The sequence below is a fragment of the Setaria viridis genome, chromosome 9, assembly GCF_005286985.2.
Source record: "Setaria viridis chromosome 9, Setaria_viridis_v4.0, whole genome shotgun sequence".
In the NCBI taxonomy this organism is placed as follows: Eukaryota; Viridiplantae; Streptophyta; class Magnoliopsida; order Poales; family Poaceae; genus Setaria; species Setaria viridis.
The window spans coordinates 54,085,332-54,324,248 of record NC_048271.2 but is presented as its reverse complement, the minus strand read 5'-3'; the positions used below and the strand labels follow the sequence as shown (position 1 = coordinate 54,324,248).

The following is a 238,917-nucleotide window of genomic DNA, read 5'->3' as shown; positions in this document are numbered from 1 at the left end:
ACATGGAAGGGAAACAATGCGTGATGATGTGAACCAGGAGAAATGAAATGGAAGTTTTTTCAAGCATAAGAAAAGGAAACACAGTGTGATGTGATTTCAAGCAAAATTATGCTGACTAATAAAAAACTGGAGATTGCATGTGATGCGTGTTAGTTCAGGTGCCGCCAGCATTAGGGAGATAATAAGAAAACAAACTGAAACACATTTGGGACAATATGTAAACTAAATCTATACTCACCTGCCTGCTGTGACCGATCCTCCCGGTGATTGATCACCGCTCTACACTTCGGTAATGGTACATACGCACTGCCGATCGTATTGATGATTTCATGCGCAGCCATCGTATCCGGCCTTGGGACGTCAAGTCAGACGTGATTGGAGCCTTGCATAGCAAGATCGGCATGCAAACAAGGAAACAAGCACCTGCGGTGATCCTGTACACACAAGGAAAATGCACCTGCGGTGATTCTGGAAATAAATTTGCTCATGCGCCAGTATGTATAGCAAACAAGGAAACAAATTTGCACTGGGCACCTGATTTGTCGGGTGGGCGATGGAAATTTCAGAGTGGGTACGGCGGGTGGGTAATCTAAAGTTGAGGTGAAAAAAGTGAGAGGGAAACAGTAGAGTTCTTTCCAACACTTTCCAACCCTATCAACCTAACAGGTGGATTCTCTGTGAGAGGTACGGAAAAATTATTTTGGATGAAAAACAAAATCATTTTTAATTGTTTTGGATCTTATAGTATATATAGATATTATAGTATATATATTGATAGATAGATCGATCCATCGATAGACAGATAGGTTATTTGATTACTTTGCTTGTACTGGGCCTCGCGTGAAGCACAAGCTTCTTCTCTCAAGGCACACACCCTCCCCTGAGAGCTTCTCTACGGCCCAGGTACTCGGCCACCCTGCCTGCCCCCACATCATCAAACACTTGCGGCCCATATTATTACAGGCCGGCCCACAAGACATTGTGACGCGGCCTATGTCACGTTTTTCCTTTTTTCCCCCTCTTGTTTTCCCTTCTATTCTCCTATCCCCACCCTTGTTGTTTTTCCTTCTTCTTCTTCTTCTTTTTTTTTCATTCTTCAATTGTTCCTTTTTGGCAATACAAGTCTCCAACGACCCACCAGACACCACTTGCTATACTAGTAGTATATTTTGAATTTTCTACGCCGTTTGCCGTTTCAAACCGCTGCATAAAACAACTCTTGGAAATTCGGAAACAGAAACCATCTCATCTGACGCGGACGTACGACGACGCTGTGCACTGCTGGAGCTACAGGCCATTGACTCCTGAGGTCGTCCTGGCCACAGGCCATTATCAAACCCGTCAGCCCAATCATCACCTGGTGCAGGGGCATGCAGTGAAGTGGTCATGTGGGTGGCGCCATTTAAGATTTTAACTCCCTCTGAACCGAACCCCGATCGACGACGTGAAATTATCAAACTTATCCTGCTCGGTCACGAGGCTGTCGCGCCACAAATCAAATCTCGCCGCTACGTAAACGCGCCGTGCCCTGCCACTGCCATAGTGCCATGCGCCACCAACTTAATTATTATTATCAACGTCATGTGATCGACAGGCCGCGACTCGACTCGACTCGACTCCCCCACGCCGCTCGCTTACAATTCGGCTCGATTTCCTCATGTAGTGACATGGACGGGCAGACAAGACCGGTTGATCAAGTAATCCGTCCGCCGAACCTGCAGCTCACGGGCACGGCCCCTTGTTTAATCCCAGGCTGGCTGCGGCTGGCCTGGCTCCCGACGATTGCCGCCGGAAGGGGATCGAGCCGGTCCTCGGTTCCGGAAACGCGAGCCGCGACTTGTCCCCGACCCTCGACGGCTAAGGGGGTGTCTGGGAGAGCCACTTTAGTCTATTTTAGCCCCCAAGCTTCCCAAACAGGTGGGCTAAATCTTGTGGGCTAAACTTTAACCCCCCACTAATCATTTAGTCACTTGGGGTAGCTAAAATGGACTAAATGGATTAAAAAGTGGTCCTCCGGACCACTTTCCCCCCCTGCCCCCTCCCCTCTCTCTCCTCCCCTGTCTCTCTCTCCCTTCGCCTCCGCCTCCCAGACCTCCGCGCCGGCCCCGCCGCCTCCACCTAGCCCGCCGCCTTCGCCGCGCCGCCGCCGCCGCGACCTCCGGCCGGCCCCACCCGGCCCCGCCACCTCGCCCGCCGCCTTCGCCGCGACCTTCGGCCGGCCCCGCCGCCGCCGCCTTACCCCGCCGCCTCCACCTCGCCCGCCCCCGCCGCCGCGACCTCCGGCTGGCCCCACCCAGCCCCGCGCCGACCCCGCCGCCTCTGCCGGCCCCGCCCGCCCCCGCGGCCTGACGGCGCTCGCGGCGCCCGCGCTGACGGCGCTGCTCGCCGGCACCTCTGGCTCATGCCGCTCCTCGTCGGGCGGCGGCGGCGTCGGGAGGTGGGCAGCGCAGCTACTGCTGTAGTGCGCGCGCGCCGTGGCCGCGCGCGACAGCCAGCGCGTGCAACAGCTCATGTGGATGCTCAACGAGCTGGCCTCGCCGTACGGGGATGTGGACCAGAAGCTGGCGTCCTACTTCCTCCAGGGCCTCTTCGCGCGCGTCACCACCTCCGGCCCGCGCACGCTGCGCACCCTCGCCGCCACGTCCGGCACCTCTGGCTCATGCCGCTCCAGGGGTAAAAGGGTCATTTGGTATAGCAGTTGCTAAACTTTAGGCTCCCTCCCAAACACCCCCAAAGGCTAAAATTTAGCACTCTTTTTGAGAGGACTAAAATTTAGTCCAGGACTAAATTTAGTCCAGGACTAAATTTTAGCACCCTCCTCCCAAACAGGACCTAAACTATTCCGGCACTTGCGCTTAGAAAAAAGCTCGCGGGACGCATGCGTGGCCACTTGTGCGTGGGGGATGATTGGTCGGCAGGCGCGATGGGTGGCCGAGACGGCCGCTTGCGTGGCCGGCCGGCCGGCCAGATTCGGGCGGAGCAGTCAGCAGCGGTGAATAGATTAGTTGGGCAGGGCGGCTCGTCGTCAAGGCCGAAGAAGACCAGCGTGTTGGTCTGGTCCAGGCGACGCTGCACCTGATGATCACTGCCCCTGGGTTAGACGACGAATCTGCGTGTCCTCTGCGTAGCCCTGTTAATTGGGTTGGGTTTATTGGTTTTAATGGTTTGGTTTATATAATAAGTTCATTTGAATTGGTTTATAATGAGTTGGCCTGCTAGATGGTTTGGTTTGGTTTAGGTTTTACAAATAAATAGTTTGGAAGGTGTTTGGGGTGTGTGGTATTATTTTTGGATCTAAAAGACTCTCAACCTGTGGGTTGAGACCCATTAAGAACCCAAAAGCCTGGAGCCTCATCTATCAAGAGTCGGACCCTAAAAATAAAACCTCGCGTTCACACCTTAAAATTTTGGATAAATTGATCGAAACTTGTTACAGATGAATTAGTTTAACAGTCCGCTACTGTATGCAAAGTAGTACGGCTGGACTTACATGTGGGGCCCGCGTCAAGAGTCGGACCCTAAAACTAAAACCTCGTGTTCACACCTTAAAATTTTGGATGAATTGGCCGAAACTTGTTGCAGATGAATTAGCTTGACAGTCCGCTACTTTGTGCAAAGTAGTATGGCTAGACTTACATGTGGGCCCCACGTTGAGAGTCACATACAAACTCAAAAAAAAAGTTAACTAATGGGTTTTTATTGGGTACCTAATGGGTTCTTATTGGGTTGTAACCATATTTGGCAAGTAATTTGTATAACTTATGCAATAGTAAGTTTGGGGTGGTGTGGTGTGTGATAGTGGAGGTTTGGTTTAGGGTGGGTTATATTTATTTTCTTATGAGAATAAATTGGTGTGGTTACAACATGGGTTACAACCCAATTAACAGGGCTACCTCTGCGTATCTAAATTCAAATACGTCGTTCTGCGTGCGTTCATTACCAAACGAAAGGTCAAAGGGGTGTTCGGGTACTTAGTTGCTAAATTTTAGCAGTGTTACATCAAATATTCGGATGCTAATTAGGAGGATTAAACATGAACTAATTATAAAACTAATTGCAGAACCTCTGAGCTAATTCGCGAGACGAATCTATTAAACCTAATTAATCCATCATTAGCAAATGGTTAGTGTAGCACCACAATATCAAATCATGGACTGATTAGGTTTAGCAGATTCGTCTCGCGAATTAGACTCCATTTGTACAATTAATTTTGTAATTAGTCTATATTTAATACTTCTAATTAGTATCAAATATCCGATATGACAAGTGACTTTAGCTGATGGTATACAAACACCCGTTAGTGTAAGGTGACGTGAAACGGAGAACGGCGACTTGCGGATTTGGAAGGCATGCACTGATGCACCTGGGGATGGCTCGTTCGAGGAAGCTGGCAACTGCAAGGATGTGGCGCCTTTTGTTGGTACGGAGTTGGTTATGATCTTGAAATCTACGGCCAGAGCCTTCTTCTCGGTTCATAATCTGTGCCTTTTGGTTTTGGCACGTAGCGGCGGCAGGACAACACATTCCCCTATTTTTATTCTCTTGTAGGCGGATGGAGATATATACGGGCCACTTAGTTTGATTGCTCTCTCTCTAAAATCTACTACTAGACCAAGCCAAGTGCCGACAGGAGTACATCGATTCTACTTCGTGCATTGTACGTGCCGACTAGCAGTATCAGATTATTTTTTAAAAAATGTATTTGCTCGTAAATGACGGCCATGATTCTTGTCGACAGGATTAGATAGCGGGGTACAGTTTTTGTCGCGTGCATCCAGTTTCAGAGTAAGATGCTAAAAATGCATGCAACAAATTGAAAATGGGAGCGTTACTTTCGCTTCAATTGCGATTTGTGGGGGTCACCTGCACCTCGATCGGTCTCCTGAGCTCATCAGAAGAGTAGACCCACTGTCAGCTGCCCCGCTGGCATGCAAACTCGCAAAGCTTTAGGGTTGATCATTCGATCGATCGATTCCCGGCCCTAACAATGTGTAGACAGTAGTAGATCAGATAGCTAGTCGTTGACTTCCGCTATTCATCAACAACACATGCACCGTACGTCTTCCTCGTCCACTTATCCAGTCGTCAGATCGCTAGTGGAGGATCCACGTATATCTGACGTATCAGTAACGTGCAAGTGGGTTCCAGATCGCGCATAAACCAGCGTAAAGTTGACTAGGGAGTAGGGAGGCACACTGACGTACTGGGACGAATTAAACTAATTTCACGTACGTACGCCAGTAAGCTACGGAGTAGAAAACTAGCAGCAGCTTAGCTAGCCGTGTAAGATATACTATGCCAACTTGCTGCTGCAACGGAATACTGAATCGGTGTGGCCTGAGCATATGCCAGTGTTCTTATATACTGTACTCGTATATCCCCACCTACTCCTCGATCCACACCACGTAGGCAGGCTCCTTATCACGGCCAGCGCATGCATGAAACTGAGATAAGAGAGATAAGCATGCTGCTCTCACAGTTCTTGTTTATTCGCTCTGCTGCAACATATAGTAACACCCACTTGCGATAGCTGGTATGTACAGTATACATCGATGTACGCGTGGTGTTCAACGAATCAGGTTGCCTGCCGCTGCCTCAGCTCTAGACAGCTCCGAAACTAGTTACGCGAGAACTAGCTACAGGGCCGGGGAAAAAACGTGTTACCAGCAGGCAGCAGCCGCGGTGCGTGGTGAGGAACAGGGGATGTCGGAAAGGAGAGGAACCCTAAGGTTGTAGCTGGGGCGACATGGTTTGTCACAGCTCGATCGCGCCGTGCGTGCATGCGTGCCCATCCATCCGTACAGGCAACTGGCCTCCGCTTTTTGTTAAATTTTGGTGCGCAGCTAGCTAGAGCTATAGTTGCTAGCGCCTGCATAGCCTTTTTAATATGCGCGATTGATTATTGGGCCCGTGACGAGCCCGAGCGGACGGACGCGACGATTTGCAAGCAATGCAACGACCGACGACGCAGCACGCAGCCGCGTCACCCTCGACCTGTACTGTACCCCTCTGCCCGGCCGCCTGCGGACAACAGAAGAGAGGAGCGAGCGGAGCAATGCGCGCTAGCTGGAGCGGGACCACGGCTGGTCCATCGAGCTCGAGCGAGCACACACCGTCGTCGTCTCGCAGCCTAGGGACGACGACGACGACGTCCCATACGGTTTTTGCTTGGCTGTATCGTATCTGTATACGTGCGTCGTGCCTGCAAAAGGTTTTGGGGGCACCAACCAGCGACGATTCTCTCACCGATTTGGGGGAGAATTCAAAATGGCGCGCAGTGCAACCGATTCATCGGGAACGGCGACGGCAAAGCTGGTTTCGACGAGTTTCCTCGCTTTTAATCCACCTCCATCCCAAATTACTATTTATTTTCTACTACATATATATAGTATCTTCAATAAAAAAGTTAAAATGAATATTAATTTGAAACGAAGGTGGTAGATTCTGACTTAGAACAGTGCTACTACGCTTTATTTTCGTTTTTTTAAAAAAAGAGAAGCTACGCTTTATTCATTGACTCCTCCATGCAGCACACGCGTGCATCGGCCGAGAGCAGTCGATGTTGGCATGGACGACAGGCTTATCGTTGTGTCACTGTCCGATTCCGCCTGCAAGCTGGTGCCTGGCGATAGAGCACAGCACACACACAGACACAGTCGTCGTCACACGTACGAGCGCGCGGCTGCCTTGGTGCCGGGGAGGCAGCCTTTCCCGGCGTCACCTCCAGCCTGCAAGCTGCATGCATCGACCGTGACTACACTCTGCTGGCACGAGCGAAACAACGGAGAAGATTCCCGTGCAGACTCCTGTTTGTATCTTCGTGCGCACAGGCCACAGGCACAGCAGCAGCTACGTTCCGGCCTTGGTTGGTATCTATCACATCGTCGCCCGGCCCTCTACTAGGCTGTACTGTATACTCAAATGCAGTGCTGTGCACGCTCCTGCATGATGTATAGCATAGGGCAAACCCAAGCATCTCGATTCTTGAAGGAAGGAGTCGCTGTGAGAAAAATTGCATCGAGTCGTCGATGCATGCGGCAGTCAGGGCGACAGGTCAGGGAGGCTGGGGATGGATGGATGGGTCTGATCGATTTTGATCAGCATGGGAACAATTGGTACCATCTGGCTGCTGTAGCGACAGGCTGGGCGTGCCTCGCGGTGGGGCAAGAAAATTCAACTTCCGGTCAAGCACTGATCGCCTTCCACATGCCGAGGCGGATCGACGCTAACCGCAGCTCCTGGCAATCAAGGGAGGCACCCGTTCAATAGTTCACCGTCGTCAATGGAGACCGCTACGATAGCTAGTCAACAGTCACCCCCATACTCGTCGAGCCAGTATTACTCCTCTTCTGTCGTCTCCTGCGCAATTTGACCATCATCTCGGACTCGCTAGCTGCTGGTGCTGAACCCATGGAAAACGTGGCGATTCACCAAGATCACGTACGCGCCTTGTCTATTTCGGTAGCTAGCTAGCACTTCGCGCTGGTAGGTCAATGCTGTTATGTAGGGGCAGTGCCTTGTCATCTCGTTCTGGTCATCCTCATCGATTCCACGTACTAAAGTTTAATCACTGTCACATCAAATATTTAGATACTAATTAGAAGTATTAAACATAGACTGGTTACAAAATCAATTGCACAGATGGAGTCTAATTCGTGAGAAGAATCTATTAAGCCTAATTAGTCCATGATTAGCCTATATTTATTGTAGCATCACATTATCAAACCATGGACTAATTAGGCTTAATAGATTCTTCTCGCGAATTAGCCTTCATTTGTGCAATTAGTTTTATAATTAGCTCATATTTAATCTTTCTAATTAGTACTCCCTCCATTCCAAATTGTAAGTCATTCCAAGAATCTTGGAGAGTCAAAGTATCTCAAGTTTGACCAAATTTATATGATAATATAATAACATTTATGATGTCAACTAAGTATCATTAGATTCTTTATCAATTATATTTTCATAGTATATCTATTTGATGTCATAAGTCTTTATATTTTTCTCTATAATTTTGATCAAACTTGAGATGCTTTGACTCTCCAAGATTCTTGGAATGACTTACAATTTGGAACGGAGGGAGTATCTAAATATTGGATATGACAAGTACCGAAATTTATTCCGTGCAACCAAACACCCCCTCTACCCACCGCACAAACACGCGGACACGCCGCCGGCGGGGCAGTGCTGCGGCAGTGACGGCCTCTCACGTCTCACCCCTATTCCAGTGGCTAAACCTAGAGACTGGAGATTTGACGCGATCACGTAGCCCACCGCCCATGCACCATCCCCTCATCCCACGGGTGAATGAGGCAATGGGCACGCAGCTAGCTTCTCCAGGACTTTTTTTTTAAACTAGCTTCTCCAGGACTCAACAAGCACCGCAGCTAGCCAGCTAGCAAAAGCATATGGCCATATGAGGGTAGGCCGTAGGCGAGAGAGGATGGTATGCAACTATGTACAGAGATCCCATCAGTGATGCCGTTTTGGAACGAGCACGTCAACAAAGGGCCTGTTTGGACGCGAGGTCATAAAATTTATGACATGTCACATCAGATGTTTAGATACTGATTAGAAGTATTAAATATAATCTAATTACAAAACTAATTACACAGATGGAGTCTAATTTGCGAGACGAATCTATTAAGCCTAATTAGTCCATGATTTGACAATGTGGTGCTACAGTAACCATTTGCTAATGATGGATTAATTAGGTTTAATAGATTCGTCTCGCGAATTAGTATAGGGGTTCTGCAGTTATTTTTATAATTAGCTCATGTTTAGTCCTCCTAATTAGCGTCCGAACATCCGATATGACCCAGCCTAAAGTTTAGTATCTTGTATCCAAACACCGCGAAAATCGGGATTAGAAAACAGCAGCTTGTAAAAGCCGCCGTGCTAGCGTTACCAGAAATAGGAACGTATCGGACGGCTCAGATGACATGCGGGCCGGACGCGCACAACGAATCGGACGGCCCGGACTGACTGCTCTCCGTAGAGGGACCAGCGGCATGGAGGCGGTTGGGTCTTGGTTCATTCGTTCGTGGAGGGCTAGCTTAGCTTTCTGGGGTCAATTATTGAAGTGCGTGCTCGCTTCCCTGCAATGTCCATCCAGCCTTGCATCCCCGCTTGGACCGATCTATGGCAGGGTAGCACGGCAAGGTGAATGTAGGACACCTGCTGGCAACAAGTAACAGCCAGCCAGCCAAGCGTGGTCGTACCGGTCGCTCGTGGGGATCGCCGCGGGGCCGGCCGGCCGCCCCGGTCGGTCCAGCAATCCGTGAGCAATCGTGTCTGCAGCGCACGCACGTTTTGCATGGACGGGCGGGGCGCTACGTATGTATGCCTGGCGATCGACGAGCGGGCCCGTACGACGCCGCCTCGAGTCTTGCTTGGCCACTCGCGAGTCGCGACGCGCTCCGGCTGGCTGCGGGCAGGCTGGCGGGGTGGCCGGTAGGGCACCCCGCGGCCGTCGACACCGGCCGATGGGGGGGTCTGGTGGTCTCGGTCCCCCCCGGAGCGCGCGCGGCCACGCCATGGGATGCGATGCGATGCGGATGCCAGTTCGTCCCGCGGGCGCACGGGCTAGCGGACATTGGCCGCCGCCCGCCGGGGCCGCGGGGGACGCTGGCGCGGAGCGAAAGGGATTATCGGAAGCCGCCGCCGCCACCACCACCAGCCCCGGCAGGCAGGCACCTCGGCACGGCACGCATCCCCCACCCGGCCGGCCGCCCGACACGCGCATAGTCGCCTAGTTGCGCGATTAGGCCACTCGCCCAACCGTCCGTCTACATTCGACCATCGCCCCCGCGCGGCTAGGACCCCCGCCCGGCCCCCGCCCCGCAGGCACCAGCTCTCGTTCGTCCAAGCCCCCTTCCCCTCCCGTTCCCGTCACCCAGCAGGCCAGCATGCTCTCGAGAGCGCGCACGACGAGAGGAGAGGAGGTGGCCGTGGCCGCCCTGTGCCCGGGGCTTGGCTTGAGCTGATGAGCGAGTGCCGGGCGTTGGGGCTGCCATGCCCATGAGTGGGGTGTGGACCACGCCGCTCTGTCACGACCTAATCTGGTCGCTCTCGCCATCAAATCCTGCGCATTTCCCTTCGCCACCCCATTGACCCCGGCGCCCCCGGTGCGGGGAGTGTGTCAGCGCGGTGGTAACGAACGATCAAGGGCTCTGCTTTTAACTTTACAGGGTACTCTGCTCACCCTCACTCTCAACTCTCTCACCCGCGGGTCAATCTTTAGTCGCCGTCCGAGTGCGTGAAGCCGGATTTGGCCGGGATCTCGGTCCTTGACAGGAAAGGCTTTGCGAGTGATACGTCGTGCTGCTGACCTGATTAGGTAGATAAGCTGGAGGATTGATCCACTCAAACAAGGTGCTGTCAAGGCCTCAAGGGGGGGGGGGGGGGGGGGGGGGGGTACTCTCTATTAGTGAGAGGCTGAACCTTGCAACGCTAGCTCAGCTGCTAAAATTGTGAAGTTGCTTTCCCCCTGACGTCTTCCAGCAATTTCTGGGGGAATAAAAGTTGAAGCCTTCCAGGCACCAAAAAGTCGCACTATGAATCGGTACTTTATACGTTTTTTAAAAAAAATCGGTACTTTACTCACAAGTTGTAACGTTTTGCCTTCCTGAGACTGCGTATCTTTTAATTGCCTATTGATTCGTAGCCCTAGACAGTAGTAGCATGCATATGAAAACGAGTTTTCTACACTGTTTTTTAGAGTAAGTCGCACTGATTTTCATATAGCCAGGCGATCGAGCAGCTTGTTGTGTTCGGAATACAAATGGCGGCCATCTTCAAGACTTTTCTCCGGAGTCCAAGCATCATCATTTCCATCTTTAAAAGCCCTTAGTTGGAGATAACAGGAACATCACATCCCACCCCAGATCTAACCATGGGCGCTCCGAAAACGAAATACCGCCTGCAAGGCTGAAGGCTGCAAAGTCCAAACCTTGTGTTTCGTCATCGTTGTCGCCGTCTACATGACTGCCAGTCACCGCCTTGCCCGTTCCCCGGATTCATCTCCAGAAAATGTATTTGCAGCTACAGATAAGGCATTTGCTTTGGGAATATGCCGTGCACGGCATATCGTAGTAACCGACCAGGCAGGTCACTGCAGATCATGCAGGCCGTGTGAAAAACTGAGAAACGTGGAGTGCTACTGTGCCAGTGCAACTACTCTCCTCAGCTCGCGAATGATTTTCTTTTTGTGCCTTGTTTTTCAGCGAGAAAAGTTTTCAGCAACAACTAAACGGGTCCAGAGGAATGGGATAGGGACCGCAGCGCGCGCACACACCTGTCTGACCCGTCCAAGCTCTCATCCGGCATCGGAACAAAGCCACATCGCGTACACGCTCTTGTCATGTCGTTTGGCCTCTTCCTATTCATTCTCATTCATTCCAGTGTGATGTGCTCGAGTCACCGTAGCTCCATCGGTTACGCTCTCCTTTACAGCAACGAGTTAGCCATTCCAGAGCCGACGCACGCTTCGTTTGATGAAAGATGAAGCCACCCGTTTAATATGGAAAAGGAAGTTTTCAAGTGCACTTCTTTTTCTCTGGTAAAATTCAAGTGTACGATTTTAACCAGAAAATTTTAAGTGCATGCTTGTTATCATCATAAGAGAGAAAGCAACTCTTTGACCTATTGCTCGTGTAGACACTGTTACTCTACCCTATCAAGTCAATTTGTACCTCGGTGGTAGAGTGTAAACAAGAATAGCCTAAGAAATATGACAAGAAACAAAAGTTGACCGAATTGAGGGAGACTAATACCTGACGAAGACCTCCTTTGGAATGCGGATCTTATCTTGAATCATGTGGAAATTCAGCTGATTTCTTCGTGTATTTGTATGAAATCCATATATTACACTCCAAAAAAGCCCTAACTCAAGGAGTATTGTTACGTCTATGCAAAATAATGCCAATACTGTCAAAGTAAGAAGGTCATTAGAAAAGGTGCTTTTCTTGCAGGTTGGGTGAATCGAAATGGGTGGAAACTGATTTAAGGGACCGAACAAAGCCCTACGCCACCACAGGTCGCACACAAATTAGGATTGGCAGAGCCCATCCTGCGCCCTGCCTTGCTGGCTCTGACCTCTCTCTCCCCTCTCTGGTCGCTCCCCTTCTTCTTTTATTGGGTTTTTTGTCTCCTTGGATTTGCGCTTGTGCTCATGTGGGCGCGTACTAGTTCCCAGCATCAGAGAGAGGAGAGAGCTCTGAGCTGATTCATCCAGTCTGCAGGATAGATTAGATTGGGCAGAGCTGCCTGCCAGAGAGAGAAAAAGAGAGCTCAAGGGGGGCATAAGGAGAATTTTTTATCCAGCTTCCTGCTTGATTCTCTTTGATCCCGGAGAGCAGCCGCCAGTCCAACTAATCCTTGCTGTTCGTGTGCCCGGGCTTTGATTGCTCTCCAGATCCGAGCCACCTGCTCGGTGGATTCCAGGAATCGAGCACGAACTCGACAGGGAGTTCTTAGGGAAAAAGGTGAGGCCCTTTTCTTCTCCCTCCTCATCCGTCCACCATTGCCAAACTGTCCGTCGCGTAGTCTTAGCTCCGATTGGTAAGCTTCAATTGTTGCTTCTTGATCTGTTTTTTGTTGCTTACGCTGGACGACGCTTGATGCATACGAGATGATGAGTTCGATGCAGTTTCTTGATCCCTGCATACGATCCACCAGCTCAGGCGCATAGAAATTATTGACTTTTAACTCGCTTTGATTGCGTCTGTTGTTTCGGTTGCACAGGGGAAGAAGAGGCTGAAAGGGCGGTGAAGTTAGGAGCGGGCTGGGTCCCTTGAGCATGCCGTCAAGAAACCGCGTGGAGGGGAGGGCGATGAGATGAGGGATGCTGGCCGCAGTGATGGACTACTTCAGCTCCTGCTGGGGCCCGCGATCTCGGGCCGGGCACCGGGGCAAGGGCTCCGACGCGGCCGGCCGGCAGGAAGGTCTCCTCTGGTACAAGGACGCCGGCCAGCTCGCCACCGGGGAGTTCTCCATGGCCGTGGTGCAGGCCAACCAGCTGCTCGAGGACCAGAGCCAGGTGGAGTCCGGATCGCTCTCCTTGGCTGACCCCGGCCCGCAGGGCACCTTCGTCGGCGTCTATGATGGCCATGGCGGCCCGGAGACGTCCCGATTCATCAATGACCACCTCTTCAACCATCTCATGAGTAAGGGCTCTCTATATGCGAAAGTTGCTGCTGCTGATTTCTTTTCTTTTTTCCCCCCTTACTTAGTTTTAGAGGCACTGATGATGATGCAATGATCTAATCCTAACTTTTGCTGTGTTGATTTGATTATGGGTTGCATTTCTACGACTATTAGCATGATGACGATGTTGACTGTATGTCTCGAAAAGTGCATTGGTACTTATTGCTTTCACCGCAGAAATTATCATTGGTTCGATAGATCTGATTGGTAAACTTGCATATCATGACCAGATATGGGATGGCAGTTGGAATTGTGTCAGGTTTTTGCAAGAAATAAAAAGACATCGACACATCGATTTATTTGCTGATACTGTCTTGAGTGTGTTACCTTACTTATTATCAGTTTTCTTTATTTGTTCGATGTATTAAAATTATTTCTTTTTCCAGAATTTGCAACTGAGCACAAGTGCATCTCAGTGGATGTGATCCGGAAAGCTTTCCAAGCAACTGAGGAGGGCTTTCTTTCTCTAGTCAGCAGGGAATGGGCTTTGAAGCCTCAGATTGCATCAGTAGGCTCCTGTTGCCTAGTGGGTGTAATTTGTTCTGGGACTCTCTATGTCGCGAACCTCGGCGACTCACGTGCAGTTCTTGGAAGGCTTGTTAAGGCAACTGGGGAGGTTCTGGCCATGCAGTTGTCGTCGGAGCACAATGCGTGCTACGAGGAAGTTAGACAAGAGCTGCAGTCAGCACATCCTGATGATCCACAAATTGTGGTTCTAAAACACAATGTTTGGCGTGTGAAGGGTCTCATCCAGGTAAACAAAAATCTGTACTCTAACATCAGGTTGCTAATTTGCCACTTTATTGGGTAGGCTCATCTAGCTAATTAGTTTTTGAAAGCATTCGAACTTTTGACATCATCTGTTGTTCTCATTATAGTCACACTTTCCTCATTGTGGGGTATGGATAATTACTTTTGTATTCGCATTATCTCATAAGTTAGGTATTGGGTATGGTCTCATTCCTAGAGCTAAAGTTATCTGCATTCTTTATAGTTACGTCATCATAAGGTCCATTATCAGCTGTCAATAATCATGCAACATACTTGTCATATATCTCAAAAATAAATGTGGATGGTAAGATGTAACCTTTGGGCCAATATACTATGTTACTGCACTGATAACACTTGTCCTCCTATTTGTGCTTTCACTTTACTGAAAGGTGAGTGCACCATATACAGGAGAAAACGATGTATTTAGTGTTGCTATTGATTAATATTTTATTCGTTTATTCACATAACCATCAAGCTAATTTAACACTTTGAGTGCGTTGGAGCCTTGTCAATATGCTTTATCCATGCTATTGCTTATGTGGTAAGGTCATATCTGCAGATCTCAAGATCTATCGGAGATGTATATCTAAAGAGACCGGAGTTTAACAGAGAACCTCTTCATAGCAAGTTTCGGCTTCGAGAAACCTTCCAGAAGCCAATTCTTAGCTCTGATCCTCAAATTACTGAACACAGAATACAGCCCAACGATCAGTTTGTTATATTTGCTTCTGATGGGCTATGGGAGCATCTCAGCAATCAGGAAGCAGTTGACCTTGTCCAGAATAGTCCCCGTAATGTATGACTTCTTCTCCTCTGCTACAATTGCAATGGGTTGGAATCTATTTGTCAATTTTGTTCCATTTACTGGATAGATAAACAGATGTTGAATTATGTTGTGCTTTCATTGGATTGTGTTTTCTCTCTTAAAATGAACGTGTTAGTTTTTTTGGCGTTAAGTGAAATATATGATATGAGGCTTTTCAAATACTATAATTGTTTGAATCAAGCTGAACTGGTGGTGACTTTTTTGGGTGTTAGAATACAATATACATCTAAAATCTGGATGTAACTCACAACTTAGAATGCAGAGCTTAAGCATTGCACAGCACTTGGTTCTTCACCACTGTTAAATGAATCCTTCATTGATTTGATTAGTTATATCGAACCCACTCATCGTTTTATTGTGATACCTTAAACTTTCTAACTGCCACACATTTCTCCTGGATGCCTATTTGTTCATTTGGAGTATTCTTTTGTTCACTTCCTCCTAAATTCAAATGCATTCCAAACAACATAGCACAAGTCAATTCAAACTATCAAAGCAAAAAAAAACATAGCACAAGTTGCTTTCATTAACCATATCACAGCTCTGGATTGCTACCTCTTTCTTTGTCGAATTCATGTATCCTTTGGCTTGGTATTGTTTGCTTCCTACTTTAAAACATTGTGATTTCCTTCCACCAGGGAATCGCTCGAAAGCTAGTGAAAGTCGCGATGCAAGAAGCAGCCAAGAAGAGGGAGATGAGATATTCAGACCTCAAGAAAATCGACCGCGGGGTGAGGCGGCATTTCCATGACGATATAACCGTCGTTGTGATATTCCTTGACTCAAATGCCATGAGCAAAGCTAGCTGGAGCAAAAGCCCCTCGGTCTCTATCCGAGGGGGCGGTGTCACCCTTCCCGCAAAATCCCTCGCTCCTTTCTCAGCTCCAGCTCAGCTGAACAGCACCTACTGAAGAAGTTATACCGGAAAGAAAAGGCACAATGCAGATCTGCTGGAGATGAGAGCTGCTGCTGCAATCAAGTGTAGTGTAACACCTGTCGTGTTGCCCTTCTCAAAACCTACTGTCTAGACTCCGCCTGGTAATTAGCGTACTGATAGCGAGGTATAAAAATTAGATTATTTCGTAGCGATGCAAATCCTTCCTTTTCTTTTTCTTCCTTTCTTCTCTTTATTCTTATCCCTTTTCTCTTCATTATCCATGAGAGAACAGGTGGTTGTAAATTGTCCAGAACATGTTTTCCGTAATAGTCCATCATATCCCGCTTTTTCGTGTTGATATGAAGGCGGCAGCATCACTGCTCAAGATAATGTTTTAGGACGCATGGTTTGACTAGTTCGGATCCAAAACTTTTGATGATGTGCTGTAGCAGCATGTTGCTCTCAAGAAGGTAGGTACTGAGCTGCAGTGTGTCCTTTTTCTCGACATTTTTTTAATGAAAGATCTGGACGCGTGGCTTGGCCATTCATAGGTTGATCCGGTTCGTGATTTTGCTCAGACAGCTAGCAGCATCAGAGATTTGACATGTAAGGAACATCACACACAGTGACACAGATTTTTGTGACCCTGAAGGTTAGTGGCAGGTCGGCACACGAGTGTAAAGGGATCAGGCATTGCTCACGGGACAGCGATCTACTCCACAACCTGTGGAGTACGAAACTAGGCTTAGGCGTTTTAGCTTACAGGCTGTGGATTGGCCGGGGGATAGGACTTGTTCGTTCCAGCTTGCAGATCATCACAACCTGCAAGCTGCAATCCACAATATGCAAGATAAAACAAACAGGTCCTTAGCTGTTTATATGCATTATGTGCGTTATTAATTGAAACACAAATGAGCCCACATAGTTGATATCCAAGGAACCCATTTATTTGACAACAATCCATGAGACTGGATGGATTCCAAAGTCATCTCAAACAAATACTCCTTTCAACCATGCTAATGTCTCAGATTCACATTTTCACATCTTATCACTATCGCAAAGGATACAAAGAATCTTATAAAGTAATCCAGACATAAGTTGATGCGAGAAACATGATCCGATCTGACTTTTGAGGCAAACCTGGAGCCAGTCTCGGAGGACTGCAACCTGCAACTAATCTTAATTGAAGTGAAAGATAACAGTTTCAAAGATACTGAAAGAATAGCAGCTGTATACAAAGTTCAATGTAAATGGGTTGCTCATATGACCAAAATCTCCAGCCATGAATCCAGCACCTTTGGCTTCACCATTTTCAGCAGTGACATACCAAAGAATTAAATGCTTTGCTTTGATGTCAGAAAAATGCAAATTTACATTGAAACCCGTACAAGCTTCTTTCAGAAACACAGATTGAGCTTGATAGAACTAGATACAGGTGATTTTTATAATGGACAAAGATGTCAATATATTGTTTGCTATACACATCTGCTTCCATCTGTGGAGAATAGCAGTTTCCTGACTCTTCTTCGAACATGATATCCATTTCAGCTAATTACATGCCAGGTTGACAGCTTGATTTCAGATCCTACCTAACAAATAGTGATACCAACAACTGGGAGAAGAGAATAAATTCGCTGACAACGACAGCAGGGGAGTGGATGCCTAGAAAGGGCACGATATCAACCTGCAGGAAATTCTCCACTGCAGATCCAACAGTCGCACCAGCTGCAAGTCCCCCGACGGTGATCAATGCAGCCTTACCTGGATAAAGGACCACAAAAGGCTTTATTATCATGCTAAATCTATACATGAAGGTTGGCAGAAGAGCAGCATTAACCTAAATGTTGAACCAGGTTTCCTCCCATAAGTAAGCAATGTCATAAAATGCACAAAAGCAGATAGGGGTTTTCTGGACTTCTATGCCAGCGAAACCCACATGCTCACTCACTATCAGAATTCTTTTTTTTAAAAAAATAACTCACCATAAGAATTCTACACATGCATTTCAAAATCAAGGTACTCCATAGTATAGTACAGTCACCAGACATCTGATCTACTTTTTACTATTGTACCTGAATATCTGTATTTGTTTCTGATGGGCTAATACTATGTGCCCTCTTGAAGATTAGCTAAACTTTTCTTTTCATCAGGAGCTCATAACTCTTTGAACCAAACCTCACTGTCACCTGAAGCCCATCGAATGGCCCATGAGCAGAATGATTATAGGGACACACTACAGAAGACTAGAAGAATGGCCACACAAAAGGATGATGCAGCATGTTTGACTTGGCTATCCAGGCACCTTATCCAAAAGGCTGATATTGCATGAGACAGACTAGCATTGAATTATGACAGATATAGCTTTTGTCCAGTATAACCTAATGCAAGCAATCTCTGCTTAATCACCCTTATAACCAACAAGGATACATGCACCTTTCTTAGTAGCATATGAGTAGTGCCGTGGTGGGATATCTGGGTTCTGTACTATACTCAAAAATAAAAAATGACACTGATAAATTAAATGATTCATGACCAAGTACTAATTTGCGAGAAAACTACCATGACAACACAGCCTACAAAAGCAAGAAGATGATATAGGTTTCATATATGATGAACAATGCACAACTTTATGCCGCTCAACGATTGCACCAGGGCGAGCGAAACTGGTTTTTGCCAAAAAGGTGAATAATGCGATTAAAATGTCGGTGCTTGTATAAATTATGGAATCATTGCACCTTCAACTTTAGATGAACATTCCTATGCTTCCACAATACAAAATGTGCAGGCTTAAATTTTTTTGCTGTATACGTTCTAAAAACCAATGTCCAAATAAACCAACATAAGGCATTGGATATATAACTATGGAGCAAAAAAATAAACCAACATAAGGCATTGGATATATAACTACGGAGCAAAAGTGGTGGATCAATTTACCTAAGTTCATATTTTTCTTTGCCAGGAAATACAATGACGCACCAAATCCTGTTGCTAGGATAAAACCTGGAACATCAGGGCTAGTGTATGCCGATGGTAAAGATGTAGAGCTTCCACTAGCATATGTGAAAACCATCAGTGCACCATAAACGCATGACTGGATGCCCAAGCTGCTCGAAGATGGAGTCTCAAATGTAATAGGTGCATTCTTCATGGTTGCCTGCATCCACTGCGGGACAGTCCCTGCTCCCGCACTTTTTACAGGTTTAACATCAGCATAGCGGATGCTGTTATCAGCAACCTTTCCAGCCCTCCGCTGCGATAAACTCTGCATAAGCAACATGTCATAGGCAGCTTCCACCTGAAATGAAACAAGGAATAGGAGTCAAATATGGCACCAGGGAAGTGTATGAGATTGGATTTCTGTGTTCATTTGAGGAACAGCCGTAACTACATGTAAAATTGTTTTGAAATAGACAGTTAAGGAATTAGGCAAGGATCTGAGGAACAGCCACAAACAACTGTACATGTCAAGAGGACGGCTTGCAGAAGAAAACAAGAAGGAAATAAAGCTAGTCCATTGGAACAAGAAAGGCTATAAATGTCATAAAATAACAGTAAGCTGCAACAAAAATTGAGCACTAGGAACATGCAAAAAATTAAGTTACTGAAATTTTAAAACCCTTCCATTCCTACGAAGCAGGCTACTACCTCAAAATAAGGCAATACATATATGATCATCTCCACCATGGATATACAAAGACCAATACCTCTTTTAAGTCTCAAACTAACCCACTGCATAGCTTTTTAGAGATCACGCATAATGCATCGCGAATCAAATTGCATGAACCAATGAACAGGCAGTCCATCACCAACTTAATGAGCCAGATAAAGTCATCACCCTTTCCCCCCACTGTATTAAGAGTTGTATTCATAAACAAATTTTGCTTCTTCATTTGAGAAGCGCGCTAGGATATATAACAACAGTCCACATCGCTTCACACATTCCCAATTGATCCAGGCGGCTTCCAGTACTAAATTAGCAACTTCAATCGGAGGTACCAAGGACACAATAAAGAATCGCCTTATTCCCCCTGAGCGGCTGAGCACAACAAAAGGCGGACGCAAATGGAATAATAATAAAGGGGTGGAGGAGAAGTAGTCTCGGGGACCTGGGCGACGGCGTCCTGGTCGTCCTTGCAGGAGGCGAGGACGGCGTTCTTGGCGCGCAGGATTTCTTCGAAGGACGCGCCCTCGGCGACGCCTAGCAGCTTCAGCGCGCCCTCCACCGTCATCTCGAACGGCGCCGGCGAGGAGTCGTCCGCGCGGGAGGCCGCCAGGCGCGGCTGCCTCCACCGCGAGCGGGGGAACGCGCAGCACCGACCCGCCGCCGCGGCCGTGTACCCGCGCAGGAGGGGAGTACCGCCGCCGCAGCCGCCGCGGGCGCCGCCGCCGAGGGAGAGGGCCGTCGCCGTGGCCATTATTTTCTCTTCGGCTGCGCTCGCTTGGAGCCTCAAGTCTCTGGCGTGCGTGCGCTGTTGCTGTGTGCGTCGGCTTCTGCCATCGCGGATGATTTTTTTGTCAAGGGTGGATTCTGCCCTGTGGGTCCGGGGGGTTTCGGACATTTCTTGGGGTTCTTTTCGGAGGAGTTTTTGGATAACCTTCCAAGGCGGGATTTGGTCATTTGGATGCCACATGGAAATATTCTCTTTCGTAAAAAAAGAAAACTTGGAAGAGTTCTTTATTAACGTGGGCCAGTGTACATGATGACTAAATAAAATGATAATAATTGGTCGAGATGTACATAAAAACTGTAAAATAATGTTGATAATCGATATTCTAAAACACAATAAGATATACCTTCAAGGGTATCGGTTATGAGTTTTTATTTTTGCAAACTTTATTAGTTTGTACTATAAGATATTGAAACAAAGCTTCAAGTAGAAAATAGTCTCTAGAGGATTCGGTCTCTTTTGAGTTTTGACAATTTAGCAATTCTACTAAGATTGATGTTGATTATGTGTGGGTCAATCTGTAACAAAATTCACAAGATCAGGAACCAAAAGGAATATGGAGTACACCATGAAGTGGATTATATAATATTGCTGTTGTTCGCCTTCTTTTCGTTTGTTTTTGATTTTAGGTAGCAGAGGAGTAAAGAGATAGAATACTTGCTTTACTTTGCTTACACGCATGAGAGAATTTGTCACCGTCGTATTTATGCAAGATGGAAGCATCCCCACGAGAGCAAAGTGATAAACGAGTAAAAGAACTTGAATACAGTGAACGTCAATCTCCTTCCAAGAATATAAGAAATGCCTTATGTTTACTTAAGCATGCGATAAAGAAGTTTAGCCGATGGCCAACTTTAGATCAATGCATCAAGTTTGATGACCCTAATATACTTCGTCATTACTCACCGTCTTTTGAATTGGTATTCACATTTTCTACAAGAGAATTACAAAACTTAACGGTAGAATAAAACATTTGGATCATATCCGTGACAGGGAAATGCCATAAATAAAACACAGTTGCATCTCTCGAACTTTGACTAACAATATTTATAAAGACTTATTATCTTGATTAAAAAGAGTAAAGAGTTGTATATGAAAAGATTTCGTAGAAGATCTGCGAATTGGTCAACCTATATAATTTTTTAATATGTGTATAAAATTTAAAAATAGTTTATTTATGTCAAATCTAGATAAACTCATATTTCAGATAGGACAGAGTGGTTCATAAGACCGTTGATTTGCAAAATAATGATCTCATCTTCTCACCATTCTTATCTCCATATCATCTAAAATCTTTTGTGGCACGAGTGTCCTACGGGGTAATTGACGTATATCAATATAGATCCTTAATAAAAAGGTTACGAAGCTTACAAATTTACTATGACTCAATCACCCACGAGCAAGTTTTGCAGGTCCCTTAACCACGAGGAATACTATCTTCAAAAAAAACACGAGGCATACTCTACTCCCACGCGACACATGCTAAAAAAATTCTTCGAGAAAATAGATCTCCACCCGACGCGGTGTTCCCACCTTCAGCGTCACGCACCTCGACGGGCAGCGCACGGCGACACGGCTCGTTCACCGCCCCCGTCCCGTCCCGTGATCTAGCCAGCCGGGACCCGATCCGCCACCCGTTCCGCACGCACCCCCCACGACCAGGGCCACGAGCGGCGGCAAGGCATCTCATCGGCGAACGGAATATTTCGCGGTCGGACTCCGTCTCCACCGGAATCTAGGGTTTGCCACCCCGGCGTCGCCCCCGATGGTCCCGGCCGCGGCGCCGCCGGACGCCGGCGGGGGTGGGGACCCGGAGGCGTGGTACGGTAGCATCCAGTACCTCATCAACATCTCCGCCGTGGGGGCCGCCTCCTGCGTGCTCCTGTTCCTCCTCGTCAAGCTCCGCTTCGACCACCGCCGCATCCCGGGGCCATCCGCGCTCGCCGCCAAGCTCCTCGCCGTCTACCACGCCACAGCGCCGCAGATCGCGCTCCACTGCGGCGCCGACGCCGCCCAGTTCCTCCTCTTCGAGCGCGCCTCCTTCCTTATCCTCGCCGCCGTCGCCGGTGCGGCCGTCGTGGCGGCCCTCCCGCTCAACCTCCTTGCGGGGGACGCCGCCATCATCGACCAATTCGCCACCACGACCATCTCGCACATCCCCAAGTCTTCACCGCTCCTCTGGCTCCACCTCCTCCTCACCGCCGCCGTCGTCGCCATCGCCCACCTCGGCATCTCCCGGATGGAGGACGCGCTCCGCATCACACGCTTCCGCGACGGCAACGGCAACCCCAGCGACCCCAATTCCAGCTCCGTGGCCGTCTTCACCATAATGATCCAGGGCATCCCCAAGACGTTGGCTGCAGACAGGACCCCGCTCAAGGACTACTTCGAGCACAAGTACCCTGGCAAAGTTTACCGTGTTATCGTGCCATTTGATCTCTGCACGTTGGAATACCTCGTCCAGGAATTGGGTAAGGTCCGGAACAAAATCTCTTGGCTGGAGGCAAAGTTGGGCGCTCGTGACCTGTTTGATGACTTTGCACACGCCGAAGCAGCTCAATCAGAGGAGCATCGGTTTGTGAGAAGGTGCAAAGAGCTGTGGGTGATGGCATCGGAGAGGCTAGGTTTTACTGATGAGGAAAGGTTGAGGAAATTGCAGACTAAGAAACTTGTGCTTGGAAGCAAGCTATCGGATTATAAGGAAGGGCGTGCCCCTGGCGCTGGCGTAGCTTTTGTGGTGTTTAAGGATGTCTACACCGCAAACAAGGCTGTAAGGGATTTTAAGCTTGAGAGGAAGAAGACCCCGATCGGCAGGTTTTTCCCTGTGATGGAGCTCCAGCTCGAGAGAAGTCGGTGGAAGGTGGAGAGAGCACCGCCGGCTTCAGATATTTACTGGAATCATCTAGGTCTTAGCAAGATGTCTTCGAGATTGAGGAGGATTGCAGTTAACACCTGCCTACTTTTAATGCTATTGTTCTTCAGTTCACCCTTGGCAATCATCAGCGGGATGCAAAGCGCGGCACGGATCATCAATGTGGAGGCTATGGATCATGCCAAATCATGGCTTGCCTGGCTTGAAGGCTCAAGCTGGTTCTGGACCATAATCTTTCAGTTTCTTCCCAATGTTCTCATCTTTGTGAGCATGTATATCATCATCCCATCTGTGTTGTCATACTTTTCCAAGTTTGAGTGCCATCTGACGGTGTCAGGGGAGCAGAGGGCTGCATTGCTCAAGATGGTTTGCTTCTTCCTTGTTAATCTGATCCTGTTGCGTGCCCTGGTGGAATCGTCACTTGAAAGTTGGATCCTTAGCATGGGGCGATGCTACTTGGATGGTCCAGATTGCAAGCAGATCGAACACTACTTAAGCCCGTCATTTTTATCAAGATCATCACTTTCATCCCTGGCATTCTTGATCACGTGTACCTTTCTGGGAATATCTTTTGATCTGTTGGCACCAATCCCTTGGATAAAGCATATAATGAAGAAATTTAGAAAGAATGACATGGTCCAGTTGGTCCCTGAAGAAAATGAGGACTATCTAATGATGCAGAATGGTGAAGAAAGTAATAATTTGACAGCACCTCTGATGCCTGAGCGAGAAGACAGTGGCCTTCTGGATAGTATCGAGGGGCATGATCTTTCTCTATACCCATTAAACAGGAGCTTCCACATGCCAAAGCAGAAATTTGACTTTGCACAGTACTATGCTTTTGACATTACAATATTTGCACTCACAATGATCTACTCCCTGTTTGCTCCGCTCGTGGTTCCTGTGGGTGCAGCATACTTTGGCTACCGATATCTTGTGGACAAGTACAATTTCTTGTTTGTGTACAGAGTTAGAGGATTTCCAGCAGGGAATGATGGGAAGCTGATGGACAGAGTGCTGTGCATCATGCAATTCTGTGTGATCTTCTTCCTTGCTGCAATGCTGCTCTTCTTTGCCGTTCAGGGTGATTCCATGAAGCTACAGGCTATATGTACTCTTGGGATGCTAGTGTTCTATAAGCTGCTGCCTTCTAGAAGTGATAGCTTCCAGCCATCTTTGTTAGAAGGGATGCAGACAGTTAATAGCTTTGTAGATGGTCCCACGGATTATGAAGTTTTTTCACAACCTGACCTGGATTGGAATATGTATCAATCCTGAAGAAAAAACTCAAGATCAATACACTCTTTTGTTTTATTACAGTGACATCTTTTATCACTTGATGATGTCCCTAGTGTACCACAGTCGCTCATTCTTACTGTACAGCTATGTAGATTATCTGTCTTTTTCTTTGTCAGAGGTGACAGGCACATGCAATTTTGATCATGAACCTGGTCTATCTAAACATACTTCAAATTATTCTACACGATGCGGTCATCTTGATTCTTTTAGGGCTCGTTTGGTAGGGCTGCGGCTGTGGCTGCTTTGGGTTGCGGTTGTGGCTGCTTTGGTGAAGCAGCTTATCTGGTAGAGCTGAAGCTGTGGCAAAACGGCTTCTCCTTCGAGAGGTTAAATGTGGTTGTGTGGATTGTTTGTGGATTAATTATTGAATGTTTAACATTACTTTCTAATTTGAGTTCATTACAAATTTAAAAATAAATTAAAGGGATTGTTGTTTAAGCAATAATTAGGCAACCAAAGTAATAACTGACATGCTCCTTACAAGCTAACTGACATGTCCCATTGCATTGTCCCATACAAACTAATAGTAACAAAAATAGACATAATCCGTCCATTGCATTGTCCCGTACAAGCTAACTGTCATGTCCCATTCAAGCTAACAGACATGTCCCATTGCATTGTCCCCCATACATACAAGATACATGATCTAGAAAGGAAGATTGACGTAGCAAGGTTATCTCGGAATTTATTCATGCTCCTATCATCTTTCTAATTGGATGTATCTCCAGCATCTTGAGAAATATAATGCTTTCTATATCTTGAAGGTATAGTGGGCATATAATCGGGATTCCGATCGCATTTGTGGAAATTCTTGTCTTGTGCATGGTTCTCATGAATGAAGTTATGGAGACACATGGTTGCAGCAACGATCATCTTTTGCTTCTCCATTGGGTAACTCGACAAGAGAAGGATTCTCCACTTCATTTTCCACACACCAAAAGAGCGCTCTACCACATTGCGAATACTTGAATGCAAATGATTAAAATGCTCTTGCTCAACATTTGGAGCAGGACCTCTCCTCCAATTTGGCACATGATACCTTTCATCCTTGTATGGTGCCAAGTATCCAGGTCTATTTGGGTGCTCGACATCAACCATATAATATTTTCCTAAATACACATGTAAAATAATATTTTCCTAAATACACATGTAAAAATGAAGGTTGTGGGAGACATGCATTTCTGTACAAACATGAGAAAAAAGATAAACATAGGTCATCCAACATACCCTGAGGGGGTGCGGAAATGTGTCGTGATCATGTCGAAGTGCATGAAAGAGCACATTAGTGTAATGCATAGACCCGAACTGCCCAATAGATGTATAAGTGAACACGCCCAAATGTTAGGAAACAATAAAGCACTTGTCACCTATCAAAGCCAGCCTACTTGCTCAACTTGGCTCATGTCTGTGATTCAACTACCATTCACTGCCTAGAATGCAAACATTCAACTACAATTCCATCAAAACCAGTGAGCTAATATGACATATTTCAGTCAAATATGTTCAGCTACCATTCCATCAACCATCTGCTAATATGCCACATTTCAGTCCATTTCATTGGTACATTCATGCTACAAGCAAGGTCATACCTTGGATTGGTGAGGTCGACATCCACAGATGCAGGAGCAGGAGCTGTCCCAGCCACCGGTGGCGGCCTAGGTGCACGGCCACCTTGCCGGCGAGCTGAGGAGCCCTGATCCGAACCAAAGTTGGCCCAAACCGGCAGCCATTCATCACCCTGTTCGTCGCCTCCAACCTCCTGTGAAGCCGTCACATAGGTGGTCGGCGTCGACACTCCACTAACGCCGGCACGGTTCCAATCCAGCCCTAGAGCCACCGCCGCTGCTCCGACCCACCACTCCAACCATCCTCCGGGCCAGGCGCCGGTGGCCAGGCCCACCGTTGCTGGGGCGCTAACCCACGACCCAGCAACGTGGCCGGTCTGGGTCGCGCCGTCCGCACCCCCGGTGGTTGCGGCTCCAGCCGCGCCGGGGATGCCGAGCCATGCACCCGCGCCCATGCCTGAGGCCACTCCGCCGGCGACCAGCAGCGTGCCCAAGGGACCCGTTGGCAGGCCTCCATGCCACACGAACAGGGATGGAGTGCCGCCACTCACACCGCCGACCGCATCTTCGAGACCACCACCGGATCCGCCCCTTCCAGCCACCGGGGGTCCTCTTCCGGCCAGTGCCTCCGCTGCCTCGTCCTCCATTTTTCTGCCGCCGTCACTGACAGTGAGGAGAGGGAGAGAGGAATCAAGGCCTGGAGAGAGACGTGTGGTTCGGAAAGGGATGAGGCCGGGGTGGTGGCAATTTGCCTATAATAACTGCGACGTCCAGGGGCAATTTCGTACCCAGTCCTGCGCGGAAGGTGAGGAAGCCGTGGGGAGCCAAAAATTCCGGCTTCGCCTCGCTAGTGCAAAATGCACACGGGCTTGTGGGTGCTTCGCGGGCTAAGCCGTTTTTTGGTAGGGCGTTTGGTACAACTTCTCCAGAAGCCGTCAAAGAAGCTGTCCAATAAACCCTACCAAATGGACCCTTAATATAATCTAAGCTCCTGTGACCAGAAGAAATATGTCATGCTTGTCATCCTCTCTCTCTCATAAGTTTCCTATTATAATCGATAGTGCCTAGAAGAGATAAATTTATTTGGTTTGGATACAAGAGGCAATTTTTGCTACTGTGAATAATTTGTGACAGGTAAAATATGGCATGATCATTTGAAGTTCAAATCAGGCTTTACAGGCAATTTGTAACATTTTATGTACACTTTTATGGCATATTGAAGCATTGGCTGCAATTGTTATACTGCTAATTGATGTCCATATCCTTTTCACCTTGTATATGAAACTCAGGTACCAATATAAGATGATTAATTGGGTTATCGATGTGAGTTCTGATTAGTGTTTCGACGAGGCAACTTTCTTGGAGCAGCAAAAATCACTTTCTGAGTTTCTGATGTTCTCGTGCGGTCGTGCAAAACAATTCTGTAAATCGTCGCTTCTGTGTTCGTTAGTTCGTTACTATGATTTGTGATCGTTTTAGGCACTGTAAAACAATTTAGTAAATCACGGCTTCTGTCTGTTACTATATCTTGTGATTCTGTTGACGATGAAGGATGATAATTCATAAACAGTTGAATATGACCCTGTCGTTCTCGTTTTCGGTGTTAGAGCTGTGGGGCCCAACAGTCGGCGACTCCACCTGACCTGTGCGTACCATTTCTGTGTTCCATCCCGTGTGATCACCAAATTTTTTCGCTTGAATTCGACCCTTAAAACAATATTCAAATTTAACGTTTCTACCTGGGGAGAATCTTTCTTCTAGATGCATCCGGCGAGGATCTTGGAGACGAAAGTGAAAGGAAACAGCGAAAGAGAGAGGGAATCCAGGATCCGGAGGCGTGGCCGCATGTGGGCCGTCGTGGGCCAAGCCCCGGACTCAGCGTGCGTTGCCTTGCCGGTGCGGTGCGGGATTCCAAACCTAGGACTCTGCCTCTCCCACTGCAGCCAAGCAAGCACCGCGCCGCCGGTCCCCTCCCTCTACTCTTCTCCCACCTCTCCGCCGGATCCTCGCTCCGCCGCCGCCACCCCTCGTCTCTCTAGGTCTCGTGTTGTGGAGATACATCTGGACGCGGATCGGTTTTCTCCTGTTGGTAAGTGGCAAGCCTATCTCTGCCTCGGTGGATTGACACGGAATCCTTTGTTCTGGTGAGAGTTTGGTTTTTTCTTCTCGAGCGAATCTGGAGCTTCCTCTTCCCCCATTGAGTTACCTGTAGATTTGTGTGCCAAGTGTTGCGCTACTTCGTCGATAACGATTGCGTGGCGCGCTACTAATCTAGTGCATTATAATCCATCCTGTGTGCGTCCCCGGAATCAGCATTAGTTGACTCCGTAGGAGTTGTTAGCACCAAATTTAGGTGCGGGTGCAGTTTGTTTTCCAGATAATTTGGAGGTTCTTCAACTGAACCCGCTGCCCCCGCGTCATGTTCGCCTCTGGTGATGATGTAGATGTTTGTTCTGACTGAAAACCATTGATTGTTTCAAGCGGGAGCAGCTGTTTGTTTTTACCAAAAAAACTCTTGTGTCGGAAGACTAATTTCTGCCTGTTTAGAGGCTGTAGCCAGTTAATCCAGCCTCCTCTTGCTCTGTTGACTGATCATGGTATTAATGTGCACTTATTTTCAGGTCACTGGTACCTTACTAAGTTCAGGAAGATGAGCAAAGGCCCAGTTCCGTTCGGCAACATCGGGAAGAGAGCAAAAGGTTCTCAAAAAGTCCTTCAGATCTTAGTTTTCAGTTGATGCGCTTCATGCCATTCTATGCATTTTGGCAGACAATTTCTGGTGTGATACTTGGCTTGATAATTCGTGTTGTGGCTTGTTATTAGAATGCAGTTTTTCTCTCTCTCTAAGAATGTAGCATTTCTGTTCGATATGCATGGGGTGGTTTTAATAGAATGGCTTGTTAATTGGTTTTAGGTGCTAAGGATTCATACAACCATCACGAGGATTCTTGTGTAGCTTCATAGAGAACGGACCATTATCTAGTCGCTGTGATCTGCATGGATAGGTTATGGGCAGAGAAACAGAAGCCCAATTCTTTGTGAATGTGAATGGCTTATCTATCTCTTCTATAGAATGGCGTAAATGTACATCTGGACCTGTCTGTCAGCATATATTGTATGACACATGCATATACATTTTATTGTCAGATTTCTGTGCTTGCAAACTTCATGTGTTATTACTTCCCCTACTTACAGATCTCTTGTACAAGGACTACAACTTTGACCAAAAGTTTTCTTTGTCGACGTCTAGCAGCTCCGGTTTGGTAAGGGTTTAATGCTTATACTTCTCATTTAGTTCCTCCCGAAAACTCTTTGAGTTTATTTTTCTGATAACCTATGTTTTTGTCATAGAATCTCACGGCCACTGGTGTGAGGATCAATGAAGACTTCATTGGTGATATACGGACACAGCATAAAAGTGGTAGAACCACTGTTGATGTCATAATTGATAGTGATTCTAAAGTACGGTCCTTGTAAACTTTGTTTGTTTTTCTGCATTTGAATTCCTTTTGCGGAGCTTGGTAGCATAGGTTCTCTGTTTTCTGGATCAGGGCTGCTAATAGTGGCATTGTTGTCACTAAATATCTTTCATGAGACAAACATATCTTGGCATCAGAAATATTAGATCACTTGCTTCATATATGCTATAGGGATACATGCATCAGCTATGTAAGCAGCAAACATACACTGCTAATAAATTCTGTGGGCAGGTAATAGTGTTAAATTTAGCTAGTTGTAAGCATCTAAAAGTGATGCCTGTATTAAACTGGATCTCCTTCCATTTTTAGGCTAAGAAAGATCTGCCAACTTAGAACTAGTGGATTTCTGAATTTGAGTTATAAACTGATGCGGTTAATATGCCATTTCTACCAGCTGCATTTGTGCATTCATAATATTTATTGCTTCATATTCATGTTTGCTCTAGCCATGGTCTTCCTTCATGTCTGCATTAGATATCCTCACTTGTGTTCTTACTGGAGTCCTCTTGTTTGCAGGTGTCAACCACAGTCACTGTTGATGAAGCACTCACTGGTTTGAAGACTTCATTCAGCTTCAAGGTTCCCGATCACAAGTCTGTTAAGGTTAGTATCTTTTGAAGTAAGGAGGAAACATCAGCTTTACTGAAATACAAAATGAGCAGTCCAATCTTAACTGAACTGTATTTGCCTCACATATTGTGTTTATTGATTACATCAGTGGGCTAATGATCTGCATTTCAACCCACCAATTTTCAGTGAAATATTTTTTTTATCATTGCAAATACTTACTGTTTTTTCGGCTGACAGCTTGATCTGCAATACGCTCACAATCGTTTTGCATTGAATTCAACCATTGGTTTGACATCAGCACCTTTGGTTGAGCTGGCTGCAACTGTTGGCACGAGTGAACTTAGCTTTGGTGCTGAGGTTGGATTTGACAGTACTTCAGCTTCTGTTACCAAGTACAACTCGGGGATCGGATACAACAAACCGGATTTCTCTGCTTCTTTACTATTGTAAGCTCCACAAATTTATGCTTTCTGTTTAGGCATATATGGAAATTTGTGCATTGCTCTTGATGTTATAATCAGTTACATAATCTCTGGTCAGTGTACAAAAGTTAATCCATGTCTATTCTAGTTTGTCATTTTGGTCTTTTCCTTGCCTGAAAGATTTTGCATGTTTGGCAGACAAACAATATTTTCTTAGCAACCTCTACTTGTGGGCTGACCAATCTTTCCACATTTTTGGTACATAGAGCTGATAAAGGGGAGACTTTAAAGGCGTCATATATTCACCTTTTCAATCCGACCAATGGTGCTACAGTGGCGGCTGAGGTAACACACAAGCTGAAAACAAAGGAGAACTATTTCACCATTGGGAGCTCCCATGCCCTTGATTCTTCTACATCACTTAAGACGAGATTCAGCAACTCTGGGAAGGTCGGACTTCTCTGTCAGCATGAGTGGAGGCCAAAGTCCCTCGTGACTCTTTCAGCCGAGTATGATCCGAAGGTGGTGCGTTCGCCTTCAAGATTCGGCGTGGCCATATCAGTCAAGCCTTGATGAGTCCGACTTATCTCCTGTAAAACAGTACAAGCGTCACATACTGTCTCCAAGAACATAAGCTTTGGAGCAATACCTAGAACAGCTCTCCCATTTTAGCCTTTTTGGAAACCGTCTGGGAGTTGGACTTGTTTTGTGGAATGCTTCCATCAGAGCCAACTCCACACCGAGAATTGAAAATACAGAGGTTTGTATTAGAGCAGAAGCTTTTACTCTTTGCGATGTTTTTCCCTGTTTTGCTATTCAAGGCAAATTGATTTTGGGGGCGATTAAACGCCTAAGGGCTTGTGATCATGAGGATAGTTGACAACTCTGATGATAATGGGGACACTTGTACCCAGCGACCAAGGAGTAATTACTGGGATTGTTCCCTATTAGTCATTGATTCTTTTGCTGAAATTCTTGTTCTGAGTTTATTCTCGTGAAATTCATGTATTTAGATACGGCCTTAGTTTTGATTGCTTGCTGGTTCTTATGATAGGAGTTGAATGCGACTAGACTCGAGATGAGCCGATGGTAGCTTATCGCGCAGCTGGGGCGGAGGCCTGCGCTGCGTGTCCTAACGCTGCAAGTCCCTCGTGACAGCATCGGGTTTATTGTTCTCACGAAGAGCACTCACAGGACCACGCAAGCACTGGCGCGTGTGCTCGCCTCACTTCACTTGGCCGGGCTGTCTCCACGCCACGATCCCCCACATCCCCTTTTGGCCTTTTCCCTCCTCTCCTCTCGCCGCCACCTGCTCTTGTTCTATCGGTCTATCCCTCCGCGTCGTCGGGCATCTCACGACCGCCACGCCAAGTCAAAAAAGATCGAGTAGCCAGTAGGTGGTAGTTGTGCACGACAGCACGAGGGATGGTGGCCGTGCCTACCGCGGCGATGGCGAGCTCGCTTCTCCTGCGGCCGCGCGCCTCCTTCCGGCGGACGCTCCCGCCGCCACCTCCTTCCAGCCGCCGGGCATTGCCGGCCACGCTGCTCCAAGCCGCGAGCACCCAGCAGAAGCAGCCGGGCCTTTCGGCGAGAAGCTACGAGGGCGAGCGGCGGCAGCCGGCCGGGACGCGGCTCTACTCGCTGGCGCCCTACCCTCTCCTGCTCGCCGCGCTGCTGCCTGGAGGTATGCACGGAGCCTTGTTCTTTGCCTCGGTTTGTTCTCTGCGAGTGCGCGCTCGCTCGGTGGCCGGTGCTGATGGCTTTGCCCTTTCTTCGCCGGCGGTTTCGCTTGCCTTGTTGTGGACAGCCGAGCCGGTGACGGCCGTGTTCGCGCCGTTCGTGGAGCTGGTGAAGACGTTGGACCTCCCCGGCTGGCTCGTGCACTGGGGCCACCCAGGCAACATGGTACTGCGTCTTTCGTTCCCCTTCGTTGCATTCTTCACGTCTCACGTTTTTCAAGTTCCCAAACAAGTTTGGAAATCGGTAGCAACCTTTACTGTAAGAATGCTGCGAGATCGAATTCTGTGGCTGCCAGAGCAGCGATGTAGATGAACTGACAGAGCTGGATGAGCCTAGCTGGTTTGGTTGTATCTGTACCTGCCTGATCCTATCCTAAGTCTGTGTTCTTTCTTTTCAGGCTGTGGTGCTATTTGCAATGGGTGGCTACGGGACATACCTCGGCTTCAGGATCAAACTATCAGATGATCCAGTAAGTAGTATTCAATATTCACCAATATGGCCAGTTGGCCACTTACATAAGCAAAAGTGTACCTTTTTTGCCTTTTGCCTTCCATTGAGAACACTTTTAAAATTCGGGAATGGAACCTGCATACAGGAAGAGAAGGCCAAGGCCAAAGATCTCCATCCGAAGCTCCTGGCCGGCATGTTCTTCTTCTTCGCCCTCGGCGCTACAGGCGGTGTCACCGCTCTTCTTACCTCAGACAAACCAATCTTTGAAAGGTACTGCTTTCAGAACTCAGAATTCAGAATACCATCTTCCTTCTGCGAAGCTAAGGGTCGCCATCTGAATTTTCTGCGATGGATTCACAGTCCTCATGCAGTAACTGGAGTCATCGGCCTTGCACTCTTGACCATTCAGTCTATTCTTCCAAAATTATTCGAGGTAACTTGAGAAGATACATCAAATGATCACATCAGTTCAATATTTTGCTTTCGCAATTCAAATCTGGCTCATCGAAAACTACTGATCTTTTCAAGGAAATAGTCTAAAATGTCTGATGATTTACATAGCTAGCATGAATAACTTGTTTCTCTAATGCCAGGGGAACCCAGGGCTTAGGACTACACATGGTCTACTCGGCAGTGGCATCATGACTCTGTTTCTAATCCATGCAGCATTCGGCCTGCAGCTTGGGCTCAGTTTCTAACTTTTGGCTAGAATATCTTGGGGTTTGCTTCTTTCTGATTGTTTTTGGAGATTTAACCGACTCTTGTTATTATCACACGAGGCATCCCCTTATAAAGAAAAATAATGTAAGAGAAAGCAAATTTATTATCCTTGTCTTTGTTCGTGATTATAGTAAATGTTTTCGGCACATAGCAGTTGTATTCTGACAAATCTGAAGATTGGGTTCTAGGCTATCAATGATTAAAAAAAATCCTTGTAGTATACAGGTATGGCAGCATGCATTGCATGATGAATGCCGATGCAATCTCCATAAAGAAAAGAAAAGAAAAGGGGGTTTCTTCTTATGATTTAAAGCATCAATATGTAAAATATTCCATACAAGATCTTAGTCCTCGACTATCATATACCCATAGCAATGTATTGCTAATCTCCAGTCAGGAGGAATTATGAAATACCTGTCCAGCTGTCACCAACATAATGGCCCTGCTTCCAAGGGTTTCTCTAAGTATGGTCTTCAACTGCCAAGTAGCCTGTTCCTCCAAGCATATGTGAACAACACGATTACGACCAACAAGCAGAAAGATGAGGTAGCCCCAACAAATGGCCAAAAAGGACCTACAGCAGTGTTCTCATCACCATTGTGAGGCAGGTTCATGGCAAATGATGCAGCTATCAATGTGTTGATCGCTATGCCAAAGGATACGATGATCAGGGCCAGATGGAACTGAATAAGTTGATTGCGTTGGTTGTCAAGTTGGATGTTGATGTAGTCTTCTGTGTCAACAATATATTCTCGAACCTGTTAAATGTACCAAAGAAGAATTATCTGCATGATCAAGATAGGAAGTATAGCCCTCTAGCCAAAAAAAATGCTAAGCTTCCATCAGTCCAATGAAACTGCAACAGTTTACTATGAAAGTGCAAAGGAATTTGGCTGGATTTTCCATTTTCACTAGCTTGCTCCACAATAAATAAGAAGAAAAACCTTCTGGATAATGGCGATATGATGATATAATGGTGAATAAGCACAAATTTCCAAAAATGATACTGATTGTGAGGTATATTGTTGTTTCAAGGAATGCCTATGCAAACGCAGTACAGGTTGGGAGAAAGAAAAGAACAGACCATCACAATCCTGTTGCGAATTCCATCCAGCTGCATGAAATAGGATTCAAGTAACATCTCTAGGTTTCCAGCATCAGTGTCCAGTGGCGCACTTGTAGCAATGCCCATGGCTTGGTTGGTAATAGGATTTGGTCTAGCCAGGCTTGTCTTTGAAGGAAAATTGCTACTTACTGCAGCAGAAACCAGTAGAGCTTGATCCTGCTGATTTTTTGCTTGCTTCCATGATAGGGGTAGCTGTGCCATGTTTTCATTATGATCCAGAAGATACTCTACTTCATCTCTGACCTGCAAATTTAAGAAAACAATGTCGAATATTATGAAAAGGAAGCGGCTCTACACATCATAAGGATTATTACAAAAGTCTTTTAGTTATTAAAGAACAGATTGGAAGGCTTTGTGGAGTATGAGAAAGTCTAGTATGATATGAATGATAGATTAACTTTTGTCTTTCTGTGCCTCTTCAAAGATTCAAACATAGCTAATTTCATCAACGCAGATAAGTGATGTTTTGAACATCAGCATAGTCTCCAAAGTGCAATTTTGAAAGCTAATTGTTGATGTACTATAATTATGGAACCTGATAAACTATTACAGTTTGAAAACACTTTTTTCAGACAATGCTACACATTATCATTTTTCATATGCCTATTGCATAAACTAAATATTCATAAAGATATAGGCAGCAGAAGTTAAGCAAGTTTGACTACATGCATCCCAAAACTTCATTAATTATTTTATTAGATGGAGCACTTGTTATGTGTCCTGCTAATCAACAGCAGACACACATGCTGCAGATGTTATTCTTAAGAAATTCAAAAGCTACATGCACAGTGGGAATGAAGCGAACAATACCGGTACGTTTGCAAAAAATTGAAATGAAACGTGCATAAGACTTCAGATTTAAGATACAAGAACTCAAGAAGTGACCAAAATATGTATGTCTAACTATACCTTGTGCACACCAGCAAGCAGGGAGGTGAGATTGCTTTTCAGGCTCCGAACACGCTCGAGGTTCCTAGTGCTCACATTCTTAGTCAATTCATCCAGCACAAATACTGCATGCCTATTAAGATCAGATAGGCTGGAACGAAATGACGAGCATACAGCTTCTAGGGCGAGCTCCAACACCTGAAACTCAAATGGAAGCTCACACTCGGCACCAGTTTGAGCATGCTTGCCATCCAAATTATCCACTTGCGTGGCACCAACATCAACCACCATGCTCTTCAAAGGGAAATGGTGCCTCAATTTATCGATGAAAGGGATAACCTCCTGGGCAAGAGGTTCCAGCAGCAGGACTTCATCAGCAGTCACAATAGCTCTTATGAACTCTAGATTGATTACCATAGCCTTCTCTCTAGCTGCCAAACAGGCAAAATCTAAGGTTAATCTCACCAGTAACAAATATGACTCATGATATGCTAAAATATTTCTACGAATAACACTCCACGACATGCTAGAACGAGGATATCATATTATCATTACACATTAATGGACCAATGACCTGTGCCACACTATTTATTTTTGTGCAAGGCACGGATCCAAAATCTGAGAGCATCAAGTCATCAACTCACCGAGGATGCTGGGGTAGCGGGAGAGAAGGGGTCCGATGACGCGGAGTTCGCGCGTGTGCACGCCGGAGCGCTCCACGACGAAGGCCTTGTCGCACATGAACACCTCGCAGCCGCCCCACCGATCCATCCTCATCCACAGCCGGGCGGGCGCCTTATTCCTCCTCCTCCCGGCGAAATGCGGCGCCGGCGGTGCGAGGGGCGGCTTGGGAAGGGACGGGAGGCGGCGGAACGGGCGGGAGCGCTTGGAGTGCAACGACGACGAGAATGAAGCGGAGGGGGAGAGGAAGGGAGGCGGCCTCCTGCCGCCGCTGCCGCACAGCCTCCCCATCGCGGCGGCACGGCGAAGACCATAGTGGGGAAGGGGCGGAGAGGTAGCGGTGGGGTTTTTGGTCGTGCGGGGAGACGGGGGCGGAGCGGCGGAGGCAGCCGAGAGCGAGAGGTTTGGCCGCGAGCGGCGCGCGGTGACTGCCTGACTGGCCGTTGGGCGGATGGCGCGGCCGGCGAAGCCGACGGGGCGTGTACTTGAAAAAAAAATGGAAAATATTCATGGTTTAAGAGTTGACGCTGATCTCAGCCCAATTAGAGGCCCAAGATTTCCGAAATACATTGAACCCACCAGAGCCTATTTGCGTTTGTCGATCCACCGCGAAGGGCCCAGCTTTTTTATTTAACACAGCCCATGTACAGAAGCCTGTGGTAAGCCGAGTCTGCCAATTTCAGATGAGCGACCGAGTGTCACCGTCTCACTGACACTACTAACAAGCGTTGTTCGCAACTTGCAGTGACGCACTGTGACGTGGTATCACCATTTTCAATGCCCCAAAAACCAAATCAACCCAAGAAACATTTTTTCTAAGATTCTCCTGTCCGAGTGCTCTTCAGTTGTCTGTACGACAGTACCTTGATTCTTTGAAGGATGCCACTACACTATTATCCTCCATCGTACTGAAACTCTGAATCGCTCCATCCGTTCCGGTCATTTGCTGCAGCCTGCCGGACGAATCAATTCCTTTTCAGACGACGATAAGGAAGCAGCTGAAAATCCCAGAGCAAGCCAGCCAGCCTTTTCAGAACACCAACAAAACGTCGGGATGCTCCGTCCCTCGGCGCAGGCTTCGCCAGTCGCCGAGCCGGGCCGGCGAGGCCGCAGGACGACGACCAACCAATCAACCGTGGTTGCTCGCCGATGCCCGCAGAGCGATTCGGTTCCACCGGCAAGGAACAACGATGCCCGTTAGGAATTTCTCGGTGTCCGCGATCGTCGAGCCGCTCGGCGATGAGCCGATGACGACGTGCTTGATCCCATTGGAGGTGCACGAGCAATGGGGCGACGCCACGCGAGGTGAGCTCCATCCATCGGAAAAGCGAAAGGAGGAGGCGGCGGCAGGCAGCCGGCAGCGCGCGTGGACGGGTGATTGGCCGGCAATACGGCGCCGTCGCGGTGGCCCGTGGCGCGCGCGGGGCACGGCAATTTCCAAGTGTTTTTACGCGGCGCGCACGTACGGCGGGAGCGCCCCTGGACTCTGCGCACTCCAAGGCGATCGGTCCACGAGCCTCGCGACGCGTGCGCCCCTGATCTTGCTATACTACTCCTACTGTGCTGTGCAAACTGCAAATCCACTGGTCCCTGGAACGAGAAAAGGCAAGCGGCCAAGCGCACTCGCCACGGGCACTCCTGCTTCTCGGACTCTCCCTAGCTCCCTGCCTCATCTTTCACCTTCTACAGCACTGCCGGCTCATACGACTGTAGCTGTACGCAACGGTTTTGCTTCCGAGAGAAATTTACAAGCAATTGGACGGCTGTTGCATGAGTATACGAGCACTCGACATGGAGTACGTATCTCCCAAGGAGGAACAGGGGACACAGGGCGCGTCAAGTACATGAGAAAATACAGATACAGTAGGGTAGGGCGCGACCTGTTCCTCCTCGGATGCTGAAGAGACACAGGCAGCAGGTTGCAGGTACCCGTGAAACGAGGAGGGGCTTGCGGTCCCACCGCGCAGAGGGGCGCCTTTCTTTTACCTTCTCGAGCGCCTCGGGCTCCGTCTCCGTCGCCCTCGCCTGCGCGGCTGCGCCGGTGCTTGTCCACGCTCTCCGGCTGCCTGCCGCGTGGGCCCGACCACCGCACTGGCGGCTCCGTCCAGGCGGGCCCGCAGGTGGCGCTCGCGGCCAGAGATACAGATACGGAGAGTCCTACCCGTCGTGACCCTGACTAGGTGGGTGGCCCGCACGTCGGGGCAGCCGCGGCGGGGGTGCCATCATGGGGAAGGTACGCGAGGAATGAGTGGACGTTTGACCCAGCTTCCGGCGCCGCACGTGCCCGGCTGGGCCTGGGCGGCTGGCGGCGGCGCGCATTTTTGGCGCCAAGTTTTGGCGGGAAAGGTTCGGTTTTGGCGGTTTGAGCGTCCGGGGGCCGAATCCGCGGCGGAAAGACGGAAGGAAAGGGTTCCGTCCGTCCATCTCTCTCTATTTCTATCTGGCTTTCACCATGGGCCATGGACCGTGCCACCATGGTTGCATTTTCAGTCCTTTCACGTCTCACCGGCAAGCGTCGTGTGCTTCGTAAGCCTGTCGTGTTCACCACGAGCTAGAAGAGTACATTCCTACACGTACAACTGTAGTGCAAGCACTGACGCGTGCAGGTTCTACGACCAAAACTTTGTACGTACATTTCACCTCGACGAAAATGGACACAGCCAGCGTACACTGCATATACACGCCGCATACCATGTACTACTAGAGAGTACAATGCAGCGATTGTACTGGAGCTGGCTGCAGGCATCGGATGCCATGCCGTACCCAAAGGCCAAAGCCTGCTGCTGCCGCAGCCTGCACCACCTGGCACATTTTTACCACAGACATAACCCTTGCTCACTGCTAAATTCTAAAACTCAAACTCGAAAGTCCCCGGGGGCATGCACGCATGACGCGGTAAAGCCATTTCGGCCGTGGGAAAAGGCGGCTTTTCTGCTCATCGGCTGGGGTCAGCTCCCAAACGTGGAAAGATCGCAGCTTTTCAACACGGGAAGAGAACGGGACAAAAACGAGCAAAGGCTGTCAGTGGGTGGGGCCGGCCAGTATGGGCAGCACAAAAAAAAAATCACCGTCAGGTCAACAGCATCAACAGGGCGCGCTGCGCCAGCTTGTGGCCGTACACCGACACCGTAGACCGTATCCTGATCGTCCAACAGCATAGGCAGCTTGGCCTTGGCGCTTGCAATGGGCTGCTACCTCGAATGATCGCTCAGAGCTCGTGCCAGCTTCAAGAACTCATGCTGCGAGCCGGTGATCTCGGCCACCTCATTTGTTCAAATGAATCCCAGTTACCATCGATATGTGATCTAAGCATCTAGACAGATAGCTGCAAGCATAGGTTAGGTTCTTTGCGTACAAGTAGTCAAGTAGGACCTGCTCACCCCGTAAGAGTTTTCGATTCGGCGTTGATGTTTTTGTTTGGGTTTTTATAGATTGTTCAAGGAACTGAAATTGTGGTATTCCTTTTAATGGTAGATGACGGGTCTGTTGACAGCGATGAGATTGTAGTGGTTCGGCCTTTTCGAAAGTGTATGTAAGAGACTGCGCCTACACTTGACTCAGAAGAAACGGTAGACAGCTTCTTCTGGAGGTCGTGGAAAAGGTTAGAAAGCAATCATGTGATCCAGATTGTCTCGTATTTTTACATGTTCGAGATGGATGGAAGTTTGAACTTGCGAGGCAAAAGAAGGAAAGAACGTTGGTTTTGGTCATGTGATGATCACAGTCCAAGAAGAGAACCATCGGCGATGGATGGGAGTGAAATCTATGCATGGATGGACCCCCTTTTTTAACTGATGCAGCCAGAGAGAGGACGCGGGGCACTCACCAAAGCGAGGGGAATCTCTTTGAAACTTGCATCATTCCGATAGGACACAGGTCGTGTCGTCTGGTACGCATGCCATGATGGGGGTGATGTGATTCCGGTGGGTACGACCTGCTGTGTGCACCAATGCGATATTCCCCGACCCCGTAGCACAGTGTCATGATTTTGTATATTAAATTTGATCAATTATAGATAAAAAATAGATAACAAATAAATACCATTAGATTAATTATGAAATGTATTTTCATAATAAATTAATTTTGAGTCATAAATATGAATAGTATTCACTGGTCAAACGTGAATTACTTTTGACGGCACGAAACCCGTAGTTGCATTCTTTTCCGGACAAGGTTAGTAGTTGGTACGGGAAGGGAGAGTTACAATTTAAGATCCTCCTAGAAAGGCTAATAATACAGCTGGCTGTTGGCTGTGAGTATCTTTGCAGCCTATCTCTTAACCTACTCATATACTAGTGAGCTCTTAAATATCAATATAAGGCTCACTTATCTCTCTTACAAAATTTTTTGGTTCTTGTGTCTAAGCGGGCTGTAAGTTTACAACCTGCTTCTCCTCTCTCTCCTTTCCTCTCTCCTCCACCTCAGCATTTAGCCTACTTACAATCTGCTATTATACTTTAGCTCTCGTGGACGGATGGATTGGTCCATTTTGTAATGAATTCAATTCATCTGTATTTTAAAATCACTGGTAGATTAATGAATGGATCAATGGAAAGCGTTGCCTACTATGAGCCCGTTCGCTTCAACTCATAAGCCGGTTGAAAAGCTGAAACGGCTGATTTATTGTGAGACGGTTGAATAAGCTTAAGTGAACCATTTTAGCCGGTGGGAAGAAGGGTGCAGCAAACTAGGAAGGGCACGCGCATAGACGCGCATGCATGCATGGCACATCGGCCTTGCACATCCTGCCTGGTGCCTGCACTGCGTGATGAACAGGGCGCGGTGCCATCGGATACCTGACGCCGATGGCGCACGTGGCGACGATAGTAAACAGAACCGTCAGGACTTCAAGAGCATGGTCTCTCTCTCTCGGCCGCAACTTTTGACGTCTCTCCCTACGTGGGGAAGAGTGCACGTGGCGAAGCAAATAATTGGCGCCGCAGTGACCGGGATGCTGCGGCCCGTGTTCTCTTCCCTGAGGACCCGTTTGTTTCCTTGACGGCTAAACTTTCCCTCGTCTCAATATTTGATACTAATTAGTAATATTAAATATAAACTAATTATAAAACTAATTGCGGAGGCTACCTACCTAATTCGCAAGATGAATCTATTAATTCTAATTAATTCATGATTTGACAATGTGATGCTACATCAACTATTTGCTAATGATGAATTAATTAGGTTTAATAGATTCATCTCGCGAATTAGCCTAAGTTTTCTACAATTAGTTTTATAATTAGCTCATATTTAATCATTCCAGTTAGCATCCGAACATTCAATACGACAAGAGCTAAACTTTATCATAAGATCCGTTCACGCCCACCCTTTACCCTTTGTTTTCTTCCCCGTCGCCTCCTCCGGCCGAGGGGGGCCTCCTCCTTCCAGGAGCTCCGTCAGCCGCGTCATCGGTTCAGAGGGCCACGGATGATCCCCATGGCCGGCCGGGGCTTTGTTTTTCTACTGCACTTCCGTACGTGCTCTCTCTCGTGGAGACCGAGGCGGAGATGCCTTATTAACTGGCGTATTAACTGTGGTTAATACGAAAGTCAGAGCTTTGCAACGGGCAGATTGAGGGATACTGTATGTTTAAGCGCTGATGGGGTTGGGATCCTATGATTCGGCGCCTCGGGTGCGCGGGAAGCTTATTCATCAGCGGCTGAGCTTGAACCACGTACCGTTAGTATCTACTGATCGACAAATTCTGTCAAAATGTTCGCGTTCCAAGTTAGATTTGAATTGTTTGTGGGGTCTGTGCCAAAGTTGCATTTTTCGATTTTGTTGATGTCAAAAGGTGATGTGGATTTAGAACAAGTCGCCCGGTCACTTTATTCTCTCTGTTTTTTTTTTCCTTTTCCAAGATTGGAGAACAGAGCTCCCGGTCCATGACGTCAGTTTGAAAGCTTTCCAGGCAAGGACAGATGGCAAAAACTATGGCTAACCCTACACGTTGTTTAACATCTGCTCCACTTGCATGCACCAAACCTGCGAAAAGTGCACTCGGCAGGATTATTGCTAATGATCTGAGTTAGCATCAGCTAATTGTGTGCAAGCTGGGAAGATAGTACTACTGCTATTTTACCCGCAAAGTGTGGACAGTTGCGAATAGAAATTCTTGCTGTTTTTCTTTTTCCCATTCACCAGGCACGTCTTAAGAAGATGCTGACCATATAACTAAACGTTTGCATATGCTGACCATATAACTAAAAGTTTACATAGATTGATAGCACGCGTTCGACATTATTAGATTCGTACGTATAATGGAACACATACTTTATATCACCTCCGATCAATTTTCAGATGATGTCAGAGACATCAAAGTTAAACTGCATGCAGGTCAAGTTTACCAACAAACATTATTGGTTAAAAATGCAATATCAAAGACTGCGTTGGCTTCGTGCCTACCCACTGTAGCAGTAAGACTGGTATTACTCCTCGGCTCCTACGGAATCTGCCTAGTTTGACATCGGCCGCAGGCGCGCAGCCGAAGCTGAATTCAAGGAGGATCACACGGCACTGTGTGAGAAAAGCGCCGGTCACGTCGGGGCCGGGCGGCGAATGAGGAGCCGGCGGGATCGCCGCGGGCAGGACGGCCATCAAGACCACCCGAGCGAGAGCATTAACTCCACTACTGCTGCCAGAACGCCCCAGGCTACGTAGGCAGAGTACTAGAGTACGCTACGCAGCCGTCGACGAAAAATAGTTGGGTGCCGGACGAGCCGTATCGCGTGCCCTGCCCGTGGAATTCAAGTTGCTACAGACGGCTGCGTGCTGCGAGCCCTGGCACGGCCCGTATGCGTCTCTTACAAACACGGAGCATGCGTACAATTACTGCAAGTTTAATTAGTGGCCTGGCCCTACGGGAACTGGAAGTGTGTATAATGGGCGCGGTACGGGAAAAGATCCCGAGTACCGGCCGAGGGTACATCCCGGCTTGATTGCGCGGTGTTACTGCTCTTGGAGTCTAGCAGTGGTACAAGCTACTACTGTACACCGGCTTTGAATTCGGAGGCACCGGTCAGCCGATCATTGATTGAAGACCCTTGATGAGCTTGATCCGATCCCTCTGTGTGAACTCTAAACCTGGGAGAGGCTACAGTGTTCAAAAGCTGTGGAGGCGAGAGACGCACGGGCACTGTGGGGCCCCAAGTCTGCGAGAGAGGAATTGAATCCCGACCACTGTGACACGTTTCGTATAGGGAGGGGCCTTCGTGCGCGTGCAGTAGCTACTGATCGCCCCCCTATCTAGCCGTAGGCCGGTAGACGGTGGTACTACCAGCAGCGATGGCAGTGGCTTCAAGCCCTCAACTCCAAGACCACCGGGGCCCTAGGCCAGCCAAACCGATTTCCATGCAGCCCTCTGCCCTCCCGCTCCCGGTGCTCAGGGCGCGAGCGCACGAGCGCATGCATGAACCTGAACTGAACCCGGGCCCGGCCGAGCGGCTCGGAGTACCGGGAGCACGGGCAGCATGGTGCACGGACGGCAGCGTAGTGCTCTTCGCCTCTTCCTTCCTAGGCCGCCAGCTCGGGAGACGCAAGCAAGGGGGGTACAGGGTAGGCGGTAGGTGGGTGGGGGGTAGGGCTGGGATGCTACTCTGCTAGCAGCTGCGGCGGCCCGGGCGTCGTATCAGGGGAATTGAAGCCGGGAGGACTGACGCGAAAGGTTCAATTATGTGCCATTCGGCGCAGTGTTTTCGCCCAGTTTTTTTTTTCCTGTTTGGATCGGCATCCATTACTGGTGCAGTACAGTATCGAGATAGGAGATTCCTATCCTACCTATCGTCGTCTTTCGAGTTCAAATCGGTGGGATCGCACGTCCACACAGCCAAAAGTGGTTAGCCAACAATGAGGCCACAAACGTGAGGCGCCACAACATTCTTAGTAGCCAACTGTTTAGTTCCCTAGCATTTTTCATCAACCAGCACTTCACGCCCCAAGCCTCTTTTGCGGTGCCTCCTCTGCTCAGCTGTCTCGGTGCACCGACGGTTTCCTACTTGGCTACTTCTATGGAAGGATCCTCCGTGACGGCGACCTCCCCGTCCCCGGACACCTTTGCTCTTGCGCATGTACTTCCAAGTAGGAGTCTGAGATCCTCAACACATTTCAGTTTATTCCATGGCATAAAAGCGGAGAACGTGCCTGCAATCTCTGTTTTAGAATCGCTCGCGGCGGCACGTGAGGGCGAAGGAACGCCAAGGTAGAAGCAAAATTTGGAAAGGAAATCAGAAAGGAAGCAGAGCATCGCCTTTTCCCCAGGGAAACCCCTCCCTCCCCGACGCTGCCAACACGACATCCCCTATCCTCCCCTGTGCCGGCCGGCCCCCCTCCGCCACTGGAACCCCAAAAACCCAAGCAACCCCCACGCGGCAACAGGCCCTCCCCACCCCTGCCCCGAGAAAAGAGAGAATCCCCTTTGTTTCTCTCTCTTACCTAAGCCCAGCCGCTTCTCTCTCTCTCTGACTCTCTCTCTAAATAGCATCGCCCGCCACCGCGCGGGACACCACCCGTCCTCCCGCGCCTTTTCCCGCTAGCCAACGCGCGGCACCGCACCACAAGGCGCGCCCTCCCCCCTGCCCCTCTCTCTCTCTCGCCTGCAGCGCCTAGCGAGCCCTCGTCTTCCCCTCCCCATTATTCCCGGGATTCCCCTGTTGCTGCGACTGCGGCCCGCCCCACCCACCTACCGCCGCCCGCCTCCTCCTTCCCCTCGCTTCCGAGCAAAGAAAGCTTCGAGCGAACCGCGAGAGCAGCAGGGGGGGGTTCGGTTCGGAGGACGCACGGGACCAGGGCCATGGGGAAGTACATGCGCAAGGGCAAGCTGTCCGGGGAGGTCGCCGTCATGGAGGTCCCCGGCGGCGCGCTGCTCGGCGTCCGCACGCGCTCCCGCACGCTCGCGCTGCAGCGGGCGCAGAGGCCGCTCGACAAGGGGGAGGTCGACCAGGCCGCCGGGGAGTACCTCGAGCTCAGGAGCCGGAGGCTTGAGAAGCCGCACAAGGAGCAGCCGGCGGCGGCGGTGGCGCCCGCGCCGAAGAGGGGTGCCGGGAGGAAGGCGGCCGCCGCGGCGTCGCCGGCCGCGCTGGCGGAGGACGAGGTCGAGGTCTCCTTCGGGGAGAACGTGCTCGACTTCGACGCCATGGAAAGGTGAGATTTTTCGACCTCCTCTGTTCCGGCCTTCCTCCAATTTGTTCCTTTGCCGCGAAAGGGGATTGGTTAGGGTTTACCTTGCGCCTTCAGGGCTTACGCTAACTTCTCGGTTCCACTCCATTAGCGCCGCCACGGGGTATCTAGTGCTTCGAATTCGCAGTTGATTGTGGCGCCGAATCCAATGTTTTCGTTTCGCCCCCATTATCCTAGCCAGCGAGTGCAGTGCTCTGTTGTATCCTTGGGACACCGTTTCAGCCGGGAAGTCCACTCTTTGGCTGAAATTGAGCACCGCAGTCACTCGTTCCAAGACTTTTCCTCACTTGTTCCAAGGATTAAAACGTACTCCTACTAGTTAAGACCGGGTGCTTGCTCACTCCTTGCATTCATCTCAGCTTCTTAAGCGTCCAAAAATCACTTGTACTTTTCGTTTTAAAAATCACTTTAACCACCCCCGCCCCCCCCCCCCCCCCCCCCAAAAAAAAAAAAGAAAAAGAAAATAAAAACAGAATCAGTTTGTAGGATACTACCTATCTAGCTAAGTTTTTGTCGAGTAGTAGCTTAAATATTCCCAAGTCTTGTTCGTTGCAGCCACGCCATTTGTTTCACTTAACCTGTTCTAAACTTCCAGTGGTTGGAGAGGTAATCCAGTGTAACTCAAAAGAATCTCTAGCTTACTGATAGAAACCTAGGCCTGAAAAATGCACCCTTTTTTTGCTCAAAGAAACAAGTAATCCTCAGTTAGTTGCATGTCAAATCCTTGCATTTTTGCACCCAATCCAAACTAAAGCACCCCTCTTAGTGGAGTATCTCTAGTGGCCGTTGCTATTCTTTACCCATAGCCGGAGGGGAAAAGTTGCCTCCTTTCCCCTGGTTCTCTCCCCTTCCCTACACGCGCAGCCCTTCCTTCTCTTGCATTTGCCCTTGTGCTATCTAGTTGGGCCTCGGTTAGTGGTGGGGTTCGGCAGTGACCCTCCCAATCTTTTGCCAATCAAAGGCCCTTTTGCGAGAAATTGCAATCGCCCACCGCCGGAAAGGCAGCACTCCTGTCGCACTCAAGATCCCATTTCGTGCGTTTCTGCTCACTTGCCACTGGGTTGTGTCTGGAGGGCAGCTAAACGGCAGGGCATCGGTAAGCAGCTCATCATTAGCCGTGTACCAGTCTACCAGAGGTCACCACCATTGAATTCCTCCTGCTTGTTGGCTGCCTGGGATCACTGGGCCTTGGGATGGACCACCTTTCTTGTAATGCAAACATGAAATTGAGTTTTCCCTCCATTCCTATTCTGGTGCATCAACCACTATACTTCTTCGAAAAAATGTCTACTGGAAGCCCTTAGAGCAAGCCCAACAATGGTCGAATCGCCCGACACATCAGACTTGCATGCGATTTGGCGGGGAGAGAAAGGTGAACTTGGCGCTGGTTCCGTCGACTAGCTGAACGCAAACTCCAAGACTCACACCATTTCCTGCACATGCTAAATGGGGAGAGGTAAAAAACCAACTGAGTATGGCAGGTAGGCCCAACACAATAAATGCTAAGTATCCGAGCCCGTGAAGCGCCAAGTTATTGTATAATTTAAGTTCTAAACTTGTCTCTAGCTGATGTGGATGGAGCTATAGCCAAGCACTTGGCTCAACTATTAACCCTGCTCTAAGGGAGGGATGAAAGATAGGACTTTTTCTGCTATCTGCTGTGCAATGTGGTGCCCTGGCTTCTATAGCTTTCCGAAAAATGTTTCTGTGTCATGAGTGAAAAGATGTGTAACACTATTTTAGTGGCATATTCTTGTGTGCATGGGTCCATTGTAGCTAGCATATGCTTGTTGAAAATTCTATTTAGCTCAGTTGTCTTTGTTAGGTCCACTTGCTGTTTGCCTGTATTAATGCTTGCTGCAGCATAAATTAAGTACCACATTGTGGGGCATATGCCCGAAAGAGACAAGAGAGCGTCTTAGGAAGGAGATAATGTGCTCAATTATTTGCCATTTGTTGTCATGTCGTTCACCAATCCAGCTTGCAGCTTGCAAGTGCCACGTTTCGGGTTTTGAAGCTCTTGATTTGGGGATTAGGGATGGAGACAGTCTAGTTCAGTTTTGTTTGCTCGATAGTACGGTTTGCATATAGTAGTGCACTAGTACAAGGTTGAACAGTAACTTGAAGGACTATGGTTTTTGAATAGTGTGTCTGTAATACTTGGCCGGCCTTGATGTCTGCTTCTGGGCCGCTCCATGGGATTTCAAGTTAAAGCTAGGAGAGAAAAATTGTACATTGCAATGGTACTTGTGCATTTATGGCCCTTTTTTTTATTTGAGTTTTTTTTTACTCATGTCTCTTTTGGTTGCAGGAGTACCAGAGAGACGACACCTTGCAGTTTGATTAGGAACTCAGAGATGATAAGCACCCCAGGATCCACAACTAAAAGCAAAAACAGCAACTCGATGACTTCCCGTCGCAGAATTGAAGCCTCGATCTGCCGGTTCATACCGAGTTCACTCGAGATGGAAGAGTTCTTTGCAGCGGCTGAACAACAGGGGCAGCATACCTTCAGGGAGAAGTACGTCTCGCTTTGTTGTGTTTGTGACTTTTAACATTACCCCCATGTTAACTTTCGCATTGGCTGACATTTGATTACAATCTTGTTCTGATCAGGTATAACTTCTGTCCTGTGAACGACTGTCCTCTGCCGGGACGGTATGAGTGGGCGAGGCTAGACTGCTAGATTTTCAGCACAAGAGCTCCATTGATCTGATATGTCTACAACAATGACTAGTGCCGTGGCCGTGGCGCAACCAACTGGACTGCACTAGCTTTCTTGTCTCTTGTAAAAATTAGAGTAGTTAGCCCGTAGCTGAATGATCTTGTGTAACGAACAGGTGCAGCGCTGAGTTACACCCGGATCCCCAACCTCACTGTAACGTTAACTGCTCGATGCTCATGCTGTAACCGAACCATCTCATGTAGTGTAGTGTTAGGCCTAATCATCTGTTCCTAGTCCTTGAATTAATTTAATGAGTTAGAGTTAGATTTGCATGGCATTTGCCTGATGTTTTCAACTGTGATCTGCCACAAGGCAAGCTCATTCTCTGGTCCAGAAATTGGCATTGCACCACTTTGAACGTGGAGGCCTCATCATGCCACTGAAAGTGAAAGGTCACTGCATGGATGGAACCCGTGGGGCTTCACATGACTTGCATTTGATGTATTGGTGATGCCCCTTTTGAACCTTGAACTGGTTTGGGTTCTCTCCATTGGGAGTTCGGTCTTGTGGCGTGAGTCAGGCACTGTGTGTCGTTTCCTTTGAGTGGTCACTGCATGATGCTTGCCATATGATGCCATGGTGGTCTCACATGGGGCGGCCGATGCATCAGCAGTGACGAATCATTTTTGGAATGTTGCGGGGCAAATGCTGTTTTTTTTAATTTTTAACTCAGGTAACTGGTAAAGTTCATCTTTTCAGTCAACTAGCCCAGCTAGGTCATTGGGGAATTTTCGCTGCCTGCTCCTTGTACCTTTCAGACAAATGTCATTTTTTTCACTTCATCGTTGCCGCTTTCCCGTTTAATCAGTGATAGCTTCCAGCATTGCTGCCTGAAATTGCTGCTGGTTATGGGTAACCTGTTCTTAGTTGCTGTAACAGGCTTTGCCACACAAGGCATATGCCACTTGCTACTGTATCGCCCTTGCGATCCTTTCCTGCAGTGGACTTGCAAATTGGTGCCCCCGGAGTCAAAAGCTGCCGCAAGTTTCCAAGAGCATCAATTATGTTAAGAGAGAATCCAAAACCCAAGCAGGAGCATGCATTTCCTATTCTGGTTTAAGCTAATCCAGCTGGCAAAGTTTAGCTGATCTGCTCAAAATGCTCTCATTTCAGTCAGAAAAAAAGTTTGCACAGTACCCCTCTGCTGTCAGTACTCAGTAGACAGTAGCTTACCCTTCAAAATGTGGCGCCAGATGTTCTTATCATGCTACACTACTTTCCAGCTGGAAATGTGGAGACATTTGCTTGGGAAAGATGCAACAATCCTGTGCCGCTGTCATCTGAAACAAGCTGCTATGTCCTGGCTGCGTATCACGCGCACACCAGCTGAGCCAAGGATTTTGGATGCATCAGACGGCAGCGGCACGGACCTGTTCTGCGATGGTTATCCGGAACAGTCGTTGCTTCAAAACGGTGTGCTGAGGGGGGGTTCGGTTACTTTTGCTTATTTTTAGCACGTGTCACATCGAATGTTTAGGTACTAATTAGGAGTATTAAACGTAGACTATTTATAAAACCCATTACATAAGTGGAGGCTAAACGACGAGACGAACCTATTAAGCCTAATTAATCCATCATTAGCAAATGTTTACTGTAGCAACACATTGTCAAATCATGGACTAATTAGACTTAATAGATTCGTCTCGCCGTTTAGCCTCCACTTATGTAATAGGTTTTATAAATAGTCTACGTTTAATACTTCTGATTAGTATCTAAATATTTGATGTGATGGGTGTAAGCAACCGAAGCAAACCAGGCCTGAATCTCGCCGCAAGTTGTAGTACACGCGTTGCAGGATTTGCAGTGTTGCAGGCTGATGACGGGACACTTCTCAGCTGGAGCTGCCCCAATTTGCAATTTCGCTGTCCTGAGAAAGGCTGTAGCTGGGATGCCATCTCAAATTTAGGTTTCGCTGGATTGCGATTACGAAACTGTAGCCATTCGCCAAATGGTTTTTTTTAATCTGTGACACATCCTCAAAAGATGGTTTGGTGCGCAGCACACTCTATTCCTTGATTTAGTCTCGGGGATACTGTGAATGTGAATGGGTCATTTTGTGCGTAACACATTGTCCCCATTAAACAACTCTTTTGCAGCCTGGGAGGTGAGAAAACAGCAGGTAAAAAGACTAAAATGCCCCTAGCTTTCTAACATTCAAGGGCCATCGGCCAGCCTTGCAGCCACAACATTCAGTCAACATATTTAAGGAGATAAAATTGCAGGAGACAAAATATATGTGGAATAAGTGACTAGCATGTTGTCACAAATTACATAAATTTAGCATGTCAAAAGAGATATATCATTCAGTTTACTTCCACATATACAACCACACACATCAGAAGTTTATGAGATGGTCCAATGCCATTCTTTCATGCACCTCAGCCTCCTCCATTGCAATTTTCCTAGCTCGGCTGTGAAAGAAAACAAAGATTAGGAAAAAAATTAAGTCTGGATGTTGATATCAATAAGAAAAAGATATAGATGTTTACCTCTTAGTTAATACCCCAGGATTACAGTTTAGATCAAACGGGCTAGATGGTGTTGTTGGCACATGCAACTTTAATGATGTACTTGGGTTGGCTGCTACTTCTATGATCACTTCCTTCTTCTTCTTCTTCTTAGTCCTCTTTCTTTTAGGTGTACTCGTGCTGGCTGATACTTTCTCCTTCTTCTTAGTTCTATTACTCTTTGATTTTGGTTGCGCAGGAGGTGGATCATCAAAGTCATACATCGTCTCATTGCAAGTTTTTTTGCATTTGTCCTAACTGATCACATCTCCTGCATCTCTTTCTTTTCTTGCTGCCACCCTCAACAACTGATTTTATTCTCCTACTCCTTGGTCTACCTGCTACCCTCTTGAGTACTGGAGGCCACAACTTGAATCCTAGGTGTATTTGAGGCCATTGTGTCTTATTTGGTATTGGTTCAATCTAACCTTCATATGCTGATTTGAACTTTGACACAAAGTAACAACTGTCGATATAATCCTCCAACTCTAGACCCCTATAAGAGCATATCAAACTGATTGCATGATTACAAGGGAGTCTAGTGAGCCGCCATCTCTTATAGGTGCAAGTTTTTTGTTCCAGATCAACAGTATGTCTCCAAGGTGTTAAGTCCCTATAAACACCACTGATCTCTGCTATGTGACCAACACCTTTGTGGATTGGATATCCAACCAGTTCTCTACTCTTTGCATTAAGAGCCTTTCTTATGTGTGGCAGCACTTTACTATTCAACTTCATGGCTAGAGTTCTTCTCTGATACAACTTCTCCATGATTTTTTTGCCTAATTCTATCCATCAGTTTAATCACAGCAGTGACTTCTCATGTTTTATAATTGAAGGCTTCAGTGATATTATTGGTAATATAGTCACACTTGCTAGCTGTAGAGAAATAACATATTGCCCATAAGTTCTTGTGATTCTCCTCAATCCATTTCAATGCTTTTGTGATGACGCCTTGATGATATAATAGTGATTATCAAATATGTTCTTCCTGTAAGCTCTTGCCGCTAGCTACAGGTTCTTCTCAAAGACCTTTCCATGATATTTCTTCTTAAATTTTTAAATTTTTTGTACAGATGCCTCATGCACTCTCTATGTTGTACTCCATTGGTGAAGACTTTTGTTACTGCTATGTCAATACCTTTCCCAGCATCAGTTGAAATGACAAGTTCAGGTAGGGATCCAATTGCCATTGCAAGCTTGTTCATGAACCACCCCCAATTATCTTGTGTCTTTGATCCAAATACACCATATGCCACGGGGAACATCCAGTTATGCCCATCAACACCTATAGCTGAAGCTAGCTGCCCCTTCCACCTTCTAGTAAGGGCAGTGGAGTCAATGCCCCAATATGGTATGCACCCATTTTTGAATCCATCAATACATAGCCTCAAAGCAACAAACATTATGCTAGATCTCATCTTGGACCCAACCTTTTCATAATCTATCTCTACTATGCTTCCAAGAGACTTTCTCTCTATCTCTGCGTTGAGTGCAAAAGCATACTCAAAACTATCCTCCCACTTGCCCAAGATCTCATCAAGTGCTAACTATTTGCTAGTGTATACAATCCAGTATGACAACTTGATTAAGTACTTCTCCTCCAATTTATTTTTCAAAGCAGAAGCTCCAATTGTGGGATCCTGCCTCAGCCATTGGATTACCTATCCCTAATCCAGAATTGATTAGCCATGGATTACCTATCCCTAATCCAGAATTGATTAGCCATGCAATTGTTCAGTACTTTACTTGTGCTGTTGCAATAGTGCTTGTTAGGCATCTTCTTAATCTGCCATAAATTAAGAAACATCAATTAGAGAACAAGAAACATAAATTAGAAAATAGCGACACATAAATTAGGAAACATCCATGTAAATCCTGCAATTGTGATGCATGTATTCCCCACTTGCACTTCTTGCCTTTACAAAATCCTCTATACCTCTTTGCTTCATTATAATGAGCAGCAATTTTAATCTCATTCAGAATATCATACTGTGTAATAGCTCTCATGAAAGTGTCTCTATCTTCAAATGTCACACCAACAGCAATCATGGGGTTTTCTAAGTCATTTATATGCTCAACAACCTCACAACCTTTCTCATCATAAAAAACACAATCATCATTATCTTCATCATCAGTGTTAGGAATATAATCACAACCAATGTTAGAAGCAGATTTAGCAGGCTCATCATCTACACCAACATATTCTATTTCATCATTTTTACCCCAAGGATCATTAGTATGAGAAGCAGGATCATTAGTCACACTAGTAAAAAGATCATTAGGTGCACTGGTAATAAGATCAGTAGGTGTACTTGTAACAAGATCTGACTTGCTTTCAGTACTGCATATCAACAGCTGACTTGATTTCATATCAATAACTGTAAGGTCAGTACATAAACCGGTAACATCACTTGGCTGGTTAATGATTGAAACTAGCATAGGAAGCCTTCTGGTGTCCCAATACATATCAATTGCAACAAGCAATGAGGAATCAGAATCAATCTCGCTATACTCACATGCAACCTTGTCCCAAAAGCTCGCTGAAAAACTTTGGACACTGCCTCGCTTATCTCAGCATCTAAGTCAGCATAGAAATCCATTCATGAAATTGTATCCTTATCACGAACCCAATTCTTATCACAGGTGGCATGCAACACATGTGTACCATGCTTCTCATAGCTAGGGATGCGGATGGCAAACCTACTGAACAATGAAAAAAGAAGTATAGGTTATTCAATAGGACAGGCGAAATTGAACTAACAGGAACGACAAAACTTAACTCTAAATACTCCAAATTGTTCATGAACGCTAGACCCTCAATGAAAGCAACAAGGATACGCTTATCTTACCCATCAGGAACCCATGACAAGTCCAACGCCTTCATCGTAGATCCTACGCTGTGTAGCTGCTCCACACCGTTTCATAATAACAATATGGCGAAACCCAAATTTGGATGACATTCCAGCTAACCCAGACGGCGAAATTGCAAATTTCTCCTTTTTAGGCGCAAGTGAGCGCTGCGGGGCTAATGATTACTGTGATGACAAGCAGCTGCAGCCACTAGCCCACTACTGAGCTCTGGCAACTCTCTCACGAGCTTTGTACGGCAAGGCCCTCTCGGCCTCTCGTGTGCAGCAGCCGTAGACCCGTAGCACTTTGCATTTTACTAGCAAGCTAGCGTTGGTGAATGGAGCTGGAGCCTGATCCTGAAGGCAGGCAGTGTTGCTCACGGCAGAAGTGCAGGTTAGCAGCTGCAGCTTAGGGTTACATGAGGATTAGGCTCCCTGTTTCTGTTCTGAAACTCGTTACTGGATTAAATCTCCTGTCTAGCAACTACTATTAGTGTCAGATGATGGTCTCAAACCCTTGTGCACAACACAAAGCTGTTGCACTGACCCAGCACAAATGTGGCCGATGCTTTTCTGTGTGCCTCTAAGGTATGTGTACTTGCAAGAGTCATTTCTGCAAAGAAAGGCGTATATTGCTTGGCGCGAAAAGTTTGAAAGTCACATTGCAATCAAAGTTACAGGTACCACGGAGTCCCATAGGATAAGCTGCTGATGCGCTGCATGCCTGCTGCCACAGCAGACTGAGCAATGCTCGTACATCTGAGTAGTCTATTTGACTGCTCTTGATGCATCTGCCACTGTTTAGCAGCTGTTTTCACAGCGGAAGTCTGAATAAACATTTACTATTACTCAAGTTTCGACAGCACCTCCGATAAGTTTCTACAGCACCAATAACAGTCCTACTATTATAAACGTAAGGATGTGAATGTCACTCCCTCCGTTCTGTTTTCTACAGCTGTTTTCACTGACACAGTAGGACTGTTATTGGTGCTGTAGAAACTTGAGGAGCTGCCGAATGGTGTTCACATCCTTACGTTTATGATCTTTACGTGTTCTGATGAATGGTGTGCTTGCCTGATCGTTTACATTGTGCAGTGAAGTCTCAACACGGCTGCCGATTCACTAGAAAAAGGCATTTGAACATGAGGCCGTAGCGCACTCACGGTACGAGCTACAGGATCCTTTTTCTGACTTTTTTGTGCATCCAAAACCCGAGATGGCCTGACAAGGAGAGGTACTGAGCGCCATTGACGCACGAGTTTCAGTTGAGCAGCAGTGGAGGGCGTAGAACAGTGTCGTCCTTGCTGCCGGTGTCTTCTACGCATGCAGAAAATTGTTTTCGTACCAAGTGTGTAAACGAGGCCACTGAAAACTGCTCAAAATATCAGCCGCTGAAAAAATTTACTGAAGGACCGACAGGAAGTGCTGCTTAGAGTTAGAGATCAGATCACTAACGCCGAGGTTGATCTCTGCAATAGAGAAAGCGACAAGGGCGACACTGTCACGCTGCACCTGCATGGAGTCGTCTCGTCTCTTCAACCTGTGTCGTTGCAGCGTCGAGCTAACCATGAATGCGTGAATTTACTGGGATGGATCGCGAGTAGTAGATGCTGTGTGAACCATGTACGACGTAGAATACGACATGCCTATCAGCTATCACATCGCCTGGCGTGGCGCAGCTGCTCCTGCTCACTGCTCACTGCTCAAGCCCGTCTCTAGCTCTAGGAAAAGAAAAGGACGGCGTGGTGTGGTAAGAAATTGCAGCATGGTACCCTCAAGCATCAGCATCAAATCATCAACTCCCGGTGCATTCATGCTTTGCAGTTGCAGTGAAGTTCAGTGCAGTGCGTGCAGCGCCTGAACCCTCGAGCCTCGAGTGCATTTCTTGCAATGTCTGCCCGTAGTCGAGGCCGTGTACACCCACAAGTACTAAACGCACTTTTAGACAGTTCGACATTAGCTTTCGAAAATGAATGCGCTTCGATTCACCTTTTCGTTCAAATGTCTCTCTCTCGCCCTTTTCTTTCTTTTCTTTTTGTCCCACAATTGTCCTTTTGGATCAAGCGGGCGTTTCCATCTCGAAGGAGGAAATAAGAACTGGCGTAGGTTTGAACGAAATAAGAAACTCAAATGCAATCGGAACCTTATATTTGGGGCATATGCTGGGATTCGATTCAGTGCGGAGGCTCTAATTCGGTCAACGCCATTCTGCTTATTTCCCCTTTTTTTTAGATGACATTCTGCTGCTTTCACAAGGAAGAAGTAGGCCTTTTGGCCCAATCTGCCCGCAGTTTCGGCCCAAAAACCTCGGTCTTTACGGCACAACCACAACATCGATTCGATCGAGGCCCAAACGCTTGGGCGCTTGGTCAAAGTTAGGCGCCACGTGGTCCGCTGAGGCCGCCGAGGGAACGGCGGACTGGACCCGGTCCCCAACGTGTAAGTCAGTGGCCCGTGGAGTGCGGTATACTCAATGACACGTGGGTCCGTACTGGAACAGCCTGTTTTTCCCGCTAAACCAGGCTGCTTTCCGGTTACTTTATCAATATTTTCGTCTGCTAATTAAAAGCTAAAAAATTCCACGCGTGATCGGGCGGGACCCACGTACGAAATGCTTGGAGATGCAGAAAGGTCCACGGAGAAAAAGTAGTGCAGCGCGTTGGACGTTTTCGATTAGCCGTCCAATTTTTCAAAGATTAACGGAACCACCCGCACCACTAGCCTGCACGCACGAGGGATGATTTTGACCTGGAACAAAAAAGAATCTAGTGGTATAGTTCTTCTCGCCGCTCCCCTCAAAGAATCTGCAAATTGCGATCACACCCTTGATTCTTCGTCCAACTGAAACTAGTAAACAAATTTCTGGCGGGTGGCTCTGGGTACGGCCTATTCCATCGCGTCTCTCGGATTCGGCTCCGGAATTTGAAGTGATCGAGGGAGGAGGATCGCCGCCTTGTCCCCTTTCGACTCCCACCCACCTCAATCCCTTCGCCAGTTCGGTCGCTTGTTCGGAGAACACCACGATCCCGGGGGGTGATCCTTTTGCCCCTCCCGATTCGGCCACTTTGATCCCAATTAGGACCGGACTGGTGATCAGAGGGATCGAGGAGAGGACAGGATCCGATTTTGACTTGGCGATTTCGTTTTGTTTTCGGGGACCAAGCCAGCCAGCCGGAAATCGAGATCTTCCTCTTGTGCGGCGGAGGTGAGCGAGTTGGTTAATCTTTGGCCTTTCAATTTTGTAATTTTCTTACGTTGATGACCCTGTAGCGCCTGAATTCTGCAGCCTTGTTTGGGATTTGGGCCAGTAGAATTAGCATTTATTTGTAGGTATTAGTTTGCTTTTTTCGGAGGAAAACTAAGAACTCCGCAGTTAGTTAGTATAGGAATTTGGGGTGATTTCCAGTAGATATTTTTCATATTCTTTTCTCTAATCCGCACGATTTGGACAAAATATCATTTAAATTTCTTCAACCTTTGTGGTGGCTGCGAAATTCTTCGTTTGTTTGATCAAGATTTTCATCCTTTTATTACTATCGCGTAGAACTTTGTGCCATTTTGAAGTCTCCCAAAATCTTTATTGTCACTGAGCTCTGAACTCTGGAGCATACTCGTTTTGATTAGTTGATTGCATCAGCCATCAAGCCATCGAGCACATACCAGTGGCTTCTGTAGGATATTGTAGTTGCTCATATTGCTCCAAGCTATGCAATGTTGTGGTTAAAATAGCAAGAGATTTTATATTTGGATATTTGGTAATTGCAACAGATAAGCCGATTGAACATGACGTGGCAGGATGAAGGTTACGAAAGAGAGGGGGAGATTTAGCAGATTTATTCGCCGCATATCAGTGCAATGCCTGTGCTCTGGGCATCAGATGAACAGAATGGATCGAGCAGTCCAATTATCGGAGAACGTAGACATCAAGGATGGCCTGAACAGCCGGTACTCATCTCCAAATTTTGTGATTGAGCAGCCTGTCAACAATGCTGGTATGGAGGAAGCTGAGTTGTCCCTCCAGCGAGTTGGCTCCCTTAATTATGAGGTTGGTGCTCCATTCTATTGCTTAAAGAATCTTGTAACAACATAGTCAGCTCAAACTGTGCGTAATGGTTAAAAAATTTCAGGAAGCAAGGGCATTGCTTGGAAGGGTAGAATACCAAAGAGGGCATATTGAAGAAGCACTTCGAGTGTTTGATGGGATAAAAGTATCTGCACTAATTCCTGAGATGAAAATATCTATTGCCAGAAAAGTGGGCCAGCAAAAGACTCGCCCATATTCCAGCTCCCCAGCACTGCCCTTCCATGCTGTTACTGTACTAATTGAGACTATACATCTTAAAGCTCTAGCACTTAATGATCTTGGAAGGTTTGAAGGTAGAGACCCAGCTTCTCTGCAGTCTTTTTTTTTCTTGCTTATTTTTTCAAGACTTTTAATCGTAACTCCAACTACATTTGATTTTGCAGAAGCTGCACGTGAGTGCAGTACAATATTGGACATTGTTGAATCTGCAGTACCTGAAGGTTTGCCATCCAACTTTGGAAATGATTGCAACTTGAATGAAACAATATGCAGAGCAGTTGAGTTACTTCCTGAGCTTTGGAAATTAGGAGGTTTTCCTCTTGAAACTGTCTGTTCATATAGGAGGGCGCTTGTTACTAACTGGAACCTTGATGCAAAGACCATTGCTAAAATACAGAAGGAATTTGCTATTTTTCTGTTATACAGTGGTTGTGAAGCTAGCCCTCCCAAACTTCGATTTCAATTGGATGGTTTATTTGTACCTCAGAACAATCTGGAAGAAGCTATTCTTCTTTTATTAATTCTTTTGATGAAGTTCAATCTTAGGAGGATTGAGAGGGATCCAACTGTGATGCATCACCTTACTTTTGCACTGTCCATGTGTGGGCAGTTGAAACCTCTAGCTCGTCAGTTTGAGGCACTATTGCCTGGTGTTCTGGAAAATAGAGAGTGGTCGTACAATGTTGCATTGTGCTACCTAGCATCAGATGATGATTTAACTGCACTGGATCTGCTTAGAAGAGTATTGAAGTCTGGAGAAGATTCAAATAGTCTCAAGGAACTTCTCCTGGCTTCAAAAATTTGTGGTGAGAGCGGCGCGCATGTTGGAGAAGGTGTTCTATACGCTCGTAGAGCCCTTGCCAATCAGCATGGTGGTTGTGATCAAATGGAGGTTGTGGCTGGCCGTTTGCTAGGCATATCCCTTTCCAATCAAGCTAGATATGCTACAACAGACATAGAGAGAGCTTCTCAGCAGCATGAAGCGCTAGAGGTGCTTGGTAAGGCTGGAAAGAAGATGGGTAACAGAGATTTCGGGATAATATACAGTCTCAGCCTTGAAAATGCTGTGCAGAGGAAATTAGATACAGCAGCTCGTTATGCAAAGAAGCTGTTGAAATTAGAGGCTGGGTCAGAATTGAAGACTTGGCTGCTTATAGCCCGAATAATGAGTGCCCAAAAACGATTTGAAGATGCTGAGTGCATCGTGAATGCTGCGCTAGATCAGGCTGGGAAGTGGTCTCAAGGAGATCTGTTGCAAACTAAAGCCAAAATTCAGATTGCCCAGGGGCAATTTAGGAAAGCAATAGAGACGTATACCCAGATTCTTGCTCTGATCCAAATTAGGATGAAGAGCTTTGGTGCTGGAGTTTCTATGTTGCAGGTGTCTATCTTTTATTTTAAATCGAATTTAGAAGGATTTCAAAAAAAACTAAATACTTTATGTGCTTAATATTTTTTCTATCTTATATTACCGGACCAGCTGGAGTACCATCTAAAACTAATTTCCAATATTTGTTAGAGAAAAAATAAAACATCTTTTATTATTCAGTTTACATATTGAATAGCAGTAGTCAGCTCTGAGTATATTTTCTGAAAGAAAAGGGAGAAAGTAATTTTGTTAGCTACCTAGTCGTGGACTTCAATTTGAAAAGGAAAACCCTCTTATAGTCTTGCATAACATTTTTGCATTGTAGGGTACCAAGACCGATAAAAATCTGGAAATAAAGACATGGTATGATCTTGCCCTTCTGTACCTAAGAATGCTGCAGTGGAAGGATGCAGAACTTTGCATAGCCAAGATAAAAGCTATCAGTCCACATTCCCCCTTGGCTTGTCATGCTACAGGTGATTTATCCATTTAATTATTATTATCCGATTGCTTAGGGTCCTAGCATCATGTTTTTGTATTATTAGCAGGTCTATTCAATAGTTCATGATGTTACAGAATTATTTACCCCAAATCTTGCCTTTCTTAGTATTTATGAAGAAGTTTGCCATGCAGGAAAGCTACTTGAAGCCAAAGGTTTGTCGAAGGAGGCTCTGCGAGCATATTCAACAGCGTTAGACCTTGATCCTAAACATGTGCCAAGTTTGACATCAACAGCTACTGTTCTTCGACAGCTTTGCAAGAAACCCTTGCCTGCTGTGAGATGCTTCCTAACCGATGCGTTGCGGTTAGACAGAACGAACCATGTTGCCTGGTTCAACCTTGGCTTACTCTACGAAGAGGAAGGTGACAGCGCAGCGATTGAAGCTTCTGAATGTTTTAAGGCAGCTGCTGCTCTTGAAGAAAGTGCCCCCGTGGAACCTTTCAGATGACATCAACACTTTGAGGGACACTTTAACTAACCATGAACCAATCAGATGTTTTGCAGGAACGGCACTGGCATAGGCAACTTTTCAACTTTGTTGCCACTTCCTCATCTCCCATTTGTAGGATGAGTCTGGAAAGTAGTGTGCAAGTAAAATGCTTAGAATAGAAACACATGTACCTAACATGTTATACTGTATCTGTCCTAAAACAAAATCACTCTAGTATTAAAAAATTATGCCATAAACAAAATCATTGTGTTCAGGACCAGCCTAGCAGGGCCCACCTTATTCATACTGATCCACATTTCATGGTGCATGGCGCGGTGCACACATTTCACTGTGGCCTACTGTGAGCTCCCAAACGACAGGACGTACATGCAAAATGCATCGGTTAGGAAGAAACCCTTGCCCCTCTTTAATTCATGACACTAAGGTCAGTCTGAACGTACATGCAAAACAAACAAGTCTTCAAAAAGATATTTGTAAAAGAAAAACTCGCGCAGAAAGCTTAGTAGATGGCAAAGCACTCTCTTTAGATCGACGAAGTCGAGAGCTCAACAAAATGCGTCCACGTCAAAAGGTTTAATAAGGAGAAAAAATAAACATCAACTTAAGAAGGAAAAATACAAACGCCAATCTAAGAACGATGCTTAAGGATCTCACTTGTATCGATAATTTGGTATCCAGTATCCTATTATTCACCAAATATTTCATTCTACTGTGGAATAGCAATGTCCCATATTTCATTCTACTAATAGTACCACATTCCTGGCTGAACATCTAAAGGCTCAAAAACTACGAGTCTCTACAACTGTTGGCACATACGCAAAGCTCATCTAATCGCTAGTCAGAGCCGCGGCAGTCTCAAACGCAGAATCACCTTGGGTATTTCTGCAAGTAGAGATCATATGGAGCATATCCAGCATACACGGTTCTGCTGCCGAAACGCCGTCCATGTAACGAATGTGCAGCCATGCATGCAGCCTCCTTCCGCATGAACTCCACAAGCACAGAACCAGGTTCAAACACGAAAGCAGTGTCACTGGTCTCAACAGCAGGTACTTTTTCTGCATGATCTTCAGTCACATCATCAGCATCTTGTTCACAGTCCCTTCCAGGTTTCTCCATTTCGTCTCCAGGCTCAGCGGGACTACAGATCTCTGATGTTCTCGGGTCTTGATGTCTCTTTTCTACTGCATCATCATCCTTTGCGGTAGTGGTGGCCTCCACTGCTGCATGTTTATTCTCATCTGCAGCTGCTTCTGTATGATCAGTTTCAGAATGTTGCGATATGGGGAGAGCAGCTCTAGTCTGAGTGCCATCTATGTCTGTGTGCCCATCTGCTACAGGTGCTTCACTCTCACAATGTGCTGCATTTGATGGGATGTGTTTGTCCTTCTGATCCTGACTCTCTGGAATAAGATCTCTATCTTTAGTTTCTGTAGCGTCAGAATGATTGAGAATATCTATGCTCTGATTCGGCATAGAACATTCTGATCCAGCCTTTGCAGTGTTTTCAATATCACCAAATCCAGGGCACTCAATCTTGACTGGCCTGTCTTCCAGCTCAACTATGTTATCCTCTGCAGTGTTGTCACTACGAGCAGCATATTCAACCACATTTACTGACTTGACGGCTCCAAACCTGTGAATCTTGTCCATAGTATAAGTTGATATCCACCATAATCAATGACACGAAATGAATGTAAAAGAATCGTACACACCTTGCACATTCGATACGTACATCTTCCAATGTCTCTTCCAGCTCTGATTTCGACAGTAGCACATACTCTTCATCATCAAACTACATATGTTGCACAGCATCTTTTTACAAACTTTAAAAATGTGAAAATCAAGTGATGGGTTGATATTTTTGTTCAATGACATAATTAGTGTTAGAATTCAGGATTGCTGCACCAGTGCATCATTCTAACAATGACAGGATCATACAATAACCCCCAGGATTGAATTTATTTGTTTATTTATTTGAGCTCATAAGATCTAGAAACAAATAACAGCAATGAGGGGAAAAAAATATGAAGCCACAAAATGTTTTCATTTGGAGGGCATTGTTGATTTAACTATAGGAAATTAAAGCGAAAAGCAATAAAACTACAGCGTACCACATCTTTTAGTTGCAGGACCTTAGTTGGTTCTTCAAGAAGTGATTTGGCATTGTCAGGGATACCATAAAACGGGGAGGCCTCATTAGCAGCCTGAAAATTCAACTAGAACATATTATTTCAAATAATGGAATAAATAAGGGTAACGAATAGGTTGAAATAGTGGTACCTCCACAGGAGGATCGGGAAACACGTGGACAGCAGTCAGTACACATCCACCAAGCTTCATCCCATTGAGGCCAGCACATGCCTTGGATGTAATGGAGCGATCGGCATACTGCCCATATTGAATTAATCAGAAGTGTCTATGATGATCATATGCTCTAGCTTATGCACACTACACTTCATACCTCAAGAAATGCACAAGGCCCACCGAGCTCATCATTAAAAAGAAAGCGGTATGCAGCCAATGGGCCAAATGCACTAACAATCTCCATTAGCTGAAAGAGAAGGAAATGCAGTTACTTGTCAAGAACATATAACTATAATATCCTCACGAAGCAAGAACAACAATAGTCAATACTCAATATATAAAGCACAGATACTTATGGCCTCTCATATTACCATCTCGGATGAGATCATTCCAGCAATCCCCGCTATGAAAATCTGTAAAATTCAAAGTGAAACAGAAAGCATAAACATTATAACAACAAAAATCAACAGTCAAATCTTCTTGCGCTTGGCTATTTTGAAAATATCTGGTGTAAATATTAGATGCACATGCCAAGTCGCAACAACTACAGTTCATTAAATAAGATAATTTGAGAAAATAAGAAAAGGGGAACAAAACTCAGTTAACTCTTTTTTCTGTGATGAGAGAAGAGATGGATTGACTGAATGTACAAGAGTTCTCCATAAATGGAAGTAGCTTTGAAATGAAACCAGACACAACAATGGAGTAACTTCATAGTTGTCAACAAGCAATTTTACCTCAACTGAGTTCTCGCAGAACAATACAACAGGCAGGAAGCCGAGAATGTCCAAAAATTTCTCACACAATTCTCTTTAAAAAGATAGAACAAGCAGAAACCAATTATGTTACCTTGTATGGTGAATCTGCAACTACGTCAGATATTAACCCAGTCTCTTCAGCAGGCTTCTTAGGAGCTACATTCTGCAGGGAACAAAAAGGTATGTCTTAACATTTAAAATGCAATATCTAAAATTCTGAATGTCCTCATATTTAAAATATATAAATCTCCAAAAAATCAATGTCGTAACAATCAAAATATAATACAGACAAATCAACCCAGTTACTTCTGTCAAGCAGCAAACATACTACGTATAAGTAAATAACACTGATATTTCAACAGCTAATGGTGATGGAAAGCAATCACTGTGAACTATTGTTAGGTGTAGAAGAAAAGTCTGGTTCATGACTCTGACTTGAACACCATAATACTAACAGAGACCTGATGTCACATGTTTGCATGATACTATTGTTAAGCTAGTCATGTTGGTGGTATACAGCACATTTGACCTGGACCGCAACCCCAAACAAGGCAATCTAGCCACGCAACCTAAGGTGCACCAACCAGGCCAATCCCCTCATTAGAACTGATGTGGGAGAATCACTATCCACTTCCATCTCTACGGTATTTGTTTGTGATGTTCCCTTATCAGCTACAGGTGGAACAGATAACCATATCTACCTATGTAAAGAAACTTTTGTGCTTTTGGAAGTAAAGAGGCCAGAGATAAAAATAAGGGAACTAAGATGTAAGACAACCTCCATGAAATAAACTGAGCAAGAAAATATTAGAAATGCAACACAAAAGAGCAAAATAGTAAAGTCAATTTTTGTTAAACTAAATGAAGAATAACTTTGAAGTTGTCAAAGTTTAAATGATATCTCTTGCCACCGAATTGCACTCAGCTGTAGATATTTGGATAATTAGGCTTAGCAATCAGCATACTCAATGTTTGCTAACAATACATTTACTTGAACCATGCTGTACAAGATGTCTTCCTAATGTTTCCATGAACTGAGCACCATAAGGACTCTGCCTGTCTGCCAGCACTGTAATGAGCCAATGAAATCTGGAAGTAGCAGCAGTCACATAATAATGGCCTACACCAGGAAGTCTGCTTTACAATTCCTTTGCTTCACGATGCTGCTGAACGTGAATTATGACACACCCAATTAAAATACCCTATTTGAGAGATTTCAATATGACCGTCAGACAGGAATTTGTCGAATGATAGAAATATATGTCATGAACAAACAGCAACTCTAGAATACTTTTTGCACCATGAATAAATCTGAATATATCTACTCCAGAATAATTTTCACAACATATTGCAAGGTTCACCGTGCAAAACAGAAATGAAGGTACCAATTGCAAACATATCATACCTGATTCTCAATTGCAACACATAGGCCAAAAGTAAAACATGGCATAGTTGAACATAACATTCTATCCAGATATGCAAACTACACGCATGATCACTCTAATGGTATTCATTACTGAAACATTAGGATGCAAAACATGTCAAGTGATAAAAGAAACTGGGTAGAAATCTTGCCATTTTTTACAAGCATGCAACTGTTAAGAGACTATCAACCAAGCACAAAACTAAATGGAAAAGAATGTGAAAGTTAAAGGAAGATCTTGCAACTAATAGTATGCTAATCTCTATTGCTAAAAAGATATCCATTTCAAAAGAGGAAAATTTCTTTTGCAGAACAAGAGTCCATATGTGTAGGAAATGTTTGAAACGTTTACAATCTCATACGCACTTCTCAACCAAGTATAAATCAGAGGCACATAAGTAATATTAAACCATTGCAACATTTAGCTTCACACAATGACATCTAAGAAATTAAAAAATTAAAGTGTTGCATGTAAAAGTCGATAAGATGCCCAGAATTAATTTGAGATATTTAACAACTTTGCGATAACCTAAGTCAAGCAGCAGACTTCCACACAGCAACGAAAACCAGGAGGCGGAAAATTGATACCAACAAGGTCAAGCGACACCTGATCAACAGGGTGACTTAATTCAAACCCAAATCAAAACATCAAATATCAGGTTCTCAAAATAGACTGGGAAAATTATGAGAGGTGGTTTCAGCAAGACCCAAAAGGCTAAATTAGAAGGTCATCCACATGAGGGAAAAAAACTAAACAGTATATAATTGCAACAACATTGATGGGGAAGGATGGAAATCTTACCACCATTTCAACATATTCTTTGGGGCGTCGAATTCTCAAAGCAGATCCATTTAGAGACCTTCCATCAAAAGAAAGAGCTGCTGTAGCATCCTCTGGTGTAAGAAATTCAGCAAATGCCTGACGTTTTTCCTTGTTTATCTGCATTGAATCAAGATAGGATATTAATACATGTTAGTAAGAAAATGTGACACGGTAGGAATGAAAGTGGCATGGTAGTTTTCTCACCGTACAACTGAGGCATGGTTTAGACCGCTGGGTGTATTTAACACCGGTAGACAACAAGAAGTCATTCAAGCAGTCAATCAACCTATCCTCTGTTGCTGAATCAGGTAAATTTTCAATGTGCAACCTCCTGAGTGGACGGGTTGCTTGTGTAAGCTGGACAGAATCTGCAGACAAACTATTCCCTGCCAATATTGTCTCAACTTTAGTTGAAGGGTCCTTTGGAGTAGATGGAGTCATCTGGCCAACAGTTGACTGCAAAGTAGTAGGGAATTTAAATTGGCTTGCTTTCACAGGAGGTTGATCCCATGTGGCTGATTTCTTTTCTGGGGATTGAATGACCGGTGGAGGAGTCTTGGTAGTTGCCTGCTCAGCTTGCGGTGCTGTTTTCCTTTTCCTTGGTGAGTATCCACCAAGCCGACTTTCGTATCTCTGGTGTGACCCGCCACTGTATCCACCACTTCCAGATGATCTTTGTTTGTCAACTTCAGCATACTTCCTCCTTGATTTCTCCATTGAGTAGTATGGACGATAATTGCCCAAATCATGTCCATGGTAGTTATGTCTTTGTTCCCTTGGCGGTGGGGAGATAGACCTGCCATGTCTCTCTCGATCACGATCCCTGCTTCTAGACCTTCTCCTTTTCAACCTTGGCTCTCCGTGGTATGGTTTTGCATACTCATTTCTTCCATCATTTCTGTCAGAATGTTTGGAACCTTGGAACCATGCAGAGTCCTGTTTCTTTGACATTGGTCGATCAACCTCTGAACTCTTCTCATTATCAAAACTACGGTTTTTCCTCTTTGTCTCATTTCGAAGCTTCTCACTCTTATCCTTAATTCTATCATTGTCAACGGTTTCATCATTCCCTCTTTTCCCAGGTCCTTTCTGATATTCAGATCTCGTGACATCACCATTTCTTGCTCTGATTTCACCAAGGTTTCTATCTTTGCTTTCATCAGCTCGGCTACTCATGCTTGTGGTACGTTTCTGAGAACTACCAATGCCTTTATCTTTGCCAACTGAACGATACTCATCTCCTATGGAGGGCCTCTCTTTCATGGAGCCCTTCTTTAGTGCATCTCTCAGGTCTTCCTTCTCCGAGACCTTTGGTGTATCTTTCAGGCCATCCATCTTGTAACAATCTTTTGGCCTATCTTTAGAGTTGTCCTTCTTGGAGACCTCCTTTGGTGTATATCTCGTGTCATCCTTTCTAGAGCCTTCCCTTGGTATAACTCTCAGGTTTTCTTTCTTGGATTCCTCCCTTGATGTATCTCTAATCTTCTTTTTTGAACCCTCCACAGGCATATCTTTCAAATCCTTTCTAAGTTTGTAACCTCTTCCTTGTTCCAAGTGATTAGATGTACCCTTGTCATTTTCTTGGAGCTCTTCCTTGGTTTTCTTAGCTTCTGATGCAGCCTTCTTTTCACGCCGCAACATAATGTCCTGAATGCTCAGAGGTCTTGTGCGGGCAGCAGTCCCTTCACTAGTGATTCTCTGAGAGTCATGTTCACCATGTATTTTTCTACTCATCTTGCTCCTTGAGCCAAGAATTTCGTCAAGACTCAAGAACAACGAGATCCTAAGTTATCTAACCTAGCATACACACAGAGCCAAACCAACAACAGCATTTGATGACATGTGGCTTCCTGCAAAGAATATAAGAAGAGGTGTGACAATCTTGCAGCATACTTTTCACTATAATAGAGGCATCACAAGAAATGGCAAATGTAATACAATCAGAGAGCCAATTATGACTGGCTGATGCAAATGTAATTTCATCGAAGAGCCAATAAAAAAAAACATAAAGGTGTGCATCTTTGATGAAGCCAAAAATCCTGATAGAAGCCATCAGCAGCCAGCCCAAACAATGTGATCATCTTCGTTTTAATCACATGAAGAAAATGGCCCTAATTGTTTGTCACTAAAGCACAATAAGTCATAGAGAATGAAATATTTCAGTGTTGCCCGCCTAACCCTTGCTAGTATATCGCAAAGTTCATTTTACTTTGAGGATTCTAAAATCCTGATAAAAGCCATTAGCAGCTAGATGTAAACAATGTGATAGGTATAGTTTTTTAATCTGGCATGACTACATGAGGAACCTGCCAAATTGTTTGCCTCTAGGACCCAAGAAGACAAGGAGGACAACATGTGTCAGTGTTATGTCTAATCCTTCCTATATTGGCCTGGAAAATGTTAATGATGAAACAGCTTTTATTTCAGAAGATTAGCTCAAACGAACAAGTGCCGATAGCAATCAAAAAACTTGCATGATGTTTTGCTCTAGTTAAACCCAAACAAGGGGCCGGTCAAGTACAGGACATGGGCGTACACTTGTAAACCCGATGAATTTTGCCCAAACTCGAAGTATCGTGCACACACTTAACTGGGTTAGATCCGAATACAACTAGTTTACGTTAGGGTTTGGGGTGCTCGGTTCCGCACAGCAGGAAGGAGAGAGAAGGGTCGGGAATACCTGGTGAGGGTGCTCGTCGCCGGCGAAGACCTGGCGAAGGGCGGCGGCGCTCGCCCACTCGTCGCCGCAAGGAAAGAAAGGCGAAAGAGAGAGAGGCAGAGGGTGAACGGGAGAAAGAAAAGGGGGGAGAGGGGAACGCTACGCTCGGGCGTCTGGCTGGATGGCAGGATGTGCCTGATCTTTATTTCACTCGGTTATTAAGTCTGCCTCCCCGGTGTAAATTTAAAATAATTTTTATTTTAATACTTGTATTCCTAATAAGTGAAAATGCATGTCTATTTTCAAACTATATTGGCTATTGTTTGTTTGGTTCGTGATTGGAAAATGGCTATGCTTTCTGCTATGCTTCTTCTCTTGTGAGGGGTGTGTTGCTGCCGGCTCACTACATAGCCTCACTTTCTCGTCTACTTACTTTTTATCGTTTTTATCAATCGATATCTATTTTTTCTACATGATTTGTTTAATGGATATAAGAGTTTACTCAAAACTTGTAATATGGATATATTGAGACAAACATTATGCATGATAGATCCACTAGGTCAACTTACTTAACTAAACTTATTGTATGGTCCTATACATCTACGTAGATAAGACAGACTATATTGAACTAAGTTGTGCTTTCATGTATATCACTCATATATTAGGAAGATCTAATCCACATCCACATGAGTCATAAGCTATTAGCTGCATAAGCACCGAGCCACAGCCTAACATTTTAGTGACTCAAGGCCAGAAAAAGATATATAAATAAAAATGCTCTCGTCTTATTTCTATATTTTGTACGCATATTTTATTGAAACATTTTTAAAGAATAGCCAAGAGACAAATACTGATTTGTATAATGTATAAAAATATTTACATGAAATCTAAAAAGGTTCCTGGGCTAAAAAGAAAAAAAACATGAGTCTAATTTAAAATTACAAAGACAATACTCCAACAATGTCCATTGAACTTAGCTCTATAATTGAATTAGAAAACATAATTTTATAGGAAATATTATAAGATAAGTCAAATATTCGAATCTGAGTTGGAAGATTCCACCGTAGGAGTTCTCTTTTTTACATGTACGTAACTAATATAATGTGAAAATCACTTGAAAGATATAATACTTGTAATTCCATTAATTAATGGTAAAAACACATAATTTGACTATTAAAAAAAAACACTCATTGTGTTTTTGAACCATAGGGATGTTAATAAAAAGGTCCAAACTAAACCTACCAAATTTGCCTTAAGTCTGCATATAACCTCTGAAGAACTAAATCGCAAACCCGCATAACTCCATCATGTCATCAAAATCACATAGAATCGGCGCCGCATTATCGTGTTTTCCTATAGCAAAAGGTAGAAAGCATTTTGATCTTGAAAAATAGGAGTATTAAATATATTATTCTACTTTCTATGGTTTATTTAGGTCCATACCAAATTTGAGGAAGTAATTTATACCTTGTTTCTTACTTTACATGTGAGTTAGCACGAGCACGAACTCAATCCATGATTATGTGAGTTAGGTTATTCCCTTTTGGGAGTTTTGTTTCGCGGTTTATAAGAGTTCCATGTCATTTAAAATGAATGGCTTAAGTTAATGAATGAAATAAGTCCTCAAATGCATAATTTTATTCACAGTTTCATAGACCAATCATACCATGCAAACTGCAATGCTAACTGGATGCAAACTTTCTCGCCTTTAATGACAGCTTCAACGGGTATCCTAATATCAAAAATAATATGTGCCTAACTTTATCTTACAATATCATCAAATTTGTTGGTATTGAAGATGAAATCTTTATGAAAGCTCTACCGCTACCGGAAACGATCTTTGACACGACTCAAGAATTAGTTAAACGTAATCCAAATCTTTGATTACCGAAGATTATTAATTAACTAAACCTAGATAAGGATGATTGAGGATAAATGTAGGTTATCGTTAGCGCCTAGCGGGGAACGGGAGAGAAGCTACACGCGCGCGGGTTAGGCGTCGCCATCGCCACCCCCAAAGGGCCAAGGCGTTGCCCGCGCCGCGCCCCCCTCCCTCCCTAGTGCGCTGCCTCAACGCGCTCGCCTGATTCGCTTGCCCGCGATTCCTCCCCACCAATTCTCCAACCCAACCCAATCCAGCATCTCAAAATTTCCGCAATCTTGAGTCGCCTTTGGCTCCAAATCCACCTCCTTCGATTCGGAAATCCCCTGCCCTCCTCCGATTTTGCGCCAAATTCGGTTAGTTTATTACTCTCAGAGCTTATTACCAATCGCGTGGGTAGATTCGGTTCGTGTTAGTTTTCACTTTCACGCTAAATTTCTGGATTTTCCCTTCATTCTGGTTTGATTTCTTGTCGTTGTTTCTCCCTTTCTGAAATTGAATTGGACGTTTTGAAATTCATGAGCAGCCTCGACCTCAAGATCCGGCTCAGATTTTACCCTGCGATATTCGCATCGAATCCTAGTTGCCAATTTGAGAGGCTTCGGACGCGAGCCGCAGGAAGCGAATCGAATGAATCAGTCTCCTAGTTGATGCCACCCGGCGATGGATCGCCGCATCCTCAGGAGCGCGTCGTGCAACGGCAGCGGTAAGAACCCGCCCCCTTCCTCTCCTGTGGCGGTGTCACGGTCCGCGTCGGTCGCGGGCGCCGGCTCCAAGGACGACGCAGCTGCCGGCGAGCGCAAGGCACTTCTGCCGCGGCAGCCTCCCGGCGGCATGGCGCGGAAGGGCCGCAAGCCGTCCAACCGACGTGTGCAGTGGAAGGATAGTCATGGCAAGAAGCTCACCGAGGTCTTGGAGTTCCAACCTAGGTACGTTCGAAAGAGGCATCCCCACTTACATTTTACGTATACCTCGTTAATGTATTGGTGCAATTATATTAGATGATGATGTGTGGGATAGCGAAGTTCCTTTGAATCAGATGAGTTCTGCGTAACTTCTGCTTGTTTGGGAGGCTACATGAATTTGCACAAATGGAGTTATCTGGATAGGTACGAGTGCCCTGCAGTAACATTTGTTAGGAGTGTTGTCTATAGCAGGAAAGGGGGGAATGATGATCCGATTATTTGTCGGTTGCAACTTCAACTTGAAGTGGTTTCAGTTGTTGGACGATGTGTTGTCTGGCAGGATATGACTTTAGAACATGGATTTGTTAAGGATGTCATAGTCTTCCATTCTCAGCAAGGCTAACGGAATGATTGAGCTTGGGAGCTTTCAATCATCTAATTCAAGTAAGTTGGTTCAATGTCTGTGGTTAGCTTTTCCTGAAGTAACTTGGCGACCTGACTAAGCTGCGGTTTGTCGCTATCTGGATTCAGGGTACAGAACATGTTCTAAACGTGAATTTCTTGCCTAATAGAGCATAGGCCAAGTTTGTTACTGAAGTCTGAAGGCATGGTCTATGTTGTTAGTTTTTGCAAGAAGATACGAAAGGATTGCGTAAAGCATCACTGCATCAGTAAACTAACTACTCCCTCATTTTTGCTATGCACCTAGATATAGTCTATGTCTAGATGCATAATAATATCTATAACCTAGAAAAGCTAAAACGACCTACAATTTGAAACGGAGGGAGTAAAATTGATTGTAGTCACATCGAAGCATGCTCATTTGAATGTTAATAACTGCAAATGAAATAACCTTGGGAAGGAAGCGAGGAGTTAGCTTTGAACTCTACTGCATATCTGATGCCTCAGCAACAGTAACGAGAGTTAGTAAAAGAAATGCCTTTGTGATGAGTTTATGTATTGGTGTCCATTGGTAAACAGGGCTTTAGCGATTAAATGTCTGCAAGTGTTATGATATGAATACTGTGCTATTTCTGGGTATCTAGTCAGGTGATGAGCAATGGAATTTAATGATTTGAATCACTTCGTTTAATTAGATGTCTAGATGGATGAATTGAACTTTGTGATTTTCCGAACATTTATCAGTTACGTGCATGGAGCTGCTCATGTTAATCAGCTGTAGATTGTTGAATTCGCACTCTTTTGTCAATTAATAAATGAAGTTCCAGTACTTAGGAGTTAAGGCAATGAGTTCTCCAAAGAAAGAAAGGATCTAAGACAGCTAATGATCACTTTCTGATTTGTGTCATTTAACAAATATACAGTCAACTGGGCCAAGTTAAACCTGATCACATGTGGAGTATGCATGACAAACCTGTGCTGCACCCGAAGAAGACTTTTTGCTGCTCATGCATCGGGGTGGAAATATTTATTGTTTTTTATGCCATGCCTAGTGCTTTTCATGGGATTTGAAGTTTTGGTTTGCATTAATGAAATGGAAGTCAAAACTCTGTCCTAGTATATCTAGCAGCCAGCTGGAACTAGATGCGCTCACATGGCCATTGAAATTCTTATTCCCTGTGTATTTGGTGATCCAATGGAGCAAAGGAATCTGATTACATGGGCAAATCTTTTATGGGTTTGACCATATACTATAACCAAAAGTTGATACTCCACTTGCCAGGAAGAATTTTGTGGAGACCATTCTCATGGGACCTTATCACTAGTTGTCCGATTACGTTTATTTATCCAATACATCTGATTGTTTGGACCCAGAACAGTAACTCCTCGAGAGGCAGTTGACACGAAACTGCAGTGCTTGGTACAGTTAATTTGACCCTCCATTTTGATATTCCTATTTGATCCACATAGGAACATGTCAATTTTCAGCTACCTTACATTTGTAGGGTATAGTCTTATCTCCACAGATGAGCGAGTAGATTTTGGTAAGATATGGCAATAACATGTCAATGTCATAGTAGATTTTGGTAAGATATGTCAATAACATGTCAATGTCATGCTACTTGAAGATTCCTTTGTTAGCTTGATCTCAGAGATTTGGTGCTATCAACATGCATGCTAACCGTAACCAACTAAATATTTTCTTCTACTGTTAAATTAGTAACTGAACCCCACATCTTTGTGGTATTTGAGCAAATACTAGGTTATGATCTATACGGTCTGTAGGCTTGTAGCTTTCTAGGGAAGTAATGAGGCGAGTAGCATATCCTCAGGTTCTGTTGTGAGAAAGTTATTGCAGTTTGACCTTGTTAACATTTTTCAGGTTATGAATTTTGCCTCAAGATATTTGTTTTACATGTTTATGACACCATTTGTCGCACTTTTAGTTCCTGGGAACCAGCTAAGTTAACAGCTATGATTTTGGTTACATTAGCGGAGTCCTTTATTGTCTTAGTAAAATCCTTAACTTTAGGTCCCTTTTAGGGATTTTTCGAGTTGATTCATTATTTTGGGATCCATTGAGTTCTTCGTTAACAGCTACAGTACGTTTTTGTTACATTAGCGGTGTCTTATGATCTTTGTCAATTTTGAGATCTATTGAGTTCTTTGTAACTAGTCATGCTGTAATGCAATAAAAGATTATCTCTAGTGGGGCTAGTGGCCCTTTTGTCCACCACTATATTTCCCAACTGAGGATATTATGTTACCCTTTTGTGAAAACATTTTATTTCCCACTGTTGTCTTCTAACTTCCCAGCACAAACTATTATATTGCAGCACCACATTAGGTACTTTGAGTGTGATTTTCGATACAGAAAAACTGCTCTCCTTATTAGGTATAGGTAAGGGGTGGGGGGGCACGAAGCGTGTGCATGATGTTGTAATTATGTTTATAACAAATCAGATATATTTGCTCATTGCTCCTGTGTTTGAAATGCCTGGAGTGTCTCTGATCTTGTTCATGATGGCAGTTCAAGTGAAGTTTACTACTTCTATACGCTTTTGTTAATCTCTTCCGCTAACTACATCCTTTACATAATTTGCAGTGACTCAAGCGACTCAGATGACGAATATCTGGATACTTGCATATGCTCAATCATGTAAATAGCACAGAACTAAATCTCTGGGGCATCTCGCACAGGTGGATTCTATTATGTGTATAAAGAGCTGTATCTCAGTATTACTGTCTCCGGCTTGGCCCTAACAGTAACAGTCATGCATACATAAGTTCATTCCAACAGACTCTGTCTGTCCCCTCGTCGCAAGGAAGTGCATTTTGCAATGATGGCCAAACTGGTGATGAGCAGCAGTTGGATCTGTTGGACATTTAGCTGGCCTTAACTTGGAGTTACATCGAAGTCCTAGAATTGATCACTGGTTACAATAGTTAGGCAGGACAAAAGAAGCCGAGAAAGAATGCCTTTCTTTGGTTTATTTTTGGATCCCCACATCATCCTGAGTTTTTGGCCGAGTAATGATTTATATGATAAAGTCAAATGATATTAGAATCGTACACTACTAATTCTTATGCATGATTCAGATCGATTTTGTCAATAGTGTTTGATGTATTAACATGGGATGTTCCTTTTTGATACTTGCTGTCAACATCTGTTATTCTATTTACAGGAATTCATGTCCAGACTACTGTTAAAAAGTGTATTCTTCTGAACAAAATGATCAATGGAATTCCTTCTTTGCATCTAATTTATGCCGCTTTGCTTGTACTTGGAAACTAACGCTTTCTTTCTGAGATGATGACTGGCTTACCACAGAAGTTAAAAATCGCCGACCCAGCCGAGCTCTCAGATTTTATTTTTTTTTTGAGATCTTAGCCGAGCTCTCAGAAATGGAGTGAACTGGTGGTCCACGCATGACCATGGGCCAAATTGGACCGGCCCATGTGACGCAGCCCGTTTCCTCGATGACCCTCGGATTCCTCCTGGTGGAGGGCCCCACAAGGCTCTCCAACACGAGTTCCGTCCGTCCAACGGTCACTTGCCAGCTGGGTCAACTTGACCGTTACCACTCGCTCGCGGCGCTTCACCTTTTTCCTCAACGGCTTCATCCCCACCCTCTGTTTTCCTCCCCTTCCCGCTCCCCCAAATGCCGCCACCTCCTCATCACTAGTCATCATCAGTGCCCCGCTCCCCCTCCCACTCCTCTGCCGCATTTCGCCGTCGCCGCGGAACCCGATGGGCTGCTTCCTTGGCTGCTTCGGGGGGGCCAAGGAGCGCCGCCGCCGCCGCAAGCGGTCTCCGGCACAGTCCCCCAACGGCCGCGCCCGGGTAACTGACTCGATCCGCTTTCTACTTTGTTTCTCCCCGTTGTTCGTTCCAATTTTAGGGTTAGATCGGATCATCTGATCGAATCTGTGTGTGTGATGGGGATCAGGCCGCGACGCGGGTTACGCCGAAGAAGGTCGATTTGGATGGGGAGGCCGTCTCCGCCGCCGCGCCGCTCCTGGCGACGCTCCTCGAGCTGAGGTTCGTGGTGGATGGCTGCAATGCAATTTCGATCTGCGAGATGAGCTGTTCACGTTGGGGAATTCGTCTCATGTCATGGTGCACTCCGTTTGTTCAGGGACTCCACGGATGACATGTGCTTGGCCGTCGTGAAGAAGAAGGTGACGTTCGATCCCAACGTCACCACCTACGAGGCGGCCGCGATCCCGGAGGAGGACGGCGAGGGAGCCGATCCGGAGGATGATGGGGCTAGCAGGGAGAAGGACTGGATGCTGGCGCCGGAGTGCGCCAAGTCCGAGGCCGTCCCCTTCAACCACAGGTACAGCAACTGCGCCGACAGTGACAACGACAGCGAGTACGAGGACGCCGAGGAGGAAGAGTACGACGAATTCGAAGACGACGAGGAGGATGAGGAGGAAGAGGACGGGCTCGATGAGTGCGCCATCGACGACGACGATGAAGAGCACGGTCTCCTCGGCATTGGGCGTAGCGAGGAGGAGGCCTGCGAGTCGCTCTTCCTGCTCCCGATCAGCAAGACGTCCAAGGAGAGCGGCGGCCAGGTAGCGGCGCCAGGCGTCGCCGCGCCAGAGGCCCCTTCGGTGCTTAACTCGGTGGAGAACCTCACCCAGTGGAAGGAAGCCAAGCCCCGCGCCGCCGCCGCGCCGAAGTCCTCGGACAAAGAGAACGTCACGCTTGGGCAGGAGAACCGGATGGGTCTCCTCGCCGAGCCAGCGGTGCCGGCCAAGAAGAAGGACGAGAGGCCGGCGGGATCGGACTACAGCTACACCCCCAGCACGCCGAGCAAGCAGGAGGCCTCCGTGGACGCCAGCCTCTCCACATGGCTCGGTTCCTCGGGAACGCCTGAGAGCAACTCGGTCCGGTCCTACTCGCCGATCAGCCGGGAGGACAGGCCGATCCTTGGGGCCCTGACCGTGGAGGACATCAAGATATCGTCGGCTAACTCGTCACCGAGGAGGTCGAGATCCCCAAGCCCGAGCCCGGATGACATGCCGATCCTTGGGACGGTGGGGGCTTACTGGAACTGCAGTGCTAAGGGGGCTGATCCGGTGACAAGAGGGGGGTTTATGAGGACCAGAACCAGATTTGGCTAGGTGAGCTTACAATCTCAGCAATCTGACTGCTGATGTACTTCATGCCTGCTGAAAGTATAATCTTCTAATGGTAAACATTTGCAGAATTTTGCAGGATGAGACGGTGAATTGGTAATGGACACCTCCCGCTGGGAGGATCGGTGGTTGTGCTTGGGAAATGCAAAGATACAGAGTCTGTGGGAGTGCGAGAGATTGTGAAACCAGTTACATTTCTGTGATCTGTCTATTCTTTCATATGTTGTAAACATTACATTGCCATCATCCGTACTCTAGCATGATGTTTTTGTGGCACTGTCAATATGATGTATTACTTCAACATTATTCTTTTGTCAATATGATGAATTGCAATTGCTCCTGTTCCCCCTTTCTGAACTATGCTTGCCTGTTACCCCATCTGAACTGCTTTGTTTGGTTCTCCCCCTGTATCTCTTCTTGTACAGTCCAAATTGACCTGTAAGGAGAGTTACATTTGCTGGCTGGTTTGAGAATTCAGGGACCTATTTTTCTACCCGGGATACTCCAAAATTCAGACTAAATCCCTTCCCTCGACCTTCATTCCTGCAATGAAAACTACAAACTGCCAATGATTTTAAACGTATTTGTTTTCAAGTACTTGTAATACACAAACACGATGTATATGCAAAATAAAGTCTGAAACACACTCACGCACATACTCTGGCCGCGAGAACAAAAAGATCCAGCGAGCCTAGTCAGCGGTTACCGCCTCTTGGGAAGCTGGAACGTGCGCTTCAGGAAGTGGCTGGCGACCTCGTCATCGCGGTGGCACAGCACGCGCAGGATGGTGTTTGGGTCCGTGCGGCTCCACCACATGGTCGTCGGCGGCATTGGTAGCGGCTGCCTGGGGGAGACCGCCCCGGTGGTCTCGCACGCCGCGATGCCGAACTCCTCCACGAGCTGCTCCGTCGGCTGGCCCATGAGCGCGACGACGCCTTCTGCTGCTTGGGCCTCGGCCTCGACCACCTCCTCGGCCACCAGGCCCTCGCCACGCGTGCAGAAGGCTCGCTTCAGGCTCCGGAAGTCCTCCTCGATAATGGCGTGCTCCTCCGTCGTGAAGCTCCTCTCGCTGCCGCCGGCGAGCAGGACCATCAAGAACGCCTGGAACGAGGCCTTCATCACCTCCCGAACGGCCACCGGCTGCGCGCGGTCGACGAGGACGGAGACGAGGAACGACAGGTTCTGCTTGAGCGTGCGGAGCGCGGGGCGGATGCGGGCGTCCGCGACGGCGCCGACGTAGAGGCCGCCGTAGAAGGAGTGGTGCGAGTCCAAGAAGATGAGGCGGTACGCGGCGACCTCGGCGACACGAATGATCGCCGACTGGGCCGCGGCGCGGGGATGGTCGAAGTGGTTGGACTGCGCGAGGTGGCGGCCGGCGGCGGAGGACGTCGGCGAGCTGCACCTGCCGTGAGAGAAGAAGGACAGCGACTTGTCGAGCGCGTGGATGTGGCTGAGCAGGTAGTGGAGGGTGTTGAGCCGGATGTAGAGGCGCTGCGTGCCGCGGCTCGTGGACGGGCGCGGGTTGTTGCCGCCGGAGAAGGACGCGCTCTGGCCGTGGTACACGCCGCCGCGCGGGCTCGTCACGGTGGTTCGGCACGGCGACGCTGCCCTCCTCCAGAGCCTGATGATCCTCGAGTCCTGGTTGCACCTCGTCAGCGGCGGCAACGACGGGAGGTAGCTCTGCATATTGCCTGAAACACAAGGACTGAGATGTCAATATTACCGTGGGAAAAGCATCTGAAATGGTAGCAGCATCTGCAGAAGCAGCAGACACGTGTGATACAATGCTCGTGATCGTCAACGTACCGCAAGACGAGAGGAAGGAGATGTACTCTTGAAAGATCGCCCCCAGGCCGTCAGCGAGGTCTTGAACCATGCCGTCCCTCGCTGTCACTGGGATACCAAAGAACTCGTCGACGGTCGCCTTGGCCAGCTTCATCAGCTCCACCGCCGATCGCGCATATTGCTCGCCTTTGGACTTCGGTATCCAGCTCTACAATGGCAGCTTCGGTGTCAGACTTAAAACATTGGACGATCAATGGGAGCATGTTTGATTGACACGGTGAAATTGGGCAGACCTCGGTATCTTTGGCTCTTAGGAGGCACTCCTTGGCAATCCTGAGCCTCTCCTCGATCCAAGTTTTGAGGAAGCGCAGAACAAGGGACTCGACGTCGTAGGGGACCACCTCCCTCACCACCGACTTGCCGCCGTCGTCGCTGTCCGCCACATCCTCCACCACCATCTGCACCAGGGCCTTCTCGAGCCTGCCCGCCGCGTGCAGCACGTGCACGAGCTCGTTGGTCAGGCAGGTGGCCTTGGCCAGGTACTGCTTGAGCACGACGCCATAGCAGCTGTGGAGCGTGACCACGGCGGCCGCGCCTGGGAACGGGTGCCACCGCTTCAGCACGGGGCTAAAGCTATCGTGCTCGGACCGCGCGAGCTGTTCGGTGTCCTTGGCGAGCCGTACCAGGATCTCGCTGGGCTCGTCGTCGCGGTTGATGATCATGCTGTTTCCTTGCCCAAGTTCGTTCTCTAGTACCTGCGGTTTCATCAAATCAGAGCAATCCTCAACATTTAGGCACATGATTGAAACTGAAAATGTGGCCAGGCCACGTACGCCGCTAACCTTGGTGAAGGCACTTCTCATGGAGCACCTCACGTAGTAATCGACACGGTCGCCGGCGAAGCTCCCTACGCCGCCGCCTTCGTGCTCGGACTCCGCGAAAGCGACGCCCATGCCCGGCACGCTCTCTGCGATGATCTTGCTCGTGGAAAGTGCCAGCGACAGGGCATTTTCCATGGCGCCAACGCCAGTGCCAGCCATGCCCTTCCCGTACCTCTCATGGTATTCTAGCAGCCGTTTCTCCGACCAGTCATGTATGGCCCCGAGAACGCTGGAGAGCACCAGGGCATACACCGGGTCACGGTTCTCCTGCTTGGCGTCGGTTGCCACGTCCGTGAGCATTATGAGCGCGGCGCCGGCGAGGTCCGGCTCGATCTGCCCCGTGGCCACGTACTGCTGGAAGAAGATCCAAGCGAAGCATACGTTATGCAGCATCTTATCCATTCCTAGCGTCGTCCAGGTCCGCTTCATGAGCTCGAGGAGTTCATCCACCTCGTCGAGCACGACGGTCGCGTCCTTGAGGTCAAAGATGGCCTGGAGCAGCGACACGTAGAGGAGCACGTTGAGAGGGTAGCCATCGGCCCAGTGGCAGGCCTCGCCGGGGTGCCCGGTGCCGGGAGCCGAGCGCCAGGCGAGGGCGAGCACGGCGTCGCAGAGGGCGCGCATGGTGTCCGAGGCCTTGCCGGTGTCGATGGCGCGGGCGTCGGCGGCCTGCATGATCTCCCGGAACCGGAGCACGGGGGCGTTGAGGCGGTCGAGGGGGAGGGACGGGTGGAGGATTAGCCCCGCCTCCAGGAGCTTGAGCTGCCGGCGCTGCCACTGGTGGTGCTCGTCACTGTCGGCGAAGTCGGTGAGCTTCAGCTGCCGGAGAAGCTCGAGCGGCAGGATGATCGTCTCCGCCTTCTTCCCCACCTGCAACCTTAACCCGTCATCAACTCTAAGCGTCCATCCAATCAATGGGGGCCACCCGAATCACGCGTCAGTGTGGATGGACGGACCTGGCCGACGAGGGTACGCATGAGCGTCTTGCGCAGGCGGGCGTCGCTCTGATCCGTGACCCGCATCTGCTGCCGCATGATCTCGGCCGAGGTCATCGGCCGCCTCGCCTTCCCCGGCGACCCCGGCGCGTGGTCTCGCATCGAGCGCATACGGCCGGGCGACCCCGGCGCCTGGTCTCGCATCGCGCGCATCCGGCCGGGGGACCCCGGCGCGGACGACGCGCTCATGCTGCTCCGCACGGTGGTGGGCTGCGACGCCCGCCGCGCCTTGAGCCCCAGCGCCCGCTTGACCCTGCTGCTGACGACGTTCATCCCCGTGCCGCCTCTCGGCCCGGCCCCGATCGTCGGCGACCCGTCCCCTCCGCCGTCGCCACCCGCCGGGTAATAGTTTAGCCCTCCTCCCCTCCCGCCGGCCGCGCGGCACGACATGAAGAACACCTCGTACGCGGCCTCCCGGAGCTCGGCGCGGGAGAGGCCATCGACGCCTCCGAAGGGGCAGTCGACGGGTTCCGCGGCGGCGGCGGCGATGGAGCCGAGGCTGCGCGCGTCGAGCTCGGTGGCGGTGGTCTCCGAGGAGCGTGCGAAGGAGGAGGCGGACCGCGAACGGTGCTGGTGCTGGAGGCGCCCCATGTCCTCTTCCCCGCCGATCGAGCAGCAGCGGCTGCTGGCTCTCTCGGCCCCAGGGAGAGGCGGGGGCACGCCAGAAAGGGGGAAGCGCGGAGACCGCGCGCGGGGGAGGGGGTGGCCGTGCTCCCGATCCCGCGGGCGGCTGGCATATGGCCGTGGCCGCTCGCCGCGCCGCCGTTCCAGGTGAGCATGACAGCTGGGTTCACGGATCTTTGGAGTCCGCCGGTTATTCTTGGGACGGACTCGTATGGGCTTTATCGGCAGGACAGCCCAGCAAAAAGTCGGCAGCTTATATGGGTCCGTCTAAAAGGCCGGCCGTCCAAGAACGGTAAGCACACGGTCCAACGACTGCATGGTGCAGCCTAGCCCATCTGTTTCCTCTGTTTTGGGCTAATGGGCTCAAAAGTTGGGTTCTAGCTTGGACAGAGTTTTGTCCTAGTCACCGGACCAGACACGATCACACGACAGGTGATTCACTGATTCCTCCCAAGAAAAAGAAAAGGAACAGGATGTAAAGACAAGTGATTCTTATCCCTTTTCACTGAGTTGTTGACACATACGATGTACATGGCCAATTGCTTTCGTGCATGCTAATATCCTCTACCATTTGCACTAATTGCTCGCTGAAGTAATGACGCATCAAAAGTTAATCAAAGAAGCAGAATTCCTCAGTGGTCAGAGATGTGGTGCTCATCCAGCATACCATTCAACACTGCGAATGAATGCCCCCGACTCCCTATGGGAGACTGACGAATGCATTGAACAAGGCCCACAGCCCCCACAAGCTTCTCAGTCTAGAAAGACCAAAACACTGTCGACTGACGATGGCATGAATGAACCCATGAATGTTCAGGTCAAAGAAGGACCAGCAGGAAACCGATACTAATCACGTTCGATTAGCACGTTCCGGCGGCGTTCCGCTATCTCTTCTGGGGGGCTAAGCGTACTGAAAATGAGGTGATCACGACGTCCTTCGCTTTGTCATGCATGTAATCTCTTCAGGGATACTGACAACGAGGTCTTCTGTCTACCACCTCAGCAATGGTAACTCGATTCAGTTGTAGTCATCACACGCGCCTGGGATTTCGTATGGACTGTTCCCTTGGTTCATGGATCGTTGCTTCTTGCTTGTTGTCTTGCATCTCAGCTCTCTCAGGAGTAGTAGTTTTCATCCATTGATCGCAACAGGGATATCAATGCTAGCTTTACTGTCATGGAGTCGATTTCTACTGCAAACAAGTACTAACACGGAATCTTGATGGATGAACGGGAGGTTTGGCTGGTGGCAAAGAGCCAAACAGCTGGCTTCGCCAAATGGCAAGGTAGAGGTTCTTCTCCTTGTGACGGCAACATCGACGATCTTGTCGATGTATACTTGTCAGTACTTTCTTCAGTCCATCCACCCAAAACGCACGTCTGCTCGCCAAAAGTCTCCGCAGACTGCTAGAGCCTGGTACGGTGGTACCTATCCATTGACGATTCATTGATTGGGGACAAGTGGACAACTGCAGAAGACTTTGGAGGATCGGGAATCACTGTCACTGGTTTGTGGGCCATGCTGATGAGGTACATGCTCTTCTTCCCTAGATGATTGTGAACTTACTTCTATTTTTTTAAAAAAATAAAAATCCCATCTTTTCAAGAGAGATTTTCTTGCACGCATCTTTTACTGTGTTCTGCGTTCTCATCTTTTTCCCTCGCGAGCCCGGCTTCAGAGTTTCAGACCGATATGATTCCGCCGTAGAAGCACTATTTGTGGAAATCCTATAGGTTTTTACGAGAGTGGTGATAGTGAAAGTTGTAAAATCCTATATGGCGCCGCCTTCTTATTAATACAAAGATACCCGACTCTCTTCCGTCTTTGTGAGAAAAAAAATACCACTTGACTTTCTTTACCCTAAAAATCTGTCGAATTTCTCGAGGCATATTCGCAACTCGAATGGTTGATATTTGAGGGAGCCATGGTGCACGCACTTGGGTGCGGGGACGAGCCCGATCCAGAACGTGGACGCACAAGACTTTTGTGCTTGTGCCGGTAGCATCCATGGCCCTTGTCGATGTACTCCTCCTGGGATTCCCACACACAGTTGCCTCTCAGGCTCACCAAAAGTCCCTGAAGACGACGACTCGAGCTACTTGCAAAGCCTGTAATTGTCTTCACTGGCAATTACACATTTGCTTAACAATGCTGGCGCAGTGGTGCGGGGCCTACTCATTTTGACTAGTGACCTGGCCACTTCACTTGAGATGTGCAGTGCCGTCGACTGCAGAAACTACTTGCTTGGCAGTCAGAGTGCCACTCGTGCCCCTTCGCTGTAGATAACAATTGCAGGAGACTTTGGACTTTTGGAGGATCCCATTCCCATCACGGATTTTGTGCGCCACATTGATCGATAAGGGATCGATGTTTGAGTGTGTGACCACACCGTCACGTCACAAATCAACCTATCCAGATGTCAAGAAAGCTACGGATCATATTCTGAAAAGTGTCATGGCAATGGCATGGATAAACCTTCGTGAGACTACTCTGTTTTCCCACTAAAATTGGTAATGATGCTTGGGAGGAGCGAACCAAATATGCACACCTCGCTTTTGCTTGTAAGTACAACATTGCTTTTTTCTTTTTTTCAGAATACATAGTATCAAGTTATAACGCAGACTAGCTGGGCACACGCACACAGTTTTAAGCGCACTTGATACCTATATGGCTAACTATTACAACCCAAGAACAGATTCTAGTCAGTTAGACCGGACCACCTAGTAGACCTATTGTCCTTTCTGCCGGCCATCCCAAACAGCCATATACTTAGCTCCGGACTGAACCCATAGTTGACCTTTCTTGACGCTGATGTTCACCAGTTGACTCTCGTTAATGCTAGGTCGGCTGTCGAAAGTCCTAGCATTCCTCTCCTTCCAGATGGTCCAGGTGATCAACATGACGACCGAGTCCAGGCCCGTCTGCAGTGTACAAGAGGATTCTGGACCACGGTAAGAAATCAGAATGCTGCCGCCAGCCCTGATCGTCAACAAGTAAGCAAAGCTCACGAACCGAGTTCCGAGCATTTCATTGATTAAGAAATGTGAGATTACATATAGTTTACAATGGAAGCATTACAGTGATTCACGACCTTGCGGAGGTTGTCGCGGCGACATCACTCATTCAACCCGCGAGCGTTCCACACAAAGACATTATAGTTTTGCTGATCCATGGAACGAGAACAACCCGGCGAGCCGTTCGGCTATCAGCTAACGCTGATTGCGCCTCTGCCTGCACGGTCGCGGCCATCAGGTTAGCGTCGGAGAGGATCTGAGCCGTGACTCTCTGTATGCGTACAACATTACCCTCCCATGGCCATGACTCTCTGTTTGCGTACCTCCACTTTGTTGCCAGATATTTTTTGCAGGCAACTCTTTTGTTGTTCTTTATCCCCATTTTTCATGCGATCATACGAAAATTACCTGTTGGAATCCTGTGCATTTTTTTAATAACAGCATAATAGTGGAGCCGCAAAGTTGTATGCTCTGCAGCTCGATACATGATCACGCGAGTCGCACCATGGCTGGAGCTTGGCTTCCTCTCTCGTCAACCCAATGGCTCCGCCTGGAGCTTGGCTTTCTCGGCCTCCAGGCCCATGGCAATGTCGATCGTCTCGGTGGATTCGGCCTTGTACCTGTACATGGCGCTTAGCGCGAGGAAGGCGAAGAAGTTGATGCCGCCGAGCACGGCGAGGAACGCGTAGTAGTAGTCGAGGTTGGAGGCGTTGAGGTTGTTGGTGACCCAGGCGTTCCCTCGGTCGCGCGTGATGCGCGTCACCGTGGACAGCAGGAAGCTGCTGAGAATGTTGCCGATGCCATACGCCGTCAGGGACATGGCCGTGCCCAGGCTCTTCATGCTCTGCGGCGCCTGGTCGTAGAAGAACTCGATCTTGCCCACTACCAGGAACGCGTCGGCAAGGCCCATCAGCACGAACTGCGGCAGGAGCGCGAAGATGGTGAGCCGGAGCTCGCCGCCGGTGATGTCCAGACCGTGGCGCCGCGCGTACGCCAGCCTCTGGCTCTCGATCGCCGACGCGATCGCCATCGTCACCACCTGAAGGAACATGCCGATGCCCATCCGCTTAAGGATGGTGATCCCACGCGGGTTCTTGGTGTACCGACGCACGGCCTTGACGAAGACCAGGTCGTAGACGACGACGGCGACGAGCATGGTCAGCGTCACGAACGCGCCGAGGCTCGCCGGCGGGATCTGGAAGCGCCGGCGGCCCATGTGCCGGTTCATCGTCGCGCCCTGCTTCACGAACAGGGTGTTGGTCTGCGCGATCAGCGTGCACGGCACGAACATGGTCACCAGGAGCGGCACCAGCTTCATGATCTGCTTCGTCTCCTCCACCTGGGTCACCGTGCACAGGCTCCACTTCGCCGGCGAGCCGCCGTTGCCGACGTCATCCTTCACCTTCACGGCGGCCTTGTTCAGGAACCTCATGGTGTTGGTGGAGTCCATCCGGAACTTGCGCTTCCTGGTGTACTCCTCGACGTCCAGCTCGTGCAGCTCCTTGGCGTCGGCCGGGACGGGGACGTTCCACTTGCAGAGCGTGGCGGCGACCACTTTGCCCATGCTCGTGAACGGACTGCCCTGCGGCAACCTGTGGCGGTACAGCTTGGTGCCGGCGAGGAATATGGCGATGGAGACCATGAGACCCAGCGTGGGGATGCCGTACCCGACGGACCAGCTCACGTTGTCCTGGAGGTAGACGAGGACGGTGGAGGAGAAGAGGATGCCCAGGAAGATGGTGAACATCCACCAATTGAAGAAGGAGAGCTTGTGCATCTTCTCCCGCGGGTCGAACTCGTCGAACTGGTCGGCGCCGATGGTGGAGATGTTGGGCTTGGTGCCGCCGTTGCCCAAGGCCACGATGTACAGCCCGCCGAAGTAGACGCCGAGCTGCAGGGCTGAGACCTTCGGGCACACGCTGCCGTGGCACGGCGGCGGTTTCAGCGCCGGCAGGGAGACCGACAGCACCAGCAACACCATTCCCTGCATTACATTGTCCCGTCACTTAGTTATTACTCGTTCGTTGCATTAGTGAGTAGTGACACTACCAGTATGTGATGATTTCAGGTAAAAAAAGTTTAAAAGAAAATGAGTTCGTGTTGCCTTGTAGTTTTCTATAGCACAAGGGAAATTATAATTCTAGGATGATTTTAGGTCCCGTTTGGGAGGCTTGTCCAAAACCGACTTCTTGCTACAGTAATAGAAGAAGCTGGAGCTGGTGAAAAAAAAGTTGCTTCATCGACTCATAATTTATCCATTCCTGAACTATCTCCTTGATGCAATGTTGCTGTAGTGCTAAAGTAGGTGGAGCTCAGGAGAAGTCGTGCCAAACGGGCTGAATAAGGCCATACAAAATAGAGCTAAAAAAATAAGAATTTATATTAATTCTTTTATTAGAGGTACCAGGAAATTATGTTAATTCTTTTAATAGATGTACCAGGAAATTATGCCTAAGTAGTCCAAAAAAAGGCTAGACAGCTCCCACTAGATTTTATTGAAAACTGTTCCGTGTCATAAATACTTTAGAGGTGTCACAAAATTATACATAGGGAGAGAATAATATAAAAGGACTCCAAAAAAACTATTAGAGCCAAACGGTCCTAGCAAGATTTTAGGGAAGGCGATCCTTATCATGAGTTCATTGGTACGCAATGATTCAACTCCAAGGAATCTATGTTGGACTTAAGTTGATAGCTATTTCTGAACCTCCCTAGTCAGTGCACTACAAGATAACTCCTTTTCTGATGGTGCCCTTGCGTACTCATGCATCTTGGGCTCTTGGCAGATCTCGGTACAGACTACAAAAATTCCAAATGACTGACGATCTAATAATACAGAAAGCAGATGCTGACGTGACAAGAAAGGGCCACGCTCGCTCGTGCGCATTGACTGTGGAGACAAGAACAGCTTAACATTTCTTTTTTTTTTAAAGAAGTCAGCTTAACATTTCACACTCATGATCTTCTTCAGAAAAAAAGAGAACACACAGGAGTGTACTGCATGATGGTTGCTGCACCATACATACTGACACTGGTCTAGTCCAACGTCCAAGCAATTAACGAAAAGCAAGGCCCATCTGCTGTTTCGCTGGATCACTGTAGCTGTGAGCAGGACACAACATCCGTTGAAATGTCCTAAGTACTCTGCATACTGTCTCAAACCCTTTTTCATGAACAGTGCAAATCTAATCGCAGTAAATCAAAGATAATTTTACTAGCGAATTGAAGTAGGGTTACACTTACACTGTGCTCTGTAAATCACTGAACCTATCACGAAATGGTATGCTAATCACCATTCACCAGTCAGAGGCTACAGATGATATTTACACTTACACACGAGGTGGGTCCACGCAATCATGCAAGAGTCGAAAAAGATCCACGGATAGATCTGCTTGACTTGAGAGTCCACTTTGGGACCTGACGACCATACGTCCGACGGTTCGAGGCGCTCAACTGATCTGAAATTCTGAACCCGGGACAAGATAAAGGTTTGTCCGACCTGAATCTGTATGGCATACGGCATACTACCAGTCAATATCTACGGCGCTACATTCCTATCCCAGTAGCTGTTGGATGAGGAAACAATGCAAAGGGATATCATTGTCGATGCTTCTGTGGATAGCTCTGTTTGGTTATTATCACTGTAAGGCAGTACAGGTCAGCGTTGCGGGATGGCGATGGTATCACTGATGATGATATGATGATACCATTAATCCACTGATTGCACGTCCCTTCTCTTGTGGCGCTTTTTCCTTTTCTTTTTGTTGAATTAAACTCTTGCTACTTCCATTTTTGAAGATTTAAAGTGAAAAAGAAAAGGAATATCTACTGCTTGTTTTGCAATCATATGACAGAAGCTCCTATAAAGTTTGTCTTTAAGTCCCTGTTATTTTGTGGCCCCTTTTCTTTTTTTCTCTTTTTTAAGGGACAGCTAAATCTCCGAGTGAAATAGAGCTCCTCCTCACCTAAATTTTTCTTCACCCCCATCCCTCTTTCTTCTCTAACTCCGGCGAGATTCTGGCGAGGTTAAGGGTTCAGGGGTTGCTAGGTGGGGCTGCTCACCGCCGGCCTTAGAGGGAGGGCCAGCGGCGGCAGGCTGGCCCGGTGGAGGCAGAGAGGCGCGGCGGCGGGGGCGTTGCTGGCCGAGCGGCGGAGGATGGTGGTTGGGCGGTGTCGGGGCGGGGGCGTCAATGGTGACAGCAGCGGTGGGAGGCGGCGGCGGGAAGGGCCTGGGTGGCAGGCGGTGGAGGGGTGGGGGAGGAAGAAGAAGAGGGTGGGGGGAGGAAGAAGAGGGGGGGAGATAAGGGAGAGAGAAAGGAGGGATCTGAGCTGCCGATTTTAGATCCAATAACTTAAAAATTCGTATGAGAAGGGACTCTGTTTCACTTAGGTGAGCTATAGACACTCCAATTTTGAAAAAAAGAAGCATAGCTCCATGACCAGACACGCGAGCTGTGACCATGGTTGGGCTATTGTGTTCTTCCGTTCAGTCAAAACCGTGTTCCAAAACACATGGTAATGCTTCTCTCTCCACGTTTAATAAGGAGCAGCAGCGGGAGCAGAGGTTAAGAACGTACCACGAAGTATATGGCGGAGCCGGCGACGAAGGTCCAGTACCTGCCGAGGTATGCGTCGGCGATGTAGGCTCCGAGCAGCGGCGTGAGGAAGACGGTGCCGGACCAGTTGGTGACGTTGTTGGAGGCCTCCACGGTGCCCTGGTGGAGATGGTCCGTCAGGTAGATGATCAGGTTCGACGCGATGCCGTAGTACGCCATCCGCTCGAACAGCTCGTACACTGCATGTTTATATATCGTCCTCACAAATTCAGCCTCTAGCTCCTCGCACATCGGAAAACAACTAGGAGAGACAAACTAACACACGCACCGACGATGAAGAAGCAAGCCGTCCAGCCGCCGCGCTCGGAGCGGAGCACGGGGTTGCCGCGCAGGTCCACGGACCCGTCCTGCGCGTACTCCTCCGCCCGCAGGTCGCCGCCGCTCTCCATGGCCAGGCTCCCAGCAGCCCCGGAAGGAGCCTTCTCGGCAACCATCTATCGGGTGGTGCCGTGGTGGTAACGTTAACTGCTCGGCGGGGACACGGTCGGTGACGGTGACTCTTGTGTCTTCTCCCCCAGTGTCACTCGCTCGTCTCCGGCCTTAAGCTCTTCTCAGCTCGTGGCAGCTGCTGCTCCCGGGGACCGGCGCATTTATAGACGCCCCGTTAGGCGGCCACCATCACTGCCTTATGGACGTCGCTCTTGTGCCCAGTCCGTCCCCACCACGGTCGCCGCGCTTACTGGTGTGGTGTATAGCCGCCTTCTAGACAAGTCCTCCGGGGACACCCGCACGGCGGCACGGCCTGCAGCTAGCTGGTGCAGGTGTGGTGTGGTTAGGACCAGTAAGGGAAGTGTGTCCAAGGCTACTGGTGAATGGTGGTGGCTGGTGGAATATGAAGAGAGAACAACCAGTGTGCTCATCAGTATTCAGTACTGCTGTGGTTGGAGTTGGCCAGCGTCCAAGCCTATTACGTCACGCGTGCGTCAGCGTCTACGACACTTGCGATCGCTGCGACAACACGCCGAAATCTAGGGTATCGAAGTCTCCGCCCTCGTGTTAAAACTGAAGCACTACGGCAGCATATGATAGCTACCTACAAGACAATGTAGAGACATAGTGCTGGCACTAGTGTGTATGTGTTCTGTATTTTAGGTAAGAGAAAACAAAAGAGAGGGGAGGATACAATTGACACTGCGTATGTTACATTGGTGGGTGATGTGCCACACTTCGATCGGATCGAAGCCATCTTTAGCCGGATCGGAGCTAAGTGAAGTGCGGCTGTATCCATCGGATCTTTCGCGGTCGAGAGCGAGAGAAACGGCGGCGTCGGGTCTGCTTGTCCGGCGCGGAGAGCCGGAGAGGAAAGGGCGCCGGCGCTTGCTTTCGGCCTGTACGTGGCAGGGACCGCCGGGTGCACGAGGGAGATCGATCGCCAGCCCACCCACGCCGCGGAAAACCACGCGAATCTCAGCGAGGATCCCCGCGAGGAACACGTCGGCGCACGCGCGGCGCCGTCGCCGTCTGCACGACTCGTTGTGCCTGGCTAGCTCGTGGCTCTCGCCGGCGGTCGTCGTCGTCGCCACTGGCTAAGCTCCTCGGCGTCGCAAAGTTGCTCGCGGAGAACCGCGGGGATCGAGCCAACAAAGCCGGAAGCCTGGAATATTCTAATTTCTAGTCTTATACGTACTAGTACACTAGACTAGATACTAATTAGATGCCTTACGATACTTCACGAGCAAGATATGGTTAAGGTTCCTACTCGGGTCCCTACTCCAGAGACCAGTCCCTTGTCCTGCGGGCGAGTAGGGAGGCCCCTACTCGGTCGATTGGTCCGTTTTCCACCCGCGCGCTGCCCTTGTCCGTTAGACTTAATCTTGTTGTACATGTTCGTTTGTGTTCAGTGCAGCGTTGTGTCCAAGTTAGCTATCGTGTACATGAGTCAGCAGGCAGGCTTTGTGTGCGTATTTGGCCGAGTCGTGCGGCCGAGCGTGGAGTCCGTCGAGTACTCGTACGTGTGCTACTTGAGTTAGTTATTTTGATGAAGTGGTCAGCACGGGCATGCAGGAACGTGCGGAGTTAGCGTTGCATGCACGGCTGTCAGTGGAGTGAATTCCGGATTGGCGAGCTGTGTGAGCCTGTGCCGTTCGGGTATTTGAGTCATCGAGCCCTTGTTTACTTCCCTCCAAACTTCCAACTTTGACACTATGCAAAAAGAAGATTCCCCATCACATCAAACTTACGGTACATGCATGGAGTACTAAATGTAGACGAAATCAAAAACTAATTGCACAGTTTTGTTGTACTTTGCGAGACGAATCTTTTGAGCCTAATTAGTCAATATTTGGACAATAATTCACAAATACAAACGAAACGCTACAGTGTCGCATTTATGGCAAAATGCCAATTTGGCACCTCCCAACTTGGGAAGTAAACAAGGGCCGAATGTGTATTGCTTTGAGTGTCCTAAGCGAAAAAGTGAAACAAGTGCAAGTGCAGGTGCTGGTGTGCAGCACCGAATAGATTCTTTATGTGTGCTAGTTCTTCTTCCTAGAGTTCGTGTCCTTTCTTCAGGTGCGGCCGTGTGTTGCCGGGTGCATCATCTTCTCTGTAGAGCTGAGTGTTTGTGTGCTGTGCGTGAGAGCCGTGTGTGAGTGGGATCATTTCCAACATTGTCGTGCTCCTTGGCGCTGATATCTAGGGACTATAGCTGGAGTTGAGAGCAAAATCAACGGCACTAGAAGTTAGGACAACCCTATTTAAGAAAGTAGGGGCTTCAAGTAGGGGCTATTGTCGGAGTTGCTCTTTCATGATTGTTTTACTGCACATTTGGCGATTGGTAGCTAAATTAACTTTGGGCCAATAATTCTAAGGGTCTTACTACAATGCTATTTCTATTAACAATTATCACGAGCATGTGCTAATTCATCATGGGGGTGTTTATCTCCCACGTGCTAAAGTTTAGCACCCGTCACATCGGATGTTTGATACTAATTAGGAATATTAAACATAGGCTAATTACAAAACTAATTGCACAAATGAAGTCTAATTCGCGAGACAAATCTATTAAGCCTAATTAGTCCATGATTTGATAATATGGTGATACAGTAACCATTTGCTAATGATGGATTAATTAGTCTTTTCTCGTGAATTAGCCTATGGGTTCGGCAATTAGTTTTATAATTAGCTCATGTTTAGTCCTTCTAATTAGCATCCGAATATCCGATGTGACACGTGCTAAAGTTTAGCACCTAGTACCCGAAAGCAGAACAAGCTTACAAGCGAGGTGACATTCCGTGGCCACATGCATCAAGGCTGCGGCTTTTATGTATTGTTGGTCGTGGTCCTTTTCGTTTGATTTTGGTCCTTTTCGTTTGATTTTCTGGCGTGCATCAACCACCATATGATGAATTGATGATGGCCCGGCTGCCGGTATACCCGCAGCTAGATGCATGGACTGATCGATGGATGGATTGATGCAAATAGAGCGAAACGAATCCCTATCCTACATGGCAGTGACCTTTTCGAGGCATCGGCCGCGTTCACACGACCGGACTGGAAGGGGTGCCGAACCTGATCAGGACATGTACGAGACTCCAAGTCCCTTCTTTATTTCCCTTGTTTGGTTGCCTACACGCACTCCCTGCTTTTTTCGTGGAGCTGAGTAGCTGATAGCTGCAGCCTGCCTGCAGAAGCAGGAGGCGACAAGGGAAGCCGCCTATTAGTTGCGTCACTGGAGCTGCTGCAGCTGTGAGCTTGCGGAAGTGCGGAGGAAGACAGCAGGCGCAGGCGCGCAGCTAAGCTATGTGCGACCACGACCAACACGATGGCTGGGCCGTGAAGAGCTCCATGGTCATGATCATTCAAACCATTACAAATTTAGTGATGAAAGTCCACGCACAGCAGCACCAGTGGTCTAGTGGTAGAATAGTACCCTGCCACGGTACAGACCCGGGTTCGATTCCCGGCTGGTGCATCATCCTTTTTTATTTTTGTCTTCAACATGTTTTGGGCAACCCCATTCCACCGACAGGCTGCCTTCAACAAGTCCAAGAACCGCGAGCTTCCAACTGACCTCTGACCTCCCCTTGTTTCCCGGCCGCTGATCAAATGAACCTGAGCCCCAGCGATCTTTGAAATGGGCACCTCGGCGGCGACCCCAACTCCTGCGTGTTCGGTTCTTCCTCCTTTCGTCATCAGACATTCAGCTTGGGCCGCTTATCCGTCGTCTCACGGGTTCTTGATGGGCCTTTTACTACTGGGCTGTTATACTGGCTTATTATTGGTGAGGAGACTTTCCTTATGGCCAATATGGGCTGTACAGCCCAGCTTTCTTGGTAATTCACAGCCTGTGGCTGTGACGACGAGCGGATAATTTCACCCGCCGCGAACGCAAATGCGGCGGCCATTCCCCACCAGAAAATCCTCGCTCGCCCGCCGCCGCCGCGCACAATGCTCGTCTTCACCGCTGCAGGAACCTGCCTTCCCTCCCCGGCGCCGCCGACACCCGCAGCCGGAACGGTGCCTCGCCTAGTCCTCCTCCCTCCCCTCACCTCCCGCCGCCACCGCCGCCCGTGCCGCGCCAGGCTCCTCCGGCCGGTCAGAGCGGCCCCGACCACGCCGCCGCCCGCGCCGTCCTCGCGCCCGGCGAGGGACCGCGTGATCGAGTTCGGCAAGTACAAGGGCCAGATGCTGGGCACGCTGCCGCCGTCGTACCTGCGCTGGGTCGTGGCGGAGCTCGACTACGGGGACACCGCGGCCTGGGCGAGCCTCGCGCGCGACGTGCTCGACGACCCCATCTACTTCGACCGCGTCGAGTGGGAGCACGCCCACCGCTTCCTCCGCGGCGACGCCGACTACGACTACGCCTACGACGACGGCGACGGGCCGCTCCAGGAGATGGCCGAGCGCTTCGGGTGGGACCTCTCCGACGAGGAGGGATGGGGCCGCCTCGACCTCCGCCTCATCGGCACCTCCTACGGCGGCCGCATCCCGAGAAAGGGCGCCCGGAAGCAAAGCACCAGCAGAAGCAACAGCAACAGCTCCACCGGCAGCGCCAAGAACGGTTCCCTGTTCGACGTCGGCGCTGACCCGGACGGCGCCAGGGGGAAGCGGGACGAGAGGAGGGAGCGGATGCGGATGAGGAGGGAGGACCAGGTGAGGACGGCCAAGATGGGGATGCTCGGGGTGAATGCCGGCGTGCAGGACACCGGCGTTCCGGGGTCGTCGCCGAGGAAGGCTCAGATTCGGACGGCCAAGAAGGAAATTTTGGGGCTGGGTCGGGGCAGCCGCGCCGGTGAGGTGCTCGACGAGAAGAGGGCGGCAGGGAAAGGCGGCCAGGGCGCCAACCCCTTCCCCGGCCGGCAAGCTTTCTTGGACAAAGTCAGGAAGCTCAAAGGTGAAGATAGCTAGCTACCTTTGAAGATAGCTAGCTAGAAAAATCATGGGAACCAAGATGATTTCTACATGTAATTGTGTCGAAATATTCCTTTTGTTGAGGTTTGCGATAACGAGATCCTTCTGTTCTGTGCCATCGCTAGAACCCTTGAGATAACAAATTCAAAAACAAGTTTGTGCCGCCTCCCGACCAGGCCGAAACATGTGAAGTAGGTTTGGTTGGGGTGCGGCAGGCCCGGCCAGCAGTGCAACGGCTGCGCGACAGTGATAGTTTCAAAAAAGAAAATATGAAATATTAAACTGATAAGAACATATACTGCTCTTGATCTTCGCCAAAAGGCCGACAAAGGTACGCTTTGCGAAGGTGCCCTGGGTCGCCTCCCGCCTCCTCTCGTCACTTCGTCAGGCCAGGCAATGTGGGACTAAACGCACAAGCCACAAGGCGCACCGCGCGGCTGCTGGTTCTATGACTTCTATCTAGTCGGAAGAGCTGCAGCGGCATATGTGGGCTCGTTTCCCGTGCAAGGCCCAACTAGAGAACAATTCCAAGCCCAACGTGTCATGGATGCTAGTTCCTATTCTTTTCTCTATCTTTTTTTTTTGTATAATTCGTGTTCGGTTTCTACACCACTAATGAAAAGGCAATCTGGTATATCTGCTAATACCAAATCGAGTTCGAATTGATTTTGCAGTGATGCATAATAAACTCTCAGACATTTTCAAGCAAGAGAGCATGCAGACGCCCTCACGCTCTAACGAGAGAACCTCTTCAAGTGCCAGGAATGAACGGCGTGGTCAGGACGCACACGGCTCGATGCGGCATGTTGAAAAACTCCAAGCCAGTTCGGTTAACTTAGCTCAAATTTATGTGCATTTCTCTTTACTTCAGACAATAATGATATAACTTGTGTTGAGCAGGTTAGCGATAAACTTGAGAATGCTAGATCACGGTGGTTTGGCATACTCGATCTAACCAATACCTTTCGCCCGGTCTCGAAAGAGATGGAGATCACCAATTCACCGGGACCTAGAGACAAGCTTACTGAAGGGGTTAAGCTAGCACGCCGCTTCCTTGATAGCTACTTTGATCAATCCAAACGGTAATTAGAATAATTAAGCAGTTGCAAAAAAAAAGTCTATCTTAAGAACGGGTAACAGGGTCCCAAACTCAATCCGGGAACGAAAACAACTCAAGTTGCTAGGACGTACAATATTCGTGATAGGTCAGAATCGACCCTCTTCTCACAATGTAAGTTGCAGTTTGATTTGGAAAACTCAAACTTTACAGATTGTCATCAACTAGGATCCTGCCCATGCGTTGCTTCGAGCTATAAAATATTTATATTGCAATATGCGGAACATACAACAAGATAATAATAATACGAAAAAACAACCAAAGTATATTTTGAGATATTTCATTTACAATAGAAGAGTATCAATATAATCTCTGTCTTAACTCAGAAGTACGGCATGAATGTTAATGGTTATCATTCAAACTGCTAATGGTAGTAATTTTAAGTCCAATATAATCTCTATTTTAACTCAGAAGTACGGCAAGGACGTTTTTTCAAAAATCTAGTAATAAGAACTTAGGATTTATACATCAAACAGGTTTGTACCTGTGTATTGCTACGGGCTGTAAAATATTTATATGGAATACATAGAGCATCAATAAAACAATAACAGTTTTGCATTATTAATTCAAGCGGACAGAACTCATCACAGCAACACGCAACCAATCCAACTCGTTATCCGTATAATGTGCAACATGAGAAGTAAATGACCGTCCAAAAGACAGATCTGACAAGTGTTGAAGCCACAAGTGGCTTAAAATTTTTAACTTCAGTATCTGAAAGTTTGCATAGCTCTTAGATGGAAAAACATAAAGACATATCCAGAAAATTGAGTGTAAGATTCACGGGTTACTTTCAGGTTGACAATTTAAAAACAATATCCAAAGAAAAAATGCATTAGACCCCGGAAAAAGAGCAGTTACATCACCATCTCCAATTCTCCATAACAATAAGTAAGCTACCTCTTTCCCACCTTTTGCTACATCTGCTTTCTCTCAAAATTAATGATATATCATTTTATTTTTATTTATAAAATGTTCAAAATTTCCAGCATAAAACCAGCCGTGTTTCCATTTCTATTTTTCACATAACTAATAAATGGGTTCAGATGTTTTTTACTATATACTTCCTAAAAGGAACTTCATATATAAATTTACATCGGACACAATCATGCATGGTAGCAAGCAAAAACATTGCAGTTTTGGTGGCATACTTATGTGCAGCCTGCTAAAGAACAAAGCTGGCAGTCATCATCATATCAGGGCGCATTAGATAAAATAAGGAAATTACAGCAGCCTCAAATGGTCCAATTTTATGATTGTAACTGTGGTTTTTATTCAGAGGTTCAGAGCCTATTGTATTGATACTGCATTCAGACTTGACATCAAAGAGAGTAGTGCCACCTAATGAAATTACCAGATATATATGTGAGGTCTTCATAAATTATGTGCACAATTATACTTGGAGCTGAAACTACAGGAACATTGACGTCAAATCATCAATTCATTATGTAATCCTCACAAGGAGACAAAATTGTTGGAAAAACACTGAGAGTAATTGGTGCTTGCTTGCCTGGAACGGAGAAGCTACGTCTTTGCAATAAGCCAATGACAGGATCAAATATTATTCAAACAAATGGCAATCACAATATTTTTAATCACAATTTCTTATACCAAGTTAACACAAGCTTGAGCATCAGAGATCATAAAAAAACAGGAAGCCTTCCACCATGCAACCCAACACAATTGAAGTCCTGTGCCGCTGATTGATTGTAGTCTAATCTAAGTTGGGACGAATCCATCCAAAATAACATCAACAATCCTTATACCATCCATATACATAGACAAACCAAAGGAATTTGCTAATCTAAGTCAGGTCGATGCTTACTTGGTCGGGCGTCAGACATAGGTTGAAGGAGAGGCGCCGGTCCGGCTCGCCAGCGGAGGTGGGCCATGTGCACCCGAGGATGGGATGGAAGGGCTCAACCATTCGACAGCTAGGGCATCACCAAATTTGCGTAGCCCCCACTGGAACCCACCCAGCGCGGTGCTAGCCAGAGAGAAACGTGAGAGGAGTTTGGAGATGGAGGACACCCACCTCACTGCTCGCACGCCGCCGCCGCCGCCGCCTTTGTGCGTGGTTGCCACCTTCGCGTGGCCCTCTTCCTCCGCTGGGTGAGGATTGTGCGGTGCTACCGTGCTGGCATGGTGGACGGATCCACCGACTGAGGCAAGTTGAAGATGGCGGCCCCCCTTGAAGGCGCTACCGAGCCTCACGCCCTGAGGCGGCCTCCTGTCCTCATGCATGGAGGGCGCTGGAGGACGGCGGCGGCGCGCGTAGGGTCAGGGTAGGGCAACAAGATCCAATGGGATCCACCAAGCCGATCTGTTTCTACTGGCGATTGGAAAGCGGAGTGGAACCGTGCGTACCCACATGATTGATGGACTCGGTGTCTCGGTCCGTGGACTCTGTGGACCAAGGGGGTGCTATGGTCTAGGTCTATGATGCACTCATGCACCCACACGAAAGGGTATGATACCCATTTAATCTAAGCCATCGATTTTTGATCTAAAGGCGGAAGCCTCATCTTCTTCCTTCAATTCAGACCAACGCGACGACCACGACAGCGCCGTACTTGCTGTGCATGGATGGAGCTTCACCGGAAAATCTAGGTTGAACTACGAGTGACAGATTTTTATGAAAAACGCAAAAACGGAAAGAGGAGGCGTAGAGGATCTCAATCTAGGCATCATAAGGGTTCCACCACATGATCAGCAGAGACGGCAACAGAGAAAAACGACCGCACCTTAGAGCCCTAGGCTGGAGACCGAAGGAGCCGGAGACTGAGGAAAGCGACAGGGCGTCGATGGAGGACGACAGCGGGGCAACGATGGACCACGGCGGCAGGGCATCCATGGAACATGGCGGAGGGGCGTCCATGGAACACGACTGCGGGGCGTCGATGGACCACAGAAAGGTGTGAGCGAGCCGGTGGCGATTGGGGACGGCGTCGGGCGGTGGCGGCAGAGGGAATCGAAGCGTGGGGAGGCGGCATTCGGGAAAAGAATTGCGGAGAAGGCCAGGAACAATCCAAGGGCCTAGGATCGTCAGCTCCTTCCGAGGGACGTCCGTGGGCGCGGGGGTCCTCTCCTTCAATCGTAGGGTGCTTGGGCTTCCCTCGCCACGTCTCACGCTCACGGACGGCTCGAATGCCCTGGAGCACGGGACGATGGAGCGGAGTAACCACAACGTACGACGTTTTAATCTCGATTTTGGTTTTTTTAGTTGTAGAGATGTAGAGAAGAGATAACTAGTCAGTTTTATGCATGTTTAGGGTATGCAAAAGTTGCATCTATATTTTCACATTTAAATAAGATAATGTTAATTTTGAGGAACCAATAATTTATTGTAATGGAATCCAAAGGTCGAATTCTATTTTGAAATACTTTCCCCTACCAAATTAAAGTATGTCCTTTTACATCTATGGAGAAAGGTAATACAGGATTTGACATGTTAGAAACTTAGAATATCAATTTTTTGTAAAGGCATATAAGTGATCATAATGTTAGACTTGGTGTGGATCCGGAGCAAACCCAAGCAACAAAATTTATTATGCAGATAAACCTAAAACTGATGTAACTTGTGCTGGATGGTCAAGATTCAAGAAGGCATGGTCCTGGGGAGACAAACCTTATGCTAGGTACGCTACGTGTCATGGAGTGTCGTTTTAAATTCTCCAACTTCCTACGCTGCAATGTTTAAATCCACTTAACCTGTGTAAACACATCACCACAGTCACAATCACAATTACCCATGAAGATGACGCCTCTAACTTACTACTGCAGTACTTAGGAAAAAACTTTGTAACAACAAATAATGTCAAGTTAGATGCAGCTACCCGCTCCTCATGTTTCACACTAAGTCTATTGGTTACCCACCTGGGACCCTTTGCACCGGACGCGCCGTCAACCACAACGCATGGATAGAGTAGTTGAACGTTGGGATTTTTTTTAATTAGCAACTAAGTCTCCATAAGGAGGTCAAATTTGCTCCGGGACAACATTCTGGATTTATCTCTTCATGAAATTAGGAGTGCCAAACCGGATCAAGGCCGGATGATATGTACCCTCTCCGTCCCAAATCACTATTCATTTTATTTTTTCTAGATGCATAACTTTTGCCATGTATCTAGAAAAACTAAAATAAAGAGTAGTTTGGAGCAGAGGGAGTATATTGGTAACCTGACTGTGACTTGTGACAGGTTGTGCAAAAGAAGCGACGGGCACATGTGAGGTACCTTTCATGTGCAAGAGGTCCGGAAATGTAAGCTTCGGATTGGACAGTTACAAACCCGTGTCCGGGAAATGTAAGCTTTGGACTGGACAGTTACAAACTCGTATATTGAGCTTAGTATACTTTTAAGAATCTTTTGACTCAATTTATAACAACTTGAGAGCGTGTCAAAACAAAAACTTCCTTGCTTGAGAGGACAGAGGACTAGAGGAGGCTGAGCTCTCACTAAATATGGGCCTTAATCGTATGGGCTGCATAGTTTTTCCTCTTGTTCCAGCTTGGCCCGTTAGAAACCCACGCCGCCGCCGTCAAAACCCCTCGCGCGTAAAGACCTCGTGACCCTCGCATTCTACACCAGTGCCCTAACGGCGCCAAGGGCAGTATCGTCTTTAAGGGCATGGAAAACCCTAGGCCGGCGGATCTATATAAGCAGCGAGCCAGGGAAACCCTAGCGATCGGGTCCAACACCAGCCGCCGCCATGTCGAAGCGAGGTAAAGCGTCCCCGTCTTCCTCCTCCCAACTCGGCTCGATTTCCTCTTTTCCCCGTCGATTGTCAATCTTGTTTTGCATCGCGTTCTAATCTAGTGCTTGCGTTGTTTCGTGATGTGATCCAGGGAGGGGAGGCACGGCGGGGAACAAGTTCCGCATGTCGCTGGGTCTGCCAGTGGCGGCGACGGTGAACTGCGCCGACAACACGGGCGCCAAGAACCTCTACATCATCTCCGTCAAGGGCATCAAGGGGCGCCTCAACCGCCTCCCGTCCGCTTGCGTCGGCGACATGGTCATGGCCACCGTCAAGAAGGGGAAGCCCGACCTCAGAAAGAAGGTCATGCCCGCCGTCATCGTCCGCCAGCGCAAGCCGTGGCGCCGCAAGGACGGTGTCTACATGTACTTCGAAGGTAGCATCTCGACCTTACTTCGTCCGTAATTGCTTAGATCAAGGTCGTCGATGAATTTAGACTAGCGTTAACTTACTTTCTGTAGTCCTCGTCATACTATATCTGCTATAGATGTGAGATTACTTTCTTTTTGACGGGAGCGCCGTGAGGCTCTCTTAACTTTTTTGCTGGAGCAGAAGTCAATAGTGCCTGCATATTCCAGAGCAAACGTCATAGATTAAGCCTTCGGACGTTTGAGGATTTCCATTGAAAGGCTACTCTTTCGAGGAGATAATCCGTCAGAGGGCAGCCTCATATTCCATTGCCTTGTGTAGCGGCGTTGCTGCCGTGAAAATTTGGGACTGGCCATGAGGCGCATACTTTACACTTATAACTTGTTTAATCGGGTACAATACTACATTCTTATCTTAGTGTTTAGCACAATGCGTTGTATGCTCCTATTCAATTGCTTGCAAACCACTTTGGTACTGTTAGTGCTCCATTGTTAATGATGCAGCCATGGTTGCAATCTTTTCCTGATTTTGGGGCTCTTAAATGTTTTCAAAAGCAGATGAATGCATTGGAGACTGTCTCATTATTTTCATAGACAGTGACAACAATTTAAAGTTTGACGGAAGGGCGTCCATGTCCTTCAGCTTTCTTGTGGAGCAAACCACACATGTTTGCATATTCTCAAGCTAACGTCATAAACTAAGCCTTTTGATGTTGAGATTTTCCTTCTGGAATTTCTCCATTTGAAGGTGGTCTCATATTCCATTGCCCTTGGTAGCTGCGTCGCCGCAATGAAACATTGGGACTGGCCATGAGACAAACATTTTGTCATGTGTTCTTTCATTGCACTGGTATTTGTTATTTGTGCCATGTAGTTGTAGAAGTTTTTATGCTACTTTTGTAATATTTTCCCTCTCCGATGTTCCTTAGCTTTTTTTGGAGCAAACCTTACATGTTTGCATATTCCATAGCAGTCGTCAGAGATTAAGTTTTTATTTGTAGAGGTTCACCTTCAAGGGTTTTCATCTGTGAGGTCTTCCTCCATTTGAAAGTGGTCTCATATTCCATTGCCTTGGGTAGTGGCGTTGCTGCTATTCAATTGCTTGCAAACCATTTTGGTACTGTTATTGCTCCATTGTTTATGATGCAGCCATGGTTGCAATCTTGTTCTGTTTTTTTTGGGGCTGTTGAATGTTTTCCAAAGCAGATGAATGCATTGGAGACTGTCTCATTATTTTCATTGACAGTGACAACAATTTAATGTTTGACGGAAGGGCGTCCATGTCCTTCAGCTTTCTTGTGGAGCAAACCACACATGTTTGCATATTTCCAAGCTAACGTCATAAAGTAAGCCTTTTGATGTTGAGATTTTCCTTCTGGAATTTCTCCATTTGAAGGCGGTCTCATATTCCATTGCCCTTGGTAGCGGCGTCGCCGCAATGAAACATTGGGACTGGCCATGAGACAAACATTTTGTCATGTGTTCTTTCATTGCACTGGTATTTGTTATTTGTGCCATGTAGTTGTAGAAGTTTTTATGCTACTTTTGTAATATTTTCCATTAGTGACGGAAGGGCTCCGAGGTTCTTCAGCTTTTTTTGGAGCAAACCTTACATGTTTGCATATTCCATAGCAAACGTCAGAGATTAAGTTTTTATTTGTAGAGGTTCACCTTCAAGGGTTTTCATCTTTGAGGTCTTCCTCCATTTGAAAGTGGTCTCATATTCCATTGCCTTGGGTAGTGGCATCGCTGCTATGAAACTTTGGGACTGGCCATGAGACATATATTTCTTCATTCATTGTTGCCTAGTTTTACTTTCTATATTTTGACTAGTTTGAACTGTCTAGTCTCTGCCTTTATTCCAGTGATTAATTTGTGATGCTATCTTTATATTTTCAGATAATGCTGGAGTTATTGTGAATCCTAAGGGTGAGATGAAAGGTAAGAATTAACTATCTCTTTTCAGCATCATCATCTGGCTAATGCTACCTGGCATTTAACGTAACAATTGCTACTTTGCAGGCTCTGCAATCACTGGACCCATTGGTAAGGAGTGTGCTGATCTTTGGCCTAGGATTGCTAGTGCAGCAAATGCCATCGTTTGAGAGCTTGTTGGAATGTGTTAAGACTTCTGTATGATCTCAGTATCTATTGCAACTAGGAGTGCTGTTGGACTTGAATGGTCTTTTCTGTTTGGTCACTCAGCAGTTTTGTAGTGAACAGAAATTTGTCTTCCATGGGGATCTATATGACAATGTGCTTGTCTTGTGTTTGCTCCATTTTGCGAGAATTATTTATGTTGGTTGTTGATAACAAAATTTGCTCGTCTATTTAGTTCAGAGCACCTTTTTTCTTTGAACACGATTTGTAAACTGAATGGGTTTGCTGGGTATTATACAACCCTATCTTTTGTAAACTAATCAACGTCTTTTGGACACACTCGCAACCTCTGATAGACTGACAGAACATGGTTGAGTTGGTAAACCAGGGGAAACAATAACTGTTTTTGTGCCTTTTACTTGTGTCCCATTCCCCTTCTACCTTAATGAATGTTTTCCTCTGAAAAAAAGCAAGGAACGATTTAGAGGTATTGATTATTTGCTTAAGTCGTCTGTAGTGCCAAGCTCTAAAACTGCGCGATTGGTCATACTTCAGGTTTGTAAATGCAGCATCTTATCTCATCTTCTTGTAGCTTCATCGTTACCTAGAGAAGCTGGGGCCGTGACCTGCAGTGCGCGGGGGCCGACGCCTCGTGTGGCACCGTGAGTGGACGGAGGCTCGCGTGTGAAGCCCAATGGCGGGGGAGGAGGCCGCCGGCGCGGCCTCGCCTAGTTTGGCCCAAGACACCCCGCAATTTTACAAAATGTCCGCGATCCAAATATTTATATAAAACCTTCTTATATGGATCGTGGTTGATAATCGCGATCCGATTATTTATAAAAGGACCACTGGTATTTTTAAAATACCCCCTGGTTTTCGCGATCCAAACTTTTGCATAAAGATCCCTGGAATGGATTGGCTCCAGCTCCACTGCCGTCGCTCCTCCCGCCGTCCGTCGCCGCCGCTGCCGTTCCAATCCTCCGCCCTAGACGGAAGAAGCGCAGTGTCAGATCTTCCGATTCGACAGGAAAACTGATGGTTCCTTTGGGTTTTTACGGTAGACTCTCAGTCACCTCTCGGTTCCTCGGCCGTGCATGACGACGGCGCAGTGCCGCCGCGGCGGTGCAATCGAGTGATTTGGGAGCAATTTTGGCGGCGGACGCTGGACTGATCTGCGACTCGAGGCATTTTCACATTGCCGGCATTCCATCTGCCGTCGTTGAATACGACAGCGCTCTCTTCGCTCTGCGCGGGGCGCTTGGACGTCCTCGGGGAGAAGCAGATGGCGCCCAAGCGCAGGGAACATAAGCAGAGGTTCTCCCCGGCCGTTCGTCTCAACTTCTTCTTTTTTTTCCTAAGCAGAGGTGCTCCTGAGTGGAACATCCGAATGGGATATAAAATGGACATGATCTTTCCGAGCAGATCAATCATTCTGAGTTGCCTGATACACGAGCTTGCACATTCGCTCATCCACACAGCGGGCTGCAAATTTTCTGATGTTTTCTCTGCCGCTTTGTTGGTAAGTTCCTCACCTGGCCCTAATAAATGGTATCCTTTCTCTGCACAATGTTTGCTGGCATGGACAATTAGCTGAATTGCATAGGGAAACAGGTCCTATTCGGAGGCAAATTAAGAGAGAAAAAAAGAACCCTTCCATCCCAAACTATAATTTAACCTAGATCAGATTGGAGTAGTCGTAGTCGGAGAGCGGGAAGATGGAGGGAGGCGGCGCAACTTTGGATCGGGACGCGATCATGGAGTGCCGGAGCACCCCTTCTGCGGGGCCCTTGGAGCTGGAGGGTCTCGGGAAGAAGCAGATGGAGGCCAAGCGAAAGGAAGATGAGGAGAGGGAGAGATATGAAATTTACATCGAAGAGTTGATGGAGCAGGATAAGGAGGAGGGTACAAAGACGATGCCGCGGTCACAGATTGTCAAGTACTATGGTATGATATGATCTAGCAGAGATTAAGAACCTGATCGTTGTATTCCTCTGATGTGCTAAATTTTTCTTATTGCTCCCCGTCTTTCTTCTTATGTGCCGCCCATTCTCGTTGCCTTTTCTGCCGCCCACGACTCATGATTTCTTTTTATTTTCTTTTTGGGTACAATTTACTTGTTTCGAAAGATCTTGTGGCAAAAGCATGGGGATGGGACAAGCTGCTACCGTTCGAGGGTGTGTCGTGGTCCGACTACAGCAAGTACCTTGAAGAGTATTACCGACGCAATGCTCGTCAGCTCGTTCCTGGTGCTGCAGCTGCTACGGGTACCGGCGTTGCTCTTGCTGAAATTGTAAGTGACCTCCTGTCCTTTACTTTTTTTTTGTCACGCTTGTCTTGTTTGCTAACTTAAACTGCATTGGTCTGACTCACTGATGGTTTAAGCAGTGTCTTAAGAAGGAGGAGCAACTTGCGTCTGAATGGAAGATCCGGATGAATTCGAAAATGCATATGATCTTACCGAGCAAATCAATAAATGCACGAGAGTGCACATTCAGTCATTCGTGCAGCGGGTTGCAAATTTTCTGATGTTTCCTCTGCCGCTTTGTTGGTACGTTCTTTACCTGGCCCTAGCACACCAAACAAAATAAAACTTCTTGTATTTGACCAATAAATGCTTTGTAATCCTCTCTCTGCATCCTAATCAACTAACGTTTACTGGCATGGACAATTAGCTGAATTGAAAAGGGAAAAAAATCCTATTCGGAGGGAAAATAAAAAAACCCCTTCTATCCCAACTATAATTGAACCATTCCCATCTATATGTATGGTTAACATTGTTTCCTGGAAAACTTATTCTGCTTATGGTTACAAGATATAGTAGGTCTAGTGGAAGTGATCTGATCTCAATCTTGAAGCATTACTGGATCCTAATAATTTGGTTAACATTGTTTCCTGGAAAACTGCTTATAGTTACAAGATATAGTAGGTCTAGTGGAAGTGATCTGATCTCAATCTTGAAGCACTACTGGGTCCTAATAATTTGGGCAGTTGTACAAACTACAACCTGGTGCATGTTGTAATCACCAACAACCTCACTGTGACTCTCAGTACAAATTAATGTCGATTCCTAAAAAAAAAATCAATGTCATGTTTTAAGGTTTCCAGTTGACTACACACTTTTCTTTTATTGAAGCTTAAACCCTGGAGCATGGATCTATATGACATTTGTTTTTTTTAAGTGAAACATCACAAAGTATATGTTTACTGTGTACTGCGTAGGAGTAGCTGCAAGTTAGTAGATGGGGCTGAGGTTTTCAATGCTTATTCTTTCATTTGTTATCCATGTGGGCAGATTGGACCGGTACAATCCAAGTTGGTGCATACACCTTCAGTAGAATAGTTGGAATCTGTTGGTAGCATGTAAAAAACTAGGCTAAGCTAGGAGGAACTGCTTACTTATAAAGATGAAATTGGCACCCAAATTCACCTTGATGAGTTGGGTGGTTTATCGATTATCTTGTTTGACTTTTCACGGTATTTGTACTAATGCAAAAAAATGGTTTCAAGTGCATTGCCAAGGAGGCTGACCTGACGTGCGAGTTGCTGAGGCATGGCGCTAGTCCCAGTGATGATTACTTAATCAACCAGAGCAGCGAGATGCGCATTGTGTGTTGAGCCTTATGAACTGCACTTCGTGCCATTCTGTTGCTGCCTCTGCTGCCATGTTGGTATGTGCCTGCCTGCAAAAACCCACTTACTAACATCCATCCATCCATCTGTACTTTTGTTTTTACCACTAACTAATGGGCACTCACTGCAAATTGATGGGTGGCTTCAATTTAAGGGTGTTTCAAAGGAGGCTGAAACAATGTGCAAGTGGATGAGGGAAAATGACATGCTTCTTGATGTCTTACCTGAGGACCTTGAGGACAGCCGCATAATACGGATTCAAACCTTATATGTCATGATTGACATACTGGAAAAGTCTTCTTCTGCTGCTGCTTCTGGAAACAAGATTGATAAGGAAGAATCTGCTAGTGAAATGGTCCTTTCGGTGATGGGAATGGCATTGCTGCTGATGAAGCAGCAACCATCACGGTACTGATGTTCAATACACTTTTCTACTTTCTTGATGCAGCTATATATGGTCTAAGATAATTAGTTTGTTACTTCGTGATGATAAGCATTGCACTGTACTATCACCAGGTGCAGCACTTCAGATTTATTGGATTCTCAATATCAGCAAAAGATCAAAGATCTAAAATGTGAGAAGAAAACAGAGAAGCTAATCACCACAATTCTGGTTACTATTAGTATTTCTCATGCAATATGCTTTGTATGTATATTTTCGGTATTGTTTAGTTTCAGGAGATTTTCTGGAAAAAGTATGGGGGTGGGAAAGGCTAGTGCCACTCAACAGTTCTGTTGCATGGTCTGACTATAGCAACTACCTTTTGGAGTATTACAACCGCAATGCTTTAAAGTTCATTGCAGAAGTGGCTGCCAATCAGAATCCTGATTGGCTATTGGATCTTGCTGACCGAGTTTTTGCTACTGCTGTTGCCAAATCTGTAAGCAATCCTCCCGGTACTTTTTACTAAACCATTGAATTCCTAACTGATACAGTTTACACCAACTTATTGCAAAATGACAATTTTTTCAAGTAGTGTCTCGAGATGGAGGAGGAACTTGTGTCCGAGTGGAAGAATCATGTGACACATCGTCTGGATGAGATCTTACCAGCCAACACTTCGATTCAGAGTAGCCTTATCAAGGAGCGTGCACTCTCAATCACAAGTGACAAATTTTTTGTTCCTTCAACCATTGCTTTTGTGGTATGTGCCTCACCTTTTGATTTGTATCGCACCACTGGAATGCTATTCCTCTCTCAATCTAGTGACTGAATGTGTGCTGCAGTTAAGAAATACCTATAATCAGAGGAAAACCCTTTCAACCTCAACTGTAATGGAACCTTTTTTCATATCACTTTCCTGTTATCGTTGTGGCATACTCAATTGTCACAAGATAAAGGGCAATTTATCTTATTGCTTTCATGTTATCTCTAAAATGTCAATGTTTGAATTTTGGCAGCTGCACAAAGTGGTGTGAATTGTGATAACCACCACACTATATGACATGCAGTAAGAATTAATTGCATGTTTTAAAGTTTCCAGTCTTGGTTTCACATTCTTCTTTTTATCATAGTTGAAATCCATGCCTATATCACACATTTGATGGCTAATTAACATTGACTCTTTTAACATTTTGACAAGCAGCATATGTAGCAATAGTCCGTCAACCAGCAATCCAGCATATCTTGATCTGCTTCTTGTTAATAAAATGTTGCCCTTGAAGGATTGGACAGTGAGCTTTTGTGCTATTTTAATCAAATGTGCAAACATAATATTAACTGATCCGGTGTAGGTATTGCACGATATAAGTGTGGCCTTGTGAACCCAGGTCTTACATGCTTACATTTTGCATGTTGCCCGTGTTGATTGCTTAGATTGGTTCGATTCAACTTAGCACATACACCTTCAGTAAAGCAGCAGTGATTTTTTTGGTAGCATATAGAGTATTTTGTTTGATTCTTTCTATGGCATTTTGACTAATGCAAAACATTTATTTCAAGTGTATCACCAAGGAGGCTGACCTGACGCATGAGCTGCTGAAGCATGGTGCTAAGCCTACTGATGACATGATCCAGCAGAGCAGTGTGATCCGCATGGGCGCCTTAGGCCTTGTAAACCTAAAAGGATGCCAGTCTATTGCTTCTTCTGCTGCAATGGTGGTATGTGCCTGCCTGCATCATGCCTCCTGCCAAAATGCGCTGAATCTTAGCAAGCATATATTCATTTCTTTTCTGTAAATTGCCAACTCATTGGCACTAACTACAATATGATGGATGGCTTCAATTCAAGGGTATGGCAAAGGAGGCCAAAATGATGTGTGATTGGATGAAGAGAGAGAGCAAGCTTCTCACCTTCAGCATGTCTGAGCCTCCCGAGCTTGAGGGGGCATGCTTCATCCGAAACAGAACCTTGGGTGTTATGATCAACATACTGCAAGAGTCTACCTTTCCTTCTTCCAAGGTTAGTGGAAAGAGTGATCAAATTTTGTTGATGTAGAATGTCTTTTGGCTGCTGCATTTTGTACTAGTCATGTTTTGGAATTAAGGTGATCTTGTTTATGAAATGCTACTTGGCATCAGGATTAGCTGACTGCCACCCCTTTTTCGAAAGAAATATAAGGACCAAAAAAACATTTATCAAGTTCTCATTGTCTCCTCACTTGATGACGATGGGTAATGGCTGTAAACTTTGGTGTAATGAGATACCTTCTCAGGTTCTCGGCTCCGTGTTATATAGCTAGGAATAGCCCCTAGCATGGCGTTTACAACTTGTACAAGAAGTAGATTACAAGTTTGACTTACAAGCCAAGATATACAACAAGCAAATTTAATCTACAACAAACCGGAACCTAAACCTATCCGTTCTCAACACCAGGATATGAGTGCATATCTTAACACCCCCTGTCAATCACAACTGTGTATGCAAGTTGAGATTGTTTCTGAACTGTGCCAATTGCCGTGTAGGAAGTGGTTTAGTGAAACCATCAGCTACTTGATCAGCAGAGCTAATGAACCTGACATCCAATTGCTTCACATTGACTTGTTCTCTGACAAAATGAAAATCAATTTCTATATGTTTTGTACGGGCATGAAACATTGGATTTTCAGAAAGGTACTTAGCTCCAATGTTATCACACCACAACCGAGCTGCTTTAGGATGTGAGATTCCCATCTCATCAAGCAACTTGTGTACCCACATTATCTCAGCCGTGGCATTTGCCATGGCCTTATACTCAGCCTTTGTGCTTGAACAAGACACCGTTGCTTGCTTCCTGGCACTCCATGAAATCAGATTGCTGCCAATAAAAACTGCAAAGCCACCTGTAGATCTCCTGTCATCAGGATAACCTGCCCAATCTGCATCAGAGAATGCACCATCATAGACGGACACCTGCCAATTTTCAGACCTAACTAAAGTGTCCCCTTAACATATTTGATGATGCGCTTGACTGCTGCCCAATGCAGGGTTGTAGGTGAGTGTAGGAATTGACACACTTTATTGATAGCAAAAGAAAGATTAAGTCGTGTTAAGGTTAGATATTGGAGGGCGCCAACAATGCTCATGTATTTTGTCGAGTCATCAGGCCCAAGCAAGTCACCTTCCTTGACAGAGAGCACTAATGGGTTTACCCATCTCCATACCAACACGCTCTAAGATGGTAATAGCATACCGTTCCTGAGTGAGCAGTAGTGCCCCCTGTGATCTCTTGACTTCTATCCCAAGGAAGTAATGAAGATCACTTAAGTCTTTGATGGCAAACTCTTGCTCAAGGTCACGAAGAAGAGCGGTGGCAAGATCCTTGGAGGAGCTAGCAACAATTGTATGCACGCCCTTGCTATAATAAAAAAGAGATGTGTCGGCCTTGGAGGAAACAAAACCCAAGGAGTGAAGCTTGTGGCTCAAACAAGAGTACCAGGCCTGTGGAGCCTGTTTGAGACCATAGAGAGCTTTGTCCAATTTGCAAATGAAACGAGGAGCACTGGAATCAACATAACTCGGAGGTTGACACATGTAGACCTCTTCCTCAAGAACACCATGAAGGAAAGCATTCTGCACGTCTAATTATCGAAGAAACCATCCCTTGGAGACTGCAAGAGATAACACAAGACGAATGGTTGCTGCCTTGACCACAGGACTAAATGTGTCCTCATAATCAATACCATACCGCTGCTTAAAGCCTTTGGCAACCAGCCATGCCTTATAGCGATCAATGGAAGTATCAGCTTTCTTCCTGACCTTATAAACCCACTTACAATCAATGACGTTCTTGCCACGATGAGGAGGGACAAGATGCCAAGTCTTATTCTTGAGAAGGGCAGAGAATTCAGCATCCATAGCAGATTTCCAATTAACATTAGACAGGGCATCATGCAGGTTGGTAGGTTCATCAGAGACAACAGCCAATTGTGCATAGCTAGTAGTGCCATCGGTATAATTTTAGGTTTATGAATACCTTGAGATAGACGTTTAGTAGGGCGTCGTAGTTGTGGAGTAGCTGGTGAGGCAGAGGGCACAGAAGATCCGGGTGCAGAGGTCGAAGTAGATCTGGGCGGCGCAGGATCCAAGATCACCTGGTCGGCCGGTGGCCCGTGCGGGGCAGCTGGATCCACCCGGGACAGCGTTCCGCTAACCGACGAACGCGACGTGGCCGCACGAGCCGCAACGAAGCTACCACGTGAGGTCGTGGTTGTTGTTGTGCTAGGTGTTGACGCTAGGGGCGGTTGGTTGGAGGCGGGGGCACCCGGAGCCAACAGCCCACTAGCTACAAGCGAAGGGGAGGAGACAGAGCCAGATCCATCCGTCCCCTGGACAGCAGTCTGCGACGTGAATCCCAAATCAGACGGAGCCTCGTGTTGCGCGGCAGGAGCTGCTCCCTGGAGCATAAAATATGATTCTAGCCGGAATTTTTAGCAGAATCCGGCGACATTGCATCTATAGAATTGTCAAGTACTCCTATAGACTCATTTACAATGTTAGAGGTAGGAGATGAGAGAAAAATTGAGTCACAGTTTGAACCCCCAAAAGATGGATTTTGAAGATGGATTTTGAAGATGATCCGGAAGTAATAGAATCTCCGATCGTAGACGAGCTCCAACGTTAGGATGTAATGATGCAAAAGGGAAAACAGTCTCATCAAAAATGACATCGCGAGAGATGTAAACACACCCTTTAGAAACATCCAAGCATTTAAACCCTTTATGCATGTTGCTATATCCTAAAAAGACACATTGTTTTGATCTAAACTGAAGCTTCCGAGAATTGTAGGGGCGCAAATTGGGCCAACACACACAACCAAAGGTGCGCAAGACAGAATAATCTAGTTTCTGTTGACAAAGGGGTTCAAGAGGCGTTTGATTGGATGTGACTTTGCTAGGAAGTCGATTAATAAGATAGGTGGCAGTGATGAGTGCTTCGTCCCAGAATTTCAGCGGCATTGATACGTGAGCTAAGAGAGATAGACCCACTTCGACAATATGTCAATATTTGCGTTCAGCAGAGCTATTTTGTTGATGAGCATACGGGCAGGAGACATGGTGAGAGATGCCAATGCATTGGAAAAAGGAGTTGAGTTTTTGGTATTCCCCACCCCAATTGGCTTGCATTGCAACTATTTTTCGATTAAACATGCGCTCAATAAGATGTTGAAAATCGTGGAAACGCTGAAACACTTCAGATTTGTGATGAAGTAAATAATTCCATGTAAATTTACTAAAATCATGTGAAAGGGCTTCTAGCCTAGTAGTTATAGCACCTCAGTAGCACCCAGCAGGCTCACGTTCGACTCCCCGTGGGAGCGATTAAACGGGTCTGGAATAAAAAATTATAAAAAAATAGGTAGGGGCTTCCCCTGCTGACTTCAGTCAAAAAATTAAAATCATCAATGAAGCTAACATAAAAATTGTTCTTGCCAACAGAAATTGGGGCCGGACCCCATACATCAGAGAAAACTAGGTCTAGAGGGGCACTCGACAAACTTGCAGATCTCGGATATGGAAGTTGGTGGCTCTTGCCTTTCTGGCAAGCATCGCAAACGGACTCTTTATTGGACTCTTGAATAAAAGGAAGCTTGTTCTTGCTGAGGACCTGATGGACAACGGATGATGAAGGATGCCCAAGACGATAATGCCACCGGGATGAAGGAAACTTGGTGACACCATGGGCTTGTTTATTTGGAAACGACTTCAAAGGATAGAGACCTCGCTCACAACGACCTCTACGCAGAACCGTCTTAATCAAAAAAATAAGATGGATGAAATTCAAAGAATGCATCATTATCACGAGCAAGTTTATGAATAGAAAGAAGATTTTTGCTGGCTTGAGGGACACAAAGAAGATTATTAAGAAAAAGATAACATAGCTGCGACCAATTTGATCTATCTCCATACCTGATCCATTGTGGTGTGCACTTGATCACCACCATGGTACTTGTCCCTCATGGTCAGCTTCTCCAAGTCGCTCGTGATGTGGTCAGTTGAACCGGAGTCAGAATACCAGTTCGTGTCGATGCCGTAGGAGTTTGTCGTGGCAAAAGAGGTGGACTTGCCATCTGCTGGTCCCTGGAAGGAAGCATCAAAGCGCTTGTAGCAACACAACACGGTGTGGCCCTCCTTCCCGCATAGCTGGCAAGTAGGGCGTTCAGATGAATCTGAGCCTTGACGTCCTCCAGCATCACGACCACGGCCGTGTCCACCGCGACCGCGCTCACGATTGTTTCCAGACTCACGACCACCGCGCGAAGCCAGATTGGCAGAAGATCCTGAGCCATGTCCCAAAAGCAATGCACACCGTTGCTCAAAAGTTGAAAGCTGGGTGTATAACTCACCAAGGGAGATGGGCTCAATCCTGGCCGCGATTGCTAACACGAACAAATTGTACTTGATGTCGAGTCCCGAGAGAATGTACGAGATGACTTCTTCATCTTCGAGCTTCTTCCCGGCAGATGCCATCTCATCTGCTAGGCTTCTCATCTTGCTGAAGTATTCAGCAATGGAGGAGTTTCCCTTCTGCGCAGTGGCTAGGGCCATGCCAGTGTTGATCACCCGCGCACGCGATTGGGATGCGAACATCCCCTCGATTGCCTCCTAGACCGCAGCAGCCGTCGGAAGCATCGCAACAGAAGCAAGGATGTCCCGGGATAGCGAGGACAACATATAGTTGAGTATCTGCTGGTCCTTCGCCACCCAGGCCTCGTAGTCGGGGTTGGACACTTGATCATTGAAAGTGCATTTGGCCCCCTAAGTGGGTTTCCGTATTGATGACATGCATAGTTAAGGGACTAACGATTTTATTGAGAAATTGACAGGTTCAAATCTATAGAAGTGCAAATGTGTAAGAAAGGACCCCTATCTTCTTGTGGAAAGGTATTCAAGCATAAAAGAAAATCGATTTATTACTTTCTATTTTTGAATTTGAGTATAGGAACACCATACTACAAAAGGGGACGCGGCTAGATGGCTTGAAGATGTCGAAGTGCTTACTTAAGATGCTATCTGCCCATGAGAGATACCTTAATCACACACTTGCACATTTTATTTCTCATAGTTTCTGCGAGTGTCGGAAGTTCCAACACCTGTCGTATGTTTTCAGAAACTTCCAATAGGGGGTGCTCAACAGATTTCATTTAATTATGTCGGAAGTTCCGACAGATACATTAACAACACAACAACGGCTAGTTTTTGGGGCTCAAGTATTTATACCCCCTCAGCCCCCTCTTCATTTGCTGCTGACTTAACCCGAGACAAACACCTCCAAGAGCATTCAATACTCCTCCCCACTCCCTCCTTGAGCTAAATCCTTAAGAGTTTTGAGCTAGGCTTGGGTGAGAGAAGGATTTGAGGTGTATGGCTCTAGTTTTGAGTATGAGGTCAACCAAGTTCATCTCAAGAGCACTTGAAGCATCTTCCGTCTTCGATTCACATTTATTACTCTTGAAGCTTGCTTCTAGACGGTTCGGTGTCGCCCGTTTGAGCGCCCTCTTGTTGTGGTACGCCCGGGGAAGTTTGTATTGCCCATCCTCTTGGAGGATTCATAGTAAGTGACTCAATCCTCCTTTGTGATTGATTGAGAGGGGTAAAGTGTTAGTAAGGACCCGGTTCTTTGTGAGCTCCTCAACGGAGACGTAGCTTCCTTTGTGGGAGTGAACTTCGGTAAACAAATCCTTTGTCTCGTGTGCTTGTTGTGTTCTTCAAGTTCTTGTTGACCTAGAGCTTGATTTGTGCTGATCTATATTCTTGTGAAATTTCTCTCATAAAGATCACCCGCAGTAGTCTCTATACATCATTGTTGAACTTTTGATTCAAATAGATTCTGCTGAAACTTGTTTAAATTTGAATTTTGTTCAGTTTACTTGCTGTCAGAAGTTCCGCACTTGTACCGGAATTTCCGACCCTGTCGGAAATTTCGGCACAGTGTCGGAAGTTCCGACGTATCTACTACCGATACGAAGTTTTTCAGAAATTTTAAAGTGAACCTATTCAACCCCCCTTCTCCCAGGCATCACAAGATCCTTTCATGATCATGAGGCTTCTCAGCGGCCCTGGCGACGATCTTCGGTGGGATCTCCGTCGTGGAGCCGAGGAAGTGTGCCACCTGCGCACCCTTGAGGGCTGACTGGACTTGAGCCTTCCAGAGCGGATGATTATTCCGCGCCAGCTTCTCGGTCACCGGATAGCCTAGAGAAGGAACAGCAGCAGATGCGGAGGAACCTAAAGTTCCCATGGATCAAGTCGGCAAGAAACCGAGCTCTGATTATCATGTAAAACTTTGGTGTAACGAGATACCTTCTCAGGTTCTCGGCTCCGTGTTTATATAGCTAGGAATAGCCCCTAGCATGGCGTTTACAACTTGTACAAGAAGTAGATTACAAGTGTGACTTACAAGCTAAGATATACAACAACCAAATCTAATCTACAACAAACCGGAGCCTAAACCTATCCGTTCTCAACACCAGGATACGGGTGCATATCTTAACAATTGCAAGATGGATGAATATCATATAGTTGTTTTATTTTATTTTTCTTACCTGGCTCTGCTGTCAGTCTATATAATGGCAGTGTGTTATTCACATTTTAATGGCAAGAAAAATGCATTTCCCTAGTGGCAATTGCAATGTTATCATGAGTGTCCTGCCACCTTTTTTTCCCCCACCGTGTTTGGCCAATAGGTAAACTTGCCTAATTGATCCACGCTATTCTTTCTACTGCAGACGCCTGATGATGCAATGACACATGACTCGAATAAATAAGGATTTGGGACCCCCAAGTTTCTTTTACCTGGAACACTAGGCCACTTGCCAATCAAATCGTGCTACCAACATGTTCTACTGGCGTACTGCTTGCTCAGGGTAGTATAGTCTGTTAGATCTTAATTTGCTGCTCCATTTTCTTGCTAGTGTCTGCTTTAGGGATGTTTTTGGATTCATTTGCAGCGTTTAAGTTTGTAGCGCAAATCCGGTGTCAGCAGCGAGGAACACAAGCGGAATGTTACAAGTACTTTCACGTTTGTGAAAAAAATAAGATTTTTTAAAAATAAAAATCTAAGAAATTTTCTAACAGGACAAATAACCTCCCTTGCCACAAATCCATCTTGATTTAATAGTTAGTAAATGTGGAATACACATGGCATAGTTTTCACACATCACCGTTGTCATCTTGGCATGGATTGAGTCAACGAATCTACTGTATAAATGTGGAATATTTCTATCTCTACTTATCTATTTACATCTTCATAGTGCTATACCAAGCTTTGCCATTCACAGTTTTGGGCATAGCTGTGGTGCTTGGCTGTGCACAATTGCTATCCCCGTTGAGAAGCATTGCAATGGTGAAAGACCCGAATCGAAGTACAAGATGTACAGGTCCTCCGTGATGTTGACAAGCCTTAACATTGTCTGCTTCCTCGCGCCCTGAAAATTAATGGTAAGATAGATGAGAATCTGAAGGCATTCTAGTGCATCAAAACCTGAATAATAAACAAAACCGCAAATATGACCTAGCAGAAATTCTGATTTCTGATATCTGATTCAAACCATGTAATTCTACTGCAAATAAGCCCAGGGTTAGTTACCTTGATTGACAACTCTACTGCTCTGCTCTCCTGTGACTCTTCTTCAGGGAAGGAGGCACATCCATCATTGTTCAGCACTCTGATGGGGCAGCCAAGATCCCATCCACCGCAATCACAGCATCCTCCAGATCTCCATCTCTCAATGAGACCTGATGGGCCACTGCACTTCGAAACAGCGCCGCCGTGATAACCTCTGGGAACAATGGCAGTTATACATTTTGCAGCACCATTTCTGTTCTGAACATCAGAAACTTCAGTGCCTTCTGAATGATTTAATCCTGCTTTCTCAAGGAACTTCAAGCCCCAGCCACCGACCACAGGCTCTTTCTGGCGTTTTTGTCGTTGTTCCTTGACCACAATTGCTGCCAACTCTTGGTTGGTCGGTTGATCCTCAGCGTCGAGGTTTGTCAGGCCCGATTCTCTAGCACTGATCATTTCACCTTCGAGTATTTCAGTTAAGTCGTCGAACTGATGAGAGAAGGATTTGCCAAACTTCCAGGGATGTTTAGGACTAGAGGAAACATGTCCTGTTCTCATAATTTCTGTCACTCTCTTGACTAGTCCCTTTCCTTTTGGAACACTATAGGAACTATGCATTTGCCTCAGATAGTCATCTGGAGAACCATACAGCACAAACTCAGTTTCCAAAAGACTTGACTTGTCTGAGTTTAGCACTAAAGAACTTGACACCTTGATCTTGCCCACAAGTCTGGACACATTGCTTGAGTGGCCCATCCAATCTTTTCTTCCTTGCTCTCCAGAATGGATCATGTAGACATAGTCAAGGGCCCTGTCATTGTCCTGTACCTTGATTGGGTTTGCAGTGTATACTGCAATGGGATCGTCCAGTGACAATTCAAAATGAGGCAGCCCATCCTTCCAAATGCATTGTAGAAGGCCTGCACTAAGAGATGATGGGCAGTGTGATAGGACAGGCTGATTTGAGCTCATAGATGTCATATGCGAGCATGAGGGTGACGTCTTCTCATGGATGTGGACCTCAGCTGTGCCTTTATTCATTGGAGATGTCCCAGGGGAGGAGGTTTCCCATGTCTCAGGAGATATAAGCTTCAGTATTTCTGACTGTGTAATAATGTGGGATTTTGACCGAGTTTTTCTCATTTTTGATCCTGCCAGGAAAGGCGATGGGCTTTTCGGTCTTGTCTTTGCATTTACAAGAGCGTGCAAAGAGTCCAGCACCTTTTTCTCGGAAGGGCCAAGATTTACACTTCCTTGGCTGACCCCATCAGTGATCAAGTCGTCAAGATCAGTGACATTATGGGTTCTTGTTGGGTGCCTCAGGCTTCTGATGAGAAACTCCAAGATCATCATCTTGGCAGGAAGTGCAGGGAACAAATCCGCATGGTGTGCGTCACCACAGCACAAACATGGTGACTTGTGGCATGACTGGCAGCTCTTGCTTTTCTTCTCATCTGACGTCAATGGCTTCTTGTTGTTTATCTGACTCAAATCAGGCTGAACCTCAGATGCAGCAATAGTCAGGTCTTGGTCTTCTTCTGCCCTTCCACTGAACTCTGGAATTGCACCCTCATCATGTAATCCATTTCTCCTATCCATGTATACAAGTTCCATCTCTGCTCAAGAACTAAAAGATATGGAGAATGCAGTCAAACAAGTCTTTAATCACCTGCACAGAAATAACGTAAGAACATGTTCAGCCCACAAAAAAGGAAATGTGATTGGCAAAATATGTTTTAAAAATTACAGAAATCCTGGTTGGCTGTCTCTGAAGACAGGGACAGGCTTTTCTAAATTTTAACCTACAACAGAAATAACCGAAAATAGAGACAATGTCTTTCTTGTATATATAGCGCATGAAGAAAAAAGATAATTTATTGGAAAAGGTATCAAAATCTGCAGTGTCATCATACAATGAAGCAAGGAACATGTAGCATGATCACACAGCAAGCAACATGGAGAGCATGATTTCATGGTTGACCAATTAAATCAGATAAAAAAATTACAAATGATTAACAGCTACCAGAGAAGTGCCCATGTGATGTCTTCGATGTACTCAATTTTCTTACGGAACATCCTCTGCTCAAAATAAAGCTAGAGGCAGGTATACCCAGGAGTGGTGCAGAAGTGCTCGAAGGGAATGCTTGGAATCAATAGTAAGCAGTAGTAAGCAGTAACCACAAGATAAAACTTACTTCCTCCTAATGGAAGTATCTAACCTCTGTCCTCGGCACATTAACTCCTCTCGAGTAGTACTAAGCAGTAAGCACCTTATAAATGGCAGTTACACCACACATCAACACTGCCTTCGTGTGATTCATGGGGTACACTCCATCCACCAATAAGGCATCTAAGGTTTTGCCTGTCCGTATTAACAGAAGGTGTCAGTACTCAGTACTACTAACTGTACTTGGTAGCTTAGACTGCAAGGCTGATAATAACTAATTCACTGCCGTCTCGGCATCTCCTATGAAAGCAGTGGGTCAGGTGTCAGGGAAGCTCTGGTGCTACTTGCAAACGCATTCTGAACTAGGAAGGACAGTGTATTGAGACATGGGCTCATTCTCTTCATCTCTGCTCTGCAGCATTAGGAGATGAGTAGATGACCAGAGAAAGGTACAAGCGCGGGAACTATGTTCAGAAACCTCAAATTACAAACCACCGATCCTCTGAAACCGAGACTTACTAGGATGAAAGAGATCAGCAGGAGTCTTCAATCGCAGGAAAAAAAAAAGTGGCACTAAAAACAAAAGTTGCATCCGCGCCCACGCGGCAAAAGAGTGGTAAAGCCCAACTGAAAAAGGATGACCTTAAATGCATTCATCACCGGCGTAAAGCACGGCCAGGTTCACCGGAAAATTACTTTGTTGCACGTTGCTGCCTTTAACACGACAGCAAAGGAAAGCCTATGGGTAACAATTACAGCACCAAAAAAAAAACAAGAAAGTTGCAGCCATCTTTCCTCTCTCAAAGCAAGAAGCAAACCCACGAATTAAACACCCCTAATTGACAACAGTAACCGAAGCTCAATAAAACAAGCTAAAGATTGCATAGTTTTAGTCAAAAGGTGGAGAAGAGAAATGGAGCAGGCATCGGATTCCTCACCTAAAGCTCAAAGATCGACAGGCAGCATCCAAGGCTCGCCGGAAGGAAAGCACTGCCTCCCAACCTCCCAGCACAGAGGAGCTCTCCTCTTCTTGATCCGAGCAGAGTTCGCCTTGGAAGGAGCAGGGAGACTGATGGGCCAATGTGAAGAGCACACAAGAACAGAAGAAGAAGAAGACGGCCGGGAGATTATATACTCCAGTCCAAGAAGAACTGGGCTAACCAACAAGAGCTAGCCGATGACTCACCAACCGAAACTAGAAACAAGATTAGGTGAAAGAGGACCCAGGACCTACTAAAACCAAGCCGCTCTCAACGGGAACGACCAACAGGAGCATCAAGCCGAGGCAGGACACTGCCACTTGCTAGAACAGAGCGGAAGAGACAAAGCGCTCAGCTTTTCTCCGCCTAACAGCACCCCAAAACGAGCAAGGAGATGGAGGGGCAAACGGTGAGCCCAGGCGGAAGCTCGATGGCCGGCCAGGGAAGAGAAGACGAGGACGGATACGAGACGAGAGGGGAGGCGGCTTGACTTCTTCCAGAACGGAAGAGAAAATAAGGGAAAAGCTGCCGCCTTTACTCCTCGCAACACTCGTCTCTTTCCATTAACACGACGGCGAAGGCTTTGGAGACGGAGTAGACCCTCTCGACAACGCGTCACTGGCGCTACAGTTTCCTTCCATGCCCGGCTGCCTGCGCCTACGCATGCAAGCTAAGAAACAACCGGCCGAGGAAAAGGGACGGAACGCCCGCCGGATCAGACAGAAAGAGAGAGGTTCAGAGCGAGTCGTAACTCCCCCTCGCCATTAATGGCTGGTCGCGAACGGCAGCAGCGAGTTATGGCAGGCCAAGGGAAAGCAGAGAGCGTCGTCAGCAAGGGGCGTTACCGAACCGCAGGATCGGAGCCCTGGAAATCGGCTAATCTGGAGGGCGAGATTGGCCGGGATTGCCGTGGGAGAGACGCGGAGCATGTGAAGGTGGGGAGGCTAATCTAAACTATGCTATGCAACTGATAGCCCGCAGCGGCGGCCGAGAAGTGGCTTTGCGGCACTAAAAAAATGAAGGCTTTGGCGCTGATTTCTCCGGGGTTCAGTTCTCGGCACGCGTGATCGAGTGTGTATCGTTGGTTGATTGCGTGCTGCGAGGGGTGGGATAGGTTCTAAATTCTGCAGTGGAAGCTGTGCCCGTCGCGGAGGATCTATTCCCCGTTCCCCACTCGGGGTCGGAGCGGTTGGAATTGGAATGGGATAGCGCTCGGCTCGGCTGACGACGGTGGGGGGCTTCCGCTGCATCGTGCTCGTGACCGAACGTTGCGGCTTGGACTCGGGGTAGTGGAGGGGGCCGGCAGGCAGTGGAAGCGGACAAGGACAGGAGACGGAGGGGTCGTGGTGTCACGAGCGGGCGAGAGCCATGGGGAAAGGTGGAGGGGAGGCCGCTTGTTTTGCGTTTTGGACCCTTGCAAGGTTTTGGCAGCGAAAGTTGTTCCTTTTTGTCATGGTGCTGGCACTTGCTTTCGATTTCCACTTCTTCAGCGCTCGCCCTTGCAATTTCGTTCTGAAAACTGGTACCATTTGTGCTCCGAAAATCAACGTGAAATAGGAGAAAATCTCAGAGTTCGTGCATGTGAAGCGCAAAGGACATTGCCGTATGGACGTCACTGGCTTGACCTGCCAGTCCTTCTGGAACAGTACAAGTATTACAGATTTTAAACTGTGGTGCGGTGCGGCCAATCAGTCCACGGACGCAACGCAGGAAACGATCTTGGAAGATAAGTGGATGATAGGAGAAGAGGGCGACGTGTGCGTCTAGTCACACCGCCCCAGTCTATTCGTCGGCCTCGAGGCGCCCACCACTGCACTAACGGCCACTTCCCGGCCGGGACCGGCCTCGCAGCTGTTGCCCAACCAGCACAGCCCGGCCTATGCTATGCTATGCGCCCAGGTTTTTGTTCCCTTTCGCCCCGTTTCTTCGCGTTTTCACCGTGCCGTGCCGCACCATGCGATGCGAGGAAGATGACACGCTCGTGGAGGGATCGAGAGCACACGTTGGCTTGGCTTGACCGGCCCAGGCTAGCCGGTGGCGACTGGGAGTCTTCGGTGAAACTGAAGGGGGAAGAAACGAACGAACGAGGCGTGCACGTACGTTCTGGTAGACCTGGAGAGAGGTTTGAATTCTTCAGAGGAGCGAGCGTTGAACCGGCCCGGCCAGATGGTACTTGGGTGGTTCAGACTGTTGCTGCAAGTGCTGTGTGCAGTGCAAGTACCAGCATGACCGGGACTCTTATTTGAATTTGTCCAGAACTTTTTTGAATGAATGCTCTGTGCGCTCTGCGCTGTGCAAATACGATTTTGTCATGGAGGATTGTCTTTGGATATGGTTATTTAATCCCCAAAATAACAAATTTTCAAAGGAGAACAATGGAGATTGGAGAATGACAGGACGTGGATCCACTGACTTGAATGGGGCGAGACCTTAACGACCTGTGACGTGTGGTAACGCACCAAGAGTGGGTCAAACCTTTCTTCCGTGTTGTTTTTTCCTGGTTGCGAATCAATGAATCATCTACTTCTTTTTGAAAAAAAGAGGTAACGCAACCCTGACCAAAATGGATTCAAACGGACACGCTCCAGTCCAGCCTGCAGGCAGGACGTGCCATGCCGTGGCGTCCAGCAATCTCTCATGTCCCAACGGGAGTTGGCCAGGCAACGTCTCGCACAACTACAGGAGGCGCCGCGTGACGAAGGAACGGGACAGTGCGTCGTCGCCGTGGTGCAGACAGCGACCGGCAATTCAGTAACCTGGCTCCAAATTGACCACAATGCAAAGATGTCTGGTTTTATTTGACAGCCACGATCTCTGTTGCTGATGACTGAGGTAAGTGGACGATCCATCTCACCACCCTCAAGTGGAAGATGGATCAAAGCGACGGGCGAGGGCGACACGACGTGCCGACGAAGGAGCCATTCAGAGTCACCAGACAGCAGTAATAACCAGTGCAAGTCAACTTTTACTAGGTGCAAGATTGGTGCTACACCAGGTTCCCGTTTACTCCTATATATAAGACGAAAAAGAAGAAGCGCAGTATGGTAATGTCAGCTCTAGCGTGTACAGATCCTAAGCTTTTTATTCTGATCTGATTTCTGAACACTCATCCTTGGCAAAAAAAAGATTACTGAACACTCATGTGAATAGCCTTCAGGGTTCAGCAGATGGCCTAATCTGGTGGTGCACAGTAGACGCCAAAATCCTCGGTACTCGATGGCATCGCCGCCGCACCTGGGGCTCGTGTTAGGTAAAGCCCTAATAATCCGCATGCCCACGTCACTCGTGAGCCGTCGCATTTTCCCTTCGTTTTCTTCATTGCTGTTGGATTGGAGCAACCAAATTGAACAGCCGCGTGCGGTTTCAAACATTGGCAAGCGACCAAATCCGAGTGAGATGCGACCGCGACATGAGTATCATCATCATGTATAATCTCGCCGACAAATCGTTGCATCACGGTACCTTGCTTGCTCGGGGCTTCTGCCTCAACTGCAGTGTCCTTTTCTGGTCAAACGGAATGGCGCCATGAACCGAACAACCGGGAAAGCTCTCCGGCGTCCACCGCCATCAGTCGCCGTCCGTGTTTACTGTGATCGTCGTCATGAATGAATCCATGATTTCCGGCGAAAGGATAATGCATGTCAAGCAGGAACAGGCCGGAAGAACGGTGTTACGCCCATACCATGTGGCTGTGTGATCTCGTTCAGTTTCAGACAAAAAAGAAAAAGAAAACATGAATCAGGTAGACCCATATTGTGTTATCACGGTCGCCGGCATCATCGCTGGTCAGTGGTCTCCATTGCCGGCCTGACATCCTCCTTGGGAGACGGCAAGACGAACTCGCCATAAGATACAATACAAGCACCATCGATGGTGCTCCGGCCTCCAGCTGCAGAGATCTGTATAAGAAACTGAAGGGAGAGAGGTTGCTTGCAAGCTGGTCAAAGACAAGAGTACCGGGAGAAGTGCTTTTGTTCCACGACTCGAATGCAAATACGTAATAAGATACCATAACCACTGCCAACTGACAGTACTCAGCATGTGGATGAGGATACTTTATCAGGCCAATCATCTCCGTCACGTACACGCATGGAACGCTGAAGACCAAGCAAAGCATCCGTAGTCACGTACATGTCCAGCTCTGCACTTCACTTGGGCTGCCTAAAAAGTGGTTTGCAAGTACGGCATGCTGCCACTGACCTTCCGCTCGTCGAATACCACCAGTACTTGAGCGTTTGTGTGCCGAGCACGTAGCGTGCCATCGTTAGGTATCGGAAAGAAATGTTGTATCCGCCGGCCTTTTCGGGAGGGTCGCTTGCCCGGCCGCTCTACGCAACCGTGCTCACCGTGACCTGTGATGCATTTCGGTCTCGGTTCAGGGACAGATCAGAGGTGCTCTCTTCCCTCGGCCACGAAGCAAAAAATTCTGGACCGTGCAGACTCGATCATGGCGGATGGAGGAGTTTCCGTGGCTTTAGGAGGAGTGCAACCTCTGTTCAGTCCATTGTATGCTCGTTCCTGCTACATGGACGTTCGAACTTAACAGTCGGCGCCAGAACCAGTACGGTATCCATCAGAGAGCTGCGGTTTTGTGTATCTGAACGCGCTGACACTTGGCCAACTCGATCGCATGTTCCCTAGCGATTGGTTTCTTGTAACCCACTAAATCATGATCATTTGATCCACTGGATGAACACTTGCGATCAGTACGTCGGGATCATACACGTGTACTGGCCATATGCCTACAGTTTCTTCTCCCCACCAGGAATCGATGCCTGCAGTTGGACGGACGTTTTCGTCAATGTCTCCCTCTATCATCAGTCTATCTGCATCGAGTGAACGGCTTTTTCTCTGGAGAGCAAGAGCGAACAGCTCCTTTGTTCTTGTCCATCCGCACGTTTGTTTGGTGGTGTTGGGATAGGAATTCCAGCTCAGGAGCCCAACAGCACCGCGCAACCGGTAATGAAGCCCATGGAATCACGCCAAATTCGGTGTCTGTCGCCTCAGCAGGGGATTCGCGCGGGCTGGGGGAGTGATTCCGGCCCAGGAAAGAGCAATAAGCAGCCCACATGAAAAGCGAGCTGTGCACGTGGCCCACGAGAGCGCGCAAGAAGGAGGCCCACGGGAGCACGCAGATGCAATAATCATCACGCGGCCCATCAATCGAGCTGCAGGCCGGCTGTAGAAGGTGACAGCTTTGACGCATAATCGCACCCGCGCGCGGTCCACCGGCGTCCAAACAAAATTCACACCATGATGTTACGGCCTCGCTCTCACGGTGGAATTTCGTTGGGCTGCTGCTTTCATCTACGAGACAACGACGCGTGCTGCCCGCGCGGCCGCGGCGCCGAGCTGCCGGAGACAGCGACGCCGAGCTAGCCACACGCCCACACGGCATATGCCCCGGCGCCCGCAGGGATCGGCGACGGTGCGCCCCCGCGCCTGGCATATCCTCTCCCGCGGGGACGCAGCCGCCCAACGCGCGATAGCGGCCGCATCCACGTCACCCCTCGCCATCCTCTTCGTCCCCACTCGGTGAGCCCGTGACCTTTTTTTTTTTTCCTTCCCCTCTCGGCTCCCGACCCTCCCACAGTTCCAGGGCCACGCGCCCCCTTTTCCCGCACCCCGTCTCGCCTCCTATGGCCTGCGCGCCCCCACGAGGGCCGCCGCCATGCCGCCCCCCGCGCTCCACCTCGCGGCCGCCGCGACCTCCGCGCTCGGCGTAGTGCTCGGGGTGCGGCTGCTCGTCGTCCTCTCCCGCTCCCGCGCGCTCAAGCCGCTGGCCGACGCCACCTCCGCCGCCGCCGCCGCGCTCAGGACGCCGCGGGCCCTCGCCACCGCCTCCTCCCCGATCGCCGCGCTCCTCGCCGCCTCCAAGGCCGCGTCCAAGTCCTACAAGGCCGCCCGCACGCTCGGCCCCGCCGCGCGCCTCCCCAAGCTCCCCTCCTCCAAGCGCCTCAAGGCCGCCTTCGCCGCTGCGTCGCTCCTCCGACTCGCCACCGCCGCGCCGCTCATCCCCGCGACGTCCCCCGCGGGGGTCGTGGTGCTCGCGGTGCTCAAGTCGAGTTACAAGCTGTCCAAGAACACGTCAAAGATCGCCGAGGGCTTCCTCGGGCTCCAGGTGCACAAGGGATTCAGGAACGGGATCGACGCGCTCGGGGTGGTCGTCAAGGTCGCTGTCATCGCCACCGAGGTCGCCCTCTGGGTCGGGGGGCAGTTCTGGGGTTATGGACGCGGCCGCTGCGTCAGGTTCCTCGGCTTCACCAGGCAGCCGAGTAGCTTAGTCCTGCTTGGGTGTGGCAAATCTGAACCTCAAGTTGTACTGTTCGATCCAGTAATTGATGAGATGGATGACGATGGGTGTGAATTGGAGGAGCGAGGGGCCTCAGAATTGCTCTCCCTTGCTGTGCCCGTGCCCCAGGTGACAGCATTTTAGTGACTTAGCACACAATTGTTGTCCCTGTACATTTGCTTATATCAGATCATGTAGAGATGGTTTTTTATCGAGTCCTTGATCTTAGTTCTTGTATGTCACACTGGTTTTGGTGAAGAAACTGTACAGTTGTGTCCAGCCAGGGTTGCAAATTTGTATGTCAGCTGTTTCAGTGACTGTTGTTTGGAAATTTGCGCTGATTGTAGCTTAGCTGAAATGGAGTTTTCCAGTGTGGTGGTACTACTAGAGCTTCAAATAGTCAGAGCCGACTTTCAGTGTGGTTTGTCTATTTCACTTTGGTACCTAAATGACAAGAAGTGCTAATGCTTAAATTTTATAGGCTGATTAAGATGTTAATTTTTGCCCTCACCCAGCTGCAGATGCTCGATTCTGTAAATCTGCAGTTTGCTATTGGATAACTCAAATGAAAACAGAAAACTAACAAAATGGAATGTCTACAACTATTGCATGGACACAGGAACTTATCAGAAAGATCTTGAACCTTACTTAACTCATGCTGTATAATGTTAAACATTTCTGTAACTCTATTGCCATGCTATATGTGCGGTTTTCCTTTTCTTATTTTTGGTGCAGTGATGGGTCGCTAAGTGGTGGGGTGCTGATTGGGAGCCTTCAGCCTCTGTGGCCAGGAGCATGATCTAGTTACCAGGTATGGCTGAATGTAGTTAACCAAATCCAGTACTCTAAAATATCTTGTATATCTCCAGTTACATATTTCCATATTTTACTGCATTTACAATCAAGCAACATGTAGTTTCAAAAAAAGAAGAAAAGAAAACGATCAAGCAATGTAGTGCCATGAGTTGAAAATAAAGAAGTGTCCAAGAAATCCAGGGAACTCTTTATTTCTATAAAGGGCATAGTTATATACACAAATCACTGTTTTGGAGACTAACTACCACATTCACATGTGAGAATGGCAAACAAGGGACAGCAGATTACACATACATTAATTCTACATTAAAATTGAACTTGAACTAAGTACTTGTCCTGCAAGTGAGCTTCTAATGCTGTAGGCTTATTTTAGTGGAAATGGAAAAACTGTGCTCAATGGTTGCACAACTTGAAACAAAAACACTGGGTTCTTAGTTTGCATGGCTGAGACTTGAGAATCATATCCAGGACTCAATGGTGCATTTGTACTTGTAGTTGTAGGGATTTAACCCACTTAGATGTGCAAGAATATCAGATGTGTCCATCATGCCTTCTTCTTTCATACGGTTCTGAAAAAAAAAGATAACAATTCTTGTTAACTCTGTATAGAATTGTACCAGGTTTCCATTTGAAAACAATTAAACTGCATAACAGGAATCATGCATCTTCAAGTTAAATAGACCAGGGACTAATTCATGAGCTCATATCTGCATTCACTACGATCTTGTGTTCTATCACTAGTCCACATGAGTATCCCCAAGTTACCATTTCTTTTCGTTATCTGGACTGTAATTTCTTATAAGACAATATCGTATACTTCAAAACTTACAGTTTGTTCATAATGTTCATGATTGTGGGAGCTTGATTGTGCTGCTTCACAGAGTTCATCATTCTTTGCAAACCTTCCGCGGACACGGGGCCTGCTATCTGCCAAGGTTTTTCTACAAGCGTACTGCATATTTTGTTGTGTGTTAGCACAGCTGAAACGGTAAGATGTCCATGCACAAGTATTGCTGTACTGAAATGCTCAATAGTACCTTTATTTTTTTGCTGAAATTTCTCTCGTTTCGTTTCTTGATGTACCTATGAATCTTTTCCTTTCTCTCTTCAGGTGACAATCGGACAACCTTGAATGTCGAATCCTCCAAGCCTGATAGCTCTGTTGGAGTTAATGTTGCTGGGTTCCCATTGCATCCATTTGTCAGGTGTTGATTATTTCCTCCTACCTGTGTAAGAAGCCAAATCAATTTGCATGGTCAGCTGATTACTTGGCCTGTCATTTTATCTGACCATCATTGTGGTTTGCAGTATGATTCTCAATGCACTCCTAGGTTCTGAATGTTACCTGCATCTCTGCATTATTAAATGCCCCTTGCATGGACTCTGTGTCACCTTCCATCAACTTCTGATATTCGCCAATCATCGCCATACTATTGCTACTATCACTTGCACTACTGAAAAATCCTCTTTGTGGTGCCTCTGCATTGCAGTTCGTAAGAATTGCTCCTGCTTGCTGAAACATGGTTCCATCCAGACCCATGAACCCTCCAGCTAGTGCCGCTGTGAAGCACTCATCATAGTCTGAAGCGATTGGCATCAAGGCAGGTGCACTGGTGCTCATTTGCATTGGAGGCACTTGTTCTGCAATTGTCCCTGGAAGTTCCATTTGGCTGAATTGCTCTATGGTGGCCTCATTGGTGGCATGTGGATAGTATGCTACTTCTGAAAGCCCATCGATCGGGGGAAGGAGCTCGGTCTCAAGTCCATGTTGCTCTTGCTCAAGGAGGGCCGTAAGAGTGGAGTCGAAGGAGGGCAATGGGGAGTACGCTGTGGGTACAACAGCTGGAGTTTCATCACTGTAGCTGCAGACAGGAGGAGTGGTAGTGGTAGACGATGAAACATCATCAGAGCAGGCTGGAAATGGGTCGGAGGTAGTAGTCACTGCAGCAAAGAGGTCATCACCAAGGCCTTCGTCACAGAAGTCAAGAATATGGGCAGCTATGGGGCTTGAAATGCCCTCCTGTAAATTTCAGAGGGGACAGAAAAGTGAGTTTCTTCTTGCTAAACAAGTGTTCTTCTAACAATTGAACCACAAAACCACAGACCATATAATTTTCAAGGAAAAAAACTTGGGGCAAATCCATAAATTTGTGTATGTCTGACTGAATCATAACTTACAGGATGTCCTAGGGGAAACAATCACACTTTACAAACTCATCATGAGAATAGTGGATGTTAGGTGCATCATTACCTTCTGTTAGAGGATACCTATTTTTTTGTCAGTGCAGTTACTTCTGTACAATTTGCGAGGATCAAAAGCTGTAGACATATGCAACCATGTGCAATTTTCTGAATAATTGTACTATATTTATTGAAGTGAACTTGTCCAAATAAAATGTAAGATGCATCTATGTGATTTGGCTATAAAATTGTCTAAGATATAGAAGCAAAAGGGAAAAAATGTCATTTATTCTCTGGTAATGCTGCAGGCCCAAATCTGAAAGATCTCAACCATAATTTAAATGCTTTTAGCTTTATATAGACGCCTAACAACTATGCATTACATGTGCAGGCAAATACCAATGGTCCTAGGAAATGACTTATTGCCATTTCAATTACAACCCTATGAGCATGAATTGTTTGGTCAGATTCAGAACAGAACATCATCGCAAACCTAGGAAGAAACAGAACAAGATCTGTGATAGAGAAACAATTACGGTGATGCAATCGTCAGGAAGCATGGCGGGCACCGTCAATCTTCACCGAAGATAGTCAGATTGGTACGTGCACAGCTTCTTGGACAAGTTTCCTCCAATGTTACATTGATCCTTGAGAAGAGAGATGGTTCTACTTGTGGCGGTAAACTCTGAATCAGCATATGTGCGAGGAAGGTAGGCTAATGAAAGAGAGGGGGACCGAAAATAAGCCAGCTTGGCCATGCAGATGCACATGACTATTTTCCAGGACGACGACATCACAGAAGTCAGAACCCAGAATTTTCCGTGCGACAATCGCGGTCGGGAGGGATACAGGGTAGAAACAAAGACATAACCAAGAAGTTAGCCAGCATAAAATTGGATATCCTAAATGCATATGCATGGTCTAATGCAAGAATGCTATTTTTGCGCAGGCTGTGCTTATTTCTGGAAAGAAGTCTCAACGAATTCGGTCACTCCTCGAAGCTGATAGACCGGGGCGTGCGACGACCTCATCTGACGCAGTATTTAGCAGGTATGAAATATATTTTCCTTCCAGCCTTTATGACTTTGCATGGGCGAGATCTCCTTTTAGTCATTAATTTGACAATAAGAAAATTGTGGTATACGGAATTTATGAATAGACTAAATACATCATGCAGAGTTTAGTAATTCTGCTGAGAGAATATTGTGTGTTGATAATTAAAAAGATCTTGACTAGCGGTTTTTCTTGACACAATGATCTACTGAGGAAGCATAGTATGATTCAAGGAAGCAATACAATGCATCATTCAGTGTCCATACTTTTCCTATTAGCAGCACGCTATACTCACTGCTCAGCTAGCAATTCAGATACACATCATGCAAGCAAGGAAACATAGCAAAACAACTCTAACGAAGTGGTGCATACATGCAATTTTTAAATTAAATCAAAGAGCTATATATGTACTAATAACAAAAAAAAAGAACAGAAACAATGAAACAGCTAGTCCTCAAGGTTGAAGCTACTTACAATGCCGAAGCCATCCGGGATCACCATGCGGGCTGCATCCTCGAACACCATCATCTCTCTGAGCATGTATCGCGGTAACTTGCCGGTATATATGCAGGCGGGCGTTGGTTACACAGTATGGGAGGGAGATATCTAGTATCAGTACAAATCTATGAACCGATGGAGGAGGTATGGGTTGATGAAGGGTAGCTAGTTCGGGAGAAGAAAGGTCAAAGGGAAGTCGCCTAGGCCTGGCCTAACCATGGCGAATGCTGGCGCTGGACATTTATAGGGAGGGAGGACGGCAGTGCCCGGCAACTGCATGGCCTTCCTTTTGCTATCTTTGGGTGGTGCCGTCTGGTGTGATGAACCGACTAATAACAAACTGATGAAGCTTGGTTAGAGCAAACAGCTCGACAGGATCGTTTGCATGGATGGCTACGTAAGACATAGAGAGGCCAGAGGCCTGGTATAGTAGGAGGATTAGAGGACTGTTGGATTAGTCCAGCTAATTACTGTCGTGATCGCGTGTGCTAGCTGGGAAGACAACCTCGGTAATGAAGTCGACAATGCGATTGGAATCTGGTCGGGTGGTCGATCGCCTTTGGGTCACTTCATGTCTGTCAGGCTGTATGTAGTAGGCTAGATGGCTATCCATCCATCTATCAGCTAGCAGTCTATCGATCTATCTCTGCAGTGCCGGCCTCGACACATATATCTTCCTCTTCAAGGATGATGAGCCAGTGATCGATCGATATGATACTGCTCCACTTGAAGCCGTAGTAAGCTTCTATGGCTAGCCGGCTAAAGGATCTCGTACGACGGTAACATGCTAGTATATATGAGCCTTTAGCTAGCTAGGTATATATAGGCAGCATAGCCCTTTATTTCTGCAGCTTATTGCACGGCCTTGCGTGAAGGTTATCTAGCGATGAGATCCCAACATATCGATCATCGATCGGCACCTAAAACTTTTGCGTGACAGATTCCGATCTTCCGATGAGACGCTGCCGATTTCTCTGCAGTGTTGTTTCAGATAAACTCCATTTATGCAAACTGATCGTTCATCAAGGAACGAACATTTTGTTTGTCCTCGATATGATCGATCTGCCGTGCCATTAGGAGCTGCGGAATCCAGCATCCTGCTATCATTAGTCGACACGTCAACGTGAATGACGCGCATAGTAGGTAGTATAGCTTAGCTAAATCCTGCAAGAGCATCGATCTCGCACACGTTCCCTTCTTGCCGAGATCGTTTACTTTGCCGTGTTGAGCAAAAGACAGGTACGGTGACACACTGCAGCTAGCTACTGTTTGGACACGCGAATCATATCCAGGGCGAGGCGATTAGCTAGCTAGCCGGGTAGTAGCTCCTGGAGAAGAAGGAACAATGTCAATGCGCGGGGTGCCGAAATTACCATATAGAAACGACCGCCGCTAGCTCAAAAAAGAAAGCAATCATGCAGAGGCAGGCAGACAGATGCAAAGGCTGGTAGTACGCACGAAGTACCTGGCTGGTGGCCTGGTGGGGGAGGGAGAAGAGGTGAAGGACAGGGACAGGCCAGGCCCCCCAGGGCACCGCGAGAACAAAGGCGGTCGGAGCTCGGAAGAAGCTTGACGCACACACGATCGACTGCACGAGCTAGAGCTAGAGCACCACCCACCGAAACGGAACTAATGCCCATCAGTCCCGGGAAAAGGGAGCCCCAAAGGCCAGAGGGTTTAGGGCAGTGGACAGGGCACTGCACCACCCCCTGCTGCCGGAATCTCTCGATCCCCCCTGCCCGCTTGCCGTCGTGGTGCTTAGCGTAGGCCTGCCGCCTGCGGGGAGAGGAAGGCTAGGCCAAATCCCCGCCCGCGTCCTAGCGTAGCGTGCACAGTTGCCCGGCCGCCCGCGTTGCGCGCGCGGCCAAGGCCAGAGGCCTGGCGGCGGAACGCAAATTGCAAGATAAAGCGGCGCCTCCGGGCCGCGGCAGGGCGATCCGCGCCGGGCTACGGGTGTCCCCGCTTTTGTGGTACACGGCGCGACCGGCGATTCCGTCGAGCGCGTGGCCGCCTCGCCCCGGCCCGGCGCGCGTACGCTGCTTTGACCGGGGCGGGCCGGGCGGGGGAACGTACGGCTGGGACGATGCCGCGAGCCGTGCGGCGCGGCGGGGTACGGTGTACGCTAGCTCGAGGTGGTGGTGGTAGAGGCTGAGGATCGGAGGCGGGGGTGACCGGGCGGGCAGCAGAGACCAGGCGCACGGGTGGACACAGGATCGGCGGGCGCTGGAGGGTGCCGATCCGGCGGACATATTCCGATCGCGGCGACGGGACGGGAGGATCCGTCGCCGGCCGGGGCGAGCGAGTGGAAGTGGAGCCCTGGCCGGCCCGCTTCGTGTGTCGACGCTGTAGCGCGGCGCGCGCTGCGATCCGTAGCGGGGCGTGGGCGTGTGATCGACCATGGGATCGACACGTCGACGGCTAGGAAGCTCGACGTCGACGACCCCGCTTCCGCTACGGTACGGTTGGCTGCGACTGCGAATGAATGCTTTACTTCTTCAGCCCGGTTGCCCTTTGGTCTTGATGCCATGCTTACGACATTGTTCTCGTTGATCCTTCATGGTGTATAGAACGTGCTAGCTGGGGATTATTGGCTGGATTATATCGAAAAACTTTGACAGTACACAAGTCTCAAAACGTTCCAAGAAAACTATTGGGCCTACCTACCTAACTTCAGTGAAAATAGCTCGGTGTGCCACGCGCGCAAATGGGGCATCTAAATCAGCCCAGCCCGGCAATATCCCCTCCGCCCCCCCCCCCCCCCCCCCCCCCCCAACCAAAAAAAAAATCTAGTTTAGATGGCAGTTGGCAGTTTTAGCATACGTGACGCCACATCAGGCACACGCGAGGATGGCAAATTGGACGGTTGGACCACATTGACAACTCAGGATCTAATATTAATCTGGCTGTAATGTGGACTTATTTTCCTCTTAAATAATCAGCAGATCTCCCGCTCAGTACTAAAAATAATAATAATTCAGGTCAAATGGAATTTATCATTAAAAAGTTATACATTTTTTCCAGAAAAAGTTATCTAAATAGGTTCCCCCCCCCAAAATCTGGGTAATAGGCCCAAGATCTGGAGCCACGCAAAAAAAAAAAAGGGACCTACTCAGCCCACCAGCCCGGCAAGAAGGCACCCCAAAGAAAGAGGCCCAGGATTATTACCTCGTTAGCTCGAATTCCATTCTGTTGAGCAACGTGTAACGAAACGTCGTTGAGCAAAGCAGCAATCCCGAGATGCGGTCTGCACGGCCGCCACGTTATTACGGTGCCAAATCTTTCGTTATCACGCCACTACTACATGTTACAGCTGACCGCTTCATCAAGCATGGCAATGGCACTTGCTCCATGCCCGCCGGGCTCATCTAGCTCAGCTCGACATCGGAGTAGGAAATCTTCGTTTCCTTGGGAAGTCATCGGACGGGGACTTGTCCAGCTTCTGCTGACGCGTCCGTCCACAGCACGTCTCATCAGACGTCGGTACGGTAGGCTGGTACAGTGAGAGCAGCCTCTGCTCTGCTGGTCCAGACTGCTGACATCTCGATCGGAATGTTACTTTCGATCCCACGTGGCTCACCCTCTCAAGTCTCAACAATACAGGCCACTGACACTGATGCCCACACTGCTGCTACAGAATCTCGACATCAAGATCGTTTTCCTATGTCAGTGGCTCAGGCTCAGCACAAGTCGAATTGTCGAAAGAAACCCTCGCATTTCTCTGCAGGTTCTGTTCGCTGCGATTACTACACTGCTGATGCACACGCCGCTTTCGGCGAGGCAGCCAAGGAGAAGGATGCAAACCGGTGCGAGTGCGTCCAGTCACACTCCCACGGCGGTCGACGAGCTGAGCCGGCTGCTCCGCCGTGCCTGTCAGTCGTCCTCCGCCGCGTCGTTTTTTAGCGGAGCCGCGAGCGAGCAGAGCCCGGAGCGCGCACCGGCGCGGGGACGCCGGCGTCAGCAGAACAGAGACGCTTCAGCTAGCTAGCGTCCGGTCGCTGCTACCCACGCTGCGTTCTGTCCATTCACAGCGATTACGATGCCACAGGTACTGGCACTTGGCACAGGGAGCCTTCATCAGACACTCGGTGAACGTACACGGCCTCTCTTCTCCGTTTTCCTTAGCCCGTCAAAAGCATCAAAGGTTCGTTGAGAAAAAAAAATCCGAAACGTGTGAGCTGTTGCTGTTTCGTTCGTACTGGCCTGGAAAACTACACTTCAGAATGCTTGAGGCGCCCGTGCAACTCGTTTCCCTCTTCTTCTTTGAACGCGACGACTGCCTCAAACGACTAGCTGTTTGTCATGACAGGAGTTATGGCGGGTTGATGCGATCAACTGGACTCAGCGCCTCCACGGATTTCAGATAGATACAACACCTTGCTCCGCCCAAATAATCTTTGGCAGGTTGATGGGCTCATCCCCTTTATTCGATTGATTTGGAGTGTTGAAACTGCCAACGGGTCGAGCATCAGAGAGAGACGGGAGAGTCGGAGGCTACTACAGTACAGTAGGGCAATCAACCGGATGGATATGAACACATCCTCTTCTGTAAAAGTACTAGCACTGCTAGCCAATTGTTTCACAAGAATCTCACAAGAGGCCTCATCCCCGTCGCTCTCTAGCTCCTGGAAATTTCCATGAAACTAGCTAGCAGTTCACATTGATGACCGGCCCGCCCAGTGGCGGACCCACGTTAAGCCCAGGGCACAGGCCCTCACTCAACATTTTGAAGCAAAGGCAACTAATATTTTTTTCACCATGTACGAGCTTTATGAATCTATGTTTTCTTAAGCTGTGCCCCCGCTCAAATCCTAGCCTGGGTCCGCTCCTGGGCCCACTCTAAGTCCATTATTATCGCATTGTATCTTTGTGTAATAACTTGTATCTAAGATCCTTATCTCACTGGGATAGCACTAGATAGACATGTATAAACGACTCATATAATGCATTGTACTTATTGTGTTATTATCTTCGAGGGTGCTCAAGACAATTAATTGCTTTGAGTTGAGTAGATCGATTTTGCCAACAATTCCCTCAAAAGAAAAGATTAGTGCAAGAACAATTAAAGTATGCTGCAATCATTTGAACAATCAACGGAGTGCACAACATTTTTAATTGGGGAAAGCTAATTTGTGCTCGGGTGTTTCAAAGCTCCCCAGCACTCGATTTTTGCTGCTGCTGCCACACCACGCAATTGGACCCTCCAGCCACATCTTCCTCGGCCACGGCGAGGCTCCGGCCATCTTCCTCCACCACGGAAAGTCTCCGGCGACCTATGGCAGGTTAGTGTTTGGGGGTTTGGGGGTGGGGGCTTCCATGGAGCGGCGTCTGTAGAAGGAGGTCGCCGGCGGCAGGTCTGTCCGGCGGCGGTGAGGCAAGGCGGCGGCGGCGCCGCCGGCCGGGCAGTGGTGGACAACCGGTGGGCGGGGTCGGGGTCGGGGTCGGGGCGGGGGCTACAGCGACGACAACGACGGCGGGGGTAAGCGGTGGCAGGAAGGGCCGGCGGCGTCGAGCTCCGGTGACACCCTAAACAAGAACGGCGTCAGGCGTGATTGTCTGTTGCTGCTCAAGGTAGAAGAAGCAGGACAAGCGTTCGATCTTCATCCAATGGCCGAGTGCTATCCTCCCTAAAACACTCTCGAGTGTTCTGTAGACACTCCCTTTTAATTTGGCTCAAGCAAATGGCACATGTGTGCTGGGCCTGAAGCTTGACGATGCATGAAGACAATAATGCAAGACTGCTACAGAAAAGTAGCTAGGGAGGAGTAGGTGCAAATAACCACTGGATTAATAGCACGGACTAACATATATAATCCTCTGGACTCATTTGAAATACAAGGACTTAACAAGGAGTAAGACTTTGCAGGAAAACAAAAACATTCAAACCGGTATATGCTCCAGTTTTGTTCAGCATAATATGTTTTCAGTTCATTTGCCTGAGACGCAGCATTTTTTACATCATCGTACTACTACTACTACTACTATACCAGAATAAGCTAATACGTAAGCTGCGAACCAGACGCGACTGAATCCCGGCGGGGCAGAGGCCGATGGATCTAGCTAGCTAGCTAGAGAACACGCATATAGATAGCACTCATCTATCCATGCATGGAACCCTCCATGCATGCACGAGCTACCAAAACCAGCGATATCGTTGGTCCATTTGCTCCATCAGTTTGGTGATACATCTTGCTCATCGTCCATCCCGATATGCTTGGCCTTGCAGCTTAATCGGACACTATATAACTCTGTACAGATCGACACCAACGATCCGTGACGATGATAACGTACGCGCGCGACAGCTAGAATGAATGACTCATCAGGTCTCGATCAGCTCACGAGCCACAGCCCACTACTGGCGGCAGATGAGGCTACGTCGGTGTTGGTCTCGATCGACGACGATCGTGATAGCATCCATGATCGATGGGGAGACACTACTGATCGATGGTTTCAGATCGTCATGCGCATCCATGATGCATCACGCATGCAACAGCAAAGCTAGCAGCATGGCACGGTGCTGGCCGGCTGCTTATTACTCATCCATCCCAAATTGGAAGTCATTCCAAGAATCTTGGAGAGTTAAAATATCTCAAGTTTGACCAAATTTATTAATAATATAATAATATTTATGATGTCATCTAAGTATCATTAGATTCTTCATCAATTATATTTTCATAGTATACCTATTTGATGTCATAAATCTTTATAATTTTTTCTATAATTTTGGTCAAACTTGAGATGCTTTGACTCTCCAAGATTCTTGGAATGCCTTACAATTTGGGATGGAGGGAGTATCATACAAACGGTCATATCTAATTAACTGATTGAGATCTTTAACTATTTGCAGGACTGCAGAGAAGCCACCCGTGCTCTCGTCGGGGCGACCCCAGGCGGAAACCCTAGATGCCGCCGGCAGGGACCCCTGCCCCCTCCCTGTGCCCTCGCCGCCACCCGAGCGCGTCGTCAGAAGTCCACGCGGGCACGAGGAAGGTGGCGGCGGGGACCTCGCGTCACTCACTGGGTGGCTCGGGCAGAAACCCTAGCCCAGATCTCCTCTCCCCGATGCTCCAGACAACGGATTCCGGTGCCCTGCAGGTGGATTCGCTCAATAGTGGCCTATGGCAGCTCCTGGTGAGCGTTGTTGGCTCCATGGAGGCATAGCGGTGGCCGGCACAGTGAGGACCCGAGGTGGACGGCCTAGGATAGCAACAAGTGGTGTTTGGTAATCGTCAGCATGTCCAGGTTCTCAGGCGAAAATCATGACCGGTCTTGATCAGTGCAATGATGACGGTGCGCCATGATGCATCATTCTCCTTGTTGAAGGCGTTGCGGTGAGGACTTTGACCTCTAGGGACTTTTCGGGTGAAAATCAAAGAATTGAATCGCAGGTTTGGGCGGCAGCAGGCGCTGTTTTGAAGTCCCTGGAATGGTGGTACAAGATCAGCTTGGAGGAAGGGCGGCAGAGATTTGACTAAGTGCAATTTCTACACGACGAAAGTGCAACAGGAAGAAGGTGGCCACCAAGCAGGATGATCCTAACTTCTGAAGTTTCTGAGAAAATAGCAGATGTGAGAGATTAGTTGCTGCACAAGGCCAAAGGCAAGAATATAGAAAAAGTTTGAAACTTATTCTTTCTAGCTTTATTTCTTAGGCTCTTTCTTTCTTGTTTTCTTTGTTCCTCGTTTTGAGGAATGGAGTCTAAGTACTCTTGTATTTTCTAGCTTTATGGACGGATGGTTCCTTTATGGTCGTCGACATTCACCTATGAATGTTCAAGACTGGATATTTTTCTTAATTAAAAAAAATCTAATTAACTAATTAAGCATCCTTTTGTATCGTACTGTACGCATGTCCTCAGTGGTAGTACACCTACACATGCATTGGTCCCAATTGGATCAGAAGGTATGGGTGTAGCCAGATATACGCAGGTGATATCATATATTCCCTTATCGAAAGAAGAAAAAAAATTATATATAGTCTGGACTAATGATATGGGGAGCTTCTGTAGCGCACAGTACTTGGAGATAAGATCAGCAGCGCCGGGAGGGAGACCCTTCCAAGCTTAACATCTGCTAGCCACACACCTCATCTCATCACCAGGCCACTACTCCACTGCACGCATCGTTCATCCATCCATGTGCGAATGCCGAATGCGAACGGCCGAACCCTGCTGCCTACAGGATTGCAGCTACGTGAAGCACGTGATGGTACGGTAAAACACGCATTGAAATCACTGCGTGTAAGTGTAAATCTTACCAAGGAAGTACCGACACACAACGCAAATGTCCTTTGAGCCAGTGGCCTGCATGTGGCATAGCGAAATGGTCTCGCAACAGCATGATCAGTTGATCACTGTCACTGCCGATACACAGCAGCGCTGCAAATTAAGCCCATGATATCATCGTGCAGGCAACATATACAGGTACGCACAGATTGTGTCGCGTGGGTGTTTGGTCCCCCAAACGATCGAGTCCATGTGAACCAGCTGATATCTGCTTTAAGGTGTATCATTTTCTTACGCACAGTGTCAAGCTGCATCATCAATGCATATATGGTCCTACTGGCAGTTCATCAATCAGTAGTGTGCTGCTTTTGCTAGCGACTGCTTTTGCATTATCCGTGCCACTTGCATTACGATTGAACTGATCTGCTGATTTTGACAGGTACTACCACACAACTATTAGGGGGAGTCAAGTTTCCGAGCGCCCGGTGGAAATGCTCCCACCGGTTGATCTCCGACAATTATTGATTCCACGGCAGCTCAGCGGGCCCAATTAACTGGAGCACCTAGACCCATGTGCGGTACACCGCTGCTGCAAAAAACTAGAGTATTTACGAAGTAAAAAAGATTGTACAATTTTTTTTTCCGATGATATTTCGATAACAGAAAATTGAAAACAAACATTTCTATCAAAAACTTCCAAAACAAAAAATTGCAACAAAATTTTGAACAAAAATTCTGAAAAATATTAGAAACATACGAAGGCAAAAAATTTGGGAACAAAAAATAGAAGAAAAGTTTGGAACAAAATTTCAAAAATTTTATAGGTAAAAAAGTTTTGGAAAAAAAGATTTGAAGAGCAAAAGTTTTTGGAAAAAAATTGAAAGAGGGGAAAAAATCATAAACAAACTTTTGGAAGAAAAAATTACAAACAAACCAAAAAAAGTTGGAGCAAAAAGTTCTAGAAGAAAATAATTTTGGAGAATAAAAGGAGAAAAATATTTCATAGAGAAAAGAGGAAAAAAAGGCGAGCTTGCCGGGGCAGGCCGCTCCCCCAGGGCAGCGCTTGCTGGGATCCGCGGCCTCTCCCAGCGGGGGCGGTGCTCGCTGAGGCTCATCTCGTGGTGCTTGGTGGGGCCCGCCGTCACTTCCCCCCACATGCGGCCCTTGTCAAGGGGCTGCCGCCGCTTCCCCCGCAGGCGGTGCGTGTTGGGGCTAGCCATCGCCGCCGCGGCCCTCGCGCCCCACGCTCCGCCGCCACCTGCGCTAGCGCTGTTGCAAGTTGTGAATCTCGTGAAGAAACGAGAAGGGGACAAGGGAAGAAGAAAGGGGAGGAGGAAATGGCAGGTAGAGAATGGCCGTGTGGACAGTTGTTGTGGGGTCAACCACGTGCGCCCTACACGGTGACCGCTCCGAGCCCTGCACGCGGTTGAATGCAAACTCAACTTTGCGCAACTATTACTAGTTGGAGACATCATATTCGAGACAGTCAATCCACAGGTGCAAATAACAACCACTGGCTCGTACTCAGGAGTACCTCAGAAAAGAGATGGACTTACTAGGGTTCAATAATACTCAGGTGACAGGTTGCATCATCGACGTTTGACGCATCGAACAAGTAACAACAACGTTTATATAAATTTAATATGTAGACGGATAAGTAAAAACGCCGAAGAGCGGTTCTGCAGCATCATAGAACAACATGCGCAACTCCGAGCATATCTCCTGACACAATCTAAAATTTCAGACATCTAAAATATAGGAACCGAATTATAAGAATGACAATATATATTCTCCTGCAGTTTCTGTTTAAAAATCGCCAAAAGTTTGCAGTCTTACGTTATCTGCCATGACTATTGGTAACATATTCTTATTGGGAATGATGTTGTATGCAATTCGTAAAAATTGTTAGGAAACACAAAAATAAACTTAAAATAAGGGCAGTCGACAAAAATACTGATAAGGAGGACTACTAAAACAATTGGCACTCGTAAAAAAGAACTTGCGGGAAAGATTAATTGAAGCTTTTGTACACGTGTGATGGAAAAAAAAACAACTCAAATTGTTGAGCCCGTCCCAAAACATGCCAGCCAACCGGCCCCGCCCGACGCAGAAGCAGCTGCGTATGGTTGAACGATTCGCGAGACGCCACGTCGCTGGCATCATCTGGCAGCCGGGATCCACGCTATCGCCCACAGCTAGCTCCTCCTGGTTGTATGAACACGTACTTCTCCCAACAGTTGCGCATGCACGATGATGCTGACTACTACGGATTAGCTATCAAGCTCTAGCTTACTTCCAAGACATGTGCGCATGGAAAAGACGGCACAACCAATTTCATTCGCTCTTCGGGCGGTGCATGGGCGCATGGCGCGCGCTCACACCCCCATCACTTGCTGGCATCGATCGGGTGGCTGGGCCGCTGGGGGTCTCGTGTGATCTCCATCGATCCAGCCACGTACGGCGGCGTCCATGATTGAGCTGAGCCTATCGTGTTCTCGTCACGAGCCATACAGCAGGAGCACCAAACGAGATAGCGAGCATCGACCGTTCGTGGTCCAAGATTTGCTCGTGATGAATTAAACAAGCTGACCATTATTATTGCATTGGTCTTGTCATCACGTTCCAATCCATGCAAGAAACTGCTTTGCGTCTGAGCATGGCCGGGCCCGGGTGCTTGCGGCGTAAACTTGCTTCGTTGCTAGTACCTGCTCGGAGTCCTGGCTGAAGACCTCTGCACGGCCTGGTTTTTTTGTGAGGGGTGTTTTTCCTCTCTTATGCCCTGTCATCTATGTTTAGATACTAATTAGAAATATTAAATATATGTTAATTACAAAATCAATTGTATAAATAAAAGCTAACTCGCGAGATGAATTTATTAAATCTAATTAGTCCATGATTTGACCATATGACGCTACAGTAAATATGTGCTAATTATGGATTAATTAGGCTTAATAGATTCGTATCGCGAATTAGCCATGACTTATACAATTAGTTTTATAATTAGTTCACGTTTAGTCTCGAATAAAAAATTAGTCTCTTTCTTATGTTCTCAACATTGTGCACATGGTCACGATCCAAACATATCTTTTGGACTAAATTTTGACTGGGCGCGCTAGGGGTACCAAAACCAACAAACACGGTTTAGCTCCGTTAAAAATCTGGCCCTATTCTGAAACTGTGCAAGTTAACCCTATCAGCAGGGAATACGATGTGCTGGTTTTGGAATGACACGCAGGCAAAGGAACACACCCCTGTAAAGAAGTGTGATGGTGACACTCTGACAGAAGCAGTCGACTAGAATTTTCTTTCACATGCATGCAGATTGGTGTAACCGTGTAACCTGGAAACCACAATCCAGTCCTCACTCAGCTATTTCTCACCTCATCTTCTCTGGTATTAAAAGGCTTGTACCATACGTCAGCATGATATCCACAGCCATTGGCAGCTCTCTGCACTGCACCTTCTGCAGCGTATCGAGGCAAAAGAGGCAACCAGCAATGGCGCCTTGGGTGTCCTTCCTGGAGATCTCCCTCTCCTTCCTCTGCTTCGTGGTCTTCTACTACTTCCACATCAGGTCCAAGCGGAAGAACCCCCTGATCCCGCTGGACTGGCCCTTGGTGGGCATGCTCCCCGCCCTCCTCGGCAACCTCCACCACCTCCACGAGTGGATCACCTCCCTCCTCGTCGCCAGCCCGCTCAACTTCCTCTTCACGGGCCCGCCGCGCTCCGGCATGCAGTTCTTCGTCACCGCCGACCCGGCCAACGTCCGCCACGTCTTCACCTCCAACTTCGCCAACTACCCCAAGGGCCCCGATTTCGAGGAGATCTTCGACATCCTCGGCGGCGGCATCTTCAACGCCGACGGCGAGTCGTGGCGCCGCCAGCGCGCCAAGGCGCAGCTGCTCATGTCCGGCGCCCCGTTCCGGGCCTTCGTCTCCCGCTACAGCCGCGACAAGGTCGAGACCGCCCTGCTCCCGCTGCTCTCCCACTTCGCCGGCACCGGGGAGGCCTTCAACCTCCAGGACGTGTTCCTCAGGCTGACCTTCGACACGACGACGACGCTGGTGTTCGGCGTCGACCCCGGGTGCCTGTCCATCGGCCTGCCGGACGTGCCGTTCGCGCGCGCCATGGACGACGCGATGCACGTGCTCCTGCTCCGCCACGTCGTCCCGATGACGTGGTGGAAGCTGGCGAGACGGCTGAGGATCGGGCACGAGCGGAAGATGGAGACGGCCCGGCGCACCATCGACCGGTTCGTCGCCGACACGATCGCCAAGCGCCGGGCGGAGAAGGCGAGAGGCGGCGTCGAGGCCTCCGCGGACCTGCTCTCGTCGTACATCGACGACGACGGCGAGGAGGGCGCCGGGGGCACCGTCGACGCGTTCCTGCGCGACACGACCATCAACCTCATGCTGGCCGGCCGCGACACGACTGGGTCGGCGCTGTCCTGGTTCTTCTACCTCCTGACGCAGAACCCGCGCGTGGTGGCCAAGATCCTGGAGGAGCTCGAGACCGTCAAGCAGGGCACCTCCGCCGTCATCGCCCCGGACGGCACGGTGACCTTCGACCCCGACGAGCTGGGGCGGCTCACGTACCTGCACGCGGCGCTGTGCGAGTCGCTCCGGCTGTACCCTCCCGTGCCGCAGGAGCTCAAGGAAGCCGCCGCCGCCGACGTGCTGCCGTGCGGGCACGAGGTGCGGGCCGGGGACAAGATCCTGGTGTGGCTGTACGCGATGGGGCGGATGGAGGACGTGTGGGGCAGCGACTGCCGAGAGTTCCGGCCGGAGCGGTGGATCTCGGCGGAGGACGGCCGGGTCCGGTACGTGCCGTCGTACAGGTTCATGTCCTTCAACTCGGGGCCCCGGACCTGCCTCGGCAAGGACATGGCGTTCGTGCAGCTCAAGGCCGCGGCTGCCGCGGTTGTGTGGAACTTCGAGGTGGAGGCGGTGCCCGGGCACGTCGTGGAGCCCAAGCTGTCCATCATACTCCACATGAAGAACGGATTCATGGCGACCGTCAAGAGAAGGCGGCAGGCGGCCGCGCTTGCCTGATGACCTGACATCGATCTGCGGTTGTCTGGAAGATGAACATGCCGTTCTCGATCAGTTCTTAAGCACGTGTGTTGATGGGCATAATGGCCGGCCAGTACGTACTTGATCAGTAGCTTGTGACCACCAGGGCACCAGTCGGTACGTTAGCTGACATGTGTGTGCTAGAAGGTGCAGGCACACGTATACGTATTCTATGTCTCCATCTCGTGGTGTTGTGTACGTGTGCGTTCCGTCGATCGTTGCTTATCTAAAAGGCAGTGCTACGTGTAAGTGTTGTGTGCTAGGTTTCAAATTGTGCGTCGTGTTACTCGTGTCACGCATATGGGGTGCCTTTTTGTGGAGCGGTGGGTGAAAGTGAAACCGTACGAAATGTGAAAAGGAGACTGAATGCGAGTGCAGGTGTGTTCAGAATTCGGATCATCACAAAAATTACCGCTGCCATATAGAAACTCCTAGTGCTAACAGCGACTCGTCACTCTACGACGTGCTCGTACGCTCTGCCATTCCAATCAACTTTTTTTTCGACCCTCGAGCTTGCATTCCGTGAGCGGTTGGGGCGTACGGATCCGTCAGCGTCGATGCCACCACCGCACCCGCGCCGCCCGCGGCAGGGCGCCCGGCGGCTAGCAGGAGATGACTGATGAGGAGAGGGGGGAGCGCCGAGCGTGTCCCTTGTTGGTTAGCTTGCGACCCATGACGGGTTAGGCGGCGCGGGTCTTTCATGCCTCCTCGCCAGGCGGTGCCGCGTCCCTGTCGCGCGCGGCCTCGCATGCATGGGGGGTTGATGGCCGGGGGCTAGCCGGCCGCTAGCGCGGTGGGCTTGGCCGGTGCGTGGCCCGCGGCCGTGGAATCGTCAGCACGCGCCCCCGCCCAGCAAGGCTGCAACTGGGGAACGGGATGGCTGGAGAGGCTTTGCATCAAGAATCGCAAGGTGACCTGGAAGATTCTGTGTACCATAGCCTTCCGTGCACCAGCAGTTGTGAGATCAGTTGTGTTGTTTTGCCTCCACGTGAAGAGATCTCGGATTTGTCTACACAATAAATTCATGTGAACCCTTTATTTTGTCGCCTGTTGCCTTTGCTAGCATTTCCGCATTATATCTTGCTCTCCTCTCTTCTATTTGGCTCTTAATTTGTCACGGGCCATGATACCATAAGTTGCATAAGGTATTTTTGATAAACTCTTTTTTTATCGCTCTAATTGTTGACGTGTTTAGCTGTGATCCACTGGTTCAAGATGCAACTTCTTCATGAATTAGCTTCGCGAACAAACAAACTGACCACGTTCTTTCTGCTGTACTATATGTCAGAGTCATCACTTTCCTTGCCTGACTATTTTTTTTAAAATAATTTGTACTTCTAAAACTTACACCCTCTTGATTTCAAATGATCAGCAGATGCAGTAAATTTTTTTCAGAAGCTTATAATAGTCGTCCCATTACCATTTCCTAATGGAAAGGTCAAAGTTAGTTCTGTTCCTTCTCCCTACTTTTCCTTGTAATATTGGAATTGCCCATTTTATGTCATGAAGACAAGCGCTCGATAAGAAGTTCATACCACTTAAAAATACTATCAAAAATTGTGTCATAGCGTCGTAAAGGAAAAGTTTTAGGACTATTTATCATGTCCTTTGACTCAAAACTGCTCGCTTTTCTCCAACATTTTAGAACATCCAATCGATAGCCCGGATAGAGAAAAAAAGAAAAAAAAATAGCCCGGATAGATGTTCTCGCCTTAGAAGTACCGAGGAGAAATTACTAGAACATTTTCCATAATCCTTTAACATGTATACTGCCCATTATATATTGGAATGATTCAAATTTCAGTATCTCACTTGAGGTTTCTTTTTTGTATGAAAAAAAATGCAAATTACAATATTGATGCCTCTACTAAAACCCTTCCTGATGTTGGTCCCTCCATCTGCCTCGCCAATGACACCCTCACGGCTGATAAGGGGAAGACTGGTCAGGAGCATCCATCATCATAGATACTCCTTCGTGTTGTCACACTTTCCATACTTTCTTCTCCGGTATCTTGGTCATGATAGATACACATGATTTCACTGTCTCTAGTGGATTTCAATGCACTTATTGGAATCATTATTATTCAAATATGTGGTTACCATTTAACTTTTTTGCGAAACACATTATAGACGTATATGCTCACATACATGCATGCACGCACACTCTTATGAATGTGTGCATGCAAATCTTACCCCCTAATGCTTATGAGATATAAGATCTTGTTGAATGGTCAAAAGTACACTCCATTAAAAATTCTATGTTAATGTCACTTTCAAGAATAATTTGGTATAGATTTGCAGTAAAGACAAGTTTATTACAATTTTAGTGCACAAACAATAATTTAGTACTCCATCCATACCATATCCTGTAACAATATTTATATAGGTGAAAGCTGCTTTTTAAAAGAAACACCATCAGCAATCATTTCTATATAGATATTTTCTTAGATTCACAATTGATGGAGAGTATTGGTGAAACCATATCCATCCATACCGATCAGAAAATAACAAAACTTTGTTTTCCCCCAAAATTCCAGTCTTTTAGCATTATTGGGTCGACATTTTGATTTTGCAAGTGCACATGTCGCCGACGTCTAATCAACCTCGAGATTAATGCAAGTTTTAGAAGTTCAAATTAATCAACCAACACATTCTGTTCAAAGGTTACAAAATCTCACAGCATATTTGGATGGTTTGGATGGTGGATTCTCCATTTGGGTCGAAGCAAGAAGGAAGAGACAAATGGGGGGGAAACGATAAGGCCAATCATGCGCCAATCATACTGTCACTTGCTGATGAACCGATAGCATACGTCTCACCTTCCTCAGAACCCATGGCCAATGCAGTCTAGTATCGCTTACAAATAGCCATGTTGCACCGTGACCCCCGATCCATCTCTCGCCAGACATGGATCCGTTGTTCCTGTTCATTCAGCTGCTCCCTGTCCTCTGCTTCATCATCCTGTACTACCACCACCTGCAATCCAAGAAGACGAGCCCTTTGGAGCCGACCGAATGGCCAATAGTGGGGCAACTCCCCGGCTTGGTCGCCAACATCCACCACTTCCACGACTGGGCCACCGGCGTCCTCCGCGGCGCGAGCTACAACTTCGAGGCCCGCGGCGGGCGCACCGGCCTGCGCTACTTCATCACCTGCGACCCCTCCAACGTGCGCCACATCTTCACGTCCAACTTCGCCAACTACCCTAAAGGCGACGAGTTCGCGGTGATCTTCGACGTCCTCGGCGGCGGCATCTTCAACGCTGACGGGGAGTCGTGGCGGCGCCAGCGGGTGAAGGCCCAGATGCTCATGACCGGCTCGCGGTTCCGGACCTTCACGGCGCGGTGCAGCCGCGACAAGGTGGAGAGGAGCCTCCTGCCTTTCCTCGCCCACGCCGCCGACGAGGGAGCGCCGTGCGACCTGCACAACGTGTTCCTGAGGCTCACGTTCGACATGACATGCACCCTCGTCTTCGGTGTCGACCCCGGGTGCCTGGCGATCGGCCTGCCCGTGGTTCCCTTCGCGCGCGCCATGGACGACGCGCTGGAGACGCTCTTCCTCCGGCACGTCACCCCCATGCCGTGCTGGAAGCTGATGAACAGACTGAAAGTGGGACAGGAGAAGAAAATGGCCGCCGCTCGGAGGACGATCGACAGCTTCGTCGCCGCCACCGTCGCGAAACGCCGGGCCGACAAGATCGAACAAGGCATCACCGAATCGGCCGACTTGCTGTCGTCCTTCATCTGCCACGAGAAGGACTCCAGCCACAACGATGACGTGTTCCTACGCGACACGACGGTGAACCTCCTGCTCGCCGGCCGCGACACGACAGGCGCGGCGCTGTCGTGGTTCTTCTACCTCCTCTGCAAGAACCCACGCGTGGAGCAGAAAATACTGGACGAGCTCGCGCCCGTGGCTTCGCGCAAGGTCACCGACGCTGGCATGGTGACCTTCGAGGCGAGCGAGCTCGGCAACCTGGTGTACCTGCACGCCGCCCTGTGCGAGTGCCTGAGGCTGTACCCGTCGGTCCCGTTCGAGCACAAGGCGGTGGTCGCCGACGACGTGCTGCCGAGCGGGAAGGAGATGAAGGCGGGGGACAAGGTGCTGGTGTTCAGCTACTCCATGGGCAGGATGGAGGGCGTGTGGGGCAAGGACTGCGCGGAGTTCCGGCCGGAGAGGTGGCTCGGCGACGAGGCGGGGACGAAGCTGCGGTACGAGCCATCGTACAAGTTCATCTCCTTCAACGCCGGGCCCCGGACGTGCCTCGGCAAGGAGATGGCGTTCGTGCAGATGAAGACCGCGGCGGCGGCCGTGCTGTGGAACTTCGCCGTGGAGCTCGTGCCGGGCCACGTCGTGGAGCCCAAGCTGTCCATCATACTCCACATGAAGAATGGGCTCGCCGTCAGGGTCAGGAGAAGGGACGACGTCGCGCGTCACGGCTGCTGCTAGCTCCTGACTGATCAACACGTCTCCGCGCGCCATGTGAGCACTAGTGTGAGTTTGGAATCTACCAATGCAACACGTTGCGTGACACATATCAGTATGCATGTGTGCGTAGCATCTATGTGCGTATGTTAGTTTGGTGTATTTGCACTAGCCGGAAATACGGGTCTTCCATGCACGCCAGCATATATGTGCATACGTAGTAGGTTGCTTCAGCCATATGACGTGAAGGTACCAGTTTCTGTGGGAGTCACCAACTTCCCCATGCTGGCTTTGTTTCAATTTGCCCTCTGTTAGCGCCAAGCGAACGGGATCCCCGAAAAGGCACATATAAGTGGAGCCTGTCTGCGGAAAGAGGTTTTCACCACGTAGAGCCCAATTAAGGAGATGGGTCCTACGAATTAGAAGCTCGGGAAATACCACCTCCACGTTATGGGACCCACTGAAGGTTCACGCAAAGGGAGCGGAACGCAGCCGAGGAGGCCTCGCAGGAAGCCTCTCGGGAAAGTTTGCTTCCAAGCTAAGCAAGCAATGGCGCATCCTAGTAAAAGAAAGGCAAGACGGTCAAGGTAGGCTGTCAGTAGGCACCCCGTCCCCGTAAAAACACCATCATTACGGTTGATGGGACGCGCCTGGATGCCTCGGGGACTAACGACCTCACCCGTCCCGTCCAACAGGCGGCGGGCGCCTCCCTCGTCTCGAGAGCGCCCGCTTAGCTCCCGGCTGCCCTCTGCCAGAAGGGTGGACCCACTACGTGGACTCAGGAGGCTGCAAAGGCCTCTCGGGAACTCTGCCAAGAGGTGGGGCCACCTCGCAGACCCGGGAAGAGGTGAAGGCCTCCCGGGAGGAAACCCGAGAGCCAGGTTCATCACCCCCCCGTCCCGGGATGGTGGGTCCGGATTGAGAGGAGCAAGAATTACCAACGTAAGATGGTAAAATATGGTGATTGCCATATAGACGACTTGGACGGGGTGCTCCGGCACCGTGCGTACCAAGGCAAGAAGGCGTCAGGGCAAGTGGATGGCTCGTTAGAAGAACTGTAGCAAGGTGGGCGCCCAATGGGCCGTCATGTTCACACGCACAATGTAAAGGGATGGATTGGGATGTAAGACTCACCCTAACCGGTCTACCCTTAGGCTTGGCCTATAAAAGGCTTGTACAAACAAGACAGACAACTCTAGCAACACAACACACAGGATGTAAGTTATTACGCTTCCGAGCGACCTGAACTTGTCTAAAAACTCTCCTAAAAAATTCATATACTAACTCCTCTAAACACCTCCGAATCCCTACGCACGAACTAACCACTAGGCCGGATCTCTAGAAGGGGTCCCTCCAGATCCCCACTCTTGGTGCTTGACCACCGTCAGCTGGCGTGCCAGGTAGGGGGATAGTAGTGTGTTGAGATAAGAAGCTTCCCATCCGCGCAGAGGCAATGGGGCGCCATTTCAATCGCCACTAGGATCACCACAGTGAGTCAGATGGTGAAGCCAACGGGGGGAAGGAAACGCGCCACTGATGGGCGGCAGCGTCGCAGGTGGCGACGCCTGTTCCTGCTCCACGGCGGCCAGACACTGCGGCTTTAGCACCGCCGCGTATCAACACTCCTCACTCGATCTCCGTCTGGACGGTCTCCGCTGTGGGTCGGCTCGCTTCCGGGAGGAGGTGAATAAGCATGCCGAGGCAGCAGCCCGCCGAGGCAGCAGCCCGCCGATGTGGCTCCCGCGCTTGCTGCCATCTCGATTTTGACAACCTGCTGCCGGGAGACGCCCTGGTAGCCGCCCAAGCCCTCTTCCAGCACCCATAAGTGGAGGCTAGGGTCGAGACCCCGGAGGGGCGATGGTTGGAAGATCTGGCCAAACTAGTGGGCAACGCCGAGGCTCCTTATGGGCCGGGTGAAAGCTTGCACGGCCAAACCGGCCGGGACGGATGTGGCTTCGGTTCGGCCCACCGTCCATCCCCTAGCCGATCCCGAAGGACCATCATGTCTCCCCTCACTCCGGGCAGTAGGATCTGTGCACCCTCCTTGAGCAAGAATTACTAAAGTAAGTGTAACAACTCTACCTAAATTAAGTACTTTTAACTCTAAACCAGTGATAAATCCCTAAGTTAAGAAGTGAAATGACCTTTGTAAACCTAAGAAGCTCTTTTGGAGTTTGTTTTAAAGCTTGAAATTCTATATACAAACTTAAGTTTCTGCCCAAATAAGAGTTTTAAAACTTTTAGATTCCAACAAATTTTGTTAAAGGCACCTTGACTAATTCGGAATGGAAAGGAGTTAAAAACAGCAACCAAAGTCGGCTTTCCTACAGGACCTTGAAAATCTCTTAAGTCGTGGAATTCGAGTTTCCTCCATCTTTGCAAGCTTTCATCTCCCGTTTTCCTATCTAAACTCGAGTCAGAGCCTTAATAGAAGTTGTAGTACCTCAAGAGTGTTCCAACTTCGTTACACTGACCCTGATCCAAATCGGACCCGAACTTGTTCAAAATCCCGGTCAAAGTAAGGTAAACCAGTCAACTCGCCCCGGATGCTTAAAAATCCTAAGTCTGGAATCCCAGATTTTTAGCTAACTTTGGCCGGAAATATCTTTGAATCCTCTCACAATCAAAACCGGCACCTTAAACAAAGTTTGAAGAACGATCAGAGTTGGGCAAGTTTGTTTAAGGGAGTTTCGGGAGTTGTGTTGAAAGATTCGGAGAGGGATCGCTCCAAAGCTGGTCGGGCTTGCTGCCCGAAGGGAGCCTCGACGCCCGCGCGCCCGAGCATGTTCGCTCGCGCGCCGCGCGCCGCGTGGCCGCCGGCCACCGGTAGCTCGCCGGTGCCCTATCCCCAGTGCGACAGCGACAGGACGAGAGCCACGGTGCCCAACCCGCGCCCGCGACAGGACGGAGCGAGCGCAGGGCTAGCCAATCGCCGGTCGCGCGCAGGTCGCCTTCCACCTGCCACGGCTCTGCTCCGCCAACCCTGTTCCGCCCGTTCGCCGAGAAAGCTGAGACGCCCCCGACGTCCCGCGCCTCCACCCGCTCGCCCAATCCTCACGGTAGCCTTTCCGCCTCGCCCGCCCGACAGACCGGAAGCCCTAGACGCACGCCGCCCAAGGCCAATCGCCGCCGAAGACCACCCGGAGCTCCGCCTCCTCTGCCCAATGGCGTCGTCGGCCAATGGCCACCTCGCCCGAGCACTCGCCGCTCACGGCCTTATCCTTTCCCCACCGGAGCCCCGCCTCGACCCTCCGCGCCACCCCGGCCCTATAAAAGGGAACCCCTTTACCGGCAATGCCACCCCTTGCCACCGCCCGCACCTGCGCCGCCGCTTTCTCCTCTGCGCCCTGCTTTCTCCTCCGAGCCACCGCTTCTTCCAACACACCAGCCGCCCGCTCCTCCGCGCGGTACTAGAGCTTGCTTGTGTCCACCAGAAGCACCGCCGCCGCCAGACCACCGTCGAAGTCTCGCCGCCGCCCAAGCCTTCGTGCATACAACCTTGCGCCCAAGTCTACTCCTTTTCGACCCCAAGGCTTCACCGATCGACCTGGAGGTAAGCTGCTTAGCCTTTTGTTTCGGTTCGCCCGACCCCTCTCCGTTCGGTTCGTCCGACCCCTCTCCGTTCGGTTCGTCCGACCCCTTTGTTTCGGTTCGCCCGACCCCTTTTCTATTCGTTTCGCCCGACCTTTTCCCGTTCGCCTCGCCCGACCCTGCCAAGCTCGCCGACCCTTTCTCCGCCTCGCCCGAGGGCTCGGTTGTAACTTTTTCTTTGACCCGAGGGTATCGGTGAAATCTTTTCGGGGATTCCTCTGTGTTGAGTCTGAGGACCTCGGTACGGTTTTCCTTAAACCTGAGGGTCAGATCCTAAGTTTTCCCTAATCCGACCCTCCCATCCTGCTCTCCAACAACAGAAGTTGAACTCCCCCACCTTCTCTGTAGCTTTGCTACAAGTGTTCGTGTTAAAAAAATGAGTGTGTTGAAATAACCATCTAAAATGTTTAACCCCTACATTGCATTTTCGTGTAGAGTTGAATCTCGCCGACGGAACGTACGAGCTTCATCCAGCACCGGAAGAAGACCCCGCCGAGGAACTGCACCCCTTCGAAGGAGAGCCCGAACCAGCGCAAGACCCCGAGGACCCGCAAGCTTTTTCTGAAGGCAAGCCCCGGTGCATGAACTCCTTGTTTTGCTTTCATGCCACTTAATGATTACTTGATTGCGCATTTACGTTTCGAGGAGTTGTAATGAAACCTTATATGCATAAACTTAGTACCTTGTCTGAATACTAGTTGCTAAGGTCGAGTAATGCAATGCTTAATAGGTTTCGGTAAAAGTCGAGTGATTTCCTGTCACTCGCGAGTTATAGGAGTTGAATGTTTCAGATTTTTCGCAACTATAAGGACGACGGACGGGGTCAGGCTTGTGTTCGATACTTGGTGGATTGCCCCGTCTGTCTATATGAAAATGAACTAAGGTTGAAACGTGTCGGCGTTCGTGATCAAGTGTTTGAAAGTACTAATCTCATACCTAGTATGGGATGGGGAAGTCTAGTACCTGATTGAACTGGGGCGTGGCATACCTTCCGGCTGTCCTTGGAACGTCATTCCCATGGTGCATCATGTGGGTGCAAGTGCAGTCACAGTGCAGCAATAGGCCGGGACTGTGGAGCATTGCATGCCAAAGGAAGTTGGCCCTGACACGTGCCTAAGGGATCGATGGGGACGGCTGACAAATGAAGCGACCCTTCGTGGTGCGCGGATGTCGTGAGATTAGGTTTGCCATGCATGGTTAATAAATTCGAATCGATTCGTCTGCCTCTCACAGATTGGGACTACTTGATCGCTATTCTGCACTGAGTAAAGATGGAACATGATGATGATTTTTAATCTTGATGCTTGTTCAGTAATTGCTTGGAAACCATGTTTGTTTAGTATAAGTTGCTAATCTAGAATGGATAAAGAACATAGAACATGAGCTAAAAGGTTGAAAGTAAGGACTGACTTTAGACGCTTTTGACAAGAAAACCCCAGAGCCAGAAAGCCTTGCATGTCTAGGTCTCGGTCGTGTCTTTCCGACGGGTCAGTCTTGTTGAGTACTAGTTGCTCAGCCTTGTTGTGGCTAATCTTTTTCAGGTAATGTCAATAGCTTGGGTGTTGGTACCACTTGGCCGACCCAGCTCCCTCCAGGCTGGACCGTTGAGTGGGATCCTTCCTCGGACGGCGAAGGAAGGAATTTTTGATGTCATGATCGTCTCCGTCATGATGTCATGTATCGACGTTTAGCTTCTGCTAGTTTTATTTGACCTCGAACCTTGCAAATTTCGGTCTAAATTTCGAAAACTCTGATGTAATAAATTGTTGATCTATGTTGTCATGATGGAATGTTGTAATCTCTGTGCTACTCACCTTCGCGTGAGCGATGCTTCTCGATCCTGTTTACGTGGTTTATGGGAGGAAATCCGACGGTCGACCAAGTTGACTTGCTTAAAGTGCATAATCGCATGTCAGGCGACTTCAATGCATTTTAGTCAGGTTAATTTGGGCGGTTCCGCCACAGTAAGATGGTAAAATAAGGTGAGTGCCATACAGAGGACTTGGATGGGATGCTCCGGCGCCATGCGTACCAAGGCAAGAAGGCATCAGGGTAAGTGGATGGCGTGTCAGAAAAACTGTAGCAAGGTGCGCGGCCATTGGACCGCCACATTCACACACACAATGTAAAGAGATGGTTTGGGATGCAAGACTCACCCTTAGGCTGGCCTATAAAAGGCAGACTCTTGTACAAACAAGACAAACAACTCTAGCAACATAACACACAGGACGTAAGGTATTACACTTCCGAGCGGCCCGAACCTGTCTAAAAACACTCCTAGCAAAATCATAAACTAACTCCTCTAAACGCCTCTCGAATCCTTACGCATGAACTAACCCCCAAGCTAGATCTCTGAAGAGGGGTCCTTCCGGATCCCCGCTCTCGGTGCTTGATCACCATCACCCTGTACAAAACTTCCATTTGGCAAAGATTTCATTTCCTATGGCTCTAAATGCTGGAATGATTTGAGTATAAACTCACTGGTGGAAAACGGACTTTTAATCCCAGTTGGTAGGAGTCATAGATCCCAAACACCCATTCAAGACTAATTATTCGAGATAAAAGGGGGTCCTTTAGTCTTCGATCATTCACCCAGGACTAAAGGCCCCCCTTTTATCCCGGTTGGTATTCCCAACTGAGACTAAAAAAATTCCAAAAAAATAAAAAAAGCCCGCTCCACCCGCGCCCGCCAGGCTCGCACCGCTCCATCTCGCTCCGCGCCGGGCCCATGGCCGCCGGCGCCATGGCGGCACCGCTCCACCCGCGCAGGGCTCGCACCGCCCTCGCCAAGCCGCGCCGCTCGCCCTACCTCTGCTCCCTCCCCGCCTCCCCGGCCTCCTCCTCCCCACGGGCGTGGGCTGGTGAGGGAGGGAGGGAGGGAGCAGAGGGAGAGGAGGCAGGGAGGAAGGGAGCTGAGGGAGAAGGAGTGGAGCGCCAGGAGATAAGGAGTGAGAGGGAGGGAGGGCCGGGCGCAAGTCTCTAGGAGATAAGGGTGGGCGCACCGGGACTAAAAGGACCTTCCCGGTTGGAGCTACCAACCGAGACTAGTCATTTTATCTTGATTGGTGGCCTTTTAGTCCCGGTTGGAGCCACCAACCGGGACTAATTCATTTTATCTCGGCTGGTGGCTCCAATCGGGATTAAAAGCACCACTTTTATCCCGGTTGGAACCACCAATTGGGATTAAAAGGGCTCTGCCAGTCTACAAAACTTAGACCTGGAACTAAAGGCTCTTTAGTTCTGGGTCCAAAGTTATCCAGGATAAAAACTAATGAATGGAAGGTCAGTTCTCTACTAATAAGTGCACTATGATTGGTTACCATGCTAACTATGTTTGGTTCTCCAACTGCCAGGAGCCTTCTCCTATATTACCTCTGTCTAGAGTAAAGTGCACCGGCAATTCTTAAACTTGTTTGAGAACATACGTGGGACATATAGTATGTCGACAAAGTATCATTTTGCATATCTAGATCACTAAACAATTAAACATGTTCATTGTGTCATTGGATCCAAATATCAATAGAATGTAAAAAGATGTTCTGGGATGACAAGCTGTCAGGATGGAATTGTGTTGTTTTCATGAGTTGTCATGTGGAGCCCAAACCGACAATATAGTGATATGCACGATGCGTTGCTTGGGGAAAAAAATTGAGTAACATATGGATGCTGGGCAGATCAGTAATTTACACCTAAAGTGATCTAGTGAGTTTAAAGACCTACATTTGCAAATTAATAGTTTGAGAATTTAGTTTTTAGGGACCGCACCATAGTAGACAAATAGAATTATCTTAAGCTAACACCGCATGTCTCATCATTATCATAATAATGGCCCCTTGGCTACAATATATAGTTATTAATTATTTGGGTCCATAGCACTTGCAATTACGTGGCTTCTTCTAATTTCATCATTGAAGCCATTCTTTTTTGAACCGTTTGGCAGAGCTTCACCAGAAACCGGTGGAGAAGTTATGATGAAGCCCTACCAAAAGGAATATTAATGTATTGTCCTGATGCAAAACCAACGTAATGCTGATTCCACCCTTGTGCGCCAGTGCGCTCCCTAGCGTGCGAGGTGGGGCAGCCAGCCAGCGCCTAGCAGCAGTGGCAGGATCCACTGACCGCGTTGCGCGCCTGCTCGTGTCCCCCGCGGTGCTACGCGATCGTTTCTTTTTCTTTTTCAAATTTTTCTTATTTAATTGTTTTTCCATACCATTTTGTATTCAAGTAAATTTGTTTATGTATAAGTTACGTGTATAAACACTATACGTATAAATTATGTATATCATGAAAGATGTACTACAAAATTATCACATAAGTTATTGTTAGGAAAGAGTAATACATACAAATCGTGTGTATAAGCTATAAATTTCAAATTTCCAAAAACGAAAATTTTGAAGTTGTCCTTTAAAAATTGGACATAGAAATTGTACGCATAATTTCTACATCGTATCAAAGTTTGTGCTAAAAAATTATCTCATCAGAAATTATTAGTACGAAATATACGTCGAAGTTATGCGTATAAGTTTTGATATTAAAAAAAGGAAACTTGTGGGAATCAAAATTTTCCAAAAATGGAAGTTTGGAGGGAGTGAGTGGGCTGTGGGGGGATCGATGGCTGGCAACGCTCCGCGCCAGTTAGCAACCCCAAACCAAGCTTATGTGCTATTAGAATCTAGTAGATAGAAACGTACTGCCTTTTTCTTCTTCTTTAAGGATGTTTAGGGGTCACTTTCCTTATCTTTTGGAGCCGAATGGGACCACAAAATTGCACAGCCAATATTATGACATTTGTTTCAATATAACATCCTTTCACTTGCTTGTAAGTGTTTTTTTAAAAAAACAGATCTAGGGAAGAGGTATGATTGGGTATTATTTTTGCAAATATATTTGCAAGATAGAGAAGTGAAGCACAAAATTAAATCCACAATTTTCAGACCATGTTTAATGTCGAAAATGACTATACTTGGAGTCATCTGGCAAGGGAAGTCAGCGTGCTACCTAGCAAACCCCATGACAAAGCATCAGTCCCTGTAACTTGTAATCACAGGTAGCAGCGAGCAACTAATCGATGCACCGTGTCAGAGCGAGGCTGATAGCAGCTCCAATCCACATCCACGGAAGCTTTGCTAGCGGCAGGCTGCACCCGCGGTTGGTGACACGGCGATCTCACGGCCACCATGCACAGCGGAGTTTGTAGTATAAGCTGGTGGCACACTGTGCAGGCACAGGAGGAGAGCTAGCACGCGACGCCGCCGGGGCGCGAGGCGCGTGACGGTGACGCGACGCGCGCGGCGATGTGGCGCGCCGGTAGCCGCCAACCGCGGTGATGGGCAGCCAAGCAGAGCAATCAACGAAGCTCTGGGTGATCCGGCGCGTGCGCCTCGTGCGCGACCGCGTGCCTAGCACAGCGGCATCCTGTAGTGAGGTCTGCGCTGACGCGACCACCGAGCGCGCGCGGGCACGTCCGATGGCCGGCATCAGTTTCGTAACCGGAACGCGGACAAGGGACAAGGCAGCAGCCGGCGAGAAGATGGATGCTTCCGCTTGCCGGCCACGAGTTCCGTACGTGTGCTCGCATCGTTCTCGTTCGCAGCTGCTGCAGCGTGCGCCGCGCGCGCGTGCAGGCCCGGCCGGCAGGGCCGCGTCGCGTGGGGCACCTGGATCCCAAGCCCAACGCGTGGTGGGAGATGCTGGTACGTGGGGCGATGCCCTTCCTCTAGGCGGGAAGTGCGAGCTACTCCCTCCGCCCCTAAATCGCTGTCGTTTTTCTTTCTGAGAAATAACTTTAACTAAATATATATAAAAAAAAATATTATATTTATAATACAAAATTAATATTATTAGATAGATATTTGAATCTAATTTTTTAATAAATTTATTTGAAGATACATCTACAAATTCAGTCAAACTTGCGGCACGGAAACCAAAAGCTACCGTTATTTGAGTATTGAGGGAGCAGTCAGCGAGCTTTTGCAGACCATAAACACGGGCCATGTTTAGTTCCTTCAAAACTTCCAACTTTGACACTATGCAAAAAGAAGATTTCCCATCACATCAAACTTGCGGTATATGCATGGACTACTAAATGTAGACGAAATCAAAAACTAATTGCACAGTTTTGTTGTACTTTGCGAGATGAATCTTTTGAGCTTAATTAGTCAATATTTGGACAATAATTCACAAATATAAATAAAATGTTACAGTGTGCTACAGTACTACAACAGTAATTTTGCACCTCTAAACTTTGGGCAACTAGGCCAGGGTTGTCTGCCTGACTGGTCTGCTCGCCGGAATTCCTTGCACTGGCTAGCAGCTAGCTGCACCGACGAATGCAAATTGCTACGTGCATTTCACGTTTGTGCACGTGATCAGCATCAGCTCGATGATGGGTTCATGCATGGGGTAGTCGGAGCCTGCCCGCCAGAACAGTTTCGGAGTTGTTTTTTGTATGCGTTGTACTACTGTTGTCCGGGACTTTTCATCGCCGCGCCAATGTGGCGATCATCGATCTTACGTCGCGTACAGCTGCTTGTTCGACTGAATCATATCACTGGAAGCTATAGATCGTAGTAGGTTGATTTCTAGTTTCATTTCTTTAATTTGTTTCAAAAAGGTTGATTTCCATCACGATCTGAACTATAGACTGATGTTCATGTTCAGCCTGGGATTTTTTTATTTTTATATTTTTTTCGATTTTTTAGAAATATATAGTCGGATGGAAAAATTGCAAATCTAGGCTATTGCCGCCAACCCAGGCGGCGGAAGGGCCTTACCACCGCCTCCGCCGGCGGTAAGTGTAACGACCGACCCCAAACCTCTCGAGTTAATCTTAATCTAAGTCCCTAATCTTCTGTCTCAGCTTTACCGAGTTTAAGTGCTCAACCTCCAGACCGGTCCCGACCCCTAAGTATCCGACCCCTCTCCGCTGTTTCCTCAGTTCCGACCCTGCTGACCCCAAGCTCACCCCGCCAGACCCTTCTAAGTCTTCCCACGATGTCTCCTGTGAATCTGAGCAGTGGACCAACCGAGACTGACCGGTGGACCCACGAAATCTTTCTCCCAGATCCCCCGCGACAGACGCACTCGAGTGGCATGCCCGCTTCAAGGCTTCTCCGCCGCGTGGCTCGTTTCCTCCGACACTCGCCGCTCCGCCCCGTCGCCGGCCGCGACCGGATGGATATCCGCGCCCTCTTCCCCAATCGCAGCGGAAGCCCCCTCCAAGCCTTTCTGCAGCGCCTCGCCGCTCGCACCCATCATCACCTCGCCGGACCCCCCGTTGCAAGGCCCAAAACCTCCCGTCTTTTCCGCCGCCCCTCCGCAGTCGCGCCGCCCGGACTGCACTACGCGACGATTCCTCCGTCGCCAATCCAGACCCCGACCGCGACAGCTCCTTTTCCGCCCTGTCAGAGCTGCGCCCCGACAATCTGTTGCTTCGCGCTCCCCCGCGCGACCGCAGCTTGCCTGCCTTCTCACCTGTGCGCCCTCGCTTCTAGCGTCGTTTCCCCGGTCACTTCCATCAGATCCACCGCACGACGACGCCCGCCTCCGCCAAATCTCAACCACCAGCAAAACCGCGCCTGCGCCACCCTGTCTTCGGTGCCCAATGACCGCCGGTGCCATCCCCGAGGTCCTGCTCCGCCACACCGCTGCTCAATCGCCGCCCCGGCAGCGCACTCCATTGCTTCTCCCGGTCTTCGTGCTACTCTAACCCTCTTTCCTCCGCGCAACTACAAAAGGGAATACCAGAGCCCCGCCAGAGTCCCCTTCGCCATCGCTGCCTTGCCTGCCGTTTCTCTGCTTTATGCTCAAAGCGCTACCGCCCAAGTCCCTGAGGAACTCTCCTCTCCACCCCACACCGCTTTCCCCCAATCCACCCAGCCGCTTGCTCCTCCGTGCTGCGCAAAAGCTTGCTTGTGGTCCACAAGAAGCACCGCCACCGCCGGAACCCCGCCGGACCTCGCCGCTGTCCAAGCCTTAAATCTTTCCGCCCAAGCCTGCTCTTTTCCAACCCCAAGCTTCACTTGTAAGACGAAGGAAGCTGCCAACCTTTTTCCGCCTCGTCCGACCCCTTCTATCCACCCGACCCCTGTTCCGTTTCGGCCGACCCTGTCTGTTTCGCCGACCCTTTCTCCGCCTCGCCCGAGGGTTTGGCTGTATCCTTTTTTTCCTTGACCCGAGGGTATATGTGTAAAATCGGGGACTTCTCTACGTTAAGCCTGAGGACCCCCAGCACCTCTATTCCTCTAGTCTAAGGGTCCGATCCTAAGTTCCCTCCCATCCGACCCTTCTATCTTGATCTCCACCAACCCCAGTACACTTCCCCACCTTTTTCCGTAGCTTTGCTACCAGTTTCTGGGCTAAAAACTTGCAAGTGTTGCTGTTGAAATAACCGTCTAAATGCTAACTCTTGCATTGCTTTCGTGTAGAGCTGCGTCTCACCGACGGTGTCTACGAGTTGTACCCGGCGCCAGAAGACGAAGCTGCAACAGAGCTCCCGCCTCCAGACGCCGAAGCCGTCCAAGCAGAAGAGTAGCTTCCCTCCTCCTTGTTTGAAGGCAAGCCCCGGAGCATGAACCCAGTTTTCCCAAACTTGTGCATGCCTTCTTCTCCATGTTTTGTGCATTTATGTATAGGAGTTGTTTGGAACCGTAGATGCATGACTTAGATCCCTTGATCTGAATACTAGCTGTTGGACCGAGTAGATGCTTTGCTTAAATAGGAAGCGGTAAAAGCCGAGTGATTTCCTGTCACTCGCGAGTTGTAGGAGTTGGTTGGTTCTCCTTCTGTTACAACTATAAGGACGATGGATGGGGTAGGATTTTGGTTAACTCTTTGGTGGTCGGCTGTTCGCCCCGTCTGTCTATGAAACTTGCTAAGGCCCGACAGTGGTAGTGTTCGTGATCAAGTGTTTGAAAGTACTAACCTCATACTTATTATGGGATGAGGAAGCCTAGTACCAGATTGAACCTAGACATGAGCGGTCGCCCCATTGTCCTTGGAACAGAGTTTCCCCTGCGGCCGCACGTGGTGGCAAGTGTGGTCACAGAACGGCAGAGGCCGGGTCTGTGGAACATTGCACCAAAGGAGGTGGGCCCGACACAGGTTAGGGGATTGATGGGGAAGGCCGACACAGGAAGCGACCCTCGATGGTGCACGGATGTCGTGAGGTTAGGTTCACCATGCATGGTTAAAGAACTCGAATCGATTCGTCTGCCTCTCACAGTTTGAGACTGCTTGATCGCTATGCTACCCTGAGTAATAAAGGAATCTGATGATGACATGGTCTTGATGATGAGATACATACCTTTTTGGTTGGTTCTATGTTTGCTTAGAGTAAGTTGCTAACCTAGACCGGATAATGAACTTAGAACCTGAGCTAAAACTTTGAAAAAAAGGATCTACATAGCGCTTTTGGCAAACAAACCCTTCAGCCAAAAGAGCCTTGCATGTCTAGAAGTGGTGGAGTAGCTTACTCCCGTCGGTTAAGTCTTGTTGAGCTTAGTAGCTCAGCCTTGTTGTGGCTTCTCTTTTTCAGGTGAAGTTGCTGCCCCCGAGCCCTCTTCTGTTGGCACTTGGCCGTCCCAACTCCCTCCGGGTTGGACGGTTGAGTGGGATCCCTCCTCGGACGGCGAGGAGAGGGATCACTGACGTCTTGGCTGGCCTCACCAAGGACGTCCGACCCCTACGCTTAGCTTCCGCTCATTTTACCTTCTGTTGTTTTCTTTTCAACAATGTAAAAACTCTGATTTTGTTTTAATGTTGAACTAAATGGTCAAATTGTTTAACTCAGTGGACTTGTATTCTCTGAAACCGCTCACCTTCGTGTGAGTTTGCTAACTCGGTCCTGTTCAAGTGGTTAAATCGGATGAAATCCGACGGCATTTCGTATTAACTTGACTAAGGCATGAGTGTCGCATATTAGGCGACTTAATCATGTTTAATCAAGCTAATCCGAAGTGGATCCACCACAGTAAGGCCCTCCCGCCAACCGTCAGCAGCCGTCGTAACTGCGACGCGCGAGTCGAGGCGTCACCGCCGCCTGGCCCGGCGACAGTCGCCCCCTTTATAACCCGCCCGCGCCCCTCCCCTCCTCCCGCACCAGTGCGCGCCAGCAGCGAGACAGAGAAGGAAGAGGGAAGAGAAAGAGGAAAGGAGGGAAGGAAAAAAAAAGAGAGGAGAGGAGGAGGAGGAGGGAAGGGGAAAAAAAGAAAGGAGAAGGAGGGGGAATAGGGAAGGAATTTTTTCTGTCTTTCTCAGGTAAATTTTTTTTTCAATCTCGTAGTTTAGTATAGTATACTATAGTATAGTTTAGTTTAGTTTAGATATAGATTTAGAAATATTAGTGAATCTGAGATTTATAAATATTAGTGGATCTGAGATTTAGAAATATTAGTAGATCTAGATTTAGAAGTAATAGTGGATCTAGATCTAGACTTAGAAACTTTTAGCTGTTTTTAGATAGGAAAATGTAGCTTAGTTAGTATAACTAATTTAGCTTAAAAAAATCATGCAAAATGTCATATGACATAAAATAATTATTGCACAATATCAATTCCTCACCATCTTGTTAATGCGGCGCTGATGAAGTGTAGGCTCAAACGCAAAATTGGAACACATCCAATACCTTTGTCTATACGTGTCCTCTTCATCGGACTTGGCTACCTTGCAAGGATCGCCGCAAAAGCACATGGGCACTGGAACACCACTAGGCAGAGGCAAAGGGTCGAAGGCATTTCCGGTCAACCGAACACCACTCCACCTTTACCATTTTCGTTGTAAGAACCGGAAGCAACTAAGATTAAATCATACGACTACCAGTTAACGTAATAACGTGCACTGAGATTACCTTACTTTTCCAACTTTTCCACGCCTTGGCATCCTACGGTTGTATAATAAAAATATTAAAATTTCATGAAACTATAATAGTAAATACTTCTAGATCTAAATACTAAACTATGAACTTGAAAATCTTATATTCCTGAGGAGGTTCTACCACGTGGATGGAACTTTCGTTTTAGCTGGTCGTGACCAAGAAACCACCGGCTTGAAAACCGAATCTACTATACTAACTAAACTACATTTTTAACATCTAAAAGCACACAATATATCTGTAGATCTAAATACTAAACTACGAACTAAATACCGAATCTACTGTACAAACTAAGCTAGACTTTTAGCATCTAAAAGCACAAGATATTTTTAGATTTACTATACTACGACATTGAAAAACTTACCTGATGACTAGGAGGTTTCTTCCCCTTCTTTCCTCTCTTTCTTTCTTCCTTCCTTTCCTTCTCTCCCTTCTCTCCCTCTCTGGTTCTCCTCTCAAAAACAACAGGAGAGCTGGGTGGCCTGAGGCCTGGCTGCGGGAGGTTTTTGTAGGGGGAATCCCCGCCGACCCAAGCGGCAGCAAGGGTCCTTACCATTGGCCCCAACGGCGGTAAGGACCCTTACCGCCCGCGCGCTGGTTGTACCGTGGCGGTGCAGGGGGTCGTGTCCTTACCGCCGGCCCAGGCGGCGGTAGGGAGTTATCGCCGGTCCAACCGGCGGGCCGGCAGGGTCGGCGCCTTACCGTCGGCTGAGGCGGCGGTAAGGCCCTTCCGCTGCCTAGGCCGGCGGCAATAGCCTAGATTTGCAATTTTTCCATCCAACTATATAATCTGCAAAATCGAAAAAAAATAAAAAAAATTCTCAGCCTGGCGTAGAGCAAAAGGCAGAGCAACACCTGTTTCTACTCCAAGTCGGCCCAGCCCAAGGAGAGTTAAAAAGTGCTGAAGCTAATCCTAAAAAAAAGGTGTTAAGGCCCATAGTTTACCAATCCGGCGCGTACGAGGCCGTAGCCCAAGACACACGGCAGGCCCAAATGGCATGGACGACAGATCGCGCGTTTGTGTGGCGGGCGGCGGCGCTTGCTGACGGCCGGCCCTTCCGCCCTGTTCTCGCAGTCGAAGTACGAGTTCTTTTTTTCTTTCAGGAAACAGAAACACACGCAAATGCTCATGTATCTGCACGCACATTCGTAAAGAACCAAGGAATTGTTCGCAGGAGTTTAGCAGTATTTCGGTTGGTTGATCGCCCTTGTCTGCATAGTAGGAACAAAGTGCAGAAACCGAAGCTTAGATACCTGCAGATCAATCCTGCTATGTGCTAGTACGTTTTGCATCAATTTTTCTACACCGCCCAATGCAAATAGCAATCTAACCAACCCATGCTACAAAGCAACAAGGCGTCAATTACATTAGATTGCCACCTGTCAGTAACGAAGAAGACACATTCTGGCATCATGTAGTAGTCATGTTCGGGTAATGCCAGTCTAGCACAGCAGGGCTGTCTAGCGACACACACACACACACAGAGGACATAACACAGTAATCTACCTCTGCGGCAAAAGTAAACAAAGAATCATCATGCTTGGCAGTTTACCTTGATGCACCAATTGCATCGAACAGAAAAAAAAAAGGTGCAGTACCATCCTTTGCAGCCCGTTTTCCAATTCAGATAACATCAACGGGATCTCTGACTAACTGCGTATATGCCTCTGTCATGAACTCGAATCTCATCTGATGTCAGGTCAAGCTTTATCTCGCAACAACAAAGCGACATCTCACAACCATCATAAGTTGGACACGGCCCTTGTAGGACGCTAAAGCAGCAAGTTTTCCAGCAAGCACTCAGAAATGTACGGCGAATAGCTTAACAAGTCAAAAGGAGAACAGCTGCACAGCACAGCTGTGGTTATCAGGTCAGCAATGTCCATCAGCAAAGCTAGACACCAATTAACCAATGCTACCACCAAACCCAAGAGTTAAAATCTGGTTCTACAGCATATGGAAAGTTAATTTTCCACCACGAATCCAACCAGATGACACCCAACCTGCTCCTGCAAACCTTAAATAAAAGAGACTAAATACACCTAAAAGTATTTTCCTTTGGGGGAAAAAAATACAAGAGAATTAATGTACTCCTAGAACCCTAAGCAGGAGAGGCTAAGGTGACAGCCCAGAGATCATCTACCAACTTCAATCGAGAATCAAAATAGCCCCCAGAACTGGACAGTTTCTTAACTGAACAGGTCGCCACCTCTTTTCCTCTTTCATCATGGGGGATGCCACCCTCACATGGCCAGAGGAAGAAGAGCCAAAAAACAATCCCCTCTGTATTCCACTCACCACCTTGAAGAAACAAACATACACCCCTACCATCAAAATGCCATACCATGCCCCGATGCCTTTGTCCAGACGCTCCTACCATGCTTTCCCATCAGTAATCTGCAAGCACAGGATGAGATGAAAACAGGTTTGGTAAGCAGGAACAGTGGGGCATATAGCGAAATAAGGAGCAGTGGCAGCTGCAGAATTGAGCGATAGAACAAAGAAAGCCATGGTGCTGCTCGTGCTCATGTTTCCACTAACTCACCATCCTTCTTCTTGACCAGGCTCCGGGCGAAAAGCAAGCAGATGACCAGGAAACCCACGCCTACGGCTCCCCCCAGCACAATGGCTACAGTCTTTGCTGTCTGCTGCCCTGAGAAGCACAACGGGAAGAGGCAAATCGATTGATCAGACTAGGGGGCAACACGTCTAATCATGGGAACAATCATAGATGCATATCTCCGGTAAATTCAGAAAGAAAGTCAAAAGGCAATCAACACAACTTTTATCAAAGCTTGAATAGACAGATGCATAAACAAGGGGGCAAAATGGAACTGCACTAACCTACTGCCCTATAGTACCCAAAGAAAGCTTGAGCCAAACAATGGGGACTCATGGAGGTTCAGTAATGCACATCTTCTAAGCTTAATAATTAGCTGAAATGTAGAATGCACCAAAGAAAGAGGCATGCCATATCTAAATTGAAGTTCCACCTCAACAAAGTCACACCTACCTACTGGACCACAAGAGTTGTAATCTAGACAATGAGCACCTGAGAGGGGACTAATCTACACAAATATGCCCAAAACAACCAGTGTACCAAGGGAACAACTAAAAAGGTGCCCCCAACAATCGCTATCAATCAATTCTAAAGCACAAATGAGCCCTGGCAAGATCTCACCTACACACATACAAACAAATTACCAACTACAATTTCGCAATCAGAAATTAAGCACACGCACGAATCTAAAACGTTTCTAATAACTGGTTGTTCCACAATGCTGCATTTGTCCAATTCATTAATTCGAATTGGCAAGGGAGCTTGCAAGCACAGCAAAGGCACCCAATATGTGGGATTGAAGGTAAGCCAGGAGAGGAGAGGGAACTGACCTCCCATGCCTCCGCCATGGGGCACGCCGTGCGGGTAGTAACTGTAGCTAATGTAGCACTTGTCGAGGTACACCTGGCCGGAGGGGGCGCCGCCGCACTCGACCTCGACGTGCTGCACGGCCTGGGTGACGCACTGGCCGCAGTCCGCCGTGGAGAGATCGCCCTCGCACTGCGCCATGGCGTAGACTGCCTGGTAGCTGGTGGCGACGAAGCCGCCGTTGCTGGTGGCGACGCCGCCCTCGAGCGCGGCGAAGGCGGTGTCCCGGCGCATCTCGAAGTCGCCACCGCCGCCGCTGCCCGTGCCGCAGGTCTTGAAGAGCATCTGGACGCCGGAGACCTGGGGGAAGCCGGAGACCTCGTAGAGTGCGAGGCAGCCGGTGAGCTGGACCCGCGCGGCGACGGAGGCGCCGCAGACGTCGCGCCACGACGACATGGCGCGAGAGACGCAGGAGGCGCAGTCGGAGCCGGAGAGGTCCCCGCGGCACTGGAAGAGGCCGAAGACGGAGGTGGAGGAGCCCGACGAGGACGGGGAGGAGGTCTTGTAGAACTTGGTGGAGCCTGCCTGAGCGGAGAGGGCGCTGGAGAGGACGGCGACGGTCGGCGGCAGCGCGCCGCCCGGGAAACTCTGGTTGGCGCAGCCCTTGTAGACGAGCGCGTCGAGGTCGGCGCACGACACCAGCGGCGGCGCGTGGAGGAGGAGGAAGACGGCGGCGGCGGCCAGCAGAAACCGGCGCGCCCTGCCCATCTCTCTCAGGTTCCGCCTGTCCTCGGGATCTCTGGGCCTGGGCGTCGTCTCGCCGCCCTCGCTCCCCGCTCTCTGGTCTCCCTCCCGCCGCGGTGGTGGTGGTGGACTGGTGGAGTGGTGGTGGAGGGGAGTGAACTGGCGTCGCCTCGCTCGCCTGCTGGAGTGCTGGGTGGGTTTGCCTCCGCAGCTCCGCTCCGCTCCGCTCTCGCCCCCCACACCGTCAGGTGCTCTGTTTTCTTCTTCCGTTTCCACCCCTGGGTTTCTTGCGCTAAGTTAATTGGGGAAAGACGAAGGAACAAGGAAAAGCACACATTTTTAGTGTGAAGTGAAGAGCTGAAGACGAAAAATTGGTGCATCTAGGCAAATGGAGATGGAGCCACTCATGAGCTTTCTTCCTCAAGATCAATAAGCTTTTGTTGCAAAAGGGTTAACGGGGATTATAGTTGTCCAAAAGCAAAATGTCCAACGTCTAGATAGGTGAAAGACAAAGTGGATAAACTAAATGTTGTTGTCAAGAAAGAGACTTGTAATCTTGCTTTGTTAGGTTATAGGGCTGTTACAAGGAGAGACTTTCGAATATTTTTGTTGCTCTTGATAGGAGAATGACTTCATCAAGTTGCCACGGCCGCGTGCTCCCGCTGTTAATTTACTATACTCAAATATAATCCTCGTGACATGATCAAGAACTTCATATATACTCTTGGCTTTTACATTGCTTTTGAGTTGACTCCTGTTAGGTCAAATGCATAGGTTTAAGCTTTGAAGGTGGGGGACTTTATGAAAATGGTAATGTGGCATCCTAAAAAGAAAAAATGATGGAGCTAAATCCAAAATGACAGTACATTTGTTTTCAATTCATCTATAAATCTTGATTGGTGATGTGAAAGAGCCTCTAGCTTAATGGTTAGAGCACCTGACTAGCACCTAGTAGGCTCGGGCTCAACTCTCTGGGAACTTCCCCTGCTGATTTCGGTAAAAAAAAAATCTTGATTGGTGACTTGGTGTGTTGGTGCTTGGGGTAAGTCTTGCAAATTTGGAGCAATCCAGAGGATCCTATTTCAATCTTTGGGTGCACCCTTAATTTAATAGGCGCGTTTGTGAGGCCAATGGATTTTGGATGCACCGTGCATCCAGATGTGGGGCACGAGCAGGACCAAGGGGTTGTGGCATTTGCCGTGTCCTTCAGATCTCCTGCAATTCTATATTGCAAACTTTTCCTTCTCTCCGAAGTCATTGCCTGAGTTTCCCGTCACTTTTAAACAAAGTTGCTTCTCAACGGCTATCAGTTTGTGTAATCATGTTATAAACTGAACTGATTCAAAGCATTTTATACTGTGTTAGCAAAACTCGCTTATTATAGTACCTTTTATTTGCAAGCTTAAAGCTCGCACCATGTTCCTAAGCTGACATAATCAAATTGTCTTTGATTTTACATATCTAATGGCACAAACTTTACGTGTTCTCTTACACAAATTTATGATTTTTACTGATGTGGACACTAACTTCTAACCGTTGCACGTCCATCAGCGTTTCATCACCCTAATTACGACCGTAATGCCGCTCTGCCGTACTCTGTCCTTGGCCGTAGATGATCCTCGGTTCCTTGTCTCCAGACGTCCTTGTTCCTTTAACCGCAACGTTTGTTTTCCCCACCCAAGATCTCGTCGGGGAGGGCCGCAACTTCAGCGAATACTCCTACTGCTCCATCCGATCATTTTGATTTTTTTTTCATAGATATTATTATGCGTTTATGAACCTTAAAAGGATAAAATACCCTACAATTTGGAACAAAGAGAGTACTTAAAAAAACATGGATTAGTATTATATACACTGAGGACTTGTTTGCTGAGAGGAATGAGAATACTAGTATAGTACCAGAGATCCTTTGTTTCTTTGACCTGCCTGAGACAGTGAGACTGCATTGCTGCCACGGAGCCTGATGGGTTTATGGCCTTCAGAGTTTAGCTGTTGTAGGCTTGTGCTATAAAATGCTTGCAGGGAGGTAGAACCGGCAGCAAGTGAGTCCGTGAGGTCCCATATAAAGAGATGGAATCAGGGTTTGTTGCAGAAGGACGGCTCAGATGTTTTGGGGTTGCACCGGTGTAGCCGTGCATGTGTTCACTTCCATGCGCTGTGGCGTTTAGCCAAGTGACAGCTCAGGGTTACAACAACAATATTTGGTAAATTATTTTAAAAAAAGAATTATGCTAGATATCTGTCGACTGATTTTTTGAGAGAAATCTGTCGAGTTTGCTGCACTGCTTCTGCTCCATCTCCGACGACCTCCATCAACACCGGCGATGACTAACTCCGGCGAACTCAATTTAAGTTAGGGGTTCGGGTTATGGCTCTGGGGTTTGGAGGGTTTTGTGGCTTCTGGCCATAGAGGGATGGTTGGGGAGCTCGCCAGCCCGGCGGTGGAGGTGGGCGGCAGGTAGCATGCAAGGCAATAGGGGCGCCGCTTGCCGCGGTGGTGGAGGACGGTGGTTGGGCGGAGTTGGTGACGGGGGCGTCGCGCTCCGGCTGGATTAGGGAGGGAGCGGTCGCAAGGGTGGTGGGGGTTGAGGTGGGGGAGCATGAATCCATGGCCGACGACGACAAAGAATGAGCACAGGGGCGGTGGAGGAGTGCTTGGGAGAGGACGGTCGAAGGAGCAGCCCGGCAGGTCACGCCGATGTTGGCGACGATGGAAGCGAGAGAAGCACGATGCAAGGACGGTCCTGGAGCTGGGTGGCCGCGGGATGTGAGGATGAGGTTGGAAATTAAGGTTAGTTTTTTTATATGAAGGTATGATTGATCTGAGACGTTGGTGTGATCCAATGGATCAAAATTCAACAGATTTAAGTATCTTAAATCAAAACAATATTTGGTAAAACACTTCTGACAACTGACAACTGGCCCCTTCGATGGACGCAACAGAGAATGGGCTCCTGATGACGTGCCAATGCCGTGGTACCTGAAATGAATAAAGCTGCACAATACGTTTCACTCTACGGAATAACTTGCTCAGACGGTCAAGGTCACAAGGCCCCCCGACGCTTTTCTACGCCACAAAAGGCAGTTTTTCCCCCAACCGATCCCTGGGCTCCTTTTACTACTTGCATCCTTTGAGCAAAGTGAAAAAACAAAACAACAGGGGTGAGGAGAGGCATCAAAGCACGAAACTTCCCCTCGCTTTGATCGCCTTTCCCCTTTGGATGATTGCTTCTCACCAGGTGCAAGGCCTTTTCACTTTCCACCAGTGTACCCCCAACATAGAATGCACCTCCAATGCAACAGCCCATCGCTTCCTCCTTTGCTAATCCAATCACTTTTTCTACCACTCCAGTACTAGCAGTACTAACACCATCACGCTAAGCAAGGTAAGTGTGTTAAGCAACAAAATGAGGGCCCCTGGTCATCAGATGGTCAGTTGGACGGTGTGCTCGGTTCATCCAGGCAGGGTGTTTGGGGGCACCCCCTACCCCCTAGCTTTTGGCCATGGAATGAACTTTCACGGGGCTGGTGGTAACTTGCGCTGCACATTTATAGGTGTGCCTTGCCTTTCTCTACACCACTCGCCACTATCATTGTACTTTTGTGGCCATCCATTTGGCCTAGACGAGCGCAAGGGGTGCCACCCTAGTGGGACAAAACGCTCCCACAAGATTCCAGGGTCCCCGGTAAAAAGTGTGCGTATCGTATGTGCCTACTGTCGGAAGACACATGCGTCCATGCATTTGCATTTGCATGGGCCATGATCCAACATTATAATCGGAGCTACGGCTGCTAATGATTTCCACTAATGAGGCGGTGTCTCCGGACACTGCAGCAAGAGCGAATTAAGACGTTTATTAAGTGTCATGATGACAACTACAAAGCTGCCTACATGGGAGACAATATTAGGACTAAAGCATTTTTTGTCAACGGCAGCATCAAGTTTGCAGAAGGTTTAGACTGGACATGGTCGGCGAGAGCCTGGTGGGTCACAGTCCATAGATCACAACAGGTTGGCAGCAGTGCAGGGTGGTGGTAAATGATTTGCTCAGCAGCTCGGATTCAGGCATGACCGGATGACCATGACTCACACCAAACTATGGGTGTTTGGATACACCCTCCTAAACTTTACTTTAGTAACTGTCACATCGGATGTTTGATACTAATTAGGAGTGTTAAATATAGTCTAATTACAAAACTAATTGCATAGATGGAGTCTAATTCGCGAGACGAATCTATTAAGCCTAATTAGTCCATGATTTGACAATGTGCTGCTACAGTAAACATGTGCTAATCATGGATTAATTAGGCTTAATAGATTCGTCTTGCGAATTAGTATAAGGGTTCTGCAGTTAGTTTTATAATTAGCTCATGTTTAGTCCTTCTAATTAACGTCCGAACATCCAATGTGATACCTGTATTCAAACACCCCGGCGCTTGAGGACTCGCTGCTCGTCCATCAGACCATCACTGAAACTGCGAAACGGGTAGGTGAAAAGCGAGGGGGAGGCCGGCACCGGCAGCAGCTGGGCGTTACTCCTCCGCCTGCTGCGTTGCTTCCACATTTAAGCCGCCCCGCCCCGGGTAAAAAGTTCCCATCTCCATAGCGGCAGCGCGCCATGCTTGCTTTGGCAGTTTTCCTACAGAGGAACGAGAGCGGGGAGCGCGGCTGTGACTGACTGACTGTGATGCGACATTTTTCTCCGTTCCACAGTGCATTGGTCCCTTTCAGTGCGATTCAGAGCTTTAGGTTCTGGGGCGCCGGCCACGGCGACCTTGGCAGACGTGTACGACAGCTTTTTCACGGCAGTTGCAACGGAGTTTGATCTGATCAAAGATTCGCTCTGCACTCCTGTTGACCACTGAAGCCACCGGTTTGCGAATGCTATTGCTTGATACACGTCTGAAATGCTCATCCCCCAGCAGGCCAGCTTGCAACGAGAGTTCTCATCTGAATGTCTGATACAGGGGAGAAAGCAATCTAGCACAGCAGCCAATATTCAAGTACATTGCTGCACACTAAAGAATGTTGGAGAAGGTAAAGAAGACCTCATCAAGATTGGTGTCCTACAGGCTGCAGTTTGGTATAACAGCTGTATGCAACTATTAAGCTGTATTGTTAGGAGGATGGAAAACACACACGTTGCCCAAAAATCTGGCCTGCTCGGCTGCAACCTGCACGCTGGTTTCTAAATTATTATGACCTTGGCAATGCTACCTGGACTCTTCTATTTGTCCAGTTCAACCTCTAGTGCAAGTGCTTGGGATCCAATGTAGCTTGGTGCCCACCCTCATTGCAATTTGAAACAAACCCTGACCATCTGGTTGGAAGGAAAAGAACGTGATCTTTTCTAGAGGAGCTTTGATGTGATCATACATACCTGGAGCCCTCGTGCTTGGTCTCTGTAGGTTCCTTCTCAGTTTTGTTTCCCTTTACTCCTAAAAAAAACCCTTGTTTCCCTTTGCAGCTTGGATGAATAGTGACTTCAGGGCCCATAAGATATAAAGCTTCCAGAGCCATTCTTGAGATCAGATCGCAGTTTTTTGCATCTGGAGACGATTTTCCGAGTCATAAATAATAGTCCACTTGTCCTGCTCACTCACACATGCACAGAAAAGGAACCGTCAGCACAAATTCTCTTGGATTCTTTATTGCAGACAAGAATCTTCACTCATGACAGCACTTTGCAGTGAGACAAGGATCATATGTGCAAATCATTAAACATTTCAACTATTCTACCACCATCTCTTCCTGTTTTCGGTGACAGAATTCAACAGCAGCAAAACAAATAGACGGTAAAATGCCGAAGCTTCCAGACTCCAGCAGACATGGTAATTTAGCATGCACATGCAACATATTAAGCCAGAGTCAAACATGACAGATCAACTGATCAAGGTACCAATAACTTATTAGAAAAGAACATGTTTTCACTAAAACTAGCAGCAACTAGCACCACAATGGTATCACAGAACTGGATAGCTGCAGCACTACTTTGTAAGACCAAAACTCTAAAACTTCTCTGAATAATGCTACTTTTCAATCAAATAGCAAATCAAAGTCTGGACACCTATGCTGCCTCATGAAAGAATGTATGCGCGATCCTTGAACGCCAGTGTTTTTAAATGCAGAGAAACAACAATACCGTAAATGGCATACTCCATGTCTCCATGAAAATTATCACCACAGTCCACCTCTGCAAATTCAAGAGAGAGAACTATTAAGGGGCACACCAGCTGGATTTGAAACAGCAGGCGCACTGAGAATTAACCATTCACTCATTAAACAAATGGAACAAATAATTAAGACCACCAAGTTTGAGTAGAATTTATTGCATGAGAGGTTATTTCACAACTAACAACTATGATCGAATTAAGTTGATTACTGAAAAGAAGGAAATTAACATATATCGAATATTCAAGGTTAGTCTGAAGGTGCAATCTATCAATAATGGATTAATATCATAAATTCAGTAGAGTATAAACGCCAGACGGCCAAATTTTAAATGGAGAGAAACATTGATCGAAATCTTACATGTTTCAGTAGTGCATTTTTTGTACTACACTTGTTCCCGCCATACTACAAATGTTCTGCTGTGGAGTTAATTGCTTTCAACAGTCATCAAATATTCAAATGCTACAGAGCAACTGAGAAAAGGTAATTCCTCCCAGCAGTTTATGTTGCTGGAAAGAGATGAGCATACCAGCCCCAAGACAAGAACAAGTGAAAATCTGAGAGACCCAAAACTGTTAATTAGCAGGCACAAATGGTTCCCAAAGTGACACCTAATCACTGTCATCCTGATTCATGCTTCATTAGTCACAAGATGGTATGGTGTCTAATCAACACCATAAAACCACAGTTCTCTTCAGAATTTCAATTTCAATCATGTAACAAAGCGATTGGTCCTACGGACTATGGTTGGACGCCAACACAAGCAGGCTTCCAATAAACTCTACAGTAATTTCTTCTGGGTTCACGATTATATCATCGTGCTGTATCCGGAAAACCACACAGATGGTTCTGCCATCATAGTTTATCCTCAGGATTAAGTATGTCACCAGTGGTCTCTGCAGCTGCAAGCACCTTTTTTAATCGTGTGGTACCTATTGACATCCCTTACTACAATTACTCTGTCGATCACCATGCTAGCATACTTGAAGAATTCATGACAATGAGCACATATTCTCAAGTTCTTAACTATTCTCAACACTTTTCCTGATGGTACAGCACCACTTATCAACCCATATGCGAGGGCCAACCTTTCACTATGATGCCAGGACCCCTCGCCTGCCTCCTTGTACCCTAACTTCTCAACCTCTTGGATCAATTCGTTCAGCTTGTCATATATCTCTAGTAGCTGTTCGTGCCTTCTTTCATTCGCGACAAACACATGTACCTGCCCTCTACCCTCAATCCAACTGCGACCACCTTCCTTCCTGACTCCACAGTCCCTCATTGCAGTCCATGACGCAGCCTCCTCATCTTTTTTCCCTGCTGCTGAGTAGACATTGGCAAGCATGACATAAGTTGAGTCATCCTTGGGATTAATGTCCAAAAGGCGTCGTCCCATGGATTCTGCCATGTCAACCTTGCGGTGAACCACACAGCCCATTAGAAGCGTCCGCCACACTGCTGCATCCGGCTTGCATGGCATTTTACAAGCAACACTCTCTGCATCCTCCAGACGTCCAACCCGTGCCATTGCACCCACCACACAAGTATAATGCTCAATGCCAGGCTTCACATTGTACTTCGACTGCATTGCTTCCAACCAAAATTCAGCCTCAGCATCTGCTCCAGCATTACTACATGCTGTGAGAATAGCAAGGAACGACAGCCCATCAGGGGCAAACCCCAGTTCCATCATCCGGTTAAACAGCTCAACAACTGCTGGCACATCTCCCTGCTGAGCGTGCGCAGACAGCACTGCATTCCAGGTGATCAAGTTTCGGTCATCCCCCAACCCCTCAAACACCTTCACTGCATCGTCCATGACTCCGGCCTTACCATAAGCATCCACCAGAGCAGTCCCAACAGCCACATTTCCATCAAGCCCAACCACCACCGCATGTGCATGAATCCCGCAAGTCTGCTCCAGCGCAGCAAGCCCCGCTGCCGCCCGCAGAGCACCGGACAGTGCGTACATGGTTGAATCAACAGCATTTGAGCGCATACCAGCAAACACGGAGAGAGATTCTTCGTATTGCCCATTCTGCGCGAGCCCAACGATTGTGGAAGAGTAGCAGACGGGGTCCCGATCTCGAACGGGGATTTCATCGAACAGGCGGCGGGCGGCCGTGGGGGACCGGAATCGGAAATACAGAGTAATAAGGCAAGAGGCGGAGTAGGGGGACGAGGAGAGGGCGAGCTTGAAGGCGAGGGCGTGCAGGTGTGGCGCGAGGGGCGGCGGCATGGAGCGGAGGAGGGAGGAGAGCGGGCCGTCGGCGAGGAAGGCCGGCGACACGCCGAGGACGCGACGTAGGAGTGGGAGTGCGGAGGAAGGGGAGGAAGAGGATTCGGAGGAGAGATAGGAGGTGAGCGAGGCGGCGGTGGGGCGGAAGGGGAGGCGGGAGAGCAGGGGCAGCGAGAGCGACGGCGGGTAGCGGGAGAGGAGGAAGTTGTAGGCGGCGCGGGAGGACGAGGCGGTCTTGACGAGGACCGCGTGGAGGACGGCCGGGTCGCCGCCCGCTTCGGCCATCGCGGAGGCCGCGGCTCTGAGGGACGCGGCGGCGGCGAGCATGTGTGCCGCGTGCGGCGGCGGCGGCGGCGGCATGCTGGGTTCGGGGGCGGCGAGCCGGCGGTTTCGGGGGGATTGGCCGTTTCAGAGTGGCGGCAAAGCGGAGAGTTAGGTGGATTTGAGCCGTCGGCCCTCTTGCTCGGCGTGGCCTGAAGTGTTTATGGGCTGGGCCGGAATGGTACTCAGGCTTCTGTGGTTGTAGAAGTCTTTGGGCTTATTTGGTTGTCTTTTTGGGTCCATGTGAAGAAAACGGTATCTGTTTTATATCCTCTCAAAATGGACAGGAGCCAGCAGAGGGCTGACGACTGAGGTTCTTGCCTCGTTAGGGAAGCACATGGGTGTCGTAGTCTCATGCATTGACACGTAATCTTGAGATGAGTCAATAGACAACCCGTACAATAGGTTATCCTATAAATTGTATGGTAGTAGTATATAATTCCTTAATTTGTGCATAAGAAAAATAAAATATTATGAGTTGTATGGCAACAATAACTCGTACAATGGTTGTTAAGTTATCTCGTAGTCCTACAATTTAGCTCATGAGGTGGTTGTTTTGCGAAGCAACGATCTCTTTCTCTCTCCTCGCTCTCTCTCCTCCACATCATCAAAAATCCTACGTGGCACTGTATGAGACGACCTATGAGACCGCTAACGTGTAGCAATGTACTTGCCCTTAAGATGTTCAAAAAGATGGAAAGCTAGGATGAGAATTCAGTTGGAAAGCGGTTCTTTAAACAAGGGTCTTTGATCAATCGTTGCTTATGGAGGGCACGTCAACTTATTCAACTAGGTTTTGTGTTTATTGAATCCTTTACTTCATAATTTTGTAATCTATATGCACGTGAATTAGCTCGTTCTAGTTTGAGTTGGGACTCGGATCAGTCATGTGTTTGGTTTGATCCTCTCCCGAATTTTGTAAAGTTTTTAGCAGTTCGTGATTGTACCGAACCTCGGACATATGAATAAATAAAAAAATATTTAAGAAAAAAAGATGTTAAAAAAGTTCCATAGGATAAAAAATAAAAAAATATATCCTTTTTCCCGTTTTAATTCTTACTTTTGGACAGAGCACCCTCTTTTTTAGCAAGACATAGCACGCTCTACGGTTAGGTGCTGCAAAATATCAAAACGATGGCTCTAGAAGGAAAAAAAAAATCATCAGATCAACATATACACGTGTACCTTCCCTCGGTCCCTCCTCTAACACGTGTTGATCCACGGCAGACGCAGCTGGGACGAGTCCCAAGACCCAGCTTCCCCGACGTGAACGAAAGCTCCAATGATAGAGGAGCCACGCACACAGCTACTCCCCCTCGCCGGCGTAAATCACGTGACTCCACTCCGCCCCCGTGTGGTGTGTATCCCATCGGCCGCCGGACGCGCACGGCACGGCAGCAGCTTCTAAAAGAACGGAGGAGGGGGGAAACACACGAGACCGAGGTGGAAAGGGAGCGGCGCGTCACCGCCATACCGCACGAAAACGTGAGGACCGCCGAGGCAGAGCCCGTCCAATCCCAACGCGCGCCCCACACGGCCACATCGCCCGCCCTCCTTCCTCCTCCACCGTAGGCGAGCCCATCCAGCCGTGCCCCCACGCGGACTCATCACGGCAGCTAGCGTCGCAAGCCGACGCCACCGCCACCACACACCTCCTGTTCCCGTGTACGCATGCACGCAGCGGCAGCTACCGCGGGCCCTTTTAAAGGCAGCCGAAGCATATTCTTCTAGCTTACACTGCAACAGCAGCATCTATCAAGATCTTCTCACCTTCTGCAAGCTGAGCTCTGGATCACACTGACCTTTCAAGGCGTATCAGTGGCCGCGCTGAGGGAGTAGTAAATTGTGAATTCTGATTAGCCACCACCATGCTCGTGAGGAGCGCCTCCACGCCGGTCCTCGGCGCGCTACTCCCGCCGGGCTGCCAGTCGCCGGCGGTCTCCTCCCCGGCCGTCCACTTCCCCGAGTCGCCGGCGGCCGCCTACCACCCGCCGGCCATCTCCTGCCACCTGGCCGGCCACGGATCCGGATCCGACCACGAGCGCTCGCTCGGCGCCGGCTCCGGCATGCGCCGCACCAGCTCAGAGGGTAACCTGTCCTCCCTGGCCAGCCGCGCGGACGACCACCACCACCTCCTCCCGCCGCCCGGTAAGTGCGCGCCGCGGCCGCGGCCGGTGCCGCTCGAGACCATCCAGTCCTTCACGGACCGGCGGGCGTCCACCGATGACGAGGACGAGGAGGAGGAGGACGACGACGATTTCGAGGCAGCGGAGCGCGAGCTGAGCTTCGGGCAGTTCAGCGGCTTCGTCGGCGGCGGCAGCACGTACTCGCACGAGCACCCGCTGTTCCTCGCCAGGGGCCTCGGGATCGACCGCCTCGGCTCGGGCCTCCTCAGCGCCGACGACGGCGTCGGCGGGTTCGGTGGCAGCGGCGGCGGTGGCAGCAACCTGGTCACTTCTGGCAACGGAGGGGACCGGTCCGGCATCGAGATGCATTACAAGAAGATGATCGAGGAGGACCCCTGCAACGGCCTCTTCTTGAGGAACTACGCGCAGTTCCTGTACCAGGCAAGCGCCAATCCCATCTGTTCTACCGTCAATTTGGGAATTCAACAGATCTTGGACAGAACAGAGCAACATTTGTTTTCTGACGGCAGCTGCGCGTTCAATTTCAGGTGAAAGGGGATTACCGGAGGGCAGAGGAGTACTACTCCCGCGCAATTCTCGCCGACCCAGACGACGGCGAGCTCCTGTCGGAGTACGCCAAGCTGGTCTGGGACGTGCACCGCGACGAGGAGCGCGCGTCCAGCTACTTCGAGAGGGCAGCCAAGGCTTCGCCGGAGAACAGGTAAAGCTTACACCTTTACCCCCTCATCACTTGGGATCTGTTTCGTATCGCCAGCATAGTTTCTGATCACCGGTTCCGTCCACGGATGCAGCCATGTCCTCGCCGCGCACGCCGCGTTCCTGTGGGACACGGAGGACGCCGACGTGCCGGAGGAGAGCGGCATCGGCGCGCTTGGCTACGTGGGGTTTGCTCCTGCTCATTCGTCTCTGGCTTCGGCAACAACCTGAACTGAATAGAGTCGCTGCCTGTCTCTGAATCAAGCTAGCATTATAGTCTCTGTTCGTTTCAGTAGCTTGATTAATAATATTAGCTTCAACAATGAGCAAGCAGATCCCGGATTCTGTTAAATTTCTTCTTTATCCTTAAGCGAAGATGCGAAGCTAGCCTGCTGTTATATAGAAGGCCCAGTTGTTCGAGTCGAATGGCGGTGTAGACATGAGATGATTAGACTTCGTTTACTGTCGTGCTGTGTTTGTTAAATGTTGATGTCTTGATGATCTGCTGCTGCTGGATATGATTAAACCAGTACTAGTAACATGATATGAATACTCTGCCATTCGGTTCGACCTCAAATGGACTCGCAGTTCATATTTTCAGAAGAAATTTGGCAACCTGTAGAACGCAAACGCCTTGCTCCGTCCGACATGCCGGGACTGATGTTTATTCTTAGAGAATGGAATTGTTTCCGCCTCTGGAACACACACACCAAAAGATGCTTCTCCATGTTACTCGTGTATTCTGAATTTCTGAACGAGATGAGCTAGTTGATGTGGCTGTATTATCCCGTTGGGCTTTGGGTTGAAGCCGGCCCATTAAGAATTTAATAATAATAATCAGTTTTTCTAATTCTCTCCCGTCGCCGTATCCTCCTTGTTCTCTGTCTCATCGACGGCCGTTAGTTGGTTCTAGGATCGTGGCTGCCCTTGTCGTCTGATTCTGGACACCCGCCGCCGTTCAGCGTGCCGCCTCCTGCTCGGGTTTCGTGGTTGCCGCCGCGCGACCCCCGCCTCTGAGCAGGAACCCATCGCCGCCTCTACCACCAGTCCACCACAGCGCACGCTGCTGATCTTGATTGGCGTGAAGGGCAGGAGTCTAAGGCCCAATTTGCCTTTTTTTTTTATCGGTAATGCGACCCTGGCTTTTTCGCTCATTCATGTGTTTGTGTTTCGGCTTGATGGAATCCATGTATGAAATCTAGTTTTCTGTTGTCGATTTCATGTTCAAAATCTAATTTCTCTGTCGATTTCATGTTCGAAAATCTTTTGTTTTTGTGGATGTATATACATGGGATTATTTCGTTAATCATGTCGAGTTGTACATAGTTGGTCAAAATCTAACCCTGCTGAGAAACGTTAAGGAAGGATTCTTAAGCTGTTGACATGTCACTTAAGTTCAGGAAGCCAGTAGCAAAAGCTGGATGATGATCTCACGGAACCAAGCTATACACCAGAGAAATTTGTGCTCTTTCCGAAATGATGAACGTCTTCAACAACCACTGATGGAGGTTGCGGCCAGAGATTTTGCAGAGCTGCCACGGGACATCCTGATGGATATTATTTTTCTCTTCTGTCTGCTGCTCCTGGAACTCGCCGTATGCCAGCATATGTAGATTTGGGCTGTACAAATGGCCCAAAACACCTTGCCTCATCTACACCTCTGAATCTGCTGGTGATAATATTGCTTTCCTCTACAGCCTTGCGGACCCATCCACAGAAGGTACCTGATTGGATCGTCACTTGGGTGGTTGGTTACTGCTGATGAGCGTTCTGAGATGCACCTTGTCAATCCGGTCACTAGTGAACAGATCTCCCTCCCATCTGTCATCACCATTGAGCAGGTGACGCCCATTTTTGACGAAACAGGTGTAGTTTGTAAGTATCGTTTCTCACAGCACACGGCAAACTCAGTTGTTGGACCACCTGCAACATGTTCTTTAAGCAAATTACGGGACTGCCTCTTTCATGAGGCACTTCTATTTTATGATGCATCTGCAAGAAGCTATGTCGTAGTGTTGATCCACAATCCATCTGGGCAGCTTTCATTTGCTAGGTTAGGGGATGAGAGGACCACACTCAAATTTTGATGACTGCATCTATAAGGATGGTCTATTGTATGCAGTGACATTACTTGGTGAAATTATCGCCTTTGATCTCAGCGGGACCGTGGTCACAACAAAGATAATTATGGACAGGAAGGATAAATATGGGAACGAGAGAGTTTACATTGTTCAGGCTACATGGGGTGATTTGTTGCTAGTTCGCAGACCAGAAGTTTGGATAGAAGAAGCACCAGCTGAGCATGGGCATGCATGTACCGACCAGGAAACATTTGAGAACAGAACTTGGAGAATTGCGATATATAAAGTTTGCATTGCTTCCAGAAAACTAGAGCAAATAAATAGCTTAAACGATCATGTCTTGTTTCTCGGGCATGAGTTTTTTTTACAGTACACAATACTACTACTTAGTGGTATATAGTATATACATAAGATCTAACTGTTCATTATTAAGTATTAAGGGTAATTTAGTAATTGTTACATTGTGAAAAGTGATATTTCAAATGGAATGGTCTTTTAAACTTTCTGCTGGTGTCAAAAATAAAATTATAGTGATACCATTTGTGTTCGTTTACCATGATATCCTTATACTACATATATTACTAATGTATACTACCCATACCACGTGTGAAGGTTTCAGTAGTATACAATTAATCTTGACCGTCGGATGTTTTTATACTAGTCCTTTTCGATACAGTATAGCCTAGTATTGTGTACCGTAAAAGAGCTCCTCGGGCATAACCAAACCAATCACTTTGTGTCGATGCTGAGGAATATCCACAGGTGAAACCAAATCATGTCTATCTCACTGATGACTCCAAGTCCGTGTCTATGAAGCGCAGGTTGCATTGCCGCCTTGTTATTGGCATCCTTAACTTGGAGACCAAGATCATGGATGAAATTGTATCTCCCCGGCCATAGTCCAACTGCATGGCTCCTTTGTTCATCATACCAAACCCCCAGAAAGATGGATTGCATTTCATCAGAGTTAAATACAACATCCCTTGTAGTATTATAGGGGCTATTTTGAAGAGGAGCTTGCTTGTGAAAGATTTAGTTCAGAGTTTGAACTAAATCCAAAGTACTGTGCCTCTTCTGGTTTGAACAATAGTAGGTAAGGTCCTCTTTGTACTGGGAGAACTGATTAGTTACTTGTTGCATAAATTGGTATTGGAACTGAGTACTCCCTGGTGGTGGCAGCAACTTGGTGACGTCTGGCAACAGAAGGGATTGGTTCGGCATCAAGATGCATTACAAGAAGATGATCGAGGAGTACCCTTCAACGGCCTCTTCTTGAGGAACTATGTGCAGTTACTATACCAGGGAATCAGCAGTCTCATTTGTTCTTCAGATCTTGCAAGAAAAGGAGCAACATTTCTGACAGCTGAGTGTTCCACCTTCAGGTGAAAGAGGATTTCCGGAGGGCAGAATACTACTACTACTAGTCTGTCATCTCCGAATCACCGCAAGCTAGCATGATCGTAGTCTGTGTTTGTTTCAGTAGCTTACTAATAATACTAGTCAACATAGGGCTGGTGCAGCCTGTGTGTACTTATTTAGCTACAACAATGAGTAATCAGATCCCAAGTTTTCTTTCGGAGCTTCACCTTGATCCGTTAGTTTCTGTATATGCTTATGTGAAGATGCAAAGCTAGCCTGCTGCTATACAGAATACAGACAAGGTTCATTTGTTATTGTCGTGCTGTTTTCGTTGATGGATGTGGTTGCAACAATACTAGATACTAAGGCTCTGTTTGGCATGGCTCCAACTCCGTGTGGAGCTGTTCCACTCTAGAACTTCAAATGGAGCCAGCTCCGCTCCAAAACTCTAGAACAAAAATGGGGTGTTTGGCTAGATGGGTGCTCTCAGCTCCAAAAAGATCGATTTCAGTGTGGATTGCCATTGTTGCCCCCCAATTAAGGCCCCACTTGTCATCCTCTCTATCCCATCTTCTTCTTCCCCTTTTTCCACTGCACTGTACCGCACACGGGAGACCCTCCACGGGCGGCGGGGTGGGCGGCAGGCTGGGCAGCGACGGGCGCGGCGACGGGTGACAACGGGCGACGGGCGCGGCGACGGGTGACAACGGGTGACGGGCGACGGGCGGCGATGAGCGGCGGGACCGGTCGGCCACGGGGGCGGCGACGGGCGGGGCTCTAGCGGTGAGCGGGGCTCGGGAGAATAGAAGGGAGAATAAAATGAAACGTTTTTTGTAACCAGTGGCATTAGTGGGTAATTATCCACCAACTCCACGAGGAGATTCAAAAGAGCGATTTCTGGAACAGCAAAAGAGGTGCTCCAAAACTCCACCTCCATTTGCACTACAGCTCCATGGAGTTGGCAACTCCATGGAGTTTTGGAGTTGGGATGTTTGGCTGAATTTTTTGATGGAGTTGCTGGAGTTTTGAAGTTTAGGAGTGGAACTATGCCAAACAGGACCTAAGGACACTTCTTCCAATAGGTTCACCCCCAAATGCTCACAATTTTCAGAAGAAAATTGGCGACCTGTCGAACACAAACACCTTGCTGCGCCCTACATGCCCGACTGATGATGTTTCTTCGGGTTACTCACATTCTGAATTTCTTTGCCGTTATACGGTATAACGACATACTAGACCACATAAATTCACGGCATAGACAGCAAAATACATGGCACTCAAAAACCAAAACCATGTTCCTCGAGACCTTCACACTCCAGCACACTGCTCAATTCTGAAGCAAACTTCACAAAGCCAATGGTTTGCAACTCAATAGCGTTCTAGGCAATGTATTTGGCGAAAAGCCTCTGTTTGGAAGTGCAAGACATGAGAAGAAACATATTATTTAATATTAGTTGCTGCATCTGAGAGTGCAGATAGAAGCTGATACAGAAGAAGCACAAAATACTTCCTACACTAGTCAAATATCTCTATTTCGTCAAGATCAAACGAAACCGAACTCAAGCAGATGAGAAAACAAACTGTGCTTGAAATTGGTCCAACGAATTGTGCTTGAGATTAGACTGCCAGCCCACTCAAAGGTCTTTAACAATTTCAATGCCCATGGAGTTAGCTGTCCCAATGATGGATTTGCATAACGCCTCAATTGACATGTGCTTGCAGAATGGATCAGACTGCTTCAGTTTTGCAATCTCATACACATGGCGAAGAGTCAGGGATGACACTGCGTTGTGGCCTGGCCGGCTGCTGGCAGTCTCAATGCCTGCAGCTTTCTTCAGAAACCATGAAACTGAAGGAGACTTGACTACAAACTCGAAAGTACTATCCTTGTAGGCAGTCAAAGTAACTTGCATTGGAGTATCTGCCTTGTACTTCTGTGTCCTGGCATTGAAATCTTTGCAGAATGCCATCAAATTAAGCCTATAGAAACCCAGAGCTGGTCCAACTGGTGGTGCTGGACGTGCAGCGCCAGCAGGAACTATAAGACGGATTGTTGCTAGAATTGGTTTTCTTGCCACCGCATCTTTGAGAGTTGCCATATTACTGCTTTTCAGATCTGCAATAAAAGTTTTGTTTCAAATTGCCAGCAGTTGCACAGAGCAATCTGAATGAAGCACAAACTATGACCATTACAACAAAAGTGTTCTCGGCAATACAAGAGTGTTCTATATAAATTCAGTGTTTTCGTTCACCTTCTTGGATGCTTTGTTCACATGAAGCGGGTTACTTTATGCGAAGTAAATGTCACAAAAACTACCATTCATCTAAAATTGCATGGATACCAGGAAATTAAGACCAACATGCCTCTTGGGAAAAGTATCTATTTTTAACTTCTGTGAAAAGGGCTAGGTAACAAAATATGTTCCAAAATGACAAGTACAGACTTAAACGCCTCCAATCATTGCTCTAAAGCTGAAATACCCATGCAGTAAATGAACCACAGCACGAAGGCCAGCTAAGTTCCAATGATTTGCAATGATAATAGGTCACTTTTCGTGGCTATAGGCTTGTGACATTCTTACCTTGAAAATACTGTAATTCCAACTTAAGGAAAAAACAACCTCAAATGAGGCACGGCAGTATACAAGTAACAGTCTACCTATAAATGTCTACTGATCTTTTATCAGTATCTTAAGACAAAACAAAGAAGCTTCATCACTAGTTACAAGGAAGTTCAATAAGCATATCGCCTTTAATTAGGATCGGCAAGTTGGACAGACACAGAAAATATTTTCAGAGATGATCATGAACAGGATTTAACTTCAAACGTACAGGCACAGTCTACGAGTAAGAAATGCAGTATCATGCCATGGCAAACAACAGAGCTGTCTATAAAAACCAAAAATCCTCTGCAGCTTCAGTTCAATGCAATTCTAGAAATCCTCTTAATAGGCCAAAAAAACCGTCCGACTCTCACTGTGGAACTAGGGTAATGAATGGGATTTCAGGATACTTCAGACTTGAACAAAACAACTACAAAGTATAGACAATAATTGGTGCAAACATATAAATCATGGTAACAACCGAAATTTTCAGAGAAGGGAGATCTTCTGTGTTTACGCACACTACTGTCCCAATCTTCTATCAAGACATTGAACATTTTTAAACTTGCTAATCAGGACGCATGCAGCGTAACCTTGTAGTCAGGAAATTTCCTAGAACAAAGCATGAACAGACTTAACATTGGGCATTGGGGTTTAGTTAAACCCTTAAAAGCTTTATCACCACCAAGCAGCAATCGAATCCTAACCAACCGGATAGCTTGGAGTATCTAACTATCCTTTCCCAGAAAAAAAGATTTCGCGCAACAATTGGAAAACCCCATCCAAGCAAGGGCTTCCTCACCAAGGAATGAAACTTCTCCATTCCCAGAAAAGAAAAAAGATTCCGCGCAACAATTGGAAAAACTCATCCAAGCAAGTTAGGGCTTCCTCACCAACGAATGAAGAAATCAGTAAGTCTGGGTGGATCTCCACTCCACGCCAGACTGCCAGAGGCCGCCAACGAGCGGATCTCCACTCCACGCCAGAGGCCGCCAACGAGCAGGGAGGCGGCGGAATGCTTCGATCTGGAAGGAGTTGCCGAGTTGGAAGTTGGAACGAGGTCGGGCAGGGAGTTGAGTTGGGCCGCCTGGGCCTGCGATACGTACCTTGGTGGGTTGGTCAGGCCCATGTTCTCGTGACGTTTCTTCGGCTAACACACAGATTACAACTACTATCACCAGTTTAGATAATTACCACAACTTACGAAATACATCCAAATACAACTTTAGATCAAATTTTAGATTTTGATTTGGCTGGGGTGCGCCAAGCCCAAGCAATAGTGCAACACTAGAGCGACACGTAAGAATCCAAATAGCAAGCTATTTTAATGGACCCTTCCCCATAAAAAATAAATTTAATATCATTGTGGGCACGTGTCCCACATATCAGATATTAAACTGATAAGAACAGATACTACACTTGATCTTAGCCAAAAGGCCGAGAAAGGTATGAGTTACCACGCCGGCGTGGCCCTTCTTTTGTACGCGCTCCGTCGCCCTCACAACTCTAGGCAGGCGATGTGGTACTAATGATGCTCCACAAGTAATGCAGAGGGCGCGCGGAAGCCAAACCCGAGCCGCATGATCCTGTTATTAAGCTTTGCAATCGGCCCATTAAGGAGTCCAGAGTTTGGAGCACAGTCGAACAAGGAACGACGACACGTCGACAACAGAAAAGGAAGGAGGAGTCCCTCCGAGCCCGTAATCCGTATCCGACACGAAGACTGATGCGAAATCTGATTGGCTGTTCTGCCATAAGAGATACCCTTGATTGCTCTTTCCTTTGCTGACTGCAGAGGCGGCTTAGACCTCCTCAATCATGTCTGCTCTCTGCAGGAGTGATTTCACCTTGCAGGCGCTTGGTGAGTACATCCAAACGACAAAAACATCAACAGGTGAATGAATGATCTGACGAAAATTCACGTGTTGCCTTGGTTACTTAGATTAAGAAGTAATGGTGCTGTCAACTTTCACGGATTTCTTTTTTTTTTTTTGCCTTGGTTACCAAGTAAGTGAACTTCAAAAGCAGTGACCTTTGTCCACACAATACAATTCTCTCTCAAAAACTCAAACGAGAGCAGCGAGCCAAATGATCGATGGTGACATGGCGTGCTGCAAACATGATGCCAACTACACAAATATCACAAATGAAGAATATATTGCAGCGAGGATCCGTGATATCCAATAGCAGAGAGAAATGACAATGATATCTCTGATGCTAATGTAAAAATGTTTGTTGTAAACACTGAGCAGAGGAGCATCATTGGCAGATAGATGAAAGAAGCCATCAAGAGCAGCGCAGGACTATTACAAAGAGGTGAAGTGTGCAACACACAAGAAAACTATTACAGTGCATTCCATTGCTGCACAAGATATAGCTGAATTGTACACAGGGGAAGGCTGGGGGTTCCTTTTAAAAAATACGGAATGATTGAGTTCCCCGATTGGTTACGAAAGCAAACTGAAAGTTCAATTGACGTCTTTCTCCATGTTGCTACTGTCTCCAATAGTCCAATCTTGTGCTCTAAGGTAGACTCATTTTCCATCTAGAGTAATCAGGTATCACCAAACATAACACTGTTGACTTGAACAATGCTAATGTCTGAAATGGGCTCGATGGGCCGCTCCTCTTCCATTGCAGGAGAAAACGCCATGCGCTCCCGACTGTTCTCATCTGTGAATTAATAAGGGTAAGAATCATTACAACCAGAACATGTTAACGATATGTTGACCACACGAATGAGGAAAAGATCAAAAGAATTGAGTCTCACCGAAGATGGTACCAAAGGAAGTCGGGGGAGGAGTGGCGAGGAAGTTGAGACCCATGTAGATGACCATGGACAGTGCAAATGCCACAATCACGAACGATGGGACCGCCAATGCCCAGTACCTGAACGACAGAAAACACACAGCAACCAAGCAAGCCTGCAATAAGCTACAGCAGGACACATCCATCCATCCAAATTGAACTGACGCGATAACTACAAGCAACAATGCTACCGCCGCCACGCATTTCTGAACTTCAGGTTTCATTTCAATTTATCCGAATCCGATCGTTTGGTGTCTATTCCAGTGCTGACGGCACAAAAATCAGAGCGAGCTACAACCAAAAAGGACAGAAAAAGTTCATGGGCAGCAGGATGAGCAGACAAGCGGCACATACTTGCTAGGGTAGTAGGTGACGCCGAGGGAGCGGAGGCAGGGCTCCGGCGTGTAGGCCCAGGCGAGGTAGACGGCGGTGGCGATGACGGTGGTGATGGATCCGACGAAGCCGTACACCTCCGACGGCTTGGGGCCGTGGTCGCGGGCGGCGAAGGAGGGGGACCTCGAGGAGGGATCCCAGTCGCGGTGGGGTCGGCGGCTGACCGTCCGCCTGGGTCTGCGCACCACCAGCGACGGCGACGCCGGCGACCACTCCCTCGTCCTCCTCACCCCATCGTCCATTTCGGCAAACAGTGAAACGCACGCGGCAGGGTAGGATAGGAAGAACTGGACTTGGGACGGGCCGGGCCGCTTCGTGCCACATGCTAACAGTATGGTGGCCCGTTTCGTGCCGCGCCTTATGGGAATTTTTTTATTTTAGCATTTTGCAAAAATATATATAGTTGGATGAAAAAATTATAAAATTAGGCAATTGAATTTTAGATCTGAAACTTGGGTCGATTATCTGAGCACCAATATGACATCAAATGAAAAAAAATTAACTAAAAAGCTAAAATAGCTAATTTGTTGTGAGAGAAAAAGGTTGAACCGAACGGCGGACCTCTTCTCGCCCTCCAAATTCACCTCGCCGCCCTCCCTCCACCTCGTCGGCGCAGGCGGCCAGCCAACCTCGCGGTTCCATTGCACCGCGCTCCTGCCGCGTGCGGAGCACCCATCCCTCGCTCGCCCTCCGGCTCTCCGACACCTTCCACATCCTCCTCCTCCTCCGCGGACGCACGCCTCGACTTCTTCTCTCGCACGGGGTCATTGCCCGCCTCCTTCTCCACTCGGTTACTGGAACTGGAGGTGGAGATCTGCTGGGACTTGAATTTACTTCTTTTGTTCGGTAAGTAAAATCCTTAGCTTTGCTTTGTTCTTTTGTTCTTGTCTGAGTCTCCCCTTCCTCTGATGTGAGCAATCGAACCTTTCGGAGATGGATGTTCCAATCTTCCATCTTGCTGCGATTTTGGTTGCTGCTAATGGTTTCCGCTCGCGATGCCGCCCCCGCCGCAAGGCCGCTCGCGCCGCCGCCAGCCCGCTCGCTCCTGTGCCGCCGAAAACCTTGCCTCCTCCCAGAACTGGCGCGCGCGGGGGAAAAATCAGCGGGAACGGGGATATGCGCGCGGGAGAGGGGGCGATTGGGGAGGAGGGGAGACGCGGAAATATGAGGGCGGCCGGCGGAGTTTTTCGGGTTCCTCTATTTTTTCGGAAGAATTGGGGTGCTGTTGGAGCTATATTTTTTGTGTTTTTCCTCCCTAAATAAGGTTTATCAAATTGGGGGCAATAAAAACTCTTGGAGTTGGCAGACTTTCGTCTCCCTTCCGTCTCCTCCTCGTTCTCTGTCTCGCACTCTCGCTGCGCAGTTCGCCTCCCAAAGTCCCCAACTCTCCATCTTTTTTTCTGAGGCGTCTCTCTCGGTCTCTCCACATCCGGTGCGGAAGCGTAGATCCACACCCGTCAGTTTGGTTTCACCACGCGGTTATCGCCTTATTCCTAGGCTTGTAGCCGCGACACCTGCCGCCCTTCAGCGTGCCGCCTCCTGCTAGGGTTTCGTGGTTGCCGCCGCGACCCCCGCCCTGAGCAGGAACCCAGAGCACTGTGTTGGTTGGATTGATTAGCGTGGAGTGCAGAGACCCCCTTGGCCGATTTGCTGTTTTCTCGGTAAGGCGACCCTGGCTTTGTCGCTCGGTTCTATTTCGGCTTGATCGCATCAAATATAGTTTTTCTCTCGATTCCGTGTTCAAAATCTTGTTTTTCTCTCGATTCCGTGTTCAAAATCTATTTTTTTCTGTCGATTCCGTGTTCAAAATCTATTTTTTTCTGTCGATTCCGTGTTCAAAATCTATTTTTTATGTCGATTCCGTGTTCAAAATCTAATTTCTCTGTCGATTCTGTGTTCAAAATCTAATTTCTCTGTCAATTCCATGTTCAAAATCTAATTTTTCTGTCGATTCCGTGTTCAAAATCTATTTTTTCTGTCGATTCCCTGTTCAAAATATTTTTTTGGTCGATTCCATGTTCAAATCTATTTTTTTTATGCCAGGGCTAGATTTTGACCAAAAGATATTTTTCTTTTCTTCAAACTCTACAACCCCCAAAAGGAGGAACTTTGGTACTCTATTTTCAGTTGGCTTCTCATGATCCTCTCACGTGTCCCTATAAATGGCTGATATGCAATTTTCTTTCATCAATGCAGTTTTGCCGGGGGACTCTTCATAACGGCCTCGCAGAAACCTCCAGTCCTCAGTGTGTTCCATTCAAATTTGCAATGTTGCAAGTATTCCTGCAGAATAAATTCATCTTCCAAGAGTCATGGTTTTGCTCCAATGGATGCCAGTAGTAAAAGCTGGATAATGATCTCATGGAACCTATCTATACACAAGAAAAATTTGTGCTCTTTCCGAAATGATGAACACCTTCAACAACCACTGATGGAGGTTGCGGCCAGAGATTTTTCAGAGCTCCAACATATTAGTACCGTTTTTTTATTCTACTGATGTCAATGAAAAAGCCACGCAGTTTATCCAAGCAGTATAGCTTCGGCAGCAAACTTCAAAGGTACATCAATTGAAAACATGTGAGCTTTAATGGAATCTTGAAATGACCCTTATATTCTCGAGATGATACATTCTCGTAAAGGATGCTCCTTCCGGGTTGCCGTAACAGAATGGCAGGAAATGTAATAATTTATGCAAAACATTTGCAAAATGGGAATATAATAAATTTTAATGTGTTGATTATTATCTTAAATTTGTGCACGTTAGCAAAGGAATGTGATTAGTAGAGGGCACTCAAAAAAGAAAATTTTCTGTGCTTAAAATCAGTTGTTTTCTTTAAGCCTCACATGGACACAAATCGGGCCAAGATTGTTTCTCTGATGGAATTGCTAGATATGATGGCATATGTTAAGGAGCAGAAGGCCCAAATGAGCGTTGGTTATAATTTAAGCTTAGGACAACTTAGGCGAGGATTGGATGCCACAGGCACTATATTTTGGTACTGTAGCGATTCCAATTCCAATATAATCTCTATCTCTACTCGTAAACAGCCCTTAAAAAAAGAGGCAGTTTTAAAACTTTCAATGTCATTCACAACCGCATTATGAAACTTGAACTCTATTAGTCAGTGCAGCTTCAAAAATCGGTTTCTAAATTCAAACTCTGCAATTAGTCATTGCAGCCTCATTGTATCAGCACATTATTGACATATCCTCTTCACTTTTTCAAGCTCTCACACATCAGACCGCTTGATCAAAGAGACCAACTGTTGGCTGAAGCCTTAAAGTCATCGTAGACATCCTTTTTCCCTGCAGTGAGTCTCCACATTCAGTACTGGTTCTAGCTTGCCCAAATAAACCAAAAATTTTATTACACTAAGTACAACTATACATTACCAGTGTCTCAGTTTGATATGAGAATGAGATAACCAAACTTCAGATCTTCCATTTGTCAAGTACGAGATGCAATGCCATGTTCCTTGTTGTGCAGATAAAGTGACCTATATTGTTTTCACGACTACTGCAAAAAGGATATCAAAGGCACATTCTCTTGGAAACACAGAGCTGGAAAAAAAAAATAGAAAGTGAGATCATTTTGATACTGTTTAGCTGGTAGTATACCTGTGATCAACTGATCATCTTGATATTAACACCAAGGTTGAGTGCCCTTCGAATTGTTTCAACACTGTCATGTCTACTGTATAGTGGTATGTAAGTACACATGACTTAACATTTTTAAGCTATCTGAACTGAAATAAGTTGATTAGATTAATTCCTATTTAATGGGCAATGCTTTAAGAGGAGAATTTTGAACCAAAAAACGAAACTACATAAAAGGTTTTTTCTGTTATAGTCTATTCACAAGCATCCCAAAGGGCATCACTAAAACAGAATCCCAAAGTGACATGGCATCAGTAAAATAGCATCCCAGAGTGACATGGCATCAGTGAAATAAAGGCTGCTTATGCTCTCTGACTTCTAATTATATCTTATATGCTGCTGCTGCTGCTTCAACACGCCTTTATTAATAGAGGCACATAATTACTTTCTAATCTTACTTTGGAGACACATAATGATAGCTGGTCTTATATCTGGGGGTCACCTTTCTTCTCCACAAAGATGGCTTACAAATCAATAATGGGAACTAGGACTGTCCACCCAGCATTCAGATGGCTATGGACGTCAAAATGTCAGAAAAACACAAAATCTTCTTCTGGCTACTACTCATGGACAGGTTAAACACAAGGGATATCCTAAGAAGGAAACAGATAGCTCTAGACTCATACAACTGCGAACTCTGCATCCTGCAGAAAAGAGAGACAGTTTATCATTTATTTTTCCGCTACAACTTTGCAAAAGCCTGCTGGAGAAGTATTGAGATTACGTATGTACACACCAGGCCGATTTGGAACATAATTGAGCAAATTAAAAGAAAATTGGGAGTATCGTTCTTTATGGAGGTTATAGTCTTACTGGCGTGGAGTATATGGACAACAAGAAATGATTGGATGTTCAAAAATGTTGATCCTCTCATCCTATCTTGCAATGGGAAATTCATCTCAGAATTCAAAGACCTCCTCAGGGCCAAACCAAGGCATAAACAACAAATGGAAGTCTGGATTCAATCTCTCTAGGCTATCTCCTTTCTTCTTTTCTGCTCTCTGTAACTGTTGTGGTCTCAGTTTCTTTTTCTCTTTCTTCTTCCTTTTTTTTTCTTCTTCTACTCTTCTCCTTTCTTTTGCTAGGCTCATCCTGTCCGCTTCCTTTTTCCTCTGGATTCTGGTTCCTTCGTGTATTTTGGTTTTTATATAAATCTAATCAGTAGGGGTCCCAAACCCCTCCTGTTCTTATAAAAAAAAAGGACTTGCCCTTGCCATCCCCACTGTCCCCAGAGACGACAATGGGGAGGCCATCAGGGAACCAGCAAAGGCCATTGACGCATCCTGAGATGGCGTCGACAACCCGCTCGATGCTTGTCGATTGGATTGTGCAGCTTGCATACATATACAATGAGAAAAACAAAGACAGAGACAAATAATTAGGCATAGAGATTAGCCATTGAAATATATGCGCGATCGCAAGTAGTAAACTTATGTTGCAATCCGATCCTAAAGAGCAGATAAACAGCATGGACAGATCTGTGCAATCTTGAAGGAATAGAGATGCGCAGCCCAGCCGAAGGGTGGACAATGTCTTTGCCTAGATGCAAAGGACAACAAATAATAAAACAAACAGAAAAAAAAATGTTCCAGAGAGCAAAGTTAATTTCAACGTAGATGGAGAGCAGTAAGATGGATAGAATCACCTACATTCACGTTTTGATTAGTATGGTAGTAAATCAAATTTATAACATGGTATGCACAATATCCTGGAAGTGTTAACTGTTGTTTGTCTACCTAACCCCCTAAATACAACATAAAACTAATATCAGCTAACTTTAACAAACTCTGTACTGGAGGTACATAAATCCTAGCACCTTTAGGATTTGCACACGTATGCACAGACCAACAGTTCTATACTCAACTTTGAACTGGACCTAGAATATCTGGTTGAGTGCAGATCTTACGCAAGGCCATCAAAGCAAAACTCATCATATCTTATGTTAGTTGTTCGCATAAGAAGGCACCACTTCCGAAATCAAATCAAGTTTTTTAACCCTAGCTATTTCTAGTAGTACAGTACAATATAAAGTAACAGTAAGACAAATTTTATTGCGAGGAAGCTCAAAATATTCAGTGGATGTTTGTGCATTGGTCGCAGGCTCAAATCTTTACATATAGGCACCAATTTGCTTGCGAAAAATGATTAGAGATACTAGCTACATCCAAATCAGAAGCTCCAATTAGTACGACTGGCTAACAAAACCCTGTTCCAGTAGAACTTTAAGCAGGCAATGATCAAAATGTGAATCCAGAATCTATAACCTAAGACTAAATAGTGGGGTTGCAAGCATTCTATTTACCATGGAACTAACATGAGCAAGAACATCTACCAGCTGAAAGCCTCCAAATGCCATTGTGATACATGATCTTTCAAGCCCTACTTCAAAATTTGGAAAAAATGACCATCCGATTAGTATACTACCATTATATCCTACTTGAAGAAGAGAACAAATTCCATGGTTCTGGTATGAAACATACAATATCATAAGCTGTGGGCGTTACCATTTTTAACATCGAGGTTCCAGGGTCTCCATAAAACGATTTGATTATTTCTTCTCTCTATCAACTACCTTCTTCTATTTCAACTTAGCAAAAGCTGGATATCAGAATTAATACCTGTATGACTACATTCTCTGAATAAGGCAGAATATAAAAAACATCCTGAACCAGTGACAAAAGTTCAGAATAAGAATACAATCAGGCAATCTGCATTTCTAAGTTGCACGTGTGGAATGCGGCTGCGCATCAGCCAGCTCTGCAGCAGCTTTGAGTAGTGAGGGGCCTTGAACCCTTGTATTTCTAAGCTGCTTCAGGATCTTGACGAATTTACTGTCCTGCTTGGAGATCTCAATGTACAAGAGGCCAGACTCAATACGCTTCTTGGTGTAAGCAATTAGCTCCTCTCTGTTGAGAACATCTCGGGTAACTTCTATGTTGTTCAACATAGGATCAACTGGGCAATCAATGTATCTGGCTCTCTCAAGCTCCCTCTTGGCCTCATCCAACTGTTGGGACGCTATGAGAGCTCGACCAAGCTTCACTGCAGTCAAGATGCAATTCTGAGCATGCACTGATTTTGACGCCATTCGATAGTACATGATCGACTTATCTAGTGTCTTGTATGCCAGATCCTTCAAGTCCTTAGCAGTGGACTTATCTGTAAGTACCGGAGATGACTCAATAAGACGTATATGCTGGTCCAACATTAAGTCTCCAGCCAAATTGAAACTGACTGCACAAGCATCCTGCTGGCTTCCCAAATTGATGGCCCGTAGAGCTGCTTCCATGAAGCACTTCTTTGCTTCCTCCTTATCATCTTGCTACTGTGCCCACCGGTGCATTTCCAGGATTGTTTTGAGTTGACTCCTAAGGGACGCCATCGGCTTGAGGCGGTCGAGATTGTCGTGGGAGAGGGCGGGGTAGCGGGCGATGACGAAGAAGAGGCGCCAGGCGACGAGGGGGAGGGAGCAGCGGGTGACGACGGGCGAGGTAGCGGGCGACGAAGATGGAGACGGAGTTTGGTGACGACGGGAGGAGGCTCGTCGGAGGTGGGGAAACGGGGCGATGGGTGAATTGGCGAAAACCTAAGGGTCCGTTTGTTTTTGGAATCATGTTATTGGTTGGGTCGGAGCCAACCCAATTTTCTGGGTCGAAGCCAACCCAATTCTTATTTAGTTGCAAGGTTGGGTTGAATCCAGTTTCTTGTTTGATTGGAGGATAAAGTAGGTTGAAGTGGTTCCATCTCTTGTTTGGTTTGAGGATGCGGGTTGGACAGTGAATGTGTTCACCTTCTTGGTGAGATTACCGCACATATATTAGCTGCCACAATTCTACACACACGTTCAACAATCCGACAATTCATCAATTCTTAACAGTAATTCAACAATTCACCAATTCTTAACAAGAATTCAACAATTCACCAATTCTTAACACCATTTCACCAAGTCAACAATTCATATATCTTGTTTAACACCATTTCACCAATTCAACAATTCTTAACACCATTTCACCAATTCTTAACACCATTTCACCATACAAAGTTCAAGCCTTACTTACATATACCAAGTTCAAGGCGATACAACAACTTACACGAAGTTCAAGTCTTACATAATATAAGTTCAAGACTTACACAATGACATAAGATTCAAGTTATAACAAAAGAAACATCCCACACTTCTAAATCACCCTTACATTTCAGGGAACTTCTCAGCGATGAACTTTGTGACCCAATTTAACTTGTGCTCAAATGGCAGTGTATAGAAATCTTTACCAATGTGAGGATTTTCCACCAAATGAGCATAGTAGAAAGATATGTGTGCTGAATTAAAACCAGGAAGTTGGTTCAACATGTCAAATAGGTCAGCTGCAGGTCATTATCAGATTTAGCAACCATTTTTATGGCAGCGGTAAGGTTTTCACCTACACATTTGAAAGCGGCAACCAGCCCATCCTCCTCCATTTCAGCTACCTTGGCCTTCTTACTTGGTCTACTAGCAGAAGATGTTGCCCCTTAAGTGGTAGGCCCATCACTTGGACCATGCCCTGTAACCTCATCCCCTCTTCTTGACTTTCAACCTCATCATCCTCTCTACCTAGAGGTACACTTGAGTCTTTTGCAAAGTTTCCAGTAGCCATGGTATTGCCAAATATTGCCTCCATCTCTTTGTAGTGCAAGAGGGGCTTGTTCAAGAACTCAACATCAGCCTTGTGATCCTAGGCATGGAGGACAAATAAGTTAATATAATGTAACACTTGTCAATGAATGAAGAACTAAGCAAAAGATGGTAAGCTTACATGGGCATGGCCGTTGTAGTGCTCCTCATCTAGTGTAATCATACAATTTTCTTCATCAAAGAGTGCACCACTCAACTTCCTCAATCTATTTATCTTTGCATACCTTTTCTGCCATATTTTCAAATGATTCTTTACTTGCTCACCAATGATCCTTGTGGTGAACTTCTCATTGATAACCCTATCACATCCATTCAAAAGGTGTTTCTTAAAGCCCTTCGATGTCTAAAAACCACCAGTCACCAAATCATTGAGATGAGAGAGTATTAAATCAGGCATTGCTGATGTCCACGTAGCATGCCCACTCGTTTCCCCACGTCCTTCAGCTACTTCCTCCATTGTTTTGCCACACAAAAAATACAAAATCAGCACCAAGATGTAGACAAAATGTACAGTACCATCAATACAAACTCAACACATCAGAAATAGACATTATCACCACAAATTACAAAAATTTTAGCAAACAACATGTTCATAAAAATATTATTCGACATCAAATACGTCCTTACAAATAGCAATACATCATCCAAGAAAGGCTAAAAGATGTTGTACAAATGAAACAAATTCAAGTTCGATACAAATATTAGTTAACATTGTTGTTTTGACAGTCTGCCCACATCTATTCTGCTAGCTGCTGCCTGAAATTAACCATAGATGCATGCTCATTTGCTTGGCCAATGCGTGTGGAAGCATGATTGTAGCTTGGCCAATTAGTATCCTCTTAGAAGAACTCATCACGCCCATCTTGTATGACCCAATTGTAAATAATGCAACAAGCACAAATAATATCTACTTGTGTTGGAAAAGGGAAGAATGGAGTTGCATCATCAAGAATTTTGAATCTCCTCTTCAGTGCCCCAAATGCCCGCTCTACAGTGATACGTAGCGATGAGTGCCTAAGGTTGAACAATTCCTTCTTGTTTTGCACTGGATTACTTCCCCATTCGTTTAAGTGGTACCGAACTCCACGCAAGGGAGGCAAAAATCCTGGTTTGGCTCCATATCCAGCATCCACTAGGTAGATTTTGCCTATCATTTGATAGATAGATTGATCATAATACTATAAGCAGGAATTTGTATGTAAAAGTTGAGAGTTTACTACTTTATTACCTTGTGGGACACGAAGGCCATGCTCACGTTCTAAAGCATCACGTAAAACTAGAGCATCATGTGCAGCCCCTTTCCAACCAGCCAACACATACGTGAACTGTAGACCAAAATCTACAGGTACTTTTACATTTTGTGTGCAATAGGGTTTCCTACCACGAAAGGCATGCTCAATGTTCTTAGGAACAGATGCTTTTACATGAGTATCATCAATAGCTCTGATACAATCCTAATTTTTTAAAAAAGGTAAAGATTAGGGACCACGTGAGGTTACAGTAATACAAAAGTCAAAACAAAATAGGGATAAGTCTCACACCTTAAAGTAAGGATCCCATCTGTTGTTCCCTGCAATTTTGCTTGGAGTGTCCAAAGACGGGGGCCTAATAAGTTCCCCTCGCAGCTCTCCAATAGCACGGAGTACTTTGTTGAAATAGCGGCTAATTGTTTCTCCCGATCTATCAAAATTAGTTGCAACTAACCTATTCCTAAGGTTATGTCCCACTGTATTTAGAAACATACCCACCTGTTGCTCAAAACACAAGTTACATGTATCTTGAAGCAAACCACGCTCTCTAAAAAGATTGCAAAACCGAAAGAACTTGCCTCTATTAAGTCTTAACATGTTCAAGCAAGTTGAGTCATCCTTCCAAACTTTGTTATTTAGATAATCTACTCTCATCCTATCCCTTGCCGCGATAGGCCCATAGGTAATACCAACCCTTCTTGTGTATTGTTTATGTTTTCTAGACTGAATAATCATGGCCATCATTGACAATATCATGTATGCAGCAGCAACACAAGTTACAATCTTGGTGCTCTTATCCATCTACAATACAACAATGAAAGAAACACTTGTTCTTAGAGATCATTCAACCATGATGTCCAGCTACAAGATTATTTGTTCAATTCAACTATCACAAAACTTTTATTCAACTATCACAAAACTATCAACCATGAGAATCCAAAGCAACATACAATACATATCAAGTATGGTGTATACCTTGGGAGAGCAGGGACTTGGTAGGGGCGGGAGCCCTCGGTAGCGACAGGAGCACTTGACAGGGGCGGCACCGGTTAACGGAGGCGGTAGGCAGCCTCGGTAGGGGCGGCGGCCGGCATGGGAGGCGGGCAGGGGAGGCGGCGTAGGGGAGACGGGCAGGGGAGGCGAGCAGGGGAGGCAGCCCAGGGGAGACGGTGGGCAGGGAAGGTGGCCTAGGGGAGACGGACAGGGGAGGCGGCGGGCAGGGGAAGCGGCGCTCGGCAGGGTCGTCGGCGGGTAGGGGAGGCGGTGGCGCTACGGACAGATCTTAGGCGGCGGTGGGCCTTGAGAGGGGTGGCGGCGACCAGGGGAGGCGGTGGGTCTTGAGAGGGGCGGCGGCGGGCAGGGGAGGCGCCGCCCCGCAGGCTCGTCGGCGGGCAGGGGAGGCGGTGGCACCACGGACGGATCTCAAGCGGCGGTGACGAGATCCATCCGGGACAGATGGTTCACCAGGTGAGAGAGAGGCGGAGGATGGGGGCGGAGGCAGTGGCTAGCATGGGAGGCGGCGACGGATGGAACGACGACAGTGGATGGAAAGGCGGCAGCAGTTGGAGGCGTCGGGGCGCTGGGCGTCAGGGGGAGGCGCCGGGTCGCTGGGAGGTGGGGGTGTGAGAGGTGACGGAGGGTTGTCATGCCCAACGTCACGCGCGCGAACGGAATGGGTCCGCGCGATCCCAGCAAAAAAAAAAGTGCGCCCAACCCGAATCTTAGGGGAATATACCCTACTGGGTTGGCTCCAACTCATACTCATTTTCAACCAAACAGGGGTTGAAGTCGAAGTGGGTCGACTCCAACCTAACCTACTTCGATCCCAGAACCAAACCCTAAACGAACAGAAGCTTGTGGGACTTTTTCACGAACAGAAGCTTGTGGGACTTTTTCTTCCTTTTTGTTTTTTGATGACTCGCGAAAGCTGGAACGAAAGCACGTAGACGGGCCCTCCATGGTGTTATTTCGGCCCAACCACGTGGATGGGCTGTTGATTCATTCCGTGGTTTGTGTCAGAATTTCTATCCATCTTCTGAAAAAATTATACAACTAATCTTCCGACGTTTAAAATGGGTGCAAACTACAACGAATGGACATTGGACAAGATTGATGCCAGGGACCAGCGGTGCGAATGCGCGGACGAGATCCACTAACTTTAGGTCCACCACCATTGAGTCACTGCCACGTGGATCCAAGCACGATGGGATCCACATATACGTGACTCAAATTACCGGGCTAAAGTTTAGCTCGGATCATACAGGATGGATGCTAATTAAAAGTATTAATATAGATTAATGATAAAACTAATTGTATAAAGGAGGACTAATTCACCAGACAAATCCATAAACATGGCTAATGACAAAACTAATTGCATAAATGAGGGCTAGTTTAATATTTCTAATTAGCATCTAAACATATGACGTGATTCGGACTAAACTTAGGATCCAAACACTCCCTTAGGGGACGTTTGGTTCCTCGAGCTAAAGTTAGTCCATGTCACATCGAATATTCGGAGGCTAATTAGGAGGACTAGATATAAGTTAATTATAAAACTAATTGCACAGATGGAGGCTAAACGGCAAGACGAATCTATTAAGTCTAATCAATCCACCATTAGCAAATGTTTACTGTAGCAGCACATTGTCAAATCATGAACTAATTAGGCTTAATAGATTTGTCTCGTCGTTTAGCCTCCATCTGTGTAATGGGTTTTGTAAATAGTCTACGTTTAATACTCCTAATTAGTATCTAAACATTCGATGTGACAGATGCTAAAAATAAGCAGGTTGAAGTTTGGATACCCCATGCTAAACTTTAGCACCTATCAAATCGGATATTTTGATACTAATTAGGAGTATTAAATATAGTCTAATTACAAAACTAATTGCACAGATGGAGTTTAATTCGCGAGACGAATCTATTAAGTCTAACTAGTCCATGATTTGACAATGTGATGCTATAGTAACTATTTGCTAATGATGAATTAATTATCATTAATAGATTCGTCTCGCGAATTAGACTCCATCTGTACAATTAGTTTTTTATAATTAGCTCATGTTTAGTCCTCCTAATTAGCATCCGAACATCCGAACTTTAGCACATATCAAATCGAATGTTTGGATACTAATTAGGAGTATTAAATATATTCTAATTATAAAACTAATTGCACAGATGGAGTTTAATTCGCGAATCTATTGAGTCTAATTAGTCCATGATTTGACAATGTGATGCTACAGTAACTATTTGCTAATGATGAATTAATTATCATTAATAGATTCGTCTCGCGAATTAGACTCCATCTGTGAAATTAGTTTTTTATAATTAGCTCATATTTAGTCCTCCTAATTAACATTCGAACATCCGATATGATTCTGCTAAAATTTAAACTCTCATATTAAACTCTCATATCAAGCACCCATTAGAGCCTCTTCGAAACGCGCAGCCGGTCACGCACGTCTGCCCCGCGGCGGCTGTCAGGAGGGGGAAGGTGAGCGCGCAGCGTTTTGGAGGAAGGACACAGGCACAGAATCGTGGGGCGGGCTTCGGTTGCCCGCGCTTGGGAGCGCTGGAGGAAGGACGCGGCGTCGCTTTCGATGGTTTCATTTTCGGAGAATCTTCGTGGCAACGACACGAGTGCCGTGGCTGCGTCGTCAAGAAGCAGATCCCGATCTAGCCCTGGGCTCTCCCTTCGTCCTTCCTTTTACCTTTGGCATCTCCAACCGGACTCTCATCTCACCTCCTACCTTTCTTTTGAGAGTTGACCGATCTCTCATCCCAACCCCATCTCTCACCCGCCCCATTGAACTCTCACACGTAGGAGCTCCTACTCGAGCTCTCATCCGACCACCAGCCCAACTGCCGTCACTTGCGCGCTGGCTCGGAAATCTCCGAGGCGGCTACCGCGGCAAGCCGGCGACGGTCGCCTCACAGGAGCTACTCTGTTGGAATGCGAGGCTGCTGGTGCCAGATCCCCTCCTTGCCGAGCCGCCGCTCACACCCTGCCTGCATGCGCCGCCCGCCCAGAGAGATCGATGAGAGGAAAGAGAGGGATTGATTTTGCTGCTGCTTGGTGCTGCTCCGTGTAGGGAGATGGGAGCAGAGAGACGGCTCCGTGCTCCGTGTAGTGCTGCTCCCAGCTCGAGCAGTTTTTCTTTATTTTGCCAAATTGCGTTTCTTTTCCAATACCAACTAGTATTTGATTTGGATCGGAATTAAAAATAGCTATAAATATAGTTCTTTTATAAATATCATTGACATATAAAATAGTAAGCTCGTGTTAGTTACAAAATATGAATAAAAAATAGAGATGAGTGGAGATCAGTTGGAGCGCGCAGAAGGGAGCTGAAATGCTGAGGAGAGATCCTCGATGCTGATGAGAGATCCTCGTATAGAGATGTTGGGGTCCAAATTTGAGAGATTGGTTGAAGAGGCTCTTTGTTTACAAGTCAAAATGATTGAAAAGGTTTTACTCTCTTTCGAATTCGTTCAGTTGTGCGGGTTACATGATTTTCGTGTATATACCACACTCTAGCACGCACCTAAATTATTAGGTAGGGTGCACAACTTCCGGCGACATTTCCTTCATCATAGACATCTCCGTCTCTTTTATGCTATTATTACTACATGACGACATGAATTTGTAACGCGTACCTAAATGTTCTTCCATTAGCTAGGTGCAAGCGCAACACGTGTATGCATCAACTCACCTTTTTCTTTTATGGAACTCGACTATTTTAGTGTTGTGCTATACTTGAATCGTGCTTTAGAAAGAACCAAGAGTTTGGATAGCTAGCGTAGTTTTACACCTCTTCCAGTAGTTGTGCCTCCTCCCCCAATCCGATATTTTAATAAGTATTTATTGGAGTAAGATCTATTCATATGGGTGTTGAGAACACGTACATGTGAGAATCTCACACGTAATTGTGTGTTATAAGAATTTTGATTTTTGGCAGAGACATACCGATCCACGGTAATACAATTTCTCATTTTTTGTATTTCTTAACGTGGCCTACTTATATCCTCGTGGCATGTGCCGATTTCACTTAATTAGCAAACAACCAATTACGTCTCTCGTCTGTAGTTTTCGAACTAGCCAGTGAGAAACATACTCTAATCGGGAACGGCACGATGCAATTTTAAATAGTATCAAGAAACTTCGCACGGTGTACCATTGTACTTCTCCGTCCATCATTTCAAGTAGATATCGAGTACTTCTCTATCAGCACATACCGGGCAGTAAACTGTCGGCGGCTTCCCCGTTGTAAGTGGGGTTGAAATTCCGATTTCCAACCATGATCCGTCTACTCGCCTCATTTTTGTTGGCCGGATCAATAACTCGATCCCAAAGCCCTAAAACGAAAAATATCGTCAGACTAGACTACGGAAACCTTCTCCGAAGCCACATAAAAGATGAGAAAGGCAGAAAAGGGGTGGCCGTGCCAGCACAGTGACTTGTGCTGGATGGCAACCTATCAATACTACCGTACCGGTCGACAGCAGCAGGAGAGAGAGAGAGAAAGTTTACGCATCCTTCCAGGCTCCAGCCCTCGCTGCGCCTGCGCGGCGCGGAACGCCCCCAAAAGGCCACCCAGAACGCCCCCCAAAAAGCCGTCGGGGTGTAGCTTCTCTGGGGCCAGAAGGAAACAAAACGCGGCGAGGCGTCCCGCTGACGCGTGGGTCTCTACTCTTCTTGTAGAATAGTAGGCCACCCCTCCGGGCCCCACCTGACCTTACCCCCATCGCGGCTCGTCACCGCGCAGGCCGCCCAGGGCCAGGGGAGAGAGGAGGGGAGAGCGCCGCGCAGGCCGGGCGGGGGGGCGCAGGGACCCAGAAAAAACCCTGACGGAAGCGAGACCCCAGGGTGCAGGGAATTCCAGGGTGCAGTTGCTCTTGCTCCGCCTCCTCCAGTCCCATCATATTTCCTCCCTCCCGACCCTCCTGTATTCTCCTCTCGCTCCCAAAACAAAGCCATCTCGTCTCGTCTCCGCGTCCTCTGCACTTCTCTGCTCCTCGCCCTCCGACCCGGTCACGGAGACGACAACGAAGACCCGAGGTAAGCAGTTCGGTCCTCGCTCCCCACGCCCCGTACGTCCTGCTCCTTTTCGTATCAATCTACTACTACTACTTGTGTCATACTAGTATGTTTTCTGTTTCGTTTCTTGATCTACTAGTGCTGGTATATACAGTTGTGCTTCCTTCCGGCCGTGGTTTTTGGGCCCTGGAAGTTGTAGAGCCCCGGCGAAATTTCCAAGTTTGTGACTTTTTATCTCTGTCCGTGGGTTTTTGTTCAGCCGCATTCTTTGATTCTTCTCCCAGGCCATCGTCGCCGCCGCCGCCGCAACCCTGGTGTTTCCTGGCACGATTGCGAGGTTTCATCGCCCGGGGCTCTCGGCATCCTCCATGACGCGTCCGTGTTCGTGCCCAGCGTCCAGGTCTCCCCGGTGATCGGCTACCGCAGCGCCCGCCGTCCAGGTCCGTGCTCGTTGGGTTTCTTGGGGCTCTGTTACTGTGGTTTTCCCCTGCTCCGAGCGCGCTTTGCCGGGGTTTCTGTGCCGGATGGGGTCGGAGGCGGCGGCGGTGCCGGTTGAGATCAGTTCCGACGAGGAGGACGACGTGAAGGCGCCCGCCGCCGCTGCTGCTGGCAAGCGCAAGTCACCGGAAGGCGCCCTCGACTGGGCCGAGCAAATGGCCGAGAAAATGCTGGCCGAAGAGGACTTCGGTGTAAGCGGGGCGGGCCTGGTTGATCCAGCGGCCGTGCAGGAGTTGCTGGATTCTCTGATGGACGCGACGGGGATTGTGATGGGTGACAAGGAGAGTGCAGTGGTTGACAAGAACTCGAACTCCGTTCGTGATGGCGAAGACGAGGACAACGACGATGATTGCGTCATCCTTGACGGTGACCCTGATAAGCCGGTTGCCGTTGCGAAGGAGGAGGGACCCCGGCGAGATGCCGCTGAGGATGAACTGCAGATTGTTGCAGAGAAAGGAGAGGTAATTGCGCACTTGCTTACTGCCTTTATTTTGTTTGTTCGGTTCCGTTACGGTTTCACATTGTCGTCATCGGTGAGTCACCAGAGATTGAATCCAAAGTCAGGCGCGTACACCATTGTCGCTTACTTGGTTTAATGCCGGGAGCCTGCGACGGATTTGGACGGGGTTGGCGCCTCTTTACACGTTGTATTCTTGTTATGTAGTTAATGTATGAGGATCCATACCTCGCTAACAATGTATTCATTTTAGGAATGCAGCCATTGAACCAAAGTTTAATTTATTTCTTTTGTTCCCGGTAACATATATTTTGGTAGATTTTAACATTTGCATGGGTGCATAAGCCGTTAATAATGGCTAGTATTATTTACAAGGAACTAGTTAATGGCTAGCCTAATTCATCGACTAGCTCATCCAAAAAATTTAGGTTGAAGTTAGGCGATCTACTTATATGTTCGAATCTCATGCTGCCTCTGTGTTTTGCTGCACATTACATTATGAATGTCCGTAATGAGTTCCCCCCTATGATTTCTGATGAATTGCTATGCTTATGCATTCTCAGAGTTCCAACTTCAATAGACTGGCCTAACATTTGCATATTCCTTTTTTTCAGATAGCATGCAGGGATTTCCCTCATCCACGCCATCTATGTGCTACCTTGCCGTTCAGCACCAGTTCTCACGCGAGGCATTGCAATATGGTCAGTAGTTAATTTAGTCAATGTTTGCAATCTTAATCTATAGTCAATTTCTGCAACATGGACACATTTTTCATACATGTGCCTATTTCTTAAATGCAGTGCCACTGTTATGTCTGTGATTCTCCTGCTCCCTGTGCCTTCTGGGGCAAAGGCACCGCACATACTGATCACTGTCATGCTACCGATAAGGATGCAAAGTGGAAGAAACTTAGGCAATCATCCAAGAACAAAAGCCAGCCGTCGCCTAAACGAAGAAGTATCCACAATTTCTATCAGTCAAGCACAACAGGAGCATCATCACAGTCTTCTGCAAATGTGAACGGTTCTACTGGAAGATTTCCTATTCCAACTGTGCTAGCCCGAAATCAACAGGTTGATCCCTCTATTATGGCTCCATGGGATAGGGTGCAGGGTATGAGTCTGATGAGAGCACCATCTCCTATGCCAAGAGCTAGAATCCCGAGCTATGGGTCCAAAAGTGCTCCGGTTGCTCCTCCAGTTTACACACCCTCAAACTCTAACCATTTGCAACCTTCTGGTCCTAGTTATGTCCCGATGCAGCCAGCACAGCCTCATGCATTTCAGACAGCACAAGTTCCACCAGGAGATCGCGTTAGTGCTGGAACTTTTCAGAGTTACCAACCTCAGCCTCATTCCGGTGCGCCAATTGGATTTCAGGGAGACCGATATCGACCACTATCATATCCTCAGCCTCCTCCAAACATGTTAGTTGGTACTGGAGTGCCACTCTCACGGTCTGCCTCAGTGGCCTCTCAGGGAACACAATACCAGCAAGTCCCACCAGCAGATGCAAGATTGAAGGAAAAGGAAAAACTTGCTAGTTTGGCACGTAAGCTGGGCGTATCTGATTATAATACCTACGAACCACTAGGTCAGCAGTCAGCGAGCACACCTCAATCTCTGCATCCTAGTCAGCTACTTGCTCAAGCTAAAGCAAGGCAATGGGTTCAAGCTAAGAAAAGCTATGTTGCAGCAACTCCACAGATGAGGTCTTCCAGTGGGCATAATTCGTCAAATCATGCATCTGGGGGTACTGTTCTTTCATCTGGTTCAATTCAGATCCAGCAGCCCTTGTGCCAATTGAATTCTCAGAGTAGTCGTACTCTGAGTGGAACCACTCCGAGTAATTTGCTTGATGGGAAGTAATCACCACCGTGGCCTCATCATTAGATTACTATCCTTTTTTACTATGTTTGTAGTCTTTTATATTAGAGATAGATAGATTATCAGACAGACTTCCTGGTAGTCTGTCTTAGGAGAGTAGAAAGGTCGCTCCTGTAATAGAGAGCTTGGACCCCGTGTAATGGCTTAATTAAAGCAGGGGATTAATGATCAAAACTTGCATTGCCATGATGAAAAGAAAAGGGGAAAATGAAAGAAACAGAAAAGGAACTTGTGGCGTTCTCTTATTTGCCAACTATAATTTGCTCTGATTTTGCTTTTAACAATGAGATATTCGACCAGGTATTTGGTTTGGACAACTGCTGCAGTTAGCTTTCTTTGTTCAGGTCCCCTAAGTTTTAGTATCACTCTGTTCATTGCCGAACAACTGCAGATCTCAAAATTAAAGTTTTGTATCTCTGTGTTAGCTGGTACGTTTTCTCGGCAACATCACCCTTTGACGTAAAATCTGGTGATATATCTTTGATGTTTAGTTGCTAGTTTTTGGAACCCATGCTCTACATGGAAGTTGGAGCACCCCTTGTACAAAGGTAAAACATGGCGAAACAGGTGCTCGTTCAATCGAGATGACCCCTGAGTAGTCCCATTTGGACCTATAGTGATGCTTGCTTGGTTCATGGTTTTGTACGTGCTTATAACAGTACAATGGTAATCCCTGTGGTTGTAATGAGATGTCAGCTTGCAGGAACAGATTACACAATCTTCATGCCTACCAGCACATCGCACAAGAAAGACACGGAGACGTTGATGTTTTCATACTTCACGAGCTTTTATACAATGGATGAAGCTATTACAACGAAAAGAAATACACCGAGATAGCTTGCAAGATAAAACTGACTGTACTAAGATTAAAAAGAAAAAAAAAGGACTTCGATTCTAATCGGATCAGACATGACATCCTCGTCTGCGTTGACCGTCGCAGCAGGTTCGTCCCCCTGGGGGTTGCTTGGAGAAGCGGGAACTCACAGCTGAAGCCTCAAACGTTTGCAGGTCTTGAAACTTGAGATTTCATCCTAGGTTCCTAATCCTAAACTGAACATGGCTAGCCTCCTTAAAGCTCGGTGACTCTATGTTACACTTTGAATTTACCTCAAAGTTCCACATCGAACAATAAAAAAGGCAATCAAATCTTGATTGTGATTTGAATCCAAAACATCAAGTCGACTAAAAATCAGAAGTCGACTCACAATCAGGAGTCGACTCACGATGAGAGTCATACACAGGGGCCTGTTTGTTTATTTAGTCCCTCCTAAAATTCCTGCCACATCGAATATTTAGATACTAATTAGGAATATTAAATATAGATTAATTATAAAAATAATTGCACAGATGTAGACTAATTTTCGAGACGAATCTATTAAGTTTAATTAGCCCATGATTTGACAATGTGATGCTACAGTAAACATGCGCTAATGATGGATTAATTAGGCTTAATAGATTCGTCTCGTGAATTAGCCTCCTTCTGTGTAATTAGTTTTATAATTAGCTCATTAGTCCTCTTCATTAACCTTCGAATATTCGATGTGATATGAATTTTAGTTCGGACTATGGATCCAAACACCCTGGAACATGAATCTGAGGTGCCGCACAAAGCCGGGACGGCGCGCCAGGAGCCCCGACCCCGAGGGGGCCGCCGGCTCGTCGATCTTAAGCCTTCTCGTCGCACTCGCCGTCCGGCTTGGCCATGCAGCCATCCGTGTCGCGTTGGCGTTTTTCCTTGAGCGGCATGACGTCGCCGCCAGAGGTGGTGTGCTCCTCCACGGTGGTCGCCGCCTCCACCAGCCGGCTCGCGGCCTCCTCCTCCTTCATGGCGGCGGGAGCAGAGGACGCAGCTGCGTCGTCGGCCATCGTGTCACGATCTCTTTGTCGGAATTCGGAAACACAGGTCGGGGCTTTGCTATGCTGGCTGCGATCGCCTTCGGCTTTCTCGCTGCTGCTGGTTCGGCGCAGTTCGTCTGGTTTGGTGAGGAGAAAGGCGGCCGGGGCCTCGGCCCCTCTTTATTGCGCGGCCCGGTGGCCAGCTCGCTCGCTCGAGTCCGAGGAGGAAAGCAGTTTGATGGATCGATCGAGTCCGATTCGTTCGCCAGTCGCTGTCAGGATAGGGGCCTTGGGCTGCTTTGTAGGCTGGCTATACTACTCCTAGAGGCCCAACCAAGACACGGTGCAGCAATACAAAAGAAGCAGAGTCTACAGTGCACCGCGCATCAATGAATCGATTCAGAAATCAGAAACCAATTCCCTTCCTGTTCATCCTCCTCCTCTAGTTCTAGAGCTTATCTGCCTTCCCCAATTCCAATTCTCTGTTCTTCTATCTAAATTGCTTGCTAAGCTCCAGATCTCCCTCTCCCCTGAATTCTATCAGCTCCTATACTACTTGTATCAAGTAATGGGAGGAGGTTGCTAACAAAAGCCCAGCCCAATAACGCAGAGGGGTCAGGCTATGACGGCCCATCTTAAAAAATAGCACAGAGTCTAGGCTACGGCCCAAAGGACACCTATAAATAGGTATCGCCTCCCGTCCAACGCGAACCCTAGCGCCGCACCCGCACACTCCCGCCGCCGACGCCGCCCAGCTGCAGGAAGGAGGAGCAGCAGCAGGAGGAAGAAGAGAATGCCGGCGGGGCACGGGCTGCGGTCGCGGACCCGCGACCTGTTCGCGCGGCCGTTCCGCAAGAAGGGGTACATCCCGCTCACGACCTACCTCCGCACCTACAAGATCGGCGACTACGTCGACGTCAAGGTGAACGGCGCCGTGCACAAGGGCATGCCGCACAAGTTCTACCACGGCCGCACCGGCCGCGTCTGGAACGTCACCAAGCGCGCCATCGGCGTCGAGATCAACAAGCAGGTATGACGCCCGCAGCAGCTATCCTTCTATCCTTTGTTCTGTCCGCGGCCGGTTCGTTAGATCTGTGGTGATGCTGATGTGTAGTTTTAGCTTGGTAGTGCCTGTGAAACAATTTTGATGGAACGAAGGCCTAACGTTGTTTCCCCATACTGGAAATTCGCTTGTACTTGTGTTTGATAACCAGTGCGGTGGATTGTTATTAGACAGTTCAGTACTTCAGTATCGGTGATTGCTCAAGGAATTTGGAACTGCTACTTAAATAGAATCAAACATCTCATGTAGCTGTTGTAATATCTGTCCAATGACTGATATTTTGAGCGTGCTATTCTGTTCCTTTCAATGTTGGATTTGTATCCGTCAGCTTACAATAATTGTCCTTGGCATTTCGCAATCATCTGTGGTTAGTTTATTCTTTAGAGCTATCTGAATATCAGAACATACACTTCGAAAGTTTTAGTGTGGTGAAAATGTGTTAATCAATTGTTTTCTTAACATTGAAATGTTTGTGCAAGGACTGTTTGATTCTCCCTGTTTCCTTGCCCTAGGCCGAGCGCTTACCTCTTAAGACATGGGGTGGCGTGGTATTCCACGAGAAAAGGTTGTTGTGGCGCACGTTATACGTGTGATGGGCATACATCAAACCTATCATTCTGGCTTCCATTCTGTACTAGTAGTAGCAGTTAGGGAAGCCTGTTTGGATGATACATATATAAATTGTTTCTGTTGTTTTGTATGTTTCTTTACCTACTGCAGATTTGTTCAGTTCCATGGTTCAAATTGTCCGAGTTTGCTTTGCATAGTAAGAAATCACTCTCTCAAGATATGTAGTCTAATTTATGTATGTTTACATGCGTATCTAAAATGGTATGCTTCATTATTTGCAAATTTGCATAGAGCTAGCATTGTTTGACTATAGACAGTGGTAATGTTGACCTCATTGTGCTTGACTTCCATGCATCTGATTGGAGTGATCTGCTATGGTAATACTTGATTTAAACTTGTTTTGGTTGTTGTTAGGTTAATGGCCGCATCATCAGCAAGCGGATCCATGTCCGTGTGGAGCATGTGCAGCCATCCCGTTGCACAGAGGAGTTCCGCCTGCGGAAAGCCAAGAATGACCAGCTCAAGGCAGATGCTAAGGCCCGTGGTGAGGTGATCAGCACCAAGAGGCAGCCTGTGGGTCCTAAGCCTGGCTTCATGGTTGAGGGTGCTATGCTCGAGACCGTCACTCCTATTCCTTATGACGTGGTCAATGATCTCAAGGGTGGTTACTAGGGATAATGCTTGTATCTTGAGCAGTTCAAGCGATTTAGCATCAATGCTTATCTGAATCTTTTTGGTACTGGCTAGTTCTTTTTTGTTCTCTGGTGTTTTGAAACCTATGTGGTTATTACTGGTTAACATTAAAGATTTTGCTATGGTTGATTGCATCCTGATGATACCCTTATGCCCTGATTGCTTTGTGTACATAGCTCCATTACTTATTTGAATATTCTTGGTACTGACTGTTTCTCTTTCGCTTGTTGGACTTACCGAGTTTGGTATGAACCTCCTATGTGGTTAGTGGTTTAAACGATGGTTTACCATGATTAGTTTCATAGTCTAATTGTGTGTCTACCATTATACTCGTGTCTACATCTATGTATAATTTGGAGATGGATTGAAGGTGCTGCAATCCCAGGCACTTTAAGATAGTGAGTGGGTTTGCCAAAAAAATAGTATTTTGCTGTATGCAGCTTGTTTTCTGTTTGGTCTAAACGATGTTTGGTTCAAGTATTTTTTGGCCCCAAGTCATTTGAATCCTATTTGAGTATTGATGTTTAGGGATGAAAAATAGTAGATTAACTTGTTCTGGGCGTTGAAATCACGGCCATTTCTTCAGATCTCCATCGCGCACGCGCAGGATAACCGAGCAAGCAGACTTCCAGTTGCGTACTTGCAGCTGCACAACGGACTAGGCTTATCATTGTTCTACCACTTCTCCCCCACGATAGCTTGGAAAGGTGGAAGTGTACGTCTTGCTTCCATTTCAAACGAAAGCAACAGCAACTACGAAATGCGAAGACGTTTTAAATATCGTACGTACACCTGGTACCGGTGATTTGTGAACCTGAATGAAACTTAAAAAATCTCATCCTGAAAAAACACAAGTAGCATATCCAGTTTGGGTTGAAGCCAAAGGATTGGGAGATTGAGGACGCTACAGCACCAGGTGGACGGGCCGACGGCGATGAGGATGAGGCAACAAGGGCGTGGATATTTTTCCACCGGGTTGCTCTCCCAGGCTCCCACGTTTCGTGCGAAGAAGAGGCGACGGGGACCCGCCCGATTTAGCCGCAATTAGCACCTCCCATTATATACGCTTTTTTCGGGGTCCATTTGCTATTTTCAGAATATTCAGACACGTATGCTGGTCGCAATTGCAGCGGTCGGTGTTAGGTTCCAGAGAGCATGGCGCACGTCTCGCACGAGCCAGAAGAAACTGAGAGAGGAAAAATTTCTGGCTAAAACTACATCTCCAGCAAAAGCCAAATCTAACGTCCACCACGAACCGAGCCTTATCCTCCTCCTGCCCTGAGAAAGATAATGTGAGAGGAAAAGAAACAAAAGACGAAAATCCACTGAAGTGTCTAGAACTTTCATTCTGGCAGCTAGTACGGGGAACCTGTCAATTGCCATGTGATACTTTTGCACAATCCATGTGTCATGTATTTGAATCAAGCAGGGGCCTCTGCCTGACATAATTCTCCACTGATTGAACAGTATTTTTGCTATTATTTATGCATTTTCAACCACGAATATATAGACCCGCCCCTCTGCGATTTCTGTCAAAGCTCCCACCTCTGAATCCAAGCTTGGAAATTTATTCGTGTTTCTTTTTTGGAAAAAAAAAACAATTCATGTAAGTAGTACGTAGCTCCATCGCAGTCGTGACCCCGTGCTGTGCAAAGTCACGCAACGCAACAAGCAAGCTCAAGTTGCAAAAGATGAGTGATTCAGTGGTCTCCGTCTGGACCGTATGTGTTCAGAGCTGCAGGCATGTGACACCGTGTGAGAATTCAGAAAGCAAATTGCCCAGCCGACCAACCACGGTCGATGGTCCATGGCGAGCCATCCGTGATCGAGATCGAGCAGATCATAGGTAAAGTTTGGAGGTGTCAAATTACTGTTACAGCACTGTAGCACACTGTAGCGTTTCGTTTGTATTTGTGAATTATTATCCAAACATTGACTAATTAGGCTCAAAAGATTTGTCTCGCAAAGTACAACAAAACTGTGCAAGTAGTTTTTAATTTCGTCTACATTTAGTACTCTATGCATGTACCGCAAGTTTGATGTGATGGGAAATCTTCTTTTTGCATAGTACCAAAGTTGGGAGTTGGGGTGAATAAACGTAGCTACAGAAACCGGGCGGGGGTCGTGCACGGCCAAAACCGTCCAGCGTCCATGCCCTGCTCCGGGGAACACGCGTCGCACATCGGGGAACCCTATCTCCACGCTGACAGCAACGTGGCCCGGCGCGCCGTCCGCGCCAAAACACGTCGCCGTCCACCCCCTCACGACGACGCTTCGAGGCCGGTTCACGCGTCCGCGGCCGCGGGAACCCCGCCGCCCATCGCCCATTTGCAGGCAGGCCGCAGGCTCTCTCTCCCCCACCTCCCGTCACCGCCTCACGTTCCGCTCACCGGCGCACACCGCGCCACGTCGCCCGCGCGCCCGTGCCCCTCCCCGGCCTTATTTAACCCCGCGGCGCGGGGGCTCCCCTCCGCTCCCCGGAACAATAATAACTCGATCCCAGTCCAGATCGTCGCAGCAGAGGAATCCCAGGGTCCCGGGCCGAATCCATTTCCAGTCTCTTCGGCCAAGATCCATTTCGTTCCTAGTTTTTTCTTTTCCTTGGTGATCTGATCTAGTCGCCCGTTCGCGTTCAATAATCCTAGCGGACATCTCATCTCGTCAGCCGTTACTGCGTATGATGGCGCTCAACCTTGCGCACCAGACCGGCGCGGCGGCGGCCGTGGCGGCGGCGGTACCGGCGGCGCCGCGCTCGGCGGTCGTCGCGGCGGCGGCCACCGTCGCGTCGCCCTCGACGGCGCCCTCCTCGGCACCCGCGCTCCAGGCGCAGACGCTGACGGTGGACCCGGCCCCGGTGCAGGCGACGGACTCGGTGAAGTCGGACCTCGCCATGGCGTGCCAGGCGCTGGTGGAGGCCGCGCCGGAGGCGGAGCACGCGGACGTGGCCGCCGAGCAGAAGAGCAAGGCCGGCGTGCCGGTGTTCGTGATGATGCCGCTCGACACGGTGCGCAAGGACGGCAACAGCCTCAACCGGCGGAGGGCGGTGGAGGCCAGCCTGGCGGCGCTCAAGAGCGCCGGCGTCGAGGGCATCATGGTGGACGTGTGGTGGGGTATCGCCGAGGCCGAGGGCCCCGGACAGTACAACTTCAACGGCTACATGGAGCTCATGGAGATGGCCAGGAAGAACGGGCTCAAGGTGCAGGCCGTCATGTCCTTCCACCAGTGCGGCGGCAACGTCGGCGACTCAGTCACGTACGTCCACTACCTCCTCCTCCATCTCTAATCTCTTTGCCTGCTTTACCAATTACCAGTGTTGCTGTTCTTGGCGTACGTTCTCTGAATTAGAGTTAAATTTCCCGGCATTAATTTGACATATGTTGAGCTGATCAACATCAGTATTCTGAAGCTCTGCTGTTGGGTGTCTGATCTGATCTTCACATTGTTTCACGGATCTCCTGCCTGCCGTTGGTGTTTTGACGTCCATTAGACTGCACGGATCTCCTGCCTGCCGTTGGTGTTTTGACGTTTTTGGAACTGTCCAAGTCATCGGGCCCTTTACGTCTCAAAAAGATCCGCACTTTTTTTTTTACTGAACTTTACGCTGAGAGCCTGAAAAAAATGCATCGATTTTGAGCCTGAAAATTGTCCCGTGGTTCAGAACCGCAAGTTGACCTTTCGGATAGCCTAAAAAAATTCGTCCTTTCCTCGTTGGACGGTGGCGTCTGGCGTAGTTCCCCGTCTTCCTGCCGACGCCCGACGCTACACGTGACTTTGCCACGAGATCCGTGATCAGAAGTTCAGAGCCCATGCCTGAAGCAATGCTTTTTTTAGTTTCCTGCCATGTGATCCTGCCTAGGTCCATGTAGATTCTTAATGCCCATTTCAAGTAAGTTGGAGGTGCTTCAGTTTATGCGTAAAAAATTAGGGACATGATCTTTTGAAACGTTAATGAATGTTTAGGACACCTGATCTGAGGTCACTGTATGATAACTGACCCTGACGAGGTTGCTATTGTGTGTTGTTGCAGCATACCACTTCCGAAATGGGTTTTGGAGGAGATGGACAAGGACCAGGACCTGGCCTACACCGACCGGAGCGGGCGCCGGAATTACGAGTACGTCTCGCTGGGCTGCGACGCGCTGCCCGTGCTCAAGGGCCGCACCCCCATCCAGTGCTACGCCGACTTCATGCGCGCCTTCCGCGACCACTTCGCCACCTACATGGGCAACACCATCGTCGAGATCCAGGTCGGCATGGGCCCCGCCGGCGAGCTCCGCTACCCGTCCTACCCGGAGAGCAACGGCACCTGGTCCTTCCCTGGCATCGGCGAGTTCCAGTGCTACGACAGGGTATGCTCTTCAGCTCCGTTCGTCTTCTCTGTTGTTCTCATTGACAAAAGAGAACAGCATCCTTCGAGTGTAATTTCATCAGTATCTGTTGCTGACGTGAACGTGTCCTTTGATGTGCAGTACATGCTGAGCAGCTTGAAGGCGGCGGCTGAGGCCGTGGGCAAGCCGGAGTGGGGCAACGCCGGACCGGGCGACTCTGGCAGCTACAAGGACTGGCCGGAGGACACGCCCTTCTTCCGGCGCGAGGGCGGGTGGAACACGGAGTACGGGCAGTTCTTCATGAGCTGGTACTCGCAGATGCTCCTGGAGCACGGCGAGCGCATCCTCTCGGCGGCGACGGGCGTGTTCACGGCGTCGCCGGGGGTGAAGATCTCGGTGAAGGTCGCCGGGATCCACTGGCACTACGGCACCCGGTCCCACGCGGCGGAGCTGACGGCGGGGTACTACAACACCCGGCACCACGACGGGTACCAGCCGATCGCGCGGATGCTGGGGCGCCACGGCGCAGTGCTCAACTTCACGTGCGTGGAGATGCGGGACCACGAGCAGCCGCAGGACGCGCAGTGCCGTCCCGAGGCGCTGGTGCAGCAGGTGGCGTTGGCGGCGCGGGACGCCGGCGTGGGGCTCGCCGGGGAGAATGCGCTGCCCCGGTACGACGAGACGGCGCACGACCAGGTGGTGGCGACGGCGGCGGAGAAGGCCGAGGAGGAGCGGATGGTGGCGTTCACGTACCTCCGCATGGGGCCCGATCTGTTCCAGCCCGACAACTGGCGCCGCTTCGCCGCGTTCGTGAAGCGCATGTCCGGCGCCGGGAAGCGGGACATGTGCCGGGAGCAGGTGGAGCGGGAGGCCTCCGGCGTCGCCCACGCCACCCAGCCGCTCGTGCAGGAGGCCGCCGTCGCGCTCACCAACTAATCGACCGGGGCGTCGCGTTCCCCCGCGGCTTGGCTTGTTCGATCTCTAGACGGTGATACACCATACTGCTACGTACTAGTAGTACGATTCGTAAGCTGCGCTGATCGGCCATGCCGATTTGGCGCGTGTACCGCTGGAAAGTGTAAGAAGAAGGGAAAGGAAGCTGCGAGGTTAGGGGTGGGTGACTGGGCATGGCACGTAGTTGCCATGTTTGAAGCTTAGCAGGGAGATTTGAGTCTGATGCTCTTCTGCTGCTGTTAATAACCTACGAAAATGTATGGATAAACCCATCATTTGTACTGCTATGATATCAAGAAAAAGAACAATTTTCATCAACTGCTTGCTGCTCGATCGGGCGCTTGATCGGCGTGTCGTCTGGCCATTGTCGTGCTTCAGATTTCAGAAGGTGCCGGCGGTCACGCGCAATGGTTTGCGCTCTCTGTTTCTGAAACACAACCGCTGACTAAGTCTGTTTCTCTAAACTTTAGAGTTAAAATTGCTGTAGTGGCTAAACTTACTTTAGTCATGGCTGTTTAGTGGCTATGGCTGTTTAGTGGCTAAACTTTAGTTATAGCTATTTGATTTCATGGGTTAAACATTGCTGTCTTTGCTTCTCTAAACTTTAGAGTTAAAAGTTGCTAAAGTCATAGTTGTTGATTCCATGGGTTAAACGTTGCTAAACTTAATCATGGCTATTTGATTCCATGGGTCAAATATTTAATGAGATGGGTTAAACATTTAATGAGATGGACAATGATCTCATAGCTATTTGATTCCATGGGTTAAATATTTAATGAGATGGACAATGATCTATTTGCCCTTGAGAGAGAGGTATAGTCATGGATGTTTAATTCCATGGGTTAAACATTCAATGAGGTGAACACTGACCTATTCTCTCTTAAACGAGAGAGGGGTATCCAGACAAGCAGCAAAAGGTGTCACCCCACCTTTTGACAAGGTTTAACCAAAAGGTTGCTTATGGGCTAAAGTTTAGCAACCAAAGTTAGCAAGGGTGTGGCAAATTTGAAACTAAATAGGACTAAACTTTAGTTGCTAAAGTTTAACAAGGTGAAACCAAACACCCCTAAGTGCATTTCGACTGCAGTAAGTGGCCGATGATGTAGCCGTGGAGCATATTCCAGGCAAAGCTCATGACGCCATACGAGTAGTCCCCGGTCCCCGCGGCTGCCGCTTCGCCTAACCTGGGTCTTCCTCTTGGGCGACTTACATTCTCTCTGAGACGTTGATGGGCTCGCTTTGCAGTCGTGGTCCATTATATATAATATCTAAAGAGAGCCCATTGACACCAAATGCGCAGGAGATGACTTCATTTTCAGAATGCCAGTGCCTCACAAAATTTGCCATCTGGTACGATGAATGAACTCACTGTTGCAGCAAACTGTGTTTTCATGCTAGCTCCTGTGACAATTCATGCATCTCGTGTCAATTCTCCATATAGGCCAGACAATTTTTTGACTAGTACCAGATAACAACTATTACAGGTGCATGGATTGCTGGAAAACAAACTCTGCAGGGAAGTAGGTAGGGAGACTAGCAATTGACTAAACTGCAGTCACGAGTTAGAGCCTGTTTGGTTACTCAGATTTTAGTCCACTTCATTTTATACCTTTTAGTCCTTAAAGTACCAAATAGGTGGACTATTTAGTCCTCTAGGAGTGGACTAAAGAGTCTTGGAGCACTTCTACCCCTCGTTTATTACCATTCCTCCCGCCCGACTCCCTCCGCTAGCCTTCCTCCCGCCGCATCCGACCCGGCCCCCGCCGCCCTCCTGCCCGCCGTCGCCCTCTGCACCCTCGTCTTCATAAATTATTCAGTACTAAGCAGAGCGTTAGAACTCAGAAGCTTCTCTGCACCCATACCAAAATTAACTCGACCTGGCTGGTCGTATTCACACGACTCGACCTGGCTGCGTAGTGTATACAACGAGCAGAAAGAAGTTGGTGCACAGTGCACACCGTTGACTAATGTTAATGATTGGTGTTAACCGAGGTTAATCTTCTGTTCAGGGAGCTCGAAACTGATCGGCGGCACCTCACTTGTTGCACGAATCCTAAAGCCACTTGGATGGTGTATAAAATACAGGCAAGCACACGCTCTACTCGCGCCACAATTCTTCTCAGCATCTGAGCTGAAGCCCTCACGTCTCTCGATACACAAGTCTCGCTCCTCGATCCCGACAACAATGGCAGCCATGGCGCCGCCGCCGCTCAAGTACCGCCCGTGCCACAACCCCAACGGGCTGGTCTCGGAGGAGGCTCTGCGCATCATCGTGGAGGCGAAGGCGTGCTTCGTGGCGCTGGCGCTGGCTCTGGCCTACTTCCTGACGGCGTCGCAGCACCGGCCGTGGAGCTCCAGCCACCTCATCAAGGGCTTCCTCTTCGCCGCCACGCAGCCCGTGACGCGGTTCCTGGTGGGCATGTTCACCATGCTCCTCGCCATGCCCTTCCGCAACGACCTGTACCTCCTCTGGGGCATCCTCGTCCTCGCCGGCTACGAGGGCGTCTACACCATCTCCGGCTACTGCGTCTCCACCCGCCGCTCCGACCTCGCCGTCCACGAGTTCGCGCGCGCCAACAACATCGTCACCCTCGGCCTCTACGTCCGCTACTATTCCCGCGCCTCCCCGTTCCGGTACCCGCTCTGGGCTCTCTGGACGCTCATGGTCGCCAAGTTCCTGGAGCGCGTCGTCCGCTTCAAGATCGCCAACGCCAGGTACGGCGACGCCAACACCAGCTTCGTCGCCGAGTACATGAAGCACGAGGACAAGGTCGAGGTGACTGAGAAATCCGCAACCAGCTTCTCTATGGAAGACTGCAACTACCTCGTCGTCGGCGAGTCCAAGTCCAAGGCGAGGCCCGAGAGGGTGAGGAGCGAGTACGAGGCCAAGTACAAGCCGGTGGACGACACCGTCACCGTCGCCAAGGTATGGAAGTGCGACGGGGAGCTCCTGACGTCGAGTTCGAATGTACCTGGCGACGAGGACGAGCTGAAGGACGTCTGCCTCTCCTTCGCGCTGTGCAAGCTCCTGCGGCGGAAGTTCGCCGGCGTGGCGACGGCGGGGAGCAAGAGGCCAAAGGCGCAGAGGCTGGTCTTCGACAACCTCATCCACAGCGGGTGGCGGCGGACGTTCCGGGTGATCAGGACGGAGCTCGGCTTCTCGCGAGACCTGCACTATACCAAGTACCCCATCCTGTTCAGCTCCGGCTTCCCGGTGGTGAGCACCATGCTGTTCGCCGTGACGGTCGTCGTGTCCGTGTGGGATCACCTAGTCGGCGGTCCGGCACTATGTTAGCGTCCGGTGACAGGATACAAGTCTGGAGAAAAGAATTGGAGGAAGGGTAGCACAGAGCAGAGGCAAGAAGAACAGATCCGGGATGAAGGAGCTTGCGTGAGCAAGTTTACTAATCTGTTATATGACACCTTCTCTCACATCTTTCCCTAGCATAAGTAGCAGCGATAAGCCCAGCAAGCAGATGGGTCAGCGGCCTCTAGTTGATCCACTCATTACCTGTGACTCGCTGGTTGGGCCTCCTGGTTCTCGGGATAGCTCGCGGCCCACTTGCTTCCTCTTGGGTGCTGACACACTACCGGGTTCCCCACGGTAGCACGTCCAACGTTGTCCGCGGCAGGAACGTGGATTTGCTCATCACCTTCGTCATCGTCGGCATGGTGACGGGGATGGAGATCTGCGAGTTCTTCATCCACCTCTTCTCCGACTGGACTAAGGTACGCATGTGAAACCGAATGAGCTTCTGCTAATAAGAAAAATACTCGTTTCGATTCAGTCTCCTCGGTCATCAACCATCACCATTACCTACCGCTCTGGCTAATGGCTGCAGCAGCTGAGCAGCTAGCGGCATGGTGACGGGGATGGAGATCTGCGAGTTCTTCATCCACCTCTTCTCCGACTGGACTAAGGTACGCATGTGAAACCGAATGAGCTTCTGCTAATAAGAAAAATACTCGTTTCGATTCAGTCTCCTCGGTCATCAACCATCACCATTACCTACCGCTCTGACTAATGGCTGCAGCAGCTGAGCAGCTAGCGGAGACATTTTATTTTGCAGTGAATTATTCTGCAGCTCTCACTGTCAAAAAAAAACCATAATTCATATTATCATATATGCGTGGTCCATGATGTCACTAAATTTTGACACTAAAGTCGACTGATCAAAGTACAGTATAGTAGTCCTATGTTTCTCGTTCACGTTGTTGGGCTTCACATGCTTCACTTTAGGAGGTGTTTGGGCAATGTGGTGCTACAGTAACCATTCGCTAATTGACAATGTGGTGCTACAGTAATCATTCGCTAATGATGAATTAATTAGGCTTAATAGATTCGTCTCGCGATTTAGCCTAGGGATCCTGTAATTAGTTTTGTAATTAGCTTATATTTAGTCCTCTTAATTAGTATCCGAATATACGATGTGACAAGGCTAAAGTTTAGCCCTTGGTATCGAAACACCCCTAGGTCCACCAGCTGTACAACAAGGTCCACCAGTTGCAAGTCGATTCAGTATCTGCGAGTATTGAATTCACAGTAAAATTTCCTGCATGCTGTAGAACTGCAATTGAAGTGTACCAGAATACCAGATCACTGTGAAAGTGGAACCTACAAAGCTCATGTAGCTACAAACTGACTAGCAGTTAGGTCATAAACATCTGAACATTTAACGCTCGTTTCGATTCAGTATCCTCGGTCTTCAAAAGTCACCATTACCTACCGCTCTGGCTAATGGCTATAAAAAATACTGCAGCGGAGATAATTTATTTTGTGAGCGAATTATTCTGCAGGCCTCACTTGTCTTTTTTTCATAATTCATATGTGCGGTCCATGCTATCTCTGAATTCTGAAACTATGGTTGACTGACCAAGTACAGTACATTAGTACTACGCTTTCTTGCTCCTGTTGTTGGGCTTCACGTTACAGTTATCACATACATGGTCCACCAGTTGTAAGCTGTTGACCGTATCTGCGAGTATTTTTTTAAGACGTGCATAGCATGTTTTCATTAAGAAAAAAGTAATAATATAACGATGCAGTCTCAAGAAAATCCTGAAACGCAATTATAGAATGCCACAAAAGAATTGTAGACAACCAAAAACATAAGAAAAGAAAACATCACTCACCCCAAACCTAACGACCTGAAGACACGTCTGAAGGCCACCAGTGAGAACGGATGAACGAAGCGCGAAGCCCGATCCTTGCTGAGGGACAAGCCACCAGACAAGCTTGTACACAAAAGAGAAACCACCTCAGCTCCATAAGCCATGAAGGAGCACATCACCGTCGCCCGACACCCAAAACAACTACGACCAAGCTTTCAACACCCTGCGTGCAAGGAGCAAAGACTCAAAACCGGCCAGGGTACCCGAAGGCAAGAAAAGAGCACGAAGAACTCCCAAAGGACGATGCCTTCAAGAAGGACACGACGCACATTGTACGCCGCCATCGCCCGTCTAGACATCTAGACAAATTTTTCACCTTGGGAAACAAGGTTAGGGTCATCACAATACCTCCAACAAGGCCACGTCCTCATACATCGCCATTGTGTGCACCAGCTCAAAGCTGCGCAAGATTTTCACCTAAGACCCATGAACCCATCCTTTGACCCTAACACCACAACCAGCGGGGAGCAGAGCCGAAGACAAGTCACGCAAGAGCGGCCAAGCAGGGGTGAAGGCATATTAGCGAAACTCGAGGAGGAGCGCTAGCAGATCAAGAGTGGCGGCACAGGCCTTAGAACTCCCATCACCAGAGCAACCAACGGGCATGACAGCCCCACGACCAAGAGCGTTACTGAAACAGGCACCTACATGACCAAAGGGTGATGAAAAGTATCCAGGAGCACAAGGGCATCCCAACACAAACACGGGCAGCGCAACAAGTGGCGGCGGCGGCTTCCGAATCTCAACGATGACGACTGGCGGCGGCGGCATCGGAAGACGACTAGTGGAGGTAGCAAACCAGCAGCGGCGGCGAAGAACCACCGCAAGAAGCCCGACGGTGATAGAACCGCCCACCACGACCTAGCAGCAGTTCACTGACAGCCACAGAACGGCCGACCCGAGCTCGGAAGAGACAGATCCGGATGAAGAGGACGTGGATCCAAGGCCAGGGTGGGCAGATCCGGTGAAGAACCGGCTGGAGGAGCCCCGACCGGCGAAGGAAAAAGCGACCAGTGACCAAGGTGTGGGGCGAAGGGAAAGGGGGAGAGGGAAAGGGAAGAATCCACCACCGCAACAGCAAGGGCACCAGAGGAACCCGCCGCCACCGCCACCGCCACCACCCACACGCCGGGCAGCCTGACCGACCCATGCTGACCCCATGCTGCCACACCCCGGGGAGCCGCACGCCGGGGGGCCCGACCCGCGCTGCCACTGCCGCGGGCGGCCACTTGGTGCCTGAGGCAGGTGGCGGCGCCAGGCATGGATGCGGACCCACCTAGGGTTTGGCCGACCATGGCGGCTCAGACGAAGTAGGCCAGTCCTAGGGAAGATCCGGTGAGGGGCATGGCAGATCCACGCAGGAGGAGGGGATGGATTCGGTTGACGGTGCTGGCAGAGGGAGGCAACGACCAAGGAGAGGAGGAGGAGGAAGCGATCGGGAAGAGGAAGGACGCGAGGTGGAGTGCCCTGCCGTCGCTGTCCTTGCGGCCGCCCGGACTTCCGAGGGCGTGCTTCGGCGCAGCAGGACAGGAGGGAAGTGGGAGGGGTTGGCGGCGCACCGACGCGAGGGCCGCCCAAGTCGCCCGTACGGACGACCTGGGGGCAAGTGGTTTCCAGTTGATGGGAGAATGTCATCTGTTATGTATCTGCGAGTATTGAATTCACAGTAAATTTTCTAGCGTAGAACTGCAGTGGAAGTGTACCGCATCACTGTAAAAGTGGAACCTACGGAGGAGAAAGCTCATGTAGTGACAAACTGTCAGTTATTGACCTAGTGCTAGTACTACTAGTAGTACTACCCGGCAAAGTGTGCTTGCAAATCAAGATCGTCATCTTAACATCTGAACATTCAACGCGTTGTTATTTTCTTAAGGACATCTCGTCATCTTGCATGAATTAACGGCCCCTCCTGGCTTTGTCTTTCAGGTTATAGTGATCTCTGAATACGTCCTCCGGAAACCGTGGCTCAACTGCCGTTTCCTTAACTGCATACTGCGCTTCATCCGTTGCTGCAAGATCGCGGAGCCCATCGGCAGATCTCTCGGGCAGCTCAATCTTCTCAAGGCGACCAAGAAGCGGAGATGCCTCCCGGAGCGCGTCATCAAGCTGTACCACGCCGCGAGATAGTTCGTCCTGTTGAACGACGACGAAGACTTTCGCATCAACTAATGCAAGACTCTCCGGCCGGTCCCTGCAGCCATACAGGAGATGATATGCGATACGCTCGTGAACAACAGAGCACGTCTAATCGGAGGCTAGGAGCGGCTAAGGAGGCGAACCAACCTGGAAGGCTACGAGGAGCTCTCAAGATACTGCAAGGCTCGAACACACATCGAGAGGATGATGGTGTGGCACGTCGCGACCAGCAAGCTGCTGGAGGAAGAGGAAGACCAACTGCGCCTGTGCACTAGTGGATCGAAAGGTTCGAACGGCTTGGTGGATGGGCGCAGCGGTGAAGGACAGAACGGTTTGGAGGGAGGCGAGGGGAAGAACGATTTGGAGGTCGGCCGGAGCAGTGGAGGATCGAAGGGCTTGGGCTACTACAAGCTTGTGGCCACCACATTGTCGAGGTACTGCGCGTACCTGGTGTTCTACAAGCCCAAGCTGCTTCCCATCGCCAGCAATTCCGTGCGGTACATGTGCAACGAGCTGGTCCGCGAAGCAAACAGCAAGGAGAAACCCAATGGTAGCCAAGACGCCACCGCCGCCATAGTGTGAAGAGGCCGGCAGGTCGCGGAAGGTCTCCCGGGGTGCGTGCGGGTGCAGGAGGGCGACAAGCTATCGAAGGTGCTGGCCGAGCTGTGGTGCGAGCTCATCGTGTTGATGGCACCGCAGGGGAACATCTCGTGCACCAGAAGGAGCTCGGCAAGGGCGGCGAGTTCATCACGCACCTGCGGGCGCTCCTCTACCACGCGGGCATCGACGACAAGTTCTCGGGCTCATCAACTGCCGACGCCGACGCTGCGCCTAACAAAGAAGATAACCACGGTCAAGGCGGCAGCAACATGTGTTCCGCTGGGTCAATATGAACACTTTTGTGGGCTCTGCGTGGGCCCTCTGTGCGTGTTGTTTGTTGTGCGTTCCATATGGAGGATGAGAATTACATTGTGGGCTCAACTCAGAGGCCTGTACGTTCAGAGAGTTGTTGGAACTATAAGTACTTTTCAAGGAAAATTGAAATGTCTAAACAACACTCGATGATTTTGTCCCTTGTTTTCAGTCACTTTTTTTTACGGCTGCGATCTTTCAAGATCCGTGCAAGTTGTATTGTGCGTTGTTATTTGTTAGGCTAATTTTTGTATTGTCAATCGGCCCATCATCCAGTCCCCTCGCAACTTCATTTCCTAATGGAAAAATCTATTGCGCGTTGGGTCGTGCTCGCACTGAATTGGTGCCAAGGCAGTGATACTATAGACTATATCGTTCACAAGCTCACAACCATTTTCTATCTAACAAGTGGATACTCACAATCTCTTGTTCTCTTTTTGTTCATGAATCTAAATACTTTTTAGTTTCTTTTTACATCTATAGAGTTCAGCAACATAAATGCATATGTGTACATAATGTTGGAATGTGTGATTTCCAATTTTATTGGGTGTCAAATTTGTCTACACTGCCTTTTCAATTCTTACTTCCTGCATAAAAAAACATTAGAGAGAGAGAGATGAATTTTAACGAACTCCAGTGCATCTAGGATCAAGTCCTAATTCAAAAAGGTTGATCCATCTCTATTTTTTATTTTCTAGGGTCAAGTTCTAATTCAAGTGGGATGTGATGTTCCTGCCATGCTGGTCATATATGTTCACGTGAAACACTCTTGTAGAAAATCTGATTGATTTTGTGGTTCATTATCAATAGGTGTTGTTGCATGTCTCTCTATCTTGTATTTGATTAATTTTTTTAGTTGTATCAATCACATTTTAATCTTCCGGTTACTAAAGATGTGTCAGCATTTGATTGGTCCTAAAAGTGATTAAAAATTCGATGCAAAATCAACCGGATGATGGGTAGCCACTCCTAAAAAAAATTGTACTGCTACAGTAATTTTAGCCATATTGTGTCTATCAATGTTATACTACATATTTTGTGTGTAATCTATCAAAAACTACACGCTCCACTCATGTAAAAACATGTTATTGATACATTATTGAATTAAATCCATAGTTTTGCTCCACTCATGCTAAACTAATGATTTTGTGAAATAATTTTAAATCCTTAGTTTTATAAAGATTTGATATGTTAAATATGTAGTTTTGTCGTGCAATTTATTAAATATGTAATTTTGCAATAATTTTGATAAACCATATGCACTTTTGTAATATTTATCTAAAACGAATGATGTTTTATGTTTCACATATTATTAGAATTGTCCTCAATGGTAATGTTTTCACTTAGGTGTCCATGACATGTCGTCCTCGGGGCCACATGCCATAGATACAGGTGATGGCACGCGGTGTCCTCAGGGCTCACATGTATCCCCTCCCACTTAACACCTAATATTTGTTAATGAAACAACATCAAGACTTATAGTTCTCTTGTGCGTTTGAGAAACAAAGCACATAAGGATATATGGATGACCGTTTCAGGATCGAGAATAATTTTAAATGGCAAATAAGAAACATTCTTTGTAAGCAGCTTGGGATATTGATATGGCCTTCAATATGACACTTTAATAACAATTTGTATATAACGTGTTGGTTGAATACAAATGTGTATTGTACTATGGAAGTTTCTTGATGAGGGATATCATGATGCCATTTTAATGTGTTAATTTTTATAATTTATTGTCTGATGAAAAATATCTAAGTTTTTAATACTAAAAAATAAATCAGAACAAACTTAAAAACTAATTGTTTCAATAGACATTTTATAAGTTGTGCTCCAGCTGTGCACAAATAGCTGCACGCAAAGCGTTTGCTATATTATACAGCTATTTACAAAGATCATTGTTTACTCCGCTGCCAAACGCGTTAGAAACAAACACTTAATCCTCAAGCTGACGTACACCTAATGGAAATGGTCTGGACAATGGACCTTGTAAGGGGCGACCCTCAGTGCTAAGGAATTCCGTTTTTTACCAGTATTCATGTCGCTATCAGCACAACTTAGGCTGCACGGCTGTACATGTACACGGTTCTTTCCTTCCTTTCTGTCGAAGAAACCGCTCCCTTTATATCCCACAGCATTCTTGCAGAGCATACTTTCTCACACCACATCAACATTCAGAGCAGCTCGACAGATAGAACACCACAGTCCACAGTTACTGAAGAAACCGCCAGCTTTTCAGCTATCTCGCGAGCCTTCACATGGAGGCCCCCGACCAGGTAAAGAAATTACCCACTGAATCTTGCAGTTCTCTCTATCAGAAATTTCAATTGTAGTTTGTACGCAACACATAGATTGGTTCCAGGCTTGTGGAATCAATCGGTTGTATTCAGCGCAGTTGTTTCTCGACTAAATCTGATGTTTTTTGTGCGTGTTTTGCTTTTGGTTGCAGAGCAATCCTTGCGCCATATGCCTCGGCGGCATGGGCGCCGCCGGCGGGCAGGCCATCTTCACGGCCGAGTGCTCCCACACGTTCCACTTCCACTGCATCTCCGCGAGCGTCGCGCACGGCCACCTCGTCTGCCCGCTCTGCAACTCGCAGTGGCGCGAGCTGCCGTTCGTGCGGCCGCCACAGCCGGCGCCGGTGCCGCCCACGCTGCCGCAGCAGCCGCCGCCACGGCATGAGCCCATGCACCACGTGCAGCCACCGCCGATCAGGTACCGGCCGTTCCACTCCGTCCAGCCACCGCCCCAGCTCGCGGAGCCAGAGGTGTTCGACGACGACGAGCCGGTGGAGCTACCATCTGGCCACGACGGCCAGCGACAAGCCGCGGCGGCGGCATCTCGTGGAGCTTTGGCCGCCGTCGAGACGCACACCGAGTACTCCGCCGTCGCAAGGGACTCGTCCCCCGACAACTTTGCCGTCCTCGTGCACGTCAAGGCTCCCGGGATAGTTGACGGCGAAGCGGCGGCCGGCGACGCACCGCGCGCGCCTCTCGACCTCGTGACGGTGCTCGACGTCAGCGGCAGCATGGGCGGGGAGAAGCTCGCGCTCCTGAAGCAGGCCATGGGGTTCGTCATCGACAACCTCGGGCCCCACGATCGCCTCAGCGTGGTGTCCTTCTCGTCCGGGGCGCAACGAGTGACCAGGCTCCTGCGCATGTCGGACGCCGGGAAGGGTCTCGCCATGAGCGCCGTCGAGTCCCTCGTTGCGCGCGGCGGCACGAACATCGCCGAGGGGCTCCGGACGGCGGCCAAGGTGCTCGACGAGCGCCGGCACCGGAACGCCGTCTCCAGCGTCATACTCCTCTCCGACGGCCAGGACAACTACACCATGACGCGAAGCGCGCAGGGCCGCATCCCCAACTATGAGGACCTCGTGCCGCCGTCGTTCATGCGCACCGGCACCGGCGACTGGTCCGCGGCGATCCACACGTTTGGCTTCGGCAACGACCACGACGCGGCGGCGATGCACGTCATCGCCGAGGCCACCGGCGGGACCTTCTCGTACATCGAGAACGAGGCTGTCATCCAGGACGCGTTCGCGCAGTGCATCGGCGGGCTGCTCACCGTCGTGGTTCAGGAGGCCCGCATCGCCATCGCCTCCGGGCATCCTGGAGTTCGCATCACTTCGATCAAGTCCGGCCGCTACGAGAGCCGCGTCGACGTGGACGGCCGCTCTGCCTCGATCGCTGTCGGCGAGCTCTACGCGGACGAGGAGCGGCGCTTCCTGCTGTTTTTGGCTGTTCCAGCAGCGGACGGCGAGACCGAGACTACTCTGATAAGGGTGAGCTGCAGTTACCGGGATGCGGCGGGTGGTGCCGGCGTCGACGTGACGGCGGCGGACACGGTGGTGGCGAGACCGGAGCAAGTGGTGGACGCGGAACGCTCCATGGAGGTGGAGCGGGAGCGCGTCCGGGTCGAGGCGACCGAGGACATCGCGGCGGCGAGGGCTGCCGCGGAGCGGGGAGCATACCAGGAGGCGGTGGAGATACTCGAGAACAGGCAGCGGGCGGTGGAGCAGTCGGAGGCGGCGCGCGGCGGCGACCCGACGAGCGCGGCGCTGGGGGCGGAGCTGCGCGAGATGCGCAGGCGCGTGGCGAGCCGGGAGAGGTACGTGGAGTCCGGGCGCGCGTACATGCTCGCCGGCGTCAGCATGCACGCGCAGCAGCGCGCCAACATGATGCCGGCGACGGCGTTCAACGCGGTCGGGGCGTCGATGAACTCGATCGCGGGCGCGTCAAGGGCGGAAGGGACGGCGAACGAGGCGGCGTCGTTCGCGACGCCGGCCATGCGCGCCATGCTGCTGCGGTCGCGGAGGGCGCGGGAGGCGTCGGCCGAGCAGCAGCAGCAGGCCAAGGCTGGGGAAGAAACAGGAAGCTCTGGACCAACGGAGGTAGCAAGCCAGTAGACGTGTGGCCTTGTGCGAATTGTCTAGATTCACTGCATCATGTCAATTGTCAAGGATATATGAGATCGTAATTTTGCGTTTGGTTTTATAAGTGCAGATTGTAATAGGAATGAATGAATTCGTTTGTGGCCAACATCAGAAACCGCGCTGAGTACCATCATGTGATTGCCAACTATCATCTTGAAGAATATCAGCAGCATTTTTATTTTTATTTTTTGCTTCATTGCCTATTTGTCTCCTTGGCCTGTGATAGCCAAGTTTCAGCTGCTCTGTTTGGTATGGTTTCTGAACATGCTCTGTCATTTGTGAAATATGTCTCTGTAAAGCATCGATTTTGATCTTCATGGGCGGAGTCCTTGCACGATTCAAATCGCGTTTCTCCACAAGAATGAGCCTGCAGGCCAACAATTGTCCTTGTGCACTTCACAATTCAGCAGCACTCTTCTTCTTTGCTGATGAGTATTGTTCGTCAGTACGTATGAGTTGCTCAGGTCTGTGCAAAGAACAAGCGTAAAATTTGCCACTGAATTTGGCTATACTATATTCTGGTGGGACGCATTTTCCTTCACACGGACCGTTCGTCAGGGAGGGGGAGCAGCGGTGCTGGCTACGGAGCCCCCATTTCCGGTCGCCGCCTGAGGTTTGAGTCCCCTGCTGCGCCGGCCGATTGCCTCGCTGCTTTCTGCGGGAGGAAGACAAGAGCGGATAAACAGTTAGACAGAGATCGAGCTTCGTGATTGCCACCGGAACGGCGGCGGCGGCGGCCGTCGGAGGACGGGCGGAGCCGACGGAGCAGGGCCCGACCAAAACCAGGGGTGCATCTGTAAATAATCTGGATCGTGATTAATGATCGCGACCCAAATTAGGGGTCTATATGTAAAATATAGGGGTCAATATGAAAATATTCGGATCGCAATTATTGATCAGATCCAATCTAGGGGTGTTTATGTAAAACATATTTGGGGGTTACCCTAAATATTCCCCGTCGGCGAAATGACAACCGCGGCGAGTTCTTGCTGCCACCGGCGACGACCGCTAGCCCCGTCGCCATGCGTGCCGCGCTCGCCCTCCGTCTAATCCATGTGCCAGACCGTGGTCTCTGGATTCTCCCACGCGCCGGCGCAGCTCCCTGCGTGCGACGTCAACCCCCTTCAACTTCCTCGCCGGAGTGCTCTGCTCGCTCGGATCCGGCCACCATTCCCTGGAGACCCTTGCAAGGTACCCTTCCGCCTTACTCTCCATGAATGCGGTTTGTGTGCGCGCTGACTGGTGGCGCCAGCAGGCAGCGCTCCAGGTGTTCGACGCTTTGCCTACAAGGAGTACCAACAGTCTCGCTGTGCTGCTGGCTTTGAGGGCCTCATGTCATTCCCGTAAAACATCTCTCTATTCTTGCTAATGAATCACTTTGGCGCTTGGTTTTTCATACATGCCCATCACGTCATGCCTTTATTTTCTGCTTCTCCACATCATGCTCTGTTGCCAGTGCTTGAGTTCCTAGTGTTGGAAAGACATTCTTGGTGTAGCACCGAACTTCACTAATTGTTTTATCAAAAGCAGGGGGAAAAGGAAGAAAGGAAGCAAGAGGGCCTCTTTAGCATTGACAAGGAAGCTGATTATTGAGCTTAGAACAGGTTAATCTATTAAAGATGCATTCTACTGAAAAGGAGCCCATTAGTATTACTGCACAGTTTGAGGTCCAATGAGCCATGTGATAATGTAACCTGTCCTCCTTCAGGATGAAAAATACTCACAAAAATCACTGGTTTTCTGCATTACATTTTTATCTTGCTGCACATCTATTTATTACAATGTAGCAGTAGTACAACAAAGTTGCGCCACTTTTAAAGAGGAAAACTATCCTCTGAATCTGAACATCCGCCTCTCTGGTTACTGCACACTGCGTGCAATCAGGTTAGAGTTCAGAAAATGAGTTTGTCTCTTCAAATTTTCACATGTCCATATCTTATATTCAGAGTAAGGATTTGAATCATGCTTCCTCATGTTTGCTCATACCCCTGATGAACAATTGTATCCAGATTTGGTGCAGTAATATATAGCGCATTGTTTCTGACCAGAATGGACCATTTATTAGTAGCTGAACATGACTATTGGCAGTAACAATATATTTAACTTCGCGACACTTCAATCTCTCGTCTTACTATCTTATAACTTCTAAGTTTGTAGTCTTAGAACTTTTTGTTGATATACTTAGTCCAAAGTATGTAATTCCTAAGCACAACTACTTCTGAAATTTTCTTATTTCTTTTATTTTTGTATGGACACATATTTTTCAATGTCTATACTCAACCAGATTTATTTTTAGTTTTGCCTTTTCTACAGATGACCAAGATTTACTCTGTTGATCTACAAAAGGCACTGATCATCCAATCAGGAAGCCTCTTTCAATTTTGCCTTTTCCGCTGTGCATTTCCACATTAAAAAAACATATGACCAAGGTTTACTTTGTTGATCTAACAAAAGGCATTGATTATCCGATCAAAGCAGCCTCTTTTCTTCTGAACAAATATTTCAACCGACATTGAAAAATAAATGGAGACACTAGCATATTAAAACCCATTAGATTCTCAAAAGTAAGCAAAACAATATTAGCTGTCACAACAGATGCTTTTGAATTGTAGTAGAAAAAGTTGATACCAGCAAACAACCATGAAAGTTTGAGAAAAATATCATCTTTCCTGTCAGAGTTTAGCCACTTCTCAAAGCGACTGAGATTCTTCTCTTTCTTTTTTTCCTATTTAACCTTGTACTCCATTATGTATCATCTTCTTGTCTTTAGTGTAAGGAAAAATCTCTAAATGCCTTTATAACCGTGAGCTGGTTCTAGCTTGGTCCCTTCGTGATAACCACTGCCTGCTTTGGCAAAGATAACCTCTTTGCTAATCCTCGTTCACCCCGCTCCTGAAGGCGGTAGAATCAATAACTTAATCTTCAAGACACGCACAAGAGGACGCAAATGAGGATTACAGACAAATTCTGGACAGGTCGAAAATTCTACTCCGCGAAATCCAATTTTTGTTTAGGGTTTACAGTCGGTGTCAGCATATCGTGGCAGCCACGGCGGTATATCCAAATATTCAATATCGTCAACCTTTTACTTTCAGTTGAAGCATTTGGCATGTTTTATACCATAGTCATCTCACTAATTTCTTCCTATCAGTTTTCACTTCACAGAGCAGCTCCCGGAGATGGAAGGTGCTGAACAGGTGAAGAATTTCTCTGCTATCAGTATCTGAATTTCATCAGTACCGCGTGTTCAATTTTTCGTTTGGTTCCAAGAACACATGCCATCTCGTCTCAGGCTTCTCGAGACAGCAGAGATTTTTGTTTCCTTCTATGCTCTGGCTAAATTTTCTCCAAGATGATCTTAGCATGTTGTTTTTGGCATTTCATATCGGTACGCTGGTGTCCAAAGTGAACAGATCATTTCAATGCGTTCAAATTTTGCTATGCAGAGCAACCCTTGCGCCATATGCCTCGGTGCCATCGGCGCCGGCGGTGGGCAGGCCATCTTCACGGCAGAGTGCTCCCACACGTTCCACTTCAGCTGCATCTCCACAAGCGTCTCGCAGGGCCGCCGCGTCTGCCCGCTCTGCAACGCGCAGTGGCGCGAGCTGCCGTCCGTGCGGCCGGTGTTGCTGCCGTCATCGATGCCACCGACGCTACCGCTGCAGCCACTTCCCCGCATGGAGCCCATGCACGGAGTGCAGCCACCGCCGCCTAGGCAGCAGCCGGTCCCCGCCGTGCAGCCGCCGCCGCGCTGGTCCCCGGAACCAGAGGTGTTCGACGACGACGACCAGGTGGAGCCGCCCGTCTCTGACCACGATGGCCAGCGGCGCGAAGCCGCGGCTGCATCCAGCGGACCTTTGGTCGTCAAGACGCACGTCGAATACTCGGCTGTCGCCAGGGACTCGTCTCACGACAACTTCGCCGTCCTCGTGCACGTCAAGGCTCCGGGGGTCGTCGACGGCGAGGCAGCGGCCGGCGACGCGCCACGCGCGCCTCTCGACCTCGTGACGGTGCTCGACGTGAGCGGGAGCATGCGCCGGAACAAGCTTGCCCTGGTGAAGCAGGCCATGGGGTTCGTCATCGACAGCCTCGGCCCCGACGACCGCCTCTGCGTGGTGTCCTTCTCGTCCGGGGCGCGCCGCGTGACCAGGCTCCTGCGCATGTCGGACATCGGGAAGGGCCTCGCCTCGGAGGCCGTGGAGTCCCTCACGGCGTGCGGCGGCACCAACATCGCCGAGGGGCTCCGAACCGCCGCCAAGGTGCTCGGCGACCGCCGGTACAGGAACGCCGTCTCCAGCGTCATACTCCTCTCCGACGGCCAGGACAACTACAACGTGCGGCGACGGCGGGAAAGCGTAACCAATTACGAGGTGCTGGTACCACCGTCCTTCGTGCCAACTGGCGTCGGCGACTGGTCGGCGCCCATCCACACGTTTGGCTTCGGCCACAACCACGACGCGGCGGCGATGCACGTCATCGCTGAGGCCACCGGCGGGACCTTCTCGTACATAGAGAACGAGGAGGCCATCCAGGACGCGTTCGCGCAGTGCATCGGCGGGCTGCTCACCGTCGTGGTCCAGGAGGCGCGCATCGCCATCGCTTCCGGGCATCCTGGAGTCCGCATCAGCTCGGTCAAGTCCGGCCGTTACGAGAGCTGCGTCGACGACGATGGCCGCTCCGCCTCGGTCGCCGTCGGCGAGCTCTACGCCGACGAGGAGCGGCGCTTCTTGTTGTTCTTGTCTGTCCCGACCGCGGAAGCGACGGACGGCGAGACCCCTCTGATCAACGTTCGTTGCAGTTACCGAGAAGCGGCTGGTGGCGCGCACGTCGACGTGACGGTGGAGGACACGGTGGTGGCGAGACCGGAGCACGCGGCGTACGCGGACCGGTCAGCGGAGGTGGAGAGGGAGCGCGTCCGGGTTGAGGCGGTCGAGGACATCGCTGCGGCCAGGGCGGCGGCGGAGCGGGGCGCGCACCAGGAGGCGGCGGCGATACTCGGGAGCCGGCGCCGAGCCGTGGCGCGGTCGGCGGCGGCACGGGGCGGCGACCCCACGAGTGCGGCGCTGGGGACCGAGCTGCGGCGCATGTGCAGGCGCGTGGCGACCAGGGAGTGCTACAGGGAGTCGGGGCGCGCGTACGTGCTCGCTGGCCTGAGCTCGCACGAGCAGCAGCGCGCGACGTCGAGGCAGCTGCAACCCCTGCGGCATCACTTGGCGGACGGTGGCGGTGGGGAGGCGATGAACTCGGTGGCAGCCGCGTTCCTTCAGATGCCTACGGCGGTTGGTGCTGGCGATATGGAGGTGGCGGACGTGGCAACTGGTTTGATGGACTATTTCGGTGGCGGTGGACCGGCCGGCGAGGCAGGGACGTCCAGCGCGGTGGGGGCCGCCGAAAGGGTGTCGGAGAACGAGGCGGAGGCGACGTCGTCGTACCTGACGCCGGCCATGCGCGCCATGCTGTTGCGGTCGCGCATCGCTCGGGAGGCGTCGGCTGAGGAGCGGCAGCAACGGAAAGCTGCAGAAGAAGCGGGGAGCTCAGAATCGAAGGGAGTGCCAGACCAGTAGAGATGATCCAGGGTGCTTGGAGTTTGTTTCTGTCCTTATTAAAAGCGGAATCTCTACCTATCTCTCGAACTCAACAATCACTTGGTTTTTGTTCAAATTGGATACTCTACAAGGGATCTATAGAAAACTCATTTCGCAGTCGCAGAGCGCGGAGGTCCTCAAGGCCGTCGAGGTGCCCCTGAGCCTAGCCAACAACGCCGTTGAGGTCCGCCGAGATCGGAACCACTCCGCGTCGTGCGGCACCACGGGCCACCGGAGCTCAGCGCAGCGCTTCGTCAGCACCGGGGAACGGCAGAGCGCCCGAGGAGGGAAGAAGGCGGGAAAGGGCCTCGCTTGCCTTGCAATTATCCACGTCGATCGTGGCCGTGCAGGTCCGATCCAACGGCAGCGAGGGACCCAGGGTGGACGGTCCACCCTTGGCCCCTATCTGCCTTGCGCCGCCGCCCACCTGGCCGCCGTCGTCCATGGCAACCACGCCACCGGCCGCCCTGGACTCCACAGCGTGCTCCCAAAGCCCTCGGTGCTCGCACGCACCCATGACTCTGAGGATACCGCATGGCTGTGGCCCTCGATCGTCGCAGACGCTGACAAGCATCAACTAATCAACTAGGGCCTCTGGTTCATGTCGCAAATCAGACCCTGACTGAGGCCTTGTTCGGTTATTCAGGATTGAATCGTGGAAACGGATTCGTTCTTGGAGGGGAAAGAGTGGATCCGGTTGTGTCACTCGATCCTGGAGGGTTTCGTTCCGAAGGTGAAGATACGAGGATTGATTCTGGATCGCTAAGAGGCCGGAAGAACCAAAACAAGCAGGAGCCTGGAATAGAACCAAAGCCGGCTCTATTCCGGTTCGAACCGAAGGATTATTTTGTGTTCAGCCGGATTTTAAACTGAATCAAATCAACCCGTGCAGAATAAATCTCATTCCGAACGGTTTTGAGAGAACCGAACGAGGCATGAATGTGTTCAAGTTGACATAGAGATACCACGAGGCCCCGCATCATGCTCCTCTACGACTACAACCCCCTGTGAGCAAGATCGTGGTCACCAAAGCCGTCGCCCATCGCACTTGAGGGGCGAGTGGGGGGCTGTAGGCATTTGGTTCACTGACCTCGTGCCACCGTGACTTTTGTTCCATACCTGTAGGTTGGCACTGGTGAAGACGCCGGCAACCATCTCCAGTCATGTATTGGGGACGCTCATGCTTGCATGCTTGGTTACGAGTCACGACAACATAAGCAGAAATTGGAATTGCCTGCTGTACGGACTCGCACTTGACTGATTTTCCTCCAATCTGAATCCCACTTGACTGATTTTGGGATGAATAACTGTAGTAAGTCCAATTCAATTCCGCAAAAAAAAATTCCCAAAAAGGCTGCAAAAGCTCTACTGCAATTTGATTAGAAAGTGCCGGCCCAGTTTTTTGGGTAAAACTGGGCCCAAAAGGCGTCCCGAATAAACATGTACGCAGACCAACCCCAACACAGGCCAGTACCGATTCCTGCTAGGCTGCAAGCCCATCTTAAGCCCACAGGTTTCTTTGGTCCGTTTCATGGAAGATTTTTTGTTGTGCGGCTGACAGTGTGTGTGTGTGTGTGTGTGTGTGTGTGTGTGTGTGTGTGTGTGAGACCCGTAGAGGCGTACTAGTTCAATCTTCAGTCTGAACTGTTATCCCTCACCTCGCGTGAAAAAAAAAAGTCAAAACCCCTGGTTAATGCAGTGCGTTGAAAAGTGCCATTGTCACAAACAAATGTACGAGTACGATACACGCGGCATCCGTACGTGATCGCAACGACGGTGGTCGACCGTCGACGAGCCGAGCCGAGGTCAGCAGCAGCTGGTTGGCACTAGCAGAGCCAGATAGTCCTACCTGGCAGTTGCGATCGAACATTCTCCTGACCAAGCAGAGCCAACCATCTGGCGATCCTCCGTCTATCCATGCCGCACGTACACCCTTCTCAACCCTCATGGCCGACTCCCCGCCACCGATGGAGCTGGAGATCAGCGGAGACGACGACGGGCGAGTCTGAACGCCACCTCCGTACCAATCCAAAGCACCCCCAGATGCGAACACCAACCAACCCCCGCGCCGGAAAACATGTGGCCGGCCGGACCCGGACGTGGTTTGGTCGCGGAGCAGAGACGACGTACAGCTGCGGCTACGACTCCCCGCCCCTACTTTTCCACGCAGAGACAAGTTCAGTGTAATGCGTCCGCGCCGTCGTCGCCATTGGTCGCGCTCCGGCTTTAATTTGGAGGTGCCTGCATTCTCCCTGATCTGATCATCTTTTCTTGCCTTCTAGAGCCGCCGGGTTTGAACGAGCCCTCGTTTGATCGCTGGCTAGGCCACACAGCACATGGTCTCGTCATTGAATAATCCGCGTTGTGTGTTGCAGACGGAAACTACAACGAGAGATGGCCTGGCCACAACTTGCGGCAAAAGGAAGGAGCTAGTCTCACTATGTCAAAAACGTTTGTGGTGGCGGTCAAAACCTATCTCTGCTAGCGTGTATAGCACCCGCTAGCAATTCACTGCCAGCACAAATGGTCATATTTACTGACGGACTTATACCTACCAGCGCAATTACGATTTGAGCTGGCGGGTGCTTAGGAAGCCCGCCAGCAACGATATTTTTAGGAAATGAAAAAAAAGCTGGTCGTAGAGGCCGCGCCACTGCATGCGCCACTGCCCGTGTCGGCCACTCCATCCGCCGTCCACCTGCAGGCCGCCCCGGGGGGCGAACGCGTTGTCCACGCTGCCCTGCCGGCCGAACGCGCCTCTGGCGCTAGCCGCCCCGCCGGGCCTTGCTCCCGCAGACGCCGGCTGCCACCTGCTGCCCCGCCGGGCCCTGCCACCGTCGGCCGCTCTTGTCAGCCCCGTCCACGTCTGCCCCACCGGGTCTTGCACCCACCAACCGAACACGCAGCCGGCAACGGCTGCCCCGCAAGCTCTGCCCCCCAACAGCGCTGGCCTCCACCAGCTGCCCCACCACCTGCATTAGCCCAGAGAAGGACCTACCCCTGTTGGCGCGCTCCGTTAGCATCAACGCCTGCACCGCCGCGGCTCCTCCATCAGCAAGTCGCGCAGCCTACATCTGCCCCGCATTGGACCTGCCCTCCGCCCGGCCGCGCGCGGTCGCCGTGGCCCCAGCTCCCGCAGGCCGGCCGCTCGGTCCTGACTCCCGCCGTCCGCCGCCCTCATTGCTGCAGCTCCTAGAGATGAGAGAGAGAGAGAGAGAGAAATGTGAGGACGGAAGAGCAGGTGAAAGAGATAGAGATGAGCAAAGTGATAAGAGGGAGACAGAAGATAAGGGAGAGGTGGCTTTGCTCGAGCGCACCAATTTATTGGCTCCGCGCTCAGTGTCCACAAAATTTTTTGATCTTTTGTGCTGGCAAGTGATGTGTCTGTGCTGACGGGTGACATTATCGCCCGCCAGCACAAATCTATATACATTTTTCTTTTCTTTTTTTAATGTTTAGATAATTAAATTAGTTTAAAAGTTATTGAATCTTCTACAACAGAATATATATATATATACACGTATATATAGTATTGTACATGTAATAATTATATTAGGATATATATGATATTTGTTTTTGCTAAGTTAGTTGACAAGCTTAAAGTGTGACTTGAGTTATATGAAACATTTTTAGTGAAGTATACATTTATGAATAATGTAGAGTCTAATATTTGTAAAACATATTGAAACTTTTATATCAAGGTTGTAGACTTACAAAATGACTCCCTACCAATTTATATAATTTTCAGACCATATTTTCATATTAGTAGAATTTTTTCCACCAAAAGTTGTAATAGAAATGATCAATACATTAACAGACTTGTGAAATTCATGTATTTTCATGATTTGAGCTAAAATGGAGCATATTTACTTGTTGTCATTTTATGCAATTTTTGAATCTTATTTGTGAAAAAATTAGTTCAAATATCAATTAATTTCAATAAACATGGTTACAATCGTCTAAATCTTAGAAAATTGCAAATCACTTCTAAAATTTTTGAAACTCCTGCACAATTGCATATATATAATCTAATACATGTTAAAAATATATTGGGATATGCACGATTAAGTTTTTGGCTAGTTATAAACTTTTGACCCTCCCATCAATATAAATTGAAATGCATTTATGCTAACGGGTGACATAAACGTTGGAATGCTCGTGGAGACGTGAATGCTAAGCTCACTACTGGTAACTGAACATTGGTCCTAACCCTTAGTACCGGTTGGTTTTTGACTTGGTACTAATGTGAGCATTAGTACTGGGTCTAACAGCTAGTTCTCTAGGAGCCCCCAGTGACCCCCTTTAGTACCGATTGGGAGCTCCACCCGGTATTAAAGGTCACCCATTAGAACCAGGTAGAGCCTCCACGTAATACTAAAGGCCCTCAAGCACATTAGTACCGGATGGATGCTCCACTCCGTACTAATGGGTGACCTTTAATACCGGTTGGAGCTCCCAACTGGTACTAAAGGAGCTCTCACCCTTATCTTCCCAGCCCCCTCCCCTCTCCCTCACCCTCTCCTTTGCGCCCTCTCCCTCTCCCTTCTACTCTCAGCTCCCCCCGGCGACAGTGGCCAGCTCCTCCCTCCCCGGCGACGGCCATTGCCTCTCTTCCTCCCTCCCTCCACTTCTCACTCTCGAGGCCGGGCGGCACCCCCTCTGCCTCCCCTCCCCTATCCCCTCTACTCACCCCTCACCTGCAGTGAGAGCAGCGGCGGGGCGAGGTGAGGCGGCGACGCGCAAGGTGAGGTCCGGCGGCGCAGATTGCAGGCCACGACGGCGGGCGCGGCTGCGGGCGACGGCGGGTTGGGCTCGGGCTCGGGCGGGGTGCGGCTCGAGCTCGGGCCGGTGGGATTTTTTTTAATTTTTTAATACCCCTTTAGTACCGGTTATTTGACCCGGTACTAAAGGGCCCTTTAGTAACGAAGTAGTAATACCAGTTACACAACCGAAGATTAGGAACCGATACTGAAGGCGTTTTCCCCGGTGGTGGCTGTTTAGCACTCGGGTGGTTCAGAAGACGATGGAATGGGCATCAGCTAGCATCTTGTATGGTTACACGTCCAGATCATGGGCAACATCTCACCAGTACAGTAGTACTGTAGCAGTGTGCTACGAACAACCGAGAAGACAGTCTACAGCTAGCGAATGCCACCGTTCCTGTCGTTACAGGTTTCTCGCTCTCAGCCTTTGACTTTTGTAGCCTAGCTAGCCGATATTTAAATTCGTATGACGACTCATCAGCTCGCACAGGCAATCGATCGTCGCGAGGTTCATTAACACGAGCAGCTAGCGGATGATGTCGTTGATGCAGCAGATGGGCTGGTAGTGGTTGCCAGTTTTTATCTTGACACGGTCATCAAACGAGGCACAGATAGCATGCTGTGCTCTGAATCCGTAGTGTCGTTGGTTTACTTACGTTCAGTGCACGGCGGTACGCGTATAAATCTGACACGATCCTCGTCGATGATGCTCAATCGGCCGCCTTTGTCGAGTCGAATCCGAACCTGGTACTGCTGATGATGCATGTGTGCGCTGCTAGCTTTGTACCGGCTCCAACTGTTGTTTTTTCTTTTCCGTTCCGTTTGGTTTTGGTACAGCACCCAAACCTTGACCAGTACCCGACAAGGCCAAATCACCGAGTAAATCAAATATGGATCACGTTTCCTCTGATGGTAACAGGATTAGCACCTGCGTATATATTCTAATCGAATTCAATCCGAGCAATCAGCTGAGAGGCACCGGCAACTCGGTCAATTGCTAATCGATGTGCAGGAGGGGTCGACGGTGGCCGCGGAACCATCAGAAATAAAAGCCCTCGCACGCAACGCAATCCAGGTCCGCGTCCGGCATGCCAAGTCGCCGACACAGACGGCACACCACGAGCAGCCGAGCACCGGCCGGAACTGCGCGATCCTTGAGGACCAGACGTGTTCCCGGGAGCCTACTAGGGGTAGCACCAGCAACCGGCCGGGGATGCGTCGGCCCGGCCACGGCGCGCCGGCCTCGAGCCGTGGGGGGATGGATGCACGCAGCAGCAGCGTCGTCGGAGGCACGCGCGGGCGCTGGAGGATCGTGCGCTCCGGGACTCCCGGATGCTGCGGTGGCCACGGGGTTTTGCTCTTGCTGTACGTCGTCGTTGTAGCTTCTTGGCTTGGGAAACGTGCGGCACAGCTGCTAGCGCCAGGTCCACGGGAGCGGCTGGTGCTAGTACTCCTACTACCTTTCATTGGAGCGGCTGCAGCATGCATGCCACCGCCACAGCGAGTCAGCGATAACGACCTTAGCTTCTTGACGAATGGTGCAGCCAATCGGCCTCCTTCAT

General features: G+C 48.4%; 31 protein-coding genes, 1 long non-coding RNA gene, 4 other non-coding genes and 4 pseudogenes across 41 annotated transcripts; 24 read left to right on the top strand and 16 right to left on the bottom strand.

The window, feature by feature from the left end:
* Positions 1 to 12,022: 12,022 nt before the first annotated feature.
* Positions 12,023 to 16,038, top strand: LOC117837471 (probable protein phosphatase 2C 28). Its single transcript, XM_034717110.2, has 5 exons — positions 12,023 to 12,485; positions 12,745 to 13,166; positions 13,593 to 13,960; positions 14,537 to 14,773; positions 15,442 to 16,038. The coding sequence occupies exons 2-5, from the start codon at positions 12,845 to 12,847 to the stop codon at positions 15,712 to 15,714; spliced, it is 1,200 nt and encodes a 399-aa protein (XP_034573001.1). The 5' UTR covers positions 12,023 to 12,485; positions 12,745 to 12,844; the 3' UTR covers positions 15,715 to 16,038.
* A 966-nt stretch (positions 16,039 to 17,004) lies between these two features.
* Positions 17,005 to 20,157, bottom strand: LOC117837474 (protein CHAPERONE-LIKE PROTEIN OF POR1, chloroplastic). The gene is made up of 3 exons (XM_034717112.2): positions 19,787 to 20,157; positions 18,615 to 18,975; positions 17,005 to 17,441 (listed from the first exon to the last, which is right to left on the bottom strand). Exons 1-3 carry the CDS (start codon positions 20,093 to 20,095, stop codon positions 17,266 to 17,268), a joined length of 846 nt encoding a protein of 281 aa, XP_034573003.1. The 5' UTR covers positions 20,096 to 20,157; the 3' UTR covers positions 17,005 to 17,265.
* A 1,540-nt stretch (positions 20,158 to 21,697) lies between these two features.
* Positions 21,698 to 24,481, top strand: LOC117837469 (CSC1-like protein At4g35870). Its single transcript, XM_034717107.2, has one exon. It carries the CDS (start codon positions 21,894 to 21,896, stop codon positions 24,276 to 24,278), a length of 2,385 nt encoding a protein of 794 aa, XP_034572998.1. The 5' UTR covers positions 21,698 to 21,893; the 3' UTR covers positions 24,279 to 24,481.
* A 3,213-nt stretch (positions 24,482 to 27,694) lies between these two features.
* On the top strand, positions 27,695 to 31,307 carry LOC117837472 (mitochondrial outer membrane protein porin 6). Its single transcript, XM_034717111.1, has 7 exons — positions 27,695 to 27,953; positions 28,486 to 28,563; positions 29,060 to 29,127; positions 29,216 to 29,326; positions 29,860 to 29,946; positions 30,151 to 30,359; positions 30,602 to 31,307. Exons 1-7 carry the CDS (start codon positions 27,710 to 27,712, stop codon positions 30,906 to 30,908), a joined length of 1,104 nt encoding a protein of 367 aa, XP_034573002.1. The 5' UTR covers positions 27,695 to 27,709; the 3' UTR covers positions 30,909 to 31,307.
* Positions 31,308 to 31,549: 242 nt separating this feature from the next.
* Positions 31,550 to 33,391, top strand: LOC117837475 (uncharacterized). The gene is made up of 6 exons (XM_034717113.2): positions 31,550 to 32,019; positions 32,143 to 32,240; positions 32,473 to 32,544; positions 32,671 to 32,795; positions 32,886 to 32,958; positions 33,119 to 33,391. Exons 1-6 carry the CDS (start codon positions 31,761 to 31,763, stop codon positions 33,221 to 33,223), a joined length of 732 nt encoding a protein of 243 aa, XP_034573004.1. The 5' UTR covers positions 31,550 to 31,760; the 3' UTR covers positions 33,224 to 33,391.
* A 132-nt stretch (positions 33,392 to 33,523) lies between these two features.
* Positions 33,524 to 36,508, bottom strand: LOC117837470 (putative magnesium transporter MRS2-H). The gene is made up of 4 exons (XM_034717108.2): positions 35,904 to 36,508; positions 35,281 to 35,690; positions 34,330 to 34,614; positions 33,524 to 34,003 (listed from the first exon to the last, which is right to left on the bottom strand). Exons 1-4 carry the CDS (start codon positions 36,229 to 36,231, stop codon positions 33,719 to 33,721), a joined length of 1,308 nt encoding a protein of 435 aa, XP_034572999.1. The 5' UTR covers positions 36,232 to 36,508; the 3' UTR covers positions 33,524 to 33,718.
* Positions 36,509 to 44,433: 7,925 nt separating this feature from the next.
* Positions 44,434 to 48,113, top strand: LOC117840469 (cyclin-dependent kinase inhibitor 5). The gene is made up of 3 exons (XM_034720980.2): positions 44,434 to 45,075; positions 47,423 to 47,632; positions 47,728 to 48,113. Exons 1-3 carry the CDS (start codon positions 44,726 to 44,728, stop codon positions 47,795 to 47,797), a joined length of 630 nt encoding a protein of 209 aa, XP_034576871.1. The 5' UTR covers positions 44,434 to 44,725; the 3' UTR covers positions 47,798 to 48,113.
* A 2,058-nt stretch (positions 48,114 to 50,171) lies between these two features.
* LOC140221246 (uncharacterized) lies at positions 50,172 to 52,153 on the bottom strand (annotated as a pseudogene).
* Positions 52,154 to 55,936: 3,783 nt separating this feature from the next.
* LOC117839435 (protein NPGR2) lies at positions 55,937 to 60,079 on the top strand. Of its 2 annotated transcripts, none has more exons than XM_034719771.2 (6): positions 55,937 to 56,400; positions 56,991 to 57,240; positions 57,323 to 57,572; positions 57,663 to 58,879; positions 59,193 to 59,343; positions 59,501 to 60,079. In XM_034719771.2, exons 2-6 carry the CDS (start codon positions 56,992 to 56,994, stop codon positions 59,815 to 59,817), a joined length of 2,184 nt encoding a protein of 727 aa, XP_034575662.1. In that variant the 5' UTR covers positions 55,937 to 56,400; position 56,991; the 3' UTR covers positions 59,818 to 60,079. The 2 variants fall into 2 exon arrangements, with proteins under 2 accessions (XP_034575662.1, XP_034575661.1); XM_034719770.2 differs by having other exon boundaries at positions 55,939 to 56,400; positions 56,964 to 57,240.
* Positions 60,080 to 60,449: 370 nt separating this feature from the next.
* LOC117839434 (uncharacterized) lies at positions 60,450 to 67,977 on the bottom strand. Its single transcript, XM_034719769.2, has 10 exons — positions 67,812 to 67,977; positions 65,336 to 66,981; positions 65,111 to 65,248; positions 62,977 to 63,048; positions 62,499 to 62,540; positions 62,285 to 62,374; positions 62,104 to 62,211; positions 61,935 to 62,027; positions 61,536 to 61,615; positions 60,450 to 61,456 (listed from the first exon to the last, which is right to left on the bottom strand). The coding sequence occupies exons 2-10, from the start codon at positions 66,863 to 66,865 to the stop codon at positions 60,688 to 60,690; spliced, it is 2,922 nt and encodes a 973-aa protein (XP_034575660.1). The 5' UTR covers positions 66,866 to 66,981; positions 67,812 to 67,977; the 3' UTR covers positions 60,450 to 60,687.
* Positions 67,978 to 69,742: 1,765 nt separating this feature from the next.
* LOC117838693 (uncharacterized) lies at positions 69,743 to 74,242 on the top strand. The gene is made up of 3 exons (XM_034718822.2): positions 69,743 to 70,028; positions 70,199 to 70,601; positions 73,585 to 74,242. The coding sequence occupies exons 2-3, from the start codon at positions 70,336 to 70,338 to the stop codon at positions 73,640 to 73,642; spliced, it is 324 nt and encodes a 107-aa protein (XP_034574713.1). The 5' UTR covers positions 69,743 to 70,028; positions 70,199 to 70,335; the 3' UTR covers positions 73,643 to 74,242.
* A 352-nt stretch (positions 74,243 to 74,594) lies between these two features.
* LOC117838692 (uncharacterized) lies at positions 74,595 to 76,467 on the top strand. The gene is made up of 4 exons (XM_034718820.2): positions 74,595 to 74,823; positions 74,930 to 75,021; positions 75,119 to 76,112; positions 76,197 to 76,467. The coding sequence occupies exons 1-3, from the start codon at positions 74,731 to 74,733 to the stop codon at positions 76,110 to 76,112; spliced, it is 1,179 nt and encodes a 392-aa protein (XP_034574711.1). The 5' UTR covers positions 74,595 to 74,730; the 3' UTR covers positions 76,197 to 76,467.
* Positions 76,468 to 76,696: 229 nt separating this feature from the next.
* On the bottom strand, positions 76,697 to 83,270 carry LOC117838690 (protein unc-13 homolog). The gene is made up of 5 exons (XM_034718815.2): positions 79,750 to 83,270; positions 78,755 to 79,663; positions 78,206 to 78,667; positions 77,934 to 78,120; positions 76,697 to 77,818 (listed from the first exon to the last, which is right to left on the bottom strand). The coding sequence occupies exons 1-5, from the start codon at positions 80,377 to 80,379 to the stop codon at positions 76,830 to 76,832; spliced, it is 3,177 nt and encodes a 1,058-aa protein (XP_034574706.1). The 5' UTR covers positions 80,380 to 83,270; the 3' UTR covers positions 76,697 to 76,829.
* A 561-nt stretch (positions 83,271 to 83,831) lies between these two features.
* On the bottom strand, positions 83,832 to 88,757 carry LOC117838519 (protein NRT1/ PTR FAMILY 5.2). The gene is made up of 3 exons (XM_034718572.2): positions 88,312 to 88,757; positions 88,005 to 88,222; positions 83,832 to 85,411 (listed from the first exon to the last, which is right to left on the bottom strand). The coding sequence occupies exons 1-3, from the start codon at positions 88,475 to 88,477 to the stop codon at positions 83,960 to 83,962; spliced, it is 1,836 nt and encodes a 611-aa protein (XP_034574463.1). The 5' UTR covers positions 88,478 to 88,757; the 3' UTR covers positions 83,832 to 83,959.
* Positions 88,758 to 91,885: 3,128 nt separating this feature from the next.
* TRNAG-GCC (transfer RNA glycine (anticodon GCC)) lies at positions 91,886 to 91,956 on the top strand. Its single transcript has one exon. It is a non-coding gene; the product is annotated as a tRNA-Gly (tRNA).
* Positions 91,957 to 92,345: 389 nt separating this feature from the next.
* On the top strand, positions 92,346 to 93,513 carry LOC117836489 (uncharacterized). The gene has a single exon (XM_034715927.2). It carries the CDS (start codon positions 92,433 to 92,435, stop codon positions 93,390 to 93,392), a length of 960 nt encoding a protein of 319 aa, XP_034571818.1. The 5' UTR covers positions 92,346 to 92,432; the 3' UTR covers positions 93,393 to 93,513.
* Positions 93,514 to 93,597: 84 nt separating this feature from the next.
* Positions 93,598 to 93,730, bottom strand: LOC117841191 (U2 spliceosomal RNA; annotated as a pseudogene).
* A 5,365-nt stretch (positions 93,731 to 99,095) lies between these two features.
* On the top strand, positions 99,096 to 101,914 carry LOC117840293 (large ribosomal subunit protein uL14x/uL14z/uL14y). The gene is made up of 4 exons (XM_034720782.2): positions 99,096 to 99,235; positions 99,359 to 99,643; positions 101,535 to 101,576; positions 101,658 to 101,914. Exons 1-4 carry the CDS (start codon positions 99,223 to 99,225, stop codon positions 101,738 to 101,740), a joined length of 423 nt encoding a protein of 140 aa, XP_034576673.1. The 5' UTR covers positions 99,096 to 99,222; the 3' UTR covers positions 101,741 to 101,914.
* A 70-nt stretch (positions 101,915 to 101,984) lies between these two features.
* LOC117840291 (uncharacterized) lies at positions 101,985 to 114,421 on the top strand. Its single transcript, XM_034720780.2, has 11 exons — positions 101,985 to 103,679; positions 103,862 to 104,025; positions 104,121 to 104,283; positions 105,243 to 105,403; positions 105,520 to 105,773; positions 105,882 to 105,940; positions 106,038 to 106,246; positions 106,343 to 106,510; positions 107,308 to 107,466; positions 107,597 to 107,767; positions 113,801 to 114,421. The coding sequence occupies exons 4-11, from the start codon at positions 105,356 to 105,358 to the stop codon at positions 113,915 to 113,917; spliced, it is 1,185 nt and encodes a 394-aa protein (XP_034576671.1). The 5' UTR covers positions 101,985 to 103,679; positions 103,862 to 104,025; positions 104,121 to 104,283; positions 105,243 to 105,355; the 3' UTR covers positions 113,918 to 114,421.
* LOC117841148 (small nucleolar RNA Z247) lies at positions 112,098 to 112,236 on the bottom strand. The gene has a single exon (XR_004637178.1). It is a non-coding gene; the product is annotated as a small nucleolar RNA Z247 (small nucleolar RNA).
* A 455-nt stretch (positions 114,422 to 114,876) lies between the features above and the next one.
* On the bottom strand, positions 114,877 to 119,754 carry LOC117840290 (uncharacterized). Of its 3 annotated transcripts, none has more exons than XM_034720778.2 (4): positions 118,457 to 119,754; positions 117,547 to 117,713; positions 115,373 to 117,020; positions 114,877 to 115,211 (listed from the first exon to the last, which is right to left on the bottom strand). In XM_034720778.2, exons 3-4 carry the CDS (start codon positions 116,963 to 116,965, stop codon positions 115,059 to 115,061), a joined length of 1,746 nt encoding a protein of 581 aa, XP_034576669.1. In that variant the 5' UTR covers positions 116,966 to 117,020; positions 117,547 to 117,713; positions 118,457 to 119,754; the 3' UTR covers positions 114,877 to 115,058. The 3 variants fall into 3 exon arrangements, with proteins under 3 accessions (XP_034576669.1, XP_034576670.1, XP_034576668.1); XM_034720779.2 differs by having other exon boundaries at positions 117,571 to 117,713; XM_034720777.2 differs by lacking the exon at positions 117,547 to 117,713.
* A 4,191-nt stretch (positions 119,755 to 123,945) lies between these two features.
* On the top strand, positions 123,946 to 125,171 carry LOC117840647 (uncharacterized). Its single transcript, XM_034721164.2, has one exon. The coding sequence runs from the start codon at positions 124,170 to 124,172 to the stop codon at positions 124,932 to 124,934; it is 765 nt and encodes a 254-aa protein (XP_034577055.1). The 5' UTR covers positions 123,946 to 124,169; the 3' UTR covers positions 124,935 to 125,171.
* Positions 125,172 to 125,815: 644 nt separating this feature from the next.
* Positions 125,816 to 129,451, bottom strand: LOC117840646 (uncharacterized). The gene is made up of 5 exons (XM_034721163.2): positions 129,315 to 129,451; positions 126,952 to 127,626; positions 126,644 to 126,832; positions 126,436 to 126,558; positions 125,816 to 126,175 (listed from the first exon to the last, which is right to left on the bottom strand). Exons 1-5 carry the CDS (start codon positions 129,378 to 129,380, stop codon positions 126,065 to 126,067), a joined length of 1,164 nt encoding a protein of 387 aa, XP_034577054.1. The 5' UTR covers positions 129,381 to 129,451; the 3' UTR covers positions 125,816 to 126,064.
* On the top strand, positions 126,067 to 130,004 carry LOC117840649 (uncharacterized). Its single transcript, XR_011897169.1, has 4 exons — positions 126,067 to 126,594; positions 126,718 to 126,811; positions 127,097 to 127,652; positions 128,179 to 130,004. It is a non-coding gene; the product is annotated as an uncharacterized lncRNA (long non-coding RNA).
* A 10,911-nt stretch (positions 130,005 to 140,915) lies between these two features.
* Positions 140,916 to 143,021, top strand: LOC117835909 (noroxomaritidine synthase). The gene has a single exon (XM_034715236.2). It carries the CDS (start codon positions 140,982 to 140,984, stop codon positions 142,608 to 142,610), a length of 1,629 nt encoding a protein of 542 aa, XP_034571127.1. The 5' UTR covers positions 140,916 to 140,981; the 3' UTR covers positions 142,611 to 143,021.
* A 2,363-nt stretch (positions 143,022 to 145,384) lies between these two features.
* On the top strand, positions 145,385 to 147,356 carry LOC117835116 (noroxomaritidine synthase). Its single transcript, XM_034714485.2, has one exon. The coding sequence runs from the start codon at positions 145,539 to 145,541 to the stop codon at positions 147,078 to 147,080; it is 1,542 nt and encodes a 513-aa protein (XP_034570376.1). The 5' UTR covers positions 145,385 to 145,538; the 3' UTR covers positions 147,081 to 147,356.
* A 15,969-nt stretch (positions 147,357 to 163,325) lies between these two features.
* On the bottom strand, positions 163,326 to 166,346 carry LOC117838190 (plasmodesmata-located protein 2). Its single transcript, XM_034718117.2, has 3 exons — positions 164,909 to 166,346; positions 164,064 to 164,171; positions 163,326 to 163,915 (listed from the first exon to the last, which is right to left on the bottom strand). Exons 1-3 carry the CDS (start codon positions 165,651 to 165,653, stop codon positions 163,908 to 163,910), a joined length of 861 nt encoding a protein of 286 aa, XP_034574008.2. The 5' UTR covers positions 165,654 to 166,346; the 3' UTR covers positions 163,326 to 163,907.
* Positions 166,347 to 170,589: 4,243 nt separating this feature from the next.
* On the bottom strand, positions 170,590 to 174,441 carry LOC140220153 (pentatricopeptide repeat-containing protein At2g03880, mitochondrial-like). Its single transcript, XM_072290964.1, has 3 exons — positions 172,162 to 174,441; positions 171,773 to 171,823; positions 170,590 to 171,221 (listed from the first exon to the last, which is right to left on the bottom strand). Exon 1 carries the CDS (start codon positions 174,401 to 174,403, stop codon positions 172,685 to 172,687), a length of 1,719 nt encoding a protein of 572 aa, XP_072147065.1. The 5' UTR covers positions 174,404 to 174,441; the 3' UTR covers positions 170,590 to 171,221; positions 171,773 to 171,823; positions 172,162 to 172,684.
* A 1,573-nt stretch (positions 174,442 to 176,014) lies between these two features.
* LOC117838191 (uncharacterized) lies at positions 176,015 to 177,784 on the top strand. The gene is made up of 3 exons (XM_034718118.2): positions 176,015 to 176,931; positions 177,039 to 177,211; positions 177,303 to 177,784. The coding sequence occupies exons 1-3, from the start codon at positions 176,233 to 176,235 to the stop codon at positions 177,436 to 177,438; spliced, it is 1,008 nt and encodes a 335-aa protein (XP_034574009.1). The 5' UTR covers positions 176,015 to 176,232; the 3' UTR covers positions 177,439 to 177,784.
* A 977-nt stretch (positions 177,785 to 178,761) lies between these two features.
* LOC117838192 (putative F-box protein At5g55150) lies at positions 178,762 to 180,881 on the top strand (annotated as a pseudogene).
* Positions 180,882 to 182,073: 1,192 nt separating this feature from the next.
* Positions 182,074 to 184,327, bottom strand: LOC117836530 (large ribosomal subunit protein uL11m). The gene is made up of 2 exons (XM_034715981.2): positions 184,144 to 184,327; positions 182,074 to 182,763 (listed from the first exon to the last, which is right to left on the bottom strand). Exon 2 carries the CDS (start codon positions 182,744 to 182,746, stop codon positions 182,282 to 182,284), a length of 465 nt encoding a protein of 154 aa, XP_034571872.1. The 5' UTR covers positions 182,747 to 182,763; positions 184,144 to 184,327; the 3' UTR covers positions 182,074 to 182,281.
* A 176-nt stretch (positions 184,328 to 184,503) lies between these two features.
* Positions 184,504 to 184,700, bottom strand: LOC117841168 (U2 spliceosomal RNA). Its single transcript, XR_004637195.1, has one exon. It is a non-coding gene; the product is annotated as a U2 spliceosomal RNA (small nuclear RNA).
* Positions 184,701 to 185,388: 688 nt separating this feature from the next.
* Positions 185,389 to 186,724, bottom strand: LOC117836497 (phosphatidylinositol N-acetylglucosaminyltransferase subunit P). The gene is made up of 3 exons (XM_034715935.2): positions 186,413 to 186,724; positions 186,021 to 186,139; positions 185,389 to 185,923 (listed from the first exon to the last, which is right to left on the bottom strand). Exons 1-3 carry the CDS (start codon positions 186,691 to 186,693, stop codon positions 185,805 to 185,807), a joined length of 519 nt encoding a protein of 172 aa, XP_034571826.1. The 5' UTR covers positions 186,694 to 186,724; the 3' UTR covers positions 185,389 to 185,804.
* Positions 186,725 to 195,484: 8,760 nt separating this feature from the next.
* On the bottom strand, positions 195,485 to 196,834 carry LOC140221470 (protein ALP1-like; annotated as a pseudogene).
* A 4,574-nt stretch (positions 196,835 to 201,408) lies between these two features.
* LOC117837302 (uncharacterized) lies at positions 201,409 to 205,355 on the top strand. The gene is made up of 4 exons (XM_034716901.2): positions 201,409 to 202,088; positions 202,352 to 203,026; positions 203,637 to 203,723; positions 203,823 to 205,355. Exons 2-4 carry the CDS (start codon positions 202,592 to 202,594, stop codon positions 204,888 to 204,890), a joined length of 1,590 nt encoding a protein of 529 aa, XP_034572792.1. The 5' UTR covers positions 201,409 to 202,088; positions 202,352 to 202,591; the 3' UTR covers positions 204,891 to 205,355.
* A 2,090-nt stretch (positions 205,356 to 207,445) lies between these two features.
* On the top strand, positions 207,446 to 209,221 carry LOC117840064 (large ribosomal subunit protein eL21x/eL21w). Its single transcript, XM_034720517.2, has 2 exons — positions 207,446 to 207,774; positions 208,792 to 209,221. Exons 1-2 carry the CDS (start codon positions 207,538 to 207,540, stop codon positions 209,047 to 209,049), a joined length of 495 nt encoding a protein of 164 aa, XP_034576408.1. The 5' UTR covers positions 207,446 to 207,537; the 3' UTR covers positions 209,050 to 209,221.
* A 2,222-nt stretch (positions 209,222 to 211,443) lies between these two features.
* Positions 211,444 to 214,670, top strand: LOC117840170 (beta-amylase 2, chloroplastic). Its single transcript, XM_034720630.2, has 3 exons — positions 211,444 to 212,322; positions 213,098 to 213,419; positions 213,540 to 214,670. The coding sequence occupies exons 1-3, from the start codon at positions 211,748 to 211,750 to the stop codon at positions 214,332 to 214,334; spliced, it is 1,692 nt and encodes a 563-aa protein (XP_034576521.1). The 5' UTR covers positions 211,444 to 211,747; the 3' UTR covers positions 214,335 to 214,670.
* Positions 214,671 to 215,707: 1,037 nt separating this feature from the next.
* Positions 215,708 to 223,028, top strand: LOC117840391 (uncharacterized). The gene is made up of 4 exons (XR_011896975.1): positions 215,708 to 215,735; positions 216,362 to 217,615; positions 217,915 to 218,081; positions 221,451 to 223,028. It is a non-coding gene; the product is annotated as an uncharacterized protein (transcript).
* A 1,643-nt stretch (positions 223,029 to 224,671) lies between these two features.
* Positions 224,672 to 227,191, top strand: LOC117836459 (E3 ubiquitin-protein ligase WAV3). The gene is made up of 2 exons (XM_034715890.2): positions 224,672 to 224,848; positions 225,022 to 227,191. The coding sequence occupies exons 1-2, from the start codon at positions 224,831 to 224,833 to the stop codon at positions 226,978 to 226,980; spliced, it is 1,977 nt and encodes a 658-aa protein (XP_034571781.1). The 5' UTR covers positions 224,672 to 224,830; the 3' UTR covers positions 226,981 to 227,191.
* A 142-nt stretch (positions 227,192 to 227,333) lies between these two features.
* On the top strand, positions 227,334 to 232,629 carry LOC117836458 (E3 ubiquitin-protein ligase WAV3). 3 transcript variants are annotated; one of them, XM_034715883.2, is made up of 2 exons: positions 227,334 to 228,198; positions 228,538 to 232,629. In XM_034715883.2, the coding sequence occupies exon 2, from the start codon at positions 230,430 to 230,432 to the stop codon at positions 232,569 to 232,571; it is 2,142 nt and encodes a 713-aa protein (XP_034571774.1). In that variant the 5' UTR covers positions 227,334 to 228,198; positions 228,538 to 230,429; the 3' UTR covers positions 232,572 to 232,629. The 3 variants fall into 3 exon arrangements, with proteins under 3 accessions (XP_034571774.1, XP_034571772.1, XP_034571780.1); XM_034715881.2 differs by having other exon boundaries at positions 228,263 to 232,629; XM_034715889.2 differs by having other exon boundaries at positions 227,334 to 230,204; positions 230,454 to 232,629.
* The last annotated feature ends 6,288 nt before the right edge of the window (positions 232,630 to 238,917 follow it).

Bases quoted from the DNA above. Each gene is read 5' to 3' on its own strand.
- LOC117837471 (XM_034717110.2), top strand. From the start codon at position 12,845: ATGCTGGCCGCAGTGATGGACTACTTCAGCTCCTGCTGGGGCCCGCGA. The intron at 13,961-14,536 runs GTAAACAAAAAT...TCATATCTGCAG, and splicing joins GTGTGAAGGGTCTCATCCAG to ATCTCAAGATCTATCGGAGA. The intron at 14,774-15,441 runs GTATGACTTCTT...TCCTTCCACCAG, and splicing joins TCCAGAATAGTCCCCGTAAT to GGAATCGCTCGAAAGCTAGT.
- LOC117837474 (XM_034717112.2), bottom strand. From the start codon at position 20,095: ATGGCCACGGCGACGGCCCTCTCCCTCGGCGGCGGCGCCCGCGGCGGC. The intron at 18,976-19,786 runs GTCCCCGAGACT...GTTTCATTTCAG, and splicing joins ACCAGGACGCCGTCGCCCAG to GTGGAAGCTGCCTATGACAT. The intron at 17,442-18,614 runs GTAAATTGATCC...TCCTTTATCCAG, and splicing joins AAAGAAAAATATGAACTTAG to GTAAGGCTGCATTGATCACC.
- LOC117837469 (XM_034717107.2), top strand. From the start codon at position 21,894: ATGGTCCCGGCCGCGGCGCCGCCGGACGCCGGCGGGGGTGGGGACCCG.
- LOC117837472 (XM_034717111.1), top strand. From the start codon at position 27,710: ATGTGGGCCGTCGTGGGCCAAGCCCCGGACTCAGCGTGCGTTGCCTTG. The intron at 27,954-28,485 runs GTAAGTGGCAAG...ACTTATTTTCAG, and splicing joins GGATCGGTTTTCTCCTGTTG to GTCACTGGTACCTTACTAAG. The intron at 29,947-30,150 runs GTTAGTATCTTT...TTCGGCTGACAG, and splicing joins CCGATCACAAGTCTGTTAAG to CTTGATCTGCAATACGCTCA.
- LOC117837475 (XM_034717113.2), top strand. From the start codon at position 31,761: ATGGTGGCCGTGCCTACCGCGGCGATGGCGAGCTCGCTTCTCCTGCGG. The intron at 32,241-32,472 runs GTACTGCGTCTT...CTTTCTTTTCAG, and splicing joins GGGGCCACCCAGGCAACATG to GCTGTGGTGCTATTTGCAAT. The intron at 32,545-32,670 runs GTAAGTAGTATT...ACCTGCATACAG, and splicing joins TCAAACTATCAGATGATCCA to GAAGAGAAGGCCAAGGCCAA.
- LOC117837470 (XM_034717108.2), bottom strand. From the start codon at position 36,231: ATGGGGAGGCTGTGCGGCAGCGGCGGCAGGAGGCCGCCTCCCTTCCTC. The intron at 35,691-35,903 runs GTGAGTTGATGA...CCTGTTTGGCAG, and splicing joins CCGCTACCCCAGCATCCTCG to CTAGAGAGAAGGCTATGGTA. The intron at 34,004-34,329 runs GTCTGTTCTTTT...TACATTTAACAG, and splicing joins TTCGCAACAGGATTGTGATG to GTTCGAGAATATATTGTTGA.
- LOC117840469 (XM_034720980.2), top strand. From the start codon at position 44,726: ATGGGGAAGTACATGCGCAAGGGCAAGCTGTCCGGGGAGGTCGCCGTC. The intron at 45,076-47,422 runs GTGAGATTTTTC...TTTTGGTTGCAG, and splicing joins GACTTCGACGCCATGGAAAG to GAGTACCAGAGAGACGACAC. The intron at 47,633-47,727 runs GTACGTCTCGCT...TGTTCTGATCAG, and splicing joins CAGCATACCTTCAGGGAGAA to GTATAACTTCTGTCCTGTGA.
- LOC117839435 (XM_034719771.2), top strand. From the start codon at position 56,992: ATGAAGGTTACGAAAGAGAGGGGGAGATTTAGCAGATTTATTCGCCGC. The intron at 57,573-57,662 runs GTAGAGACCCAG...TTGATTTTGCAG, and splicing joins TGATCTTGGAAGGTTTGAAG to AAGCTGCACGTGAGTGCAGT. The intron at 59,344-59,500 runs GTGATTTATCCA...TTTGCCATGCAG, and splicing joins CTTGGCTTGTCATGCTACAG to GAAAGCTACTTGAAGCCAAA.
- LOC117839434 (XM_034719769.2), bottom strand. From the start codon at position 66,865: ATGAGTAGAAAAATACATGGTGAACATGACTCTCAGAGAATCACTAGT. The intron at 62,541-62,976 runs GTAACATAATTG...TGAATTTTACAG, and splicing joins TTGCAGATTCACCATACAAG to ATTTTCATAGCGGGGATTGC. The intron at 62,212-62,284 runs GTATGAAGTGTA...CAATATGGGCAG, and splicing joins GGCCTTGTGCATTTCTTGAG to TATGCCGATCGCTCCATTAC.
- LOC117838693 (XM_034718822.2), top strand. From the start codon at position 70,336: ATGGATCGCCGCATCCTCAGGAGCGCGTCGTGCAACGGCAGCGGTAAG. The intron at 70,602-73,584 runs GTACGTTCGAAA...CATAATTTGCAG, and splicing joins GTCTTGGAGTTCCAACCTAG to TGACTCAAGCGACTCAGATG.
- LOC117838692 (XM_034718820.2), top strand. From the start codon at position 74,731: ATGGGCTGCTTCCTTGGCTGCTTCGGGGGGGCCAAGGAGCGCCGCCGC. The intron at 74,824-74,929 runs GTAACTGACTCG...GATGGGGATCAG, and splicing joins CCCCCAACGGCCGCGCCCGG to GCCGCGACGCGGGTTACGCC. The intron at 75,022-75,118 runs GTTCGTGGTGGA...CCGTTTGTTCAG, and splicing joins GCGACGCTCCTCGAGCTGAG to GGACTCCACGGATGACATGT.
- LOC117838690 (XM_034718815.2), bottom strand. From the start codon at position 80,379: ATGGGGCGCCTCCAGCACCAGCACCGTTCGCGGTCCGCCTCCTCCTTC. The intron at 79,664-79,749 runs GTCCGTCCATCC...TTAAGGTTGCAG, and splicing joins TGCGTACCCTCGTCGGCCAG to GTGGGGAAGAAGGCGGAGAC. The intron at 78,668-78,754 runs GTTAGCGGCGTA...ATGAAACCGCAG, and splicing joins TGAGAAGTGCCTTCACCAAG to GTACTAGAGAACGAACTTGG.
- LOC117838519 (XM_034718572.2), bottom strand. From the start codon at position 88,477: ATGGTTGCCGAGAAGGCTCCTTCCGGGGCTGCTGGGAGCCTGGCCATG. The intron at 88,223-88,311 runs GTGCGTGTGTTA...ATAAACATGCAG, and splicing joins GGCTTGCTTCTTCATCGTCG to TGTACGAGCTGTTCGAGCGG. The intron at 85,412-88,004 runs GTACGTTCTTAA...AATGTAATGCAG, and splicing joins GCTCCGCCATATACTTCGTG to GGAATGGTGTTGCTGGTGCT.
- LOC117836489 (XM_034715927.2), top strand. From the start codon at position 92,433: ATGCTCGTCTTCACCGCTGCAGGAACCTGCCTTCCCTCCCCGGCGCCG.
- LOC117840293 (XM_034720782.2), top strand. The intron at 99,644-101,534 runs GTAGCATCTCGA...TTATATTTTCAG, and splicing joins TGTCTACATGTACTTCGAAG to ATAATGCTGGAGTTATTGTG. The intron at 101,577-101,657 runs GTAAGAATTAAC...GCTACTTTGCAG, and splicing joins TCCTAAGGGTGAGATGAAAG to GCTCTGCAATCACTGGACCC.
- LOC117840291 (XM_034720780.2), top strand. From the start codon at position 105,356: ATGAACTGCACTTCGTGCCATTCTGTTGCTGCCTCTGCTGCCATGTTG. The intron at 106,247-106,342 runs GTAAGCAATCCT...TTTTTCAAGTAG, and splicing joins CTACTGCTGTTGCCAAATCT to TGTCTCGAGATGGAGGAGGA. The intron at 107,768-113,800 runs GTTAGTGGAAAG...CCCTTCTCCCAG, and splicing joins CTACCTTTCCTTCTTCCAAG to GCATCACAAGATCCTTTCAT.
- LOC117840290 (XM_034720778.2), bottom strand. From the start codon at position 116,965: ATGGAACTTGTATACATGGATAGGAGAAATGGATTACATGATGAGGGT. The intron at 115,212-115,372 runs GTAACTAACCCT...ATTAATTTTCAG, and splicing joins CAGTAGAGTTGTCAATCAAG to GGCGCGAGGAAGCAGACAAT.
- LOC117840647 (XM_034721164.2), top strand. From the start codon at position 124,170: ATGCCGCCCCCCGCGCTCCACCTCGCGGCCGCCGCGACCTCCGCGCTC.
- LOC117840646 (XM_034721163.2), bottom strand. From the start codon at position 129,380: ATGCTCAGAGAGATGATGGTGTTCGAGGATGCAGCCCGCATGGTGATC. The intron at 126,833-126,951 runs GTAACATTCAGA...CTTCTTACACAG, and splicing joins TTAATAATGCAGAGATGCAG to GTAGGAGGAAATAATCAACA. The intron at 126,559-126,643 runs GTACTATTGAGC...CAAAATATGCAG, and splicing joins ATTTCAGCAAAAAAATAAAG to TACGCTTGTAGAAAAACCTT.
- LOC117835909 (XM_034715236.2), top strand. From the start codon at position 140,982: ATGATATCCACAGCCATTGGCAGCTCTCTGCACTGCACCTTCTGCAGC.
- LOC117835116 (XM_034714485.2), top strand. From the start codon at position 145,539: ATGGATCCGTTGTTCCTGTTCATTCAGCTGCTCCCTGTCCTCTGCTTC.
- LOC117838190 (XM_034718117.2), bottom strand. From the start codon at position 165,653: ATGGGCAGGGCGCGCCGGTTTCTGCTGGCCGCCGCCGCCGTCTTCCTC. The intron at 164,172-164,908 runs GTCAGTTCCCTC...TGTGCTTCTCAG, and splicing joins CCATGGCGGAGGCATGGGAG to GGCAGCAGACAGCAAAGACT.
- LOC140220153 (XM_072290964.1), bottom strand. From the start codon at position 174,403: ATGCCGCCGCCGCCGCCGCCGCACGCGGCACACATGCTCGCCGCCGCC.
- LOC117838191 (XM_034718118.2), top strand. From the start codon at position 176,233: ATGCTCGTGAGGAGCGCCTCCACGCCGGTCCTCGGCGCGCTACTCCCG. The intron at 176,932-177,038 runs GCAAGCGCCAAT...GTTCAATTTCAG, and splicing joins ACGCGCAGTTCCTGTACCAG to GTGAAAGGGGATTACCGGAG. The intron at 177,212-177,302 runs GTAAAGCTTACA...CCACGGATGCAG, and splicing joins AAGGCTTCGCCGGAGAACAG to CCATGTCCTCGCCGCGCACG.
- LOC117836530 (XM_034715981.2), bottom strand. From the start codon at position 182,746: ATGGCAACTCTCAAAGATGCGGTGGCAAGAAAACCAATTCTAGCAACA.
- LOC117836497 (XM_034715935.2), bottom strand. From the start codon at position 186,693: ATGGACGATGGGGTGAGGAGGACGAGGGAGTGGTCGCCGGCGTCGCCG. The intron at 186,140-186,412 runs GTATGTGCCGCT...TCTGTCGTTCAG, and splicing joins GTCACCTACTACCCTAGCAA to GTACTGGGCATTGGCGGTCC. The intron at 185,924-186,020 runs GTGAGACTCAAT...ATTAATTCACAG, and splicing joins TTCCTTTGGTACCATCTTCG to ATGAGAACAGTCGGGAGCGC.
- LOC117837302 (XM_034716901.2), top strand. From the start codon at position 202,592: ATGGGGTCGGAGGCGGCGGCGGTGCCGGTTGAGATCAGTTCCGACGAG. The intron at 203,027-203,636 runs GTAATTGCGCAC...CCTTTTTTTCAG, and splicing joins TTGTTGCAGAGAAAGGAGAG to ATAGCATGCAGGGATTTCCC. The intron at 203,724-203,822 runs GTCAGTAGTTAA...TCTTAAATGCAG, and splicing joins ACGCGAGGCATTGCAATATG to TGCCACTGTTATGTCTGTGA.
- LOC117840064 (XM_034720517.2), top strand. From the start codon at position 207,538: ATGCCGGCGGGGCACGGGCTGCGGTCGCGGACCCGCGACCTGTTCGCG. The intron at 207,775-208,791 runs GTATGACGCCCG...GGTTGTTGTTAG, and splicing joins GCGTCGAGATCAACAAGCAG to GTTAATGGCCGCATCATCAG.
- LOC117840170 (XM_034720630.2), top strand. From the start codon at position 211,748: ATGATGGCGCTCAACCTTGCGCACCAGACCGGCGCGGCGGCGGCCGTG. The intron at 212,323-213,097 runs GTACGTCCACTA...GTGTTGTTGCAG, and splicing joins AACGTCGGCGACTCAGTCAC to CATACCACTTCCGAAATGGG. The intron at 213,420-213,539 runs GTATGCTCTTCA...TTTGATGTGCAG, and splicing joins AGTTCCAGTGCTACGACAGG to TACATGCTGAGCAGCTTGAA.
- LOC117836458 (XM_034715883.2), top strand. From the start codon at position 230,430: ATGCGTTCAAATTTTGCTATGCAGAGCAACCCTTGCGCCATATGCCTC.